Here is a 266,517-nt window from a genome sequence, read left to right on the forward strand (position 1 = left end):
AATAAATAAAATCTTTAAATCTTTAAAATCTTTAAAAAATATAAAAAATTAAATTTAAGTGCCTGTGTAGAGTTAAGAAGCCATTGTACATTTATGATTATAGAATAAATAATTCTAAAGGAAAAATACTAAAAAATATAAAAAGGTTTTAAAATGTATATCAATTATATTCAAATATAAAAAAGTAAAAAAAAAGGTTTTTTTTTTTCCTAAGATTTTATTTATTTATTTATTTGACAGACAGAGATTACAAGTAGGCCAGAGAGGCAGGCAGGGGGGGCGGGGGGAAACAGGTTCCTAGCTGAGCAGAGAGCCCAATGTGGGGCTTGATCTCAGGACCCTGGGATCATGACCTGAGCCGAAGGCAGAGGCTTTAACCCACTGAGCCACCCAGGTGCCCCTAAAAAAAAAAGTTTTAAAACACTTGGTCAAGCAGGATCATAGGTCACTGTGAAATAATGTTTAGTTATTCATTTAACCAAAATGACAATTTGTAGGCAAATACAGAAAGTTAAATATTTGTAAAAAGCCTTGCTCTTTTACAGTTGAAAAGACTCAGGGGCCCCTGCCCCGCTGGCTCAGTCGGAAGAACATGTGACTCTTGACCTCAGTATTGGGAGTTCGAACCCCGTGTTGGGTGTAGAGATTACTAAAAATAATAATAATAATAATAAATTTTAAAAAATATTGAGGGGGCGCCTGGGTGGGTCAGGCGTCTGCCTTCAGCTCAGGTCATGATCCCAGGGTCCTTAGAGCCCTGCATTGGGCTCCCTGCTCAGCGGGAACCCTGCTTCTCTCTCTCCCTCTCCCCCTGCTTGTGTTCCCTCTCTCACTATCTCTCTCTGTCAAATAAATAAATAAAATCTTTAAAAAAAAATTGAGAAGACTCAGCTTTTTAAAAATTCTATGTAATTACAGACTTGATAAAGGCAAACATGGAATCTTTTTCTTTCTGGGAAGATTACATTAAAAGTAAATAAAAACCTTTGTTTACAGTTTCTTATTAAGAGCAAACCAATAATCTAAGAAAACTTTGTCCTTGGGGCACCTGGTTGGCTCAGCAAGTGGGGCATGCAACTCTTGACCTCTAGGTTGTGTGTTTGAGTCCCACACATGGGTGCAGAGATTACTTAAAAATAAAATATTTTTTAAAAAATTTACCAAAAAATCTTTTTAAAAAAAGAGAGAAAACCTTGTCCTTTATTTTTTTTTTTAAGATTTATTTACTTATTTAGAGAGCGAGCACATGCATGCACCGGGGAGAGGAGCGGGGGAGAAGGAGAGGGAGAGAATCTTCAAGCTGACTCCCCACTGGCCTCAGAGCCTGAGGTGGGGCTGGATCTCATGCCCGAGATCACAACCCAGGAGATCACGGCCTGAGCCAAAACCAAGAGTCAGATGCTCAACTGACTGAGATACCCAGGTGCCCCAAACTTTGTCCTTTTAACAGAGAGAAGAGCCAAATTCTAATTTTACACCAGTATACTTTGAATATTAAAACTTATTCTTTTTTTTGTTTAGAGAGAGAGATTTTATTTATTTATTTGAGAGAAAGAGAGAGCACAAGCAGGGGGAGGGGCAGAGGGAGAGGGAGAAGCAGAATCCTGGCTGAGCAGGGAGCCCAACCAGGCCTTGATCCCAGGACCCCTAGATCATGACCTGAGCCAGAGGCAGACACTTAACTGAGCCAACCAGGTGCCCCTAAAGCTTTTTTTGTTTTGTTTTGTTTTTTAGATTTTATTTATTTATTTGAGAGAGAGAGCAAAAGCAGGGGGAAGGGCAGAGGGGGAAACAGGCTCCCTGCTGAGCAGAGAGCCCCATGTGGGGCTCCATCCCAGGCCCCTGAGATCATGACCTAAGCTGAAGGCAGATGCTTAATCCACTGAGTCAGTCAGGTGTCCCAAAACTTATTCTTGAATGACTTTTAATCTTAGCCAATCTACCACACACTAAAATTCCTTCTTAAAGATTCTTTCTCTACAAACCGTCTACGACAACTCCATAGTGACCGGGTGATGCAGGTTCAATCCCTTGACCTGAGATCACAACCCCAGCCAAAACCAACAGTCTGACCGTTAAGTGACTGAGCCACCCAGGCACCTGAAATTTACTTACTCTTAACAGTTCTGTTTGGATTAGCCACGAAAGCTTTGTGAGACATTAGACTATGTAACTTATAACAAGAACTTATTCTAAGTTATTTTCTTCCTAGCAGATTTTGCAACAAAACATGAACTTATTTGATTAGTAAAACTAGGTAAAAAGTTGTATGTTTGCATTATATTCAATGTTGATAACCCTAAGACATGTCCATTTTAAGCAAACCAGCAACTTTTAAACTGGTTTTGATACAGAGTATTTTCCCAGATTACCTGAATCCGAAATTCACTTGAATTAAATTTTTATTTTTGAGAATTTTTATGAATATTAAATTTATATAAGTGTCTGATTTTCCTTAAGCTGATTAAGTAGAGCTCTTTACCAATTAATTTTAATTTTTGGAGAGTCTCAAGCTCTACCAGCTGAGCCATCCAGGTTCCCCCTTAATGTAATACTTTTTAAAAAACTTCCATAAGTGGGATATCACATGGCGACAGTAATTTCTCCCCTTAATGCAGATCTCAATGCAAATGAAAGGTACCCAATAGTAAGCAAAATTTCTTTAGACGTAATTCATAAGGTCATGTAAAACTTGCTGAATAGGCTTACTGATAGAACAAAGATGTGTTCTGCAAAGGGAAAATTTGGGATGCCTGGATGACTCAGTGGGTTAAGGCCTCTGCCTTCTGCTTAGGTCATGATCCCAGCATCCTGGGATTAAGTGCTGCATTGGGTTCCCCCTCTCTCTCTGCCTGCCTCTCTGCCTACTTGTGATCTCTCTGTCAGATAAATAAATAAAATATTTTTAAATAAATAAAACCTTTTTAGTAAAAAACTTGTGATCTATCTCTCTGTCAGATAAATAAAATCTTTTAAAAAAAGATTTTATTTAAATTTTTTTTTAAAGATTTTATTTATTTATCTGACAGAGAGATCACAAGTAGGCAGAGAGGCAGTCAGAGAGAGAGGGAGAAGCAGGCTCCCCACCGAGCAGAGAGCCCGATACGGGGCTCGATCCCAGGACCCTGGGATCATGACCCGAGCCAAAGGCAGAGGCTTTAACCCACTGAGCCACCCAGGTGCCCCTTATTTAATTTTTTTTTAAGATTTTATTTATTCATTTGAGAGAGAGAGCGCATGAGAAGAGAAAGGTCAGCGGGAGAAGCAGATTGCCTGCTGAGCAGGGAGCCCAAAGTGGGACTAATTCCTGGGACTCCAGGATCATGACCTGAGCCAAAGGCAGTTGCTCAACCAATTGAGCCACCCAGATGCCCCTAAAGATCTTATTTATTTGTTTGACAAACAGAGATCACAAGTAGGCAGAGAGGCGGGGGGCGAGGGGTGGCGGGAAGCAGGCTCCCCCCTGGGCAGAGAGCCAGATGCGGGGCTTGATCCCAGAACACTGGGATCATGACCTGAGCCGAAGGCAGAGGCCTTAACCCACTGAGCCACCCAGGTGCCCCAATAAGTAAAATCTTTTGAAAAAAAAAAAAAAAATAGAAAGGGAGAATTTGGTTAGGGAAGGTGGGTGGGGGGATGGGTGAAAAAGGTGGAGGGGATTAAGAGTACACTTACCATGATGAGCAGAGTAATGTATAGAATTATTGAATCACTATATCATAGACCTGAAACTAATATAACGCTATGTTAACAGTACTGAAAATAAAATTTTAAAAATAAAAATTAAAAAAGAATATGTAATCATAAAAAAAGATAATGAAGTGAAAGGGAATATGGAAAATAGTAGTAAATTACAGTCGTATAGCTTAGCAATCAACACAACTGATATTTACTTTTAAGTGTTAATATATATACTTAATATTTGTTTTGTTAGAGTGGACATGTTTAAGCTAGGAGTTAGAGCTCCACCTCTAGATCTGACCTCTAGATCTGAGTCCCTGCACACAGCCTACTGGGTGTCCACTCTGTGCTTCACTCTCATTTCTGGGAGGGGGATCATAACAGCTTCTCCTGGGGCTGGTGCAAGGATTCAGTGAAAAAAAACACGTGTCAGATGATTAGAACGGTGCCTGACATATAGTGACTTCTCAAACGTTCGTTATTGTTGTTATTTGTATATGGAAGTAAGTCTGTAGAGTTCTGTTGCCATGTAAGTGGGATAAATCCTCATATTTAGGGCATACATTATCTAAATAATTGGTTTTGTTATGTTAAAACTTGCTTTATTTGTGGCTTATAATTAATGAACTAAAAACCGAATGGTCGTATCTTTAAATATTTATGCAGATGCTTTATGACCACATGTAATACGGAAAATCTGGACAGGTGACAGTCTGTGCTCTGTGACTAACTTGTTCTGTGACCTAAGGCAAATCACCGAGCGTTCTGAGGCCTCTCTTTCTACTATAACCTTGTGGTTCTATAGCCATTACCTTCTCATCTTGCTGCCCGTGTCACCCTGGTCTCGCTTGCGGATGGCACCGAGCTGATGGACCAGGGATATGGGTGGGAGTCCCAAGTCAACTAAACATAATTAGCTTTGCCTTATAATTTGGCTCTACTTGTCCCAAACTTGGACTTGAGGACTTATACATGTGTGCCATGGTCACAGATCACAACCTGGAGCGTTCAAAAACTTTTTAGTGAATAGGGATGCGTAGGTAGCTCATTCTGTTAAGCATCAGCCTTCAGCTCAAGTCATAATCCCAGGGTCTTGGAATTGGGCCCGGCATGGGCTCTCTGCTCAGTGGGAGCTTGCTTTTCCCTCTCCTTGCTGTTCCCCCTGCTTGTACTGTCCCTGTCAAATAAATAAAATCTTTTTTAAAAAAAAAAATCTAAAAAATATCTAAGAAATAATAAATTTTTTAGCCATGAGTTAAGCATGATAATGCAAAATTCACTAGTTTATAAAAGATGGATCCAAACTGATTTTCTGTGAAATGGAATGAGTTAAAGTTACCTGCTCAGAGGGCTAAAGTTTTGTCTACTAGTATCTGTGGAGAAGACAAATGATTTTTTATTAAAGATTTTATTTATTTATTTGACAGAGATCACAAGTAGGCAGAGAGGAAGGCGGGGGGGGGGGGATGCAGGCTTCCTGCTGAGCAGAGAGCCCAATGCGGGGCTCAATCGCAGGACCCTGGGATCATGACCTGAGCCGAAGGCAGAGGCTTTAGCCCACTGAGCCACCCAGGAGCTCCCGAATGATTTTTTATTTGTCTAAATTTCTTTTTTTTCTTAAATAAGTTTTTTTTTAAGATTTTATTTATTTTTCATGAGAGTGAGAGGCAGAAGGAGACACAGGCTCCGTGCTGAGTAGAGAGCCCAATGTAGGACTCGATCCCAGGACTCCGGGATCATGACCTGAGCCAAGGGCAAACACTTAACCATCTGAGCCACCCAGGCACCCTCATTTGTCTAAATTTCAAATGACCTTTTCCCTTTATGTTTTACTTCTGATAAAGGGTTCCTACTTTTAATATTTTCATCTCAAAGATATAGGTTAAGAATGCCATTTTCTCCAAGAAAGAATTTGGTTTCATAAGACTCATAATTTACAAGCCTTTTCAGATAAATAGAAGAGGTTTTGGGATTCATGGAAGGATAAGTGAACTCTGAATTGCCTCTAGAGCCGCATTTCTGTTTTATTGTTTTTGTTTTTGTTTTTAGGATTTTATTTATTTGACACAGAGAGAAAGATCACAAGTAGGCAGAGAGGCAGACAGAGATAGAGGAAGGGAAGCAGGTTCCCTGCTAAGCAGAGAGCCTGGTGCGATGTGGGACTCCATCCCAGGACCCTGAGATCATGACCTGAGCCAAAGGCAGAGGCTTAACCACTGAGCCACCCAAGCGCCCCTAGAGGCACATTTCTGGTTTTATAAAGATTTGTAAGATAAGGACAGTTGCTTTTAATCCCACAAAGATTTGGACTATAGACTCAGTATTAAAGAATTAATCTATGTTGGAATTTTTTTTTTTTTACTTTTACTTTTTCCCTTAGGTGCTTCAAGAAATAACATAGCACTTTACCAGAAAATCCCCTAGTCTCATCACCTCTGGGAAGGACTCACCAAGGGTTCTTCTTTGAAGGATGATACGGGGATACAGAGGATAACCGGAATGGATGTTCAAACACAGGAGCGTGGGGGAAGCAGTAAGAAGGATGTCCATCCTACGTATTAGGTCCCTCTTGTGTCTTTTAATTTTTCATCAGCTTTTTGCAGTTAAACTTTCAATGGAGTTGAACTTTTTGCAATCTTTGAAGCCTTTGCTTTTAAGTGCACTTCTTAGTGATCTTATTTAACTGGAACTCTCTTCATAAGGGCCATTGCAATTCTAGGTTGTAATTCCCCAGAGGGCTGATGGCGGTTTGGTAGAACCTGAGCCAAAAATGGACTTTAATCCATATTTCTGTCCTGCCATGTCTAGCCATAGATGGGGGGAGGGGGAACTCTCCTGTCTTTCTGGCTGTGTTTTGGGGCTCCCAACCTGATGGTTATCAAGCCAAGTTCTTCAGGACACAAAACAAGAATAGTAAGATTTTGCTCTTTTTTTTTTTCCCTTCCAAGATATGTATAGCTTTCAGGACCATAGATCTTGGTTATGAAATAAACAGGCATGCTGGAAGGTGGTGTGTTTAACTGTTTAGACTTCAAAGATCACATATTATTATTTTTCTTCTTCTTTTAGCCAAGTCCTTATCCCATGCACACATTGACGGAAACCAACAGTAACTCGGGGAATGGAAGCGTGGGCCCTGCCAGTAACCAGAGATCTGGGCACTGGGGAAAGGACTGAGCCAGCAGACCTCCAAGAATGGAGGCTGTTGGACTGGTTCCCAGTGAATGGAGAGCCAGAGCCGCCATCAGCAGTTCCCAGAGTGGAATCTGGGGTTTAGAACTCCCTGTGGACTGGCCAACAGAAGGCCCTGTATGTGCTACCCGCAATTCCCAGTCTAGATGAAACCAGCAGACTCCAGTAAATGAGGACTGCGGACTGGAGCTGGGGAAAGGGGTTCCGCACAACTGGAGAACTGCAGACTGAACCAAGGGACAAGGACTGACTCGCTGTTAGAGCCTCCCGTCCGTCCAGACAGACCTGTGAACCCTGGGCTGGAAAGTTGATTGGCTCGGGAGCTCAACACCAAAGGAGCAGAGCTCAGACTGAGAGGAGCTTACCCAGGGCCTAGGAAACGGTGAGAAAGACATCAAACTCACAAGGGTTCCCAGAGCAGCGAGCCTGTGCTTCTCACCGTCCCCGAATGCTGTCAGAAGTTGACCTTGGGTGCTCTAGATGATGTAAGGGCATGGGGTCTAACGCAGGAGGAAGCTGCCCTGGTCCAGCTCACACACTTGTGCCTCTGATAGTGAGATAAATATCAGTCCCGGGTTATAAAGTAAGTAAATAAAACAAACACACAAACGAGCTAATAAAATATAAGTCAGATATTGCCTCTGCTCAGAAACCCGCTGTGGGCTCCTCAGGGCACTAAGCACGAAATCCCAAGTCCTGATCACCGGAAGCCCCCCCCCCCCCCCAACAAAACACTGATCTCAGGACTTCGGCTCATCCCCCTGCTGTCCTCAGCTGCCCCGCGGAGGACCTGCTCAGGGCCAGTGTCCTTGCTGTTCCCCGTAGAAATCACACAGTGTGGCCTCACCTGCCGCCAGGCCTTGCCTGATCACCCTGCCTCCAGCACCATTCTGTGTCCCCACCCTGCCTCCTAGCACCCACAACATTCACGTGTACCTCTTCTCCCCAAGAGGAGACAAGCTTCCCAAGGCCAGAGACCCTCCTCTCCTGTGTCCCTGGCGCCTGGAATAGGCACAGCACACAGGAAGTGCTCAGCACACCCAGATCCCTGCCAAACCCCCACCATGTGCCCTGTCACTAGGCACCCCCCCCCCCCCGCCCCCCCATGGCTGTGAGCTCTGCCTGTCTCTGCTCTGAGGCACTGCTCTTCCTCTGGCTGTCAGGGCAAGAGTGGAAATTTCCACCGGAAGCTGGGACAGCCGCCCTCCCCAGCTGGGCTAAGAGGGGCTGAGAGGAAATTTCCACAAACCATGTGTGGCAGCATGATGAAGCGGCCTGGGAGTCCAGGGACCGGCAGCACATGGTCTGTTTCCAGAGGTGCAGACCAGGAAGGTCATCTGGGTTTACTGCCCGCCAGGAGGTCCTGCCTGCTGGGGCCTGGTCTGGCCCATCCTCCAACCCTGGAGCCGGAAGGATCTTGAGCCATCATTAAATTCAATCCCCTCCTTTTTCGGGTGGAGGAACTGAGGCCCTGAGAGGGGAAGCAATTCGTCCCTGGTCACACAGAAAGTTAGTGACAGACGAAGGACTCACACTCATGGCACCGCCTGGGGTTTGGCTTCTCTCCTTCTCTTCCATTCTTGCCCTCCTGCCCTTCCCTCTCACAGTTCTCCAACTAACCTTTCCCCAGGGCCACTTGGGGCCAGCCCGCTGCCCTCAGCCCCGAGCTCCCTGCCCGGCAGCCTTAGGCTCCAGCAGGCCAGATCAGTGCCACTCTGATCAGATGATCAGAACTGTCGGCTTCTCCTCACCTCGTCCTGGCCATGAACCTGCTACACCGTTATAGCTCACAATGCCCACTTTGCTCCCCGTACTGATGAGGTCGGAAAGTCTTGGGGTGATGTACGGGTACTAGTATATTTTAAAGATCCCTGGGAGTTTTCACTTGCAGCAGGGTTGGGGAACCTCTGTTTTAGCCTTGATTAATGGTACCAGGGTCCCCGGCTGCAGACCACCTAGAGCCTCTTTCCACCCACCCCCACCCTGCCCCAGGTTTACTCTTCAGATTCACGGGTCCCACGAGCAGACTTGTGTTCCTCCTGCTCTGGACCTTTGCCCAAACCCGGGCTTCCAGGCTGCCTAGATTGCCCGAGCTGACCTGCCTCGCCATCGCTAGGTGTTCACTAAGTATTTGCTGTTAATGGCGGTAATGACCTCAGTCTGGCCAAGAGGATCCTTGGCATGAAAGAAGGAAAAGGGCTTTGGGGTCAGGAAAACTTGGACTCTAATACCAGCCACTTCTGCTTGCTGTCTGGGCCTCAGTTTTTTCATTTGTGAAGGCAGATGGGGCGAGGAGGTGGGTGAAAATGCCTGCCTTGTAGTTTGTCGCAGAGGGTCTTGCAGCTCACCAACCAGCTGCTCTGGGAGCCGGCTGCTCTGGCCTTGACCCTGGAGACGGTGACTGCTTCCATGGGTGGGAAGGAAAGTTGCTGTGAGCCTTCTGATGAGGACCTTGCCCACGGGGTGTCTTCTAGAGCAACTGCAGCAGAGTAGTGAATGGGGGGGTACGGAAGCTAAGGGGTGGGGGTCAGGAGAGATCAGCTAGGGAGTACGACCACCCTGCATGGGAAGGTGGGGTGAGGTCCCTGGAGGCCCTGCATGGGAAGGTGGGGTGAGGTCCCTGGAGGGAGGTTCCCTTGGGAACCCACCAAAGTGCCCTGTGGGGACAGAACCAGCATTTGGGTGTCTGCCATGCCCAGAGGTGCCAAGGCCTAATTGCAGCCACACCAGCAAAGACTTCTCCTGCCCCTCTCTTCCTCGGAGCTCTCAGGGAGGGGAAGCTTGAGACTGAATAGGACACAAAAACATTGAGAGCAAGCAGGACTGGACTCTTTTTTTTTTTTTTTAAGATTTTATTTATTTATTTATTTATTTATTTATTTATTTATTTGAGAGAGAGAGCATGAGTGAGGGGAAGGTCAGAGGGAGAAGCAGACTCCCTGCTGAGCAGGGAGCCCAACACGGAACTTGATCCCGGGACTCCAGGATCATGACCTGAGCCAAAGGCAGTCGCTTCACCAACTAAGCCACCCAGGCGCCCCAGGACCAGACTTTTTAATACACGGAAGATGAGCCTGTGCTTGTCCTGTGAACCCCCGGCATGGAGAAGACACAGGAGCATCTCAGGCAGGAGCAAATGTCTTCCGAGAAGGCAACAGAGCTCTGGGGAGAAAGAATCAAGGCGCCGCCCGTGCCACACTAAGTCTAGCTCGTTCAAGGACTGCTTCCCCTGGGGGTTGTCTGGTGAAGCCCATCTGTGCCAGGCATCGATGGGGCTGCTGCCAAAGGTCCATTCAGCCTTGACAAAGCCCTTTCTCTGGGCCTCAGTTTCTCTAGCTGTGAAATGCCTCCTTTTTCGAGAGCCCTTCCAGAATTTGTTGGTCTGTAAAAATATCTGCAGTCTCTCGGTTCCAAGTGGGAAAATTAAATGTGTCCTGAGCCCAAAGCCTGAAATAAGCTCTGGTAGACCTCAGGGGGCCAGTCAGACAATGAGTCTGAAATCAGGCAGCAAGCCTGAAAAAATAATCTCTGTATGGTGAGAAAATAAAAAGTTTTTAAATTCGTTGTTTAAAGATGTTAATTGCAATGTCATTCTTAACAGTTTCATGCAGACATAATTTACATACTATAAAATTTACCTCTGCTACGTGTACAATTCCGTGCCTTTTAGTGAGTTTGCAGACTTGTGTAACCATTACCACAATCTAATCTGAGAACACTCCATCATCCCAAAGAGATCTCTCATGCCTGTTCCCACCCCCGCTCCTGGCAACCACTAAGCTACCTTCTGCCTTCCCGATTCCCCTTTTCTGGACATCTCGTGTAAATAGAACCATGCATTATGGTTCTTGCATCTGGCTTCTTTCACTGAGCGTAGTTTCTGAGGTTCGTCTGTGGTGTAGCATAAATCATACTTCCTTCTTTTCTATGGCCAAAGATTATGTTATTGAATGAATATACCGCATTGTAGCTATCTATTTCTTGTTGATATAGGTTAGGGTTGTTCCCACTGTTGGGGGTTTATTATGAATAATGCTTCTACAAACACTTGTGCGGAATTCTTTGTCTGGATATATATTTCAGTTTATTTATTTATTTATTTATTAGAGCACATGAAGTTGGGGGGGAGGGGCAAAGGGTGAGGGAGAGAATCTTCAGCAGACTCCAAGCTGAGTGCGGAGCTAGAGGTGGGGCTTGATCCCATAACCCTGAGATCATGACCTGAGCGGAAACCAAGAGTTGCATGCTTAACTGACTGAGCCACCCTAGTGCCCCCCGCTTTCAACATCCTCTTTGACAGAACATTAGTTCAAATCCTTTGTCCCCTGGGGTGCCTGCTTGAGATTCTCTCTCCCTCTCCCTCTGCCCCTCTTCCTGCTCGAATGTGCTCACTCTCTCAAAACATAAATATATCTTAAAAAACAAATCCTTTGCCCCATTTTTAAATTGAACTGTTTATCATTGTATTGAGTGGGAGTTCTTTATATATCCTAGATAATTCAAATCCTTTAGTAGATATATATTCAAATAGTTTCTCCCAGTAGATATATATTCAAATAGTTTCTCCCAGTCTGACTTATCTTTTTCTGTTGTTTTTTTTCTTTTAGTTGACTTATCATAAATGTGAGGGTTATTTCTGTACCCTCTGTTCTAGTCCATTGATTTATGTATCTACTCTTATGCCAGTAACATAGTGTTTTACTTGAATAGTTTGACAGTATATTCTGAAATCAGGAAGTCCTCTACTTTGTTCTTCTTTTTCAGAATTGTTTTGGCTATTTTAGCTCCTTTGCATTTTCATATACATTTTAGGATCAGCTTGTCAATTTCTATAAAAAATGTCTCCTAAGAGTTTGACAGGAATTGAATAGATACATGATATTGAGTCTTCCAATCCATGAACATAGACTGTCTCTCCATATATTTATACCTTTTAAAATTTCTTTCAGTAATATTTGGTAATTTTATTCTACAAGTCTTCTATGATCTAATTCCTCAGTATTCACTTCTTTTGAGGTGATTCTGTGCAATGATATGTTTTTGCAATGTTATTTTAATATGGAAAACAGAGAACAAAATAAAAATAAAAATATCTTGAATATGCAACATTTGAGAAATTAGGAAAGCGTGATCTGTTCTATTGATGGGATATTCTGGAGCTCTTAAAAGTGATTGCTAGGTGTTTCCCCCAGAAAGATCACTCTGATTATGTAGGACCATGGAGAATGTTGATGATAGGGACAATATCTAATTCAACTCCCTTTTCCCAGGAGAGAGCAGATGGCCGAGCGTAGACTATGTGGTCCGTGAAATAGCTCTCAGTGCTGGCCACCGAATACTTGGTTTTTCTCCCTCTGTACTTCTCCACTCCTTGAAGTGAGCTGTGGCCCCAAGGCTGGCTTAACCAATGAAACATCACTCCTGAGTAGAAGCCGTAGGAGCCTGTGTGCAGTCTTAGCCTCCACAGATTTGGCTGCAGGCATGAGGGGCCTGGAGTGAGGATGACAGGTACAGTGAACGTGAATTACAAATGGATTTAAGCCCCTGAAGATGGGTGGTGTTTGTTACAGCAGCATAACCTGGCCAATCTCATTCTGACTAGTGTAAGGATAAATGAACCTAAAGAGCAGAACGTGAAATTCCATCTTCTCTGATTGAAACTATGGAAAACAATGCCTGAATATGGGCTGTACATTTTAAATTATTTTTTATTTTTATTTTTTTAAAAGATTTTATTTATCTATTTGGCGGAGAGAGAGATCACAAGTAGGCAGAGAGGCAGGCAGAAAGAGAGAGGAGGAAGCAGGCTCCCCACTGATCAGAGAGCTGGATTCGGGCTCGATCCCAGGATCCTGAGATCTTGACCTGAGCCGAAGGCAGAGGCTTAACCCACTGAGCCACCCAGGCATCCCGTGGGCTGTATATCTGAGGAAATTAAAGCCCACTAGAGTGTGAGAGGAGGAGGTTGTGGGTGAATTGTTTCTCTTTTAACCCTTTTTTTTTCTTTAAGATTTTATCTATTTATTTGACAGGGAAAGAGACAGTGAGAGAGGGAACACAAGCAGGGAGAGTGGGCGAGGGAGAAGCAGGCCTCCCACTGAGCAGGGAGCCCGATTTGGGACTCGATCCCAGGACCCTGAGATCATGACCTGAGCAGAAGGTAGACGTCTAACGACTGAGCCCCAGACGCCCCAAACCCTTTTTGTTTTTTAAGATTTATTTTTTTATTTGAGAGAGAGAGAAAGAGAGAGAGAGAGAGAGAGAGAGAGCGAGCACAAGTGGGAGGGGCAGAGGGAGAGGGAGAGACAGAATCTTAAGCAGACTCTGCCAATGCAGGGCTCCATCTCACAACCACAAGACCATGACCTGAGCCGAAACTAAGAGCTGGGTGGCTTCACCGACTGCAGATCTCAGGTACCCCAAATTGCTTCTCTTTTAAATGTGTCTTGTGGGCTCCTGGACCCAGTCCATTGTCATATCATATGACAGTGTGTCCCAGGGTGAGGCCACTCAGGTTTGCAGGCTTCCAATTCCACCTGGTCAGGTTCCAAATGCAGGACAGCAAGACTCGTCTAGGGAGCGCATCCCCTCATCTGGGTCCTGTTCACACAGACTCAGGTCTCCCAGGCTCAGAACCACATGGTGATACGGCTGCAGTTGGCAGATGGGGTGAAGGGTGTCCTGCCCATTCAGGCCTTTAGGAATTCTGACATCAGATTTAAAGCACAGTCAGTTTCTCGCTTAGGAACCATCCCTCCTTCCGGCTCTGGTAGTCACAGCCCTGGTCCTCGGACCACTGCATCAAATGGGGGGAGAAAACAGCAGAGGTGATGTGGGAAAGAGAGTACCCGCTCCTTCCCCACCCACTCTTGCCCAGACCCATCAGGAAAACAGAGACATCTATCCAGTGGGGACACTCCTTGAGTGGGGACACTCTCATACTGAGTGTGAGCACACACTCACAAAGGTGTGTAAGCCAGCCCTTCATGGACGCCGTCCCCATTTCATAACCAGTCTTGCAACAGCCCATTGTGTTCCTTGGCCTGAAGAAATGGTGATCGGCCGCCAAACAGGTTCACTGCCTTCTGTTCCGTTTCTTTTACTGTATTCTGAGCATTTGCATCTACCGCCAGTCAGCAAAGCCCCACTCATCGGAAGCATCTATCCCCTGTCAGGACCCACTTGCAGCCCTTCCCTCCCACCCCCAGCCAGGCTCCAGGGGGCACCTCCCTTGCCAGCCCAGGGAGTCTGCCACATGGCCATCTGCCATCTCTGTCTTTTTTGTCCGTGGACAGACCAGCTCCTATGGGCACCTTGTGCCTCAGACGGTGCAAAGGGAGTGTGTGATACTGAGCCCGTCTCTTCGCTGCTCCAGCTCCCCCATGCCCACTCACATCAGGGATCCAGATGGTCACCTCAAGAGGAGGCACCAAAAGAGCCACTTGGTTTTTCTAATCACTTTTTGAACCTGGAAGGAGGCTTTTCTGGTGGGTATCCACATGTCCTACTTTGGCGGGGGGGCTCTTAAATTCCCAGAGCGGTTTACATGGGGCTGTCCCAGCTGTGGGCATCCCCCTAGTAGTCTGGTTTTCCACTGCCCATCTTCCCGATTCTTTCCTCAGTGCTGGGACCACAGCACGCGGTTCAGGCCATGGAGCTGATTCCTTCCTTCATCAGGGTCTTTCTGTCTGCTGGTCTGAATGCCGCAGCTTTCCAAACAGGAGGCTGTGCTTTCCCTTCGGAGCTACCATCCATAAGCCAAGCAACATGTTGTTTAATCGAGAGCTGTTTGTAGCGTACGGTCCATGTGGCAACAGGTTCCAGGAAGGTGGTTCCCAAGTTGGTCCTGGGGGAAAAGAGGCTACGTCCTGGCACCTGCAGTGGGAGCCTCCTTGCATCTCCCAATTGGCATGCTCCTGTAGAAACCATTTCCACTTTATGATGGAATTCTTCTGGGCGCTGTCTCCTTATTACAGTGTTTGTCTGACCTGACATCACCCAGACAGTATGGGTGTCTCAGGTTTGGAGGTTATCTTATCCATTATCTTATTATCGATGTCCTTCAGTCTTTAATTAATGATTGATAGCAAGGTCGTAAATATCCCTCAAAGGAATATTCTCTTATCCAAAGTCCCAGTAGTCATCGCTGGGAGGTGCCCACAAGCTTTGGACCTAAGTCCCAGGCTGGGCACCACACAGAGCTATCACAAAAAGAATTTGTTCTTATGAGCGTTCCAGAGCATTCTACACCACGTGGGCTCAGGCGGTCTTACTGATTCTCATTTATCTTGACTAATGAATATTGCTTGAAGAGCAGATTTATACGCCTTTCTGTTTTTCAGTATCAGGTAAGAGACATGTGCCCCAGCCAGATGCAGTGTCCATCCCCAGGGTAGAGTCAGGTAAAAAAGACACTCTACCCAAATCCTGTTTAAAATTCCAGTTTTCATAGTTTTATTGGCTCTCCCATTTTTATGTCTTTCAACCAAAATGGACCCCATGCCACGGCTTCCATACCACAGCGCGTAGAGTTCCTGTGTCAAGGAGTCCTGATAAGTTTTCTTCGCCACCCCCTCTGACCATTTTGCCCGCTTTTTTGTGCAGAAGACTTTGGGTCCTTCATGAGGGATTGAGCCAGGGGACCCTGGCCCTTTGGTCAATCTTTTAACTTTTTTTTTTTTTTAAGATTTTATTTATCCATTTGACAGACAGAGATCACAAGGAGGCAGAGAGGCAGGCAGAGAGAGAGGAGGAAGGAGGCTCTCTGCCGAGCAGAGAGCCCGATGTGGGGCTCGATCCCAGGACCCTGAGATCATGATGTGAGCCGAAGGCAGAGGCTTAAGCCATTGCGCCACCCAGGTGCCCCTTAACTTTTTTTTTTTAATCTTTAACTTGATTAATCTGCTTGACCGTAGCCGCTAAGCACACAGGATTCCTTATCAGGTCTGGCACTGTAATCTCTGCCTTCAGGCTTTTAATGGTTTTTTTTTTTTTTTAATTCATTTGACAGACAGAGATCACAAGCAGGCAGAGAGGCAGGCACAGAGAGAGCGCGAAGCAGGCTCCCCGCTGAGCAGAAAGCCAGATGCAGGGCTCCATCCCACCTGGGATCATGACCTGAGCCAAAGGCAGAGGCTTTAACCCACTGAGCCACCCAGGCGCCCTTTTTAATGTTTTTCTAAATTGGGATAGATTGGACTCGAAGTACTTAATATTGAGGGGATCAGTGAGAGGTCCTTTGGCCCACCCAACTGAAAAGCTTTGTTTCAACCCCATCAATGTCCATTTTATTCACCCCATTTGTTAAGAACTGTCCAGAGATTCCCACCCTGTGGACAAGTCTTGTGACTCTCTCCTCTCTGTTTCCCCTTCATTTTGCTTCTACCAATATTCACTTTATTCACCTTTGTTTCTTTAAAGATTTGTTTTTTTATTGAGAGAGAGAAAGTGTGAGTGGGGAGAAGGGTAGAGGGAGAGAGAGAGAATCTCAAGCAGACTCCCCGCTGAGTGTAGTGCCTGACTCAGGACTTCGCCCCAGGACCCTGAGATCATGACCTGAGCTGAATGAAACCAAGAGTCGGATGCTTGACTGACTGAGCCACCCAGGTGCTCTGATTCACCTTATTTCTTAATAAAGGTCTAAAAATTTCCATCTCGTTGGGAAGAGTCCCTTGACCTTCCCTTCGGCTCTTCTCATCTTCTTATAACCTAATGTTTTTATTAGCATCCAGAAGACCCCTGAGGGGAAGCTGAGACAGCAAATGTGGTAAGGTTTCATGAACTGTTTTTTTGGTTTTGCAGCAATAAAGTTATATAGGTGAAAGGAGGCCCCTTAGCCACAGCATTCCCCATGACTCGGGTAATGGGCATGGTCAGTGGGTAAATATCCAGGTGGTCATAAGCCATTCCCAAATGATTTGCACATGAAGCCAGCAGCTGCTTCGTCTAGGGTGTTAGCCAGTCTCCCTCCTCAGGGTAAACAGACCTTACAGCGGCTTGTACCCAGTCCACTTGTCGGCTGTTCCCTCGGGAATAACCCCCTGGTATGTCTGGGTTGCGTACAGCCATCTGAGCTTGTTCCAGAGTGAGCTGAGGCGGCTGCATAAACCCGACATGCCCTTCCCCTCTGCAGCACTCAAGCCTCAGATGCTCCCCTGAGTTAGTTACGTTCACAGTCCAGGCAGTAAAGCTTCCTCCGGGACCCGATCATACAGGTCCACGTGGCCACCCAGGAATCAAAGGTCTTTCACCCCCAGACTTTCATCTTTCTCTTCCCAAATCACATCTTTCTACGAGCCAGGGATGTTCTAGCAAATCCCACTTCACCACCACCAGCTCTTTTGGGTTCTTGGACCCGATTCCAGTGTCTGGGGGTGGGAGGGACTTCTGCACAAGCCCAAACAAGTCTCAGACATCTGCAGGCGGTCGAGACTTCAACCTGCTATCGACCCAGAGCGAGAGCATCAGATCTCACAGGTTAAGGGCTCGGTCCCACGAGACTGCCCCCTCCCCCACTTCAGATACTGATCACAAACCCTGGTCATGATCCATGCTTCTGACCGGATGCCTAGTGATCAGAGGCTCCAATGGCCCCTTCCTTGGGTTTGGTTAATTTCTTAGTGGCTCACAGAATGCAGGGAAACCCCTCCTTATATTTAGCAGTTTATCGAAAGATACAGATGAACACCCAGATGCAGAGATTCACAGGGCAAGGTGCAGGAAGGTCCCGAACCCATGGAGTTAGGGTATATCACCCTCCAGGTGTGACTGTGTTCACCCAACTGAAAGCTCTCCAAACCCCATACTATTGGGATTTTATGGAGGCTTCATGTAGGCTCGATTAGTTATTAACTCCATTTCTAGCCCTCTCCCCTCTCTGGAGAAGCAGGGAGTGGGGACCAAAAATTCCAGGCTTCTAATGGTTTGGCCTTTCTGGCGGCCAGCCCCCACCTAGGAGCCACTGAGGCTCTGAACAACAGATGCTCTTAGTGCTCGTACCACTTAGAAAATTACAAGACTTTAGGAGCCATGTGCCACAGAGGTGGAGATCCAGTATATATTTCTTACAATAAATCACAACAACACAATGTGTTTTAGTGAATATGCAGCCTCACCCATAATAGGAGGAATTTGAAAAGAAGACTGAGATTCCATTTTTCACCCAATTGGCAAAAATCAAAAACTTTGATACCACAGTCTGTTATTCAGGGAAACAGTCACATTCCCCCCCCCCCCCACTGTATGGTTGTATTTATTTATTTAATTTAAATATGATTAATTAACTTATGTACTATTGGTTTAAGAGGTAGAGTTCAGTGATTCATCAGCCTTTTTTCTTTTTAAATGATTTTATTTATTTATTTGTCAGAGAGAAAGATTGAGAACACAAGCAGGGGGAGGGCAGAGGCAGAGGGAGAAGCAGGCTCCCTGCTGAGCAAGGAGCCTGATGCAGGACTTGATCTCAGGACCCTGGGATCATGCATGACCTGAGTCGAAGGCAGATGCTTAACCAACTGAGCCACCCAGGCACCCCAAGATTTTATTTTTAAGTAATCTCTACACCCAATATGGGGCCCAAACTTACAACCCCAAGATCAAGAGTCACACTCTATCGACTGAGACAGCTGGGTGCCCCATTGGATAAGGGGACATTGAAATAGGCATTTGAAGGCAGTGGGACAGCAGACAGAAGTTCAGCTGATGGGAGCCACGACCAGCTTCCTGGCCATGTGACCCATGCAGTCACATAGCCAGTCACAAGCAAGGGTCCCCGTGCTTGGTTTCATATTCTGTTCTCATTATATTGAAATTCTCAATTTTTGAACAAAGCTTTGCATATTCTTTTTGTTTTTTTTTAAAGATTTTGTTATTTATTTGACAGAGAGAGACACAGCGAGAGAGGGAACACAAGCAAGGGGAATGGGAGAGGGAGAAGCAGACTTCCTGTTGAGCAGGGAGCCCGATGTGGGGCTCGATCCCAGGACTCTGGGATCATGATCTGAGTTGAAGGCAGTTGCCTAACGACTGAGCCACCCAGGCGCCCCTGCATTTTCATTTTGTACAGGGCCTCAGAAATTACGCCGGTCCTATCTGGGGCAAAGTGAGTTCCAGGCAGAAGGCATATCAAGTGGAAAGGTCAAGAGGTAGGAATGTGTTGGCAACTTGGAGTCTGGAGTAGGAGAGAAGTCCATGGTTGGCTTGTTCTCTATTTCTGCCCTTTGAGCCTGCGCCCCTCCTCTCCTGTTGCTCACGGAGGCGCTGACCTCTTCAGGGCTGCCCAGGAGGGAACAGGAAAGGTGGTGAGGTTTCAAGTTCAGGAAAGGTGTGCCTTACCCCCTACTTGTCTTGAGCATTCTGGGCTTGGTAGGTGTTTAAAGCTGACTCTCTTTCTTGGGGGGTGCAGGGAGGGGGTCCCAGAAGTCTTGGTCTGGTTTTCCCCCAAAGCACAGCCCGAGGCAGAGACTTAGGTGTGAGCAATTTGTTTGGGAGGCAACCCCGGAGAGCAGAAGGACGGGAGTGGGGAGACAAGGAAGCAGGCAAAGCACAAAGGAGGGTGGGTTGTATATTCCAGATTGCTGCTTTGGGTGATGGAGCCTGGATTCCAGAAGGCCTGATGCAGACTGAATGCCTCCCAGAGTTTTCTTTGGAGCAGGAGGCCAGGGCTTTCTCCAGCAGCTTCCACAAGGGCTGGAGGGTCGTTGTCAGGGTGCTAAGAGCCTGATCTACTGAGCTGCAACTTCCAGGAGAGCCCGGAGGCCAGAAAGTGGAGGCCTGCCTGGCAGAAGCTTGGAGGGGGGCTGCGGTGGGCATGCATGGGGCTGCCCACCCCTGCTGAAACTGCAGTCTGACTGGCCACTCTCGTGCGTTTGCCTTGCTGGAGACAGTCATCGTGAGGCCTCATCTGGGGGTCCCTTGAGGAGCGCCCACTGTTTATGATGGCTCCCCCCAATCCAGGACCCCTCCAGCCCCCACAGGAGACGTTCTTGGGCAGGATCGAAGGCTGCCTCTCTCCTGCGGCACAGCCCCGGCCTGCGGGCAGCACACACCTACAGCCAGCATCCCTGCAAACGCAGTCAGCTCCCTGCCACCACTGCGGTCTGCTGCTATTGCCAACCCTTCCCCTTTGGGATTCTTGGTCAAGAGTCTGATAGCCAGCCACGGAGTCCCAGAGGATACCCCCGACCTCTCCGACTGCTCTCCTTGAAGCCCCCTCACCCCATCCTACCCCTCTCTCTAATCTCAGCCTCCAGTGTCCGTATGGCCTTCAGGACAAAGCCCTCCCACCTGGGCAAGACTCTCTTCCTTCTAACCTCTCCCTACCTTTCTTTTTTTTTTTTTCTTTTAAGATTTTTATTCATCTATTTGACAGAGATCACAAGTAGGCAGAGAGGCAGGCAGAGAGAGGAGAGAGAGAAGCAGGGTCCCTGCTGAGCAGACAGCCCGATGTGGGGCTCCATCCCAGGACCCTGGGATCAAGACCTGAGCCTAAGGCAGAGGTTTAACCCAGTGAGCCACCCGGGCGCCCCCTCTCCCTACCTTTCAAATGTCACCTGCTGCCCCCAGACCCCCTCTTCTCCAGCCCTAGAACATGATGGCGCCTTCCCTAAACGTACCCCACCATTCACACCTCCATACCTTTGCACGTGCTGTTCCCACTGTCTGGAAATTTCTTTCCCTCCTCATGGCTCAGAGAACTCTTCCTCATTCTGTAAGACTCACTCCAAGTGGACCTCAGGCAGAGAATTTCTGTAGGCAGTCAGGGTCCCTAGCACCATGTTCCCCCCTGAACCACGCACAACTGAAATTTTGGCCTTGGGTCATACCCCTGCCTTTGCATGCTGGCTCTGCTATGCGTATGAGTCAGGAATTGCTTCAATAATGCCATGTAACAAACCATCTCAACACTGGGGGTGGACAACAAAGCCTTTATTTTGCTCCGTTATTAGCAAAGAGGGGGAGGAAGGAACCGAGCTAGAGCAATAGCACGATACGTCTGGTGCCATGAGTACTGTACATGATTTCCTTTACTCTTCATGCCGACTCTAAATGGAGGGCACTGACCTGTTTTAGGATGAATGAACCAGATATCTAGAGAGGCTACATAACTTGCCTGGGGTAAGTGGCCGAGCTAAGGTGTGAACCCAGGCACAATGCACTGGTGTGCTTCACTGCTTTTCTGCCCACCCCCCATGAATGGATGCCCTTGTTTTGGGGTAAATAAAACAATGTGTTCAGGACAGTCAGGCCCCACATCTTTTCTCTTACTTTAGGTGCACTGAAGCCCTTTCTGATAGTCTCTTAGCTCAGAGTCTGACTTTTGAGGCCTTTTGACTCTTTAGAGCCGCCCAGGAATCTAGTCTCCCTGGAGACCCTATTCCTCCAACAGCCAAACCTAGCATCTGGGAGGGCAGCTGGATGACACACAGCTTACTGCGTGGGTTCCCCACCTTCCTCGTCTAGGGTCTGGACTCAAAGGATTTCAGAGCTCTGGGCTCTTGGAGCCATGGAGTCACTTGACCTCACTCAGGTGTCTGAGCTGGGGAAGGGCAAGGATGGGAGATGCCCTGGGTTGGAAAAGGGGGCACAGCTGGGTAGGGAAGGAATTGTCCTGGCCCCACAGCTTCACTCCCTATTACCAGTACTGTGTAGCAGATAAGAGCAAGGTTGGGATCCAGGCCTGCCTCTAGCCAACTGGGTGGCCTTGGGCAAATAGGATCTTCCAGAACCAGTTTCCCCATCCACGAAATGAGATAAGGAAACCACACCCTTATGGGTTTACAGTGCACGGAAGGGGCTTTGCCATAGGCAAACTTAGCACGTGCCAGGTGCTCCATACCTGATCACTGTTCCTACTTTTAAAAAAATTTTTATCATTTAGCTCCCAAATATCCATAGCCGAGTTTCAGGGTCAAGTGACTTTTCTCCGCTAGGCACACCTCCAGATCCATTTCTCAGAGTCTAAATACATCGGGAGCTATGTGACCTAGAATATATAATTTCTCCCCTCCGGGCCTCAGTTTTTCTGTCTGTAAAATGGGGGTCCTCACACTCAATTTATAGGAAAAGATGAGGTTAAAGGAGATAATATAACAGTCCATGTCCCCTTTCTGATCCTTAGTTTCCCAGTTTGTAAAGGGGTGAATAGGGTTGTCTGGCTCAAAGGAGATAATTTGGCAACTATTTAGTGCACATAGCAAGAGCTTAATATTTTATTTCTTTATTTTTATATTTTTTAACTGTAGTTTTAAAAACATGTCCACTACAGAGCAGGTGTTCAAAAACTGTGAGGGGAGTCTAAGTTACCTTCCAAGTTTTAAATTTGCATTCACTATGATAGAATATATTTCATCATATAGAATATAATTCCCATAATATCCTTGTTTTCATTTCCCATACCCACCTGTTCTAAATGATTGACTCTTCTATGCCACTTTTTCTATCCACATGGATAATAGAGATTTAACTAATTCTTAGGGTTATTATGACTATGATTAGGCATGTTTTGTTATAATATATCAAGGAAATATACATTCCTCTAGTATTCATTGCAGTTGACAAAGAACCTTCATACCCACTGTTTTATTAATTCTCCTAACAATCTGTCAGGTATTATTACTTCCATTTCACAGGTAGTAAACTTGAGGCCCAGAAAACAGACGTGCCCAAGATCACATAGTGAGTTGGGGGTAGCACCAGGACTTGAATCCAGTCATCATGCCCACGCCCCACCATGTGGGGCTCCCCGAGGACGGAGCTCCCCGACAGCGGAGCAGTGTCCCCTCTTAGACTGTCCCCTCTTAGCTCCGCATCCATCAGGCTGTGTGTGCCCCAGACGGGGGTGGAGGTGTCTCCCCACTCTGTCTGGTCTAGGTCCAGAGGAGTCAGTCTTTGCTGAGGGCCTTCTCTATGCAGGGATCCCTCCACCCTTCCAGGGCTCCCACTTCTGGGGACGATGTTACACTAGGGAGTAGGAAGTGGCGTTTTAACAGAGGTTTAAACACCGTGCCTTGGGCCGGCCGCCCAGGGGAAGCGGCCCACAGAGAGGGCTGAGGTGGGATCTTGAATAAGACAGGGGTGCAGAGCCGGGGTGGGGCTCCCCGGGCAGAGAGAAGAAATGGGGAAGGCCGGCCCCTCGAGACCAGAAGTAGCCTAGTGCGCGGGGCTAGTGTGGAGATCCCGGTGGCTTCGGGGCTGGGCGGCGGGCTCTCGCGGGCAAACCTGTCCGCGCTCTTGCTACAACTCGCCCGGTGCCCGCCAGTCGGTCGTCCGGACTCCAGAGAGGGTGCTTCCCGTCGGCGGAAGTGGGACCAGCTCGGCCCGAGCCTCCGCAGCGCCGCCTCCCAGCTGGGGGACTTGGGCAACCCCTTCTGCCCTCTGGGCCTGTGTCTCCCCATCTTTCTACCCGATGGCCATAGGAAAGCCCACGACTCCGTGGTTGCTGGGGTCGGGGAGCCCCACCCCCCGCCTCCAAGGGCAACAAGTGGGCCCCGCGGGGGTCGGGGAGGCCGGCGGTGCCGCCGCTCCCCTCCCGCCCGCCGCAGCCGCCCCGCCCCCCGCCCCCCGCCCGCCTCGGGGCGGGGCCACCGGCCGCCCCTTTATCTGCTTGCAGGTCGCCCGGGACGCCCAGGGCCGCGGGTTCTAGGCGGCCGGGCTCCCCGCCGCGCTCAGGCCCGCAGCAGGTACAGGGCTGGGGAGAGGGGGACCGGCGGCGGGCGCAGGGGGTGCTCCCGGGGGCGGCGGGCGCGCGCGCGCGGGGGGCGGAGCCGGAGCCGGGGCATTCCCGGGTGAGAGCCGGAGGACGCTGGGGGACCCGCTGGAACTGGACGCATCTGAGAGAGTGGGCAGGGCCGCGGTGGCCAGGAGGAGGAGAGGCCAGGGGTTCGCTGCTCCCACTGCGGGAGAATGTAGACAGACTCCGGGGGCAGAAGGGGTGCGACTACCTGGAACTGGATGATGATGTGAGAGGGTTCCGCTTGGGGGCCATCTAGGCTGGTTGGGATGGGGAAGCCTGTCTTGGTGTCAGGAAAGCATGGAGGTTTCCCTACCCAGTGAGGGGAAGGGAAAGGAGCCCCACACCACCCCATAGCATTTGCTCCAAGCCTGCAGGCTTTGAAGACCCCCGGATGTTTCCCTGGGTCAGCCGGTGCAGGCCTGGCCTGAGTGAGGGGGCCTGGCCAGGCCACAGCTGTCAAGTTTGAGTTTGATGGAGTCCCAGAGCCTGGCTGCACCTGATTGGATGGCCCAGGACCTTATGTTTTAGCTCCTGTGGGAAAGGGTTCCAGCCTCACTTCAAGGGGCTTGTGCCGCCTCAGAGCCCTTGGGAAGAGGCAGCCCCACTCTGGCCTCAGTTTCCCTGACTAGAGGGGCCCTTGCTGGACAGAGGTGAAAGCTGGGTCCCTTTACCATCCCGTGCTGGGTGACTGTAGCCAGCTCAACCAACCTCTCTGAGCCTGCCTTCTTCCTACAGGTTCGTCCCTCTCCTCAGAGCATTAGTGAGTCTGAGTTCCACAGAATTCCTTTGACTTATTTATTCTATTCTAATCACAAATGGTGGCCCAGGGTGTGGTTACAAAAAAAAAAAAAAAAAAAAGATTTCTGTTCCGTTTTGGAAAAAATAGAAGAACTTTTTCTTAAACACATTCTGCCAAGTTGGGGAATTGGTTTGCATTGAGGGAGGTGACCCAGTTGCTGGGAGATCGGGAGGCCAGCCAGGGATGAAAACTTTGCTTGTGTAATCTGTGGCCACCCACCGGATGCCTAGGAGTTGACTACAGTGGATGAAAGACAAGAGCACTGGTTTGGGAATCAGATGTTGTGCCCGGCCATCCTGCCTCCTGGGCTGTGACAGCAGCTTACGTGGAGGACCAGAGCTGCTTTGAGGGAGAGTTGGAATATATGTGAAAGTTCTTTGTAAACAGCAAGCCACTGTAATTATTAATGTTAGCATCTAATCTTATTGATAATATTTGGGCTCTTATAAATCATCCTTGTCAGGACTCTTCAAGAACATTTACCTCTAACAACTCTTGTGTTAACATGGGCCAGGCCTTACTATTATTATGATTATGATTATGATTTTTTTTTTAAGTAGGCTCCAGGCCTAACACCCTGAGATCAAGAATCGCATGCTCTACCTACTGAGCTAGCCAGACATCCCCCGCCTTTCTATTATTTTTATCTGAGGTTAGACTTTGTCTTCTATGGCAAGATAAAGCTGTCTTTAAGGGAGTATGCTGAATAATCAGGTCCCAGAGAAGCAACAATGACTATTCTGCATGCCAAGATGGAGGCGAGAGAGAAAGTGGAATTATAACCAATTAATACTCATAATGGGCATTTTTTAGTTAGGCTCTTAAGCTCCAAGAGGGCAGGGTATTAATACCCTTAGTTCTTGCACTTAGCTATTACTAGCGGGGCTGTTGGTTCCATGAGGAAAGTGTCTTAACTGCTCTGTTCACTGCTGAAGCTCTAGACCCTGGCACACACTCGGCCTGGAACAAATATTGGAACATCTCAGGGCCTGAAGCGCTCTTTGATGTTACCAGTAAATTCACTCTCTCCGTTGACATTTGGAGAAACGGGGCCGAGAGGGGAATGGACTTGTCCAGGATCCCACAGGGATTGAATGGCTGAGCCAGGACTCGAACCCAACAAAAAGAGCAGAGCCAGGCTTTGCCAGAGCCAACAGCTTGCATCTATAACTTTGTTTTGCTTTCACAAGAGCCCAAGGGGTGGCTATTATTATCCTTCGATTATGAATGAGGAAATAGGTTCAGAGAGGGTAAGGGACTTAAAAAAGCAAAGTCACACAGCCGATGAGTGTCAGATTTGAAATCCCACCCTCACATGAAAATAGGGGCCTGGCTTCTCTCTGAAATAGCCGGCCTGAGGTGAGTGGTAGACACCCTCCCTTGGAGCGTCAGCTGTCTCCAGTGCTGCACGGTCTCCACCCACGTGCCTTCTCTCTGGCCGGACTTTCCTCAGTCTGCAGGCATTTCGTTTGTGTGGGAGAGCCCTGGCTGGGCAGGGAGTCTGTCTGCTTCCTTCGCCCTGTGCCCTAGCCCTGTAGCTTTTGGCCTGCCATGTGCACTGAACTCAGTGGGATGGGTAAAAACCTGGGGCTCTCCCACTCTGAAGCCCATTTACTGCCCCATCCCTACAAGCTTGTCATCTGTTTTGCCTCTGGGTAAAAGAGGGTTAAAAGAGGACAATTTTTTTAGACGATGCCAAGCAAATCTCTAGGCCTGGGGATATTTCAAATACTACGACTCAGGCTGGGGATAATTAAAATACTACTACTGTTAATAACAATGAGTTACTACTACTATTAACAATTAATAATAATAATAATCATTTATTGAGTCCCTCAACTATGCTACAACTTTATTCTAATGAGTTTAATCTTGTCACTTGTCTTAGGTCACACAGCTAGCATGTGATGGAAGCAGGCGTCAAACCTGGTTTTTCTGAATCTGAAGTCCGTCTCCTTCATGAGCCTTTATGGTGTCTCCTTTCTCCTTTATTTCTAACTTCTTTCCGTTATGATTCCTGGTGAGTAGGGGACAGACGCCGGTCAAGTTTGCCTGACATCCATCAACTGGTCCCTGGTCACCTGGTCTCAGCCCAGCTTTGCCCATCTTGCTGTGTGCATCTTGGGTAAGTCCCAACTTTTTAGCCAGCCCTGGGTTTCCCCAGAGATTTCATGTGGAGGGCAATGCTGACTTTCTTTCTGTAGCTGAGGCCTGGCTAGGAGGGCAACATTTAACTGGGATTTGACTAGTGTGGGAATGGTGATGGTTGGGGGAAGGGAGAGGTGGAGGTTTCCTTTAGCCCCACCCTCTGGTGACATCACACAAGACACCTCCAGTCCTTGGAAGCCCCGCCCCTAGTGATCCTCACCTGTGGAAGTGCCACCCAGTGCCTGGCATCTGGTGAATTTGCCCAGTCCCACAGCGGAAGCCATCGGCCCCCCGGGCTCCAGGAAAACCCCTAGGTAACCTAGGCTTGGCGAAAGGCGGTGGAGGGTGGCCCGAAACAGGCAGGTCCTGGCAGCCTGGTGGGCAGATGACTCTGAGGATTCTCTGACGGTGGTCTCTGCCCTCCTCCTTCCAGCTCATGCTGGACCCCTGCTTCTGCTCCTTTCCCCTGGATTTGGGGGTCCCTTTCCATGGAGTCAGGAGATGGGAACTAATTCTGAAAATAGATGGATCCAGATGGAATGGGGCCTCTGGGTGAGGTCTAAAGGAAGTAGGGAGCAAGATCTCTTTATCCCAGTATGTAGCTTCTGGGTTAGGCCCCACCATGCTTAGGCCCCACCATGGCGGGTGGAGTAGGAGGGCGCTGCGGGAGCTATGACCAACTGAGAAGGTAGCTATGAGCTAGGGCTTCACTGGTATAGAGCCAGTGGGTGGCTGGTCATGAGGGGAGATGGAGAACCCTGGATCCATGTCAGCTGCTAGCAGACTAAGGAAATAATTTATGGGAAAGGCCTTGGCTACCTGCTTTAGACCTTTATTTTCTGAATTAGTTCTGTGGAATGCAGACTGACAGTGACAGGAGGCAGGTGTGTGTGTGTGTGTGTGTGTGTGTGTGTGCGCGCGCGCGCGTGTGTGTGTGTGTGTGCGCGCGTGTGTGTGTGTGTGTCCACACAGGTATGAATGTGAGCATGTGCACTTGGGGAAGAGCTCCTAATCTCTCTGAGTATCGCTAGCCTCAAAAAGAAAATCAGCATAATACCTACCTCACCAGGCTAGTTATGGGAATTAACTGCAACAAGGTTATAAAGAGTAAGCATACAGTAAGCACACATTTCAGCTGGCTTTACAATGTAATTATTACTAGGAAAAGAATCTTTGGTCAGGCAGGCTTGACAAATGGAGGTTCAACAAAGCAAAGCTGGCTTCTGTGCTGCAGGACTTCTCAGAGCCTTTAATAGGCTGTTATGACTTAGAAAGTTCTCAGTGGGATATGGAGCCTTGGACTAGATTTAATGGGTCACAGGGACCCAGGAACTAGACCACCATCAGACATTATCATTCCTTGGTCTTCTCCCTTGTGGGGGAATGGAAACTTGGCTGGATTGGGCAACTCTGGGGAAGGCCTGCCTGTCTCTGGGCTCTTGCTTCCTCAGTATAAAACAAAGGTGCTGCATGACACATTTTCAGAGGCCTTTTCTGTCTTCCCGAGGTTCTGAGTTGCAAAGCCAAAGTTGCAGACAAGGGTAGAGGCTGAAGCCCAGCCTCTTGGGGAGGAGACGACCTCCAGCACTGGCTCCTCCACTAGCAAGTCAGGCCACTGGGGGGTGGGGGTGGGGTGGTGGTTCTCATGGATGGAAGCAGCCAGCAAGGTCGGCTTCCTAAACCTGACCTGTGCCATGCTTTCTGGGGAATGGGAAGTGGGAGAGTCCTGTGCTCCCCTGTCAGAAGCACCCCTCGTGCAGTATTGTAGGGAGTTGTTTAACTTCTGCCTCCTCACTGGACTAGGAGAGGCCAGAGACCAGCTGACTTGAGACGTGTCATGCAGGGGGCACTTAGGGATGCAGGTCAGGCTAGGGTGAGGAGGAGGGTGGCTTGTCTTGATACTGCCTTCGCATAGCAAGCTCCCAGCATTTATTGGACTGTGTGTAAATCATTGGGGAGCTTTGGGGGGAGATCAAGGTGCTGCTGGTGGCAGAAACATGAGAGCTTTATCCTACCTGGATCTCCTTGCCTCTTACAATGACTGGTGCAAAGGTAGTTGCAATAAACATGTGATGAAAGACGGACAGAAGGCCAGGGCGCTGAGTCCGATAAGCTCGTTGGAGGGATGGGGGTTGTGGGGCAGGTGCTCGTGTTTCAGTAGATATTTGACTTAATGACTGACACAGTGAATGAAGATAAGCCTGAATTAAGCAACTGGTTTCAAGCCAAACTATATAGAGAATTTATAACTATGAAATGATTAATGGCACTTGCCACCTTGCCTGGTAAAGGGCAGATCAGGGTAGTGGTTGAGATTGCAAATCGAGTCCAGACCGTGCCTCTGCCATCTCCTAGCTAGTTGGGTGGGCAGGGTCCTTCATGTCTCCTTGCCTCAGTTCCTTATCTGCAAAATGGTACTAAAGATAGGACCTACTCACAGGATGTTATGAAATATCAATGAGTCAATTACACGTAAAGTATTTAAAACAGTGTCTGGCACAAAGCAGGTACTGTATAAGCATTTGCTGTGATTTGTTTTCCTTTTGATAATCTCCACATACCGTGAAGTTCCCAGGGGGCAGGGATTAGATCTTTTTCCTCTCTGCCCTCCCTGGGACCCAGCACAGGACCTGAGGCAGAGAAGGGACTCAGTAAGTGTTTGCTAAATGACCAAATGAAGAGTGAATATGTTTTATATGGTACATTATGTAACCTATACAGGGGTAGTAGATGGGGAGGGGTGGTGGGGGAAGTAAGGAGGCCCCCTGGAGGTGGTAGGTAGAACTGGCCCTAATGGATTTTAGTGGAGGGAAAGAAGTTGGCACAGGGTGTGATATTTGGGTTAGGTGGGAAATAAGGGTAGGAGCAGGGTCTTGAATGGCAGGGTGAAGGGTTAGATTTGATTCCTTTGGAATTAGCAGTCATGGGTGGGAGTGGAAAGGCTGGAGGAGGACATTTTGAGTGGAGCTATGGCTGAAGGAAAGGGAATCAGGATTTTTTTCTTAAGATTTTATTTTTTCATTTGTCAGAGAGAGAGAGAGGGAGAGAGCACAAGCAGCGGGAGCGGCAGGCAGAGGGAGAAGCAGGCTCCCTGCTGAGCGAGGAGCCCAGTGTGGGACTGGAACCCAGGACCCTGGGACCATGACTTGAGCCAGAGGCATATGCTTAACTGACTGAGCCACCCAGGCGTCCCTATAGAATCAGTTGTTAACTGGGGACTTTCAGGGGAGAAAAGTGGCTTTTTGAGTTGGGGACTAAGGGTATGAAGTGTTACCAGGATGCTGTTATGCTCTTTGATTCAACAAACACTGAGCGTGAGCTACCTCCAAAGCCCCACGGGTTCACAAAACAATGAGACTAACTGCCTACCCTTCGTGAGCTCACATTAATGATTTTAATGCCCATGAGAAATGTTAAAATGGTCAAAAAATGGGTATCTTATGGTAGACACTGAAGTAGAGAGGTCATCATCAGAAATCCGGGGGCCAAGGAAAGTATCATGGAAGAAATGGGTTTTGAGGGATGAGTAGGAGTTTACCGGGTAGGCAAGATGAGGAAGACAACTCAGGCAGAGGGAACAGCTTGTGTAAACTTCTGGGCACGTGAAACAGATTCAGGGGTGTGGTAAGGCTGTGGCTGGGTTGGAAGTACATTGTGACTGGGCAATAGGGCAGGAAAAGGTAGGTAGCAGGGACCAGATCATGGAAGCTGATGGAGGGTCAGTGGGAGATCTGCCACTCTGAAGGGGCTAAAGGAAGAGGCTGCGGTCTGTTGTTAGCAAGGTCACTGTCACTGGCAGGTGAACACAGATGTCATCATGAACACAGGAGAGCACAAGGGCTGCTGTGTGGACTTGGACTGGAATGGAAGTGGCTGAGGTAGTGAACCACCTCCATTCATTTCTCAAGCATTGACTGAGCCCCATATGGCACACCAGGCACCGTTCTAGGCACTTGGGATACATCAGGGCCCTGAACAGTCGTCGGGGCAGAGCCACGATCTTCCTTAGGATGACTCCTCTCTTCAGAAACTCAGGGTAGGGATAAAGCGGGAGGGAAGGAGGGAGTAAGGACCGGGCTCCAGAGCCTCCCAGCTGCTGCTCATGGCGGGCCAGGGTGCCCTGACTCTGCTCTGGCCTCTCTCCCAGTGTGCTGCCTGGCCCACAGCCATGGCCACGATGGTGGCCCAGAAGCTCAGCCATCTCCTGCCCACTTTGCGGCAGGCCCACCTGGAGCCGCGGCCATCCGGGCAGCCAGAGCCGGTGTTCACGGTGGACCGAGCCGAGGTGCCGCCCCTCTTCTGGAAGCCGTACATCTACGTGGGCTACCGGCCGCTGCATCAGACGTGGCGCTTCTACTTCCGCACGCTGTTCCAGCAGCACAACGAGGCGGTGAACGTCTGGACCCACCTGCTGGCGGCGCTAGTGCTGCCGCTGCGGCTGGCCGTCTTTGCGGGGACCGTGGACTTCTGGCGAGACCCCCACGCCCTGCCCCTCTTCATCATTATCCTTGCCTCCTTCACCTACCTGTCCCTCAGCGCCTTGGCTCACCTCCTGCAGGCCAAGTCCGAGTTCTGGCACTACAGCTTCTTCTTCCTGGACTACGTGGGCGTGGCCGTGTACCAGTTCGGCAGCGCCCTGGCGCACTTCTACTACGCCATCGAGCCTGCCTGGCATGCCCGGGTGCAGGCCATCTTCCTGCCCGTGGCCGCCTTTCTCGCCTGGCTTTCTTGCACCGGCTCCTGCTACAACAAGTACAGCCAGAAGCCCGGCCTGCTGGGCCGCACCTGCCAGGAGGTGCCGTCGGCGCTGGCCTACGCGCTGGACATCAGCCCCGTGGTGCACCGCATCCTGGTGTCCCCCTACCGGACCGCAGATGACCCTGCTCTTCTCTACCACAAGTGCCAAGTGGTCTTCTTCCTCCTGGCCGCGTCCTTCTTCTCAGCCTTCATGCCGGAGCGCTGGTTTCCCGGCCGCTGCCACCTCTTCGGCCAAGGCCACCAGCTCTTCCACGTGTTCTTGGTGCTGTGCACGCTGGCGCAGCTGGAGGCTGTGGCCCTGGACTACGAGGCCCGGCGGCCCATCTATGAGCCTCTGCACACCCGCTGGCCCCACAACTTCTCTGGCCTCTTCCTGCTCACCGTGGGCAGCAGTGTGCTGACCGCCTTCCTCCTGAGCCAGCTGGTACGGCGCAAACTTGACCGGAAGACCCAGTGAGGGGGAGGGAGGGGATGGCGGCTGGTAGGGAGGGAGGTAGAGTTTGGGGCCCTGAGGTCACGCCGTGGCTCCAGAGGGGAACAAGGCCTGGTAAAGTTGTTTGTGTCTGGCCTGCGGTGACTTTCTGTGAATGCTTCAGCTGCCAGAGGCCGTACTGGCCTGTCCTTGGATTTGGGGATTGGCCAGGAGCAGCTGGGGGGCCACTCCTGGGCCTGCCCCAGCCCCCTGCCCTGGGAGAGGAAAAGAGATAAAGATGAGGGCCAACCAGGCTTGCCTCTTCCCATTGCCTCTCACTAGGGGTGAGGATCAGGTGTCACCTGGGGCCAGGACCCCGGTTGGGAGCTTCCAGATTATCTGAGAGGGGGCGAAGGTAGAATTTAGGCCAGAGGCAGAAGAGGCCTCAACCACCCCCCTCCCCCCTACCGGTTTCATTGGTGGATAGGGAAGGGGCAGGCCCCAAATGTATGTAGGATGTTATCATTCCTTAAACTCTAGCCTGGAATTTTGGAGTTGCATGGACTCTCTTTGGAGAAGATTGTGCCAGGTAGAAATGGATCCCACCCAGGGCCCATACCTTCTCGGTCACCCTCCCACACAATGAGCCCCAGCCTTTCTAGCTCTGTGACCCACACATCCTGTTCCCAGCCTTTCTCCTGGTTTCCTTGTTCATGATTCAGTTATCCATTCGGTGTGTCCTGGGCTACCGGCTGGGTCCTGTGGATCCATGCAGGATGATGAGAGCTTTAATATGGGAGTGACCTGTCAGGGGAAACACGAGGAGAAATAATCGGTGCTGCCTGCCCCCCCTCAAGGTCTTGGGTTGGGAGGGGTGAATAGGAGTTTGCAGATGAAGGAGGGCATTCCAGGCAGAGGGTAAAGCCTCTACAAAGGCCAAAGAGGTACTGAAGGGAGTTCAGTGGGGCTGGAGGTAGGGGTGATCTGGACTCTGATATGTCCTGGATTTAATAAAGTGACCAATAACAGCAGCCTCTTTGCTTTTTGCCTCCTGTCTTGGGAGTGGGGCTCTGGGGCCCCCATGGACCTGCTCAGCATGTTGAAGAGGTTTTCCAGGGAGTGGCTGGGGCCCCCAGGGGTGGAAACAGGGAAGAGGAAAGCAGTGGATGCTTTTTTCTTTGCCTAGGGGTGATTGGGGGCCTTATATGCTATATATATGAACTTTTTCTTTTTGGCAGGGAAGTTTAGTTTTATTACTAAATAAGTTTTAGAAGTTAAAGGAATGTGTAAAGTTTTATATAATCCCACTTAATAATTTGATAAAGATTTCATTTTTTGGTCTTTCCTTCAATTAGGAAGGATTTTATATGTTAACTTTTATAATACTGCTTTTCCACAATACAGTTTATAATAGTTTTCCATAGTACAGTGAAGGAAAATTAGGAAGTACTGATAAAAAAAAAAACCCAAGTGAATAAAAAATTTCACTCTGCTGGGTGCCTGGGTAGCTCAGTTGGTTAAGCGTCTGCCTACAGCTCAGGTCATGATCCCAGGGTCCTGGGATGGAGCCCTACACCAGGGTTGCTCCTCCCTCTGCCTGCTGCTCCCCCTGCTTGTGTGCTCTTTCTCTTGCTGACCAATAAGTAAAATCTTTACAAAACCACCCTAGTGCTAAAGTATCTTGTTTATAGGGGTCCCTGCGTGGCTCAGTTAAGCATGTTGGACTCTTGATTTTTTTTTTTTTAAGATTTTATTTATTTATTTGACAGAGAGAGAGAGCACAAGCAGGCAGAGCTGCAGACAGAGGGAGAGGGAGATGCAGGCTCTCGGCTGAGCAGGGAGTCCCATGCGGAGCTTGATCCCAGGACCCCGGGATCATGACCTGAGCCAAAGGCAGTCGCGTGACCGACTGAGCCACCTGGACTCTTGATTTTGGCTCAGGTCATGATCTCAGGGTTGTGAGATTCCGCACTACACGGGACTCCATGCTCAGCTGGGAGTTTGCTTGAGATTCTCCCTCAGCCCCTTTCCCCATTCTCTCTCTCTCTCTAAAATAAATAAATCTTTTTTAAAAAAGATCCTGTTTAGGGGCTCCTGGATGGCTCAGTCATTAAGAGTCTGCCTTTGGCTCAGGTCATGGTTCCTGGGTCCTGGGATCCAGCCCCTCATCTGGCTCTCTGCTCACTGGAAAGCCTGCTTCTTCCTCTCCCACTCCCCCTGCTTGTGCTCCCCCTGTTCCTGTGTCTATCTCTGTCAAATAAAAAAAATAAAATTGAAAAAGATCCTGTTTACATATATATGTATATGATTTATAAACATATAAAGAATGTCTATGGGGACTGGTTAGGGATGGAAGAATGAGTAGGATGCCAGCACTTCTGAATTTCTGAGGAACTTTCACAATCTGCAAAGATTGTGAACTTTCACAAATATTACCTCACTTGATCCTCTTTAAAACTCAAGGTCACGGGCACCTGGGTGGCTCAGTGGTTTAAGCCGCTGCCTTCGGCTCAGGTCATGATCTCAGGGTCCTGGGATCGAGTCCCGCATCGGGCTCTCTGCTCGGCAGGGAGCCTGCTTCCCTCTCACTCTCTCTGCCTCTCTGCCTACTTGTATCTCTCTCTGTCAAGTAAATAAATAAAATCTTTAAAAAAAAAAAACTCAAGGTCACACTTGAGCTGTGAAGGCAGGACTAGGAGATAGTTCTGGAGCTGATAAGCCTGGGACTCCAAATTTTTAGCTTTCATTTTTTACCTTTTTAGTTTCATTTTTTCAAAAAAGATATTGACTGAGTGAGAGCACAAGCAGGGGGAGCTGCAGGGGGAGAGAAAAGCAAGCTCCCCGCTGAGCAGGGATTCCCCAACACAGGGCTGGATCCCAGGACTCAGGGATCATGACCTAAACTGAAGGCAGACACTTAACCGAATGAGCCAACCAGGCACCCCACCCCTCTTTTAAAAAAGATTTTATTTATTTGAGAGAGAGAGAGAGAGAGAGAGAACGAGTGGGGGGAGGGGCAGAGAGGGAGGGAGACACAGACTCCCCCGCTAAGCAGGGAGCCGGAGCCGGAGCTGGGGCTCCATCCCAGGATCCTGGGATCATGACCCAGCCGAAGGCAGACTCTTAACCCGCTGAGCCACCCAGGCCCCCCCCTCCTTAAAATAAAGATTATTTATTTATTTGACAGATAGGGATCACAAGTAGGCAGAGAGAGAGAGGGAGAAGTAGTCTCCCTGCTGAGCAGAGAGCCCAATGTGGGGCTCCATCCCAAGACCCTGAGATCACGATCTGAGCAGAGGCTTAACCCACTGAGCCACCCAGGCGCCCCCTTTTTAACGTTTTCTAGATCCTTTCCCATGTGGTTTCATAGTTATGCTTGGATTTTTTTTTTTTTTTTAAATTTCAGAAGTAATTCATAAACTCGAGTGTGTGGTTACCAGTTAAGGTAGTGCCGGGGATACCGGCTTTGGAACTGGCGGACCGCAGCCTCGGCTCCACCCTTCCTTTTGGGATGACGGGGAGGATGCATCTGTTGAGACTGGAAAACCCTGAGCCCGGGGTTGTTATGTTTACCGCAAGAAAGGGCAACTAATTTAGCGAAAAGAAATGCATATTCCTTATGCAATGTCGCGAACACGTTCAAGCAGCCCAGTTGCGGGAAGGCAACTCGAATTAAAAGATCACAAGGGGCTCGAAGGCCTTGGTAAACCGAAAAGAGCTCCACCCACCAGACGACCCTGTGAGGCCCGGGGCGGAGAGAAAGGGGCGGTGCTAGGGCCGGGGCGGGGCTGATGCTGGGGCGGTGCCTGCGTCGGCGGCTGCGGCCTAGCTCCGCCCCCGGCGTTGGCGCGAGATCCGAACGTCTGTGGAGGCAGTTAGAGCCGTTCTATGAGGCTGCTGGAGCCCCAGTACGGCGTCCGGCTGGCTGGGTGTCGGCAGCGGCCATGAGGCGGAGAGGCCATGAGGAAGAGGCCTGCGGTGTGTGGCTGGACGCGGCGGCGCTGAAGCGGCGGAAAGTACAGGTGGGATGTGGGGCGTGAGAGGGTGTTGGAGGAGCGGTGAGAGGCCTGGACGCGTGAGAAGGGAGGCGGTCGGTGGAAGTCAAGTCGGGGTCCGAGAAAGGAACAGCCTTGGGAATTCTGAGGCTAGCGGGATTGGAGCCTGCAGAAGGGTGAAAAACGGGGTTTGGGAAGACTAGAGAGGAAATGGGGCGGAAGGCAGGCAGGCTGTGGGTGGGTGAGGAAGAGACTGGGAAAATAAGGCTTCGAGGTGTGGGGAGAGGGTGGAGAGAAAATTTGCTGTGAGGAGTGTTTCTGCTTTTTAATGGAACTATACTTGACATTCAATATCTAGTTAGTTTCAGGTGCACGTGATACTGATTCGATATTTTTATACACTGAGATATCCACAGGAGAAGTCTGGTTGCCATGGTCACCATTACAAAGTTACTACAGTATTATTGACTATATAACCTACGCAGTGCTTCACCCCCCCCACGACTTATTTATTTTATAACTGGAAGTTCGTGTCTCTTAATCCTCGTCCTTCTGCTCCCCAACCCCTCCCCCCTCTGGTAACTAACAGTTTGTTTCCTATAGCTATGAGTCAGTTTCTGTTTTGTTTTGTTATTTAGATTCCACATACAGGAGAAGTTGTATATATTTGTCCTTCTCTGTATGACTTAGTTCACTTAGCATAATACCATAATACTAGGTCCATCCATGCTGTCGAGATTGGCAAGATTTCATTCTTTATGGCTGTGTAATACTTCATTGTATATATTTGCCACATCTTTAACCATTCATCGATTGATGGGCACTTGGGTTGTGTCCATATCTTGGCTGTTGTAAATAATACTGCAATGATTATAGGGGTGCATTTATTTCTTTCATTTGGTGTTCTCATTCTCTTCAGATGAATACCCGGAACTGGAATTACTGGATTGTAATTCTACTTTTAATTTTTTGAGGATCTTCCATATTGTTTTCCATAAGTAGCTGCACCAATTTACATTCCCAGCAACAGTGCATGAAAGTTCCCTTTTCTCCACATCCTCTCTACACTTTGCATCCTCTCCAATACTTGTTATTTTTTTTGTCCTTTTTCCTTTTTTGTCTTTTTGATAATTGCTGTTCTAACAGGTTTGAGGTAATATCTCATATTTTCATTTTCCTGATGGTTAATTAATGTTGAGCACTTTTCATGTGTCTGTTGGGCATCTGTGTGTCATCTTTGACAATAGGCTTTTCAAGTCTTCTGCCCATTTTTAATCTTTTTTTTTTTAAAGAATTTATTTATTTGACAGAGAGAGATCACAAGTAGGCAGAGAGGCAGGCAGAGAGAGGGGAGGAAGCAGGCTCCCTGCAGAGCAGAGAGCTGATGCGGGACTCGATCCCAGGACCCTGAGATCATGACCTGAACCGAAGGCAGAGGCTTTAACCCACTGAGCCACCCAGGTACCCCTAATCTTTTTTTTTTTTTTTAATGTTGTGTAACTCTATATTTTGGATGTTAATCCTTTATCAGATGTATGATTTGCAAATACCTTCTCCCATTCAGTAGGGTGCCTTTCTGTTTTGTTGATGGTTTCTTTCACTCTGTAAAGCCTTTTTAGTTTAATGTAATCCTATTTGCTATTTTAGCTTTTGTTGCCCTTGTTTGAGGAGATTGGTTCAAAGAAATCCTGCTAAGACTGATGTCAAAGAGCTTGCTGCCCATCTTTTTCTTCCAAAGAGTTTTATGGCTTCAGGTCTTAACATTCAAGTCTTTAATCCATTTTGAATTTATTTTTATATATGGTGTAAGATAGTTGTCTAGTTTCATTCTTTTGCATGTAGCTTGTCCAGTTTTCCCAGCACCATTTATTGAAGAGACTGTCTTTTCCCCATTGTATATTCTTGTCTCCTTTGTAGTAGATTAATTGTCCATATACGTGTAGGTTTATTTATGGGCTCTCTGTTCTGTTCGGTTGATCTATGCGTGTCTTTGTGTCAGTGCCATACTGTTTTGATTACTATAACTTTGTAGAATAGTTTGAAATCAGCATGATATTTACAGCTTTGATCTCTTCTCAAGATTGTTTTGTCTGTTCGGGGTCCCATACAGATTTTAGGAGTATTTTTTTCTAGTTTTGTGGAAAATAGTATTTCGATGGATTGTATTGAATTTGTAGATTGCTTTGGGAAGTACTAATATTTTAACAATATTAGTTTGTCCAGTCCATGAGCAGAATATGTCTTCCCATTTATTTTTATCATCTTCAGTTTCTTTCATCCATGTCCCGCAGTCTTCAGAGTACAAGTCTTGCACCTGTTTGGATAAATTTATTCCTAGATATTTTATTCTTTTTGTTGCAGCTGTAAATGGGCTTGTTTTCTTAATTTCCTTGATAGCTCATTATTAGTATGTAGAAATGCAACCGTAGTTGAATAGCTGTCCTTTCCTGGGGCAGATCCTCTAAATTCTTTTAGGTAGTTGGGGGGAAGGTCAGCAATTATTCCTGAGCCTTCTGTTCCTTAAAAATAATCAGCCTACAATAATACATATGCCACAAGACACATTTTGGGGTGGCAAATTTTGCTCCCTTACAGTGACTACAGTCTCCTGAACAAAGTAATTAAGGGCCGTTAAAAAGCATTGTACAGGGTACCTGGGTGGCTCGGTGGGTTGAGCCTCTGCTTTCGGCTCAGGTCATGATCCCAGGCTCCTGGGATCGAGCCCCGCGTTGGGCTCTCTGCTCAGCGGAGAGCCTGCTTCCTCCTCTCTCTCTCTGCCTGCCTCTCTGCTTACTTGTGATCTCTGTCTGTCAAATAAATAAAATCTTAAAAAAAAAGATTAAAAAAAAAGCATTGTACAACTAAAGTCATTTTTTGAGAAATAATAAATGAACCACCTGTTCCTTTAAGAAATTTAACTTAAAAATATTATTGAGGTAGGTATGTTCATCTGGTACATAATTTAAAATGTATGGCAGTGATAGGCAGCGAAATAACTCCCTAATACTTTTAACCATCCTTGGCCCATCTCAGAGGCCGCAACTTTCTTGCACATCCTTCTACACATATTCTGTGTATGTACAAGCAAACAGTATCTATTCTTTCTTGTAAATAGTAGCATATTCTACATTGTTCTGCACCTTGCTTTTTCTCACTTATTGCATCTTATGTATCATTTCATATGCATCCACAAAGAGCTGCTTTATTCTTTTTCTTAAAAAAAAAAGATTTCATTTGTTTATTAGAAAGAGAGAGAGAACACAAGTGGGGAAGAGAGGCAGAGGGAGAGGAAGAAACAGCACACCCCCCACCTCCCTTTCTGAGCAGGGAGCTACTTTCTTCTTTTTAAAGACTTGATAGCATTCCATTATATGGTATAGTACCCATTATATGCAATAGTATTGCCTTAGTCTACTCAAGCTGACAGTAACAAAATAGTATAGATTGGGTGGCTTAAACAACAGAATTCATTTTCTCACAGTTCTGGAAATTGGAAGTCCAAGATCAGAGTGCTGCCATGGTCAAGTTCTAGTAAGGACTTTCTTCTTGGCTTGCAGACAGTGAGCTGCCTTCTCCCCATGTTCTCACATGGTCTTTTCTTGGTGCACATGTTTGTGGTGAGAGATGTGTTAAAAATTTTGGGGGCGGGCACCTGGGTGGCACAGTGGGTTAAGCATCTGACTTCAGTTTCAGTTTCAGTTCAGATCATGATTTCAGGGTCGTGAGATTGAGCCCTATGTCGGGCTCCTCACTTAGAGTGGAGTCTGCTTGAGATTCTCTTTTCCTCTCCCACTCATGCTCTTTCTCTCTCAAATGAATAAATAAATCTTAAAAACAATTTTTTTTAAAGATTTTATTTATTTATTTGACAGAGAGAGAGATCACAAGTAGGCAGAGAGGCAGGCAGAGAGAGAGGAGGAAGCAGGCTCCCCGCAGAGCAGAGAGCCCGATGCGGGGCTCGATCCCAGGACCCTGAGACCATGACCCGAGCCGAAGGCAGCGGCTTAATCCACTGAGCCACCCAGGCGCCCCTTAAAAACAATTTTTTAAACTTTGTTAAAAACTGGTTCTTTGACTTTTTAAGACTTCCAGTCCAGAGCAGAGTACTAAAGATTCCTTTTCACAGGATATAGAAACCTGCCTTTTCCTAGAGTAGCTATCAATAGGCATACATTTGTTTGAGTTTTAATGTCAGTCATTAATAGACAATTGCTCATGGCCAGTGTTAGAAAATATGCCCCTTCCCACTTGATCCCTAAACAAACTGCTGTTTGGGGGCAACTAATGGGGTGGTTCATAGTTTTGCCAGAAAATAGATGCCTGTGTTTGGAGTGAGTTTGCTTCTCTCTTGGTCCCACAGAGGCATGACAGGCTTGCCTCATTACTTAGGCCTTGGTATGGAGGACACTGTATTTGTTTTCATTTCATTTTTTTTTTATTGTGAGAGTAGTATATGTTTGTTTAAAAAAATCAGTATGGAATTAAGTAAAAAACAAAATTTTACTGATGGTAGCTGCTTTAAACAATTTGGTATCCTTTGAGACAGTTTTTGTGTGTATAAATATGTGTTTCCCCCACAAAAGAGATTATTTCAAACATACCTTTCACTAAATATATGATGGAGAACTTTCCATGTGAGACATGAGTTCTAGTATGAATTTTTCAAAAGGCCATTTTATTTTTTAAAGATTTTATTTACTTATTCGACAGAGACAGTGAGCAAGGGATTACAAGCAGGGGAAGCGGGAGAGGGAGAAGCAGGCTTCCCGCCAAGCAGGGAGCCCAGCTCGATCCCAGGAGTCCGTTGTGGGACTTCATCCCAGGATCCTGGGATCATGACCTGAGCTGAAGGCAGACGCTTAACAACTAAGCCACTCAGACGCCCCATCAAAAGGCCATTTTAATTTACATGATTTTCAAATTTTGTATTTTAACTTTGTTCCCTCTTTATTTAAACACTGAGAAATATTTCTGAAAGATTTCTCCCACAACAGAGGTAAAAAGATTTAGTATGTATTCTGTATATTTGCTATCTCGTAGGTGTATTCTATTTCTTCTTCATCTGTAATGCAGTGTACTTTCTTACCCTTGAAATATATGTAGCAGAGAAGGAGAAGTGAGCCTAAGAAGGGGACAGAAATGCAAAGATAACAGAAATCTTGGCTGAGTCATCAGTGGTTTCTGACTGCCTTGGTGGAACACGGAATGCCACTGTGACAGTCTGCAGCTTTACTAACATTCAGTCCATCAGCAAATTCTCTGGACTCTGCCTTCATATGTTCAGAATCTCATAATTTCCTACTAGTTCTACCTCTGCTGCCTGATCCAGAATGATAGTGACCTTTTGCTCACTGTTAATTTTAAAACCATCTAGTGGTTTGCTATCTTCTGGTAAAACCCAGAATCTCTGAGGCCTGCAAGGCATGATTTGGCCATGTATGTTTGCCTTCTCCTACATTTTAGACCTCATCTACTACTCTCTTCTCTGCCTGACTCTGTTGTAGTCATTCGGGCCTTCTTGTTGGCCTTCAAGCCAAGTATACCTCTGCAGGGCCTTTTGTACACCTTGAAATGCATAGAGATTAAAATACCACATGACTCTGTTCTTTCACTTGTTAGTTTGTCAGCTTACTGAGTCCATTTCTCAACCATAAGAAAGCCTTTCCCTTATCCCCTCCTCCCTAACACCTTAGTCTCGCTTTATTTATCTCCATAGCCCTTTACCATTAGATACACTATATACTGTGTATTTACTTGTTCATTTATGATCTTCCCCTACTAGAATGAAATTTCCATTAGGCAGTCCTTCAAACAGTGGCACATGGTAGGTTCTCAGTACAAATTTATTGAATGAGTGAATCAATCAATCCATTTGAGCTTTGCTTTCAGAAAACCTTTTAGATATGGTCATAGTTGCTCATTCTTTCTCTGATGAGAAGATAAGTGGGAGGACTTTGAGTTTTTTAGAGCAAAGATGGATGGGAGGAGACCTCCAGTAAAAGGGCAGTTAAAGTGTGTACTTAACAGGAGCACCTGGGTTTCTCGGTTAGTTGAGCCTTCAAGTCTTCATTTTGGCTCAGGTCATGATCTCACGGTTGTGAGATGAAGCCCTACCCTGCTCAGCAGACAGTCTGCTTGAGATTCTCTCTCTCTGCCTCCCCACTCTCAAATAAATAAATCCTAAAAGAAAAAGTGTGGACCTAACAACAACAACAAGAAACCCTCTGTGATACTTACTGGAATGATGAAAAAAGAAAAACAAAAACAGAGGAGGAAAGTTTCACTGTTTCACTGAAACTTAATAGGCTTAATAATAATACCGAAGTCCGTGGTAGCAACACTGTTGGGGTCGGTGCTGTAAGACTGATAAGGATCTGTGCATGTAACTTGACAAATATTTATCAGTATGACCTTTATGTAATGGCTTATGGTTTGCAAAAGTTTTTTTACATGTATTCTTTCACTTCACTTCCTCAGTAGCTTTGTGAGGGAGGTGAGATTATCTCCATTTTGCAGATGAAGAAATTGAAGTTCAGATAGAGATTTGCTTCAGATCACATCAGAGTAAGTGCAGCTCTATGGCATGATTCCAGGTCTTCTGACTCTTGTTCCAGTGTGGTGTTTTTTGTTTGTTTTTTTTTTATAATGTGTAAGATGTCCTCAGATGATAAAAAGGTGAATAATGAATAAGATAGTTCTAACCCTGGCAGCATGGAATATGGTAGGAACACAAATAACTGTCAGACAGACAGTAAGTGTCTTAGAGGCATAAGGAAATTCCAAGCATTTAGAGAAGGAAGAGATTACATTTTATTACAGGTGGAGGGGTGGTGGTTTTAAAATATGTCCACAAATTCTTTGATACCTCTCTCTTTAACAGGTGGATGTTAAGTCCCCCTTTCCCCCCCCAAGTGTGGGACGTACTTAGTGACTCTAATGACTTAGAAGGTGATGGAAGTGTTCGTGTTCGAGTTCTGAGGTTAGGTCATAAACAGCATTGCAGCTTCAGCCTCATTCTGCCTTTAGGGGAAGTCAGCTCTCACATTGTGCAGACACGCAGGCAGCTCTATGGAGACCTCCATGTGGTGAGGAACCTTACTGAATTTGCTAGCAGTCGTGTGAGTGAGCCACCTTGAAAGTACATATTGCAACCCTGCTTGATACCTTAAATGCAACCTTATGAGACTGTGAGCCCGAACCATGCAGATAGGCTGCTTTCCAATTCCTGATGCATAGAAATTGTGAGATAATAAATGTTGTTTTAAGCTGCTAAATTTTGTGGCAATGTGTTAATGCAGCAACAGAAAGATAGTGCAGATTTTGGTTTTAGCAGTGGAGTACTACCTAACGAAAACCTAAAATGGGGGAGTGGCTTTGCATGGGGCAGTGGGTGGCAGCTGGAAGGACCTTGGAGAGAGTGCTAGTGAAAGCTTGAAGAGCTTGTAAGAAACTATTTCTAGAACTGGGATGGCCTTTGAGGAGACTTGTGGGTAAGGGTTTAAAGGAAAGTGAGAACATATCTTACTGGAAACTGGAGGAAAGGGAATCCTTGTTATGTGGTCACAGAAAGTTGCCTACAACTCCTGCTGATGGTAGTAAGGTGGAAGATAGAGAATGTACCTAAGGAACTGGGCCATGTGATGTAGCTAAGGGGGTTTACAGGCAGTGCAGAAGGGCTACCTGGTTTCTTCTCACTGATATAGCAAAGTGCCAGAGGATCAAGAGAAGCTGAAGGAAGGCCAGTTAAACAAAAAAGAGCCTAGACTTGCTGGTTTTGAAAATTCTCAGCTTCTTCAGGTGGCACACAGTGGATTTTTCTTTGCAGGAAGTTTTTAAATTACTAATTTAAAATGATCTTGTTATAGGTCCATTCAGATACACCCATGGAAAGAATGTCATCATTAGTCACTAGGGAAATGCAAATCCAAACCACAAGGGGATACCACTTCACATCCACTAGGATGGCTATAATAAAAAAGATAATACCAAGTGTTGGCAAGGATGTGGAGAAATTGGAAACCTGGTATATTACATGGTGCATGCATACAGTGGCATAGGCAGTTTGCGGAACAGTTTGGCAGTTCTTCAAAATGTTCAGCATGCTTATCCTATGACCCAGCACTTCTGCTTTTAAGTATAGACCCAAGATAAGAAAAGATAGTGCGCACTAAAACTTGTACACCGGTGAACGAATGTTTGAATGTTTGTAGCAGCATTTCTCATAACAGCTAAAGAGTGGAAACAACCAAAATGCCCCCAAATGATGAATGAGTAGATAAAATAATATATCCGAACAGTGGAATGTTACTTGGCAATAAAAAGGGATTGAAGTATCTGACATGTTACAGCGTGGATGGACCTCCGAAAAGCGCTCAGTGAGAGAAGCTGGTCACAAAGACCAGACACTGTGTGACATGTGAAAGGTCCAGAATAGACTGATCTTTTTTTTTTTTTTTTTTTTAAGATTTTATTTATTTGAGAGAGTGTGGTGTGAGCATGATTGGGGGAGGAGCCGAGGGAGAGGGAAAAGCAGGCTCCTCACTGAGCAGGAAGCCCAATGTGGGACTCGATTTAGGGACTCCGGGATCATGACCTAAGCCAAAGGCAGATGTTTAACCAACTGAGCCACCCAGGTGCCCCAGAATTTGTCTAAATCTATAGAGACAGAAAGTAAATCAGTGGTTTCTTGGGGCTGAGGTGGAGTAGGAATGGGGAATGACTGCTGATGGGTATAGGGTTTCTTTTTGGGACGATGAAAAATGTTCTAAAATTAGATTGTGGTCATTTTTACACAACTCTATGCTAAAAAACACAACTACACACTAAAATGGATACATTTTATGATATGTGAACTTTATATCAGTAAAGCTGTTAAAGGCTTTGTGGAAAAGATGGCATTTGAGACAGACCTAAAAGCAAGGGTTGGATATTGTTGGAAAGCCATGAATGTGGAGTAGGCATTCTAGGAACAGTATGAATAGTGGCACAGAGGCAGGAAATACAAGAGATGTTTGTGAAATAAGGGGTAGAAGTTAGGGAGTCCCCAAGACCACCCTTACTTCTCACATTGACTGCAAGTTCAAGAGACCCCAAGACCACTCTGAGGCTTGTTAATTTGTTGGTAGGACTCACAGAACTCACTGAAGGCTGTTAAACTCATGGTTACAGTTTACTATAGTGAAGAGATACAGAATAAAATCAGCCAAAGCAATTCTAGGAGGGTTCCATGCTGAATCTAGGAGAATTCAAAGTGGGAAACTTGCAGCATCCTCTCTGGGTAGCCAATACATTAGATAGCGCTAACTGCTCTGGCAATGATATGACAGTACATACAGAGTATTGCCAACCATGGAAGCTCACTGAGCCTTGGTATCCAGAGTTTTTAATGGGGTTTGGGTTGTATAGGCATGGTCGACTACTTATGTGGCTAACCTTAGTTTCTAGCTCCTATGAAGGTCAAGCTGATACCACCTGGCCAAAAGCTCCCACTATAGATCACATTGTTAGCATAGACTCTCTGGTGTGGCCCAAGGCCTCAGGTAAACAGACACTCCAATCAGGTAGGACATTCCAAGGACCTAGAGATTACCGCCCAGGAGCTGAGGGTTAAAGCCAGACCGACCTCTCTTTGATCGATTCCTTTACTACATTGGGAGTAACTCGGTATGACTAAAGTGTAGGGTAGATGTAGGGGAGTTGAAGGTGTGATTAGGAGGGTAAACTCGTACCATGTTGGAAATTCACAGAAGGCATTTGACATAGTAGTTTCTAAGAAGATTAGCCCAATGGTGGTTATATGAAAGTAAGTGGTACACTAAAAGGTAGGCTAGAGAAATTTGGAGGATATTGCAGAAATTTAGGCAAGAAATAATAAGGGTCTAATCAGGAATAGTAGAAGTTTAAATTATTATTGTTGGTTGATTATTGATCTCTATAGTTATATATCTAAAGTACAGTTATTATGCTCAAGAAGGACCTAAATGTGGGCTTGGCAGGAGTTGGGTGGTGTCTTAAATATTTTTCTTTTCTATTTAAGATTTTATTTTTAAGTAATCTCTACATACAACGTGGGCCTCAAACTCACAATCTTAAGATCAGGAGTTGTAAGCCTTACCTACTGAGCTAGACAGGTGTCCCTGAAGTATGTTTTTAAACTGTGACTTTGGTCCAGTTATTTGCATCCCTTAGTATCTCTCCTTTTTTAAAGGACCTTTGCATTTTCTCTTTAGTTCCATTTACATTTAGGAGCCAGCAGTTGGGACCTGAGTAAGTAGATGATTATAGAGAAAAAAGTAAAAACTGTATCTTGAGGGCTGCCTGGGTGGCTCAGTCTGTTAAGCATCTGCTTTCAGCTCAGGTCATGTTCCCAGGGTTCTGGGATGGAGTTGCACCAGGCTCTCTGCTCAGTGTGGTTCCTACTTCTCTCTCTCTCTCTGCCTGCCACTCTGCCTACTTGTGATCTCTCTCTCTCTTTCTGTCAAATAAATGAAATCTTTAAAAAATCCCAAAAAACTGTATCTTTTTTTCAAGGTTTTATTTATTTATTTGACAGAGATCACAAGTAGGCAGAGAGGCAGGCAGAGAGAGTGGGGTGGGGGGGAGGGAAGCAGGCTCCCTGCTGAGCAGGGACCCCAATGTGAGGCTCCATCCCAGGACCTTGAGATCATGACCTGAGCTGAAGGCAGAGGGTTAACCCACTGAGCCACCCAGGCGCCCCCAAAAACCGTATCTTAAAATAATGTTTGGAAATTGGGAGAATAGATATAATATAGGCTGATTGTGTGTACAGTTGAGCCTTGAACAACTCAGGTTTGAACTGCATGGACCCATTCTTTGTGGTTGTTTTTCGATACAGTACTGTAAACAAATTTTGTCTTCCTTATGATTTTCTTTTCTCTAGCTTACTTTATTGTAAGAATACATATAATGTATGAAGTACGTGTTAATTTCCTATTATCAACAAGGCTTTTGGTCAGCAGTAGGCTTAGTCAATAGTTAAATTTTGGGGGAGTCAAAAGTTATATGTGGGTTTTTAACTATGTAGGGGTTGGTGACCCTAACCCTCACATTGTTCAAGCATCGGTTGTATATATTGTGTTTGTATGTATGTACACACACACACACACACACACACAGTCATAACTTCTTTCCACAATATTGACACCTTCCAGGAGGAGTCAGGAATTTGTTCCAGAGTGGAGATTTCTACTCCCGTTGCATTTTATTTGAGGCATCTATTTTCCAGTTTAAGTGACCTCTTCTTTCTTTCATGGGACTGTTAACTCTGCTATTGAGAGGGCCACAGTCAGCCATTGCTGTATTAGAAGTAGTTAAAGTTGGGAGGTTTAAACAAATCTTCAATACGTAGTCTTGTTAGGGCAAAACTGATGGCAGATGTTATGAAAACACTATTCTACAACGATCTCTGACATGTGTGACATCTTTTTTTTTTATTAAAGATTTTATTTATTTATTTGACAGACAGAGATCACAAGTAGGCAGAGGCAGGCAGAGAGAGGAGGAGGAAGCAGGCTCCCCGCTGAGCAGAGAGCCCAACGCGGGGCTCGATCCCAGGAGCCTGGGATCATGACCTGAGCCAAAGGCAGAGGCTTTAACCCACTGAGCCACCCAGGCGCCACTGTGTGACATCTTTTAAGGGAGAAAAATCTGATTAGCAAAAAGTACACTTTTATGAGACTTACTAATGAAATGCTAATGGCTGTAGACCTATCAGGTCACCAGTTTAAGTGTGATACTTAAAAGAAATTGCTTTTTTCTCTTATCCCTGTTGAGTTTTCATTAGGTTTAGGTGAAAAATTAGTGCCAGCTGGTTCGAGAGAATATTCTTGCAATACATTTAGTATTGTTAGATTACTTTGGGAGGAAAACCTTCAGTTTTCAGTGGGCATACCTCTCATCTTGTCTGTGCCCTGGACCTCAAGTGTGACATCAGTTACAGTGACAGGAGTTCCTCTTCACATTGATCACAGCACTGGAAAAGACTTGATGTTTTCTGAGAGCTGAAACTGTAATGAGTAGTTGTATACACAAAACATAACCAGAATGTGCTCTTCCTGTATATCTGCCTTCTTCCTAAAATATTTGTTGAATTGAGTACTTACTATGTGTATTAAGCTAGTTCTTGGAGGACAGGATAAAAAGTATGTGAATCAGGGACGCCTGGGTGGCTCAGTTGGTTGGACGACTGCCTTCGGCTCAGGTCATGATCCCGGAGTCCCGGGATCGAGTCCCGCATGGGGCTCCCAGCTCCACGGGGAGTCTGCTTCTCCCTCTGACCTTCTCCTTGCTCATGAGCTCTCTCACTGCCTCTCTCAAATAAATAAATAAAATCTTAAAAAAAAATTTTTTTTAAAGAGTATGTGAATCAAATGTTGATGCCAGGATTTTGTTAGGTAAGTCTGAAATACAAAGTGATAAATGTTAAGTTTAGAAGGGGAAGAGATCACCTCTGGTTCTGGGAATCAGGAATGCTTGGGGCTAAGCTGAAGTATATGTAGCATTTCAGATATGGGTGTGAAAAAGGCCTTTCTGTGTGAGGCACAGAAATGAGGAAGGCAGAGGCCAGAATAGGGATTGGCATTTGGGGAGTATAATGCTACAGTACACATGAAGGGCTTTAGGTAATGGAGAAAAGGGTAACTGGAGTTATACTGCTGTGTGCAGTCCGAGAGTCAGTACTTTATGCTATAAGGTGTAGGGAAGCTATTGATAGAATTTGAACAAGATGGGAGACTCTCAGTTGTGCTACAAGGGTAATCTAGATATTGGGTGTGGGACTGATTGAAAGGTATTGAATGCGGGCCTGACCAGTTAAGAGACTATTGTAATAGTCTCGGACGAGGCAAGAGTTTATGAACTTGGTTAGTGTGTTCCTCGTTTTGCAGGTTTGGAGAATTTGAAGCAAGTTTTGAATGAATACTTTATTATTACTCATTCAACAAAGCTTATCTATGTTGTTGGAGAGGACGGGAATCCTGGCAGCTTTTTTTGAAGACTTTATTTATTTATTAGAGAGAGTATCAGCAGGGAGAGGGAGAAGCAGTCTCCCCTGCTGAGCAGGGAGCCTGATGCCAGGCTTGATCCCAGGACCTGGGATCATGACCTGAGCTGAAGGCAGACGCTTGACCAACTGAGCCACCCAGGGGCCTCTGACAGCTGTTTTTGGTCAGACTTCTTAAACAGTCCTCCTTAGGGTATCCTTATTAGGTAGTGTTCTCCTTTTAGCATGGCTTGATAAGGCATGATAGTGACTGGAAAAGGTTTTCTATGAGAGTGGAGGAGGGGAGTTGGAGAAGTGGGAAGAGAGGAGTATGGGACCTCAGAAGTATAAAAGAAGTAACATAGCAAAAAGAATTAAACATACACATTTATATTTTCTGAAGCTATGTCAGTATGTAAGGATAATGAGATTTCATTCATAAATTCAAGGCCAGTGACCATAATCAGAAAAGTAAGTTGAATCAAATTATATGCTAGACTTGAAGGCCATATGAATCATAAAAAAGGGGAAATAAAATGGGTTGAAAGAAATTTAAGACAAACTTGCAGGTAAATTATCAGAAGACATAAAAATAGAATGAGAGCTAAACTGAATTTAAATGCCATGGAATCATGAAAACATTTTCTAGTAGTAAGGAGGGTGAATTGTATGAACCCAGGTCTGCTTTGATAATAGAGTTGTGGTGTTTAGGAAAGGGCCAGATTCTTGGGGTGACTTGCAGCCATGAGAGGTGTTGTTCTCTGTAGGAATACATCAAGGTCATCCTTGTGATAGCAAGAAAGTAGGAGCTCTGTGATTGTAGGAAGTCAGTTTTTCCTTCTACTATTCTGAAAGAAGAAAACTTGATAGGAACATGAATATGATATACTGAGGTACTAGAGATTCTTTGGTTTGGAGGGAATATATTTCTTGAAGTTAGATTTTTTGAGGCATTCTTACAGGGTAAGAATTGTTAATAGCTAGGGTGTGGCTTACCAAGGTGTTTGGTCCTGTAGGAACCCTATGTTTTTTTAGACAGACTTTCTTATACTGTGTAATAAACACACACAGGCTGCCTTTATTTTGAGGTAAGAATATTCAGCTGAAGGCCTGTACCTAGGTCCCTTCAGTTCCAGATGACCTATTCTCACTCAGAGTCTAAACATTCCACTGAGATAAACAGTTCCTTAAAGCCAAACTCTTCTAAGGGAGCTATAACTGAGGGCAGAGTCACTCTTGACATTGATTTGACCTAAGTAAGGAATTGTCTTACTCTTGGCTAAGATGGCCAACTTGGTGAAAAACTTTGTTCCCAGATGTTTTGTTAATTGAAGTCTGTTTTCTGATATTATGTAGTTTGTATAAGTCTTTTTTTTTTTAAAGATTTTATTTATTTTTTTGAGAGAGTGAGCTTGAGCTTTTGGGGGAGGACAGAGGGACAGGGAGAAGCAGATACCCCACTGAGCAGAGAGCCCAAGCAGAGCTTGATCCCAGGACTCTCAGATCATGATCTGAGCTTAAGGAAGATATTAACTGACTGAGCCACCCAGGTGCCATGTATAAGTCTTTTTAGAGGACTTGGTATGTTTTTTAAATTTTATTTTAATTCCAATATAATTAACATACAGTGTTAAATTAGTTTCAGTGATTAAACATTTCATACATTACTCAGTGCTCATTAAGATAAGTATACTCTTAACTCCCTTCACCTCTTTCACTCATCACCCACCCACCTCCCCTTTGGAAACCATCTGTTCTCTATAATTAAGAGTCTGTTTTCCCATTTGTCCCTCTTTTTCATTTGTTTTTTTTCTTAGATCCCACATATGAGTGAAATCTTATGGTATTTGTCTTTTTCTGACTTATTTTGCTTATTAGCATTATACTCTTTAGATCCATCCATCCATGTTGCAGATGGCAAGATTTCTTTTTTTTTTTTTAAAGATTTTATTTATTTATTTGACAGAGAGAGATCACAAGTAGGCAGAGAGGCAGGCAGAGAGAGAGAGAGGAGGAAGCAGGCTCCCCGCGGAGCAGAGAGCCCGATGCGGGGCTCGATCCCAGGACCCTGAGATCATGACCTGAGCCTAAGGCAGCGGCTTAATCCACTGAGCCACCCAGGCGCCCCAAGATTTCATTCTTTTTTATGGCTGAACAATATTCCAGGGTGTGTGTGTGTGTGTGTGTGTGTGTGTGTGTGTGTGTAGTACAGTACATTTTCTTTATCCATTCATCTATTAATGGACACTTGGGCTGCTTCCATAATTTGGCTATTGTAAATAATGCTGTAATAAAGATAGTGGTGCATATATCCTTTTTGAATTAATGTTTTTGTATTTTTTTTAAAGATTTATTTATTAGAGAGAGAGAGAGTGCACAAGCAGGAGGGGCAGAGGGAGAAGGAAAAAAAAAATCTCAAGCAGATTCCACACCGAGTGTAGAGCCCAATGTGGGGCTCAATCTCATGACCCGGAGATTGCAGTCCCACCCAAAACCAGGTTTCAGAAGCTTAACCGACTGCACCACCCAGGCACCTCTAGGGTTTTTATACTCTTTGGGTAATTACCCAGTAGTGATTATTGGATCATATGGTAGCTCTATTTTTAATTTTTTGAGGAACCTCAGTGGCTATACCAGTTTGCATTCCCACTAGCAGTGCATGAGGGTTCCTTTTTCTCCACATCCTCGCCAACACCTATTGTCTCTTGTGTTTTTGATTTTAGTCATCTGACAGGTATGAAATGATATGACATTGTAGTTTTGATTTGCATCTCCCTGATGATGAGTGATGTTGAGCATCTTCATGGGTCTGTTGGCATTTGTATGTCTTCTTTGGAGAAACGTCTGTTTATGTCTTTTTTTTTTTTTTTTTTTAAAGTAGGCTCCATACACAGTGTGGAGCCCAATGTGGGGCCTGAACCATGACCCTGAGATCAAGAACTGAGCCAAGATCAAGAGTTGGACACTTAACCAACTGAGCTACTCAGGCACCCCTGTTCATGTCTCTGCCCATTTTTTATTTGGATTATTTGGGGGGGGTAGTGTTGTGTTGTGGAAGTTCTCTATATTTTTTGTCTATTAACCCTTTATCAGATATATCATTTGCAAATATCTTCTCTTCAGTAGGCTGCGTTTTAGTTTTGTTGATAGCTTCCTTTGCTATGAAGAATTTTTTTATTTTGATGTCGTCTCTATAGTTTATTTTTGCTTTTGTTTCCCTTGTCTCAGGAGACATATCTAGAAAAATGTTATGGCCAGTTTCAGAGAAATTACTGCCTGTGCTCTCCTAGGATTTTTACCATTTCAGTCTCACATTTAGGTCCTTAAACCACTTTTAAAAAAATATTTTATTTATTTGAGAGAGAAAAGAGGGCACACAAGCGGTTAGGAAGGTAGGGTGGAGGGAGTCAGCGTAGAGGGAGAAGCAGACTCTCCACAGAGCAGGGAGACCAACTCGGGCCTTGATCCCAGGACCCTGGGATCATTACCCAAGCCAAAGGCAGATGCTTAACCAACTAAGCCACCCGGATGCCTAGTCCTTAATCCATTTTGAGTTTATTTTTGTGCATGGTGTAATCAAGTGGTCTGGCTTCATTCTTTTGCATGTAGCTGTCCAGTTTTCCTGACACCATTTGTTGAAGAGACTTTTTCCCATTGCATATTCTTGCCTCCTTTGTTGAAGATTAATTGACCATATAATTGTGTTTATTTCTGAATTTTCTATTTTGTTCCATTGATCTTTATATCTATTTATGCCAGTACCATATTGTTCTGATTGCTACAACTTTGTGGAATGGAATGTTTGGTAGAATCCATCTGTGAAGCTGTGAAGCTGTTTTGTCCTAGACTTTTTGATTGTTGGGAGTTGTTTTTTTTTTTTTTCCCCCTGATTCAATTTCATTGCTAGTAGTCAGTCTGTTCAAATTTTCTATTTTTTCCTGATTCAGTTTTGGGAGGTTATATGTTTCTAGGAATTTATTCATTTTTCTAGGTTGTCCAATTTGTTGGCATACAATTTTTCATAACATTATCTTACAATCCTTTGTATTTGTGTTGTAGGACTTAGTATTCTTGTAGTCATTTAAATAACTATATATCATTAGTCTGTCTTTTCCCATAAGGTTTAAGCTTTACCAGAGCAGAAACAATCTGTTTTGTTCCTCAGTATATTCCCAGTACCTAGCATATAGGTGCTAAAATACTTGTTGGCATACTCTTTCACATAGTTTCACATATCTAGGATGTTTCTAATGTGAAATTTAGAGAGCCATGTGCTTCTTTGGGCTTCCTCACAGCATGGTAGCCAGGTTCTAAGAGTGAGGATCTCAAGAAAGCAAGACAGAGTGCATGGCATTTTATGACCTAGTTTTCGAAAAAATGTAGTGTTATTTCTATTATACTTTATTGGTCAGTCACAAAATTCTTCCCAAGTTCAAGGTGAAGGAATACGGACTTTGCAACTTGAGTGGCCACCTCAGCTTCTCCAAATTCCAGTCTCAATGTATTCAGTTAATCCAGAATGCAGTGCCTGTGTACTTTATATATTTTGGTCTGGCAAGTGATTCCAGGCATAAAGCTAGAGTCATCATAGGGCTCACCTCATTTGTTTTCCTTCTCTCAGAGTTCACAGTCCAATGCAATTCCTTTTGCCCACCATCTATTATCAGTTGTTTCATGTATTTTATTCAGTTTTCTAGTTTTGTATGGTGGAGGGGAAAGTTCCACACCAGTATTGTAAGTTAGAGTATGAGTTTTACAAAAACCAAGGATTTCATTCTTCTTTTATCTACTTAAGGTACATTTTAGTTTCCAAATGTAAAAATGAAGTCAACTTTGGGCTAGAATTAATAATTTGATTTCATTTCAGACCTATCGCCAACTTACAACGTGAAAATCGGCAAATCTTGTTTCTTTGGTTTTCATGCAAACTGAATTGAATATAAATTACCCTCTTCTCAGGGTTACTTCTCAGGCATTCCATAACAAGCAAGTGGAAACAAAACCAAATCACACTAAATAAAGATGAGGTTATATGTATAGTTAGTTGACAAAACTTACTTCCCTAACCCTTTCTGGTACAAATTGATACTGTAACATATAAAGGGGCTGAGAGTGTGTAAAACTGGCTGTTTTCCCTGCTTGTCCTCCTAGTAATAACCAATTAGTATTGAACCTGAGGAACTGTGTAAGCCTTTTATGTGAATTAACTCACCAAATCCTTGTAACAGCCCTATGGGATAGGTACTTTACTGTCCTCATTTCACACACAAGAATGAGACCCGGATTAAGCACTTGCATAGGGTCACACAGTACCAAGTAGCCGTGGCAGAATTGGAATTGACTTGAACCCTGGCTGTGTGAGCCATGCTCTTAACTGTATGTAAGTATTTGAAAACCACTAAAAATGTGTCACCTGCTGCTGAGGTAGAATCATTAGTTATCTTTAAGTGTAAGAGAGTATCATTCTTGGAATCACGTCAACAAATCTTGTTTGTTTAGTCAGTGTGACTGATTTCTGTGCGGAAGCAGAAGGATTGGGCTATAGTTGGAATACGTGATTTCCTAAAAAAAAAAACAAACCAAACGTCATCAGTGTGACGGGAAATGGTAGATGATGATTTACAGCAAAAACTAACCAGAAAGTAGCAGAGTAATGGAGTCCAAAGGGTCCAGTGTGGTTCCAGGAAGGTCACGGGTGTTTACTGAATCTCAACTTTCTGGCAGCTGTTTCGATGTTAATAGGTTCTATTATTTTTCTCCCCCTTCTCAGACACATTTAATGAAGCCAAACACCAAAATGCTAACACATTTTCCTGGAGAGAAAAAGGCTAAGATTTCTTTTACTCAGAGAATTCCACCTCCAGGCATTCGGCAGACCAGCATTGCTTCCTTCTTCACCCTGCAGCCAGGTATGATGACCCGCCTGGGCATACCCGGGGAGCAAAAACGAGTGTGCGCATTATTCCATGCTGGAAAATTTACGAGAAGTGGCAACACCAGTGCATTGTGTTAAACTTTGCTAACTCGTTAGAAAAGGATATCAAACAACAAAGCATCCCCTTCTGCTAAGCATTATAAACGTGCTTTTACCAACATTTTCTCATTCTGTGTGCTCAGTCTAATATTAAATATTTGTATTCCCTGACAGAGCAGTGAGGAGAAAGGTATGCTTGGGGAGTTGGGGTGTGCAGGGGAGCTGATCTGCCCTAGTTAGGTAAATGTCTTGGATTGGCCATAATGAGCAGTGTATATATGATTACTTGGTAACAGGTATTTCTGTATAATGCTTCTCAACATTCAGAGTTCAAAGATTTTTTTTTTTTCTTAGAAAGGTTGCCATAAAGTTGGCTTGTTATCCTTTGGCAGTTTTTTGCTTACATGTCCCTTTCCAGGTGACGAGCTGCTTCAGAGCAGGGTGTCTGCCTGTTGGAGGGTTATGGGAGGAGAGCTCTAACTCCTGATGTGATTTCCAGGATTGCTTTATACAAATCTTCAAAATTTACTGTCCCTGCCCCAAAGAGAAACTTAAAATAAGCACACATTGGCTTTAAGTAACAAGGGCAGATTTCTTTCAAGGACACTTCCGATTTCAAAAAAATTTTTATTTATTTATTTTTAAGTAGGTTCCATGCCCAGCCTGGAGCCCAACGTGAGGCTTGAACTCACGACCCCAAGATTAAGACCTGAGCTGAGATCAAGTGTTGGATGCTTAACAGTCTGAGCCACCCAGTCATCCCCCGCTATTTCAAAATTCTGGTATATATATAATCTGTTGAATTCTTAGGCAAAGTTGAGAAATCTTTCACAAAACAGTTTCTGCAGTATAATTCTTGTTGGAGAAGGAAAAAGGAAATCATTCAGCTTTGTAATTAGATCTTGGTATAATTTGGGGGAAGGGTAGTCCATGTTATTCATCCTTAAGGCAGAACAGTATCCATTTCATGCCTGATAAAATGGACACAAGCTGGACACTAGCAGTCGTTTATTATTGTTCATCCAGTTGGTTGACTTAGCATCTGAGTGTCTTTATTCCCTTTCCCAAGCCATATTTGCAGAGTAGAGGCCCTAATGTTATTTGTACTGTCACCAGAGGGTTTCTTAGAGTTGAATGGTAATTGTGATCTTAGTGACCTTACAAAAATCATGGGGTGCCTGGGTGGCTCAGTCGGTTAAGTGTCTGACTTCAGCTCAGGCCATGATCTCTGGATCCTGGGACTGATGTGTTGGGCTCCCTGCTGAGTGGGGAGTCTGCTTCTCCCTCTCTGCCCCCTTCCCATTCTTTCTCTCTCTCAAATAAAACCTTTTTAAAAAAGAAAGAAAACAGGAAGATCAGCTGTAAATGTGTGTGATGAGTCTAACTAAGACCCCTGTGCTAGGTGATGATAGTAGCCGATACAGATTTTAGAAAAAGCCAGCTAAATCCTGCTCAGGGCAGAGATTTCCTGCAGAATAATTACTCATGTCTGTTTTGCTAGGAAAGACAAATGGTGGTGACCAGAGGAGTGTTTCGTCTCATATAAAAAGTCAGATCAACAAAGAGTCTGAGAAAGATGCAGCCCATCTAGATCATCTGATCCAGGGCTTGGAGGATGATTGCATGTCACCCCCATTAGCCACTTCAACCCCTGCAGATACCCGGGAAGCTGGACTTTCTCTTCATTCCCTCCAGGCTTCTGACCACCACAGAATGGGAACTCCGTTTTTGACTATGCCGTCTTTGCCCCAGCCTGACACCTTGGTCTGTGCTGGAAAGAGCAAAGCCTCATTCTCTTGTTCCTTCACTCAGAACTTGGAAGGTTCTTACTTGCTGGACCAAAAGGAAGGAGATAAAGACTCTTTCTGGAAAAGGGAATGGCTTCATGGATCTAAGGAAAAAAACTATCAGGATGTGGAGAGACGCATTCAACCACCAGGGGGCAAGGGCCTTCAGTCCTTGGACAAGATTAAATTGGGAAAGGTGTCTGCCCGAGAAACCAGGCAGGACCCCATCCTCCTTCAAACATTCCATTCCTGGAACAGAGAAAACACAGACTTAGTGAAACAAAGCCCTTGTCCTGTCCCTGCGTTTTCCGGGGACAGTGAAAAGAATGACTCCTGGAGTCAGCTTTTCACTGAGGATTCTCAGGGCCAGCGGGTCATTGCCCACAACTCTAGAGCTCCTTTCCGAGATGTAACGAACAATCAGAATCGGGGCTTAGGGCAGTTGCACAATAGCTCTTGGGCTCAGTGCCAGGAGAGGTCAACTCAGTTAAATCTGCAGCCTGATTTGCTCTTTACCCAGGACTCTGAAGGTAATCAAGTTATCAGGCACCAAGTCTAAATGCCTTTATGATGGTTTGGTTCTAGAAGTACCTTGAGATGACAGAGCTATAGGAAAATATTGGGCGGGAGGGCAGCGGAGGGAAGCAAGGGATGAAGTTATTACTGAGCATTTCTTTGTGTAAATAAACCAGGTGGTGCCACTTGTTGGGACTGATGATTGGCATTGTGTGTCTCCCCGGGAAGAGGTGGCTGGTAACCTTGGCCAAGTCTGTGATGAGCACTGGGAGGAGGTAGGGCAGGTACTTATCCTTCTTCTAAAGAGCCCTTACTCAGTCTGCAAAGCCCCCTTTGCCCTTTCAGATCCCTGACTAGGACATTGCTTCTTACAGATGTGTGTTCTAATCTCTGGCTGTTATCTTACCCATGCAACCTTAGGACCATTATTCCTGACACCTTTTTGAGTTATAAGGCATATTTCCTGGATCCAGGGGTATGGGGGCAGAGAGGATAGAGAGATAAATAGTAGAATAATGGTAGGTTTTTGTTTTAAAGTAGGCTCCACGCCCAGTGTGTAGCCCAATACAGGGCTTGAATTCATGACCCTGAGATCAAGACTTGAGCCGAGATCCAGTCAGATGCTTAACTGACTGAGCCACCCAAGTGCCCCAATGGTAGTTTTTTCTTTTCTTTTTTTTTTTTTTTTTGTGGGGACTTTATACCATTTTAAAGTTTTATATTCTATGTTTAAACATCTCTCTTAAAAAAGCCTGTGCTGGGGCACCTGGGTGGCTCAGTCAGTTAAGCGTCTGCCTTCATGATCTCTGGGTCCTGGGATAAAGCCCCACATCGGACTCCCTGCTTAGTGGAGAGTCTGCCTCTCCCTCTGCCGCTCCTTACCTACCCCCCCCCCACCTTTTGCTTTCTCTCTCTCTCAAATAAATAAATAAAATCTTTAAAAAAAATTTTTTTTTAAAGCCTGTGCTAGTAAAAAAAAGCCTGAGGCTACATAGCAATCCAGATGTGATGATATCATTCTGCAACAAGGTATAAGAGAATTCCCTTTGTAAAATTATGAATCCAAATAAATGGCTGTTTACAAACTTGACTCTAATGGTAACTAAAACATTACCATTTTATTTCTGAAAAAGCAACTTTTAATAGTTATATGTTCTATCATTTTCATGGGTCCCATCTCAACACCCATGTTCTAGCCAAGATGTTATCTACCAGGTTTCTCATGTCGCAGGTGTACTAGCTACCTTAGGAGGCTTAAACACCCTCTACGGGGCAAGTGTGCACGTTCTAAGATGGAACTACTTTAAGAGTTTAGGGTAAACCCCTACAGAAAGGGACAAGAGGCTCCCTATGGAAGTTTTCTCTTATATAGGCAGGACTTTATAAAGAAAGAGGGAAAGCCAGGAACCTGTTCACGAAAGTTCACATACCCTTAAAATTAGTAGGAATCCTATACTCATGAGGGATACCAGGTGGTTACAACGCAGAGACAAAGAGCACATGCAGCATCTCTCCATATCCTTCATTTAATATCAGGTAGTGCTTCAACCCAAACACACAGGATACATACCATAGAGAAAGGGACCTGAGGGCATCTGAGTCATGCATGGTGTGGTAGGTACAAACCTTGGCCCAGTGCAAAGGAGCAGTCAAGGGCCTGGAAGAAGGATGGTGCTGTTTCTCCTTCCCATTTCTCTTTCTTATTGGGCTTAAACTAAAGTCCATGGAAGAGAAAAGTGTTTTCAATCAGTGGAACCCATGAGGTCCCGGGGGCCTGGGAGGATAGATTTGGTTGTACAGTATTACAAAATATATTTAAGAAAAAAACAACCCAGGCCTCCCAGCAGTAGCCCAAGTGTCAGCTGGTCCAGAGGTCCGACCTCTACATCTAGGGACAGGAAAGAGGGAGAAGGTGATTGCTGGGCACTGGTGTCAGTTTATGATGGAGCAGCATAAGATTTTCCCTGTCCTGTCAGACATAGAAACATTTATAGCCCCTTACCCCTCACCCCTCAGCCCTGCTCTGCTGCAAGGAAGCTGCTGAGAGTGACAGCTGGGCACAAAGTTTCTGGTGAGACCAGGTATGGGGTCTAATGCAGTGAAGTAAGCCATTCATTTAGGACTTATTTTCACACACGGGCAAGGAAAAACCAAACTTCTGTCTCACCCTTTAGACTGAGACATTCCGAACTATACATTTACCTGTAACAAGTGTCTTGGTGCAAAACAGCCCTTAGCTTCTGCTAAGGTTTAAAGCAAAGGAAGCATGATCCAACTCTTCTCTTTCAGTCCAAGCTCCAGCTTTCGGCAAGACTGTTGCAAAAGTTTTCTAACTGAGAGGCATAAAGGTCTGTGGTGAGGAAGGCAGCTATTGAAGGAATTCCAGGAGCATGAGACTGAATTTGCAGAGCTGAGTTCTGTCAGTTTCCTTTTCTACTAGTATCTTCTTCCTTCAGAGCAAACTTCCTCCTTAAGACCTCAGAGATAAGGACAGCAGGGTCTTCCTCCTTCAATAAACTTCGGTTCCTGGAGACAAAAATAACAGCTTATGTTTATTAAATACTTGCTCTTAGGCAGTGTTTTGTGTCTTTGAATACATTATCTCATTTAGTCCTCACAACAATCTTACAAAGAAGTCTTTTCAGATGAGGAAACTGAAACAGAAGGGTTCTAGAGTCTGCCCAAAGTCACTAGGCACTCAGCCAGTAAGTAGCAATAGCAAATCTAGAGTCCAAAACCAAGCTAACTGGTTTCTTAACTAGAATGCTTTACTATTTCCTGAAATGGCTATAAGATGTGGGCAAAAGTAAAGGACTGTCAACCGGTTAGAGTTGGCCTATGGTGGCTAAAGCTTCTCCACCCACCTTCTGGTGCTATCTTTTCTTAGTAGCATTTCCCCAGGTTAGCAGGGGAAGTGACTACGGACTTGGCTATTCTGACCTTTATTAGTTATGGGGAAAAAGGTGTGCTGAGGCTTTCCTATAACCCTGCCTGCTCATCAGGGGAACTCAGATGTTTTTAATTGGAGAGAACACTTAACATGATTTCTACCCTCTTAACAAACTTCTAAGTGTATAATACATTATTGTCACCTATAGGTATAATTCTTTAATTAAAAAAAAAGTTTTCAATTTCTTTTTTACCTTTGACACCCTTCACCTATTTCTTCCATCCCCACCCTGAGCCTCTAGCAAGCACCAATCTGTTCTTTGTATCTACAAGCTTGGTTGTTTTTTTGTTTTTAATTTAGATTCCCATATAAGTGATCATATAGTTTTCTGTCTGGCTTGTTTTGCTTCGCATAATGCCCTTGAGGCATTATATTGCTGCAGATGGTAAGATTCTTATTTTTTTTTTTTTTTAAGAGATGGGGGAAAGGGCAGAGGGAAAGGGAAAGAGAACATCTTAGGCAGGCCCATACCCAGCGCAGAGCCCAACACAGGGCTCACAACCCTGAGATCATGACCTGAGCTGAAATCAAGAGTCATATGCTTAACCCACTGAGCCACCCAGGCACCCCCCCCCCCCCACCATATTTTTTAGAGAAGGGGAGAGAGGCAAATGGCAAGATTTAAATCTTTTTTAAAGGCTGAATAATACTCCAATCTGTATATATACCACAGTTTCTTTATCCATTCATCCACTGGTGGACACTTAGTTTTTCATATGCCAGCTATTGTAAATAATGCTGCGGTGAATACAGGGGTGCATACATCTTCTCAAGTGCTTTTGTTTTGGATAATACCCAGAAGTGGAATTGCTGGATCATATGGTAGGTTTTGATGGGGCAGTAGTGAGAAAGAGAAAGAGAATCTTAAGCAGCCTTCATGCCCAATTTCAAGACCCTGAGCTGAAATCAAGAGTCAGACACTTAACTGACTGAACCACCCAAGCACCCCCATGTGGTAGTTCTATTTAATTTTCTGCATACTGTTTTCCATAATGTGTGTACCAATTTATCTTGTATCTTGTAGTCAACAAGGGTTCCCTTTTCTCCACATCCTTGCCAATACTTATCTTTTTGATATAAGTCTAACGGGTATGAGGCAAAATTTGTGGTTTTGATTTGCATTTCTCTGACGATTAGGGATGCTGAGCATCTTTTCATGTGCCCATTAACATTATATGTCTTCTCTGAAAAAATGTCTGTTAAGACCCCTCTGCCCATTTTTTAATCAGACTGTGTTTTGGGTCTTGTCTTTTTCTTTCTTGCTATTGAGTTGTATGAGTTCTTTATATATTTTGGATATTAACCCTTATTAGATATATGATTTACAAATATTTTCTCCCATGCAATAGGTCGCCTTTTCATTTTGTTGGTTTCCTTTGCTGTGCAGAAGCTTTTTACTTTGATATAGTCCCACTTATTTTTGCTTTTGTTGCTTTTTAGTGTCTGGTTGAAAATATATCATTGCCATGACCTGTGTCAAGGAGCTTACTGCCTGTGTTTTCTCCTAGGAGTTTTATGGTTTCAGGTCCTAATATTCAAGTCTTTAGTATATTTTGAATTAATTTTTGCATATGGTGTGAAATAGCGGTTGAGTTTCATTCATTTGTATGTGGCTGTCCTGTTTCCCCACTCTATTGTGGAAGAGACTGTCTTTTCCCTACTCTATGTTCCTGGGTCCTGTGTTGTAAATTGACCATATATGTGTGGGTTTATTTCTGGCGTCTGTTCTCCACTGATTTGTTTTTAGGCCAATTACATATCATTTTAATTACTACAGTTTTGTAATAGAGTTTGAAATCAGGGAGCGTGATGCCTTCAGTGTTGTTCTTTCTCAAGACTGCTTTGGCTATTTGGGGTCTTTGGGGTTCCATACAAATTTTAGGATACTTCTAGTTCTGTAAAGAATGCCATTGGAGGGGCGCCTGGGTGGTTCAGTGGGTTAAAGCCTCTGCCTTCGGCTCAGGTCATGATCTCAGGGTCCTGGGATCGAGCCCCGCACTGGGCTTTCTGCTCAGTGGGGAGCCTGCTTCCTCCTCTCTCTGCCTGCTTGTGATCTCTGTCTGTCAAATAAATCTTAAAAAAAAAAAAAAAAAGCCATTGGACTTGTGATAACAATTGCATTGAATCTGTAGATTGCTTTGGGTAGTATGGATATTCTAACAATAATCTTACAATCCATGAGCACGAAATATTTGTTTCCTTTTAAAAAAAAAATATTTATTTGACAGAGAGAGACACAGCGAGAGAGGGAAAACAAGCAGGGGAGTGGGAGACAAAGCAGGGAGCCCAATGAGGGGCTTGATCCCAAGATCCTGGGATCACAACCTAAGCTGAAGGCAGATGCTCAACGACTTGAGCCACCCTGGCTCCCCATTTGTGTTTCCTTCTTTCCTTGGTATCTTATAGTTTTCAGTATACAGCTCTTTCACCTCCTTGATTAATTTTTATTCTAGGTATTTTGTTCTTTTGATGCAATTTTAATTTGGGTTGCTAATTTCTCTGATAGTCTGTCATTAGTGTATAGAAACACAACAGATTTTAACTTACTGATTTTGTATCCTGCAACATTACTGAATTTGTTTCTTCTAACAATTTTCTTGAGTTTTTAGGCTATTAGGGTATTTAGGCTATTAGGGTATAATATGTCACCCACAAATAGTGAGTTTTACTTCTTTCCAGTTTGGATGCTTTGTGGGTTTTTTTGCCTTTTTTTTTTTTTTCTTTTGCCTAATTGCTCAGGCTAGGACTTCCATTATGTTGACTGAAGTGGTAAATGGGCATCTTTTTCTTATTCTTCATCCTAGAGGAAAAGCTTTCCACTTTTACTGCTGAGTGTTATGTTAGCTGTGGGCTTGTCATATCTGGCCTTTTAAATTATGTTGAGGTATGTTCTTTCTATACCTGCTTTGTTGAAAGTTTTTCTTTTTTTTTTTTTTAAGATTTTATTTATTCGACAGAGAGATAGTATGAAAGGGAACACAGGCAAGGGGAGTTGGAAAGGGAGAAGCAGTTTTCCCGCTAAGCAGGGAGCCCGATGTGGGCTCGATCCCAGGACCCTGCGACCATGACCCAAGCCGAAGGCAGATGCTTAACAATGGAACCACCCAGGTGTGAAAGTTTTTATCACAAATGGATGTTTTATTTTCTTGAATGTTTTCTGCATCTACTGATGAATATATGGCTTTTATCCTTTATTAATGTGGTATGTCATATCGATTTGCAGATGTTGGACTATCCTTGCATTCCTTGAAAAGACCCCACTTGATCATGGTATATGATCCTGTTAAGGTATTGTTGAATTCAGTTTGCTAATATTTTGTTGAGGATTTTTGCATATATGTTCATCAGGGATATTGGCCTAGAATTTTATTTTCTGCTAGTGTCATTGTATGGTTTTGGTGTGAGGGTAATGCTGGCCTTGTAAAATGAGTTTGAAAGAGTTCCCTCATCTTCTTTTTTCGGAAGAGTTTGAGAAATATTGGTCTTCTTTTGGAAGAGTTTGGGAAGTACTGGTATTCTTTGAATGTTTGGTAGAATTCACCCAATGAAGCCATCTATATGGTCCTAGATTTTTGTTCATTGGGAGGTTTTTGATTACTGATTTAATCTCCCTACTAAAAGTAATTAGTCTGTTCAGGTTTTCTATTTCTTTATGATTCAGACTTGGTAGATTGTATGTTTCTAGGAATTTATCCATTTCTTTTAAGTTGTCCATTTGTTGGTGTATAATTTTTCACAGTAGTCTCTTATCCTTTGATATCTGTGGTACTGTAGTATGTCATTTCTGATTTTGGGTCCCCCCCATTTTTTTAGTGATTCTAACTAGAGGTTTGTCAATTTTGTTTACCTTTTTAAAGACCCATCTATTACTTTCATCTTTTCTATTTTTAGTTTCTATTTCATTTATTTCTTCTCTAATCCATGTTACTGCCTTCCTTCTACTAACTTAGGGATTCATTTGCTTTTTTTTCCTGGTTCCTTAAGGTATAAAGTTGTGTTATTTGCGAATTTTGTGTCTTGAGGTAGGCATTCACTGCTGTGAACTTCCCTCTTAGAATTGCTTTTGCTGTATCTCCTAAATTTTGGTATATTTCCATTTTGTTTGTGTCAAGGTATTTTTTTCTTTTGGTTTCTGATTTGACCCCACCCCTCACCTAGTTGTTCAGGAGATGTTGTTTAATCTCCACATATTTGTGAATTTTCCAGTTTTGTGTAACTGATTTCTAGTTTCATATCACTGTAGGTAGAAAAGATGCTTGATATTTCAGTCTTCTTAAATTTATGTGGACTTGTTTTGTGGCCTACCATATGATCTATCGTAGAAAATGTTCCATGTGCACTTGAGAATGTATATTCTGTTTTGGAAGGAATGTTTTATATATATTTGTTAACTCTGCCCAGTCTAACATGTCATTTAAGGCCAGTGTTATTTTCTGTCTGGATGATCTATTCATTGATATTAGTGGGGTACTAAAGCCCCCTGCTATTATTGTATGGTTGTTTCTCCCTTCATGTCTGTTAATATTTGCTTTATATATTCGTAAGTGTTTACAAATCTTAACATCTCTTGTTGGATTGGCCCTTTTAGCATTATATAATGCTCTGTCTTGTTACAGTCTTTGTTTTCAAGTTGACTTTTTCTGATATAAGTATAGCCACCCCAGCTTTCTTTTTGTTCCTATTTTTTCGGAGTATCTTTTTCTATCCCTTCACTTCGTTTTTACATCTAAGAGTCTCTTGTAGGCAGCATATAGGTTTTGTTTTTTAATTCATTTAGTCACTCTTGTCTTTTGATCAGAGTATTTAGTCCATTTACATTAAAGTAGAATTACTGTAAGTATCTTATTGCCATTTCATTAATTGTTTTCTGGCTATTTCTGTAGTTTCTGGCTATTTCTCTGTTCCTTTCTTCTCTTGCTCTCTTCCTTTGCGGTTTAATGACATTCTCTAGTGGTGCATTTATATTCCTTCTTATCCTTTGTGTATTTATTATAGGGTTTTGTTTTGTGGTTAAGATTAGCTTTTAAGTATAACAACTTGTATCTGTTAATCTATTTTAAGATGAAATAGTTGCCAATTTAAGATTGATCACATTCTAAAGCTCATCATTTTTACCCCCATGTTTTTGATGTCATATCTTATATCTTTTTAACCTGTGTATCCCTTAATCATTGTAATCAGTTATTTTTACTACTTTTGTCTTTTTAACCTTAAGAATAAGTGATGAATCCACTATTTTTATTATTTGTCTTCCCAGTGAGATTTACTATTTGTTATGTGTTCCTGTTACTGACTAGTGCTCTTTTCAGCTTAAAAAGAGGTCATTTTAACATTTCTGTTAAAGCTGATTTAGTGGTGATAAATTCCTTTGGAATTTTCCTTGTCTGGAAAACTTTAGTTCCGAGTAACTTTGCTAGATAAGAAGTTTTCTTCTTTCAGCATCTTGAATATATTATGTTACTCCCTTCTGGCCTGCAAAGTATCTGTTGTAGAACATGCTGACAGTCTTATGGGGGTTCCCTTTTACATATGTTATTTTTCACTCGCTGCTTTTAGGGTCTCTTTGGGTTAGTCTTATTTGCAACTCTCTGGGCCTCCTGGATCTGGATGTCTGTTTGCTTCCCCACATTAGGGACATTTTCAACCATTCTGTTTTCTTTAGAAAAGATTTTATTTATTTAAGAGTGAGAGAAAGTGCAGGCACAAGTTGGGGGAGGGGCAGAGGGAGAAGCAGCAGGCTCAATCCCAGGACCCTGGGATCATGACCTGAGCCAAAGGCAGACACTTAACTGACTAAGCCACCCAGGTGCCTCTCAGCCATTCTACTTTCAAATAAGATGTCTGTACCTTTCTCTTCTTTTGGGAGCCCTATAATGAGAACATTAGTCCATTTGATGTTGTCCTATAAGTTCCTTAAGCTATCTTTACTTTTTTTTTTTTTTGTCTTTTCCATTCTTTTTTCTACTTGCTGCTCTGATTGGGGGAGTTCCACTGCTTTGTGTTTGAGTTCACTTATCCTTTCTTCTATTTCACTAGAGGGGTTCAGAGCAAATACATGAATTTTGTAGTTCGGTTATTGTGTTCATCAGCTCTGTGACTTCTATTTAGTACTTCAGTGTATTTTCCATCTCTTTGTTGAAGTTCTTTGTTCATCCATTGTCCCTGGTTTGGTGAGCATCTTTATGACCTTTACTTTGAATTATCTTTATCAGGCAGATTACTTATCTGTTATTAAGATTTTTTTCCCAGAGGTTTTTATGAGAGATCTAGAATTCATAGTAAAACGTTCACATCACAAGGGAATCATGGGAACAAAACCAACTCCAGATTGGGGTAGGTTTGAGTCACCTAATAAATACATCAAAAAAAAATGTCCTAGATATCTGGAAAATAGGTGCTTTAAATTCTAGTGATTGATAAGATCAATCTGTCACATTTCTGAATCTCTGCTGAGGGTGCTATTTTCTCACTTTTAGTCATCAACCCAGCTCTCCATTAACAAAGGAAAAAAGATCTCCAGACGTAAGGCCCACTCCTTGGTGGGTTCTGCTTTAGTAAGTTTAAGGTGTATTTGTAACAAATCTTAGCAATTCTGCTGGGCAGCCAGGTTTAGAGTCTCTAATATGTCTGGATTTGGAAAGTTGGTTTGCATAAGGGACCACTGTATTTTAAAGCAGAAACCCCAAGTTTATTAAATTCTCCTTCCATCAAAAAAAGTATCATTTTGAGATGCTAAAATAATTATTATATAACCCCATTTTGAAGGGTGGCACATGGGGATACTTGTCTCTAGCAGTTTAAGAACTGAAGTGGTAAAGCACCCCCCCCGACTTTGCCCCAGGACAAAAGTTAAATTAGACAAGGCTTCTTGTAAAATTTCAACTAATGATTGGCTTAGATCACACCAACCAAATGTAAAATGTTCTTTTCTCAAATTGGAGCCCCAGGTGTGATTAAGCAGGCAAGCTTTCTGAATGAAGTAGTACATAGCTACTACTGAGGACTTTGTAAATTCTATTAGATCACTGGCCACAGGTGACTTAAACAGTAAACACACTACCAGACCTCCTTATCACATACTTACAGATCTTGGCTCTGTTTCATCCGGTGAAAGTCCTTCAGGATCCCCATCATATCTGCAAAGCTGCTGGCCTTGGACAGAGAGACACAGTCATCCTCTTCAGACGAGCTGCAGGTAGCTTTGTGTTCTGGTTTGCAACATTCAGGGCTGGCAGAACAAAGCAGGGGGACTGATGGAAGCTCAGGGACCTCTACCTCGGTCTCCTCGGTGATGTCACTAATGACAAAGGAAGTTGTAGAGTGGAATGAGGATCCAAAACAAGGTAAGGGAGAAGAGACATTTGAACTTCCTGGAGATAAGAAATCTGGCGTTAATGAAGCCGAAGCTGAAAGAGAAAACAATAGGCATGGATGGACATTGGGACTAGAATACAGCAGTAATACCTTCTCCCCACAAGCAGTGCCTATCAGACATTCATTTCCTGGGCTTGACATGACATTCTGGGAGAGCCCAGGATGCTATCTGTAAGCCAGTGGGGGATTCCTCCATTACTCTCCCCTCTCAGGATCTAAAAATGGGAAAGTACTGAGCATGTCCGGTGTTTTGGGAGTGTGGAAAAACCCACCACATAAAGGCTTAGTCTTCTAAAAGCTTCATTCTGCAGGAGCCTGTGGACAGCCCTATTTCTACCAAAGCAACAGTGACAGAACCAAGGTCAGAATGTGTCCTTTTCTCTAACTGGGCTAGTGCTTCTAACTGTGCTCCTATCTGTGACTAGAAGAAACAGAAAAAAATAGAATAGTGACAGTCCTCCTAGGTTTTCAAATCTTGTAAGAATTTCCAAAACAAAAAATTCTTAGTTTCATTTTTCAGGATGACAAAAATGTAGCCAATACATAAATGGAAAAGTCAAGTACAATGCCTCTATTAAACTGCCATATGAGTGAATTAAATATATGAGAACTGCAAAGAACACCATGATTTTCATGTGTTCTACCAAGAGGTAAGATTTGGGGGCTATAACTTTAAGTTGACAAGAAGCAAAAAAGTGAGAATGTATAGAAGGAACAGGATGGGCAGCTTGGGAAAGAGCCAATGTTTGTGTTTCATGTACTGGGTCAAGGCAGACTCCCATCTATTTCTAGTGGTGGTTCTGCCTGAACTGCAGACAGACAGGTGGAGGGACGGAGAGGTAATCTCTGGTAGAACAAGGAAAGGGAATATATGTAGATAGAAGACAGCTTAAAGGGGATCTCTCTCTTAATGGGGGGGGGTGTCCTTATTTCTCATTGAAAAGGGAAGCTGCCTAAGACTCACATGGAAGATGTAATCTTAAAGACACTTGATAGAGGGTATTGGTTTTTGTAGCCAAGGGAGTGAATCTGCAGGGGCCGGGGGTGGGGTGGGGTGTTGTCATAGGTTAAGTGAAGATTTTGTTCCTAATCAAACCAGTCAGCCCAAAATGGCTGATGGAAACAATCCAAGGAGTACTATAGGCCAGCCAGGCCTCGGGACAACCACAGAGCCTTGGGCCTGTCTCCCTGGACTATGGACCACCATTTTCCTACCCTTCTCCTATACCAAAAGCCAGGGGGAAAGGAACAGCCTGCTAAATTCTGGCGCTAACTCTGGGGCTCCTACCTGCATCAGCTGCCACTATCTTAGCAATCTGGCTGCGCAGGTGGCTCAGCTCATCCTGCAGCTCTGTGGTGCGGGTTAGGGCTGGCAGGGCTGGCTTCTTCAAGGCCAGAAGCCTCTCCTCGGACCCACGCAGGTTGGGCACTGAGGCATTGCGCTGCATGACAATCAAAGGGCTGGGTTTCCAGGTATGCCTCAGGGGCCGTGTGTCACTTCTGGATCAGGGAAAACAAGTATGTCAGAGACAGCCGGCCACTGCGTCCCTTCTAAAACTTCTGCTCCCACTCAGCCCACAGCTTTTGTTCCTACTGCCCTCGGCCCTCCATAAGCACTCCCCCTATTGGCTGCCACCTCATGTGGGAAGGAGCTCCCTGTTTCCCAGCAGACCAGCTACTGCCTCAGCTACCTGACCCGGGCATATGTCTCCTCTTCATCCGCAGCAATCCAGGCGATGTCAGCCAGAGTAGGGACTGGGGGTACATCCCTCAGACACAGATCAGAGATGTTGGGCAGGGTCTACAGGCAAGCAAAAGTCATCAAAAAACATTTGTTGACATCAAGAGACTATCAAAGACTGCGAAACACATGGGAGGGGCACCTAAGTATCAGGAAGGCTTCCTAGAGAGGGGAGAAGACAGTTCCTGGTTGGAAAAAGGACAGAAGAGATTACAAGTAGTTCAGCACACCTAGACAGACAGGGTAGAGGGTGGTTTGCAAGAGGCAGGAAAGCGAATTAAAAACTTTGATTCTAAGACCAATAATAAGCCACTGGAAGATTTTAAGTAACAATCAGATTTTGAAAGATTACTCTGGCTGCTGTGTGGAACCTGCATGAGAGTGAAATATCAGTTATGAGGCTGTTATATCTTCCAAGCAAAACATGGTGGCCTAGAGCAGGCCTCCATGGGACCTATTTTTACATATAAAGTTTTATTGGAAAGTTACACCCATTCATTTCTATATCGTCTGTGATATTTTTTAAGCTGCAGAAGTGAGTAGTTTTAACAGCAGTTATGGCCCCCACACTAAAATATTTACTATTTGGCCTCTTAAAACATTTGCTGACCCCTAGTTGGAGCAAAGGTGTCTTCAGTGGGACTGGTGAGAGTTACCTTTCAACAGAGATGGCCACTAAGAGCACCTTGTTTTCTCCAGCTATGAAAATACAGGTACAGGACATCAACACAAAGTTTCTTGGGCTAGCTCTTTACAACACCTCCGTAGCTAATTGGGATCTACACTGTTATAGCAACGCTGTTTTAAGTAAACTTCATCATTTTATTATTTGGATTTAAATAAAAAGATGATTAATTATATCAAAAGAATAAGAGGATTCCTTAAAGTAGCCTCTCAACCCAGATAACAAAACAACCAGGGAACAGACAAGGCTGAGTGACTTTATGTTAAATGAAAGATCAGGAGGATTCAATCATGCTATGATTGTAACAAAGTAAAAAAACAAAAACAAAAAACACCCACATACATTTAGAAAAAGATGGAAAGTAACTATACCAAAATATTAACAGGCACCTGGGTGGCTCAGTTGGTTAAGCAACTGCCTTCAGTTCAGGTCATGATCCTGAAGTCCAAGGATCAAGTCCCGCACTGGGCTCCCTGCTCAGTCACTGCCTCTGACTTCTCCCCTCTCATGCTCTTTCTCTCAAATAAATAAAATCTTTAAAAAATTACTATTTTGTGTGATGAGTACATGATTATATATGATTTCCTATTTTTCACTTTTCATAATTTTAGTATTTCTATATGGGTAAATTTAAAAAAATTAATCTGCAAGATTGCCTTAAATAATTAAGGTAATTACAACAGAAATCCAGGGACAATTTCTCAAAAACTCACCTACACATGAGTTAAATTCAGATGTTTCTGCTATAGACGGTAGGTGGATCAGGAGTTGACAGCTCTAGCTTTTAGACAGGGAACCTGGGTCTCACAGGAGCAACGTGATGCTCCAGGGTTACACAGGAAAGGACTTCCACTGACCCAGAAGTTAACTGCTAAAATGGGCCATTTAGGGGAAGCCTCCATTTGTTTTCCTTCCCAGAATGCTGCTCCCCTATTGAAAATTAAATGAGTCAACACATATAAGGTATTTAGTACAGTGCCTGGCACACAGTATGTGCTCAGTAAGCGTTAGGTAGCATTACTAATACTATTCACGCATACTCCTGCCCTTACCATCCCTGCCCAGCAGCATTTGGGCAGAGGACTGAAGAGGTGACGGCCAAGTGTGGGGGCAACATCCATCGAGTCCCTCACACTTCCTAGCTGTGCTTCCCTTTGTTTCTGATGCTTGAGGCAGCTAGGACCACATCCTGCCCATGCCCTTTAGGCAATTCTGGGTAACTGGCAATCTGGGTCACAGTACAGCCACCCCATACCACATACTTCCAACTCCATTCCTGATTCTAATACCAGCCCTGACACCATTTCTGACTCCAGGATGAGTTTCTACGATTTCACAGCTCAGCATCTGATACAGACACTCAGCCTCCTTCATTTGTTTCCACTGGGCCCATGTTTTTTCAGGCATATATTTCTGTTTCCTCTGTGTAGGCAGAAAGCTGGTACTTCTCTTGCGTCCCAGTTCCCCAAACACATCTTAAGCATCTAGCCTGCAGCTGGTTCTTAATGACTAGTTCTTAGAGGGAGGTAGCTGGGACTAATAACTGCTACTTAGCTTTCCACTGCAGAAGTGGGGGGAGCGCTCAGACATGCGCCAGCAAGAATGTGCTGTGAGTGGGTGCTAATGGCCCTAGACACAGAGATAAGCCTTAAGTGCTCTGGTAAAGGAGTGGCCAGACTGAGCCAGAAAGAAAAGGATGGGGAGTAATGGCCTCAGGGATACACAAAAATAGGTGGCTAAGCAGTCAAGTCTTGGGGCTGGTAAAAGCAGAGTTTGACTCAGTCACACAGCACTCAGTGTCCCACGTAGAGACCTGCCAGGGTTGCAAGCAAACACCTCAGGGCAGAGACATGGCTACTCTGGGAATGTGGCTTGGCAAGGGCCTTTGGCTGACGCTGATGAACGAGACTGCAGGAGCCTAATGAAATCTTAGTCACTTAGTGGCACCAAAGATGCAAGGTTTTTATTTATGAACAGACTGGAAGTCTGATGTGGTCAGAGTTTTGTGTGCACTCAGGAAGGCACAGTGACCAGTATCCATTATATGCACTTAATAAGTATTTCCTGACAAAATGAAAAAGTGATCAAGAAAGCCACCTGCCTTAGCAACACCAAGCAGTGTGGGGCACAGAGCAGCACCATCCTCCCATAGCCTCTGAGCCTCTACTTACCCTGCCCTTTCAGTACACTTACCTCGAAGGATGCCCGGGGACATGGCTTCAGGGGCAGGTTGGTCCCAATTCTTCTCACTACACTGCGAGCAGCCCCATGTGGCTTGTTTTGCCAGATTGGGATGGTCTAAAGGAGAGAGACGAGTCTCAGAGACAGGTCCAACTACTGTTCCATTCTACCCCCTCCCCTTTAGAAGGGAGACTGAAGTCTCCAATCCCAGGGACAGGGCACTGTGTATGAGTCAAGTCTCAGTATAAGTGAGGGCAGGTTCAAGTCAAGGCATGGTAAAAGGATCCAGGGAAGGTGAGAGGAATTAGTTGAGTGTAGGGATCATAGAGGTTTCCCTCTCTTCCCTCCACCCAGAAAGGCAGAAACACATTGACTCCTTAACTGCCCCCAAGACCACACTCAGTTTTGCCTGTTGGGAGCAGGCGGTGGGGTTATGTAGAAGAGTCGCCTCCAGGGGAAAGGTAGAATTAACTGGAGAGTCTCAGAATTTCCTACAGAATTTCAGCAGGCCCAGTGCTCAACCCTTCCCTACCACAGCCCTGCCCTGGGAATGCCCCTTACCACATTGGCTTCCATCCCGGACATTTCAACCAGCTCCTGCACTTGAAGGACAAGGCAGCCACAGGGCAGCTCTGGGGGCTTGGGGAGGCTGGAGGCGTGATTTCTTCATATCAGGCCATCTTTAAGGAACACCAGATTTCCCTTCCTGTGAAACAACCCCCACAGTGGAGACTCAATGGCCACCACACAAGCCCCACGAAAACCAGGTCCTTGCAGAGCCACGACCAACACCAAGGTTTCTCTGATGTTTCACAGGGGAGAAAAACAACCCAAGAGGCTGCCCTCCTCCAACAATGGCTCTAAATCCAGACCCTTGAAGGTTCTGTCCCAGACCTGTGGCATGAGCTTGGCCAACTCTGGGATCTTCCGGATCCCTTGGGTTTCCTGAGGCATTACTTACAGAGATGTAAACAGAACTTTCTTGGTAGTTTAAAAGCCAAACTAGGTACCGCTCAAACCCAGCATTCATTCTTGAAGACAGGGTGTAAAAGTCCCAGCATGTGCCACCGAGCCTAGCACTGCTGAGTCTTGGCAAGGGGGAGAGGTGAAGTAGACAAGAGGAGAATAAACCACCAGCTCTTGTCAATCTCCATCTACTGGGCTACAGGGAAGAGAGCCAACAATTTTCATCCTGTTTAGCCATCTACTGGTCTTGCAGCCTTACGAAAGTCCCATAACTTTTCTGAATGTTGGTTTTTCCATATGTAAAAAGAGGACAAGAGCAGCCATCCTAGATTACCTTAAAGATCAATCAGTGAAATAGGGTAAGATTTTAAAGTGCTTAATGAACTGTTAAAACACAACACAGACGATGGCATCACTCCTGATTGTATTCTTCACAGCTGCTCTGACATGGTGAGCAGATGCAATCAATGAATTCACTCCCTTCTTCATCAAACATAACAATACCTGCTCTGTGGCAGGCCCTGTGCTGGGTACTGCAGGGGCTACGGAAGGAGTAAGACACATCCATGCTCTCAAGGAACACACAATATGAAGAGATATAGGACTTGAATACACAAGTCTAGCAAAGGCTGAATATCACTCTTAAGAAAGGTACACTGAGCAGGTGGCCAGGTGAATTCAGGCCCCTGGCCCCAAGGCCTCATGGTGAGTTCAGAGGGGGTAGGAAGGGATGAAAAACAGCAACAAAAGCACAGGTCCAGGACAGGACGGCGAGAGAGGCATAAAGAGTAGCACAGGTATACCGGGGGTCAAGTCATGAGGGCTGGGAACGCTCAGGGAAGAAGTCACTGGGGAACGAAGGACAGGCTCTGAACAGGGGATGGGCTGAAATCTCCCTTGCAGGATTTCTCTTTCACCTGTGGGAGAGGAGTTGTTACTCACATTAGGATACAAATGCCATACAAATGCGGAAAGGAAGCTGGAGAGAGGAACTGTCTTAAGGTTACTCAGTGGCCACGCCAGTAGAAAGCACTTCAAGTCTGATCCAGATTCTGCTGCCTTCTGCATGGGCTCAGCTCCGTGCAGTTCAAGCCTTTTATCAAAGTTCGTGTGTGTGCCAGGCTCCGTGCTGAATATCACGGCCTGCCACGAGTTTCACACAACAGTGCTTCCCTGTGTTTCTCACTCTAGACACTACAATCACTTCCTCTCCAAACTTACCTCCAAAGACTCAGGCCTAAGGCAACAGCCAGAGGGATCTTTCTAGGACACAGAGTTCCTATGTTTAACCCTATCCCCACCCCACCCCACCCCACTATAGCCAACAGGGTAACATCCAGATGGGATGGCCTGCAGGGTCCTCCACAATCAGGCCCAACCTAACTAAACCAAACTCCAAGGCCTACAACTGGGCCCCTATACACTTGACAGCCACACCTCCCACGTTCCCCTTGCCCTTCAGTCATGCTGGCCACCTCTCGGCTCCTCTCCACAGATCCAATCTGCCTGAAACACCAGCACCTTCTTCACCAAGCTCATTCTTCCTCATGCCTCAGAGCTCAAGCATCACCTGCCCTCCCCCAGCACCCCACGTTTCCTTCCCAGTTCTCTCACAGTAGTAATTAGAGCCCGCGTAATCAGCTGTCTGTCGCAGGGCAGGCGCTTCCCCAGGCACAGCACAGTGCCTGCCTAGTCCCCAGTGAGCACTTCAACGTTTGCTCACGAACGAAGGAGAACTCTGGCTTAGCCTTCACCTCCCTCCCGCCCCAAGTGTCATCCACTAGAAGACTTCCTCCAGTTCGATGGCAACGCAGGTTGTGTCTCAGCACCCCTACGTTCCCACGACCCTTTTCCAGGCCGCTGTCATGGCCTGTTCACACACGCTCTCCCGCAGAAAACTCGGGGCTCCCCCGGGGCAGGGTTTGCTCTCATCACCCCGGCACCGAGCGCCCCACCGAGGTCGCCGCACTCGGTAGAACTTGGCGAGGGACAGCCCGCGTGAGCCCCAAGCGGCTGCACGGGGGGCGCCGCTGCAGGGACCTTGCCCGGGACCCGCCTCCCCTCCCCCGTAACGGTCCGATCCCAAAGGGCCAAGGTCGGCCAAGTTCTCGCCGCCGGCCCTGGTGGCCCTCGGACCCACGAGCCCGGGTCCGGGTCCCGAAGAAGCGACGAGGTCGAAGTGGCCTGGCTGGTCGAGGAGCGCAGCCGAAACGATAAGCTTCTGCTGTAGCACAGCCACCGAAGCTGGGTGACTCGGGCGAGCAACTACCCCCCGGGCAGAGTCCTCCCACCCTCAGCCGAGCGAGGCGGACAACACGGGCTCCCGCGAGAACTGACGAGGGAAGAGGAGCCGCGGGCTCCACACAGCGCCTGGCACTAGGCCGCGTCGACAGTCGGGCTGGGAGACCGCGCACCCGCCTCCGGAGCGGCACTCGGTCCTAGTCTCACCTCAGACTCCGGCTCCGGGACTCACTCACCTCACGGCCCCTCCTACCCCAGCGGGCCGCCCAGCCTCATCCGCCCTCACTTCCGCTGACCCGCCCCCGGAAGCGATCCATCGCGCCTGCGCAGCGAACGACGAGTCCCCGCGCGCCCTCGGAAGGCGGACCGCGGCTTCGGCGGGGGCGGGGCGGGGCGGGGCTGAGGGCGGCCTCACGCGGGGATCCCGAGGAAGGGGACACGCCCACCCCCAAGACCACGCCCGCGCTGGCCCAGGCCTTGGGAAAAGTTGACGGCGCTTGGAGATCCCCGCGGCCTAATTGGCCGCTTCCGCCACTGGTCTCCGCTTCCGCCACTGGTCTCCGCCTCCTTGCTCTTCTCCTAGGGTAGTCCTGATCCGACCTCTAGCGGCGGAGGCCTGACTACATCTCTGCCCGGACCCCAAGTTGTGTGGCGTCTGCTGTCCCTACGCTTAGGCACACTTGAGAATCCTTCCCCTGGCGTTCCAGGCCCTCTGGACCTACCTCTTGCCTCGCCTCATCTCGCTTGTCCGCTTTTCACACTCCCAGCTTCCCAGCCAAGAGCCTCGACAATCTTCTGTCCAACAAGAAGCCTCTTTCTCCTCTGACTACTGCCCTTTAGCTCTTCGTAGCTTGCTCGCTCGCTCTCCCTCTCTCTCTCTCTCTCACACACACACACACACATACACACACACACGCGGTAGATTGAGTGAGATAGTAGATCGATGGGCAAGACGCCAGAGGCACTGGGACAGAGACCCACATTCCTTCCAGGCTCACTCACCCACTCCCTCTTCCCGCTTAGACCCCCTCGGTCCTGGTCCTGGTCCTAGTCCTAGTCCCGGTCTCCACGGCATCCAGGCCTGGGTCACGTGCTCTCCTCTGCCCTCAGCATACAGCTGTGCCTGGCTCCCCGGCTGCAGTTCTTGGGTCTCAAAGCCTGCAATCCCAGCTGCCGGCGGACAGGCTGGCTTCACAGCGGGGACAGCGTCGGGCAGTCCACACAGGACCTCTTGCTCAGAACTTCGCACTTGCTTTAACGCTCTGCTGTTGCCCTCTTGAATGTGTGTGTGTCTAAACTAACAAGGGGCCCTGCAGTTTTCAGTTTGCACTAGAGCCTGCAAATTACATAGCTGTCCTACCCAGGGACCTCAGCGGTCCACCCTGATCCTTACCATATTTAAAATGACGAGGGCTGACTTCCAGGTCCAGCCTTCTTTCCAGGATGGCAAATTGTTGTTTAATCATTGATTCTCCTCCCTGTTCAACGGCAGATCTTGCAAATCACCCTTTCCTGGGGGTGCTAGATGCTGCCTTGTTGCTCCATCCAGATCACCTCTACCCTCCCAGCGAACCCAGCTTCCGGCTGCTGTGCCGGCTTCACAGAGCTGCCCCCTTCTCTGGAAAATTGCACTTCCAACAGGGAGCCAGCAGGCGCTAAACTGGGAATTTACTCCCCCTCCCAAGTCAATGACTGACACAGGGTACCAAAGACAGGTTGTACTCAGTGGTGAAGCTTATGTTCCAGAAGCCTTGCCCCGTGATCATGCCCAGGCTAGGATTTGATACTCTAGTCCTGCTTAGCATCTTTCCTTCTCCTATTCTTCATTACTCCTTTCTTTTAATTAAAAAATTTTAAAGGCTTTTTAAAAAGAGACTTTATTTTCTTAAAGTAAGCTTTACACCCAACATGGATCTTGAACTCACAACCTTGAGATCAAGAGTCACATGCTCCTGCAACTGAGCCAGCTAGGCTCCCCTTTTCCACCTCTTCTTATACAGGTCTTTCCCTGAAGCGTACTCCCTTAAAAAAAAAAAAAAAATTACCTAAGGCCTACCTTAGGCTCTGTTTCTAAGAAATGGGTAATTAACTTCAGAATGTTTCTCATCAGATTCTAAAAACAGTACTAAGTTCTGCTACTAGGTCTATCACAAACTTACTTTAAGAACATCACTTGAGCCCTCTAGTGACAGAAGATAGTCCCCAAAGGCATTCCAGTCATGTTCTCTTGCCCATCTGCCAAGCCAACACCACAGAGGAGTCAGACCAAGGATAGAACTGACCAATGTCCCATTGAAAGGAAAGGCACTTAGAACCACCCTAGTCTCTCCAATTTTATTATAGGACGTGTGAGGAGGGGAGGGAAGTGACAGGTGACAGGAGTGAGCTGAGGGCCCTCCCCCAACATAAGCTTCAAGATATAGTTGTGTGTGTTGGGGGGGGGGGGGTCAGGGAAAGGCTTGAGATGAAGATCAGAAAGCCAAGGCGATCAGTGCCTTACATGGGACAAGGATTGCTCAGTGTGCAGCGGGCCCTCCCGGACCCGCACGAGGGGAAGAGCCTACTAGGCGGCAAGGCTGAGTCTCTGCTGACACTGGGTGGCTCATGGGGCTGGTTATGCCATCCAGGCCTGGAAGCCGGGAGACAGACTCCGGTGCCACCCTCCCTGTGAGGGGCATGGGAGCACTGCCTCCCGGAAGGACACAACTTGGTTGAGCTCACTGGCTCATGCCTCCTTGGGTCTGGAGATCAGAGAGTGAGACATTTTGGTCTGAGAGGCTTTCTTTTTCACCTCAGTGAAGATGGGCAGGGGGAGAGGTTGGCTGCTGTGCAAAACAAAACCCTCTAAAATCGAGACAGGCTGAGTCTCATCTCTTCCACTCAGTGACCTTGGGCACGTCACTTTACTTCCCTGAGACTCAGTTTCTTCATCTGCAACAGGGGAACAATTAATCTCACAGGTTTTTGGGGAGGATTAAATGAGAAAATACGAGTCACATTAACAGAGTGCCCCCGCTGGAGAAGGCTTGGAATGGACACTTCAGGGGCAGATGGGAGAACTCAGTGGAGGGCAGGCCTGGGAGTGTGTCTGAGGAGATGTCTCTGCCTTCCTCTCCCAGGTTTAAGAGTGAGCCTCTGTGGGGGCAGGCGCTTGGGGAGCAGGCATGGCTCCAAGGCTTTAATGAAAGCCCAAGGAGCACTCATGGGCCTGAATGGGGAACAAGGAAAGGGTTCGGGGTACATTGGCCTTTTTTAAAAAGCTGGAAGGAAAGGAAGAGAGGACTGTTTCTTCCTGGAGGTGCAGCTGCAAAGACATCAAGCTGGACCCATCTAGGATTTCAGATCCAGCCATCATGGGGCTGCTGCTGCGGGAAGACACGGCCCCTTCTTTCTCCTCAGCACTGGGGTTATCAAAAATACCTACAAACTGTGAGAAACTTCACATAAAAACACTTTTCTGCATATAGAAAAAAGACTGGCTGTGGTCAGTTGGTTGGGATGTAGACCAAGTCCTTAAGAGAGGCTAAGGAGGGTCAGTGGCCACTCGGTGGTGGGCAAGCTGGTCTGGGCTGCCCCGACAGCTGGGGCAGCACCAGCTGGGGTGGGGGGTTGGGCCGTGTTCTTTGGCTGAGCTACACTTCTGTGGAGCCAGGGTCTGAGGGGCAGGAGGCGGGCTCCAGTCGTCCCAGTGCAACCCTTGCTGGGGTAGGCATTTGGGGGTGCGTTGGCCCTGGGCCTCAGGAACCCCTCAGTGGCCTCCCTTGCTAAGAGCAGAAGCCTACTTCACAGTGACCCTCTCCAGTCCCAAAGTAGGTGCTGGGGTCCTGTCGTTAGGTTGGACTGAGTGGTGTGGGGAGTTGAGGTCCTGGGTACAGCAGATTCTCCTTCCGAAGGATGGCTTTGCCCTGAACCTCCAGACGGCTGTCTCCAACTGAAACTCACCCCACCGGGGGACACCAGGCAGAGGAAGACAGCCAGGAAGGAGGCTCCAAACAAGAGTGCTTCCCGGGCAACCTTTCCTTAGCCCCCAGTCCAGGGTCCCCTGATGTTTCTTCTGGGAGGTGGGGACTGTAAGGAGAGAGAGGTGGCCCAGGCTTCCTAGCACCACTCCTCCCTGATCTTCACCCCACAAGGACCTGGACTATGTGCCCGAGGGGGTGAGGTCCAGGGAGATGACCCAAGGCCCCGTTTCCAGTGTCCTGAGCAGCTTCTGGAACCATATGGGTAGTAAAGGGCTAATGGTGGCAGCTGGAGCCAGAGGCTCATCCGTCCAGTCAGCCCAGGCACCCCCCTGTCTCCCCGTCATTGACCTCAGGTCCCATGGGCAGCCTGGGAATGGCAGGGGTGGGAGTGTGAGGACCAGGGGCTCCGGGCCTGAGGGGCCTGGCTTCAGCTCCGGAAGCCTTTCCGTCAGCGCCCCCCACTCCTGCCTGGTCTCCTACGGCCTGAGGGCACACTAGGGCTGGAGGAGGGGCAGGCCACGCCGAAGGCCCTCCTTCAGGAACTGCATATAGGTGGCTGTGGACGGGTCTTCAAAGGTGGATGAGAAGCTGAAGACGTTGTTCTCAACATCCTCGGGCTTCATGGAGGTGATGTCCAAGAAGTAGTTGGCATTAATGTGGTGGACCTGGGAGAGGGGCTGGGTGAGGAGAGCGAGGGGTCTGGCCCTTCCCCCCTCCCGCGTCTGGGCACACAGGACACTCTGCCTGCAAGCTCCCCCACACCCCATCTACTGGTGAGAACCTAACGCCTCTCCCCTTCCCCCAGCCCGCCCCCACCCCTTCTTCTCCTCTGCTCCTGTGACCCTGAACTCCACACTTCCTTCCGCCAAAATTCCTGTCCCGCTGCCTCTCACCCTGGCTGGCCAGCTCCTTAAGGGCAGGTGCCCGGCACACGAGCCAAGAAACAAGTGGACAAGCAGGAAAGCGCAGTGCCCAGGCCGGGTTCTGTCCGCCCGGCTCCAGCTCCGTGATGCCGGGGCTCTGCCAGGGCCGGGCCTCACCGGGCTGAGCACCAGTGAGCCAGTGGCCCTCTTCCGGGCCAGCCTCAGCTCTTGCTCCCCTTGTTGAGAGCCTGGGGAAGCTGATGACCCTCCCACAGCCTTCAGTCCCACACTAACTGTCCCTCCGGACTCAAAGGGTAAGGGGCAGGAGATTCTGAGGCTCACGTGCAGACCCGGTTTCAAAACCAGCTGCACTTCTTAATCGTTCAACTTCCACCAAGTCTCTGGACCTTTTTGAGCCTCAGTTCCCTTGTTTGTAAAATGGGCACTCGTGATCGTTCCTCTCCCAAAGCTGTGTGAGACCCCAGTGAGAGGCTGTGTGTGAGAGCTTGTCGGGGCCCCTGGGGAGAGGTAGGGTCTTGTGGCTTGTCTCGGCCTGGGGCCCCCTGGTCCCCTCTGCTTGTCACGAGGCCTGGCCCCTCCTTCCTCCTTCCTCCTTCCATCCCAGAGCTGGCCACAGTGGTCCAGGGTGAGCTTTCCCTCCCAGGCCACGTTCCTATCCATTCTGCTGCTAGCCTGTGCTCCTGGCTTCTCAGTCCCCAAAGGGCTGTCGAGGTCCCCCTTCTTGTGGGAGTGTCTCAACCCCTGCAGGGGGCAGGCAGAGTGGCCGTGACAATTCTTATTTTACAGGTGGGCACAAGGGAGGCTCAGACCGGCTAGGAGAACAGCAGGAAGCGGGGGAGCCAGCCGGGAAGCCTGAGGTCTCTAAGTCCGAGTCCCTGGCTGGCTTGCGGCTTCCCCTCCCCCACGCGGCCCGGCCCGACTGGGGGAAGGTACTGGGGGCGGCCTACCACGGTGCCGTTGGGCAGACAAATCATCATTTCCACGGGGAAGCTGTACTTCTCCAGGTGCAGGTCAGCTAGCTTCTTGTGGGAGGGGTTCTCCTGGCTGTCCTGTGGGGACACATGGCACACCCCTGCTGCCTCTGCTGCGGGCCCTGTCCCCGGGGCTCCCGTGGGGCTGTTCCCACCCCCCACCACTCACCTGCAGGTCTTCCAGCTCCTTCACCAGGGACCAAGTGCTGATGAAGCTCTCGTTGAGGAGGGCGATGATGGGCGAACTTTCCAGGACAGTCTCCCGGAGAGTCCGCCCTGAACCTTTTCGGGGGACAGCAAGGCCAGAAGGGTGAGGCCAACCCATGTGTCTTACTGGGTTTTCCATCAGCAACAACGCTCATGGGGTGTAGGGCTGTCTGTGCGCCCCAGTAAAGTAACAGATTCAAAGAGCCTGCCGCAGGGTAGGTGCTAAGTAGAGGGTCGCTGTGATTACAGTCAGCGACATTGGGGTGTCCTGGGCTGAGATGGGGTGGTGGGGGACTGAGGGGAGGCAGACAGACGGACAGCAGCCTCAGCCCAGGGACCTGCAGACAGTGACAGTTTCTTAAATTCACAAAACTCTAGGACCCAAGGCCTCCACATAGGTTATTCTACCTAAAACTCCTTTCCTCCTGCCACTTGATAAATTTCTACTCCTCCTCCAAAATCTCAGCTATGGTCACTGTCCCTGAGTTGCCTCCCCGGTCTTATGCCACCCTGGACCATGCCCCGTGTGACGCTCACCACGCTTGTCCTCATTCGATGCCCGCCTTCTACACACACGGCTCCCCAAGGACAGGGACATGACTCCAGCACCCAGCCGACGGGCCTGGCGCAGGGGGTGCCCGGGGTGTTTGTGGATTGACTGGATGCGGGCAGGGGCACGGTCTTACTCATCTTTGTACCCGCTGTCAGACACCCCAAATCTCTGTATCCCATAGATTCTTAAGTTCATCTTCTGAATAAGTGAACGTATGGCCAGCCTCCGGCATTGTTCTCTCTCTTATTTGGGTGCGTCACTTCATGGAGCACGGGCGTTCTTATACCCAAGAACAGAGTTGTTACACAACTCTGGGAGGTAAGCGTATTAGCCCTAGAAAACTAAGGCTCAGGGTGGGGAAGCCACTTGGCCAAGGTCTCCGCGCTGCAGATGGCCAAGTGGGGCTCTTCCTACTGTGAACAGCAGCTTCTTCTGAGCTTGGCGCAGAACACCCCCACACCCCTGCCCTGGGTAGTCCCCAAGGCCCCCATGCCCCGACGGGACAGCCCCGTTGGTCTCAGAGCCTCCTGCATCCCACCAAGCGTGACGTCTCCCCCCATTCTCTCAGCCTGGCAGGGTCTCCCTCACCTCAGCAGGACTGGTCATCCAGGGCCCCCCACAGCAGAATGGAGTGCACCAGCTTGTTCTTGGCCTTGGCTTGGTCGAAGGCCTCAGTGAATGGCAGATAGGTGACCTGGGGCCAAAGGGAGACGCGGAGAAGCTACTGCGGGCAGCTAGGTTCCGACACAGGAGCTGTGTGTGACGTGTGTGTTTGTGGTGTGAGTGTGTAACTGTGCATGCTACAAACTCTGTGTGTGTGTGTGCATGTGTGTGTGAGTGAGAGAGAGAGAAAGAAACGGGCTGGGCCAGGGGATGCCTCCTGCCAAGTTTGGAACGGCAGAAAAGAGGCTCCACTGGTACAGGCTGGGCCAGGCAGGGAGGTGGTCTCAGCAGCAAGCCCTGTACCCAGCCTGGAATCAGGTGCCCCCCCGCCCGCCATTCCCACAGCCCCAGCCACACAGAGCTCGCCCCTGGCCCTCACTCCCATCCAGCCCCACCTTCTTGAAGGGGTACATGGCCACCTCCAGGCGCCGGGCAGCCTCCTCCCAGCTCAGCTCCTGCTGCCACTTGATCTCCTCAAACACAAACTGGAGGGGCTCCCCTGAGGGAGGCCGGCTGTCGATCATGTTGCCGTCCTCATCCAGGATCATGGAGGGCACCGACGGGCCCAGGGCCTCCAGCTCCATCTAGGTCCCGGATCAGGAGAGGGTGCCATCAGTGAGGGGATCTCAGAGGTGGGCAGGAATCCTTGACAGACCCTCAAAGATACCCCATTCAAGGCCAAAGTCGAGGAACTGAGGCCCAGGGCAAGGCAGGGCCGCCACCGGCCTGCGGTGAGTCTGGGACAGATTCAGGGTCCGTCCAGGGCTCCTTCCACTGCATGAGGCCACATGAGGGCTGATGGCAGCTGCTGGCTTTTTTATGCCAACACATAGATCAGGTAGAGTCTCAGAAACCTGCTTTGGGAACAGCTGGCCTCAGCCCAGCAGGAGCTCTATCCTTCACCCAGACTGCCTGTGGCCTCCAGCCCTGCGGACCTGGGTCAGGGCCCTTTGTGTGCTCACCTGGGGGATGTAGCCAATGTCCACCTCCATGTTGCTGCTCTCACTGGCCCCATACAGCCACTCCATGTCCACGTTCAGAGACCTGACAGTGGGGGGGTTGTGGGGAGAACACCTTCATCACCAAGGCCCACGTCAACCTTCTCTGAGAGCACACAACCCTCCCCATTTTACAGATGAGAACACTGAGGCTTGATAAGATGAACCCAAGGTCTTGGGGCCACTGGGACTCCGACCACAGAGCCTGGGCCCCCTTCTGTCCCTGGGCTGCCTCCTTAGAAGCACAGCAGCCACACCACGCTCAGCAGGCCCAGCCCCTTACAGTTCACAAAGGGCTTTCACAGCCCTGTCTCACACGCTGCCCATGGCTTTTTGAAGCGGAAAGATCATCAGTGTCTCCCGCAGGACACAGAGAGGGGCAGACGTGACAGCCTGGTGCCTGCCTCCCTGAGCCAGCCTCCCAGGCTGAAGTCGGGCCTCACCACATGGCATCTGCAGATCGGCCACATGAGGGCGCCCCAGGACCGACAGCCAACCTCCTCCGGCCGGGTGAGCAGGTACCAGAGGAGGTGGACAGCCCGTGGTCCTGGAGACAGGCTCAGGAGCAGCCAGTCCTGGGGCTGGTCATTTGCCCGTGCTCTGTTTCACCCAAGCCAGGACCCCCACCTCCAGTCCTGGGGTGCAGGCAGATGTGCTCGGGGCTGAGCCTGTGCAGGCGAGGTGGGGAAGGGGGCTTGCTTGCTGAGGGAAGGGGGAGGAAACCACTCCTGCTTCTGGGGGCAACTTTCTCTTTCCAGGCTCTCCCAACGATCCCTTCACTCGTGCCCGGGAGCCATTCTCCTGTCTAGCAGATGAAGAAACAGGCCCAGAGACGGCCAGCGCCCTGCCCACAGTCATGCTACGGTGGAGACTTAACTTTGGGGCTCTCAGCTCCCAGCCAAGCTCTTGTCCCTGTCCTGGGTCACTCAGACCCACTAGGCAGCCACTTGCTATCAGGGAGGAATCTGGAAAGACATGAAGCCGGGCCTCCTGGTCCCATGCTCCCCGGACAAGAGGCTGACCCTAAGCCGGCGGGGCACGCAGGCAGGTGGCTGGCATGGAGCCCTCCCGAAAGGCCCTTCCCTCCACCCCCCAGGGCCTGTGGGAGCAACTGCAGGCAGTCAGGGCCTGCCCCTAAGGACCACATGCGCTGCTCCCATTGCCTGGCTAAACCCTCCTCACCCCCGTCCCCTGCCCCACCCAGGTCTCTGCTTCCATGTCTCTTCCTCTGGGAAGGCTTCCTGGACTCTAGTCCCTGCCCAGCTGCCAGCACTCGGGGGCTGTGCACAGGCTGAGGTCACGGGTCTGTGGGAGGTCTGTCACCAGTGTGAGGGTGTTAGGCTCCTGCTTAGGGGACAGTCTGCTGCACTGGGTCCCAGGCACAGAGCTGGCCATCCAGGCCAACTGGGACATGGTTGCCAGATGATGGAATGACCCACCTCCGCCCACCTCAAGATGCCAGCTCCTGGGTCGCCTCCAGGCCCCTTCCAAGAGAGGTGCCTCTGGGGAGCAAAGGAGGGGCAGAGACGGAGGGGGCCTCTGGGCCCCTGCACCTGAGCTCCTGGAGCTGGGAAGCGGGGAGAGTGGGGCCAACTACAGTGAGGTGCAGGGCTGGGTCAGGGCCAAGGCTCCCACCTGTGGTTGGGCACGAAGAGCCGGAAGTCTCGGATGTGAGTGGCATCTTTGGAGAGAATGATGTGACCGGTGAACTGGCCGGGTGAGAACCAGAAGGGGAAGTCAGGCGGCTCACTGAGCTGGAACTCGGCGTGGATCCTGCGGGGAAAGGAGCCTGGCTGGGAGCAGCCCCTGCTGAGCCACGGCCCACCCTCCTGCTTTGGTGCCGAAGCTGGGGAGCCCTTGGCCAAACTCTTGAGGGGAGGACAGGGCTAGGCAGGGGAGGAGGGAGAATGTGTGGGGCAGGGAGAAGCCACGAGGCCTTCCAAGCGCTGCCCATCCTCAGGGACCAGGTCACACGCAGCCTTCCCCGCAGGGCTCGCTTGACCAGCCCTCCTCTGCGCCCTCACAGCTCCGCGGGCTGTGTGCGCGCCGGCGTCACAGCTCCTCCATGCCCCCTTCTGGGTGGATAACCATCAGGGCTGCCAGCCTCATGCTAAGCATGCCCCGAGCTTTCCCCCTGCCCCCAGGAGGAGGCCACCACCACCCCCTCCACAGATGAGGAAACCGAGGCCCAGAGAGCCAATGTGGCTTGCCCAAAGCCAGAGAGTGGCTGGGGGCTTCTGGGCGGGCCCTGCCCTCACAGGGCCCTGCCCTTCCATGCTTCGCTGGGGTCCCCAGCCTGGCTGAGAGGCCAGGAGGGGTGTCCGAGGGCTACACACCGGAACATCACAGTGTAGTAGAAGTCGCTGATGGCCGTCAGGCAGGCGACGGCCCCCTGAGGGGCAAAGCGTGTCTTCACGAAGGGCCGCGGGTGGAACATGCTCAGGAGCCGGTGGATGATGACCTGGGGGGCGGGGGGAGGGGCAGTGAAGACCCGAGTGAGCTCGCTGGGTCCGGATCCCCCAGGAGCGCTCTGGGCCTGTAGGCCGGGGGCCCTGAGAGGGCGCCGGGGTCCAGGCGCTGAGCCAGTGCAGGGCAGAGGCAGAGGGGGTCATGCCTGGCTGGGGCTGCAGCTGGGGGGATACCCTCCCCCCAGGGCTCACCGTGGGCGGCCCTCACCTCTTTGCCCTTGGGCGGCGGTGGGTAGAAGCGGTTGTTGGACAAGTAGCCGGTGAAGACGCTCAGCTCGCTGGGGACGATCCACCAGGGCTCCCCGAGCTCCACCTGGCCCCGGGGGGGCAGGAAGGGCCGGAAGTGGCGGGCGGCGAACACCGCGCTTGGCAAGGCTGCAGTCGTCCAGTTGCGGAGGCCGGACAGGGCCAGGCGGGAGACCTGGGGGGGAGGGGAAGCCAGAGCTCTGGGGTGCCGAGAACCATGATGGGGTGGGGGTCCCCACTCCACGCCTGGCTGGAGGTCTCCAAGTGAAGGGAGGTGTGAGACCCGGGGGTGCTTTTGTCCTATGGCCAGAGGCCGGGCACTGTCCTGCCAGAGCCGAGGCTCCCCTCAGCTCCCCTGGCCCCCAGCAGCACCTCCTTGGCTGCCTCAGGCGCAGCCCAGGCCAGAGCGACGGGGCCGGCTGGGACTGACGAAGGGGGAGGCGCGGGAGGCGGAGGCTCTGTGCAGGGGTCCTGCCGGTCTCTTCCCTCCCTCGTCAAGCCCAGTCCCAGCGTTCCAGGCCTCATGGACACATGGTCCTGCCTCTGTGCCAGCTGGCCTGAGTGCCCCCCCGCCTGCCACCCCCTCCACCAGCCTCGCCTTCTCCCTGACCTTCTTCTCTCCAAGTCTCCTCCTGGGGCTCATGTCCCACTGAGGAGGCTTTGGGGAGAAGTCTGAGGAGAGAGGTGGACACCACCTTTTGGGGGAAATCTGTGGGGTAAGGAGCAGGATGCGCCTGCCGAGAAGGGGAAGGAAGGTCTCCCCCGGAGAGTCCCCCGTACCACGCAGCCGGGCACCTGGCATGCCCGGCGTCCCTCAGCTGTTTCCCTGTCAGGAAGGCCCCGTCACCTTCAGCAGAGCTGAAGCAAGGGACAGGCCCATCTGTCCCCAGCTCTGGGCCACCGAGGCATGACCTAGGGCACGTCCTCTGCTGGCAGCTGCCCCTTCAGCGCCCCTCCCCGCCCCTCCACGCCACAGGCAGGAGTCCCACGGAGGCATCGGCCGGGAGGACAGCACGTTCCGGGGCCCTTCAGGGGTGCTCCGCCACTAGGGAGCTGCCAGGGGTCCGAGGGCATCAGGCTCCCTCTCCCTTCCCCGCCTTCATGGTGGTGGGGGGCCAGGCCCGCCGGGAGGAGGGAGATCCTCGGGGCTACCTCCAAGAAGACTGAGCAGGTGGGGGGTCTCCAAGCTGGGCAGGCTGTGCTGGGCCATGGGGAGCTGCCTTGCCCCCGGGGTCCTGCCACCCCGCAGGGGAGCTGCCCACAAAAGGGGGCTGCGCTCTGTGGGGAGCTGCTCCTGACCCATCTTTCCTCCAAGTGCAGCACCCGGGCACCCCACCAGTCCTGCCCTGTCCTCACGGCTCTGGGGGGGACTCATCTATTCAGACAACTTCCACCACCAAATCTCCCTGCCAACCTTCCCTCCCAGATGCTCCGTGGGAGACCAAACCCGTGTTTCCAACCTCACTTACTGGTCAGCCCCAGGCGCCTCGACTTCAGTGTGTCCAGACTGAGCTCATTCGCTCCCCACCAGGCCAAGTCCTTCCTCCGGTCCCCATGGGGCATCCTGTGCTTGGTCACCATCCAGAAGCCTGAGTGCCCCACCTCCACTCCCCTCCCCTGCTTTCCATTAGTAGCCATGCCCTGTCTTCCTTCCTTTCCCACATCCTCTAGGCTGTCCTAGGAATCACCACTGACTCCCCCCCACTGCCTCCTCTTCCCCGCTGAGAACCAGTCTTCTCGTCCCCCATTTCTCCCCAGCCTGCGGAGCATCCGAGCAGCTGACCGGGGAGCCCTCACGTTTCAAAAATTCTCTTTGGTAATTTGCTGCTGCAGAATGAAGGCCAAAGTCAGGCGACAAAGGCCCTTTGCAGTCTGGCGACTTCTCTTCCAGCCCCACTGACCGGGACGCCCCTGCCTGTGTCCCATGGGCTCTGGGTCCTGCCGCACCAGCTCTCTGTCCGCAGGCGACTGGCCCGGCACTTCCTGCCTTCAGACCTCTGTTCATGCTGCGCTGGCCTTTCACAGGAGACCGAAAGTGAGTAGGTGTGGGCTGGACTAAGCAGAAAAGTTGCTCCTGGCAGAGGGAACAGCATCCAAGAGGGCCCACAGCTGGAAGAAAGCCTGGACATCTGGAGGGGCTGGAACAGAGCAAGCTGAGGGGGGAGGGCGGGGAAGGCAGGAGGGTGTGGGGGTGCCTCAGGGTCAGGATGGGCTTGAGACCTTGGCCAGGAGGTCTCAGGTTGGGGCAGGGCCACTCAGGAGAGCATTTATCAGGCACCCTCCTCCTCCCCACGACCCCGTGCTGGGGCTGAACCTCAGGTTTGGTTCATCAGAGATCAGCACAGCACCTGTCAGGTGCCGGGAGCCTGAGGAAGCACAGAGGTTATGAGTCACAGGCCTTGCCCTCAAGAAACTCACAGCCTGGGGCGGGGGTAGGGGAGGAGAGACCGACTTGAGCAAAGTAATGACCCTACATGCGGCTCCGGCCTCAATCCTGCCTCCAGGGCCCACACTGCCTCCTCTTCCGCCTCTGCCTCACCTGGCTCAGCCCGCTCCTCCTGCAGTCTCTACCAGATGGCACTGCCTCCAGGAAGCCAGTCCAGATTTCTTCTGGGTTAGGGGCTCATGCTTATCCCTCCTGCACCAGACTGTGTCTCAAACCACAGGGTCAGCATCACACCCATTTCTGGAACCCCCAGGGTCTGGCACACTGGGGGCACAGAGGGCAGCTAATAAAGGCAGGCAGGGAAGAGGCAAAGAGAAGCCTATTCTCAGGAGGTGAGTGCACGCAGGTGCATGCGGTCCCACCAATCACACTCACCCCCAGGAACCCGTCTTTGCTCTTGGTCATGGACTCCGGGATCAGAGGCTGGAATCGGGCTTCTATGGTGAGCGTCTCCTCGCTGGGGTCAAGGGGCAGTTCCTCCTCTTCATAGCTGGCCGCAGGCGTTGACCCTGGGAGGCACAGTTGCTGGAGAGGGGCCGGCCCTCTGGCTGCAGCCCTCTCTTCTCTGGGGAAGTCCACCCTCTCGCCCCCACCCGCACTGGAAGGTGATTTAAGGGAGCCAGGCTTAGAGCTGGAGTAATGGTTAACAATGACCAAAGTAACAACCAGTAAGTATCACACTTTAGTTTCATCGTAGTCCTGAGAGGCAAACAATAACATCATTACCAAGACCATTTTACACATGAGAGAGTGGAGGCTCAGAGAGGTGAAGTCACTTTCCCAAGGTCACACAGCTAGGGAGTGGGGGGAGGGGTCAGGGTTCAAACCCCGGCTTGTTTTCCTCTAAACCTACAATCAACCATGACCCTCTTCTGAGGGCATTGTGATCTCAGAGACTCTGCTTCCTTAAAGGCTCAGGATCCAGATGATCTCGGCCCTCTGAGGGACACAGCCCCTCACCAGCTGTGCGATTTGGTCAGTGGCTTGTTATGAGGATTGGATGAGATAATCCGCATGTTGTTAGCACCAGGGTGGTAGAGAGTGAACCCGTAATAAACTTGAGCTGTGTCAACTACTACCAGAAGATTCAGGGTTGCGGGGCCACGGAGCTAGGGCTCAAAATGAATTCTTCTGACTTCACCCAGGGCCAGGCTGGCTGGTTGCCCCGGTTCCCTACGTTGTATGAACACAGTCCGAGATGAACTTGGTGCTGGGCCCACCAAGGGCAGCATCTGGGCAAGGCGGCTGCCTCTCCCAGTGGCTGGGGTCCCAGCACCAAAGACAAGCTACTGTCTGGGGCACGGAAAAGAGAAGGCACAGGCTGGGCCTCATCTGCTCTGCTCCAGGCCGAGGTCAGCTCCGTTTCCTGGATGATTTGGGGTAACTCCGTCAGCCCCTCTGGTGTTCCTACATGGGCAATTGAGGCCATGCTGCCCTGCATGTCCCTGTTCTGGGGGCCTCTTGAAGAGAAGAGAACCACTGAAAACAAATGAAAGCAAGGAACTGTCTTGGTGTCCTGAAGCTCTGAGAGAGACAGCCAACGCCATCAAGAACTCCACCTCGGGAGGGAGGAGACTCGCTTCTCCCCAATTTTCTGGGTGGCCCTGTCTCCCCATCTGAATAAGGAGGGGATGACCTTGACTTCTCAGGTCTTTTCCGGCCCGAGGTATGCCCAGTCTGAGACCTTTCAAGTGTGGAGGGAGTCCTGATGAAGGTTTAGCGAGAAAAGAAGCCTCTTTCCAAAGGGGTGACTGGTGGAAGGGAGGAGCCCCGGACACCTCTAAGGGGTCAGACAGTGGCAATGCTTCTCATGGCTGCTGTCCCCGGGCAGGTCGGTGGGACAGAGATGATGCTTGCCATCTTCTGGCGAACTGATGGACAGGCCACCTGGGAGCACTCAGAGAGATTCTTACATAGGAATCATCAGAATCCTTCGGGATGCCTTTCTAAACCGCATATGCCCAGAATCCTCAAACCTACTGAATCAGAATCCTAAGGGGCTAGAGTCAGGAAGCTGTCCTTTTAGTCAGCACGCCCCAACAGCAACTCATGCAAAGCCCTTTTCTGAAGAAATCACGGTTATTTCTGCATTTGTAAGCTGATGTTGCAAAACTTGCCAAAGAGCAATCTGGAAACCTCAGAGGAAGGGAACAGTTAGAACGTGCAAGCTTATTCTTCGCCTTGCTTTTTCAAATATTTTACTCTTATCACAGATAATTATTAATACCCATGTCCAGCATGTTATGGTCTTTTAGTTTTTTTCATAAAAACTTTTATTTCCTGATTTCTAAGTAACTCATCACAGACAATTCATAAAACTTTTAAGATATAAAGAAAATTAAACATACTCATCACTGTGCCAACCAGACAGGTTGCTTCTGTTTCCTACACAGATTTGAAGTTTTGGGCTTCGTTTTATTTTATGTTTTCTTTTCCCAAAACTTGGTCCAGTTTTGCACTCCTAGCGGCCGAGGTGGTAAGGGAGGGAGAAAAAGATTTATGTGAAAAAAATTACTGGTGCCTTCGAGCCCAGCAAGCTTGTCCAACGTGTCGTTATGAGGGAACTCACTCCCTCCGTCCACAAAAGAGGACAAGGAGGTGGCTGGGTAGATGTTCTATGAAGTGTTTGCAGAATAAGAGGTCAAGGCCAAGCCACGTGAGGCTGACCTGTTTACTTGCCCATCTGCCTTCACTGCCAAACTCAATGGCACTAAGAGACACTGACCCACATCTGCTCCAGGAAATTTGCATTTTTCATCTGACCCTCCTCCTCTGGCAGGGACTGTGGCCACGGGACCAGCAAGTGGCCGACCTACCCAACCCCCACTCTGAGACACAGAAGGCCCATCACTGGCCTCTGGGGCTCACTCACCTGTGAGCAGTTGGCATCTCCTCCTTGCCTTTCCCATCTACTGACCTACTTACACCCAGTTACTCAGATAACAAGATCCCAAGTTCAAGAGATGTCACAAGAAGTTGGAGAGAAATGGACACAGAGGTTGGGGTGTTGGTGAGACCATGAGAGTAACATTTAATAATTTGTGAGAATATTTCAGCACCTCATCTTTAAAAAAAAAAATCACTGATTATAACTAGATAAAAATGTTTTCACTGGACAGGCTAGAAATCCAACACCGAAGCAAGAGTTAATCGTTAGTGATACGGGGAAGCGCTCCTGTCTACTGAGCAGCTACTGTCTACTGGTCACTCTGCAGATTTTCTCTCTAATCCTCAAACCTGTGAACTGGTGCAGGACCTGGAGCCAGATGGCCCTGGTTCTAATCCTAGCTCTGTACCTCCCTGTGCCTCAGTCTCCCCAACTGTAAACAGGGGAATTAGGACAGCAGCTACGTCCCAGGACACTGCGAAGATTAAAGAGAGAACTCACGTGAAGGGCCTCCAGTCATGTTTAGAGGCGGGCAGGGGGTGTTAACTCGTATTTGCCCTTGAGAACGGGCTCAGGTGGTGCCGGGCAGCTCGCCCGAGCCACCAGCTGGGAAGGGTCAGAGCAGAGAGGACCCCAGAGCTGCCAGGGTCCCTCATCTCCCTCTCTAGGTGGCCCTCCTGCTCAGAGCAGACACAGTGGCCAAGAAGCTGAGGGCCATGACTCAGGTGCCCCCCTCCCCAGGCCCCAGCCCCTCCTGGTACCTGTCAGCTTCTCAGCAATGGGCTTGAACTCCTCGGGGCTGATGTACATATCCCGGTCTGTGTCCAAGGAGGAAAAGAGAAACAGGCCTTCCGTCCCCAGGGCCTTCAGCGCGGACTCCTGCTTCGAAGGAAGGAGCTCCATTGAGCGCCGTGTGGATACCCAGCTGGGGTCCCAAACAGACAGAGGGGGCAGTGCCCAGCACCATCTTCCTCAGTTCTCCCAAAACTTCCCAGTCCACCCATCCTAATGTCACCTCTGCACCATCCCGGAGCCCCAGTCCCCTCTGGGTCCCTGCTGGGCCCTGCTTCACTCTGCTCCTTCATCCACTATCCATCAGGCCCAAGGCTGTGCTAGTCTCCTTCTATCTATCCCGTCCCCATGTCACATTCTTCCACCAGCATCCTCTCCTGTCCCCCCAGCACTGCCCCAGCCACCACCAGACTCTCCCCGGTGCCAGCTTCACTCCTACTGTCCAAACCACTGCTGGGACCGCCCCTTGGGTCTGTCCCAGGCCCTGCCTCACACTGGGCCAGTGTTCTGGCCTTTCTGCACAGTCCTCCCAAGTCTGCTCGACCCCCCCACCTCCCTCCCTTTCATGCCACCCTCCCCGGCCCACCAGTCCCTACTTTCCATCCCGCCCCTTCCCCCAACCCGGCCTCCCGGTCCCCTCCCCCCTCCCTCCGAGCCCCCACCCTCCCCCTCCGAGCCCCCCGCCCCCTCCGGACCCCTTCCCCCGCCTCCTCCCAGTCCTCCCCCAACGCCGCCCGGACCCCGACCCCCAGAGCCCAGGCCCCCCGCGAGCCCCGCGCCCGCCCTTCCCACCGAGCCGGACCTGCCGCGCGGCCGCCTGGGCCTCGTTGTGGCGGGCGTAGGCTCGGGCGGCGGCGGCGGCGGCGGCAGCGGCGAGCAGGGCCCCGAACAGCGCCAGGGCGCGGGCACGGCGGGGTGCGGGCGGCGACGCGGCGGGGTGGGGGCCGGGCCGGGAGCCGGGCGGCTCGCGTTCACCCGGCGCTGCCCGGCCCATGGCGGCTGCGGGGCGGCGGACTGGCGACGGCGGCGGCTGCGGGGCGGGGCGGCCTCCCGGCCGCGGGGCGGGCGCGGGCGTGGGCGGGGCCGTGTCCGGGGGCGCCCGGGGGTGTCCGTGCGGGGTCGCCGGGGCCTCCCTGCCGCCCGCCCTCCAGCCCTTCCTGCAACCCGGCTCGCAGTATGAAAGCGGGCCTCCGCGTCCCGTCCAGCCCCGCGGAGGCCTGGGAGGCGGCGGGGCGGGAGGAGGGGAACCGGGAAGGGGTGGGGAGTGTCCGCCACCTTGCCCGGGAGGGGACCCGGGGCCACCAGGCTTCGTGTCCCCCTCTGTTGGCAGATGTGAGGGAGGCCGTGGGGGGGCACCCCACCCTGCATCCTTATCCCACCTGCTTTCTAAACCGTCTTCAGTCCTCCAGAAGAATAAAAACTTGAAAGAAAGTTCTACCCCTACTCCATTCCCTTCAGGGTCCAGCTGGACGGCGACCACTGCACATTTGTGGGGGGGCGGGGCGGCTACCTGTACCAGGTCACACGCAGGTGCTGCGGCCCTGAAACCCCTCACCTGAGGGACCAGAGTGTCCTCACCTGTAAGGGGGGGAGGGGTCAAAGAGGCCCTCCCTGTGGATTGTGGTGTGAAAGAAATCCCTGGATTGATGGGGCTGGCAGCCCCTTGGCACAGGCAAGGCCAGACTGTAACCTACCAGCTGCCTCTCCTTTGCGGGAGGTCACACCATGGCCGGAGAGATTTCTCCAGAGAACAACTCTTGGCGTGCCTGGAGGAGGACCTCGGGGATGCGGAGTTTGAAGAAACACTTTAGGATCTGTCAGTACGTTTGGTTCCAGTCTCCAGAAGCCTTGGTTCCCCTAGGGCTCTCTTCCATCATTCCAAGGTCTCCAGGAGCCAGGGGATGGCTCTGTCTTTCCCAGGAGAGGGCAGCAACGGTTAAGCCTCTCTCTAAGACAACCCTGGCCTCAGGGGAGCCACCGCACCATCCTTAGAGACCCCCCGCCAACCCCAGGCCACGTGCACCTTCCAGGTCCCGGATGTTGGAGGGACCACTGTGTGCTGGACCTGGTGTTGGGAGCTTTATGTTCTTATTTGTGCTCAAGCAACCCGGTGAGGTGAGGACTGTTTGCCCACCCAGGTCTGAGTCCATTACTTTTGCCCAGCTGCCTCCCAGGAGATGGCCCAGCGGAAGGATAGGGGAGAGGACTTTCTTCTACCACCACTTTTGTCCTTCATGGATAACCAGCCATGACAGCACCCTGTGGGCGGGGCCCCAGCTTCCCAGAGCCCACAGGCTACCTGACACGTGGTAGGCACTCCAATGTCTTTTGGATGGATGACTCCCAGCGACAGAGATCTGTGGGCTCTGGACCTAGCTTTTGCCCAGAGCTCTGGCCCCAAAGCCTCAGGGGGCCCCACGGAGGGCCTGACATCTGCTGTTGGCTTCCCAAGGCTTCCGACGGTGCTACTTCCAACTCACTACTGCTGTTTGGGGACACCCTGCATACGACAGGTGCTCTTAGAAAACCAAGTTCTGCTCTATCAGGAAGCAAAGCTAACGGAGCACAAAGCAGGTTAGGAGGGGAAGATTGATGAGCCAAGGCCTCTGGAAAATAAATGACGGACGTTTTCTTTGCCAGAACACTTTTATTTCTTACACTTGGTTCTTATTAAAGACACAGACACCTGACTGATCTCCGTGGTCCAGGGCTGGGGAGATGGGTTGCTGGGACTGGGAGGGCGCCGGAGGAGGGTGGGTTTTCAAGACCTGACTTAGGTCAGTGAGCCTCCGGGAAAAGGATCCATGTTGGGACCCAGCTCTGGGAAGACAGCTCTGGGCTTTGGCAATGGAGCCGGACTTGGTGTCCCACCGGTGGCATCCTTCCCGGGAGGCTTGACTCCAAACCAAGAACCTTGGGCAAGGCCGGGCCTTGAGAGATTGGGCCAGGAGGGTTGCTCCCATCAGCGGTGGCACTGCAAGGGCGTTTTGGCACCTTGTCTCTGAGCCCTGGGTGGACAAGGGTGGTATTCGGGGGTAGCGGCAAATGGAAATGACATCACGGTAAGTGGCATGCTGGCCGTGTCCTTGAGGGGCTCCCAAGTGAGCCGGGAAATCATTCTTACATCTGCTCGACACCTATTTATGGAGGGTCTTCTATGGTTGGTTCTGGGCATCCATCAGAGAAGAAAAACGGACTCTCTGCTGTTCTAGACAAGTCGGTGGGGTCTATGACTCCCCCAACCCCATGGTCCCCAGAGGTAAGTGATCTGAGAGAGGGATGTATGCAGAGGAAGGAGCCTGGGAGGGTCAAGAGGGGCCAGAAGAGACTTCACAGAGTGGAAGGCCAGCCGGGTCTGAGTTCAGGAGGTCACCAGTCGGAGCACCAGGGGAAGATCATTCCAGGGGCAGGAGGAGCAGAGGCAAAGGCCTGGTGGCATGAACGCCAATGGCATTTCTCTGGAATGATGAGCAAACGCAGGGGGACCACATAGGAGTGTGAAGGGAGAGGGGGCAGGAAAGACAAGCTGGGGCTCCAAGCAATTGGTGACAAGCTTGGACTTTATCCTCAAGACAACAGAGTCATTCGACGAGTGGGACATCCAGCCACAGAGGTGCCCGTCCAGCTATGGAGGTGGGTCCTTCCCCTCCCTACTGTGTCCACAGCAGCCACTGGGGCAGGCAGTAGCATCTTCTCTTCCTCTTGCTGTTTCACTGGGGCAGACTTGCTGGGGAGGGGCCCCTGCTGCTCTCCGGGGAGAAGAGCAAATTAGGGTTTTCGATTCCAGCTCTAGGAGGATAATGACCTGGGGTTCCAGGAGATGGAAAGCCATCTGCTGCTGGGTTTTGTGCTTTTTCTCCAGCTCTAGGAACCTGGATAGGTAGAGGGTTTTTTCCCCCGGACCCCAACCCCTGACCTGTTGCTGCCCAATCACAGGACCAGCATTGGGAGCAAAATGCCACTTGGGAAAGGGGAGGCTTTAGCTGCCTGGACCACGGGAGTCTCCCAGCAAGTTCAGGTCCTACTGTGTGCCCGGAACTAGTCTAGGGTCCTGGCACACAGTGTGAAGACAGACGAGGTACTTCCTCTTTTGGAGCTGAATATTCTAGCAAGAGGAGAGAGGCGATACACCTGCAAAGAAGATGATTTCGGATAATGGTGACTGTGAAGGGGTGAGACAGGGAGGGTCAGGCAGCTTCCCGAGGACGTAGCATGTCCACAGCCGCCGGGATGGAAAGGAAAGAAGAGGCCAGCTCCCGGAGAGCAGAAGGGAGGGCCTCCCAGGCCCAGGGGCCAGCACAGAGGTCGTGAAGAGGAAACAAACTCTGTGTGTTCAGGAAACGTGAGGAAGGCAGGGCGGGCTGTGTGGAGGAACCGGAAGGGTCGGCGGGAGAGCGGGATCCGGGGCCCCAAGGACGTTCCAGGCCACGCAACAAACTGCCGGTGGATACGATAGAAACTATGGGAGGGTTTTAAACAGGACAGGGATGTGTCCTTTGTTTTTATTTTTATTACTTTCTTTTATTAAGCTTTTGTTTTAATTCCAGGGTAGTTATCTGATGTGTCTTCAAACAGACCTTTCCAATAGCCAAAAAGGAGAGATAACCCCCCCCACCCCGTCTCCACTGACGAGTGGATGAACAGAATGTGGCCGATCCACACAGTGGAGGTTTTGGGGCAATAAGGCGGAATGAGGCCCTGTGACCTACGACGACATGGACAAGGGTCAGGGACATCACACGGGAACAAAGAAGCCGCATGCAGAGACCGCACACCTACTGTAGGATTCCATGAGGGTGGCAGGTCCAGTAAGGCCAGTCCGGAGCCAGAAAGTAGATTCATGGTTGCCTGGCTCGGGAGAGGGGGTAGGGAGTGGCTGCAGATGGGCACAAGGCTTCTTTCTGGGGTATAAATGTTTTTAAAAGGACATTATGGTGATGGTTGTACAAATCTGTGAGTACATTACAAAAACACAAATTGTACACCTTTAGTGGGTGAGCTTTATGGCATAAACGTTATGTCCCGATAAAGCTGAGGTTTTCTGGGGTTTTTTGTTTTTAAGACTTTTCTGGTTTCCGGGTAGAGAGCAGACCGAGGGGAGCAGGGGTAGACAGAAGGAGTAGGGAGGCTGGTTCAGTCTCAGCCCGAAGCCCCTGGGTGGGGCGGGTCGTGCAGCCCATGTCAGGTACACGGTGGCGCCTTCCTTCCAGAGGTAGGAAAGCCTGTGCCCAAGGCCCAGGCAGCCGTGTGGACATTACCCTGAGCTGCCGCGCAGAAGGCAGTGTTGGGGGAGGGGGCGTGTGCAGGAGTCTGCAGCTGTGAGCGATGGGGACCATAAAGTTGCGAGTAACCAGCCTATAAATGACAGTAAAGCCACAGAAGTCAATGAGATCATTGAAGGAGAGAGAAGAGGCCCTTGGTCTGCCTGGCCTCAGCGGCTGGTACGTGGCCACAGATGTGGCCTTGCCTCCACGTGCTGAGTGGCTTCGGCTGGATTCACAGGCACAAGGCTGATGCCGTGATTACCCAGAAAAGAGATGAATTGTGACCAAAAAAGTCACGACTGCCTTTGGCTAGGCTCTTGTCCTGTCCAGGCAGAGAGACCTACTTCCTGGGGATAGGCAAGGCCCCCCAGGACTCTGCCCACGTGGACAGCTTTATTCTCAGCCCCACTGGCACAGGGCTGTGTCGCCTGCTTGCTACTAGAATCACCTGGCCACCCGGCGGCTCTGAAGCAGTCTGGGTCGAGCATCACTGGGCTGGAGCGAGTCCTAGCTGAGTTTTCCGGGGGCAGGGGAGTGGGGGTTCTGGAGTGCTGAGCAGGGAATAACAAATCAAGAAGAAGAATTTTTCCTCCTTATTAAAACACGCTTCCTCCAGTCCTGTCGCTCCTTCAGGACTGGAGGCCAAGCTCTCAAATACAAAGTCAGGCAAGTTTCATGCAAGCTGCAAAGAATGAGTGGGACATTTGGGGGCCTTCAAATGGTTAGGTCAGGCCCAGGAAGATGGTGCTGGGCCAACAGGCTTGAACTCTGCTCCTCATGTCCGCTCTGAACTGTGGCTGGGGCCAAGGAGAGAGCAGGGGTTGGGGTGGTCCAGCTCCCGGTTTGCCCTGGATGGAGGGGATGCAGAGGCTGGGGGCTGCTCGGAGTTCCAGGCAAGCTGGGAGGAGCTGGCCCCCTACCATGGGAAGGACTTATCTCAGGGTCCCTCGAGGTGCTTCCTCGTATGTCTCACCCACAAAGGGGTAGAAAAAGGGCTTTATGATGACCAGACAAAAAAGCATTAGAGCCCTGAGTATATAGGACGTAAGTTGTTATAAGTTGTCTCTTACAAATTTGAGACCGAAAACTCAGTGGAATGTCCATCATCTGAAGACTAAAAGGGAATTCAAATGCCATGTGCCTGAAATCAGTCCGAGGTGGGAGAGCTCGGCACAGGGTTCGCTCCCGGGCTGGTGGGTATTGGCAGACAGCAGGAGGGAGCTCTCCGGATGCTGGGAATGTTCTCTATCTTGATGCGGGGGAGGCTGCGTGAATGTGTACACAGGTGCACATTTCCGGAGTTGCATACTTAAGTTCTGTGACTTTTGCACATGTGACTGTGTCTTCACTATACCTGTCAAAACGTTCTTTTAAGGGGCGCCTGGGTGACTCAGCTAGTTAAGCATCCGACTCGATCTCAGTTCAGGTCTTGAGCTCAGGGTTGTGAGTTCAAGCCCTGCACTGGGCTCCATGCTGGGCATGGAGCCTATTTAAAAAATAAGAAGTTCTCTTATTTTTATTTATTTTTTAAAGGTTTATTTATTTATTTAAGAGAGAGGGAACGGGGTGGGGGACAGAGCAGAGAGAGAGAGGTGGAGAGAGTCCCAAGCAGACTCCATGCTAAGTGTGGAACCTAATTGGGGGCTCGATCCCATGACCCTGAGATCATGACCTGAGCTGAAACCTGGAGTCAGAGGCTCAACCGACTGAGCCACCCAGGTGCTCCCCAAAAAAGTTCTTTTTAAAAAAAAGTTCATTCGGGAGCACCTGGGTGGCTCAGTCGGTTGAGCGACCACTGGATTTTGACTCAGGTCATGATCTCAGGGTGATGAGATCGAGCCCTCATCGGGCTCCACTCAGCAAGGACAGCAAGGAGTCTGTTGTCCCTCCCCGTCCCCATCGGCCCCACCCACTACTTGCCCTTGTGCACACACTCTCTCTCTCTCTCAAATGGATAAATAAAATTGTTGGAAAAAATTTCATTTAAAAGCTCGAGGAGAAGATGGGACTAATTTAAAAGACGAGAGCCATGGAAGAATAAAAAGCTACAGGAAGGGAGACGCAGTGATTGGGCTGGAGGGAGGAAGGGTTTCCTTAAGAGAAAGATCAAGGATGTGGAGAAAAAGATGAAAGAGAGAGGAGGAGGCAGATGGCTCCTGACCTCTGCAGAGATGGGATTAGAAGCTTGGAGCCGTTTGTTCTCCAGTGGGAGAGATCCCAGAGAGATTCCCCAGTGGGAGAGGCAGTAGGTCAGAGAGTGGGTGAGATGTCTTCCCTAGGAAGCAGTGACAGGTCCCACGGGGAGGGCCCTAAAGCCACAGCGTGTGGTGGCAGTCGGGGTGGCCCCCTTGGCTGGTGATCAGGAGGGCTTGCGACAGGAAAGGTGCCAAGGCCGCGTGGTGATTGTAGGTGGGGAGCCTCATGCTGGGAGAACGTGTGAGGCTGGAAAGGTGACCAGGTGGGGGTACAACCAGGGGACACAGGTAGATCAAGACCTGTGTGGGACACTCCACGGAAAGCCATCTCCTGGTTGGAACTGCCCATGGGGGAGGGGTGAAGGCAGACAGAAAACTAACTTTGAGGCCCAGAACTCACTGGCATCATACCTGCCACAGATCCAGAAGATTTTAAAGAAGAAAAAGAAGGTCCCAGAGCCAGAAAACAGCCTTGGCTCCGCACAGGCTGGCAGAGGAGAAGGGCCATCTGAGGAAGCAGCTTCAGTTATCAAAAGCGCAGCCGGACCTGCTTGACAGGAGTGAGGCCACAGAGGGGAGTGGAAGCTGCAGGAACAAAGGTCAAGGGAGAGGCTCTGGTCGCCCTCCGGATGGGAAGAGTCCAGAGCATCGTGGAGACATGGGGCAGGAGGCCCTTGTTTCTCGGGTATTCCTGGGGCCAGGGGGGTGGGGCAGGGCAGGGAGCCAGTCTCAGAAGCTTCTGCTTCAGAACCCGAGACAGATGTAAGGGGAAGGTGAATCCAAGGCCTCGCCCCTCAGAAGTCAGAGGAAACTTACAAAAACCCGAAGTAGGTCATCTCATGGCCCTGCTTTAGCCTCTTCCTGGCTTCCTGCTGCTCAGATTAAAGTCAGACTCTGCCCTGGGCCTCGAGGTCCTGCAGGACGGAGGTGGGTCCACCCGAGCTGCTCCGACCCACGGGACAGCACCCTGCGTTCACCACTGCCCTCCCCATACTTCCTACCTCTGGGCCTTTGCACTCGCTGTTCCCGCTGCCTGGATGGTGTGTCATACGTGTCCACTTCCCATCACCACTGTCCCCCTGTCACTCTCATATGTCCCCTGCTGGTGGCCTCGCAAACACTGAGCTCCGCCTGCACGCCAGCCCCACCCTGCCCCTGGTCTGGAAGCCGCACGGGGCGGAGACCTTGTCTGTCTTGTGGAAGCGGCACCTACAGCCCCTTGCCCACTGCCCGGCAGAGATGGTTTAGGGCCACCTGTGGAATTACAGAGCCTGGAGGGTTCTGGAACGATGGCCTGGGCAAGGAGCCCCGTAACCTGTGAAGGTCTGGGGTTCAGCCTGAGAACTTGCATTTCGAACAAGCTCCTGTTGCTGCCGGTGCCTTGGACCCAGCTTCCATACTCTGAGAACCACAGATCTAACAATGGCTCAGTGCTGGATCATTCTGTGGGCCAGAGCAAAAACCCCTGCCCCAGGTCTCAGGGAACTCCCAAGGGAATAGTGACTGGTGGTGAGCAGCTCCTGGGGGTCAGGGCAGGAGGGTCTGGGTGAGTCCCTGCAGGGAGACAGCCACACCCCTGATGACTGCAAGGTTGGCCGATAAATACAAAGCTTTGGGAGAGGGAAGTTGAGGTGTGGGCATGCATGTGTGTGGACGTGCCTGTAGGGAAGGATACAGAGAGGTCAGGGAAGGCTTCCTGGAGGAGGTGACATAGAAGGCAGCCTTGAGGAATGAAGAGTTTAGTAGGCATACCTGGGTGTGTGTGTGTGTGTGTGTGTGTGCAGAGGACAGTCCAGGCAATAGGCACAGGGGTGGAAATGGATGGAGGTATGTGAGAACATGGGCAACTCTACATTGGTTTCTAAAAGGAAACAATCTCTGGGCTATTTGCATGCTTTTCTGGGCTAGGTTTTACCATTCTCTGAAACACTGAAAGCTTCTGGGAGAGAGATCTCAGTTATCATTCTTTACGTTCATACCAGGGAGAGCTCATCATTTTTGTCCAAATCAGGACACTTTTGAGAGCAGAGGGGGGTGTTGTTAATTACCGGGCTGGAACAGTATGTCTAAAAACTAAACCGTCACGAGCAAATGTCCGGAGGAGCATGAGGGCCACTCTGGATCTGGGGTCATTTATGTGGGGAGGGGAGAGGAGGAGTGTGGCGGGGGGAACGGCTGTGGGCATCTGCCCAGAGGTCAGGAATGGCTGTTTGACCTAAGCACGTCTCTCCAGGCCTCAGTTTCCTGCTCTGTAAATCTCTGCCTGCCGTGCCTTCCTGCCAGAACTGTAGGAAGGATTCATCAGGTACATCCTGAAGAGGAAAGATAAACAGGACCTCCCCCATCACCCACCACCCCACCACCCCACTACCCCCGCCCCCGCAAGCAGAGGGCCTCTGCTAGATCCTGGACAAACTCCCAGCATCTTCCTTAAGCCCTCCCCCCTCTGCCTGAGCAGCAGCCCCCCTCCCCCTGTCTCCCTGACAGCCTCCCCCCGCCCCCCACCACCCAGGCCAGCCCCTGGAAGCCCTTGGATCTTTACCCCAGTTTCCCAATTTCATAGATTCAGGGCTAACGGCAAAATGCTTGCTCAACGTGAAAAGCAGAAAATGTTCAGATTTATTGCTTTGAGATTTTGGGTTGTCTCCTGGGCCTGGTTGATGCAGTTTCCTCCAAGTTTCAGAGCATTTTGTTTAAAAAGAAGGGTTTTTGACAGCAGTGTTTTCTAGTTTACAGAGAGCATTCACATAATAGCAGTAACAATCATTACTATATGTACTGAGTTACTACGCTGAGGAACTCAATTAACCCCCGAAATCTCCCTCCCTTTCCACAGCGACAGGCAGAGGCTCAGAGAGGTTAAGGGGCTTGCCCAAGGTCACACAGCCCAGGGAAAGGGCAGGTCCATAGTTTCAGTCAGTCCGTGCTCACCCTCTCCTGTTCTGCCTTTCTGATTTTCAGCTTGACCTAATGCACGCAGATTTGCAGACATACAGTGGGTGAGAACAAAAGAAAACAAAAACCAGAGGCTGTTGTTGAGAACAGAGACTGGAATGAGTTTAACCAGGTCCGTCCAAGGGAACCCTCACCTCCCCAAACAATATATTTTGTGCTAAGATTAGTTTTGTAATGATGCAGGTGGTGGAGGGTCCAGTGGGACAAGGAGTCAGTGAGCAGAGAACTGGCTTTCTAGATCCTAGAACCGAACTGTCCAAAATGGCACCCAGTGACCACCTATGGCTATTTAAATTTAATTAAAATGAAATAAAATTTTAAATTTAGTTCCTCAGTCACACTTGCCACCTTTTAAGTGTTCAATATCCACCTGGGGCGGCCCTATTGGACAGCACAGAGACAGAGTATTTCCATCACCACAGAGAGTTCTCCTGGACGGCGTCGTGCTAAGCCACCAGCAAGCCAGCTCCTGTTCCATCCAGACTACGCTGGAGGCCGCGGGGAGCCGCTGATGGAGTTGATGGCTTCCTCTGCCACCCAGGCAGATGCCATCCCAACACCTGAGCCCCTCCACTTGGGGGAGGTTACGACTCCATGGATGCAAATGATTTTTTTTAAAAGATTTTATTTATTTAGCAGAGAGAGAGATCACAAGTAGGCAGAGAGAGAGGGGGAAGCAGGATCCCTGCAAAGATTTTATTTATTTATTTGACAGAGAGATAGAGAGCACAAGTACAGAGCAGTAGGCAGAGTGGAGAGGGAAGCAGGCTCCCTGCTGAGCAGAGAGCCCGATGTGGGGCTGGATCCCAGGACCCTGGGACCATGACCTGAGCCGAAGGCAGCTGCTAAATCAACTGAGCCACCCAGGCGCCCTGCAAATATTTTTTTTAAGATTTATTTATTTGAGAGAGAGAGCACGAGCAGGAGGGGCAGAGGGGGAGGATCTCAACCAGACTCCTTGCTGAGCCTGACCCTGACACCGGGCTTGATCTCATGACTCTGAGATCAGGACCTGAGCTGAAAACCAGAGTTGGAAGCTTAACCCACAGCGCCATGCAGGGACCCTTCCATGGGAGCAGATGAACAGAAACCAAAGGAGCAGGCATTAGCGGAGGCCTCGCTACTCAGTGTGGTCTGAAGCCCGGCAGCAACCGCATCTCCTGGGAGCTTGTTAGAAGCTCAGGAGCTTGGGCTCCGTGCCTGACCTGCTGAATATGAATCTGCATTTTAACAAGATCCCCAGGTGATTCAGGTGCACGTTCAAGTTTGAGAAGCTCTGTCTTAAGAGACAGGAGAAGGAGGATCAAAATATTGTTCCAAATATAGGGAACCAAACATATTTTTAGATACTAAAAAAATAGCATTAGCACCCCCATTAGCGTGTGATTAAGCTTTAGTCACAGAGGGCTGAGTGTCTCTGTGCCACATAATCAAGGAGCAGAGCCCCCATGGGGGCGCTGGGAGGAGCTGGCCCTTCCCTGTCTCCAGCACTTTGGCGAACCTCGAAGAAGTCCCCTCCCCAAAGCAAAGGAGGCCGAGGTGAGATTCACATCGTGGGTCTCAAGGATGCTGCCTTTAAACCAGATTTTGTTTTTGCTTTTTTCCCCAGTGCATTCAGATTTGAACTTTGCCAACTGCCAAGGACACAACGTGATGCACAAAACATCTACACAAACACAGGGGATTAAAAAGGAAGCATCTGGAGAAGGGCTCTGTCCAGCTTCTCAGGGGTGTAGCGCTCCCAGGCCTCGGTGCTGGAGCCAGCAGCTGATCAAGCTTTCTGGGCAGGAACCAGCCTCCCGCCCCTCTGTGAAGAAAACAGGTGCAAAAGGTGGTTCCCTCCAACTAGACTCCGAAAGAGACTGGCAGCACGCTGACCCTTGGCGGGGGAAGAAGGGTCCGCACTGGTTCCAGAACCAGGATTCCGATTCCGTGGCTCCTCCTTCCATGAAGATGACTCATCCCTTAATTTCTCTCTCGGCTCAGCCTACCTTGGGCCTTACTTATTTTTATCCCTGGGATGGAGTTAAGTTGCCAAAAGGATGATATTTCTCCACCTGCAAGGGCCCTCCTGGAGGATGAATTTTAAAATATTCATTTTTACAACTTGCCCCCAGCGATAATGCAGAAGACAGAAGGCGGGTGATGGGGTGGGGGGACGATACAGCAATATGGGCCCAGCGGGGGAACCCGGGGGCCTTGGGGAACCGCCGAGGGGCTTTGCAATGGAGAGATATTCTCGGAGCGGATTCTGAGGCGCAGAACCGGAGGCGAGGGAGGAATGGTCAAGGATGCTTTCATAACTCTCTTTAAAATACTGAAAAGAATCAAAGCAGAACCTTAGAACAGTCCTGCTGTTTTGCCTTCACAAAAGGCAAAATGAAGCGCGTGGCTTCATTATCTTGGTAGCAAACTTCCTTTTCTGCTCCTGGGAACAGCCCGTGGGGCATTGCACGGGGTGCCAGTGGGTCCCTCATTCAGGATGCCTCACCGGCTGCCAGCTGGGAGCACGTGACCCACGCTGGGCCAATGAGAAGCGCGCTTCTTTGAAGGGCGGCAGTAAGATCTGGAAATGTTTGAATTCACCTGTTCTGGTGGGGGCTACTGGGGAGACTGCCCCCTTGGTTCTTGCTGTTTGGATTCCTGGCCATGTCCTCTTCCTAGTCCTTCTTGTGGTCGGACTGTTCACTCTCCTGAGATCCCATGAGGCACCGCAAAGCATTTCAATATGTTCTCTTTTTTTTCCCCTTCCTTCCTTCCTTCTCTCCCTCCCACTCCCCCCCCCTTTTTTTTGCGTAAGTTAGACAGAGATGTTTTCTATTATTTGTAACTGAGAGCCCCAACTGTCACAAACCCAAATGCCCAGAAATAGGGGCTTAGATCCAGAACACATGATACAGAACACGATGGAATATTCCACAGCCAGGAACAGTGATAAAGGTGTATTTGTTGACATGGAAAGATCTTACAATATATTGTTGACAGCAAAAGCAGATTACAGTAGAACAGTATGCACAGTGTGGTGCCATGTTTGCAAAATATATTCTGTACATTCATAGAAAAAGATCTAGAAGAAAATATAACAGTATTCATTCTGGAGGGTAGAACAGTGGATGGTTTTCTTCCTGCTTAGCATAAAGATATTCCTCACCTTTTCCACAACGCTTGTACAGCGGGTTTTTCTGTTTTGCTTTTGTTTTTTTGTTTTGTTTTGTTTTAATGGACACAGGCAGGTCTCCAGAGCCTGTCAAAAGTGAAGTGACTTCCTGGGTTCAGGCAGGGGCTTACTCACCAAACACCAGGTTTCCTGCCATGGGGATGGCTCCCCCATAATTCTGACTGCTTAAGAAGATTCTGGAAGCATCTGCGTCTCCAGAACAAGGAAGATGCCAGGGCGCCAGTGGGTCCCACTTATTCTCACAGCAACCTTGGGATGTGGGAGTTTCCTCCCTCTGTTTGATGGAAGAATGGCCTGAGAGGTGAGGTGACCTATCCAGGGTCCCACTGTGTGGACATAAAGCCAGGTCACTTGGCCTAGGGCTCCAATACCCCAGGGGATACTCAAGTTTATAATGGCCAAAATGAAGCAGCTGAGCGTGGGGAAGGGTTCAGAATGCCCCTGTGTGGTCGGTCAGCTGTGGGACGATCTGCCTCAACTCCTTGTTCTGCACATGGCCTCAAGGTGTTGGGCCTCTGGGTGGGTGAGGGGAGCAGGTAATGTCACTGGGGAGAGTGGGTTTGTGGGATACTCCTCCCGCTGCTCGTTCTTATCTTCCAGGTCTCAGCTTGAAAGTCAACTGCTCAGAGAGGCTCTCCTTGCTGCCCTAAGATTATCCCTGGCCACAGGCGCCTCGGCCCCACGTCTCCTCTGTAGCAGTTCACGTGACTCGCAGTCATGTTGCTTATCTGTCCCTCTACTTTATGGCCCATCTTCCCCCTGCTTGGCTGTACGCTCCCTGAGGCCAGGGCTTACAACTCTTTCACTCCCGGCTGTGTCCCTAGCAGCTAGCCCGGTGTCTGGTCTCCTGCAGGCACTCACCACACGTCTCCTGAATGAGAACCGATGGACACACGACGGGGGTCCGGAGCACATTGTAGGGACTGGGCTCCCCCCTGCCTCTAACCAGCTGATGACCTCAGGCAAGCTGCTGGCCCTCTCTGGGCCTCTTCCAAGCCTGAAGTATAAACATCCAACTCCATTTAAGGGATTGGCTTCAACCTTCCTGAATTTTGAAGATCAGTTTAAGGGAAGGCAATAGAAGTTGGAGTCGTGACTAAATTGTATGTCAAATCAACTGCTGGTTGATTATTTTTCTGGGTGATAACATTGCTGCGGTTTTCCCAGGAGTCACTGGTGTGCAATGAACCCAGTTGTATTTCTTATTCAATAAACTCTTTTATTGTAAGTTTACAGATTTTCCCGTTACAATAATGAAAATAGCACTAGTGATTCGTTAACACTGAGGCCCAAATCAAAAGGGAACGCCCCCTCAAATTATAAGGTAAATGCCGCGTCGTTGAACCTATAGTAAATGTTGGGCAGAAGGCATTTAAGATCTAGAAAATGGGGTCAAGGTCTGTGTGCAAACACTTTTAAGGTTTAGTTTCTCAAGATGCTGCTGCTTTGGAAAGCCCATGATTCTGAAACTATATTTATAATTTGTGATAAAATACAACTGCAGAGAAAAGGCAAAATCAAGCAAAATAAACAACAAAAAAACCCTCCCCAAATGAGAGGAAGTGAATAAAAGGCATGGGGACAATATGCAAACAAACCTCCATTCACTGGGCCCTACAATGGCAAGTGAGTGGGTTTCATAGAAATTCTCCATAGAAAGGAAAGTCTGGGCCTGGGGGGACATCACTGCGTCTCCAAGTCCTGTCTCCTCACAGAGGAAAAGAAGTTTCTTGTCCGACACATCTGCCCTGGGTCTGCCAGATATGGGGCCTATGTTCCCAATCCCTTTGAGAACAGTCCCAAATCCTGAAAAGGCAAGGCAGCCCTCCAGGGCCCCGGGTGCGACAGGGAGACGGGTCAGAGTCGGCCCCCAGCCCTGCTGGAGCTGTCCGAGTGATTCACGGGGAGGGGATGGGCCTCTGTGTTGAACACCCAGTCTTCCAGGGAGAGCATGTCATCTTCAGAGAACAGAAGATAGAGATACCTGTGCCCCCGGGGCAGGGAGGGAAGCAAGACAAAGCTGGTAAGGGAGGGCCTTGGGGCACAGGGGACTACTGGCAGCCAGTCTCAGGGGCTTTCTGCAACACCGGCCTGTGGCTAAGGGTGCAGGGAGGTTTGAGATCCAGGGTCTACCTGCAGCTCTGGTCCCAGGGAAGGGGCTGTGGATGTTGAGGAGAGCACTGAGATCTGGGGCAGTCAGACCTGGTTTAACTCTGGCTCTGCCCCTGGCCTTCCTCTGTTATGTTGTACCCATCTGCCTTCACTCAGGTACTTGCACCCCCTTTAGGAGAGGCCGGCCAGGTCCCCTTATGGCTTAGATTCTTTCTTTTCATGGTGGCCTGAGTACTGCACCAGTCCAAACTCTTGGGCTGCTCCCTGATGTGCCTGCCAGGAGACTCTAGACTAAAGCAGATGTTAGGGCACTAAAATGAATAGGGAGTTGTGACTCCAGAACTCCAGCTCCCCAAGCCAAAGGAATGGACTATTCCAATCCATAGCAAAGGGTAAAGCACAAGGTTTGGGGAACAGCAAGAAAACGGGGTGGCTGACTTCCACCCCCAGAAAGTGAGGGAATAGTGCAGGAGCAAAGCTGTAGAGGGAAGGTCAACAGCAGTGACCACCGTCGCTATCATTCCTCCCATTTCACAGAAAAAGACATGGTTTCAGAGATCTAAGGGACCCAAGGAGACAGGTTACAGAAACTAACTTAGCACACGCTAGTACTTGGAGTTGGGGTGCTGTGTGGTCTCTCTCTGAGGGGAGAAACCCACCTGGCCTGAGGGGCACCCTGGGGAATGTAACCCTGGGGACCCCAAGCCCCCTAGCCGTGGGCTCCCCTGTGATGGCAGAACTTGTTGGTGAAGGGAGGGACTGCTGACGCCACGTCTCGCCCTCCTCCTCCCTCCATCCCTAAGAAAGTCCCAGTTTCCCTCTGGAAAGAACACCAGCCAACCCCAACTCACTTTAGTGTCTCCGCTAGAAAGAAAGTCTGCTGCTTGTTGTCGTGGTTGGGGACACTGCTGTACACGTCTTGGATCCCAGAGAAACCAGCTTCTGTCCGACAGTATTTCTCCAAGGCCTGAAGAAAAGGGAGGCAGCTTTGGTGCGGGGAGAGGAGAGGCCCCCACAAGACTCGTGCCTGCCCCGGACCACTCGGCTGGGGACCCCTGGCATTTGTGGAAGCAGAAAGCCAAATTATTGTTCGAAGGCTCAGCCGCCCTGCTCCCGGGGCTGAGAGCTTAGTCCCAGCTGGCTGCCGGTTCGAGCTCTTCTCCTGGTCTGAACTCAGGGGACATTCTTTTGGCGCTGCAGGGAACCAGGCTGAGCCGACAGACTCACCCACAGTGGTGGACAGAGGAAGGCAGCAGAAGGCTGGGACTTGGGGACTGGACTTAGCACACCCCATGGATTCCCTGTGGAGATTCGGTCCCTGGTCCAGAGGTGGGAGGCCCCGGGCTGTCTGCTCTTGTATATAAATGCCATTTTTACACACTGAGGGGCCTGGGGACTGGGCCCAGGAGCACAGAACACTTACTTGGCTTTCACTGGTCAAGAATGGGGCCTTCAGGGAAGCAGGGGGATTCTGAACCACAGAGATGCCTCTGCCCTCCCCAAGTATAATGTCCTGGGTGTGACTCTCCCTAGGACAGTCTGTGCCTCTGAGAGCAGGGGGCCCTAGGGAAAGATGGGAAGGGGCTGGACAGAGAAGGCTTAGCATCCCTCAAGACCCATCTTTCTGGACTTTCCATACTTGCCTTTGACACCTGTTCCCTGCTGGGTGGTTGGGCACAAGCGAGCTAGTAGTGGGGAACGGAGCCCAGAGACAGGTGGGGGCTGCCCAGAGCACAGCTGGCTTTGGGCAGAGGGGGGAGGTGATCTGTCAGCCTGGCAGCCTATTCCTGTTTGAGAGGAGAAATCTGAAACCATCTCAGGCTTCAGGGTCAGAGGGCAGCGACTGCATTTGCTCTGTGTCCCTCTGGCTCCCGCCCTGCCTTTAGCCCTCTAAGTTTGCTGGCCCTGAAGCCTGGGCCCCAAAGGCTGTGGGCACCCAGAACCCCCTCCATAATTTTCCAGCCTACTTTCGCCCACCTGGGGACTCTTGGCTCTGCAACCACACCTCTACCCTTTGCATTCGGAACCTGAGCCAGATGTCAACCTGGTGTGACCTTCCTCTCCGTGCCTGAGCTCGGGGCTTTTGGACCCTGCCTGAATTCCTGGGGCACGTGTCACGCAGTTGGCCCCCCACCCTCCCGCCCAGCGCACTCACCAGCACCACCTCCCAGCCCCACTCCCTGTAGATGGGGTCATGGGTCTGTCGCCACAGGTACATGTAGCTCTCCACCACCTCGGGCCGCAGGATGTAGTAGCTCTCACTCAGCTGTGTGGCCACGGCCTCCCTGCCCGAGTTAAACCAGAAGGCCTCAGGCCCCAGTTTGGTATCTGCGGGGAGGACCAAGCGGAGGACCTGGGTCAGACCTCCCAGCACCTGCTTTTCAGGACCCAGCTGCCCCAGGAGCGCTCTCAGTGGCCTGGAAGCCCTGGCAGGTTGACTGGCCCAGGTCGGGCCCTTGCCTGCACTACCGAGCCTGGCAATGCCCAGCTTCCCTCTTGGCCCAGGCGGGCCAAAGCAAGACCCTTGAGGCCTCGAACACTGCGTAGTTTTAGAATCTGAGAGTCCAAATGAACTACCCAGTCATCTGGGGAGAAAAAGGTTTGGGAGATGTTCCCCAACTTGTGTTTTGAGACATAAACTCTGCAAGATGTCAACCAGCCTGGAAAGGATCTCAGGTTTAAGGACGTTTGGGGAACAGGGGGTCAATGAAGTGAAACAGTCTCCTGTCTGCGGGACTTAGCAGGTCCTTTAACATGCATCTGCGGTGCTGCTCCTCCACAGAGAAAGACCCCTTTCTCAGGGAACTGCCTTTCCCACCTCCCAGAAGGAGCCTTCCAGAGCTGACAGGCTGGGATGCTGCTGAGCTCAGACCGGGGAAGAACTGCCCAGAAGGCACATACTCAGACAGAGGCAGCTAGATAAAGAGGGCTTAAAGAGGTCTGAGATGTTTTTTTTTTAAATTTTTTTATTTATTTTATTTTTTTGTTGTTGTTGTTGTTTTAAGATTATTTGTTTATTTGAGAGAGAAAGCACGTATGATAGAGAGGCAGAGGAAGGGGGGAGGGAGAGAGAGAGACGATGAGCCTGGGAAGGGGCAGAGGGGGAAGCAGGCTCCCCGCTGAGCTGGGAGCCTGATAACGTGGGGCTCGATCCCAGGACCAACTCACTAAGCCATGCAGGCACCCCTCAGTTTTTTGTGGGTTTTTTGGGTCCCTGGTGTGTTTTTGGACAATTTGGCGCCTATCTGCCGGACGGCCATAATCATAACCACACAGTCACCTCCTCTACTTTCAAGGGCTGTGCTGGGTGCTTTAGGTATATTATTTTGATCCTTAACCAATGTTGTTTTTTTGCTCTCGTTTTTTGGGGTTTTTTTTTCCTCCTTGTTTTGCTTTTTCTAAAGTAGGTATTAGTGTCTCTCTCTCTCAGGCATATGGAAACTGAGGATCAGAGAGGCTAAGTACTTTGTCCAAGGTCGCATAGCGAGCTGTGACTGAGTTGGGATGTGACTCTGGATCTGTCTGATGCCCTTTCCCTGGACTGTGCTCTTGTTCTTTCCCTCCTGGGTCTGAGACTCTAGGCCCCGAGGTCAGGCGAGAGAGGTCAGCTTCGCCTCCCTTCAGCGCCTGCACACCCTGAGTTGGTCAAGTGCCGGGCTCTGGTCCTAAGTGTGCCTTCCTTCTTCCCAACGGATCAGGACCCCAAGAAGTCCCAGGTTGTTCTTAGATGACCGGAGCCTCACAGGACATCCTACTCTTCCATGGAGGGCTTCACAGAAGGGTTGTGCCGTTAGCCGGACCGTGGCCTCGTCGAGTTCTTGGATGCTTGCGGCTGCTCCTGACCGATAGCAAAGAGCCATTTTGCCCAAGCTGCGGACAGGGTCGGGGCACAAGCGCCCGCCGTGGCTGTCCGTGGACGGGTGGGCTGGCTGGAACACCATGCTCTCTTACGTGGATGTCTTTTATGGCCTGGGTTGATTGTCCCACACAAACTGTGAGCTTTTTATTATTCCTGAGATTTCCTTTTTGATTCCCGGTTCTGGGTCTTTGAAGGGAACTGCAGACCCGTTGTCAGGACCCCCTTGTGAATTGCGGGCTTCGTGTAACCAGGTCTGGGAGATCTACATTCCGCTGGAGGGTCGCAGACGCCTTTCAAGCTAACACACGCCTTCCAGGCTGGGGCTGAAGGCGGCCGGCGATGTGCTCTCTATGGGACCCTCTATCTCATCCTGGGAGACTCGTGTTATTGTTCCCGTTGAACAGATGAGACCCCGCAGGTGAGTGGCAGAGTGGCACCTGAGCCAGGTTTATGGCAAATCTTAGGTCCTCTCCTCTAACCAAGGCTGGGATTACACTTAGAGCAGTGAGCCCCTCTTGGGGCCCCCGGGGGAGGGCTTTTTCTGAGGGGCACTGTCTGCAGAGGGAGCACACAAGAGGCAGCTGGGCGTCAGAAGACCTCAGATGACATCAGAAGCTACTTGCGCACCGTGTGACTTTGGCGAAGTCACTTCCCTGCTCTGGGATGACTCGGTTTCCCCACGTGTTAAGACAAGGCTCATGTTCTCTAACGTGCCTTTTGACTCTAGCATTTGACAATTCTGCGATGAGTGTTAGGCGGGGAAGGTCAAGAGGCTCTGGAGCCTTCTGGTATCTTGATTCAAAGAGGGTGATAAACGGGGTGTGCTAGAGGTGGTAAGATCCCCCAAATGGAGGGGCGCCGGGGAGGAAAGGCAGAGGGACACTCAGGGGTAAGGGCCCAGGGAGAAGGGATCTGCCAGGCTCAGGAAGCCCGGAGGACTCTTCACTCTGTGCCCCTTACACCGGACCTCGGCCAAGTTCTCTCTGGGCCTCAGTTTACCTGTGTTGTGAGGTTTGGCAATGGTGCAGGTCAAATGCTGAACAACACTCGGCACAGGTGCTTGATACGTCACCCCTATTTTCCTTTGCACTCAGGGTACAGTCTCAGTGCATCGACAGCACACCCCTCGTACAAATTCTCCATAACTTCCAAGGCAAGACTGCCCTAAGACCGTGTGTTCCCTTCACTCACTGCCGCTCCGCTGGTTTTTCTAGTTCTTCCTGGTATCTAGCCTCAGTCTCTCCTGCCGCCCCTTCCCCTTGCAGGGTTACCTGAGCGGGCGTACGATTCGTGGCACGTCTTGGTGATCTGGGCTGCGAGCTCTCGGTAGTGGGCCCTCTTTTCTTCCTTGGCATCCTCAGCGCCGAGGGCGATCATGCCCCCAGAGAAACAGGCCAGGTGCCCCATCTTGTGGTCCAGAATCCCCCCTCGCCACTCGGCAATGTAGGTCAGCCCCCCAGGAGAGACATTCACCAAGTAGGTCTCTATTGCCTGGGAGCAAGGTGGGAGTTGGACAGGGGGGAGGGGCATAGGAGAGGGGACAGAGAAGGGAGGGGGAGAGGACGGAAAAATAAACATTTGCAGACAGTAGTGAACGCAGCTCTGCTGAGCCCTCCATCCCAGGCAAAGGAGGTCCTTGATCTTGGCTGGCGGCTGGCGGTGGTCCCTGATGGGGCCGCAGGAGGTTCTGCTACTCGCCTGGCTGAGGCCTGGTGCCTGCTGGGTTTTGGACACAAGGCAGCTCCCTGGACTGAGTCTCCTATTTAGACTTTTTAAAATAAATATTTTATTTTTAAATAATTTCTACACCCAGTGTGGGGCTCAAACTCACAACCCTGAGATCAAGAGTTACATCCTCTACCAACTGAGCCAGCCAGGTGCCCCTCTTATTTAAACTTTTATATCTTCTATGTATAAATATTTTTTAAAAAATCTTTAAAAATTCTTATCCATCCTCCATGATGTCCTCTGTTAGGGAATCTTAACCTGGAGCCCAGCTGGCCTGTGGACAGGCTCCAGGGGGTCCAGAGGCCACTCAAATTGTATGTGACACTCTCATGTATGTGCATTTCCCTGGGAAGAGGGTCTCTATATTTTATCTGGTTTTCGAAAAGGACCCACGGAAAGTTAAGAGCTGCTCTCTACAGGCCCTTAACATACACCTTCTCATTTGATGACCGCGACAACCCTGGCACATGGCTGTCATGTCCTCTACAGACAAAAGGGTCAAGTGGCTCATCCCACGTCACCCAGCCACGCCAGGACAAGGGCCCCCACATGCCCAAACTGGGCATTTTCTACTACCTAATGGCTGCTCCTTCTGGTAGCAAGGGGCTTTGAGAGTCCCCCGTCCCCAACTTCCACAGGAGATGATACGGCTGGTAAAGACCCTAAGGAAGTTGGGGGATGCGGCGTCAGGCCAGGGTGCCCCCCACTCCCTGCTGTTGGTCCCTGGGAGCCTGGAGACAGAAGTGATGGCAGTGCCTGCGGCTCTGGATCCGGGCCGGGCCTCTGGGGCCCTGGCCAGGCCTCTTCCTGCATCCCTGCCCCTCTCGTCTATTCCCCAGGGGTCTCTGCTCTCTGTAAATAATGGACTAGTTTAACCTGATGCCACAGACATGGCTCCCAGGAGCAGATTCCTCAGGTTGAAATCCCACCTCTGTCAGCTCCAAGCTGTGTGACATTTGCGGGTTCTGCAGGCCCTCTGGGCCTTGATTGCCAAGTAAATGTATGAAAGGGGGACAGGACGTAAACCACCTCCCGGGTCGTGAGGATCAAATGCGGTGTGCGTGCAGAGCTCAGCACACTTGCTCGCACGGCGTCCTCAGCACGTGCTGGCTCGGACAGTTCCTCTCCAGTCCGTCCCCTGTCCCAGCCTCTTCCCAGTCACACCCCTCTCCTCTCACTGAGTCCTTGAGTTTTCCATGAGCAGAGGCTCGGGGCAGGGGATGAAGCCCCTGAAAACACTCAGCCTGGACCCTGACTCGGGGAGTTCACCTGTTAGGAGATTCCCAACAAAATCAAACACACACGGGAATTATGATTTGTGGTCAGCATTTTGAAAGAAACATGCTCTGCCTAGACTCCATGGCCCCAGCTTGCCTTTGCGCATGCGCCACCCATCCAGGCCATTGCCGCGGGGCTCACCTCCCGTTCCCTTTCCACCGGGTGCTCTCCCCACCTTGTGCATCCGTCCGTGTATGTTCTGTGTCAACCCTGTCTCTCTCTCTCCCAGGACTCTGCCGCCTGACGGCAGAAGCCACCAGCACCCCACTCTCCAGCCAGGAGCAGGCATACAGTAAGTGCTCAAACAACATTCGCTCCTGGATCCATTCCTTTCCCCCTTCTGCAAGGTCCCGCACGGTGGGCTGGCTGCAGGACCCTCACTGAATAGCAGGTGGGGAAGTTCTGATGATGTGCGTGGCAAACTACCTGGGCCATGGGGGCAGAGCACCGAAGGGGCCTAGGGAGCCGCCCACTCCCGGGCTGGGTCTGCTCTTGGGCAGAGCATGGTCTGCGCGGGTGGGGAGGAGCGGTGGCAGGCTAGTCCAGGGTGCAGAAATCTGGTCCAGTCACCCGTAGTGGACGCTTGGGGGAAGACAAAGACATCTTGGGGAGACCCCGTGAAGCCTCCTGTGGTGGCGCAGAGACTGTCCCTTCAAGACTGGATCTCATGGATTACTTCCATTTGGGGTTCCCCCCAAGTTAAGTAATCATGGTAAAGAGGAAATGACAGACCAGTCTCATTGTAAGGACACAACTGAGACAAGCAGATAGGTGTAAAGATGAAAAAAAAAAAACAACCATCGAAAAAAACAAAAAAACACACCAAAGCTTTCTAAAACTCTAAGCAAAACACAAGACAGCACAGGCTGGCAACCGACCAGTTAGGCTTAAATCATCCAGGAGACCGGCCGAGCTGAGGGGGAAGAGAGACCTGGACTTGGATGCCAGCTATGCAATGTGAGCGTTGGGTGACTCTGGGCAAATGATTTCCCTTTTTTGAAGACTCCCTCTCCTCATCTGTAACAAGGGAATAATTCCTGGGATGGCCGTGAGGTTATTCAAAGACTCTGCCTTCCTTTGCCTCCTGGAGGGGACCCCATCTGCCTCACTCCCCAGAGGGATTTCAGGCAAGCCAGGCTCCTTTGTGGTTGGCAGGAGCACTGGATCTGGAGTCAGTCGGATCTGTGTTTGCACCCTGGCTTTGACACTGGCTGCCGTGGGACCTGTTTCTCATCTGTAAGATGGGGCTAACTAACTAAGACAAGGTAGTCATGGCACCTGCCTGGAGGAGGCCACCCTGACAGATGCTCTCCCTGTTCTTCTTCTTGCCCCTCCTGTGACTCTCAGGGATGTGCCCTGTTGGCCTGTCTGAATCGTCCCCAACTCACCCCAGCTGGACAGTGGTCTCACCCCCCCAGGGCAGCTTTCCAGGCTGTTTCCTGGGCCCGGGCCCAGACATTCTGATGTAGCCTTGTCAGGGTGCAGCCTGAACAATGGGATTTTACAGCTTCCCCAGTGATTTTTAACGTGTGGACAAGGTTGAGAATTACCAGAATATTCTTCAAAGTCCCAAACTTGCCAGAGGCCCAGTCTTTACCCAGGGTCAGAGATACTCCAGGCTATTCACTGGGGATATCAAATGAGGGGAGCAAAGCCAAGGTTTTCTCCTCTTCAATCAAGTGCTTTCCATAAAACTCCCAGTTTGCTTAAATAATTCATGGCCATTTCTTCCCTTGAAGCGTCAACAACTGTGTGCCCTGAGGGCAGGGAACCAGGCTGCTTGCTAAGTTCATGTTTACCCTGCAAGGAATGGTGGAAAGTGCAGACAGGCCTTTGCCAGCAGCACACTCTGCGCAGGCTGAACACTGATCCCCTGCCAGCAGACACTGGCTGTGGTCTGAGCTCAGCCGAAGCTTAAGCTGGGGCTGAGATGCAGACAGAGATGGGACTAGAGCCCCAGCAGCCGCTTCATGACCAAGGTCTTGGTGCTGGGGAGCTGGGTGGGGAAAACTCATCACCAAGTCTACAGTTTAAAAAGTCCATGGCTGTGGAGGCCTGTTTCAATGGGCTTCCTTTAAGCACTACCATTCCTGGCCAGATTCATGCAGTCAGAGGATGGTTATAGCTCATTCATCCACCTATCCATCTGTTTATACCCATCCATCCACCATATCCACCCATGTATCCATCTTTCCACCTGCCTATCCACCTATCCATCCATCTATCCTCTACCAACCCACCCATCTGTCCTTCCACCCACATATCCACCCACCCATCCATCCATCCACCCATCTACCCTTCTACCTGCCCATCCATCCACCCACTCATCCATCTATCCCTCCCTCCCTCCATCCATCCACCCGCCCATCCATCCATCCATCCATCCATCCATCCATCCATCCATCCATCCCTTTAGCAATCATGTGTTCATTTGTTCACATGGTTATCGTACACTTTCTATGTACAGGTACTATTGTAGGAGTGAGGCAGACAGGGTGAGCGACCAGATGAGATCCTTGCTCCTAGATAGCTCACATTCTACTTGGGGAAGACAGACAACGAACAAGTAAGAAACATGCGCACGGAGTAATTTTCAATGTTGATGAAGGTGAAGAAAAGCCTAAGTCGGGTGTATGTGACAGAGAGAGGCTGTGAAAGGCCAGTTTCCAGCGGCATTTGACTTGACCGATAAATGAGGCCCAGCCATTTGAATGCTATTTCAGGTAGAGAGGACAGGAGATACAAAAGCTCTGAAGTGGGAATGAGTCTGGTGTGTCTGAGGAAGACGGGGGACCAGAGCTGAGAGTAAAGGGGAAAGAGTTCAAGGTGATTGGTAGGTCTAGATCATGTGGGCAAAGGGGAGGAGTTTAGCTTCTTCCAAATGCAAAAGGGGAGCTAGTGAGGTAGGGACATGGATTTCCAGTTCTGGCTGCTTTGCAGAGGGAGAATGGACTTCAAAGGGGAGGGAATCAAGAAGTCTAGTTAGGGGAACACGACACCTCGACGTGGTGGCAGAGTAGATCCAAGTTGCTCAACTTACTTTGTGGGGAAACTGAGGCCTGGAGCCTACCCAGTGCCTTTTCCTTAGTTGGGCTCCGAAGTACCTACTGATGGGCTAATGGGATTCCGTAACCCTCTTTCCAATAGCTCAGGCTAACCACCTTCCTCTTCTATCCTAATTCCCCCTCTCTTTGGAGAGACTCATCTCAGCCTACCACACCTTGCTCAGTTCACACCCTGTAGACAGACAAGCGGTAGGGAGAGACAGTTGGGGGGATACTGGGAATGGCTTAGAAGATCGGCTTTAGCTTCAGCTCTGCTAGCTCTGTACTGTGTGGCTTTGAGCAAGTGCCTTCCCCTCTCTGGGCCTTGTTTCCCATCCCCATAAAGAAAAGGAGCAGAATTGGATGCTCTACTGAAGGAAGCCTTCCCCGCTTACATAGCCTAATTACAACCCCTCAGGCTCTGCAGGGAAATGGCTGAGGGTCTTGCTTTGGCAGCCTCATTGGGGGGCTCCCAGGCCAGTGTCTGGCTGTGTTCTGGTCTCTAACACATTCATGGAAGCCCAGACACCGTGATTTCTGAATCAGACTGACTGCCACTCCCTGTAAGACCTCAGACCAATGGCTTTACCACCTCGAGCGTGGGTTTTGCGTCTGTAAAACAAGGATGCTAAAGTGGCCCTAATTTCAAGGCATCGGAGTAGTCACAGCTGGCTGTGCAAAGCACGTGGCTGGGAGGGAGAAGATCTTGTTCTTCTGGCCATGGGGGAGGGGTGGGTGAGGCCTTGACAACTCAGGGGTCAGGGCCAGAGCTGGGGTGAATGGCCAGCTGCCCACGAAGGAGCAGGTGCCCGTCTTACCTCCAAGGCTTCGTAGTACATATCTTTAGCCTCCACATCTGTCTTGGCTGACATCAACCAGGATTTGATCAAATATTCATAAAAACTGTCCCCGAGGCCTCCAACTGAGACATGGTCTGTGAGGAGAGAGAGGACAGCATGTTACCTCCAACTGTTGAGGCTGCCGGGCCGGCCTCCCAGAGAGAATGCATCCAGGCAGTGAGCCCCCCGTCTCCGGAGGACCACATGCGGGTGGGGAGCAAGCCTTTTGCTGGCAGCCTCTGAGCCCTGTGGGAGCAGGGGCAGACAGGAAGCCCCGGGGCGGGACTTGGGGAACCCAGGGCCATCCTGAGCTCTGCTGTCTGCTGCATGAGCGCACGGCTCACCCAGGTGTATAAATCATGTCGCTTTAGCAGGCCAAGGACGGCAGGGCCTCTGGTTATTAACTGTAAATGAGTTGCATTTCTTTAAAAAGATAATCTGGTGGCAGGGAGTTCAGAGATTTTTATTACCCGGTGACAAACATGGTAATTAATGCTGGGCAGGTTCATAAAAGGCCACGGAAAGGAGGGACGGGAGGCTTAATTGAGTCAGAATATGGAGCCACTTGGAAAAACCAAGCTTCTGCTGAGCAGACTAGGAGAAATGGAGTTTCCAGGGAGCAGGGGGTCGGGGAGAATTGGGTCGGAGGAGCCCGTCTTTGCCCTGGGGGCATCTGCCTGGAGTGGCCCCCATGGGGCAGGACTGAATGACTCTGCCCAGCGCCAACTCTGGAGAAGGATGGTCAACCAGGAGCACTTAACCAGAGAAGCGAGACAGGGACAGCTCTTCACGCACGTGCTTTAAAAATTAATAACAGGGAAGCATAAAGGCACTGAATAGCTGTAACAAAGAGCAAACTTCAGTTCCCTGCTAAGATGCACTTAAGCAGAGAGACAGAGAGAGGAAGGAAAATGGGAGCAGAGTAAAGCGGGGTGGGGTTGCTGGCGAGGGTATTTCCAGCTCCCCTGGAGAAAGTGGGGGTAGGAAGAGAGAAAGGAGGGAAAGTCGGTGGGGGGAAGAGGGAAAGGAACAGAGAATCCATCAAAAGCTGTCATTTCTCCAGGGTCTACTGTGGGCCCGGAGCCTTACTGTACTATCTGTAACAACCTCCCAAGAACCCGGCAAGGTGGGCACGGCCAACCCCTCTCCCGGAGGGGACAACTATGGGCAGGCCTGCAGAGCTCCTCTAAGGCCACCAAGGTGGCAGAGCTCTCGCTTTCTGCCGCTTTACAGCTAACCAGAGCACGAACGCGTGCTGCGTCTCTGCCTGGAGATAGAAAAGACAAGTGTGAGGAGAGCGGGACCCAAAGTCAGAGGGTAAAGACAGGTGGGGACCAGCAAAGTGGGCTGAGAGGAACACCCAGAGTAAACCAGCCCTTCCAGCTCCCTCCGGCCCCATAAATAAATCATGGCCCAGCAAGGGCTCGGGACCTGTAAAAACTAGAACCAGAGAAATCCTGAGCCTCGGGAAAGCGCAGGAGGGGGTCCGTGGGGGCTGGATCCTGCTGTGTGAAGAGATACTCAGCAACACAGCACACCCCCAACCCCCCCATTGCGACACGGCGGGCAGAGCACAGAGGAAGGGGCAGGAGCACACCGGCCCAGCGCGGAGACGCCCGCGTCCGCAGCTGCAGCAGGAGGTATGTGCCTGGCAGGGGTTAGGGAAGGCTGCAAGTCAAACCAGGCCGGCCTCTGCTGAGGGGACCCCCCTCTCCCCACACGCTCACAGCCCACAGGCCGGCAGTGGGGGAGCCCGCCATCTCCACACTCCTTGGGGCCTGCCGCCTGTCACTGTTTTCTCTGCCACCCAGACACTCCTAGCCCTCTGCCTCCCCAGTCATCTCCCACCTGTGGTGACCCCTCCACCAGGAACACCCCTGCTGCCCCTTGCATGGCCAGCACCTCCTCACTGCTACACCCCAGCTCAGGCATCCCCTCTGCAGAGAGGCCTTTCTCAGTATTCTCATAAGCCTGCTCACCGTCCTTCCCTACGGGGTGGGGGGGGACCCGAGGATCAGGTGAGAGAAGGCGCACGCAAATCTGGCCCCGTGGCGCCTCACGTGGGAAGCACTCCGTGACAGCCGATCCTTCCACTGCTGGGTGTGTGCTTGCCCTTGGCGGCTCCCAGAGCAGTGGTGTCAGTGTCCGCTTATGTGTCTGCCTCCTCCTCCAGGCTGTGGGCTCTCTATGGGGAGGGGGCGAGTATGACTCGCATTTTACGCCCGCTGACTGTATGGCACACTGTGGACACCCAGTAAGTTCCCGAAGGAAAGAAAGGAAGGGAGGTTTGAGCTGTGCTGGGAAGGGCCTTGAATGCCAAGCCAAAGAGTTGGGACTTCATCATGTGATTGCAGTGTGCTTAGGACGTGGCTGAGGGCTCCACCTGGTGGGTGTGTGCATGAGAGGGGAGTCAAGCCCCCGGGTGTTTGCAATAGGACACCCTCTTGGGGATGTGTGAACGATTCTCATTTGGAAGTCCCACTGCTTTCTGGCTAGTGTGTGCCTGCGGTGTCCTGCCCCAGCACCGTGTGGTACATAGAGAGCCCAGAGTGGGAATTAGAAGACACAGATCTGCCATTAGCTCAGGGCAAGCCATTTTCCTCTCTGGGCCTCCACCTTTTGATCAATAAAATGCAAGAGGAGCGTGAATTGGTGTCCATGAGCCTGAGCAGAGAGGGGCCCTGCTGCTTGCTGACCATGTACGTCAATACTGTCATCACACTTGGCAGCAAGAGGTGGTCACATACAGCCTGAGGAACTGGGTGGTGGGAAAGTACCAAGAACCCGGGAGAGGCGGCTACACTGCTAACCCCACTGGGGAGAATGTGGACTTGCCACACCCTCCCGCTGAGGAAAATGGGGGATTCAGGCAGCGGACCAGGCAGACAAGTCCCTCCAGGGGCCACGCTGACTGGCAGGCAGCCTTCTGAGCTCTACGTGGCTCTGCGAGGATGGGTCTCGTCTGTGCCAGGTACCAGCAGGAGCCTGGTGGACTTGTCCTGGCCATGAGTCCTAGTGGCAGGAGGGTCTTGGACTCCCCCATTACCCTGCAGCTCAGTGTTCAGCAGGAGTGGGGGGGCCACAGGAGCAAGGGCATGGGACCAGGACACACCCCCAACTTTCCCTCCCCAAGCTGCAGCTCCTGTGGTTGCAAATGGGCTGACCAAGGATTTAAGAAGAGGAAAGAAAGTAAACACCCTGAGCTTACGCAAGCTGGGAATGTTCTCGTCCGTTGGAAAAACACACAATTACCAAAAAATCCCAGTGAAACCACAGAGAACCTGAGATGAGCCTGGTTGCCGGAGCAGGGGGTTGGGGAAGAGGCAGGCAGGTGCCCAGATGAGCAGGACTCTAGCTTTCCCTCTGCCCTTTAGCAGGCCTCGGATTCATGTTTTATTAATATGAAACAATTTTCCATATGTGACCGACTTTGCTCAGCCCTGCGACCCCTGGTGCAGCCTGAAAAGAAAGTTCTGCTTCTCAGCGGGGTGGGGGTGGGGAGGCTCCCTGGAATTTGCCAAGGTAGCTGCTCAGACAGGGAGGTCACGCCCCTCTCCCTCCCGGTGGCTTCTGCTGCATAGTCCCGGAGCAGCTAAGGCTGGCAGTCGGGTAGTTTATCTCTTTACCCAGTCAGGCCTTGCAATTAAAAGCAGTAACAGTTATTGAACTGTCTTCCCATGGCCATAATCTGTAATTCAAACCTTCATTTTCTCCCTGCACTTTTGGATTTGGCAGTGTGTTTTGGTTAAAAATACTTTGTATTTCTGCAAATGGTTCTTGCAGGAGGCCACTTGGGGGTGAGGTCATCAAGTCCTTGGGTCACATTTTCTGGGCCTCCTGGACCTGCAGTCACAGAGGCCCAGGGTTGTGAGAATAAGGCCTCGGCAGTTTCTCCCCGGTGTCCCTGCAGGCTGGCCTGACCCCCAGGCCCTGCTTGCATACTTTTACTTGTTACCTTTTGGCACAACACATATCATCTTTGGAAGATGAACTGAAATCCGTTTCCTGGAGCTTCTGACCATTATTCCCCCATCTCTCCATGGTGCACAAAAAAGCTATCTCGAGCTCTTCCCCCATTTGCAAGAGAGGAGATCAAGGCTTGCAGTGATAAAGGGCATTTCCCGGAGCCATGCAGTCATCAGTCTCCCGTACTTTGCTCCGAGCCCTTGCTGATGTCATAACAACTAGGGTTGGCGGCAGGGGAGAGGAAGAGGGCTCCTTGTATCAGCAGAAATGGTGGAGGTGTGGGGGGGGGGGGGGGCAAGCCCTTAGAGGCAGGGCTGAAGGAAGCTGCCGCCACCAATTCGTGCTGTGACCTCCTGGCAGGAGCAATCCCAGGGTCCTGGGAGACTTTCCCACACCCTCCAGCTTGCATGTCCCCGCAAACCCCCTTCTGTTTCGGTGGGTGGAGCTGGGGGCTATCAGTGAGGTTCCCGGGCCCACGCGGTAAATTCATGATTTTTGTATCACTATATAGTTAGGCTCTGGATTAAGGCTGGAGGTGGGGCACCCAATCCAAGGGGCTGGGAGAGGACACGTGGTCTTTCCTGGGACCAGCCCTGGAGCAGATAGATGGTGCCATGTGGAATGGCCCCACTAGTCTGGGGGATGACTAAAGAGGCTTCAGTGGCACCCTAAGAGACGGAAGCCTGGAGGCAGGGAGTGTGCAGGGGATGTAGAGGGCAGGCCTTGTGACAGGGCAGCCACCACACCTGTCACACAGGATGACACAAGGGCAGCGAAAACCCCCACGGTGGCTGGCATCCGGGAGCATGGAGCAAAGGCCTCGCTGGCCTGGGGCTCTGACAAACGTATCCCTGCTCACTTGGCCCAGGTGCCTCGCACGGGATCTTGGTGGCAGTGACCGCAAGGCGGGCGGCGGCTTCCCCATACTTACGTTGCATCCAGTTCCCACTCACTGGGCTCAGGAAGTTGGGGTAGAGGCCGAAGGGCTTGTTGATCTTTCTGAGGACCTTTCGGATGTTCCTGACCTGCCAAGAAATGGACAAGAGACGCACCCTCACTTTCTGGAAGGAGCCGGCAGTGCTCAGTGGCCACTGCTGAAGGAGGGAGCTTGTTCAGATCTGAAGAGGAAACCGCTCAGGCGAGGCAGGAGGGAGAGCTGCGTGACAACAGCAGGCCGCAGCCTGGAGGTGGCGAGATGGCCACGCCCTGGGCCCACGTGTGAGGCATGGCAGGACACGGCCACGGGGGAGCCTGGCCACTGCCTTTGCACTGACCCCTCTGCCTGGGGCCCTGCTAGGCCCCCCACGCTCCCCTCACTTCACCCCTTCCTCACTGTGCATTGCTTTGGAGGGATGGGCCTTTTCAGGTGGGGCGGGGGGTAGTTCCTATAAGCGATAGTAGCTACGGGTAAAACTGCCTTTTAATAGGTCAGAGATGGTCAATAGCAGCGATTTCATACGGTTCAACCAAGGAATAAGTTATTGTGTCAGACATCATAGGAACCATTGCAGAGGAAAGGCCTGGGCTCCTTTATACCCCTGCCCTAACAACAGCTGCGAACATTTCTCAGTCCTTCTGACCCAGACCCAACACCTGCATCACCTCGGAACCTTCGAACAACCCATCTGGTATTGTCTCTGTGGAACAGGCGACAAACCCGCATCCCGGAGTTTCAGCGGCCTGCCGGTGGTCGGAGCTCTTAAGTGACAGAGCCAGGACACAAGGCAGGGCTCGGCTGGCCATGCGGAGTAGCCCTTGTGTCCGACACAGGTCAGGGCAGGGACCGTGCAGTAACACACCGCAAAGGCTGCCCGGCTGGAGCAGGAAGAAGCTGGATTTGCAACCTCTGGGGCTACAAAGGGCAAGAGGGAAGGCTTTATCCCTTGGGGTCTGCTCTCTGGCAGGACACATAATCCTTCCGGCACAGAATCCTCGAGAACAGCAAGGCCCTCAGGGACAGTGCTGTACCGTGCTTGTAGATTTATCTACAAGGCGAGGAGCAGGGAGAGCAGCCTTTCAGCTGTCAGACCTTTCTTTCCAGGGAACGGCACTTTGCTTTACCACATGAGATTTCATATCCATTAATGTTAACGGAGTCCATTATAGGGGACAGGAATGTGCTTGTACCTGAGTTATTCTCGACTGTCCTGGTGGTGAGCAGTGAAGCAGGCTAAATTAGCTCCCCTGGAGGGTACGGGTGCTTCTAGAATTTGGGCCAATTTGTTGACTGCCAATAATTGCCTCTGTGGGAGGCATGATTGGGGGATGAAAATAGCCAGAGAATATAAATGTAGAGGGAGACAGAGAGACAGGCAGATGGACTCGAGGGGGAAAGCCTGAAGCCTGCTATATTAATCTGGTCTTCAAAGAACGTGGGCTCTGGAGTCAGAAAGTCCTGGGCTTGGATCCTTATCACTTACCAGCTGGATGACCAGGACAAGTGACTGAACCTCTCTGTTTCCTCCTCTGTAAAATGCGGGTAACAAGAAGACCCACCTCAGGGTCTGGAGGGGTGGACAGAAACACTATAAAGGTACCCGACACAATGTAAGTGTTGGGGCGGTGGTGGCAAGTTTGTCCAGACTAACCAGGGACTAGAGTGAGCTCTCTGTCCCGCTCCAGCGTGAGCCAGTCACAACCTTCCCAGTGGAGTCTGACTCAAGAGCAAAGGAAACGGGGAGGCTGGGGGAGGGAAGGCTTGGAGGTAGGAAAACAGATCAGCAAATAAGACCCATCAGGAAGTGGGATGGAACTTCTTTCACAAACTTGCAAGGCGGACTGTCACAGGGTGCCAGGGTCCTCCCAGTACAGGCTCTGAAGGCAGGTCTGACGTGACAAGCTATTTAAGGGGGCAGGTAGTGAACTCCAACACAGAGGAAGTGATCAAGGGGCTGAAAAGCTCTTCTTGAGCTTCCCAAGAATGCTCAGGGAGAGTCCCATACTGAATAAGCAGTGCTCTTAAATCTGGCATCAAAAAGCACACGGGTGCTTATTAAAAATGCATATTCCCAGGCCTGGGGGACGTTCGGAGATGTGTTTCCTCTAGGCTCGCAGAATGATGTTGGAGGCTGGCTGGTGGACACACAGCTGGTGGGAACTGCTGGGTAGAGGTGTGAACCTATGGTCTCCCGGCTCCCTTGGCACCCCAAGAGTCCAACCTTCAGAGAAGGGAAGGCTTTGGGAGGGGAGACGCCTCCAAAGGGATATTCCCAGAGGTAAGACTTTAGCTCCTTAGGTAGGACTCAGGGTGGGGACAGCTGCTGGTGGAGCCCAAGTGCCCTCTGAGGATCTGTGTGAACCCTTCCCTTCCTGGGGTTTAGTGTTAGACCCGAGGAGACACTTCTAGACGGTGGGGACTGCCACGGGCAGTCATGTGGAGGAACACCTTCTTCCGGAGGGCTTCACAGAGGGGAAGGAGCGGGCAGCTGTCAGACGGGCTGACAGCCTGGAGGCCAGCTCTCAGCACCCCTTGTGGCCTGAGCCAACCTGGTAACAAACAGGAAGGGCAGACGTGTGCCTCTGCCGTGGAGTGCAATCGCTTTGCCAGCCTGCTGACAACGTGAGTTAGGCAGGCATCTGGAAGGAGAAGGCAGCAGATCGCACATGAAAAAGTTAACTGTCTCTGGAAAGGGGCCTTCTGCACCCGGTGGCCAATTCCTGCCAACGGGAGCGGGTGCCTGGATTTCAGTTCGTGCATTCTCCCCCGATTCCACATGTGCGTGGCTGCCGCCGAGCTGACAGCCCCGGCGAGAACCTCGCTGGCAGCCTCATCTCCTCCCTGCCCCGGCAGAACCCCGATGACTCCCTGCGCGCACCTTCCTGCCACCTGACTTCGGGCATGCACTCGCCGGGCTCCTGCAGCAGGCAGCAACGGTATTATCTATTATCAGTGACCAGAGGCCCCCCCTGCTGGTTGGGAACCTGCTGAGTGGGGAGAAGAGGGAGGAGCCATTGGGGGTGGGGGAGCGGGGAGAACACTTGCCTTTTCTGCGAAGACCTGGTTGCCAGAGAGCTCGGTCAGGTGTAAGAACTCTAGGTGCAGGGACCCGAACTCAGCCAGGATGCTGCTGCTCCCGGCCATGGCCCAGCCCCAGCTCCTGTTGGAGCCACTGTGAAAAGACAGAAGCACCCCTGTCAGTCTGCTGCTGCTGGGGCTGGCTCCCCTGCTGAGAGTAATGTGTGTGGGGGGTGGTACCCGCTCACTAGGCCCTGTCCCGGGAGCTCCCGCCATCTGATCTCCCTCCGTTACTCCATCCTGGGAGTCAGTACCGATAACAGCCCCAGTTGCTGATGAAGACACGGATGTCCGTGAACCAACTTGCTGGAGGCGATCTGAACCTAGCTGGGCCTGTCTACCGGCACTATTCTTTGTTTCTGTCATCAACCAGCCCCTGGGAGATGTGTGGGCTCGAGGACCGGGGCAGAGCTGCCTTGGTGGCCAAGATCGGGCACCCAAGTTACGCTAAATTAATAAGTGATATGGACAATGCTGTCAGGGACCATAAAGACCCTGTGGGATGCTTTCTGTCCTCTGGCTGAAGGCCATCTGGCCGCTACAGTCTGTGGCGCTGTGTATGGGGGTACACTGCTGTGGCTGGGGTCCGGACGGGGGCAGATGAAAAGCAGGGACCCCACCTTCTTCCCGCCTCCACCTCTTTGGGTATTTCCCTGAGTTGGGGGCGGGGAGGAAGGATGGGTTGCATACAGAGGGGAGACTTGGCTCGCAGATAAAAAATAAAACAGCTTCTGTGTACTGAGCCACTACCCATACCAGACACAGGGTCAAGCTGTTTGCATCTTAACTTCATTTAAAGCCCACAAGGTAAAGAATCATTCATTCCAATACACAAAGAGGAAACTGAGGCTCAGAGAGGGAAGTAAGTTATCAGGAAGGTCGAAGCTGGTAGATGGTGGAGGCCAGATTCAAACTGGGCTCTGCACATCCCCTAATGGTCTCCCACCCAGATGGCCCCACATCCACCCAGAGGGAAGGGGAAGGTGTCCCTTCTCTGTTCCTCTTCCCTTCAGGCCAAGTGTGACTTCTCTCTCCAGCTATCTCAGTGGGAGCCGTGGGTACCCACAGAGGGTTTCCTGAATAATGCATGATTCCTGCCCTCGAAGAGATATTCAAGGTCAAAACAACCACTAATCAGCCAGCTGTCTTTTGCTCTCGGTTTCCCCCACATGAGCCTCTCCTTCCTCTCCCTCCCTCCCTCCCTTGTGGGCTCCCTGCAGGGGGGCCAGCTGGGCAGACACGCAGACCAGGGCTGGACAGCAGCGGGCAGTGGGTGGGCGCCTTCCCTCTCCTGATTGTCTTCAAATGCCCGCTCCCGCGGTGCCCGGCCAGGCAACTTCAGGCAGGTCGACTGATCTCTTTCGCCCTCAGTTTCCTCATCTGTTAAATGACAGTACCCACACCTCACCGAGCTATCGGGAGGTATAAATTAGGCATGTAATTACTGTCATTTTTCAAATTAGGTAATTACGCACATATAAATCATGTGTTTATAGTTTATTAAAATTATTGTTTGATTTACTGAGTTCCTAGTGGGTGCCAGACATTGTAGTGTCTTATTTTATCTTCACATCTTCACAACTTCAGAGGTGAATACCACGATTCTTATTTCACAGGTGAGGATGCTCAGGCTCAGAGAGGGGAAGACAATTCTCCAAGGTCACACAGCAAGGAACAGAACTGGTAGAGCTGAATCCAAATCCAAATCCAAGGTATTCTGTGCTCCAAATGCACCTGTTCTGGGCAGCACCCAGAGACCAGGAGGGCTTCTGATCAGCCCTGTGAGGCCCTGGGCGAGGGCTCTGCCCCCTGCCTCCCTCCCAGTCTGGTAAGCCTACAGTGGGTCTGCAGCCTGTGTTCCCTCCCCGAAGAAGGGGTCGCTCCAAAACGTCCCTCCCCAGCATGGCAGAAGCTCCCATTGGTACGTGTATGTCTGTATGTGTGCTCGTGTGTACGGTACAATTGTGAATGTCGGAGCTGGACAGGCCTAATTCTTTTTTTTTTTTAATAAACAACGTAAGTGCCCTGTTTAGCACTTTTTTTTTAATTGTATTTACTTATTTGACAGAAAGAAATATCACCAGTAGGCAGAGAGAGAGCGAGGGAAGCAGGCTCTCCGCTGAGCAGAGAGCCCGATGTGGGGCTCGATCCCAGGACCCCGAGATCATGATCTGTGAAGGCAGAGGCTTCACCCCCAGAAAGACCTAATTCTAACCTCACTCCACGGCGGTGTGACCTTGGGTGAGCGACCTCACCTCTCTCTGCCTCAATGTCTTCCCTGGTGAAGTGGAGTCCTGGTGCTCACTGTGAGGCTGAAGAGAGAGAATCCAGATCACGTGTTCACATGGTGTGTGGCACACAGCGAATGCTCCAGAAACACGAGCAGTTACTAAGATGTGGCTATCTGTGTGTGGTGGGAGCATGTCTACACAAATGCATGTTTGTGTGGGAGTGTGTGGGGGCAAGAGTGTGTGACACAGGCGAACTTGTGTACCTCAGCCTGCTGATTCGGGTGGGCGGCCGCCGAGTGTGTCTGTGTGTGTGAGTCTGTGTGGGACAGATTAATCCCTGGACTGGACACTGCCACTCTCTCAGATTCAGTGGTCCCTGCAGGTCAAGGGTCACAGCTGTCCCCGCCTCTGCCTCCCAGATGGGAGGAGCAGTCAGGCTCACTTTGGGGCAGGGCCTTGTTACCTATCCCTCCTGCTGGGACCCGGGCTGGCCCTTCCCTCTGGAGGGTCCTGGTTGGCCCTGTGCAGCCCAGCTCCCACCAGCAGGCCCCCTCTGTAAAGAGCAAACTCAGCGCCCCGTCGGCTATAAACATCCCTGACATTCCCCCGGCTGGAACAGGGAGGCGTTTTTTTAGCAACAGACTCTCTTACCCAGAAAATGAAAGGGAGGCGTTGCCAGGAAATATGCATATACATACATATGTATACAGCACCCGCAGCAGGCAAATAGCCTAAAAATAAACGCATTTTCTTAATCAGAAATGTCAGGATCTGTGTCGCAGCCGGTCCGGGCTCTGAGGGACCGGGGTAAGGCAGGCAGCCAGCACAGGGCCACGCACAGACGCAGATGCCGGAAGGAGGGCTGAGCCCAGGTCCTCTCCCAGACTCCAGGCAGTGAGGACCAAGAAGCCAGCCCTGGGACAGAGAGCCACAAAGACAGCGAGTTTGTGCCTCCGCTCCCTGACAGCTGTGTCTGTGTTTCTCCAGGATCAGTGTTTGTGGGACAGGAATCTGAGCAGTGATCCAAACGTCCAGCTCTGAGAAGTCAACCCTAGCATGGAGAATGGATTCGACTGGCTCCAGGGGTCCCCTGTGGCCTATGGTGAGACTTATGTGAGGTCGCACCCCAGGAATGCTCTCGGACCACAGAGACAGTAAGGGACGGGACAGAGCAGGTGAGTCCCCTCTCCTCTGTGAGGCCCCACGCGGGCCGACCTGAAGAGTGGGACCTGCCCGGGACCGCAAGGAAGCCGAGGCAGAGGCACTGAGGCGCTTGACCAGAGCCCAGGGCCCCTGCTTCCTTCCCAGGTCGCTGGGGGGCGCCACTGGTGGATGGAGAGTCCTGAGGGAAGACATCACTTTGGGAGTTGGAATGGAGAAATCTGGTGAGATAGAAATACAACCTTCCCCCCAGACCTGGGGTTGCGGGAGAGCCTCCAGAATGGCCCCGGGGAGCTCCTGGGTGCCTTCTGCAACATCTCCCTGGGGTCTGCTCCTGAGGCACAGGGGTGGCAGGGCTCCTGTCCCAGGGACGGCCAGGCAGGCCCTAAGAGCAGAGCTTTCAATCTCTGACCAAACGGGTTTAAATCATATCCCCGGTTACCTAGTAGCTATAAGACTTTGGGCAAGTTAGTCGACCTCTCTGAGACTGTTTGAATAATGGGGATACTATCAATATCTACCCTCAAAGGGTTGCTGTGAGGAGTACTTGGTGAGGCAATGTCCGGAAACCCTTAGCACAATGCCGGGCACGTGGACTTGCTCAGTAAGCGGCCGGCCCAGCCGCATGGCTGATCTCTTATCCTGCACACAGTCCCGAACACGGATATTTGCTGAAGGAAGAAGCAAAGACTTAGACAGGGATCCTGCCCTCAGGAAGCTCCCAGGCCAGCAGGGAACATGAAGAGGCATGTGCCGAGGCCATAAGGAGGCAGATAAATTGTCTGGATGCCAGGAGAGGCTTCTGGTTTTCGTGGCCCAGATGGCAGGGCAGCTGGCCTTTGGTGGCCAGGGAAGCTGTGAGAGGAAGGCGACCAGTGGAAGAACAGAGTGAGGAAAGGCAAGACAATGGAGCATTGGGGGTCCCCAGGAGCAAGACCCATGCTCATAAAGATTCATCCATCATTAAGCTGGCTGGCTGTTAGTTCTCTTGACTCTGACCCCACCTCTTCCCCTCTCTGGGTCTCAGTCACCACATCTGGACAATGGGTGGATATAAACACACTCTCATCCCTGTGAGAGGGAAGGGCAGCCTCATGGGGGGGCAGGTAAGCACCCCCAGGCATTGGGGCTGGACCCAGCCCCAGACTCGGCTCTACCCTTCTCTCATTGCACAGCCCAGGGTTCCCTCCACTTTGACTTTCTGTGACTTAGTGGCTACCCAGAAAGTCTTTAGTTCACACACTGGATTAAGCAATAGGTCAGGAAGGAAAATCATGGAAGCAGCCAATAAGAATCAATGTTTTAAAACCAAGTCAGTAGAAAGAAGCATTACTGGTGGTTTCTTTGATTAATGGAACCATGCAGGAGTCTTCTCTGTGGTGTAATCCATATTTTCTGCAATGAAAACTTATTATTTTTAAAGAGGGGGTAATTCCAATAAGTATTATTAAGAATGGATTTGGGGGGCGCCTGGGTGGCTCAGTGGGTTGAGCCTCTGCCTTCGGCTCAGGTCATGATCTCAGGGTCCTGGGATCAGGCCCCGCATCGGGCTCTCTGCTCAGCAGGGAGCCTGCTTCTCTCTCTCTCTCTCTCTCTCTCTCTGCCTGCCTCTCTATCTACTTGTGATCTGTCAAATAAATTAAAAAAAAAAAAAAAAAAAAGAATGGATTTGGAAGTCCAGGTTGTGCCCAGGAATGGCCAGCTACTGGCTTATGTGACCTGACTAGGGCATTTCTTCCTTGGAGTCCAAGCTTCTGGGTTCTGACACTGGGTTCCTGGGATCCCAGGGGTCCCTCTGCTCAGGGTCTCGAGACCCCCTAGCAGTTTGGGGTATCTCCTCGTGGCAGGACCATGTGATGTGCCTACTGGCTCCTGACCCTAGCTGGGCACACCTGTAGGGCTGTGAGTCAAGGCAGTGCTAGGGGACAATCACAGACCAGCTGCCCCCCTCCCCACCTAGGGAAGATCGGGCCTTATGAATCCTAAGCCCCAGGTTTGGTGACAAGCATCAGCCCTGGAGAGCCCTCGGCTAAGGCTAGTCTCTGCTGTGCCGCTGACTCACTATGATTCCCACGGTGGGTCCTGTCCTCTCCGTGCCTCAGTTTCTACACAGATGCACCCAAAGCCACAAGCAGGAAACCAGAAGACGGCCTACCTTTTGAAGTTCACAACACCTTTTGGGATACCCGTGGGGGTGTTGAAGGCCGGCAGAAGCTTCTCTCCCAGCTTGATGGCCTTCACTCGGAACACCTGTAAAGGAAGCAGCACGGGCATCCTGAGTGGGTCTGGGGGGGCGCGCTCCTGCCGGCAGAGGGGCCCAGGAGCTGCGGGCTGGGGGGTGGGTGGGAGGCTCGGGTTCCTGTCCTTGCCTCACCGTGCCACTGCTGGGAGCTTCTCAGCAAAGTGCTGTCTCCCCGTGTGCAAAACCGGCAAAAGGGCCTTTCCCCCTTGACACTGAATCTTCCCATCATTCCCATTTTACAGACGGGAAGGAGCAGAGAAGGTGAACCGTTAAACTACTGACATGGGGGCCAAGGAGCCGTAAGGAGGCCCCAGGCCTCAGGGCCCTGCTGGAGGCTCTGACCCCCTCATACTGTTCTTCTAATTCAGAAGCACGTGTGACCTTCTGATGCCTCAGTTTCCATCTTAGGAATCTATTCTAAGGAAACAAGTAATCAAGGATGTTGTAAAGGTTGAACTTAAGGGCTATTTATTCCAGCTTTGTTTATAATACAATCGTGGAAATATGACATGGAAAATATAAATGTAAATCTAAATAAATAAATATATTAAATATATAAATAAATATAAATATAATCGTGGAAAAATGACGATATTCTAAACATCAGACAATATGGAAGTGGTTAAATTAGGGCTTATCCATGCAACAGAAGACCAGGCAGCCACTGGAATGATATAGACGATTACTTCATAACAAAGAAAGGGCTTGTAGCTTATGAAAAGAAAATTATAATTTGGAATAGTGTAATTCAACTTTAGTAAAAATTACATGCACACGGATGCGTGAGGAAAGGCTGGGAGGGAAATACACCAAAATATTAACAATGCTCGCCTAGGGGTGCAGGGTAGGCTCACAGAGGAATTTTCTTCCTTCGGCTTATCTTTCTGTGCTATTTTTAATAATAAAAGCAAGCCCACAGTAAATATTATTTATTTTTTATAACGTGAGATGTAAGTTCCTTAGCAACTGCTCCGGGTGGAACAACACGTTTCCTTTCGCTTCCAAGCTCGAGGCCGATTCAGTCTACCGACCTCCCGTGTGCGGCGAAACCAGTCTTCTTGGGTCTCCGGGCCCCGGTATGGGTCCCTGAATGGCTCAGGCAGCTACGGAGGGCCTGAAGTGGGAAGTCTGCAGGGCCAGCGGGGCCTCTGAGGGCAGCTGTGCCTCTTGCCTGGGAGGGGAGTGGTGGGGAGGGAAGAACTGCACCAGGGGCCTGGCAGGGATGGACGGGAGAAGAGGACAGTGTCCCGCGCCAGACAGTGGGTCCCAGGAGTGGGCACAGGGGCCACCCACATCAGAGTCCTGGCGGGAGTTTCTCTAGAACCCAGATTCCAAAGCCTTGGCCCAGAAGCCACCAGTTTAGCAACAACAAAGGGCTCTCATCTGAGGCTCCTGATAGTGTCACTTGGCCCCAGGGAGGCTGCGCAGTGCGGTGCGGAGGAACCGACTTGCACCTGAACCCACTCCAGGCAGCTGACCGGCTGCCGTCTGCCCGGAGGACTGCAAGCTGGGTCTTCTTAATGCTCTTAGGAATTTCCACGTCTCCACCTTTGGAAAAGCCTGTTGCTGGCGGGCACTGCAGGGTCTCAACCCCACCAGGAAGGATGCTGAGTGAGTGTGTGTGGACCAGAGGGGTACCAGCGGCAAAAGAAGAACATGAGTCTACTTATTCTCTTGGAAGTGAGTAGGTGTGGAACAGATGCTGAAGCCGATTCCACTGTGTATGTGTGTGTGGTGGGGGGGTGTTTCCCTATACCAGCAAGCAATTCGCCAGACACCAGCTGGGTGCCCTACAATTCAACTCAGCTCTGACACTATCTTCCTGGAGACAGCATCAGTTCCCACGGTTTGAGGACTGAGCCCTACGAGACTGCCGCACCCCTCCCTCCGCCCCTCCAGACACCAGTCCTAAGTCCATTCTGTTAACCTGTGCTTCTGCACACCGTCTCTAAGTCCGAGGTTCTCACCAACCCCTCTGTGGGTTTGATTAATTTGCTAGAATGCTTCACAGAACTCAGGAAACATTCTTACTTACTGGTTTATTATAAAAGGATGTAGCCAGGCACAGCCTGATGGAAGAGATGCTTAGCACAAGGTCTGGAGAGAGGGCACAGAGCCTCCATGCTTTCTCCGGGACTGGAGCTTTCCCCAGATCTCCCAGTGCTCAGCCACCCTGGAAGCTCCATGGCCCAGCTCCTTTTTGGGGTTTTATGAAGGTTTCATGACATGGGCACGGCTAATTAGGCCACTGCCAGTTGGCTCCTGATTCAACCTCCTGGCTCTCCCGTCCCTTGGAAGTCAGGGCATGGGACTGAATATAACTACCCTCTCTCTCACCTTCTGGTTGATTATCCTGGCAAGAAGCCACTATCCTCAGGTGGGGTCCAAGAGTCACCCAATTTACATAACAAAAGACACAATGATTGTTCTCACTGCTTAGGAAATTCCATGAGTTTTAGGAGCTCTGCCAGAAATGGGATGAAGATCAAAAACGTATTACTTATTATAAACCACAATGTTTCACTATGCCAGGCATCTTCTCTACGTGACCTTCAGTCCCCAGTAGCCTTGTGGGCAGGGTGTTGACCACTCTGAGGATGACACAACCGAGACTCAGAGAAGCAATTTGCCCAAGGTTGTGGAGCTGGGAAGTGACACGAGCTTCCTGCCTTTCCAACACAGAGAGATGCGGCTGCGGGCAGCCACCGTAAGCCACAGTCAGGGGCCCAGAGGTTCCAGAACAGAGGAGAGACAAACTAGCAAGAAGTACATTCTGCAGAGTGAAAGTTCTCCGGGCTGGGACTCCGAGCCCGGGTTCAGATCTTCCCACTCGGCAGCTGTGTGACCTTAGGGTCTCTGACCCTCGCGTGCACAATGGAACGGCTCACGTGCCCTAGATGCTTCCCGGTGTTCTTCTAGAACTCAAGTGAGAGAAGGTACAGAAGGGAATGGGCTGCATGAACTGTAGAGAGCTGGGCAAACGTCACCTGGTGTGACTGTCACCATGCTTGCCATTCTCAGGGGTGTCTGGTAGGGCTGGCCTACCCAGCAGGGGAGGTGACTCCCTTACGCTCCCCCTGCTGCAAGGACAGGCCTCAGCCCAGGAGGGATCTGGGGTCTCGGGCACCATTCCACAAATACTTGTGGTAAATCTGAAGAACGGAAAGGCTCAGCCACAGGCACCCACTGTGTGCGACACGGAGGACAGAGAGGTGGTGGCAAGTGGGGACACCGGGCCGGGCTGCATGGGGGCTGTAACCCAGGCCTGTGGCAGAAAGGCCACAGGGTCAGGCACCGACTCACCTCGGCCCTCAGGGAACGTGACCTGAGCGAGTTCCTACTAAGTCTCGGTTCCCATATCTGCAAGTAGGCAAAGACCCCCACCCCATGGGGTGTTTGGGGGCCAGTGAGACGGGACACATTGGATATGGTCTCTGCCATGCGGAGGTGCTATGGACAGAGAGGGACCAGCAGGGCATGGCTGGAGGACAGGGTTGTGCCCACAACCTCAGGAGCCTGCCTGCTCGGGGGTTCTGAGCCTCGAGGGACTTTGTGGCCTAGTTCTAAATCACAGGCTCTCCTTTCCTCCTGTCCACACCCCAGCGTCCAGTCTGCATCCCAGACAGTCAGACTGATGACCCTTCTAGTGACACAGGGGAACTGAAGTGACCCCACGAAGGACTGCTTTTTATGGTCCTTACCTGCCTCGACCCATGTGAGCACCTGCACCCCCGCCTTAGAGCTGCCTCATCCTTGTAAGGATCAAGGAGTGAATGATTTCTTTGGAATCTTCCAGTGCAGGAGATGCCATCCAAGGACTCTCTGGGCGAGAATGACCAGGCTGCCTTGTGCATATCCTAGCCACTGACACCAGACATCTCGATGTCAAGAACCCCTGGCACGGAGTAATAAGTGACTTATGGAGGGAACCTGGACCCTGTCCTTGCTCTGACCAGTTCCTAGATGCTAAGAGGACATGGACATCAGACCACAATCCTCAACAAAAACCGCAGATCCTAAGCAAAGAAGAGACTCATTCTCCTTTTCCTTTCCGAGTCTCCCAGATGCTCCATCTGTACCGTCCCTCTCTCTGTGTCTTCAGTAAACTCAGTTCTCACTTCCTCTTGGCTCACGTTCCACTTCTATCCTGCATGAAGCCAAGGACCACCCCACGGGACCACCCCTCCTCTGTCCTCAGACCCAGCCAGATTACATCACTAACCAAGGCCTCAAACAAGTTCTCAGAATCACAGATACTCTAAGAGGAGGGAGGGGGAGGGTCGAGCATCAGAACTGAGGGACACCAGTGCCCCCTGCAAATCACTGGCCCCCAGACTGACCCCTGTGAACCCAGAGATGCACGGCTCCCTCCCCGGTCCCCACATCCTATGTCCACCTCCCAGAGCCATGAGCGGCAGAGAGGCTGGGCAAGTACCTAGAAGAACATGGTGCCTTTCTCTGCTCCATGTCACTGTCCTATTCTTGGGTTTTCAAGTGAAATTCAGGCTTCATTTGGCTCAAAGCCAAAGGCTCCCAACTACAATTACTTGGGGACGAATTGGTCCAAGTGGTAATCTCTGCCGAGGAGATGAGACCCGAGGAAGAGGCCTGAAGCGGCCGGGGAGGGAGAGCAGGCACCTGGTGCTTCTGAACCCCTGGCTGCAGAAATGGCCTCCGCAGACAACCGCACTGGGGCTTAGTGGGGGTTTTTCTGCGTCCCCTGGCCGCAGGGAGTGGGGATGATGTTAATCTCGGGGTGGACAGAGCAGGGAGAAGTGCAGGGAAGGAAAAGGGCTAAAGCCCAGGCATCCAGCCCCAGGCAGGGATTGTGCTGAGCAGCGCGGCCCTCCGGGTAACGGGGAGCACAACAGTGGATGACCCACGTCCTGGGGACTTGGCCAACCTCGTGTGCAGATACTTGGGCTGCGTTTTCATGGGAGGTGATAAGGGGAAGAAGAGCCTCCCATTTCTACAGAGCGCTGTGGTTTTCCCAAAATTCTCTTGCAGCCTGGAGAATACGGGCTTTGGAGCTGGTCAGCTTGGGGTCAAACCTTATCTCTCCTTTCCCATTTCGCAAGGTTTCTGTGAGCCGATCCCCACGGTGGAGAAGGAAGTGAGGCCCGCAGGCGGTGGGGGGAGAGGACTTGTTCAAGATCACAGGCAGGTATGGTGTGGGGATAAGACCCAGGTTTTCGGACTCTGTGCCCAGGGCTCTGCCTTCTCCCCACACTTCTCAGCCCCTCCGCTGGAAGTTGAGGCAGCTCGCCTGGGGCCTGAGGCCTTGCACTCAGGGCATGTGACAAGCAGTGGCTGCCCATCTCCCGTTGCCGCTGGAGACCTGGAGGGGTGTCTAGCCAGTGGCTGGCTCAGGAGGGGAGCAGAGGGGTGGTGGTGGAGGACAAGAAGCGCCCACAGGTGAAAATCATGAAACAACGGTCTTGGCTTCCTCCATCCTGAAAACCAGCACCTGCAAAAACCAGCCCAGCAGCTCTATAAACCCCGGCTGAGCCCAGAGTCTGCTGGGTGCTGTGCGAGGAGCTGCGTAGATGGTGTCAAGAGACTAGTCATCGTCCTTAGAGAATTTACTACCGACTGTGGGAGCCAGTGGGGCTCACCTGGGCAGCAGAACAGAAGCATCAGAAGAGGAGGAAGGGCCAGCAGGGGACCCCATGGAGGTTGGGTGGACCCAGGTGGCCCAGGGCAACTCCCCTTGAATCCCTGTTTCCTCACTGGGGAAATGAGGGAGTGAGATCAGATGTTCTCCGAAGTCTTCTCACACCTGAATGGTCGAGGGGCCTCAAAGGTCAACTTACCTCTTCTCCTGTCAGGTAGAAGGCGGAGAGGAGGCCTCCGATATACCGGATGTTCACCTCAAACAGGGATGCTTCTCCACTCTGCAAGGCAGCGGGAAAGAGAAGGGGAGGGGGGAAGGGTACGACACTTGTGAGATGCCTGCTGGGCTCCGGGGGACAGCCAGGCCCTGAGACAGGCCACTCTGGCCCCAGCCCCCGACCCCACTGGTCTGGCCACCGTTGTGCTGGGCTCCGAGGCTTCACCTGACAGTCCTGGACCTGGCAGTCCAGGCTGTGCTGGGCGGTGGTTTTCAGAGAAGTTGAGAGGGATCAGGACCCGCAGGGCAAGCCACAACAGCGCGTGGACAGCATTACGAATAAACGCTGGGTTTGGCTTCCTTCCCCAGCCCTCGCCTGAGGCCGCCAGAGCAAAGTTGGGCCTGGCGGCTCTCCAGGCGGCTGGAGACGGTGGTGGGAGCTGCTGGCTAACACCTAGCCTGAGGGGAGGCAAGTTCTTTAACCCAGCCACCTGCCCCCTTCCTGAGGGACCGTCCTAGCTTAGCAGGAGGGCAGGGAGACAGGGCCAGCAGAAGGTTCTCTGAGGAGGTTCTGGGGCAGACAGGACCAAGCTGAGGCTGAGAGGCCGCAGTGCCAGGCCGACCCCCGCAGGTAAGCAGCACTTCTCAGCCTCCGGTCTGCAGCCCGAAGGCATGTCCACACTTGGCTTAAGCCGTGTTTTCTTTCTTGGGTCTGGACTGCCAATCAGGGATGTTGGGGCACCATGCCAAGGACCAGCTCTAGGTTAAAATCCCACCTCAGCCTCTTACTTGGCTTTGGGATGTCAGGCAAGAGATGCCACTTTTCTCTGCTCAGGGCTCTTCATCCCAAGGCGGTTCGCTCTGAGGGGTACGGGTAAGACGCCCGCCCGACACCCTGCGTGGCTTCCCAGAGGTGCCCGCTATGACCTCCCAGGCGCCCAGTGCTCCCCACATCAGTCTTTTACTGCTGACCACACACAATGACCATCCCTTCATGTGGGAGAGCTTTCCATTGAAAAAGAGCACTGCAAAGCCATTCTCTCTTTCAGCATTGCTCCCGTCTTCCAGATGAGAAAGCCAAGGCTCAGAGAGGGGATGTGACCCCATCTTGCCCTCTTCGGAGAACCCTCCCTAACCTGCACCAGGCTGCTGGAAATGTCCCCAGGCTCCCCGGACCTGCCAGCAGCTGGCACCCTAGGTAGGTGCCGGATGCCCATTCTCTCTCCCCCATCCACCAGGGGCCACGTGCGCCCAGGAAGATAACCCTTCCTTCTCCTGCCTCGGCCTTTCTCCCATTCAGTATGGTAGGAAATGGGAGGATTCTAAGCTTCCTCACACAGACTACCAGAGGCATCACATGCCTCAAAATGATGGTAATAATGAGGAGGAGGAGGACACCACCCTACCTCCATGTCAGACTTGACGGTGTAATCAGCCCTCCACGGTAAGCCTATGAATTAGGCATTGTCATTGTCACGGTCATCCCGTGGCTCCCCATCCTCTCACCTACCTCTAGAGGGCAGCAGAGGATGGGGCGGGGCTCCAGGTTAGAGCCGCTCTGAGCAGATAAGCCACTTCTCCCCTCCAGAGTCACTTTCCCTGTTGCTGCTGTTCAGCCCTAGAAGGGACTTCCTGGGACCTGGCACCCCGGGCAAGGGAGGGAGGGGTTGTTGGCTATCTTCCCTTCCAAAGGAGAACAGGCTGGTAGATACGCATGGGCTGGCCAGGGCTGGAGGGGTGCCCTACCTTGAGGCTGGTCTTAGGGAGAGGACAAAGCAGACAGTTCACAGAGCCCCACTTCCAGCACTGCTCTGCTGGGCAGCTTGGGGCCAGGGTCTTTGGCTCTCCGAAGTGATAGGATGGAGCTGGCCCCTGACTTTCCAGGCACTTTTTGCCTCTTAACACCCCAAAGATCTCTGACTCACCACATTCAAGTGGAAGTTCTCTTCTACCCAGGCCTTGGCCTCCTGGAACTCCTCCTGCAGCTCCATGAGGTAGAGGGTGTCAAGGGAGTCAATGATGGTTGCCCCACTGAGGCCTCCTGTAGGCACAGAGATCGAAGGCATGACTCAGGCTCGTTCCTATCCTTTTCATCCCCAGCCACACAAGCCCCCATTCCCCGGCCCCCTCTAAGTGCCTGGGCAGGCTCCAAGGCCAAGGCTGGCCCAGGCATGAACCAGGGAGACTCCACCAGTCTTCGAAGCGGGGGTCCAAGAGCAAGTGTGCCCCCTTCCGCCCACCCCAGGCTGCTTTCTGGGCAGTGGACCTTGGGCAGCGGGCTGGGACACCAAGTTCACAGGCCGAACCGCTCCCCAGACCTTCATCTATGAGTATCTGTCCACAAGTCAACCATCAGTACCGGCCAGGCACCCACCACTTTTCTGTGGCATGGGGGAGACGGTGAACCGGCATTGGGTTTACACGATCTTAACAAACATGTCAGTCCACTGACTTTTCAATGTCAGTCTTTATTTTATTCTAAGACCAAAAAAAAAAAAAATGTTCACAAATATTTATCCAGGGAGGTATTTATTGCAGTACTATATACAATGGGAAGAGTGGGGGGAAAGCTCCAAATCCAACAATAGGGGATTAGTTATATAAATTGTGGCTCAAACATAAAATAGGACACAATGCAGCCATTCCTGCAGGTGAGGCAGACCCATGTTTACTGGGGAAATATCCATGGGATCTGTTAAGTTAAAAAATGTAGGTTGCAGGAGCACCTGGGTGGCTCAGTCGTTAAGCGGCTGCCTTTGGCTCAGGTCATGATCCTGGGGTTCTGGGATCAAGTCCTGCATCCAGGCTGCCTGCTTGGCAGGGGACCTGCTTCTCCCTCTGACCTTCCCCCTGCTTGTGTTCCCTCTCTCACTGTGTCTCTCTCTGTCAAATAAAATATTTTTTTTAAAAACGTAGGTTGCAAAAAAGAAGAAGAAGAAAAGAAGCACAGTATAATTTCTTCGTTGTATGCCGAACGTGGGTGAGCTCGCACAGAACTAAGTCTGGCAGCATGTGATTCAACAGTTACCTCCAAGAGCTGGGATTACAGGTGCTTTTTTATTTCTTCAGCTCGTGGATTATTTTTACAACCAGAAATGTATTTCCATTTGAGAAAAAAAAAAGTTTGGGCAAAGAAACCAAACAAATGCACAAAGCAAAGATTCTGTGGCCGCTCTCGGACGGGGAGTACAGAAAGCACAAGCTGTGAGACCTGGCCCTGCCACTGGGCCTTAGACTCTTGTCCTGGAAGCAAAGGCTGAGATAATGGTGCAAAATATCATAGCTTTCCACACCACGGACTGGGCAGGAGAGTGAAAAGGAAGACCTCCCCATGTGGCACAACCAGAGCCTGACTGCAGAGTATTGTGAAGGAGGAAAGGAGGGAGGAGAGGTGCCTGGGGCCAGCCGGAGGGCTGCCTGGAAGAGGTAGCTGCTTCCCATCAACTCCTTAAAGCTACAGTTAGGAGTAATTTCCTTTAGAGACCAGCATGCAGCTTAAGAGGACTGACTGTTCCTTCAGTGTCCTCCTTGCAGAGGCTCAAAAGCAGTGAGAACCACAGGCTTCACCTTTCCCCAGCGCGCTGAGCCCCTTTAGAGTCTGAAGCATGAGCCCCGGCTTTGCGAGCACACCTGCATTCAGAGTTAGCATCTAATCTCCTTAATTAGTGCTTCCCTAACTGCTTGCTTGTGTTGACTCTGCAGGCAGAGACTCCTGAAACCCAAAGCACCACCTCTCTAGGCCGGGCAAGGTCTCATAAAGGGTATGGCCTGGAAGAGGATGGGAGGGAGTTCAGGAGACACTGGGAGAAGGATAGGGCTGGAGGTTTCAGAATCCACTTCCGGAAGCAGGGGCTTCCCAGTCCGGAGTCAGGCATCCCAGGACGGTTTCAGTATTGGGGTGGAAGTGAATTTCCAGAATGTCAACCCCTCCTACACTGAAGGATTGGTAGGAAAACACCCAAAGCCAAACAAAGTCGATCTCCCCTGGTCTGTGCTGGCTGCTTCCCCTGCGGGGGCCAAAGATCAAACACAGGAACGCTTTATGGTGAGGTAGAGGTGTGAGGCCCGGGAACACTGACCTGGATGCTGAGATGTGCCCGGCCATGGAGTGCCCACCAGGCGTCCATCCTCTTGGTTCTGAAGCTTATACCACAGGGCCTCACACCTGATTTTTTAAGGGCCCAAAGGGATTTTTGAAGGCCCCACTGCCCTGTCCCTAAATTACGCAGAGGACCTCCAGAGGGGGTTGGGACATGCTTGGGATTAGACCAAAGGAGAAGAATCCAAGTTCTCTTGTTTCCCTGTGAAAACAGTCGGATCTGATTGCTAACCACGCCCCACACCCCAAAGGGGCAGGAGGCCGCTGTGACCTAAGGATTGCAGAAAAGCCCAAGGCCAAGGGTGGCATGGCCCAGAGTATCTGATTTCCAAATCCTGTCCTGCGCTGCCTGGTGTTTTCACCCCTCGGGCCCTCCTTCCATGGGCTGAGCCTGAGCCCGGAGGCCCGAGGGCCTAGGCTGGGACAGGAAGGCAGCCAGGGCTCCTGGTGACCCGTTCTTCTTCCCAAGTGCTCTGGGGCCAGCGGCTGAGAAGGCAGATCACTGAGGGATTGACTGGCAGGGTTCCACTCTGCTCTCAGGTTCCTGACTCTTCCCTCCGATGATCTCTCACCCTGGCCCACACCTACGTGTAGCTGGGCTGTGGGCCAGCGAGGCACTTATTGGAAAGCCTTTCATCCCAGGCCAGAGGTTACCCCGCAGCCAGGCTGGGCAAAAAAGAAGGCCCAGTCCTGAATTCAACTCTATCCGTACCTGCAGCCGGTCTGGGTCGGCTCCCCGGGGGAGGGGAAAACACACACCCCTATTCAGTGAATAAGCACAGGGTTTCTATGCACAGAGCCAAAGGGGGACAAAAGTCAGGCAGCTGGCTTGGAAGCTCCACTAGGCTCGGCCCTGAGGCAGGTTCAGGTTGGCTCACTCTTCCACCTCCAGCTCTGAACCTCTGCTGTGCACAAAGGATCACTCCAGCCCCTGGCCCCTGCCTGCCAGGCAGGAGGCCGGGCGGTGGGTTAAAAGAAAACAACCCTGGGTTCAAATCCCAGCCTGGGCCAGCAACACACCTGCTCTGACTGTCAAAGTTCTCGTCTGTAAAGTGAACGAAGACCACCTGGTTAGGTACTGGGGAGCCACTGCAGGTTCCTGAGCTGGGATAAACGCAGCACATGGGTGCCGGCCTTTCTGATACAGACACTTGTTCGTGCCTGGCCCAGAATAAGTGCTCGATCAATCAGTTCATTGTTCTTATTCCCGGCGTCCTGTAGTTTCTCTTGAAACACTGGCCCTTTCAGGAAATTGTGGGTTCAAATTCTGGTTCCATCACGTACCAGTGGTGCGCCAAGGCAAGTCACCGTACCTTTCTGAGTCTCACGTTGCTTCGTCTTCGAAATGGGGACGACAATGGGGCCTACTTCCCAAGGCCGCAGGGGGTGCTAAATGGGGCGGTCGTCGGAAAGGAGCTGGTGCCGGGCGGGGTATGTGTGAGCTTATTCCCCCAACTGCGTGGCCCTCCTTCCCCCACACTGGCCCTGAGCAGCCCCTCCACAAACCTCGGGGGTCACCCAGGCCTTGGGGTGCTCTTGCATCTCTGGTACCTCCTGGGCCTACAGGGCCGTGTGGCATGACTGCTGCTTGCAAAACCTTTGGCCCAAATGAAAGGAGAAGTGTCACCTGGGTCCCACCTGTGTCTGCCACGCAGGCCAGTACCACCCAGTAACACAGATCTGGGTCTGCACCTGGCCTCTCAAAAGGTCTTCCTACCTCCAAGGACCTCTGCCTTTCCTCTCAAATTTACCCTACACGCTGTTGCCTGACCTGTCTTCCCAAAACCGCATCTAACTGTGTCCCTCCTCAGTTCAGCAGCTCCAACAGCTTCTGTGTACCTGTGCGATAAGGGAGGGAGGGGTGAAGCTTCTGGGTCTGAGGATGAAGGGCCTGGCTGATCTCATCTCCCACCAAGCTGTGCTTCCTGGACACGAGCCACACCCTCCGGCCTCCACACCTTTGCACTCACGCTCTCCTTCGCCAAGGCAGCTGTTCTGTGCATCTGGGCATACTCAAAGCCCACGTAATCTCAAAGGCCCACCTCCCCCTGGCAGCGTTCCCTGATTCCATCCAGCTAACCCCCTCCTGCTGAGGGAGCTCCCTATCATGTGCACACCACTCCTGCCCTACCAGCACCGTGGCCTGGGCTCACCTTCTAACTAACCACGAGCTCCTCGAGCTCGAGGGTCCCCACTGCCTCTCTGCCCTGCTTCAGCACCTTGTCTCCAAGCAGCCCCAGAGGCCAAAGCCCCCAGCTCAAGTGGGCCACTTTACAGCCCTGCCTTCTGTGACTCTTCGCAGCCTGCTAGCAACCGCCTCCCCCACCCCACCTTCTCCTGGGAAACCTAGAGCCCACCTGGTGCCCTCCTGCCCAGGAAGTCACCGAGATCGCCACCCCACGGCCTACGTGAGGTTCTGCCTCCCCGACCCTCCTCTCCTGAGAAATCTTCACCAGCGCTTCCAGGCCCTCACTGTAGGCCCCTATTCTGTGCACCCCCATCTCCAGAACAAGGGCTGCCTCTCTGTCCTCACATCACAGAGGAATTGTCGATCTGTCCGTCCGTAAGAGCAGGGCTCTGGTCTTCGTCAGACCTGTCTCCGGGCTCCAGCAACGGCTCCTAGTGAAAGCGGGCAGGCAGTGGTGCCTGGGTGGCTCAGCCAGTTGAGTGTCTGCCTCCCGCTCAGGTCATGATCATAGGGTCCTAGGATCGTGCCCCGCATTGGGCTCCCTGCTCGTCGGGAGGCCTGCTTCTCCCTCTCCCACTGCTTGTGTTCCCTTTTTCGCTGTGTGTGTGTCTCTCTCTCTGCCACGTAAATAAAACCTTTAAAAAGAAAAAAAGAAAGTGGGCAGAGGAAAGGCTGGGAGCAGGCTGTTCTGTCCCTGACAGGTGCATGTCCTCTCCCCAGTGCTGCGCCTGCTCTGAGCTGACCTTGGCCTTCAGGACAACACTCTTCCTCTTGCCTTTCCTTCTAACCCTGTGACTGGGCCTGCCCAGTCCCCTCTATGGGTCCCTCCTCTTCTCCAGACCTCTACGGACAGGCTCTGCGGCTGGGCCTTTTCTCTTCTCTGCCCGCCCTCATTCCATTAGGATTCAGTACCACCCAGCACGCTGGGGACTCCTGGATGTCCACTCCCAGGCAGGACCTGGCCTCAAGCCCCAGATTCCCCTAACCAGTAGTCCGTACTCCTATCACCACTGGGAGGTCACAGAGAGTCCACATGTAACCCACTCCCCCGCATCTGTTCCTCGACCACAGTGGTCAAGGCCAAGCCCCTCCTTCCAGGAGCTGTGCCCCAGCCCTTGACTCCGCATTCCTCTTCCCCTCATCCCATCCCACGGCGAATCCTGGTGGCTCTCTTCACACGATTTTCAGACTCCACGCACTTCTCACCTCCTCTGTGCTCTTACCTTGGTCCAGCCACCTTCTTCTCTCTTGGGTTTATTCCAAGAGCTTCCTAGCTGGCCCCTGGGCTTCTCCCCTTTCTCTTCCCACCCCCACACCTCTATCTATCTGTCCTCAACACGGCAGCCAGAAGGACTCTGAAAATGCCGGTCCCAGCATGCTCCTCCCCTTCTCAAAATCCTACTATGGCTCCCATCAGACTCGGAGGCCCTGTGATCTGGCGCTCGCTTGCTCTCGGCCTTAGCTCCCTCTCCCTCTCCCACTTCTCTTGCTCTGCCCCTTGCTGCCTGCGGCTCCTGGAGCCCTCCGGGCCTGCTCTGTGTCAGGCCTTGGCAGCTCCCGTCACTCTGCCACAACAGCACCCCCGTCGCTTCTCCTCACCTCCTTATTCTCCTCAGCACCTTCATCCCAGGGACGTTACATGTGGATCTGTGTCCTTGTTACTGTCTTCTCCTAAGAGAGCACAGGCCTCTGGAGGGGAGAGCCCTGTTTTGTTCACTGCTATCCGCCACTGCCTAGCCTAGAACACTTGGCAGCATTTGCAAGTAAAGGGCCCCTCACCCTGGATGGGGAGGGTCCGGAGCGGGCTGTGGCTCAGTCCCATTTCTCAGCCCCTGGCTACAGTCTGGCACCCAGAAGTGTTAAAGGTAAACATGTTGGGTTGAACAGACCAAGCCCACCACGCCCAGGGCAGGCAAACTGCCTATTCCACGGGCAGGTGCCAGCAGTCAGGGGAGGCCCTGCCACCAGGCTGAGGCCAGGTCAGCCAGGGTGGCTAAGTGGGTGTGCACCATCGTCCTGTGGGAAGCTGTTTGTCACGTGTGGCTCTGTTTCCACGAGGGACTGGCCCTCCCTTCCCCCCGCTCCTGTCACTTGCTCCCCCTGGGGCTGCCTGGGCAGGAGCCCTGCCCTGCTGGACTGAGGCCTGTACCTCCTCTCCCGACTCTGCCGTATTAATGGCGGTGAGGTTTTTATGGGATGCTATACTAGCAAAGAGAAACGGGTCAGGCTGGGCAACATAAACTGCAGGAAGAACATTCAGAAGGAAAAAAAAATCACCCAGAGCACAGCCTATTACTGGAGCATCCCCAGAGCCATACTCTAACGGTTGCGTTTAATTTGATGACATAATCCTCAGAGACTTTTCTTAATCTGTAAAGAAACAACACAACTGTTTCTTTCTCAGCTTCCGAAGAAACCAGTGTGTCTGTGGGGCCGGTCTTATTTCCCAAACAGGGCTGCCACAGGGCACCCCACCCCAGGAGAGGGACTCCGCCCACCGCTCCTCTCCGTGAACCTGGGTGGGCCTTTGTGACTCCCAGTTTATTTATTGATAAAGGGCAGGAGCGTACACCAGAATACACCAGAATAAATCAGAATAAACCAGAAGGGATGACGTGCTAGTTTCTAGACCCAGACCTTAAGCAACCGGCAGTTTCCACTTCCTGTCTCTTGGAACGCTGGCACTTGGAACCAGCCACCATACGGGGAGGAAGCACAAGGTAGCCCGTAAGGAGAGAACACATGGAGAGGCCATGTGTATGTTTTCTGACCCACAGCCCCTTCTGAGCCCCTCGCCGGCAGCCCGCATCAGTTCCACACATGTGAATTAAAGAGCTTCCAGATGGCTCCAGCCGTCAGGTTCCCCTTCAGGCCTTTCCAGTTGAGGGTGGTAAAGCGATAAGCTGTCCCCGTTGTGCCCTTTCTGAATTCCCGACCCACCGAATTCTCTGAGCATAATAAAATAATTGTTTAAAGCCACTAAGTTTTGGAGTGATTTGTTATGCAGGAGAAGCAACTGGAATGTTCTGTCCTGTGGGTTTCTGGGATGATTAAAGCGATATCCCCACTACCCCAAAGGGCACTGTGTAAAACCACACCGTCCTGTATGGCAAGGTCTTCCGGCCGCACGAAATCCTTTCAGGGATCAGGACCTCTGCCCTCTGTCAGGTCTGGGGCAGGGTTTTTTCCCTCCAGTAATAATATTTTTCTTGACTCTTCCCATGATGGCTATTTTCTGATCACATCAAGTTGCATCCAGAGGATGTGTGTTTCCAGGCAAAGGTTTCCTGGAGCCTCTGGAAGGACTAAAGATATATTTTTAGGAACTATTCCTGGCACTTGACAGAATGTTCTTACTAGAGGTGAATCGATAGAAGATGGTCAGATCTGATGATGCTCCTTCCCCTTTATCAAGGCCTCAATCACATTCAAAGTCCCCGGGGCACCGTGGGCAGGTGCTTGTGGTCCAGGCCTTGGCAGCCTCTGCCTCCACTCCGCTGCTCTCTGTGCAGTGATGCTCTGTAGCTCCCCAGATGCCCTGGGGGCTGCTGACATGGGTCCCTAGGCCTGGGATACCTTCCTTTTCCGAGTTGGCTTGGGGAACACCTACTGTTTGTCCTGGCCTGGGCTCGAGCATCGAGCCTTCGCTCAAGAATTCCTGAGCCAGCCAGCAGACCCTCCTGGGGATGACTCCCTCCTGGGCCAGGCTGCCCCGCTCCACTGCAGGCGTCTTGGTCACCACACCACATGTGCCTGTGAACCCCAGGGACGGCGGCTGGATCCGACTCTTCCCAGTGGCCCGGCATCTACCCCGGGCCAGGCACAGGGAAGGTGAGAACGGAGGGCTGCTGAATGAACCGCTCGTGGAAACGAGGATGGCGCTTTCTTGGAGCTCCCCAGACACTTGACAAGGCCTCTTGGCCTTGGAGAAAGCACTCCTCGCAGCAGCGGCCAGCTATCCAAGGGAAACAGTCACCAGGACAAAATGGGTTGCCGCAGACGGCACGGCTGGTGGAACTAATGGCTTCCTCCAGCCTTCTCAGACAGATGCCACGCTTTGCTGCCACAGCCGGCCGGGGAATGTTTGCTGTGGCCGGCAGCCGAATGAGGGTCAGGGCGCCCAACGACCAGACACGGTTCACTGAAGTGATCTGCTGGGCAGGGCCCCTCACGGGAAAACAGGGCCAGTTTTAAAAATGTTACTGTTGTATTTGGTTGTTTTTCAGTCAGACCTGAGGGTGCTGTCTGACTGGGAAATGTGCATTTTTAAAACGCCCTCTCGAAGAAGCTGGGGTTCAAATTTGGAACTGCTTTTTATCTCAGAACAGCTCTGAGAGACGAAAAGGCAGATGGAGGAAGTGGAGTCAGGGACACCGCAGTGGTATCTCCAAAGTCACACGGCGGCTTAGCAGCTCAGGGCAGAGCTGTAAGCAGACATCACCTTCCAAACCATGCGATCCTGTCGGCTTGGTTCCAATCCTAGTTTAGTCCCTTCCCAGCTGCGGGATGTTGGGCAACTGGCTTGACCTCAGAAAAATGGGGTAATAAGGTCTTCTTTTTAGGAAGGTGTGGCCGATTCCGACAAAGGTATACAAAGAGCATTGAGCAGGCATTCAACGCCAGAGAACAGCCTATACCCAGCACATCCCACCTTAGGTGCTCGATGCAGGGGCCTGTTATCATAAGGCTCAGTTCCTGCAGAGCAAGCCACAGCGGGGCTGGCAAAGCTAGGACTCCTAGCAGATCCTTGGCCTCCCTGGCCCCGCAGGAAAGAACAGCACAGCTTTCATGCTAGGCAGGAAGGAGGCAAGAACCCTCGGGAGGATAGGATGGGGCTGGGCAGGCACTGTGGCATTCTCAACATACTTCTTGCCTCCTTGGGGGGAAAGAAAAGCCAGAGCCTTCTGCTGCTCACCCCAAGACATATTAAAATCCGGCTGCAGCCCGGGCAGCCCTGAGTCCCTCCATATACTGGCTTCTACCTGACTTTTACCTGCAAGTTAGGGGATCGCTCAGTACCCTCCCCCCTCTACTCCAGGGGAGAAGCAGACACCTCCGGCCCATCAACCTTGGTTGTGTCCATGTAATCTGCTCTGGCTTCGTGGTGGGTGGGGAATTAACTGTGCCCTTGATTCCAGGCTTGATTGTGAGCCTTGCCCATGGGATTCGTGGACATGACTTGAATGGAAGTTTGAACGAAGACTGCCTGGTTGGGCTTGTCCTCCTGCGCTCCCACCTTTCACTGTGAGAAGAACGAATCTCAAACAGCCGCTGGTCCAAGAACGGTGAGAGACACGGGGAACGGACTGAACCCAGCTGAACACAGCCTAGATAAACTCCAGCCTACCTGCAACCACACGAATAAGAAAGAAACGCTCATTGTTGTCTGTCACTCATTGTGCAATAATTTGTTCCACAGCATTATTTTGGAAGAGGCTGACTGATACAACATCCTTTCAGCCTTGTTTCTTTCTAGTCTTTTATGTTCTCCACACTCCAACCTGACTACTGATCCTCTGGTCCCCTCTTTTGAGGCTTCCAGCCCATTACTCAAGCTATTACCTCTGCTTGGAATGCCTTCCTCTCACCCCAAATGTCTCTACATATCTCCCAATCCAATGGCTACTCACAGTCCTAGAGAAAATGCTGCTGCTTCCATGAAGACCTCCCGGATTCCCCCACCTGAACCTGAGGTCTTCCTCCTCTGAACTCTTTTCATGAAAGAATTTCTTTCCACTTTCCGTATGACAATCTGTGTCATCTGCGACCTTTTCTCAAGTCCATCCCGGAGAGTGAGTGTCTTAGGGGCTGAACGGAAGTCTGGTTAATCTAGGCTCGAACAAGCCGTGCAGAGGCAAGGTATCTCCGGGATTTGCTGAGTGAAGAAATGGCTGCCATCCTCCCACTACCTCATTCCCAGGTGAGGAAGCCTCCCTGACAGCCAGCGCCCCTTGCCAGAGGCTGTTCCTGTGCAGTGCAAGGTACTGGGGGACAGATATCAACCCCATGAGACCCCAAGGTCCTGACCAAGGGCTGGCACTCCGTAAAGGTTTGCTTGTGGAATGTGGCGTTCTCCTCCATGCCAACTGCCAAACCCATCCTCGGCTGAGGTTAACAGAAGTAACCGCAGCGAGCTTGGCCGACCACTGGCTTCGCACTCTAGGTCTCAAAAACAGTTTTAAACCTGTGACAACTCTGTTACCATCCCTCCTTTACAGATGAACATGGAGGCTACAAGGAATTAAGTCACTTGCTCGAGATTTATATTTTCACCCCAAGACACTCCTCTGAGTGCTCAGGACATGACCGGTGCTGAAGCATGATGGGGAATGGACAGTCTCGGTCCCCGCCCTCAACCAGCTGCAGGTCTGGTGGGGGAAGAACGACACCAAATAGGTGTCGCACAGACGACATCTAGGTACAAAGTAATGTACGTGATAAAGGAAGAGAGAGCAGGACCTGAGGCCGGGGGACGGGGGGCACCTGAACTGAGGCCTGAAGGAAGCACAGGACAAAAGGCAGGTGGGGGCGAGCCAGGCCGAATACACAGCCCAGAGGTCAGCCGGACGTGTGGGAAGTCTTTACGTGTTTGTGGAGCAGAGCGGAGGTCACACGCTGTGAGGAAGAAGGACAATGGTGGGAGTGTGGCGGTGGGGCCAGGCCACACAGCCCTGGGGACTCAGGGAGAGGCCTGGACGGCTTAGGGGCCTAACCCTCTGGCTGCTGGGAAGAGAGTGTGTGGAAAGGGGACCCAGAAGGGACCCCATGTGGCATAATTCAGGGAGCTATCCCTCTTGGTTGGCGAGCGCCCACTAGTCATTTGTGGGTGGGCAGGAGAGTGGCAGGGAGCCCCCGGGCCTACGCTCTGAGACGGTCTGAGAGCCACGGGCGGTGCCCCCTCAAGCGGGGAGGCAGCTGTTCACCAGTCCAGGAGCAAGAAGAATTCACGCTGAGTGCCGGGCAACGTCAGCTGGTTGCCTCACTTCAGCCCCGGCAGGGGAGCCTCTAGCTGTCCTCCCAGGCCCACAGGCGCAGGGTCACAACGGCATCTTGGATATACGTTGTGGCCACACACAGCTCTGCATTGATTGTGGCGAACACAGCCTGCGGACCAGAGCCAAGAGACACAGATGCAAGGCTCTGATAACAAGATGAGTGATGATTTTTGGAAAGGAGAAAAGAAAGGAAATCAAAGAGGCCCTATTCACCCCAAGAAACAGACACATGGCAGAGGCTGTGCTGGGAGAGCCTGGTACGGAGCTACGGCCCAGGATAGCATCCTGCCACTTGCTGGGATGGCCGAGCTGCAGGGAACAGGCAAACGACAGGGGTGAGCCTGGAGCCGCACTTACGAGCTGCCTCGGTTTTCTCATCTGTACTCTACCTTCCAGAACCATCCCGGGGGGAGCGGTCACACAACGTGTGTGCAACATTGGACGCACAGCCACCCACAGAGGCTCCCGCAGACACAAAGCCACAGCCGGCAGCCTGTGTGGGCGCGGATGCCGTGCTGCTGAGCCCCCTCCCGCCCCCCCCCCCCCACCCCGGCCAGGCAGCACCTCTTGTGAGCTTCCAGCAACTCTATGAGGAGGGCACGATTCACGTCCCTGTTCCACAGATGGGGAAACTGATGCATCGAGTGGTCATGAACATTTCCCGAGGTTGATGAAGGGTGGATTCAGGATCTAACTCAGGCCGTCTGCTCCGGAGACTGCCTTTCCTTGCTGTGCCTAACCCCCGGCTAGACTCAGAGGGTCTGAGAGGATCCCAGGAAGGTGCTCACAGCCCAAGACTCCCAGGCCCCTTCCTTGCCTGTGGGCTGGGCCAATGCCCCTGGGGTGTAGGCACTGTCTGTGTACCAAAAGCTGGGGGTCTCCCCCCTGCAGGAGCCCTGCCATGACACACAGACCAGCCTGGCCCCACTTCCTCCACGAAGCCTTCTCAGATCCCCTCTAGGGACGACGCTTCCTCCCTGCTCCGTTTTGGGTCCCACTGCTAATCACTTGGCTCAGGCGGGCTCATGGGAGGATCTGGTCTGTCTCTCGGACAGGCCAAAGCCCCAGAAGCCAGAGATCCTGACCATATTCTTCTTTGCAGTCATCAAAGAGCCTAGCATAACGCTGGGCACTCAGGAGGTTCTGAGTAAATAGGTACTGAGTTAACCTGGAGAGGTGAGAAGGACCCAGAGTGGGCATGACCATGACACAGACCAGTGGGTCCTCGCCACCTTGAGCCGTTTATGGGCCCACCTGATTCACTCCCAGCATCCAGAGAAGAGGAGGGGACCGACTCACCCTACTCTACTGACCAGGGACTTTCCTTTTCTTTGGTCCATAGGTTCCTTCTAGAATCTAATAGAAGCCACACTACCCCCTCTCCCTAACTGAAGATACTTGTACACATTTTACAGAGAAAGTAATGCAGGCATCCCCCTGCCAGACTTATCTGTGTTAACCACCTAACTGAGGTGAGGGAGACAGATTTTTATTTCCTGCAAAGGATGGGGTGAGGAAATTATTTTGGAGTCAGGCAGGGATCGAGTCAAACCTTACCATGGCTATTCCCACCTGTGTGACCTCTGGTTAGCTACTTCACCCACGTGAGCCTCAGCATCCTCATCTGTGAAATGGGGATAATGTCAGATAATGCACATCACTAGAGAGACTGACATTGGTAGGTGTACAGTGAAATTTTTTTCATTTCTTTAAACATAGGCTGCAGGGGGTCCCTATGAGTCATCTTTCATTTGATTAAATTTGGTGTTTTTAGATGCAGTTGCAATAGCCCTCTGGTCTACATGTTTGAGCCTTGGCTCTGTATATTACCAGCTCTGTGGCCATAACCAAGTTACTTAACCTCTCTGAGCTGTGAGTCCACATCTGTCAAAAGAGACTGACAACACCCCCCTTGAAGGTGCGGGTAGCCTGGATAAAGCACAGAGTCTGGAGGTAGAAGGTCTGTGCGAGGGCTGAGCAGGGAGAGGCCCCTCACCCCACCTGCCCGCATCCACCCACTCCACATGCCTGGTATGACAATCCCCAGCATGCTTCCTAGGTAAAAGCTGCCTCTGTTTTGGATCTTGGGGCCAAAGCAATTCACAAATGCAGCAAATATGCCAAGACAGCTCTCCCTGCTTCGGAGAAAACACACAGTTCAATTTCCTAAAGATCGAACCCCAGGAGCTTTTCAAGGCTTTCCCCGAAGAGAGCAGTTCTCGGAACTCGGCAGACGCCACCCTCATGCAACTGAACAATTAAAGCCCCGAGTATTTGTCATTCTCAGCAAAGGTTTGTGAGGATGACTGAGAAAATGGAAAAAAATCTGATCTCAGCGGCACGGTTTTCAGAAATATATGGTAATCCATTTTTGTCAAACCGCAGAAGGCACAGCTCAAATCATTAAAAAGCCATCGTACTTAATCATGCAAAGAGAAGGCCGGTCTATGCCTCTCAGATCATTTTCAAATGGTTTCAGGTTAACTTTCAAAAACTGACAGGCAAGCAGGGAGGGGATTATGACAGACGATAACTTGAAGAATTTCTGGTTCTGCTTCTCAGCGGAGGGCGAGGGATTTATTTGAGAGAAAATCGCCACACCCGGACCTCAGCACAGTGGTGGTGGGGACAGTGGTGAGGGAGATTTCAGAAAGGATTGGCCGTGACTTCTGCCCGCAGGAAGTCAGCAGCCGCCTTCTCAGAAAGACAGCGCGTTCTAGGCAAACTATTAAGTAAATGAAGAATAATGATGTACTGTGACAGGTGCTAATAAAAGGCAGGAGTATAGCCAGTGGTCGTCTTAGCTATGAGCGTCCATACCTGGCTTGGGAACCCGTGTGCCCCTCACTAGCTACGTGGGCTCACACAAGTTCCTGTCTCTCAGAGACTCGGCTCCTCCTCTATAAAATGGGATGCCCACCTCGGAGGCTTGGCAGGCTGTGAAGGACTTAATGCCTGTAAGGCCTCTGGTACAGTGCCTGGTACACAGTAAACTGCCCATCAAAGCAGGCTAGGCAGCTCCCTGCTGAAGGGGGACTCACTGACAACCTTTGATTTGAATCAGGAAGGATGAGCAGAAGTTTGCAGGGTGAAGAACTGGAGGAAACACACCCAGGCAGAGGGCAAAGGCCCCACGGAAAGAGGCTAGTCATGGAGGAGCACAGCGTGTGGGCGGGAGATGAGGAGGGGGGAATGCTGCAAATTAACTTGGAGCCCTCCTGTGAAGGTCTGTCAATGCCAGACTAAAGGGTTTGGACTCTGTCGAGAGGGCCGCGGGGAGCCACGGGGCGGGTTGGGGGGGTGGTGTCTGAAGGGCAGGCCCGCGGCAGCTGTATGGGTTAGAAGCTAACTGGGGGGCCATGGGGTGGGGGCCGTGGAAAAGGCTGGGACGGTGTGTGGTCCAGGCTCTTCACAGGGTCAGGAACATCCTGTGTCTTCTTCTAGGTCTCATCTCTGTCGGGCACTTGACCTCTAAGTGACCACTCCCCCCCCCCAACAAACTCTGATCCAGGGTCCCCAGCCTCTGTTCCAGGAAAACACTGTGTCCTAGGCCCCGCAAAGATCCCACTCCCCTTTGCTGGGGCAGATACGTCACGGGAAAACTGCTGCCTGGGCAGGAACTCGATGTCCCACACCTTTGCGTTTAGGTACGGCGAGCGGTAGGTGGACATAAAGTACATACGCCACCTTGAGGCCTGATCCACCTGTGGGATGCTCCAAGGCCAAAGTAACCTTGGGAGTCACCATCAGAAGATGATGGAGCCTCCAGCACCCTGGGTCCCCATGTGACCATGAGGAACAGAACCCCCTCCTCCTCTCGTCAGTTTGACTTTACATGAGCAAGAAATAAATGTCGTCTCAATCCATTTGCTCTCTGGGTTTATCTGTTATAGCAGCTAGCATTACCTTAAACATACCCACTCAAAGCAGTGATCTTGGGCGTGTTATTTTGCCTCTTTAAGCCTCAGTTTCTCTCATGCAGACTGTTATAAGATGGACAAATGTGAGTGCTGCCTTGCAAGCAGGGAAGGACCAGAGAGGAGCCATTCATTGCTGGTGTTCCTGGCTTCCATCTCTCCGACAGCCTAAAAGAGAGCGGACTTTGCACAGACCCTGCTGGGCCAGGAGAAATCAGCCAGGGGCTTGGGGAAGCTCTAGGCAAGGGGTCAAGTTCCACCAGCAGAGTCTGACCTCACTCTAGGTTTTAGTTCTGTCCCTCAACAGAGATCATCCCCAAATAGCTGAGCCCCCGGGGGAGGGGGCTGGCACGTGGCTTCCCTCTCCTGGCAGCCCCCTGGGAAGGAGGCAGCCCAGCCTTCTGATGGCTTGTTTCAGCCTCTCACAACTCATTAGCAGGAAACTGCATGCCCAATTTTTCAGACATGTCAGGTGGACACTGGTATCAAAACCTTATCATGTCTCTGCACAGCCCCACATTCTCCTATGCCGGTGTCCTCCTGCCAGGCTCTGTGCTCAGGACACGCGCCTGCTGCCTTTGAAGATCTGAGAACCTTGTGTGGCTGAGAGCTTGGCCAGCCAGTCTGGCTGGGACTCAAGGCTCAGGATGGAAGGCCGCCTGGGCGGCTGAGGCTCCCCCCGCACGCTGCTCCGAGGCAGCACCGCACTCCCAGCCCAGGACTGGTGCTGAGACCCACAGGGAGAAAGGCGGAAGGCCTGCGCCTGATGTCACCAGCTGGATCTGGCCATCCCCAACTTTAACAGGACTCTGGTTATTGCATGTCCTTTTGCCGAGGAGGCCTTCTCTCCCACAGCCTGGGGGCAGGGGTGCAGAATGCCCCTCCCTAAACCTCCAGGGCCTGGAGTCAGGGCCCCGCTTCCCCATTCTCCGTGGGGGTGAACAGGTGACAAACAGACCTTCTCTACTTCCTGAGCTCTCGCCTTCTCCCACTGCTGCTCAGCAGCTCTGGCTGGGGGCTCCGAGGAGCTCCCAAATCACCTGACTGAGGGAAGACCCTCCCCAGCCTGGACTAAGCTCTCTGGAGAGACACAGAAGAAACAACAAGGACAAAAAGCATCCATTTCCCAAGTCTTTTCACACACAGCAATGCATGTATTTGGCCCTTATACTTGAGGGGTGCCGGGTCCCCTATTTGACGAAGGAGGAAACTGAGGCTCATGGAGATTAACAACTATTGCCCAAGGCCACTCGGCTAGTCCCCCAGGCAGCAGTTGGAGCCGGGTCCTGAGCTCCCACCACAGTCACAGCCACCTGTCCCGTCCGCCCTGCAGGCCAAGCACTACCTCGAGCATTTTCTTCAGTCCCACGGCTTAGGAGGCTACGTTATCTCCATTGCCAGAAGACAAGGCTGAGGCTTCCTGAGGCTGGGTGACCTGTCCAAGCCCACACAACAAGGAAGCTGGATCCACAGCCTTTGTGCCTACAGTGTTGGTGTTCCCTCCCCACCCCAGCTGTCTCCCCAATGCCAAGGGTCCCACCTGGGGAAGGAGGGAAAGAGGTTACAAGGTCCTATCAAGGGAGGCGGCACACAGAGGGTGTGGCCCCCCAGATGAGGAGCGGCCTCCCTCAGCCAAATTCTCCTCCGGAAGGATGGTTGAGGGTTAAGGTAAATAGGAACCAGGCAGGTGCAGGTGTGGTGGTTCAGCCTCTTCTTGGCCCTGGTGGCAGAGGGTCCTCCATCCCTGTCTCCAGGTGCAGGAGCCACCCCGCCGGGGAACCTTTCCACCTCACCGCCTTCCAGACACGCTTCGGTCTTGGGCACAGATACACACAAACCAGTGACCACTGATGTGAGCACCTAGAGCTTTTGAAAAAGTAAAGACTCGCGGGAGGAGGTCTGAAGCAGCTGTTACAGCCCAAGCCACATTTGGAAGGCCCCCGTGTCTGCAGCTCCCCTCCCCCGCTGCCCATTGTGGACGCTTAGGCCAAGCCGCTGGCCTCCAATTGCTCTCTAAAAGGCCCCTGGTGCACCCGTCCTGCCCACTCGGGTGGCTCATTACCCACATTTCAGTTCATGCTGCAGTCATACTCCATTCAATGGGCCAGACCACCAAGGCTTTGCTCAGGCTGGACCTTCTGTTCAGAATGCCTTCCCTTTCCCTGCCCTCCTATTCCTAAGCTCTAGAATGCACATCTGTGGTTCTCAGTTGCCCTGAATCCACCCCTCAGGTCTCAGATTATTCAGTCTCGCCCTCAAAAGGCATATATTTTAAAATTTGATTAAAACAAGTACTTTAAGAGAAGCCTAGTACTCCCAGCAGGGAAAGAGGAACTGAAAAGTGAAATGGCTCATGAAGACACACCACACACCTGTGCTCTCGGAGGCCTTAGCACCGCCCAGGAGGCCCTTGGTGGCCTTGCTCTAGTGGCCTTTGTGAGCACTCCTGGCTCTCACACTGCCACGCCCTTGCACTTTCTGCGCCCACCACCTCTCCTCGGCCTTCCAGTCCCAGCTCAGTGTTACCGGCTCTAGGAAGCTCCAGAGGAAGAATGAGGGGCTCCTTCCTTTGTGGTTCCCATACTTAGTGCATCACAATCGTGTAGCCCTTCCCCCTACACTCTTTGGGGACAAGGGACATGGCCAGCTCACCTGTGCATCTCTAGCCATAGCCCAGAACTGGCCTAGAAATGCCTCATGAATGAATGAATGAGCCTCTTTTGCTAAGATCCCAAGATGCCTAATTCCTTAGCTCCCGTGGGCCTCCCCTCTCCATCACAAGACGTGCAAACTGTACTCTTTGTCTTCACACCGTGTTGGTACTGACCAGAGTTGGGTCTTAATGGTGCTTTGACAAAGGGCAGCACCCATGTTCATTTTCCTTGGCTAATTACATTTCCCAATTGAAACGCTTATCTCTGGGTTGGTGTTAAAGACATAATCAGTTTCCAGAATGGATTAAAAAGAGGTGAGAAGCAAGAAAATAATTAAGCCAACTTCTGATTGAATCAAATAATTAAGCAGATTAAATTGGTTGCCTGTGATCTACGGCCCCAGCCTGTGCCTGGGGAGCACATTTCTCTATCAGAGAGATCATTTCTGATTGTTTTAGAGACAGAGAGCATCATTCCCAAGTAGTAAGCAAAGGAATGACTCTGTCGGCTGAATACAGATCAGGGTGGCAGGACCCCAGGTTCCTGGTTTAGGCAACATACTCTGGGTTTAGTAGAAGAAAACAAGGGTGGGGGCATTCTGCTCCAGAGCCAAACCCGGACACCCGTGGTAGAGAGGCTGCACCAAGGGCCCCAGTTCCTCGTTCTCCCTGTGTCTGTGCCCTTCACTACTCTGACCGGGGTGTCTGACCCTCTCCTTTTACTCTGGGCTCGGCCATGAGACTAACTTTAACCAATGACAGCAAACGTGATGTGAGCAGAGGCTTGAAAAAACCCTTGCACATTTCCCCTTGCTTTCTTGCGCCTTTGCCATTGACATGATAACAACCCTGGACTAGACTGCTGAAAACGGAAGACACATGGAGCAGAGCTGAGCTGCTCAGCTGTCCCAGGCAAGGGTCTCCTAGATGAGCCCACACTCAGCCGTCCCTAGACAAGAGGGTGAGCCCATTCAGGCAAGACCAGCAGTCACTGGGCTGATGCAGCCGGGAACAGCTGACCCCATGCTAAATAAACACTTGCCGCAAGCCAGTGAGGTCTGTGGGTATTTGTTAGGCAGCATCACCGTGGCGATACGTAAGCGACACAGTGGTGACGTTGAAGTTCAGGGAACCAAACAATTAGGATTGCAAGAGACTGTGGTCAAAGATAGTGGGCTGGGTAAATGCATAAACCTCTGTTTCTCCCCTAAAACTCCACTAAAACAACACTGTGAGAATTCTTTTTAAAAGGCATCAATCCACAAGGACAAAGCAAACAGAGGAAAAGACAACAGCAAGAAAGGTCTGGCAGCTGGAGAGGAGGCAGGTGTGCAACACTGACTTAGTGAAGCCAAGAAAGCAGAACGTTAAGTCCTGAAGCTGAGAGCAAACACACACCAGGTCTCCACCAGCAACTTCAATGACTCTGGAATTGGCGACAACCCCAGGCATCTCTGGAAGTGGGATAATGAGAGGATTTGTTTAAAGTCAGCTTAAGGGCAGTAAGACCCCTAGCTCTCCTCCTTACCCCTCCTCAGCCGAGAACGCGTCCCTCTCTCACTCCAGCAGAACTTGAAGCACGAGAGGGAGTACGACAGAGGTCCTCTGGACTGTGGGACACCTGGAAGAGGCACAGAGACTTACCCTGAGAGTATGAGGGTTAGATAAAGGTTTCTGGACTATCCCACTTGTCCCCTAGCCCTCCTACCCTCCTACTCTCAGCAAGCTGGAGCCAGGAGTCCACCTCTAGGTAGGAGAATGGAAACATCCTCTCTGCAGAATCTGACCAGCCTTAGAAAGCGAGAACCTGTATCAAGAAGTCTGCTGTCAGATTGCCCTAGGTGAGGCATCAGCCAATGAAGCCCAGTCACCACACTGGAGCGCCAACCATCTTGTTTTCTGTCCTGTGTTTAACATGAGCACACAACCAAGGATCCCCAAACATTTGCGGAAAAACTACCACGTGAGCTAGACATACCTACGTATACACGTACATAGGATAAGTAAACTTAGAGGACACAGAGGCTCTGCAGGAGGAAGGAAACTACACAGAATAATATACTCAGAGGGACATATTACATCCATGAAATAAGAAAGGGATACTCAAAATAGAACATTCATAAAATAAAACAGAATTCTTGGAATACACAGTTTGACAGTAGAAATAAGAAATTCATAGAAGAGCTGGAATATAAATTTGAGGAAATTTCCCAGAGTGGAACCAAAAATATTTAAGTGGTAGAAGGGGAAAGAAAAGAAAAGAAAAGAGAAATAAGAAATTTAGAGGACCAACTCAGGAAGTCTAACATTCAAATTTCAGAAATGGAGAAAAAATGGAGGGAAGAAAATAATTTAAAAAAAAATAATAATTCAAGAAACCTTCCCAGAACCGAAGGACATAGATTTGCATACTGAGAAGGTCCACTGATTTCCCAGCACAGTGGCTAAAACACATCATCATGAAATTTCAAAACATCATCAACAAAGGTTAGATCCTATAAGCTTCCAGAGAAAAGACAAAGGTCACATACAAGTGATCAGGTATCAGAATGGCAACAGGCTTCTCATCAGGAATGCCAGAATCTAGAAACAATTAACCAATTTCAAAATTCTGAGTAACAATGACTTTCATCTTACAATTCTTTATTTAGCCCACTAGTAATTTAGCATGAGAGTAGACTGGAGAGATTTTTTTATTTTAAAAGTTTGAAATATTTTACCCCCTCAATTCTCCCCATTGCACTCTTTTCCAGGAAACTACTGGATGGTGTAAACCAAAAGAAAAAAGAGTAAGAAAAGAAAGATAAGGGATCCAGAAAACTCGGGCTTTATAACAAGAGGAACTCATAGTTAACATCCTACTTAATAGAGAAAGGCTGAAAGCTTCCCCCCTAGGATCAGGAACAAACAAGGACATTCACTTCTACTTAACACTGAACTGAAAATTCTAGACAGGGCCGTTAGGCAAGAGAGAGAAACAAAAGGCATCTACGTTGGAAGGAAGGAGTAAAACCATCTGTTTGCAGAAGACATAATCTTTTTGTTTGTTTTTAAATTCAATCAACTAACATATAGAGTATTATTAGTTTCAGAGATAGTGACTCTTCAGTCTAATATAACACCCAGTGCTCATTACATCACGTGCCCTCCTTAATGTCCATCACCCAGCTACCCCATTCCCTCATTCCCCTCCCCTCTAGCAACTCTCAGTTTGTTTCCTACGATTAAGTCTCCTATGGTTTGTCTCCCTAGAGGACATAATCTTACACATAAAATGTCCTAAGGACCTGGGACATCTGGGTGGCACAACCAGTTAAGCATCTGACTCTTGGTCAGAATCTGGTTGAGATCTCAGGGTGGTGAGACTGAGCCCTGCGTTGGGGTCTGCACTCATTCTAGATTCTGCCTGGGACTGTCTCTCAATATAAATAAACTTTTAAAAGTCCTAAGGAATTTTAAAATCCTAAAAATTAAAAAATCCTAAAATACTATTAGAGTTAATAATAATGATTCCATTTACAATAGTACCAAAAAGAATTAAATATTTCGGTATACATTTAATAAAAGAATTACAAGACCTGTACACCAACACTACGGAAAGAAATTAAAGAATATCTAAATAAATGGAAAGATGTTCCATATTTGTAGACTAGAAGACTTCAATCATGCCAAGATGGCAATACTCCCCAAATTAATTCAATGTAATGCCCAAATCCCAGTTGTCTTCTTTGGCGGAAGTTGACAAGCTGATCTTAAAACTCACAAGGAAGTACAAGCACTCATACAAAGAACAGTCAAACAATAGTGCAAACAATCTTAAACAAGGTGAACAAAGTTGAAAGACTCAAATTTCCCGTTTTAAAAACTACAAAGCTGTAATAATCAAGACACTGTGATACTGGCATAAAGACAGGCATGGAGATCAGTGGAAGAGAGCTGATGGTCCAGAAATAAAATCTTACCTTACAGTCAATTGCTTTTCTACAAGGGCACTAACACCACTTGATGGAGAAAGAAGAGTCTTTTCAAAAAATAGTGCTGGGACAAGTAGATATCCACACATAAAAGAATGAAGTCAGACTCCTACCTCACACCATACACATCAAGCAACTCAAAATAGATCACAGTTCCAAAATAAGGGCTAAAACTGAAACACTTTTAGAAGAAAACACAGGAGTTCATGACCTTGGGTTAGGTAATGGATTCTTAGATATGATACCTCAAAAGTACAAGTAACCAAAGAAAAAATAGATAATTGGACTACAACCAATTCAAAACTTTTGTTGAAAACTAGACCATTAAGGTGCACCTGGGTGGCTCAGTCAGTTAAGCATCTGCCTTCAGCTCAGGTCATGATCCCAGGGTCCTGGGATTGAGCCCCGCATCAGGCTCCCTGCTCAGCGGGGAGCCTGCTTCTCCCTCTCCTCCCTGCTCATGCTCTCTCTTGTATCTCCATTGCTATCTCTGTGTGTGTGTCTCTCTCTCAAATAAAGAAATAAAATCTTAAAAAAAAAAAAGAAATGAAAACTGTATCATCAAGGAAGTGAAAGACAATCCACACAATGGAAGGAAATACTCGCAAACTGTATATCCAAAAGGGACTGGTATCTGGCATATAGAAAGAACTCATGCAACTCAACAGTAAAAAAGATAAGTTACCCAATTAAAATATGGGCAAAGGATCTGAACACACATCTCTCCAAAGAAGATCTACAAATGCTCAGTAAGTACATAAAAAGTAGTTCAGCATCACTGGGTATTAGGGGAATGCAAATCAAAACCACGATGAGATCACTAGAATAAAAAGGATGACAGAGTACCCCAGGTGTTGGCCAGGACGTGGAGAAATTGGAACCCTCACACGCTGCTGATGGCAACGTAAAATGGTACAGGTTCCTTAGCAAACAATCTGGCAGTTTCTCAAAAAGTTCAACAAAGAGGCCTCCCGTAACCCAGCATTCCACTCCTGGGCATACATACCTAAAAGAAATAAAGGCATTCATTGACACACAAATCTGCACACAAATGTTCACAGCAGCATTGTTCACAGCAGCCCAAAGGTGGAAACAACCTACCTGTCCATCAGCTGATAAATGCATACATAAAACCCAGTATATCCTTCAGGAAATACTATTCAGCAATAAGGAGAAAGTGATGCATGCTACAACAGAGAGGAACCTTGAAAACATGATGTTCAGTGAAAGAAGCCAGGCGCAAGAGACCACAGACTGCATCATTCCAATATTACGGAATGTCCAGAAAAGGCAAAGGTACAGAGAGACAGAGAGTAAACTGGAAGTTGCCTGTGGCTGGAGGTGGGAATGGGCACAAGGTTTCTTTTTAGGTACTGAAAATGTCAAATTAGATTGTGGTGCTATTTATACAGCTCTGTAAATATACTAAAATTCACCGAATGCACACCTAAACATGGGTGGATTTTATGGCATGTAACTCATATGTCAACATTAACTATTAAAAAATAAAACCGAGAGAGGCCAAAAGATCCCCAGAGAAGAGCCACTGTGCAGCAGGCCTGGGGGGGGGTGGCCAAGTCTCTGGATTGGTGCGCAAGTCAGGGGCTCAAGGAGAGAACCTCAAGAGGAGGAAACCGAGGACACACCTAATGCACTTGAACAGGCCGAGAGGAACCTACCCAGCAGGGAGGATGTGGAGAGGCGGTAACTGTAACGAACTGCGCAGAAGCAAGTGATACAGTTACAAACTGCAGAGAACACAGTTATGGAGGAAAGAGAAGGAAGCCACGCCTTGTTGGGACCAGCCATGAAGAGCTGCCAGGATGATGGTAAACACCGAGTAATCAATAGTTTGTTAGCATTCAGTAACAGAAGGAATGGTGAATGGGAAGTGTGTGTGTGTGTGTGTGTGTGTGAGAGAGAGATACAGAGATGGAGAGGGAGAGAGATGAGCGTGTAAAGTAAATAAAGCTACAATGAGATACCAATATTTATCCACCGGAATCGTTAAATTAAAAAAAAAAAAAGAAGGCCAACCATATCAAGTGTCGGTGAGGATGTCGGGCAACTGGAACTGGGGGATGGAAAACGGTACAGCCACTTGGAAAGAGTCTGGCCGTGCTCGCTTTGGCAGCGCATCTACTAAAATTGGAACAAAAACGAGTGTGGCAGCTCCTTACAAAGTTAAACAGACGCTTCACAGACTGCCCAGCAGCTCTGCTTCTGGGCATATGAAATGAAAATACACCTCCGCACAACGACCTGTGCATGAAGGGACAAAGCAGCCTTATTTGTAGGAGCCCCAGAACGGAGACCCCCCAAACGCCCACCAGCCGGTGACGGGATAAACCAGCGGGGGTCCACCCACACGACGGGATGCCAGCGAGCAACAAAAAGGAGCCAACTACTGCTACGTACAACAACTTAACATTATGTTAAGTGAAAGAGCAAGACATGAGAGTTTTATAAAACTCGTTTTATTATATTTGTTATTAGATTAGGATTTATTTATAAGAAACTCCAGAAGGTTCAAACGAGTCTAGATTGCCTGAGCCCGAAGTTGAGGAAGTAGGAACTGCAGTGGGGCACGAGGGAACTTTCAGAGGTAAAAAATAAAATAAATTCCGTATCTTGATGTTGGGGGTGGTTAAAGGCATCTGTCAAAAGGCGCTGAACCATATGCTTAAAATGTGTACATTTTACTGTATGAAATTATGTCTTAATATAATTGATTAGTACGTGGGGGAAAAAGGGCTAGAATTATTTGATTGGGGTTAAAACGAGCGAGACTTCAGGGAGGAGGTCGTGTGTCAGCTTGGTTTTTATAAAAACGAATTTGAGAAACGCACAGGAGAAAGGGCAGGGACCTGCATGCAGAACGAGTGTGGCCGAATCTGTCAGCTGCTCCCTAATGTCCATTCTCCCTTGACTTCCAGAGAAACAGAAGCCGCAGCTTCAGCTGAGCACGGGCCATGAGAACAGAGGCTCTCTTTAGCCTCCCCTGCAGCCAGGCGCCAACACGTGTGCGCGTTTCGGTCAACGGGATGTCAGTGGGAGTGGTGGGGGCAGACTGTGTTTGAAGGGCAGCAACATTCCTTCTTGTCCTTGTTTTCCCTTCCTGCTTGCTGGGACACAGACATGATGGCTAGAGCCTGAGCAGCCACCTTGGATCCCAAGGTAGAAGGCAGCCCTAAGAAGGAAGAGACGAGCGGGATTTGCGGTTGAGAGTGGAGTGACCACACCCATCCTAGTCTGACTACCCGGACTTGGAAGAGGGAAGTAACTTCTACCCTGTTTAAGCCACTGCTATTTGGGGTCTTCTTTTCGTTTCCATAGAATCCCATCCGAAGTAAGAAAATGAGCAAAGGCATCACAGTGCTCCCAGTGCTGTAGGCTCTCCCAGACACCACCACCAGCAGGATCTGTCTACACTGCTTGGGGACAGGACCCCAGTGCTCCCCATCTTACCGTTTCCAGGGCTGGCACCCAGCGGGTTCTCGGGGAAAACATTGAGTTGGCTGGAAGACCGTGATTCGAGTTCCAGCATGATGTTACAGACCAAACGTCTGTGTCTTCCCAAAATTGATATGTTGAAATCCTAACCCCTAAAGGACGGCATTTGGAGAGGAGGCCTCTGGGAGATAACTAGGGTTAGACAAGTCTTGAAGGTAGGACCCTCTGATGGGATTAGTGTCCTCATAAGAAGAGACACTAGAGAGCATGATGTCCCTCTGTCTGTCTCTCTCCCTCCCCTGACATGGATACAAAGAAGTCACGTGAGATGTGAGCACACAGCATGATCGCAGTGGCCTACGAGCCAAGAGAAGAGGTGTCAGAATGAAGCCCACGTTGCTGGCACCTTGATCTTGGACTTCTAGTCTCCAGAACTGTGAGAAATAAATTTCTGTTGTTTAAGCCACCAGTCCATGGTATGTTGTTACAGCAGCCCAAGTTAACTAACACACACAAGACACACTGAGCTTAGTCTCTGCAGGCAGGGCCTGGACCCTCCTGGTTACCACTGTCACTCTTGTATCTAGCTCCAGAAGATGGCTGTGGGCTCTCAGGTATTTGTGGAAAGAAAGAATGAAAAGCTGATGGAGCCGAAGTCTGAGGTTTCACAAAGGTCAGTTTGCACACATCCTTCACCCTCTGGATACTTCCTCTTCTCCCTCACACCTAATCCATGTCCTTCTTGGGGAGGGACCAGCCAGACGCTGAGCAATGGGACGATTATGTGATCCAGACTTCAGCCAGTCCACACCTTTCATTTCTCTGGAAATAAGGATTAGTCAGGGACAGACAGAGCCATGGGTCCAACTAAAGCTTACAGAGCTAATCTTGGGACATCCTGAAACACTTAAGAAAACGGCACTTTTATGCCATGCACAGATTAGGTGGGTGGAAGCTAAAGTAGTGTAACCAAACTGAGAAAGTAGATCACAGGGGCAGAGAAGGAAAAACTGAGTTTTAATGATGCCATCTGATGCCTGGATCCAGCTGTGCCTGAAGTCCAATCCTAGTGATTTCAACCAGTTGAGCTAGTAAATTCCTTTGGGCTTAAACCAAACAGGGTTGAGCCCCCCCCCCTTTTTTTTGGCAACTCAAGAGTGCAAACATAGTTGACCTTGAGGGTCAATGTCTCCCCTAAAATACATCATCTTAGGGATAGTGTTCTGTTCTAACACAGGTACGAGGGCACCACCAGGTTGCTGCATTAACTCTACTTCCTTTTGAGTATAGCTGACTCTGAGAACTCAAACAAGGCCTTGTTGATTCTACCTGGTATGTGACACTGTAAACCAATCTCACATTATCAGCATTGCAAAAATTCCCCTATAAAAACACAGGAGTCTAAAATGTTAATCTGGGAATTAGTGGACATTTATCTTCTTTTGGATCAGTATAATTTCCTCCCATTTTTTTTATCTGCTTTCTGAGCCACCTCATTTATCTAAGCTTTCAAAAGCTCATGCAAAACACATAATGCACTTCAGCTACAAAAATCAATGCTCGAGGATGTGTTTTTACCAGGATTGCTACAGAAATTCTTATACTGCTTTTCTGAGGCCTTACTATCAAGATTTTTATTCACAAATAGAACCAGAATAGTTTTACTTACCAATAAAGCTTCTCCCTAATTATCAAATCAGGAGGAAAAAGTAATTAAAAAAATACATTCTTTTTTATTTTTAAGGGGAAGGAGATTTATATTGGTTTGGGTTTCAAACACCCCTCTTTTCCCCCAACCACCCAAGACAACTGACTGACTTTAATTAAAGACCATTTACCCTGGGAATGGATTGCTTGCTGCAATTTGTACTGAAGAGACACATTTGCAGACAAATGGACTGCAGTCCTTAGATTTTGCTCCAGCGACAAAAGAAGTGATTATGTTCCCCCATCACTTCCTCTCTCTGAAGAACTCTATTAAGAGAATAATTTGAACGGACTCTTCTGCTACTCTGCATTTTAAAGTGCGGTCTATTTCAGCACCACCAACATTTTTTTCCCCTTTTAAAAATGAGTGATATTTAAGGAAAAATGCCAGCTGGGTATATATTTGAGGAGGGGCTATGGGAAACACAAAGGTTTATATAACTCCCTCGGAAGCTCAGTTGCTTGCAAGCACTGAGTAACATGTAGGCTTGGTCTGCGGCTGCAAATAGCAGACAGAGACAGTCCTGGAACACAGGAGGAGGCTAATCAAATTCACACGCAGGCCCTGGACACCTTGTTCTATTTTTCCACATCCTGCCTGCCCAGTGCTGGAGGGGTTTGGATGGGGCTGTCTAATTCCAAGTCACAGAGTTTCAGTGGAACTGTCGGGCCCTAGGGCCCCCTGATTTGTTTGTGGTCTAAAAAGAGGTCCATGGATCTGCCTCAGAATTGGGCTGAAGGAAGCCCGAACTGCAGGGAGCTCTCTGGCTCCGAGTGAAAACAAAGCCAGGGCCGCCTTCTCTGTGACTCCACAAACACCCGTGTCTGCTGCATCGCAATGCCCGGTCTGCTATGCTCAAGGCCTGAGTGTGTCTTGAAAGCAGGGGCTAACCAACCTCTTCAGGGCTTAGCTCAGCAGCAGGCATATAAGAGGGGTGATTAGTAAATGCAGAAGGAGTAGCTGAATAAATCCGTGTCTTTCTTTTTTTTTTAAGATTTTTTATTTGTTTATTTGACAGACAGAGATCACAAGTAGGCAGAGAGGCAGGCAGAGAGAGTTGTGGGGAAGCAGGCTCCCTGCCAAGCAGAGAGCCTAATGTGGGGCTCGATCCCAGGACCCTGGGACCATGACCTGAGCCGAAGGCAGAGGCTTTAACCCACTGAGCCACCAAGGTGCCCCTAAATCCATGTCTTTAATTCTGTCCATCTGGATCTCAGCTGTGCACCAACAATGACTGGGCCTGGTCAGCTGATCCCAAATCCAGGAAAGGCGCATCTGGTCTGGGCCCGAGATGACGGGGATCCTACCTTTGTTTTCCCGTGGTGACCCAGGAGCTGTCTGACTTCAGAAGTGTTACGGTAGGAAGGAATCTGAGTGCTCTGGATCGCAGAAGCACTCCCGATTCTCCACCCTTCTCTGTACCCACGCCTTCAGCTCTGTGACTTACCCGCTGCTCCCATCAAGAGATGGAGTCCTATTTCCTCGGCCCTTATATCTAGGCTGGGCTTTTAACTTGCTTGACCAAAGAATGTGACGAAAGGGACAGTGTGCTCGTTCTGAGCCAGGGTCTAAGAGGACATGCAGGCTTTTACCTGCTCTTTCGGACCTAGTGCCTGCCACGAGAAGAAGGCTGGGGCCACACGTAGCAAAGCTAGGTCATCCCACTGAGGCCATCCTAGACCAGCTGGCCCCCAGGTGAGCTACCAGGTGCCTGCAGACAGATGAGAAATAACACACAGGTTTTGTTTTAAGTCACTCAGCTGTGGGATGGTTCGTTATACAGCAATAGCTAACGATACACTGAGTTCAACATTCCAAACAGGTGGGTACCCTGAGGCCTAGAGAAGGGAGAGATCTTCCCTAAAACCGCATGGGCTGGTGACAAGAATCCAAGTATGAGAACCACTCACCCAGGGCCTTTCAACTCTGCTGAACACTGATCGTTCTTCAAGAAGCCATATCTTCCATCTCTCTAAGTCATTAACCCTCAGGATCTGAGCAGAGGGCAGGAGCAGGTACATGAAAGTCATCAGCCCCCACGTGGAGGCAAAGCAGGTGTCATACCTCCGAGGTTCTAGCGTCATGTTCCTGGAAAGCCACTGGGTCCTATGCCTTATAACCATGTGTTCTGCCATGAAAATCAAACCACAAGGGCCTTTTCTCAATTTGCAAAAAATTACAGAAACCAGTAAGACCTTAAATACTAAAAGTAACCTCTGAAAGGCACTTGGAACAGTGTTTGACACGGCGTAGTAAATGTTCGACGTTCAACGACTGTTCGCTGTTATTATTAATTCTCCTCCCACAAATTGTTCGTAAACCTTTGGTGCCCGCTGCCATTGGAGAGCCAGCAGGCAGAGCAATGAGTACCGCTCATTGAGCACCGCTGTAGGCCATGCCTACCACGTACATCACTGCAGTTACCAACCCCATCTTACAGATGGGGAAACCGAGCCTTGGCGGGATGGATCTGCCCCAGGTTAGTAGAGCTGGGGAGAGGTGAGCAGGCGTCACCCCAGCTGCCTGACGCAAGCCAGTGGGGAGCACAGACCATGCTCACTTGGCTCTGTTCTCTCTACCGTTTAGCCCATCACGCACCATCTCCCCCACCTTCTCTACCCCCTCACCAGATCCCAGGCTCTTGTAATGGAAAGGACGTTTGTTGTAACCGATGTCCTCAGCCGTGAGTAATCAAGGAACACAACTGAAGAGGCCTCACAGAGTCATGGTTTATAAGCACACATTTAGAGGTGGAGTGAACAAGAAATATCTTGGGCCTTTGGAGCACCAATCTGATCCGGCACTGTTACTGCCTGCAGGACTCAGTCACGGCTTCTGCAGACTTTGCTGAGCACCTGCTCTATGCTGACATTGAGAGCCTGGAGCTTCTAGGGCTGCAGTGTCAGAAGATGGTCCTACTGGACTTTTCTAAACTCAACCAGCCTGCCAGGTCCCCGGGTGTCCCTGTTCTTTGAGAGCAAGAAGTGTCACTTACCATCCTAGCCTCACCATCTTAGAATAACTGAAGCCACAGGGACGGCCATCATTCCTGACTTTCCTTTCTCAAGTGGTACAGCCTATTCCCTCCCTGGCACATGGGAGCCTAGAGATTTTCCCTATTAACAGACCAAATGTGTGCATCCCCCCGAATTTCATATGCTGAAATCCTAACTCCCAATGTGACCATATTAGGAGGTGGGGCTTTGGGAAAGTGATGAGGTCATGAGGGTAGAGCCCTCATGATTGGGATGAGTGTCCTTAGAAAGGGGCCCTGGAGAGCCCGCTCCCCTCCTACCACGTGAGGACACAGAGAGAAGACAGCTGCTTATGAACCAGGAAGCCAGCCACCAAGCAGACAATGAATCTGTTGGCACTTTAATCTTGGACTTCCCAGCTTCCAGAAGTGTGAGAAATAAATGTTTTCTCTGTGAGCTACCCAGGCTGTGGTATTTTTGCTACAGCAGCCCTGACTGACCAAGGCAGGTGCCATCTGGTGGGGGCAAGATGGTCTACCCAGTCCGGCCCTCCTTTGCTTAGTGCCCTGGGGTTACTCAGTCCGGGGGGGTCACTGGCTGCGTTTCAGCTGGGCAGACCCACAGACTCCCACTCTCCTAGGCTCAGGAGAATGCAAATGCCCAAGCCCCACTTGGAACTGAACGTGAAGTTCTTCTGGGACTTCCTCAGATACCTTCCAAGAAGTGGCCCCTTGATAATGACTTGAGATGAACTACGACCACCGCAAGGAGTTGTCCAACATTTTGTATTTTAAAAATACTGTCGGGGCGCCTGGGTGGCTCAGTGGGTTAAGCCGCTGCCTTCAGCTCAGGTCATGATCTCGGGGTCCTGGGATCGAGTCCCACATCGGGCTCTCTGCTCAGCGGAGAGCCTGCTTCCCTTCCTCTCTCTCTGCCTGCCTCTCTTGTGATTTCTCTCTGTCAAATAAATAAATCTTTAAAAAAAAAATACTGTCATACGATCCTTCTTATTTGATCCTTCTAACCCTAATCCTTTGAGGCTGGCCAGACTTAGGAAATAGTCCACTAAGGTCTGAGAGGTGAACTCCTGGCGTAGGCTCACACAGGCTTCCTGCCTGACTCAATCCAATGCTCTTTCCACTGTATATCTCGTATCCTCTCGTAAATATGATGTCGGGGAGCTTTTGTGTGTCATCTCCCCACAACTAGGTGAGATGGACCACACCCATTTTACAGGGGAAGAACCAAATCCACCGAAGCCGGGTGATTTGCCCAATGTAATAATAGTAACAAACGGCAAAGCAAAAATCAAACCCATGTTTTGAATCTGCACAGCAGCAGACAGTCCCAACTTTCTAGAAACAGAGTTGACTGGGATCCCAGTCTGGTGAGTGACAACGGATCAGTAGGACCTAATACTGCATGGTTCAGGCACCGGCTCCTGAAAGGTGCTCTCAGATGGGAGGCCAGTGCTGTCTGAGGCCGGGCAACATCAGGGAACGTGAGCCAGCTTGTCCAAAGGGCCACCGTGAAAAAGAGCCACTTGTGTCATTCTAGTGGTTTTGTTTTGCTATTAACCACATAAATTTTGAGGTCAAACAAGGCTGTCATTCTAGAAGGATGCAAGGCTGTCCTGGAATTACGGCTCTAGTATGTCTTATTATCCGAGGCCCCCCTCGTGGATTCTGTCCCCAAATACCTATTTTGGCTGGAGAACTTCATCCCTTCTGTGCTTTGGGGTACGAGTTAGTGTTACTGACCCTGGGAAAACAGGAAGAATCCAAATGGGGTAGAGTGTAGCTGTCAAGAGGACACCTTTCCCATCAGTCAAGCCCTGGCTTATCGCAGTTTCAGCTTCTGAGCAGTTCATGAGAAAGGAACAGGAAGAGCCTCTCCTCCATGGCCGGTCTGAGACTTCTGACATGGCCTATCCCAGTCACCTGAAGATGGGAGACAGGTGCCTGCACCCATGCTGGAGGCGCCTCCTTTCTCCTCCAGACCCCTATTTCCCCACACCCGCAACCTAACTGTTTGCAGCTCTCTTCCCCATGAGATGAGGAGCAATGAAAGGGCAGAGCCCAGGTCTGCTTCCTCTCTGAAATCTCCGCATCTAATCCAACAGCTGGGACTCTATAGGGGTTCAACGACTCTTGTTGAATAAATAAGTGAAAGAATGAATGCTAAGTCCTGTCCAGGGACTGTTTCCTTGTTCCAGGGGCCCCAGTGGGGGCAGCTGTGCTGAGGAGGAAGGAGGGGTTAACCTGCTCAAGGTTACAGCCGAGCCCAGGCAGCAAGAGCAGATATGGACCTTTTCAACCTCAAAGCCACAGTGGCTTTTCTCAGTCGACCTACACCCTCAAATGCATTTTCTCCTCCGGATCACATTACTTCAGAAGCAAACCAGTTCTCTGGTTAAGTAAAAAGAATGTGAGCCGATTTTCCATTGATTGTCATTCCCTCAGAGGCTTTTACAGATAAAGCCCCTCAATCTGGGGTCTGTAAGGAACACTGATGGGGCCAGGGGCAACGGAATGGGAGGTTCAGGGGCCTGAGCTCTAAGCCGCCTGATTTTCTTGCTTTGGAAATCTCTGCTGTTCTAGGACGGCTTTTCTATACTGGCATTTCCGCTCCTTGGGTTTTAAAGAATGAGAAATCTGTGGCTGATCACATATTCAGCAACCAAGTACACTTATTCGAAGACCTAAATTGCAGAAATAACTCGTGTGATTATTTGAATGAATATGAGTCTGGATCATCAAGCTCAGCCCATGGATAAATCAAGAAGAGCGGGCTGGGCCGAGGGGAGGGCAAACCCTCCCTGTCAGGCGCTTCTGCTGGCCCAAGACATCCTTGCCCTGCAAGGTGGCCAAGCAGCGAATCCTTGAACCTCTCGGCTCATTGGGGACGCTGTGCTTTAATCTGTCTATGTGACATGACCGGCCACATCCTGTGCCCCGGCTCCAGGGCAGAGCCTCAAGGACTGAGGCAGCTAGAATCTGGTTATCCCCGAACGGATGAGTCAGGGAAAGTGAGGGTCATGAGAAGAGCACCCCGGTCTCACCTCAGGGCCATAAGCCTGTCCTAGAGTTCACTGGTGAGTGAACTGCAAAACAGGCTGTACCTTCTGGGCTCTGGCCTTGGACTTGCCAGGTCTAGTAGCAAACCTCCATGGCCCCCAGCCTGGAATCTGCTTCTTGCTCACAGCCTTCTTCTCCCACTATACTCCCTGTCAGGGGCTCAGGCTGCCTTATGTGTGCCCACCTGTCCCCAGAGTGGCCCATGAGGATTCCCCTCAGCCAGAGCCTAGCCCCTGAGAGGAACTGCTCTCAGAAGAGCCCAGGGCCTCCCAGCACAGCTGGCTCAGCTCAGCCCACAGGCTGGCCTGTGAGTTGAACAGAGACAGACACTCCCCTCTCTCCTCACTTGGGACACTACGGGGTGTCTGGGTGCTGGGGCTTCAGGAGCTTTTCTTTCTGGTTCTTACTTGTAATTTCTCATTTCTCTACAATGGGCACTTTTATCATTTTTCAGAAAAAGGAAAAAAATAGATAAGGGTAGAAAAGAATTTTCACACTCAGATAATTCCAACATGGATAAAGGGATTTGTTCAAACTTCATCACTCTCCAACTAAGAAGAGACACCCAGAATGCAGCCTTAAGAAGAGGGAAAAATCCCACATTTCGAGGTTTAGTGTCTAAGAGCAGCTTAAAAACGAAAGTGTCTGCAGCCGTTCTTCCCCATCACTCCATCCTGTGGGACACCAACCTTGACAGCAACAAACCAGACATGAAACGTGCCTTCCTCTCAGGGGACACAAAATCAGGGTATCAGAATGACAGCAGATTCCCGTTCTACACCTCTCCAAGAGACCCCTCCTGCTGAGCTGAGAAAACGCGGGGCGCAAATCAGCTTTCTGGGAGGAGGGACGTTTTCACAGGATCAGCTGCAGGTCGGGGAAAACTGCAAAGTCTAAACATTCTTCATGTCATAACTTTGTCAGCTGCGCTGAAGTGGACAAGATGCTGACTCAGCACCTCCAGACACGTGCCAGATCGAAGCAGTTGACTGTGTAAGCTATCCCAGCTACTGAGAGTCCTTAGCAAGCTCGTGCCCACACCGGGGACTGCACAGCCCCGCTGCCCTGGGACGGGGTCTCGGGACAGGAGTCAGATGGACTGATTCACTGGCCCATTCCCAGCACCTGCATGGTGGCCGGTGCCAACGTTGGATGTAAGGGTCTGTGCCTGCCTTCGGGAAGCAGATTCTAAGGCAGGGCGTGTTCTTCAAAGAGGAAAACAGGAATCTAATTTGCCTGGAGGCAGGAAAAAAGATAATGGGGACGGCTGATCTAGATATGCCACTTGGCTGTGTGAGACAGACAGTGGCTGAGATTTCCTACTCTCCTGGCCGGGCAGGACAGTGAGCTCCAGCAGGGGAAGGTAGGGATTAGGGGTCCACCAGCGCCTAAGAAGATGGGCTGTGTGTGATAATAAAGCTCCTTTGAGGCTTTCTTAGCAACAGTATCCACAGTCCTCTCCCTGGAGATGTGGGAATTCAGGGCTGACCTAGGGCCACACTCCCTGCCCCTTCTCAACCACGCTTCAGAAACAGTTCAAAGTTATACCAAGAATAGCCCGCATCACCTGAGGATTAGCCCCCAAGGACTACATGGCTGGAAGGTACCCCCTTCACACAACTGCTGTGCCTGCCATTTGCCAATGTCATGTTCATCGAACACCGGCTGAACGAAAACCCCTAGACAAGCTGGTCGCTCACACAGTGGCCCAGGCCCCTGCAGCCCTCCTGTTGAACTGGGGGCCTGCCACTCTGACAGTGTGGGACCCGCCTACACAGCACACTCAACACCTGAGGGGGCTCACTCTTGCCAAAGGCATCACCTGGGCTAACAGGGCTATGGGTGGGGAACCAACCACTTCAGGAAGGACAGACTTCAGGCCCAGGAGAGTCCTGTGTGTCCTAACCCATGCTGTGCATCAGAACCACCGACAGACTATGCATTTTTTCTTTTCTTTTCTTTCTTTTTTTTTTTTTTAAGATTTTATTTATTTATTTGACAGGCAGAGATCCCAAGTAGGCAGAGAGGCACGCAGAGAGAGAGAAGAGGAAGCAGGCTCCCCGCCGAGCAGAGAGCCTGAGGAGCCCCGGATCATGACCCGAGCCGAAGGCAGAGGCCTTACCCCACTAGCCACCCAGGTGCCCCGGCAGATTCTATTTTTAACACAGATCCCTGGGCCAGCTACCGACTCTACTAAATAAGAATTTCTGGGGATGGAACCTGGAAATCCATGTTTGCAAATGTCCAGTAGGTAGTTCTGATGTCTTCCCTTGTTTAAGAGCCATAAATTGTCCCAAGCTGCTCATCTCATGGATCGTGAGACTATCCCAGGGAGGGTGGGAAAAATGCATCGTCCAAGGTTACACAGACAATCACTGCTTCCCTGGACAGCTTCGACAATACTGATGGTAAAGATGATGATGGCACCCCCGATAAAGGCAGCCTCCACTATTTACCGGTGCTGCTCCAAGCCCTTCACGTGTGCTAACTGAATTCTCACAACCACTCCATGAAATAGGTATTATTATTTTTTTTCCAGGAGAGGAAACTATGGCACAGAGAGGTTAATTCACTTGCCCAAGGTCACACAACTAGGAAATGGAGCCGAAGCCCTCTGTTCCTATTCAACTGGCAAACTTGTCTCAAGTCACCAGGACCCTGCCTCAGGGGTTTTGCCTCGTCTCCAGTCGGTGGATTGAGCTGCAGGGTCTGGGATGTTTCTGGGGAGTGGTCTCTGCCCAGCTTTGCATCCTGACCTCTGGAGCCTGGGGAGCCTAGAGGGTATCTCTCATTTGCCAAGGGACCTGCTTTCGGATGTATACCCTGGTCGGGGCACGGTTTATGTCTGTGGAGTTCAAGGTCCTTCAGATAAAGCCATGCTGCAAGTGGTAAGAAGGACCCCAATGCCGGATGTGGCAAGAACAGGAGCAGCAGCTTTTCCCAGTCCAGCCAGACCGCTGTGACAGCCCCTTAGACTTTGGGGGGAGGGTCAAGTAAATAGCCTTACCTGGGCTATCTGGGATTTTGTCCTCCTTAGTTTGGGAAAGATATGTAAATACTTTGGCTTTCCTTTTAATGCAGGGAAGAGGGATATAATGGACAAAGGCTGAGCAGCTTCAAAATAAGAATGTCACAGCCTTGGGCACCTGGGTGGCTCAGTGGGTTAAAGCCTCTGCCTTCAGCTCAGGTCATGATCCCAGGGTCCTGGGATGGAGCTGCATACCCGGCTCTCTGCTCGGCAGGGAGCCTGCTTCCTCCTCCCTCTCTGCCTGCCTCTCTGATCTCTGTCTGCCAAATAAATAAATAAAAATCTTAAAAAAAAAAAAAAAAAGTCACAGCCTCCTTCCGATGTAGTTTTGAGATACAGGTGAGGTTTGGTGGGGTGAGGTCTGGAGCTGAAGGCCAAGAAAGAATTCTTGAGACATCTCTGGTGCAGAAAAGGGTATTATTAGGGGCACCTGGGTGCCTCGGTCGGGTCATGATCCCAAGGTTCTGGGATCGAGTCCCACTTCGGGCTCCTTGCTCAGCAGGAAGCCTGCTTCTCCCTCTCCTCCCAGCTCTTTCTCTCTGTCTGTCTCTCTCAAATAAATAAATAAAATCTCTCCTTTTTTAAAAGGTGGTTTTATTAAAGCATAGGACAGGACCCGAGGGCAGAAAGCCGCATTGGGGTTATGCGGAATGGCTGACTATATACTTTGGAGCTGGGGGAGATAAGGAAAAAGGGAGGTTTTCAACAGAATTTTCGTATGATAAGGAGGACCTACAAGATACTGGAGGCCTTGCTATTATCAAGCTAAGGTTGTTTTTCCCTCTAGAAAGGCATTAACATTAAGCCAGTTGGGAACTTCCTGGAGGAATGTCACATAGATCCCACTCAGGAGTGGGGACAGGGGGTGGGCAGGGAGGCTGCAGGGCATCGACTCGTGCTTTGTCCTCAGCTAGCCTTCTGCTCCCTCATCACTTCTAATCGGTGCACACACAGGGACCCTTCTTTGCCATTCACCGTTATCACTGGATACTGCTAAAGCACTGGCTGGGTCGGTGCCACACCAGGGACGCACAATGCAGATTATGCGGAAGTCCTGGCCCATAGGGGGCTCACAGTTCCAGCTACAGAGGAAACCAGACGTGCCAGCTTTGGAGGCAGGCAAGCCTGGGTTGGAGCTGCAGCTCCGGCTCCTTGCAGGCTTGGGCAAGTTACTTCTCTCAAAATCTCAGTGTGCTCGTCATCACAACACCTACTTCAAAGAGGTACCAAGGGGAAGACATGAAACTCGAGAAGGTAGCCGCACAAGCAGGTGGGCACCTGGGGACATGCCCTTCCAGCCCCGGACCCTGAGTTGTTTCTGCGCCAGCTTTCAAGACAACAATGAGAAGGAAGGAATTCTTCCCACCGAGTCGGAGTGGTAGCAGGCTTTCGGGACCCTCCCCTGGCAAAGGACACAGAAACAGAGCTACATTATGACTTTTGTGGGCCCCACCTTCATAAAAAGATATATTAAAAATGATCTTTTAGAGGCACCTGGGTGGCTCAGTCTGTTAACTCTTTGCCTTTGGCTCAGGTCATGATCCCTGGGTCCTGGGATAGAGTTCCACATTGGGCTCATTGCTCAGCGGGGAGCCTGCTTCTCTCTCTCCTTCTGCCCCTCCCCCACCACCCCCAACTCACGTTCTCTCCAGTTATCTCAAATAAATAAATAAAATCTTCTAAAAAAATCTTTTACAATTGCATTTGTATAAAAATGAATATAACCCAGGCTAGGTTCATTATTATATTCATTTCTGTCTTCTGATTTTAAGAGAAATGAAAATTACAATACTTCTATGAGCTGTAGGCACTGTGTCTAATGAAGAAGTCAGCCCCGTATGGGGGGGCATCTTGGGTGCTGGGTGCCGGCACCAGGTCTCTTCCCTCCAAACTTGCTTCCTTCCACGCCTCTGTCTCAGCACCCATGCTCTACCCAGCGTGACCTCCTAGGCTCGGCCCGCGCTGCTGCCCCCGTAAGAGAGACCTCATTGACGTTTGGCAAACTCTGCCCCCACCAACTCTGGCTTCAAGAATCTGCCCCTCTCATATGACTCCTCTCAGATGCACCAGACTTGTCATCTGCCCGCACTGAAATGTGGGGGACGTTATGGGAACTTTTCAAATAGTTTCAGGAACTTGCTCGGCAGCTCTCCTTGGGTACTGCCACCCTCTCCTGCAGCCAAGTCACTCAGGCACGTTTCCTGCCTGGCAGCATGGGCAGATGGCCTTGGTCTTCTCTCCAACCAGCTCACGGCATCCTGCTCATTTTGCACCCTCTTCCTGGCTCCATCCCCAGCTGGGAGCCTGGCACACAGTAGGTCCTTGATACAAAGTTGCAGAACTGAATTAAGACTTAAATAATCCCAACTCTGCCTGTCCCCAATAGCACTATCGGTTACTTGTTGCAAAACGACATCCAGATGCATTTCTGGGCAACTGCTATTTTAGGAACAGTGTTATTTGGGGAGCTGAGCTGCGCTGGCTGGGTAAGGAGCAGGCAAGAGGGCCTCCGCCACGGTGGCTCCCTTCCTCCCTGCCCCAATCATCTGCTTGGCCATCGGCAGGATTAGACAACAGCAATTATCCCCACATGGTCTATTCCCAGAATTCAAAGTTATTGGGGGAGAAAATGCAATTGTGCTTTTATCCAGTCATTAAAAAACAAAACAAAACAAGAGCCGTGGATTTCAAACTGCCTTTCAGATTTGATGAAAAGAAAAACAAACTTGAGTATTAGCCCTAAATTGCGCTGACAACACACTTCCGGGTCTCTTTGTCCTCCTCCACGCTCCCTTCAGAGGTTTTCAACAATTCCTATTGATTCCTGCCTGGTTCTCATGCCTGGGGAGAGCAGGGAACTGTTCTGCCAGCCTGAGAGGCCGGGGCGGGGGCGGGGGGGGGGGGAAGGAGGGGGGATGGGGGAGTGAAGTCCAGGCTCCCCCAGCCCAGAAAAGTGACCCTTGCTGGGTCCTCACCAGTGGCTGGTGCCATACCTCCGCCCCCATCACAGAGCCCACTGCCCGCTCAGCCACACCAGACCTTCATCAGCCAGGGTGAAACACCCCAAAGTAGCCCAATCACCCACTATTTTAGGACCTAGAAGCCACAGGAGAGTCCATATGCCAGACGCCCACACTGTATGATGGGGAAATGAGCTCGGAGAGAGAATGGGCCTCGCCTAGGTCACAGAGCAGACTGGTGGTTGAGAAGCAATTAGAAGCCAGGTCTCCTGGTTCCTGAGGTTTAGGATGGGGAGAAACCACCAGGGCGCTACATTCAGGGGACACCATTTTTACACCAGTACTGCTTGCATGAAGTCTCTTACCACATCCCCACCTGCTCTGGCCAGACCGGACATCTTTTAGACCTCGAGGGCCATGATCTCATTCAATCTCCCCTCTAGGCTGTTGCACGTGTGTTTCTGTGCCCATGACCCCTCTCTTATGCGTCTGCCTTCATGCTTCAACTTTCTGAAGTCCATTGCTCCAAGAAGGAAATAAAGAGTTCTCGGTGTGAGTACCTTACTATACTTGTACCACCTGAATTGAAACTACAAGTTCATATATCTGTTTCCCCACTAGCCTGGGCAGTCTACATGGGTGTCTTTCTGCTGCTTCCCTCTGTGTCCAGAACAGTGTCTGGCACAATATAGGCACTGAACAATCACAGACAGATAAGTTAGTGGTCTCACAGGATCCTAGTAACAATCCTATGAGATGTCAACCTCCTCATTCCACAGAAAGAAAAACTGAGGCTCAGGAAAGAAATGTAACCCCTGTCCAGTGAGTTGGTAGGGCCAGGATTTGGAGACTCCAAGTCTTCTGACCCCAGGTCAACATTTTCTTCATTACAACCCCCTTCCTGGCATAATAACAGAACTAAAGAAGGTCCAGTTCACACCATTTTGGACCTGTGTGTTATGGTTGGGGTGCAGAGAGGTCGCCCCATGGCACTGGGAGATAGCGTGGGGACGGGGTAATGAAGGAAGACTTTGCTAACCATTCCTTCTGCTACAAAGAGCCCTTGAGGCAGCCAGGTCCAATTCACACCTAGGTTGAGGAAGGAAGAGCAGGGACCCTTCCAGACCAGGGCTGAGGGGCAGTGCAAGAAAGCTCTGCTCCAGGGAGCACATGCCTGGGAAGCTCAGGGTTAGAACAAAGGGTGGTTTTTGTTTTTGTTTTTTTTTTAGATTTTATTTACTGATTTGAGAGAGAGAGAGCATGCACAGTGGTGGGGGAGGGGCAGAGGGAAAGGGAGAAGCAGACACCCCACTGAGCAGGGAGACTGATGCAGGGCTCCATCCCATGACCCCAGGATCATGACTTGAGCCAAAGGCAGACACTTAATTGACTGAGCCACCCAGGTGCCCCCGGTTGCAGCATCTTGATTAAGACGGAAATACTCAGTAGGAGGCGACAATGAAGCATACTGACGACAGCAAGTGTTGGCAAGGATAATGGAGAGACTAGAACTCTCACCCGACGGCCGGTGCAACTGCTGATCCATTTCTCCTCTTGGCAAGACTGGCAGCATCCAACTAAAGCTCAACATACCAACATGGTATGACCCAGCTTTTCAAATCCTGGGTGAATCCCAGCGTAAGTGGCTGCTTGTTTCCACCAAAAAGCATGTACAAAAGTGTCTGTAACCCTCAAATACGCCCCATGGGAATGTAAAATGGTGCAACCACCGTGCAGAACAGCCTGGCAGTTGCTCAGAAGTTTACACACAGAGCTACCACGTGATCCAGCCAGTCCCCTCCTAGACAGACACCGCAGAGAAATGAAAACCCACGTCCACCCAAAAACTTGCACATGAATGTTCAGAGCTGCATTATTCGGAAGAGCCAAAAAATAAAAAGTAGACACAATCCAAATGTCCATCAACTGCTGAAAGGATAAATAAAATATGGTCTACTCGCAGAACGGGATATTATTTGGCAGTAAGGGGAAATGAGGAACCAGTATATTCCACCGTGCAGAGGAACCATGAAAAATGAGGCCCAAGGAAAGAAGTCAGTCACAAGAGACCAGATATCATACATCCCCTTTCATATGCAATGTCCAGAATAGGCAAATCTATGTAGGGAAAGAAAGTAGATCAGCGGTTGCCAAGGGCTGGCAGGAAAGGGATTGCTGGAGAGAGTGGCTGCTGATGGGTATGGCATTTGCTTGCAGTTGCCACGAACTGGAAACAAAAATGTCCAACAACAGTAGAATGGGTGGGTAAACTTGTAAAGGAGTGAACTCCTGTTTATGACAGAATTATGAGTGAAAAGCAGCAAACCACGAAAGAGTATAGACAGTCTGGTGCGAAATTTTGAAGCCGACTCAACTAATTTAAGATGACAAAAGTCAGAATAGCAGCGGCTCTTGGCGGGCTGAGTGGGAGGGGCCCGAGGGGACCTTGTGGGGTCTGGGAAATGCTACCTTGATCTGCGGCATAGCTACAGACTGTACCCATCTGTAAAACTCAGTGGGATTGTTCCTTCTGCTGTAGGTAAGGTCCAAGTTACATTTCAGTGTTTAAAAGGTCATTTTTTAAAAAAAAGAGGCTCAAGTGAAAAGACCAGGGCTCGGGTCCTGGCTTTCAGGCTTTTGTGAGAGTCCCTGTCCCTCTGAGTGCCTCGTTCCCCATCCTCCAGACATCGGACCAGATGGTTTCAAAGAATCCAACTGGCACTGACAGTCTGAGATTCTGCGAATTCACATACCTATTTGTCACTGCGTTTGTTGGGAAATTTGGCAAGTGCTTGCCATCAATGTGGTGCGAAGAGAAAGAGGGCTGGCTGTCTGCTGTGGGCTCAGTCTTGTTTCCAAGGAAGGCAAGGCCTTTGGAAAGTGGATGGGAACACCCCGCCTCCAGGAGGGAATGTCACTTTCGATATGAATCATCTCAGGCATCCAGCGACTTGCTCTGGGAATAGATACCCTGACTCACTTCTCCCTGACAGGGACAAGACTTGCTACTAAAATTTCAGATTTCAAAAGAACCAGCACAGCCCAAATAGCCTCTCAGAGGCGGAAAAAGAAAAAAAGAAGAAGAAGAAGAAGAAATCAGCCTGGTAACCAACCAGGACTCACAGAGGGGATGGGCATCTTTCTTTGTACTGAAGACCGGATGGGGCCCAAAGGAGGCCGCCGGCTCACACAGCTGCTGACGCCAGGGCTGGGCCGGGGACCCGAGGCTCCTGACCTCGAGTTTTCTTTTTACAACAACCTGCTACTACAGTTTTTAGAGAAATAAATTATGCTCTGTGCTGGTGGGAAGCCTTTTAAACGAAAAAGAGAAAGAAAACAGCCGAGATGCATCTTAATTAGAAAGTGCTTGGGAAGAAAAAAAAATCTTTGCGGGAGGAGGGTGCAGAGAGCCTCATGCCTTGAACTGTCAGCGGCATGAGAGAGGGAAAATCCAGCAGGCTAGTTCAGAGGGGAGCGCTTTGCTCCAGTAATTACCTAGTGTGACCTGAGGGGGCTTTCTGGTTTTTAGGAGGTGGTGGCAGGCAAAATCATGGATGTGTCATCCAAGGCCATGGGGAGAACCCCCTCCCCCCAGGCGACTGCAGCATCTGACTGGCAACTGCCGGTTCTGCCTGTCCTTCACATGTGGGGTCAATATTTTCATCCCATTACCCTCCTCATGCTAAAAGCCCATCTGCCAGTGACCAGCGCTTCTAATCCATTTCCTCTGCGCTCTGAGAGCCACCCCAGCCTCCGGATGGAGCAGCCACGGCTCCCAAAACATGTGACTCCCCGGAAGGCTTGCTCGCTGCCCTTACGCCTGACCCGTTCTATGCAAGGACGAGCAGCATCCCCACTTCCGATGCAGACGACAGCTCTTTCTCAAAACAAACCCAGAGCCCGGGTCAGGAATGTGCACCACAGCCTGCTAAAAATCAGTGAGCGACATGGCCTGACGATGATTTCCTGAGAATGATGGATGGACACTGGGTGTTTGTGTTTTCAGAAAAACAACCAGGGGCACCTGGGTGGCTCAGTGGGTTAAAGCCTGGGATCGAGCCCCGCATCGGGCTCTCTGCTCGGTAGGGAGCCTGCTTCTCCCTCTCTCTCTCTCTCTCTGCCTGCCTCTCGGCCTACTTGTGATCTGTCTGTCAAATAAATGAATAAAAGAAAAACAACCAAACTCATAAAAGTGGATATGGCATTTTCAGCCAGAGAAGTCAACGTGTTCTGTTACCCAAAAGCAGGGGAAGGGGGCGAGGGACCGGGAAGGGGGGGCATGCATGCCAGGCAAGGTACTGGGGCGACCTGACCCTACCCCCGCCTTCCCAGGTGAGTAAACTGAGGTTTGGGGAATTTTGTGACTCGCCCGATTTCGTTCATTTGGTAAATGCTGAGGATCTGACCCCAGGCGTACCTCTAACGTCGAACAGCTGCCTCCCGAGAACAGGTTCCGAGATCGTGGAAACCACATGGAGTTCTGGGGAAACTGCAGAAGCAGGTGGTTTTCGCAAACGGTCTCTCTGGCAAAGCGTGCAGTTCCCTAGGCAGCCATGCTGGTGGAGTAACTCTCACCCCCACAGAAAGATCCAGGCAGAGCGGGGTGTGTGTGTAGGAGATTGTGAGCATTTTGCAGAAGGCACTACTAAGTCACACGCCAAAAAGCAATTGTAAAAGTGACATCTTGGGACCTGGATTTATTCCCTCTTCAACATCATATTTGCTCCGTTTACAAGGCAAAGATGATTTTTCTCCCTGCCAAGGCCGAACATTCCCAGCCTGTGATCTGAAAATCATGCTGTGTTCATTTCGCCTCTTAACTCACCCAAGGCCATAAATCATCCCTCGAAACGGGGATTTGGTTGGCAGTTCTATCGGGGATTCACAAGGCAGAGGCGGAATCCAATTTGGGGCTCTCACAGTCCTCCCGGGTCGGCTAGGCCACGCGAGCTCCTCCAAGCTCCACAGAGAAGACGCCCGAGAAGCCTATCTGCTGACTAAGCAGGACCCGTGCTCTTCCGGGGTTGGTCTGCTGATTCTTAACGCACTCTGCGACAGAGGAGGAGGTCAAGGCCGCTGAAGAGAACGAGAGGAAGAGAACAAAGCTGGATCCAGCCCTTCCCAGCCAAGTCGAGGACGAAGGGCTAAGGGGAAACAGGGCACGCGGAGACAGGGGTGGGCAATTCATTCATTCCAAAATATTTATTGAGAGACCACGATGTGTTATGTGCCAGACACTGTTTCTTTCCTTGGAATATAATTATTTTCCCAAGTATTTTTTTTAACAAATAGAATAATAACAGCACTAGCTTATGGTTAACGAGTATCCAAAGATGGGGACGTGGAGGCACGCGGGCAGGCACTGCACATGAACTTTATCTAATCTCCGCAACTGCGGGGTGAAGGAGGGGTTATCCTCATTGCACAGAAGGAGAAACTGAGGTGCAGAGAGATTAGGAAACTGGGCCACAGGCACAGGACTCGCGAGTGGCAGAGCCAGGATTCAAACTCAAGCAGACGTGGTTCTCAAAACCATACTACCCTCGGCTCATTGTACTGACAGCCAATGGCATTGCAATTCTGTTTTCAGGTTATTGGGTGGGGAGAAGGTATTCTCTTATGCTGGGAGAAAAGAGGAACATCTGAATCTTTTTCCAAGCCCTGAATACTCAGCCAATGTCCACTAACTAATGATGCGTGGAGAAGGGTGGCTGCCCACCCAGGAAGTGTGTGTCCTCTCCTGGGTCCCATCAGGGCAGGGGAGCAGAAGAAGCAGCCCCACCAACCCTGAGACCAACCCTCCTCCCTGTTCCCTTCTCTGTGGCCACTGTTTATGGCCACTGGGGGACAGGGCAGCACAGTGGCTTATGGACTGGGTTTTGAAGTTTGACAGCCTTATGATCAGGTCTCTGCTTGATAACTGTGTGACTAAGCAAGTCCTAAAACTTGCCTAGCCTCAGAGTCCTCATCTGTGAAATGGGGATCAAATGGGTAATACATTCCTTCCAAGGGCTGTGAGTAGGACACGAGAGAATGTAGCCACAGTGCCCGGTGTGATGCAGGTACAGGAAGTGGGTGGGCTCTCTGCCCCCAAATCATACATCTCCTGGTGGTCTGCTCCCTCCGAAGCTCTGCAAGTTCCCAGCTCCTGGTGGTGATCTGGCCATGACCACAGGCCTGCATTTCAACAATCTGGCCTTGGTCAGTTTAGCTAATCTCAGAGTGGGTGGTGCAAAGAGCACTGGGCTGGGACTCAGGCTACCAGAGTCTAAGTCCCCAGTCCTGTAATTAACGTCCTGTGTCACCTTGGGCAAGTCCCTTCCGCTCTCTGACCTTGGTTCTCCCCGACTCAGAGGAAGGAGTGGGAGTTGCCTTAAAACCCTTTCACCCTCTCTGGTGGTACCCCCTCCCAAGGCTCTGTGCCCTGCTGGTTTTCCTTGCTGCAAAGGGAGGATGAAGTTATCAGGGCTCATTCTGACTTCTCGGGAGGATTAATGCTCGTTAAGTGCTTCAGGGCTGGAAGCTGGCACCAGTGCAAGGTGTCACTTACTACCCGCCCGGAAATTCTTTTCCTGGCAGGAGGCTGGGTTTTTCCATGGCCTTGAACTTTAACCTTTCCCTGCCTAAAAATTCCTCTGTAAGCTGCTTAAATGAAGGAGTGAATAGGACACTGCCTACCAGTGGGCTGCCCTCCCACGATCCCTGCCATGGGCACTCCAGGGCTGGGGCAACAGGACAGGAGGGATCTGGTCTTGCGGAGCCCTGGAACCCTCACGTGGGTCCTTGGATCCAGGGGTCTTGGACACGCTCCAGTCAACGTGAGAGAGGCACACGCTGTCCTAAGAGCCTTACGTCACCCTCATAGCAGCCGACTTGAAGAATGCCAGACATGAATATGAGCACTTCTCATGTCTTAACTCATTTAGTTCTCAAAACAATCCTGTGAGTAGGTAGTATTGTGGTCCCAACTTCACAGCTGGGACCGTGAAGCCCAGAAAGGTTAAGAAACTTGCCCAAGGTCACACAGCTGAGAAGTGGCACAGCAGCACGCGCATGCAAGCCATCCGGCCCGAGTCCACGCTCCTCAGCCGGCTTGTTGAGCGTCCTCCCAAGTCCTAGCAGCAGGCCTTTCTGCAGGTAAGGAAGCTGGGCCTCTGTGCACTGAGCCATCATGCTTTGTGGCACTCCGGCTGCCGCGTCACCACTGGCTGTTCTCCCTCCCCTCCCTGAAGGCGTTCTGTGAGTGGCAGACTTGGCCCTGTGACTTACTAGTGGTCAGAAAGCTGCCATCGAGTGCCCACGCTGGACCTGGCTCCGGGCGAGGCCTCAGTCCGTCTCTAGTCTGCCACCACCGCCCAGGAGGTGGGAGTCTCTGCCCTACTCCGCGGTGTGAGGCCACAGAGCTACTAAGTGGCCACACCGAGGTTCTCCTCAGGCCTGCTTAGATCCAAAGTCCACACTCTCTCCACCACCCGGCTGGACACTAACAGGGACACTGGAGCGACCTCTCAGAGGAAGGGGAACGAGGCAGATATCCACCATGGCCTGGGCCACAAGGCAATGAGCAGGCTAAGGCCTTGCTCGCAGCACCAGGGGCTTGGGAACATTTTCTGATGGGCCTGCTGAGCTGGAGGTTAGGAAAATGGAAGCCTCTTTGACTCTGAATTGTTAAGGATACAAAAACTGGCTCAAGAGACACATCACTCGGCAGTCTCACTCTCGGAGTGAGAACGGATTCAGGGAGGGGTGCATGGGCAGCTGGGAGCGGAATTCAATTTGGTGAAATGCTGCACAGGAGACCGGGCTCGGCATCTGATGTTCTCACTGCAAAGCCAGACACCAGTGTGAACTCGTGACTCTCCCCCGTATGCACCCCTCTCAGCCCTGCGCGAGCCCGTGTCCAAACAGCTCAGCCAGGTCGGGTGGGGGGTGCAGGGGTGCACTGCTGCCACCTGGCCTTCCTGGCACGGCTCAGTCTGTAGTGAAGTCACTGAGGATGACAGCGGCCAGAGCCCAGCAATGATGCCACCCAGCAGCCCACGTGAGCCGGAAAAAGAAGGGGGAGAGTGACAAGCGGCTTAACCCAGGTTAGCTCACCTCTTTCTATCTTTGGGAATAGTCTGGCTTGGAAGTCCCTTATGGATCCACCCCAAACTAGAACCTCCTCCTGTGGGTGCTTCCCATAAGCCTCTGGCTCATAAGACACATTTGTGGGTAACCACAGTCTTAGCTACCACCTATTAAGTAGGTTCTGTGTGTCAGGCAGGCCCTGGGCTGCGGGTCTAATATTTTCATTAGTACCACTGTGCAGAAAAACTCAGGCTCACGGAGAAATGCCTTGCCTAAGGTCACACAACTTATGGGCCAGAAAGTGGTCCATAAGCATTTGTTGAGTGAAAGACTAAACCTTTCCCAGGGGCCAGCCGCCCAGTACGCCGTCTTTGCTGGCTGCACAGGAAAGATGCTGCCAGGACTCCTAGAGGCACAGGAGGACTGGCACCCAGGGGAGTGGCTGCTCTGGGAGAAGGACACTGAGGAGACCTCAGGACTTCCCATGGGCTCACCTAGGCAACTGCTGACTGCAAGTATTGTACTGTAAATCGTAAACCACTCACACATACTGGGTCCTTTGCATGTTCATTCGTGCTCTCACAGTAGTCCAGTATGAAGGACAAATGAGCAGGGGCCCAGAGAGGTTAAGCAACTCGGGCTTGGCTACAAAGATAGCTTAGGACAGAGTGAGGACTTGTACCCAAGTACCTCGGATTCAAGGTCCAAGTTTCTTTCCACCGTTCTAGCTGCCCACACTTTCTCCATCAGGTATGGTGATTGAAAAGGGACTGAAGAGTCGAGATGCAAAGGACAGCCCTTGGGAATTTCACACAACAGAACTTGGCTTAATCCTACCCATAGTGCTCCCCATGGTGCTCCCTCTGTCCCCATGGACGGTCTGAGCACTAGCTATGCCTGTGCTCTGCAGTTTCAGGAATCAGCCTCCCCCGACTTCCACCAATTCCCTGGATATCTGCAAACTGTCAGCAAGAAGGAGAGGGGAAGCCTCCGTGGTTCCATCCCAGATTTATACCGGTAGCCAAAGCTCCAATGACTGTGGTAAGACCCACGCTGGCCCCCTTTCCCCAGGGCTAATGTGGGACTTCGGGGAAGGTCTATGTTCCAAGACAGAGAAGACAGCCAGACTCTACACATCTCATACTTGAGGTTAAAGAAATATCTGCCTTTCTCTCTTCTGACTCAGGAGTCCTCCCTAGGAATCTATCCAAAGACAACATTTTATGCACAAAGATGACAACTGCTGAATTATTTTTAATAGCAAAAAATTAGAAACGACTTCTGTCCAACATTAGCAGGGTGGTTAAATGAATTATGGCACATCCCTGCAATAATTGCCACCATTAAAAACATCCTTTATGACAAATCTGAATAAGTTAGAGAAACACTTATGATGTAACATTAAGCCAGAGAGAGAGAACATAAAATTGTATATCGAGGGGAAAAAAGGCACAGAGAAGATTGGAAGGAAATGAATAAGAGGTCAACAGAGGTTGCATGTATGTGGCAGAATGAGCTATCTTTTGTCTGTTTTTTCACTTTTTGATACCTTTTCTTTTTCCCTGTGTTCCTATGATAAACAGAAAAATGAAAGAAGTTACCGAAAATCTCTCTCTTTCTCACACAGACACACAGACACACACCCAAGGGGAGTGAGTTATTGGAACATCCAGAAAGGATGTGATGCTGACTGGTTAGAGGGAGGAAGACAGGTCCCGTGTCCCTCTTCCCATAACACAGGCACTTCTCACAAGACCACACACTTAGGGGCCATCCCTTTAAATCTCCCTTGAAGATTTTCCTGGGACATCTGACTTGGTTCTTTGGTTCTGGACCTCAGGGATCTGTGTCTCTAAGCAGTGAGGAACACAGCGGGTGAGTTTCCATCTCTAGCCCTGGACAGCTCCCGTCTTTCAGGGAAGAAGCAGGCCAGGCCGCCTCCAGCATCTTTTCTGGAGAAAGGCCTGCAGAGCGGAGAGCTGGCGACTTGGAAGGGTGTTAAGTTTGGAATGTGAGGCCATGCCCACAATAAGGCACTCTACAGACTCTCCAGCTGAGAGAGGCTCTCGAGTTAGGAGAACCCGTGGCTGGAAACGGAAAAGACACGAGCAAGTGAGGCGGCAGGTCACACAAGAGCTACCAACACAAGGCAGTGCCCGTGATGCTCCCCGATGAGCGACAGTCCTGACCGTCCGCTGGCGGGGTGTGCAAGACGCACCCGCAGGACCCTAAAGGTGGCACACGCGCCCACCTCATCAAAAACAGGTCCCATTTCTCCACGCGCTCACCCGAGATCGTCTTACAGCTACGCCTGGGGGGCTGGAGTCAAACCCAGTCCTCTGTGTCCTTCAGAACCCCTGACCTGCTCCTGGGAAACAGGTCTCCATTCCTCACCACCCCCAGTCACACGTCCAAGTGTGTTTGCTCCAAAACACAGATGCTAAGTGCGTATAAAGAGTGTAAAGTGAGAAGGAAGCGTGTTGGCTTCCCCCAAATCTAAAAGGCTCAGAAGCCTCAAGAGCCCAGAAGGAACTCAGACTTGGGAGCCCCAAGTCTGGGGAAATAGGGACACAGCTCAGCAGGGGGTTGGGGGGGGGGGAAGAGCCAAAACTGAATTCCACTCAGCCAGCAGAGGGGCTGTGGGTCTCACCCACACCAACTCACCAAACATGTTGCCCTCATAGCCGTCTTTTGTGAGCGGTCGGAGCTCGTTTTTCCCCATGGCGTAAAGTCTGTAGCTTCGCCAGGCGAACTGCATCATCTGTAAGAGAAAGCAGGAAACAGAACCTGAGTGTGGCAACTCCCGACCGTGGGCACTGGCCACTGGCTTCACCCTCTGCAACAGGATTCGAAACCATATGAAAAAAATATATAATCTTCCAACCTGAGGAAGACCACCTCCTCTCACATAGTTCTATTCACAGTGACAGCTGCCTGGACGGCCATTTTCCTCACATGACCCCATGAGCCCAGAGTCTACCCACGGATTCCTCAGAGGAGACACAAAAAGCAATAAATATATTCTAGCCATCCTTCAGTGCCAAAGTGAATAGCCACCTCTTCCATGAAGCCTTCCTGCTTTGCTCTGGCCTAAAGCCATCCTCTGAAAGAAAGGAAACAACTCACGGAGTGATGCCTGGTACAAAGCAATCCCCTGAACTAGGGATGGTTGATTCCATTCTGCAGATAAGGAGACCAGGCAAAGACACGAGGTAATTTGTGCAAGGTTAGCCAGAGACTCAATCAGAGTGCTAAGAACTGAACCCATGCCCTGTGGCTCTGAAGCCTTAGGTCTTCCACCCCTGCTAAAGCCTTTGTTCTGTCCCTTAATGTTGCCACAAGTCTCTCCGCGCCTTTCTGACACTTGGCTTGACTCACCCTGGCCATCCCAGGTTCCCCAGCACCCCAGCCAATCACTTATCAGGCTTTGTTTCCTGGCTATGAACCAAAAGCTCTTCAAAGCCAGAAACTATGCCTGCCTCAGTTTCCCTCACAGCACCCAGCACAAGTCTTGGCACACATAGGCAGCAATGAATATTTATCAACTCTGTCCCCCAGTCCGTGCATGAGTTCTTAGTACTCTAAGGCAACTATGTCAGTCTCTAGGGAACACCACGCCAGCACCTTGGTCCCCCGGATGCACTTAGCCTGGAGGCTAGAGAAATGGACGTTCAGTCCTGCTCGCCTGGCCCCCAGGCTCACCCCTCTAGAGTGCTGCCTTTCACCTCTGCATGGCAGGCCGCTTAGGTGACAGTGGGGCCGGCAGCAGAGGCACAGCTGGGGGCCTGGTGCCTGGGGAGGTAGCTGGTTTACTGCAAAGAACTCGGGCTTCAAGGCCAGGGCCGTCTGTGTGCGCCTCTCACCTCTTCTTTGACCTTGGCAAGTTACTGAAGGTCTCTGAGCCTCAGTGGACTTCTCTTGGAAATGAGGATACCAAGGCCTGTTTTCCTGAAAGGTTTAACCCCTAATCCTGAAAGGTTTATGTGAAAGAAAGTAGCTGGAAATGTTCTTTCTGACCTGCCACAGCATGTGGTTGACAAGCACGAGTCCTCTGCCCTCTTCAGCCTCTAAAAACCCCATCTGGTCCTCCAAACCACAACCACCATCCCTCCTTCCACCTGTCCTTAGTTCTCAAACTTTGCTGGCATCGGCATCACCTGGAGAGCTTCCTGAATCAGCGCGTCAGCCCCATCCTTGAGTTTCGGATCCAGCAGATCTGTGGTGGGCCCAAGAACTTGCCTTCCTAACGAGTTCCCCCACGATCCTGCTGGTCCACAAGCCAAGCCTGAGAACCACCCATCTGGTCCACGTGTTTGTCTCTACTTCTCACCTCCCCTCCAGACACTGTATGGCACCCTTCTACTTCTCTCCTTCTCGCTCCTGGCCCACCTTCCTGTTGCAGCCCCCTCCTTCTGGACGTCTCCACCCTCACCGTCCATGCTCTGCTGTTCTAGGCGCCAAGGCTTAGCAGTCTCTCCCAGGCACATCTGGACCATGACCTCTGCTGTGCCTGCCACTGTGACCCAAATACACGGCCCAGGAGGGCAGATGTGATGAGTCTATGACCCACGCCCCCTGTGAAATGACAGCAGGATCCGGCAGCACCTCTCCATTTCCCAGATGTTCAAACTGAGGCTCAGAGATGGAAGTGGTCAGGATGACACAGCCAGCAGGGCTGGGAACTAGGCTCTTTCAACTCCCAGCCTGGCCAAGCCTACCCTTATGCTCGGCCTGCTATGTGACTTCCCATGCGACACACATGCAAATGTCATGGTAACGCATGCCAAGCACTTGGCATGGGCTTTGAGTCCTAGTTCCATTCCTCTGTTATTTTCTACTTATCCTGAATTGGCAATAACAGAAACTAATTGCTGGGTATGAGTGCTTAAGGGAGACTGGCCTCCTCCCTCAGTATCTCTGATCTGGAGGCTCCCTCAGTTAAGTCAATGTGAGTTGAGGTTGGGGAGGGGGTGCGGGGAGAGCGGCAGGAGGCTGGTAAAACACACATGACAGAAGGAAAGAAGCAGCAGAGGTCTGGAGGGGGAGGACCTCCAAACCCCTCCTGCTTGCGAGAAAGAGAAGTGGGTGTACCCGAGTGATTAGGAGAATCACAGGTCTGTACATGTTCCCAGGGGAGCTGCCACTGTGCGGATGTGGAGACGTTTGGAACGGGGACCGTTACCTCAGTCATCTACACCAGTGGAGGGGAATGAAGGCACAAATAATCCCTATGCCACTTGGGACTGGATTCAGAAGGCAACCAGAATGGCTCTCAACTCTCTCTCTCTCACACACACACTCACACACATACACATGTGTGTGCGTGTAGACACACTCGGGTCTCCCATCTCGGGTCACAAGTGGCTCAACCTGGGCACTGGATGAGCAGGGGACAGGAAAAGACCTCCACCAGGCAGTCTGTACTTCTCTTCCTGAAGCATCCTAAGCAACGCCCGAGCTGGTGCCCTATCCTGTGCTCAGCGACAGTCCAGGCTACAGCCCCAGCAGGAATGCGGCTCTGGGCCCACGTTCTCCTCCCCTGACAACTGCTTTCCTTCCTTCAGATCCCAGCTGAGACAGCCCTTTTGCAGGAGGCCACCTACCCAGCCATGCCTAAGTCAGGCCCCCACTCCTTCCCCACACTCCTGACTTCACAGCCCACAGCAGCCTGCAGTCAAGCTTTTATGTGCTCCCCCTCCCCCACCAAACCCCTGGTCATTGCTGCAGGTCTCGCAATCATTCAGGGCCTGGCACATACTAGGTGTCCCTGAATATTTGCTGAATGGCTGTGAGAACAAGAAAATGGCTGTAGAGTTTAACACACGGTCGGCAGACTGGTGGACCTCACGTGACCTGAGTAAGCTAGATAATGGGTCAGAGGAGAGGGGCTTCTGGGAAACAGAGGCACTGAGAAGAAGGCAAGTGTGTGTCTCAAGTGGGTACCCAAGTGTCCTGATGGATACACAGGACTGTTAGGGACACAGGAAGAGAATGAACCACGGAAAGTCTATCTCACTCTGGAGCTGGTGATAACATGCCCTGGGTGACCCCTGAACTGGACTTTAGGGGTGGACAGACCCTCGCTTCATGCTAGGCAGTTCTAAGACCTCAAAGGTCATCCAGACGACCTCCTGCCCCATGCAAGTTCCTTAATTAAAGATTAAGTAATGCCTCTTTGAATACCACCAGTGATGGGATGCTCACCACCTTACCGGGCAGCCCATTTGACTACAGTTTCACAAAATGCTTCCTTAATCAGTCCAAATCTGTTTTCCCCTATGGGCCATGGGAAAGACAGTTCATACTGCCTTTATACCAGAGACCTTCAGAAAGGGGGAGCCAACTCTCCAGTCACCTTAGGCTGTCTGTTGGCCCACCAAGCAGTCCAGCTCCTTCAACAACTCTCCTCCTGTCCGATCTCTGAATTCCCTGAAACTGCAGACCCATACATCATCGCGTTTTTCCGGGGTGCCCTAAGACTTTGTTGCCCAGTTGTTATGGTTGGCTATACTTTTGTTAATGAGAAGAAACCGAAGTGCAAACTCTCCCTGGTTACATCTGGACCAGATCCTGTGGGCGTGAACTTGCCATTTGTCCCTAATAATTTTATGTTGTAGGACTCTGCCTACCATTCTGTGCTGTCAGGATCTTCTGGAACCAGATCTTACAACTCAATGTGCATGTGTCTGCCTGCTTTGGGTAATCTGCAAACTTGATAGGACTACCATCTGTGTCTCCCCTCCGAGTTTTCGGCAGAAACACTAAACAGGGGGCCTGAGAACAGTATTGGGGAAATCGCCGCAGAGGCCTTCCTCCTGGATGTTGCATTTTTGAGTGTTACCTGTCAGCAAGTAAGGAACCCACCAATCCATACAACCCCTGTGTCTCCATTCTGGTACATGAAGACATTGTGAAGGACAGGGCTGAAACACAAAAACACTCCCCTAGCATAGCTAGTACGGAAAAAATAAACTGCTGCTTTTTTTTTTTTTTTTTTTTAAGGAAAATCAGGGGTTACATGGGCATGGTTTGTTCTTAGAGAACCCATTTTGGCTCCTACGAATAACCATTTTTTGTTCTAAATGCTTGTAAATCATTAACTTAAAAACCTATTAGTGCCTCTTAGAAAGCCATAAAATAAAAAAGATGAACAAAAACTAGTGTTGGCCACAACGGAGAGAAATTGGAACCCTCATACGTTGCAGGTGGGAATGAAAGTGGTGCAGTCCCTCTGGAAAACAGTTTGGCAAAAAAAGTTAAATAGAAAATTCCCATGGGGCCCAGCAACTCCACTCCTATGGAGCTGTGCAGAAAAGAACTCACAGCTGGCCAGAAGTTCCCATCCCTAGCAAGGCCTGCCTGCAAGGCTGGTCCTCGGCTGGCATCTGTGAATGAGGATTCCACGAGTGGTCCACCGTTCTCGAACTGGCGAGGGTGGTTTCCTATCCTTAGACTGTACAGTCTGGGAGGCTGGATACCTACCTGCTCTCCTTCTGGGAGTCGAGGATTTGGGTATATGCTAAAATGGGGCCTGTGTGACCAGCCCCCAATAAAATCCTCTGGTTCTGAGTCTCTAATGAGCTTCCTTGATATTAAATGACACCTCACACGTGTTGTCACGATTCAGTGCTGGAAGAATCTGGCGTAGCCTGTATGATCCTGCTGGGAGAGGACTCTTAGAAGCTGTGCCTGGTTTCCTCTGGGATTCCCTGCATGCCCTTTTTCCCTCTGCTGATTTTTCTCTGTGTCCTTTCACTACAGTACAGATCACAGCTGGGAGTAGGACCAAGTGCTGAGTCTTATGAGCCCCCCTGGTGAATCACTGAACCTAGGGGTCCCCTGACACATCTCCTGGAAAATAAAAAACATAAGTCCACACAAAAAAATGTATACATGCGTGTGCATAGCAACACTGCCTGTAACAGAGAAAAAAATGAAAAACCCAAATGTCCACTGACTGATAAATGAATCAAAATGTAGGAAAAAAACCATATATATGCAATGGAATAGTACTCAGTCATAAAAAAAAGAAATGAAATACTGCCACATGCTACAGCAGAGAGGAACCTCAAAAACCAGACACAAAAGGCCACACAGTGTAGTATCCCATTTCTATGAAACGTCCAGAACAGGCACATTCATGCAGATGGAAAGTAGGTTAGTAGTCACCAGGGATTGGGTAAAGAAGATATAGGGAATGACTGCTAGTGGAAATGAAGTCTTTTTGGGGTGTTGAAAATGTTCTATAATTGATGAGGAGGAGTGTACAACTCTGTGAATATACAAAATCACTGAATTTTATACTTTCAAAAAAGGTGAATTTTATGGTACATGAACTATAGCTCAATAAAGTTATTTATATATTTTTAAAAAGATTTTATTTATTTATTTGACAGAGTGAAGGAGAGACCATGAGGGGGGAGTGGGAGAGAGCCCAATGCGGGGCTCGATCCCAGGACCCCAGGATTATGACCCGAGCCAAAGGTAGATGCTTAACTGATTGAGCCACCCAGGTGTCCTACAGTTATTTGCATTTTTAAAAATGATTAGTAGGGACAAATCAATGTCATATGCCACTTGATAGGCAGTCCTTCATTTCACTAGTATTCTGCCCCAAATTTCAAACCTAAGCTGAATCATGAGGAAGAATCACACAAACGGAAATCGGGAGACCATGCACAACATAAATGACCTTCACTCTTCAAAAACATCAAGGTCATGGAAGAAAAGGAAAGACTAAAGGACTGTTCTAGATCAAAGGAGATTAGGGAGACATGAACTAAACGTCACACGTGAACTTGAATGTGATCCTGGAGCAGAAATAACAACAATTATTATTATTTCTATGAAGACAATTGTCAAGACACCTGACAAAATTTGAATGGGGCGTAGGAATCGGTAGTATCGGTGATACCACTGTTAATTTTTTCTTTGAAGGGTTTTACTGTGCTTATGTAGAAAAGTGGCACTAAGTTTTTGGTAATACACAATGAAATATTTAAGGGGAATTATGGTTGCAACTTACTCTCAGATGGTTCAGAAAACTGTGGGGAGGGCAAGAGAGGAAAAAAAGCAAAAGGTAAAATGTTAATATTTGAGAAATCTGGGTAAAGGGTAAAAGTGAAACCTTTGTTAGATATTTGCAACTTTTCTACAAATCTGAAATTATTTTTTTTTAAAACCCATTCAGGGGGCACCGAGTGGGTTCAGTTGGTAGAACATGCAATGTTTGTTCTCAGGGTTGTGAGCTCAAGCCCCACAGTGGGCACAGAACTTACTTAAAAAATAAATAAATAAAGACTCCATTATCTATCTATCTATCTTTTAATGTATCTAACATATAGATGTTCACTGTATAAAAGCAGAAAGAAAACCACCACCCATTATTCAAATACTATAACCACCATTCCCATTTTGGTGTTTTCCTTTCTATTCTTTTCGCATTCATCTTTGCTTCTTCCAGGGATGACGACATAAACATTTTCCATTTTATTACAAAGGCTTTGCAAACATCATTTTCAAGAGCCATATAACAGTCTAGCAAGTAGGTTCAGCATCATTTACTTAACCATCCTCCCATATAATCTGACATTTCAGTGATTTCTACTTTGCAGTTATTGTAAATAATGCCATAACGAACATCTCCAGGCACACTCCTTTTTCTGCACTTCATGTAAGTTATTTAGGTCAGAACTTCTTAGAAATTGCTGGGGGGAAAAATTAAAAGATCTTAATATGTATGTTCCCTTTTATTTTTATTTTTTTTTAAAGATTTTTTATTTATTTGACAGAGTAGGCAGAGAGGCAGGCAGAGAGAGGGGAAGGAAGCAGGCTCCCTGCTGAGCAGAGAGCCTGATGATGCGGGGCTCGATCCCAGGACCCTGAGATCATGACCTGAGCCAAAGGCAGCGGCTTAACCACTGAGCCACCCAGGCGCCCCGTATGTTCCCTTTTAAAGAGTAAATCCAGACACCTTGTTTTGCCCATCAAGACGCAACACTTGGTGAATGGAAAAATATAAAACAAGCTTCTGACAATACAGTAATGCAGTTCGCTTGGGGAGATCAAACTAAATAATAGTCATTTATATTTGTGTAGCTCTTTGCACACTTTATCTCACTTGATTTGGGGAGTTCAGTGGTCTTGACAGGATAGATATTATTCTCATTTAGAAACAATCATGCAAGAGCTCAATAAAGTATGAGATGTAAAGTAATAAACAGATAATAAAAAAATGTTTCCAAGTGCACAGTGATTATAGAAATGCTACTTGTATGATAAGTGAAAGAGCAGGGCACCAAATGATACAGCATGAAACTTCTTGGACCATGTATGAGTATTTTAAAGAAGAAGAAGGAAAAGAAAAGACAGGAAGGAAATACACCAAACGCTGACAGTGATTATCTCTGATAGTGAGTTCAGTGGTTGTAATCTTTTCCTTCTAATTGACTTATATCTTCTGGATTTTCTACAATGAGTATCTAGAAATATTTATAATGTGAAAATTAAAGGTTGTTAGAGTGAAAAACATAGGGAAGCAATGAGACGGTGCTGCTCCTAAGTCAGAAGGAAGTGCTTGGGTGGTTGGCCATGGAGTGGATAGGACGGAGCCAGGTTTGACAAAAGAGAAGAAGGTCTTCTACAGCTGGGAGTCAGAGACAAGGCCAACCAGCGAGAGAAACAACATAAACAGAAGCACAGAGCCAGAATCTCAGAGTCAAACAGAATCTGAGCGCCAGAGACAGTTTCTATTCCCAAAGCCACCTTTTACGAGAACTGCATGAGGCTCAGACTGGGGAAGTGATCGGCCACGGCCAGGACGCAGAAGTCAACAGCTTAGGGGATGGTCCTGTCTCCAAGAACGTGGGCCAGGACGGTGATGTGGCTGACTGGAGCAGGGGCAGCCTGAGCCGCGGCAAGGGGGATCTGGGATGGACTCAAGAACATGACTACAAGAATCAGGAGACATGAGAACTAAATACCAAGAGAAACTATACCTCTGCCCCCACTGGGTTCCAGAAATACACAACAGGCAGTCATCGTCTGCGTTTGCATACGTGCGTGTCCATGCTGGAGACAGAAGGCAGCTCTAGATGGTCTCTAGAAGCCCCTCCCTTCCAGCCGTCTGTGATTTATAGATTCAAAGGACACCTAACAATAGACCACAGAGCCTTCCTTTTGCCAAGTCCTATAAAGGCAGGAAACAAAGACGCAATGATAGACACAGGCAGAGCAATGGGAGCTGAATCCTAAAACATCCCATTAGTTCCTTCTCAGACGAAAGATGTTCCTGTCCACCTGAACAAATTACAAGGACATGAAATCTTAAGATGAAAAATATTTACTAGTCTGAGGTACACATCATTATTTTGTTTAAGATGTTCTTTCTACCTGTCTCAGAGCTCTAGAATTCTTTCCCGAGAAAAGTGACTGGAATCCCCCACATCAATCACGTGGGCACAGACGTCCATCCCGGCTCACGAGCCCCAGAACAGCAGAGTCATGAGAGAAAGGATGTCGATGAGGAGGGAAGGAAATGGGACTCGCTGGCAGTTTGCTTCTAGACCGGAAAACTAAGAGTTTGTGCTGGAAAGTTCTCTGGGGGCAACTGGACAGGAAGGAGTAATCACTGAAACGGGGCGACATCCCCCATTTTAAAGAAAACCCACACACAGACAGGATCAGGCCTGGCAGTGACCCAGAACTACCACCACAACGTCTCAAAGCTGCCAAGACGGGAAATGGATTTTCCCAGTCATTAGAGACAAGTGCTCACACCACGCCTTGCAGCCTTATTGGCGTCTCCCAGCAGTGACACCTGGCCCCATCTGCAGGGGCTGAGTGGGAAAGGATTTGGTCTCTAATGATCCTGGGATCTAATGACCACACAGATAAAGAGATGAGGATGTTGGGTTAATTTTTTTTTTCTCCTTCCTTTTCAGCACAGTGCAGGGAGACAGCTGACAGCTTGGTCCCTAAAAACCATCCATATTAGATTCCTCAATCTACCTCCATCACAGCACGACCTGTTTGGTGCCGGCTAATGAGACATCGGTGAATACACACAGCCCATGGTCTAATCCAGCAGCTGGACACAGGCGGGATTCGACTGGGGAATAGATGGGGGAGGTGCTGCCTTCCTCCTTTCACTTTTGGGTTTGCTTGAGATATTGAAAGGCAAATGTAGGAAATGAAAATGTGGTATCACTCCCTACCTAGCTGGGGCCCAGACAGCCCTCCGGCATCCTGCCCACGGGAATGCAGATTTGAGCAGTCTCAGAAATCTCACCTCATCTGTAGCTGTTCTAAGGCACCAGGGTTGAGAGTCTGGGCCCTGAAGCTAGACCCTGGATGCTCAAAGTGCGGTCCAGGGACTAGGAGTTGGGCATACTTCGTGAGCATGTCAGGACTGAAGCATCCTGGGCCCCACCCCAGACCTGCTGAATTAGAGCCAGCATTTTAAGAAGCCCCCCGAAGTGATCCAATTGCATGTTAAAGTTAAGAAGTTGCTGTAGGACTCTGTCACCTACTGGCTGTGGGGCCTTGAGTGAGTGACCTAACCTCTCTGATCCTTGGTTTCCTCATCTGTAAAATAAGGACAGGAATATTTAATCCTCATAATAATCCTGAGAGTAAATAAGATAACCTATGAAAAGCGTTTAGCACAGCAGCTGGTACAGAGTATGTGCTCAATAAAAAAAACAGCCATAAGATCTTCACTACCCTATTAATTTACTAAGTATCCCTCCTTTCTTTTCTCCCTACAGCACCTGTCTAATCTAAAGCACTCCCATCTCTCCACGCGACTCCTGCAGCAGCCTCCTAACCCATCAATAGCTGGAGTTTTCTTCCGCCTCCTACACCAGTTGTCCACACAGCAGGCAGGGTGATATCTCTACCTGACCCCCAACACACACTTAAACACATCTATCAGGTATAAAGATCAAGCGCAATACGGCTCCTCAGGCCCTGCAGTCCTGAGCCCTGAGTCCCACCCACTCAGGCCTCCAGCCTCAGCTTATCCTCCCGATCTCTGCCTTAACAATGCTAGCTTTCTTCCTCAGTTTCTCAAAGAACCACACCTCTTCCTGCCACAGGGCCTTTGCACAGGATAGCACCTTTCCTCGGATCACTCCCCTCTCTTTTTGCCTGGCAAATTCCACTTATCCATCACATCTCTGTCCCAGAGAATCCTAGCTTCCTGGATCAAATCAAATTCCCCTGTTATAGAAGATCATCCAAGCCAGAATTTTACATTAATCGTGTGATTGATTAATTTGTATCTATTTCTCCCCACCAGAAATAGTCTCCATTGCTCACTATTGCTCTCCATCCCCTAGCGGAGAGCCCAGCACACAGAGGTCCTCCATGAATACATGCTGGGTAAAGGCCCAAGGATGGTGGAGACACAGGCGAGCTCTCCTGGGCTGCTCATGTCATGAGGACCATGGAGAAAGGGCAATCCTGGGACAGAAACACTGACCGACCTGTGGCTTTGACTTAGCAAGGGTTTACCAAAGGCCCAACAAGGGAAGAGCTCCAACTGTGAGGCCACAGGGGATGGCAAGAATGAGCAAGCCACTTTCCCATGAGATACCTTTATGATCTTGCTACAGAGTCTGCCACGGGACAAAAGGAGTCGATGGAGAAGATCACAAGCCAGTCTAAGCTCTGCCCTGCACTGAGACTGGCTCCCAGCCTGCAAAGGGAAGGCTCCTCCCCACTCCTCTGTTCTGCCACAGTCTGGGTATGGAGGGAGGAACGGGGAGACAGGGCATGGAGAACAGAGATGAAGGACAGCAGGGACCAGCTCAGCTCGTCTGTGAGGGCACTTCCAGGGGAAATGGTTCTACAAGGCCCTCTGAATGATTTTAGTACAAAACCCACCTATGCACAGGGAGCTCTGCCACTCCCAAAGTGCTTTCCCTTCCTCATTGGAGCCTTATGGTCACCTGTGAGCGAGACAGGGTGCAAGTCATCACCCCCGTTTTACAGAAAAAGGAACTACACTTCCACATACATACATTTATGGAACATACATGATGTGCCGAACATGATAAGGGCTTTTGGGTCTATTAGCACACACAGTTTTCACCACGGCTCTGAAAGTCCCTTACAGAGAGGAGGTGGCAAGGTACAGGAGCTAAGAGTCTGGCTTTGGGTCCCAGCACTCCCTAGCTGTGTGTCCTTAGACAAGATACTTAACCTCTCTGTGCCTCAATGATCTCAACTGTTCAAAAATGATACTGTTATGCTTATCTAGTGCTTTCCATGAGTCAGCAGGGATTTAGATATATAATAATTCATTTAATCCTCATTTTAACCTTATAACATTAGGGTATCATTGCCCCATTCTCATATAAGGAAACTGAGGCACATGTCCAAGCGTCACAGCAAGTCGGCGGCAGAGCCAGGATTCAAACACAGGCAGCCTGTGCTCTTGGCCACAGTCCTCCACCACCACCTCTCCTCGAGGGGAGCATTTGCATAACTGCCTCAAATGGGTGCCACACGGATGAATTACAACACAAGGCACCCAGCACAGTGCCCAGTGCATGGAAAACCCATCCACATTAGCATCTGTGACCGCCTGCCACAGGGTCCACAGGCATCATTTTCCTCCCAGCGGGAAACAGGACCAGAATTGCCTTCTCCACACCTCCTATCCAGCAAGGCCGTCACTGACATCTCCAACACAGGCCCGCAGATCCCCTCCTTTCCCACCCCCTCCCAGGCCCTTGTCCCTGAACATCAGCCAGTCGCCCTGAGTCCTCTCTCGCCCCACTTCCCCCATCCTCTCTCCAACTGCTGGAGCTGATCCTTTACAAATATAAACCATTACATGCCCTTCCTCTGTGTAAGTGCCTCGGAGAGCCTCCCAAGGCTCCAGGCTTGAAAGGCCTGCTCTGGCCTCTCCCAGATCCATTTTTGATCTGTGTGTGTCCACCACAGTGGCCTCTGGACAACACCTTAAACGCATCCAGCCACCTCCTGCCTTGGGTAGGCAGATAATGGCCCCCAGAGGTGCTATGTCCTAAGCCCCAGAGCCTGTGACTACCTATGGTGAAACGGAATCAAGGTTTCGATGAAACTAAGTTTGCTAATCAGCTGACCTTGTGATGGGGAGATTAGCCTGGATTATCCTGGTGGATAAGGGTTCTTAGAAGTAACGAGGAAGAAGGCAGAAGAGTCAGTGTCCAAGAGGTGAAATGCAAAAAAAGCCTCCACTGGCCTTTGCTGGCTTTGAAGATGGTGGAAGTCACCACGAGCTAGGGAATGTAGGTGCCTCCTGGAAGCTGGAAAAGGCAGGGTTGGATTTTTCCCCACAGCCTCCAGAAACGAATATAGCCTAACTAACACCTTGGTTTTAGCCCAGTGAGACACATTTTCAACTTCCGACCTCTGGTACTGTAAGAGAATAAATTTGTGTTGTTTCAAGTCACTGAGTTTGTGTGATTTGGTACTGTATAGGAGACTAATCCACTACCTCAGGGCCTTTGCACTTCCCAATAAAGAACTGAGTGAACAAATCACCAAAACTCCAAATGTACTTCCTACTCTCTCATGGCCATTTTTCTGCATAAGGACTTCTAATATTCTGGAGCATTTTGGGTACTCCAGAATGGGTAGCAGCATTGTGGAATTCACTATTCTCCTGCAGTCCCTTGCTATCCATCAAAGGTAATATTTAACACTTCAGCAGGGTCATAATTTCTTTCAAGTCTGCCTCCCCTGCTCTTGAGCTCTGGGATCTATTCAGCAGAACATCCCTGACTCCTAGTCAGCCCAGGGGCTGGCCAAACAGAGGCAATCAACACAGCACACGAGTAATAATAAGGGCTGTATGCGTTACCTCTGCTGTCCAGTAATGGACACGTGCCGAGCATTTACCATGTGCAGAGCGCCAGGTAGGCCCTTCATGAGCTTTTCATCCAACACCAGCCCTGCCAGGTGGGCTGCTGTTACTATCCCTGTCCTACTGGACGATGCAGTCAAGTCCTGGAGGGTTAGCTACCTTGCCTGAGGACACAGAACAAACAGTGGCAGAGCCAGGCCACGGACGCAGCAGGGCAACTTGGAAGGCCGCTCTCTTAAGCATCACAGCACACCACATCCTTCCCAACAACCCTCCCACATGAGATGGATGAGTTGCTCCTTTTCCCAACACCTGGTACTATGCAGAGGGGTAGAGCTGGTGTTTGAAGCTGGGGTCTGGCAGATTCAAAAGGCTGTGTGTGCCTCCCTTCCCCCAGGCTGCTCTGCTGTCTAACGAGTGGAGGAACAAAATGTTGACCTGGCGCCTCTGGACGGCAGGCGGCTCGCAGAGAATCAGACCGAGGACCAGCCTGCTGCCTGGGCCCACCCGCCCACCCTGAGGTCTGTTTCTCTTTGAGAACAAGAAACGTCCACATTTCCAGTTTCTGAAGGCTCAGGCTGCTTGAAGAAATGGATGACCTGCTTTAAAGCTGCTTCAGCAGAGGCGAGAGCCTCTGGAAACGTGAAAGGGGCAGAACCCATTCTTTTGCCTAAATGTTAAGGGTTTTATAAAAAGAAAGGGGGGAAAGAAGCAGATTTAAGTGACAGCAAGGAAAAGAGTGATGTGAGCACTGCCCAGGTCGTGACTAGAGCGTGGAGAGAAGTAATCCTGCTACCCAGGGAGGTGATGTGATCAGACATCCGGAAGTTTGGCCTTGATCATCCAATGCTGAAGGCTGCTAGTGGCACCCAGTGACAGCAAGGAGCCCAGGGGACCTATTTCAGGGCCTCTGGGGTTCACAGGAAGGCCCTCAGCCGCAGAGGACAACAAAAGCTCCAGCAGGACAGGAGTCTTGTTTCCTAGTTGGTGATGCCATTTTGTGAGGACAAGCTTTGGGTATAAAACACTGAGGCCCCCTCCTTAACGCATCCATGTAGAACCGCGTGCAGCCGCCTACATTCTCTGGTGGTTCTTCCTAGAGCCCAAGGAGGATCAGTACTGTTCTCAGAGATCCCAGTCCTGGACTCAAAGAGGAGGCCTGAGACACACTGGACACTCACAGACAGTGAACGGCCTTGTTTCTTGTCCAGTAAAACGGTTTCAGTCAAGGCTTGGAGAATGAGCTAGTATTTACTTCGTACCTCCATGTGCCAGTCCCTGCGCCAGATGTTACCATGTCCTTTACCTCATTTAATTCTCCATGGCTACCCTGGGAAGCAAATATCATGCCCATTTTATGGGCAAGAATACTGAGGTTCAGTAATTATTTCAAGGGTACACAGACCAACCCAGGTCTGACTCCAACCTCTGCCTCTTCCTGTTCTTTCCTCAACCTCCCCTCCCCTGACACCATTCAGAAAGTACGTATCGATCCCCTAATACGTGTTCCTGCCACCACAGCCCGTACACCCGTATTGGGAAACAACATAATAAGGGGAAAACAAGCAAGCAGGGTAAACTTTGAATGCTGATAAGCGTTATGAAGAAAAAACTGAGCCAGGTGAGGATGGGTGACTCAGTGGGCGGAGATGGTGGAAGAAAGCCCCCAAGACGGTAACTAAGCTGAGATCTTAACTACTACCTGAAAAACAAAGCTCCTTCTGTTTTCCATGTATAGCCTGAGAAATGCACTTGACTTTTCTCTTTATCTCTCTTTGATCTCCATCAGCAGATTCCAAAGTACATAGTTTCTTTTTTTGGCTAGAAGGACTGGAAAAAGCCACTGATAAGGTTACCTGTTCCCCCCAGGAGAGAGAATTCCAAAGCAGGAAACAGACCTGCTCAGCCTCATAAACATGTTATAAGATGACTGGGGTCTTGGAGCTCATTCATCCTACCACGCCAAGTAGTTGCCACCCCCTAAGCTCTCTTTGAGTTTGCATTAATCAGACAGCTCACCGTAGGTTTTCTTTTCATTTCTCCAGGTCTGTGATGACGGACGGCATGGGGTGGTACTTCTGGATGCATAATAAGGGGCTGGTAGTGTTTTCTCACTCCCCCAAGACTAAAATTCATGGGACACAGGACTTTTTTTTTTGACAGCACTGATCTGAAACCCTGTGTTCTTCTTGAAAGGATTATTGCGGTCCTATTATAAAAGATAACCTAATCACATGGGAGAGAGTGATTTGATTTCAAGCAATTTGATTTCAAAACCCTGGAAGAGAATACCAAAGAATAATTAACTACAAAAACCAAAAGACGCTAATCTTGACAGAGCTAATGGGACAGACTGGGAGAGAGAGAAAACTCAGGTCTTTAGAGTTTCACAGATTCTTGAATGGTTTGAATGACCAGAATCAAAGCTTACGGCAGGCCTTCAGCTGGCTGGATGTGTAGCTTTCTCCTCCCTCAAATCCACGCATCCCAAATAACTGGGTGCACCTGCCCCCGGTCTGCCGCTCTGGCTTCTAACGGGACTGGGGTTTTCTCCTGCCTGAGTTGCCTCTGGATCCCTGCTGGGGCCTAGTAAACCCCCTGCAGGAAGGAGGCAGCTCCTGCCAAGTGGGCAAAGCAGACCCTTTCACAGGAGGGAGACAAGCCGACTGATGGCCCCTGACAGGTGATCTGATGAAACCTTCACAGAATTCCCCTTCCCTGCATTTGCTTTGGAGGTACAACTGGGTGATGGTGGCTCACTGGGGCTCTTTCATAAATCTCGAAGACAGGCCCTTTCAGGCATTCCCTACAAAAGAAAGGCCTCGGTGAGATTTCTGTCATTGACAGCCATTTATTCTGTATAAAGGAAAAACCATCATGTTTTCCCAATTCGAAGCACAGTGGCTAAAAAACAACAACAACAAAAAACCACGTTGCATAAAATGGTATCAGTTCAGTGGCAGAGGCAGGGTTGGGGGGGTGGGAGTGGGGGTGCAGGGGTGGCAGAAGGGTCTTCTCCAGCTGTTTTTAATAAAATCACAAGTCTTGGGTGCCTTCTCTAAGGAGGGTGGCTTCTATTCAACCTGCTGCGTCCAGAAGCTGCTCTCTTTGTGTTTCATTCTGGGCAAGAGGAAGAAATGCCTCTTATTTTCACTGTGGACTTGATGTTCTATTTATGTACCTGAGAAAGATGTGAGTAACCGTTTGTGCTCAGATCTGACTCCGGGCCTGGCTGGTGCCGCTTAAAATGAATAAAAAGGACGAGCCTCCTTATTTGGAATCCAAGGGGCCCCTCACATAGGAAGTCACTAAGTGAGAAAGCTTCGATGGAGGAAGACAGAAGGGGGCAGGGACGGACACAATGCGAAAGAGAGAATGTCAATGCAAAAATGCTTTTTGAATGATTAGCTGTGGCTATTTAAGCCATTGAAAGTTTAAACCCTCTTGAGGTCAGGGAAAGAACCAGAAGAAAATCAGAGGCACATTTCCTTGCTTCTTATGATAAACCCAGCAAAATTTTAAAATGCAAAGCATCGCTAAACAGCTATTTGATTAGTTTTTTTTTTTCCCCCAACGAGGCCATGATAATTAGCAAATGCCTGGGAGATGAGATTTAAATATGCCAATCAGTCCATCTCAAGAGTTTAGCAGAAACAACGTGCAATGTAATTATCTTTAACTGATAACCACTTTTGTGGGGTTACAGCCTTAACTGGAGATCTGAAACCCACAACATGACCTCTCCCCAGACCTGGAGCAGCTGCTTTCCCACTTTAAAAAAAAAAAAAAGAAAGAAACAACAATGTCAAGCATTATCTGAAAACCCCACCAGTGTGACCTTTAAGGAGAAGGATTTTGAGTACCTCTGGTGATAACGTGGCCCCCATTTCTTCCACTAGTGGGGCATTTTCCCAAACCAGCAGGGTGATGGAGATAACCTGAATTCACAAAGGTGTGAACAGACTACCTATAGTATCTAAGGCCCTATTTTCTCCATCAGTGATTGTTTCTTGGGTTGGAAATAATCAAAAACTTAAAGATTCACAACATCTTGAGTCTCACACAGTCCATAGGGACATGCAAAATGGGTCCCTCAGTAGAGATTGGTCTGTAATGGGACAGAACGTCATCAGAAAGAGGAGAACAGTTAGCTATTTGGGAATGTTTTCCTGTCTTGCTACTGGGGCATGCTGCATTGTGAAACTACTCTGGTTAAAATGGAGTCTTTTCAAAGACTCAGGCTGTCGTCAGACCAAGTCCATTTTTCACACCATAGACCGGGCTCCGCTATCTCTCAAAATAGCTTTTTAAAAAATATGGCGATGGCAAAGTGGCTAAGAGAGAGGAAGGTTTCACTTCTTCAACCTGTAACTACAGAAACGTGTGTCTTGGGCACAAAGGGACGTTACCAGGCAACGTGATAGAAATGAATAACATTGATAATCAATCCCATAGTAATAGCTTTTATAATTAAAGATTACTGCAAGTACAATGGATTCTAACACAAATGGGAATAATGGAGACACTGCCATCTCTCTGCCTCTTTGTCAGCAGCTGTCCTCCTGCCTACACGCAGACCCTATGCTTCTGTGGTACGGGCCAAGTCCGTAATTAACCACCTGCCAGTGTCGGGGGCCATAACTCTAACCAGGCCAGCACTTTCTTCACTAAGTTCTTACAAGTGATAATTAAACCCGCTAGCCTTGCTGGTGAGGTCTGATCACAACTGAGCAGTACACACATACGTATGTGGGCACGTCTTACGATGATGGATTCTCAAAGAACCACTGGCTGGTGCCGAGGCTGCCAGTGCTCTGATCATCAGATAAGTATCTCCTTATGTGACTGGCTTGAGTCATAGCCCCTGCCCCACAAGCCTTCACCTTTTCTTTTAATCGAACAACGTTTTGCAATTTCAGCTCCATCTATCAGGCGCTTCCATTGTCTGCTAATAGAATTTACAGAATCCTATTCCCCAGTCTCTGTCCAGAGCCAAGAAATCTTCTGGCATTCCTGTAAGTCCAAGAATGTTTCAAATGCACTATAAACTGAACTTGAACTTTGTCCACCATTTGGCTGTCGACCTGAGAACTTGCCAGCAAGGGCTTTAATTCATAATTAGATGTTGGCTAGACAAATTACCTGCCAATGGTACCTTTGCCTACCACTATTGTACAGGAGAATAATGTTCAATGTGGGGATACACGGAAAGAGAGAGCTCTCCTGGGAGGAAGTGTTTTGCAAAATCTATTTCCTTGACAACTGTTTTCCAAGCAAATGTTAGTACTGTAGGGGTTTTTTCCCATGGTTTTGAAATATGCTGGCGTCTAGAAATCAACATTGTCAAACGCCCTAATGTGAGAAATAGGGATCAAAACAGAAGCAAAATAATAATAATAATAATAATAATAATAATAAAAATTAAGCCTTGAGTTGAAAATTTTTAAGTCCAGGGATTCACACCACTTTCTGTGTGTGGGTACGTGGTGGGGTGGTGGTGGCTGGGCGTGGTGGTGGAGGGAGACAGTAATGAGCAGAGAAGATGGGCAGCATTTAGAGGTACCGCTGGGGATTAGTTACCCAGCTCAGGTGACCATGGAGAGAACATGGAGCACAGTCTGCCCGCCCTGCTGGGCCCCTCTACCCAGAGCTGGAGGACTAACTCAGGCTCTAGGGGGGAGCACAGCCTAGTCCCTGACCATCCCTTTCAGCACGAGGATTAAAGAAGCTCCAAGAACAATCCAGTCAGCCTCGGGATTAGGTTACATTCCTTTAGAATCCTGCAGTCTCGATTCTCTGAAACAGGCCCGATTTCAAATATTCGGTCCCATTATTAGACAATGTGTCAGACACCATGTTCTAAGTTTTTATTTGGAAAAGGGTCTTACAGCATTGGCGGGCTTCCAGGTGTGGGCACAACCATATTCCTAGTGCCAGGACAGAGCAAGGGTGTCGAGAGGGTTACCGTCCTCTGCTCGAGCTGACCTTTCTCCCCCTGACGACTTCAATGGAATTATTAGCTCAGCTCTAAACAGGTCATGGCAAATCAGGACACTTTCTAACATACACATTCACCCACACGATATTGCACATTAAGTTCGGTCTGGATGCCAAGAATGGTATTAGATATTGGGGACTCAGAGGGACAGGATGAGTGCCTACTATGGGGAGTCATTTTTTAAAGCAGGTTCTTGATTTGGGGTCTATGGGTGGAGCTGGAATCTAGGAACCCCTTGAAACTATACATAAAAATGGCGTGTTTTCTGTGCATGTATGCACATACCATTAGCATTATTCTGGGGGAGGAGGGTTTGTACTTTTTATCAGATAAGCGCAGGGGTCTGTGACTCAAGACAGGTTAAGGATCAGGAAAGCTATAATGCAAACTGCTGTTCTGTCACCAAGATCCACCCACAGTGAAAGGGTAAGGACAGGCTATGCAACGTCTGGGCAAGGTCTTGGCAAATGCAAGGGCTCGGCTTCACCTGCCTGGAGTCAAAGAATGAAGGCTGTGTCCTTCCAGCTCGAGCCTCTTCCTCCAGATGCCCTCTGGGCCCCTCCCCCACACTAATCTCCCTCCTCCATGCTTGTTCCCCCTTCAGCCACTTCCTCAAGTTTTTCCTGAGCACCTACTTAGGCCAAGCCCTGTAAGCAAGAAAAACACGGGTTCCTGCCTCCCCAGGGCTGACATTCTTGTAAGATAGACAGACATCAATCTAATACAGAGATATATCATTACAAACTGAGGTCAATGCTAAGTAGGGGGGAGAACGGAGAAAGAGCATGGTTGCCTGTGGGGGCCTGATTCTAGAAAAACAGGCAAGGCTTCTGTGCTCAGGGCCAGCAATCTGGATTATAAACTGCCTCACAGGTCTGAAAATCCTCAAGGGGAGAGATCACGGATCACTGGGCATGGCAGCTCACAGAGCTTGCAAGCACCTGGCATAGGGAGCATGTGTATTTGCTGAACAAACAGACGAGTGGATCAGCAGGCTCTCCTGTGCTGTTCCCTGTATTTAACAGTGCTCGCACCTCTCAGGCACACAGGTCTCACTGGAGATCTCCTCCAAGCCCACAGCGCAGAGAACAACTAAAAAAGCACCCAACTCGGCGATGCCTCCCACTTCACAAACTCTCAAGAAACACATTTTCCTTCCCTCTTATTGGCTTTCTCCCACAAAGCTACTTCGATATTCAATTCTGGGCCTTCGTTCAACTTCCAAGCTGTTCGCACATGACTCTGCTCACACTCGGTCCTGGAACTGAGGCTCGGCCCCCTCCGCGAAAGGTTGCAAAGGCAGAGGCCACCCTCCGTGGGGAAGAGCAAGACACAGAGAAGGGGGACCTTGTGCCTCGAAGCAGGGGAGAGCTTGAAAATGCATACCAGGGAGCTGACATCGATTCTGTTTACTGTCTGTTTTGTTCGCTGTTGGCACATAGTTCACACTCAATACTTATTTGCTAAATGAGCCAGTGACTGAAAGGGGACTTGGACATGCCAGGCAGAGGCAGACAGGTGACAAAATACACAGGACAGGCGGCAGAGCTGCACCACTGGTGGGCTGGCAAATGTGTCTTTCTTGCAGGAGCTCTGCTGGATGTTCTCGCTTACCTTTTAGAGTGAGACAAAAATGAAGTAACGGAAAACAGGCCAGAATTCCATTTGTCTGTCGATGATGGTAGCAGATTCTTTGCTAAACTGGACAGCAGCTTTTGAAACCTGGAAAGGGGTTATTTTCCATTTCTCGCGCTATTTACGACACACGTTAAATTTCCTCTGCGTTATTAACGTTTTCTCCACCACGTTCCTAAGTCTAGACAATCATCAGGACAATAAATCAGATCCCGATTTATGGCTTTTTCTAGTTTCTGTGGCGTAAACACTCCTACCGCGGTCTATCTCCAGCGGCCTACGTGATCTTGGGGAGAGATGTGCAGAAGAGCGCCATTATACAGACACGATACAGACAGGGTAGACACATGTCCCCTCAAGAGCACGTCTGAGTAACAATGTAGTAAATTCATGAGGAAGTGAGGAGTTTTGAATATTGGCTACCTTTGCTTTTCATATACCTTAATTACACATTTATATAATTAATTTTTACATAACTGCAATTTGCTCCCAGAATTTCTGGAAATTTAACAGTGGCTCCCCTGTTTCAGCTCTGGCCCATCACCGGGAACACTGCCAGCAGACCAAACTCCGCTTTGGGATCATAGGAGATTCAGCTGCAATGGACTCACCCAGAACTGTGATCATGTTTATACAACATGTGAGTTTTGTCATTAAAAACAAAACAAAATAGAATTTTGAATTCTATTGTGGGCCTGCTAATCTCCCTGGATTTAGGGTTTCTAAAAACTATGCTGCAGCCCCGCCCCGGGCCTACTCTGTTCCCCAGAGGGAAGGGTGCAGACAGTACCGTGCTTTTTAGGTAGTAAAGTGCATATTACGGAAAACTGTGGCCTGAGGATCTAGCAGACGCTCTGACAAGTCAGCCAGAAGAGAGGTTAATTCTAGGTCTGAGGCAGGGGTGGGAGGACAGAGCTGGGTGTGCTAAAGAAGTAGAACCATAAGCTTTGTTGGACACCATGGGGCATGGGGAGTGGGGAAAGGTCCCAGAAGACAAGAGATCTAGAACAAAATGGTCTTGACTTTGAAAGCTGCCTGGGACAACAAGAAAACCCCCAACTCCAACTTCCCAGGTCACATTTAAGCTCCAGCTGGGGCCACCCAGGCAAGTGGCTCAAGTCCTTTGTCAGGTGCTGGGAATGAGCACCCTTGGCCCTGCCATGGCCTCCTGCTCTTCCTGACATTCCTCTCCTGGGCAGTGGGCTCAGGAACAACGTAGGGTGTGCAGGGGAGAGACAGGCAGGGCCAGCATCATTGCGGGGCTACTGCCAGGCCTGGAAGATCCAGGTAAAGTGTGGAGTCAGTGCGGCTTCTCTGAGCTTCACTGTCTGTGGAGAGTCAGGCTGGCGGGGGTCTGGGGAGAGCTCAGAGGGCCCGCTGCGGTGTCCTTCCCCAGGGACAGTCACCCCTGGGGCTGAGGAAACACCAGCAGTGGGAAGGGCAGGGCCGGGGCTGGCACGGAGTGTAGGGAGCACAACTCAGGACCCCAAGGCCCGCTAACGCTCCATCGTGCGCATCATCTTGCACAAGTCCACCTTGGGGCCCACAGGTGTCCTCATCTGGAAAGACGGCAACGGGGGGCGCCTAGGAGGCTCAGTGGGTTAAGGCCTCTGCCTTCGGCTCAGGTCATGATCCCAGGGTTCTGGGATCGAGCCCCACATGGGGCTCTCTGCTCTGTGGGGAGCCTGCTTCCCCCTCTCTCTCTGCCTGCCTTTCTGCCTACTTGTGATCTCTGTGAAATAAATAAATAAAATCTTAAAAAAAAAAAAAAAAGACGGCAACTGTGAGAATGATTTCCAAGATCAAAGGAGAGAAAGAAAAGGGGCTAAAGAAGCGTGTGATGCGCTGAGCGAATGGGAGGGATCTCAAAGAAGAGGAAGAATTTTCAGAGGCAGGTTTGGAGGAGCCACAGGCTGTCTCTAGTGGGTTCACTCCAACCCTTGGGCCAACCTCCTTCCCCAACACAAAACCTCTGGCCCCCTCCCCATTCATGCAGCCCTTCCAGCCCACAGTCTGTGCGTCCTATGATTAAGGGCAGAGCAGGATAAGGAAGGGTCCCACTCTAGATTCACACTCTGGCCATGGCACTTTCCGGCTGTATAACGCTGGGCCTGTTGCATCACAGGAGCCGCAGCTTCCTCAACTGTAACACAGGGAGAACGATCATCTCCGTCTCCTAGGACCAGCGTGGGGATGAATAACCTATGGGAAAGGACCCCCCACACTCTGACAGGGGTCACTGAGTTGTGGCTTTGGGGGAACTAACACCTGCCGGGCCACCCAGAGGGAGACCAGATGTTGGTAGAGAGCAGGGGCTCTCATTCAAGGCCTGGGGGGCTGGGAAGTGGGCCCAGAGAACAGGGAGGAGCACAGTAGGGGCCTGGCTGTAATGCCCTGAAAGGGGACAAGCCCTCAAATGGGCGGGTGTCCAGTGAGTGGGTCTGGACCATGTGTGGTGTTCCACAGCCTAGAACTCATGTCCCTGAACTCCCTACAGGGTGGGGGCCTCACCATGCAAGTTACATGGGTGTGTTTATTCTAGTAAGGATGACATCTAAAAGGCCGTGGTAGCCAGCGCCCCCACGGGTAACAGGGTCTGACATGAGGTTACTGAGCTCCCTGGTCCTGCCTTCTTGCTCTTCTATGGCTTTTGCTGTATCAATCTCTTTTCTGCGTGTTTGTCAAAGGGTAGCCGCCAAGTCCCCAAATGGGACATAAATAGGACTGATGTATGATGAGCTACTATATTCTCAGCACCGGGAGTGTAAGGCCCTTAGCCTTAAAATGCCAGATGAGTAGGAAATTATTTCTTGCTAAAGAATAATGAGGACCACAAACCGCTGTGTGGGGGGACGATTCTCTAGAAGGTGAGCATCTCCACCCAAGTGCAGGAGGCCCCGCCATGCCAAGCCTCGGGGCCTTGCTTCACCTCTTTGTTCCTATACTTCGAGCAGCAGCCTCCCTCCTTACCCCTGCTTCTCCTTCTCCCCAACCTCGGGACAAAGGTACATGTTGAGGCCAGCTTTCTCAGTCTGAATGCTCCTTCACCCCAGAAAACAGTTTCAGGACGCAGAACCATCCAGCCGGGTCACGATACGCAGGTCAGTGTCAGCCTCTCATTAGAAGGCTAAGGGCCCTGGGATTCCTTTTCCATCTGGATCCACACACACGACCCTTGCTCTGCTTGGTTACCACCCAGGTTGGCCCCTCGATCCCCTCCCCACACCTCTTTGACTCCCTTCTGATCAATGATCTGAAGAGCAGGGCGCCAGCGTGGGCATGACCCAACAAGTGTCTTCTGCTTCCATTTTCCACTTCCAGCAGCACCTTCAAAGGCATGAGTACAATTAAGCGGACAGAAGCACAGCCTGGCATGCAGCCGAAAAACACACACGGATTTATCTGAAGAAGGTAGAGACCCAGGGACCCTGGGTGGCTCAGTGGGTTAAAGCCTCTGCCTTCGGCTCAGGTTATGATCCCAGTGTCCTGGGATTGAGCCCCGCATCGGGCTCTCTGCTCAGCGGGGAGCCTGCTTCCCCTTCTCTCTCTGCCTGCCACTCTGCCTACTTGTGATCTCTATTTGTCAAATAAATAAATGAATTTTAAGAAAAAAGAAGAAGAAGGTAGAGACCCAGAAGGAATTCAACACTCAGGTGTGTCTATTCCAAATACAAAGCTGACCCTATCAAACTGGGCAAGCATTTCAGCGAACACTTTGGTGAAGGACTACGAAACCGGAGAGTCTCGAGACCTGGAAAACCTGCCAAATGTGCCTGTAGCTACATTAAGAAATGATATCCTTTAGAAGGTCATGATAATCCCAACCTAAGGCCCACATCGGTTTTGCAGACCATCCTTCAGAGACCCCGACCACCACTCCCTCCCCTCAGGAAGAGGAAGCAGCTTGTGAGGACCCCCAGTCCAGGCCCTGGGCTTGCTCTCCCACTCCCAGGTCCAGGGGAGCTATTTCGTGCTGTCAGACTGAAGGACAAGAGTTTTGTTTGTTTGTTTAAGTTAAACTGCAACAGGAAAAGTTGAGATTTCAGTGAATTTCTTTACATTGTCCTATTAACCCCTGGCACAAGTCCTTGAGGGAAAACTGGCATTTCCTAGATGGTTGTGTTTTTTTTTTAAGATTTTATTTATTTATTTGACAGAGAGAGAGAGAGAAAGAGATCACAAGTAGGCAGAGAGGCAGGCAGAGAGAGAGGGGGAAGCAGGCGCCCCGCAGAGCAGAGAGCCCAATGCAGGGCTCGATCTCAGTACCCTGAGATCATGACCTGAGCCAAAGGCAGAAGCTTAACCCATGAGTTACCCAGGTGCCCCTTCTAGAGGGTTTTAAAAAGGAAAAGACTTCAACCAACAGACTTGGAAATCAGTCCCCCTGATACAAGGCTGACAATAGACCCAACGAGACAAACCAGGGGTTGAAGAACCCACTTTTTAACCAGCCATGCTCTGCCCCGCACATCAATCATCTTCTGTCCCCAAGGGTCAGGGGAAAGAGCCAGAGAATAGTTTTCCATTTGTATTTGTCAAACTCAGCTCACTCCCCTTGAAGTCAAGAGGAGAGACTTTAACTACGAGTATCCGTCAGCTCCGTGTGACTAAACTAGTCATTTGATATTTTGAGAGCACCTGAGAATCGTAATTACGGAGGGGAGAAGAGGGTCATTTCCTCTCAGAAGGGGTGATTTTCACCCTGGAAGAGCGGCGTTAGGTTCCCTCCCTAAGTTCCATGAAACACGGGAGCTGAGCGAGAGGCTGCAGTAGGAGGGAGACGGGGGATCTAGTCTGGGCCCCACATTTTATAGATGAAACTCAGACCAGAGGAGTTAAAGGACTCGCCCCGGATCACAGAGTGAATTAATTCCTTAATCCATGACCTTTGGGGATGAAGTAGGTTGGAGCCCTCCATCAAAGATATGCTCTAAGTTTTGTTTTCTTTTTAGAATAGCCTAGCTCACAAGACGGTTTATTTCAAACCAATAAGGCCTTGCTTTGTTTTAAGCCACTTCAATGATCAGAGGACAGCATGTGTTCTGGTGAACTCCACGGCACTTTGGAACCACAGAAAATTTACAGCCTAAACGTGAGCAGATTACGTTCCACAGCAGCTGCCATAAAGTCAGGCTTCCCCATGCAGCCACACACAGATTAGAAGCTCGCTCCGCATAAAGAAAGGACAATTATTGGGAGGCAAGAAAAGCTGCTTCAGCAGCGGCTATGTCCTGGGGCGTGGGAGAGCTTGGTGGGGGCGGGGAGGGGGAGTATCCACCTACCCCATGGGATACAGCTTCCTTAATGCAGAGTCTAGATCCGGCTCAACAGTCCCCCAAAATAAAAGTCAGAGTTGTTTTCTTTTTACAAAGCCTTACCCTCTGGAAGGAGTCAGGTGCCTCACGAATCAGTTTAACAGCCTGGCACCCCCTGAGATAACAATCTCTATGTTAGACCTGGAAGTCTCGGATAGGTCTTCATCTGTTTCGAAAGGCAGCCTCTAGGATCCCCGAGGACAAGGAAGGAAAACTAAGGTTCAGAGAAGCTAATCTGTCCACAGTTGCACAGCACGTCAGTAAGAGATAAGTGATCCTGGGTTCTCGGGCTGGGGGACAGGAAGGGCTGAAGAACCAGGCTGATCTCTCTGGGTGACGCTGCTCCCTAGAATCCAGGGGGAACCAGATCAGGGTTTCTCAACTTCAGCACCACGGACACTTTGGGCTGGATAATTCTGCATTGTGGGGAGCTGTGCTGTGCATTGTCAATGTTTAGCAATATCCCTGGCCTCTACCTACTGCAAAGCCATCCTCAGTTGTGACAACCAAAAATATCCCCAGACATTGCCAAACGTCAGCAGTGACTGGCGGAGGCTAGGGGTACTGTGGTACAAAATCACCCCAGTTGAGAGCCCCTAGAATAGACAGTGAGTGTCAGGGGCAGTCCCTACACTGTCAACCCAAATATGCCTGATCCCTTGCCCCCCAGGCAAGAGCTGGACCACTCAGCAAATTTTCTGCTGGAGCCAGACTGGAAGGAAACCGAGGCCAGCCCCAGCAGCCTAGTTCTGGGGAAAGCAGCTTAGCACCAATACCCTCTCCAACATGGCCCCAGCCCAGGACACTGACAGCTGTTGGGTAAGAGAGTTCAGAAAAATTCGGGCATCTGTGGAACTCCCTACCTTAGAAGCCAGAGGACTGCATCCGGGGCAAGGGACAGGACATCTGATCAGAAGGCCTCTGAAGGAAGGGCACAGAGTAGTCACACCACAACACAAAAATAGTGGTTTGCTAGAAAGCCCCCTTAGAGAGCTGGGCAATTTTCTGGGGTCTCAGCAGAGAAGTTAGACTATGAGCTAACACCAACGTGACACCCTCCTATGTGCCAGGCACTCTGCTAAGCGCTTGACTGTATTCCAACCTCAAGGATGGTTTCCATTATCGCTCACTGTGAGGAAAGAGAAACTGAGGCAGCAGGTCTATGACTTGCCTAAGGTGCCCTCTTGCCCCCCCACGTGTCTCTGGGAGGACATGCCCAAGCTCTGCTTCACAAAAGCACCTCAAAAGGCTCAGGGCCTAGCTCCCAAGGCCCACCGAGGCGGGGGAAAGATGGCACGGCTTGAGGCCGGCAGCAGCTTCGGCCTTTGCTGACCGGCCACATGCCAAGGGCTGCTGACACCTCGGGCCCGTGCCGGAGCGGGCGCTGGGGGCCTTCCAGCCTGTGGGGCAGGAAAGGCGGACGCCAGCTGGAACAGAACTTGAGAACACATTAGCAGAGGCTCACTTCCCGGGAGAACGTCACTCTGCCACACTGAACAGGCTTCTCTGGCAGCAAGTAGTACTCGCAAGCGTCCCAGTGTCACTTAGAGAAGCCATTTGTTTCCCAACAGCCACCAGGAAGGCAGCAGCTGTCCTGCAGCAGAAGTCTTTGGCGCTGCCTGAACCTCTTGCCAGGGGCCACACAGGCCTTCCAGCCCTGACACATGGGGCCAAGGCTCCTTGGTTCCTCGGGGAGCAGAGTGACTACCCGCGTCCTTGGGAAGTGCCTGGAGGCCTGGGGGTCAAGAGCTGCTGAAGGGGCAAATTGGAAAGATAAAGCACGTGGCTCCGTGGCTCCGGGTAGCCGTTGCTGGGAAGCAGGACAGGCCCTCGGGGTCTCCAGACTACTCAGCAATGCCTGCTCGGGCCACAGTGTCTTCCCTCCCCCTCGGTACCTCCCGTAGCACCGGTGTGGGACCATGTTGCTAATGCGTCTCAGATGGAACAGGGCTTCGCTGCTTTCCTAAATCCCCAAATTCAGCAGTCTAAGAAATGCCTGAGACAAACCTGATACAGCCCCCCAAAGCTGTATCTTTGTTTTCCCCGTGGGGAACATCTCTCTTTTCTTGACAGTTGACCTCAGGCCCCTGCCAGAGTGGGAATTAGAATGCGTTCCACCAGGCCAGAAGGATCAGCTTGTGGTTAAAGGGTGTGAGCATGTTAATTCTGGGCAACCTGCTCAGTGACAAGAGCCAGAGGAACACACGTTAGTCTCTCCCTGCAGAGAGCATCTTACTTGAAGATAAGGAGTTTCGCCTTGGGTCATGGCCCCACAGAGACCGAAGGGTCAGGAATGCCTTCAAGAGCCTTGTCCACCCTGCTAGCCATGGGCTGCTCTTTCCACCCACTGGGAGGCTGCTCACAAGTCACAGGGGCAGACCAGGAATCGGTCCAGTTCGAAGACTTGCAGGGCAACGAGCAGCCTGGAGTGGGACCCTCCTGGCCCCAGGAAGCTTGGCGAGAAGCTTAAAGTACAGCTAAAGAGCCGAGCACACTCAGGGCCCAGGCCTGGAAGAACCAAGAACCCTCGCACCCCTCCCACTGGGCAGTCTGTCACCCCTCCCAGCTGCGCCCAGTCACCAATAGAAGTCTCTGGCAAGGGCTAGTCTGCACTTTCCTCTGGGACGCTCTAGAAGACTCAGCAGTGGCCAGGCCCTTGGTTCTTGGCATCCATTGATTTCTAGGATGTTTGCTCATTAATTGGTGTGCAGTAGACAGAAACTCTCCAGAACCAAGCTTCCCTCCCCAATTTTTCCTGCGGGCATCACTGCCTTCTGCCCTTTCTCCTAAGCCAATCCCCTCCAGTTCTCTTCTGAGGGGTTCTTATTTGCTAAACGAACAAGTTGAAAAATAAGTTTAGAAATAAGCTCAGATAAGAGCAATAAAGCCTCCCTTTAGCCTGTGCCATTAGAACTGATTTGAAATAGAAGAGCCAGATTTTCCAGGTGAGAATTACAGGGTTTGTGGATTAGGAAGACAACCAAGTCTCTTTTATTTTTCTTCTATAAGAACTAAATTGATATTTACTTGCACAAGCCAAGAGCAAAAAGGGGCAGTGAGTCCTCCTAACAGACATTTAACCACTCAAGTGTGGCAGATTCATCCCAGCCTAAAATGGCAGGAAGAGAATTCAGAACATTCTGCATCAGAGATAAGTCCTATATGGTCCCAAAATGGAGTTTTCTATTGTTAAAATCCCTGTCCCTTGCTGGAAGGGAGATCTGGGAGTTAAAGCAGGCAATGTCTGATCCAGTCGCTCAAGGGGGAGGTCACAAGCTCCCAGTACAGCCCCCAAGTCAGCTCAGAAACAACCACAGAAGTAGCCTGGAGTGGCAGCTGCCTGCGGAGCAAGAGAGGTTTCTCAGAGGCCCCAGCACGGTGAGCACTGGGCACTGACTTTGTAACAAAAGGCTCCAAGCCCTTACAGAGTTTCTGGTTGGAGCCTCTCAGCTCATGGTACAGCTTACATATGATCGGCAAGGTCACGGTCAGCAATGAGCCACTTGACTCTTCGTCTGTCCCTTGACAGCAGGAAAAATAAATGTTGGCTAAGGAACAATGCTGAAAACCTCATTTATAAAAGCAAGAAGAACAATCTGTCTCACGGCAGGAAAGACCCGCTTCACACCCAAGGGAAGGGGAGACCCCGTAGGATCCCATCAGGAATGCAGATTTGAGCACTTGGGGGGCTGGCAGCACACATACCCTCTAGTCCTTGGAGTGAGAAGCTGGTTTTGTCCCACCACTTGGGCAACTCAGCTTGGCTAGTGGCAAAAGGTCTCTGGGAAGCTGAAGAGATGGAGCATCCTAGGATTTTCAACATGAAAAGCAACAAGGCTGGAACGTGTTCAACCTCCGGAGTTCACCTTATGATACTGGGCGAGAACCAGATGCTTCCATCAGACACAGGGCAGCTGGAGCAGAGCAACAAGTAAGCTCTCAGAACCCAAGGAACCAAGAAGTCCCCTTGGAGTCCAGCATTCTGAGACCCTCCAGCCCAAGAGCCACATGTGTGTTGGATGCCAGAACAGAAACATGCCATGGGTGAACTGACCTGTGAGCCCTGAAACCATCCTGTGAAATGAGAACAAAGCCTCACAGGCTGAACAGGCCTGCAGAGAAATCCAGAGCAACTGAGAATAGAAATGATGGGTTCCTAGCGCAGGTGTGCAGGGCGAGATGCTAACGTCCCCACCTCAGAGCTTGCCACTGGTGGAGCGACAGTAGCAAAAAGACCCACCAGCTTTGACTTCAGAACCAACAAGAGCAGTGACCCAGCTCCAAAACCGGGAAAGCCGGTGAACCCCATGACCTAGTCAAAGGGTCAGCCGATACGGATCAAGGATAACCTCAGAAATTGCCAATAAAGTCCAGAAATACAATGACTTCTTTGTTCATAGATTGGATCAATGAAGAAAGTCGACAGGACAGAGATGAAAACAGGGCAAGATGAGCCGGAGACAGGAAGGCATTCGGTCAGACTGAGGTCTCTGAGGTCCTCCATTTTCCCCTCACTCTGTGGATTCACTCGACTACTGGGAAAATATTTGGGATTTCTGACATTCATAAGGTGCCTTAGTATTAGCATGCCCTGGATGCTGTCACATCACGCATTTGTCACAAAGACAAAAGCTGAAGCTCGGGGTCTCGGGGTAGAAAACCTCGAGCTTCTTCTGAAGACCCATGCAGCCTGCACGGTCTACGAAGAGGCTGGAGAGCGAGACTTGAGTGTTCCTGAGTGGCGTGTGTGAGGCGGTCCAGGAAGCTGCACTTTCTAAGCTAGGTGAAAACTCGAATCAGTAGTCCTGGCATCCTTCCGGGGATGTGCCCGGCATAAAGGTTAAACACAGTGCTCGTGGAATTCCTGAGGAAACGTGGCGTGCGGATTTGGCTTCCAGCATTAGGTTGTTGACAGGAAGTAGGAGACAGGTAGTCAGGCAAGAATGACAGTTTGGGGATTCATGTGATGACAATTAGCCAAGTTCTGCTCTGCTTCTCTTTACAAAGAAAACTTCCCTTCTCTTTGCTCTTGGAATGCCATGTTAGAAGAGAGACATTTCCATGGCAACCTCATACACATTTAGTGATGTGTCACTAAATTTGTATGTGCACAAAGGCACATTAGGAGACTTTTTGAATGTGGCAAGAGAAACAGATTTTCATAATTGAATGTTGCCCTCAAGTAGAGTTTACCATTTGCTGAAAGCTGGGGCTGCAGTAGGAGAGGCGAACTCTGCCTCATCAGAATTGAGGCTCGACCCAAAAATCTCAGCTGACTTGAGCTGAGGGCTGTTTCTTCGGGAGGCTGTTGCCCAGAAAGGGGCTCAGACAGATGCGGGCACAGCCGGGGGCCAAGATGGCCTTGGCAGAGACAGAGAAAACAGATCTATCTCCCGTCTGACCAGAGCCTGGAGAGAAAGAAAGCTATGTGGGTAAGAAACAGACATGACCCTGATTGCTTCCTAGGTTCTCAGCACCTTGTGACCCCAAGACTATCTTCTGTTTTAACAAAGAGTATGTTGGAAAAGATTAGCACCAATATCAGAGAGTTCCCCTCAAGAAGTGGAACACAAGAAAAAGAATGCTGAATTGAACGCCCGAAGTCCCAGGTGTATGCCCTAGTTCTGTCTCTTCCTCGTCAGGCAACTCTGGAAGCCATTCTCTCTCTAAGCCTCAATCTGTAAACTGGGAAGAAGCTTCCCGATTACCAGATGCTTCAAGGAGGGAGTCAGTGTGGAGAGATCACTATGAAACTGTAACACTGATAAATCGTAAAGCTGTATGGTGGCACTGACTGGGCCCAGGTACACCGGGTAGCAGTCTGGGCTCCCGGAGCTTGGGTCTGGTGAAGGGGCCGCCCCAACCCCGTCTGTGCTGAGCTGGGCCTGCTGCTGCTGACTGTTCTGGTCCTCCCCCACCCCACCACACCTACGTCCGGCCTGAGCCCATCAGTACAGCGGCCAGAAGGCCTGGGCATCGCATCATATACACATTTAACTCCCAGACACTTGGTTCTACCCATCTGCCACCTCCTCCCCAACCCTTTATTTTCCCTATTACTCTTCTCTCACGCAAACTAGGCCTTGACCTCCACTGCCCCCAAGGAAAGAGAAGCCACCACTGAAGAACAAACAGAAAAGCTAAATTTTGGCTTTTGAGCTTCCACAGGCTGGGGTCCTGATAATAAGAGATTTTCAAGGATACTTGGAACATGTGTGATTTCACCTCACATGCTAGACTCAGACCCTAACCCCAGGTAGAGGGCAACCAGCTGCCTCTGCCTCAGGAAAGGGGCATTGCTTGAGAGTAAAACATGGCCCCTCCACACTGGAATCCACTGAAGCACCCCCATTCCCCTATCATGGACTCCTTCCCCCATCAGCCTCATCTGTGGCCTGGGCTTAGATCTCTAACCAGGCTTCACACCCTGCCCCACCCGCTGGTACCTAGCCCCCACCCTCTGTGAGGCCATCCTCTGCCCCCATCCCAGACTCAGCCCACAAACACCACCCAGATCAGCCCTCCCCAGCCCTCCCAGCACCACCCCAGACCACATGGTCCTTCCCTGCCCACGTCACTGCCCCTTATACTTCCTGTTATACATTGCCACCAAACTAAAGAGGCTCAGCCACCCCTGAAGGTTGGCTACCCAGGCTACCCAGGTATGCTTATGAACTCTGGCCACGTTCCCCAGGCCCTGCGTCCCCTCCCTGCTCCCTCCTGATGCCACTGGCCCCCACTAACCTGCACTGAGGCTCACCCCACACATTTTTGGTTTATGCCAGAGGGGCTGGCACGCTGGGCTCCAAAAGTCACTACCTCCCCTCACGCTGCTGCTACGAACATAAGACAGTACAGCCACTGCGGGAGTTTGTGCAAGTTCCTCACTAAGTTCAACATACAACTGCCATGTAACCCAGTTATTCTACTCCTAGGCAGGTACCCAACAGAACCGAAAACAGAGGTCCATCCAGAAACATGTACACAGATGTTCACAGCAACACTACTCGCAACAGCCAAAACGGAAAAATATCCCTAAGTCTGTCGACAGGTGAACGGATACGTAGAGTGTGGCATATTCATACAAGGGAACGTTATTCCTAAATGAATAGAAGAAATGAAACTGACGCATTCTACCGTACGGATGAACCTGGACATCATGAGACCACGCGGTATAGGACTCGGCTTCCATGAAACATCCAGACTAGGAAAGTCCGTAGAGACAAAAAGCAGGCTAGTGGTTTCCCAGCGCTGCGGTCGGGAAGGGAGTAGGGAATGGCTGCTCAAAGGGTAGAGGGTTTCCACTCGGAGCAATGAAATCTTCTGGAACTAGCCAGTGGTGATAATCACACAGTATTGTGAATGTACTTAATGCTCCTGTGTTGTACACTTTAGCATGCTTAATGTTATAATAGTAAGTTTTATGTTATGTATGTTTTACCCACTTTTTTAAAAGTCACCTTGTAACAGTCTCTGCAATTCCTTGGTGCCACCCAGTAGCCTCCATGGCCTTGCCAATTTAAGACTTTGTAGTCTCCAGAGTTCCGGGACCGGAGGGTGCTCTTGACTCTGGGACTAGAGAGGGGGTGTTAGCTCTGAGATCAGAGGGGGCTGCTGGCTTCGGGACCGGAGGTGGGGGTGCTGGCTCCAAGACTGGATGGGGGTGCTGGCTCTGGGACCGGAAGGGGGTCTTGGTTCCGGGACAAGAGAGGGGGGTGCTGGCCCCAAGACTGGAAGTGGGGGTGCTGGCTCCGGGACCAGAGGAGGGGTGCTGCTCTGGGACTAGAGTGGGGGGAGATGCCAGCTCCGGGACCAGGGTGGGGTGCTGGCTCCAGGACTGGAGGGGACCTGCTGGCTCCGAGACCAGAGGACAGGATGCTGCTCCAGGACTGGATGGGGGTTGCTGGCTCTAGGACTGGAGGGTGGGGGGAGTGCTGGCTCCGGGACCACAGAGGGGGGTGCTTGCTCTGAGACTGGAGAAGGGGGTGCTGCTTGCAGATTGGACGTGGGGTGCTGGCTCCGGGGCTGAAAGGTAGGGGGTGCTGGCTCTGGCGCCAGAGGAAGGGGTGCTGCTCCAGGACTGGACGGGGGGGGGGGGGTGCTGTCTCCAGGACCAGAGAGGGGTTGCTGGCTTGGGGCAGAAGGTCCAGGCCCAGCAGGGGTTGGGACTGCACGGAGGTACAGAGTCAGGAAGTTGGATGATTTTCACCTTAGCTGGTGGGGCTGCTCCAACATCCATAAACCCAGTAAGGACCAGCAGGGACAAAAAGAACAGGAACTCGTTTTAGCTTGTCACCTCCCTAAGGATGCTGAGCAACCAACACAGGCTATTCATGAAAATACAGGGACACGGGAGAAAGACACCACACGCTTTTCAGAGCTGCCATGATAAACCAAATGAATTAGCGCTGGTCACGTCCCACCTGTTACCCCGGGAGGGCAAACAGACCTAAATAGTCCAACTCCAAGATGCTCCAACCACTACAGGAAAACTTAGAGCAACTCAGGCAAGACAGAAAAAGCTGAAGCTACCTCAGGGCCTCAAGGCAGGGACTGCTTTGGCACAGGAGACTTCCAGATTTCTTCTAGACACAGTGCAGCCGAGGAGCCTGTTTTCAGTCCTGGGCCAGAACTGGGGTCAGAAAGCAGGGCCGCTTCTGCAGCTCACATGCCATGAGAAAATGTGGAAGGGTGTCCAGGGTGAGAATGCCACACAGACGGTCTGTGGAGGGTAGGTTCATTAGGGACCCTCCCGTTCTATGGCCAGCGGTCCGTGTGGAGGGTTCCAGCCACAGGCTGAAAAGAATGTATCTCTTTGGCTACTGCCTGCTTGGGGTCGCTGAGAAAAGACAAAATGTATCTCCACTACTCAGCAGTGTCTTTCTTTCTTGGACAGCAATGAAGATTCAAAGACGCCTCCTCCCTCCACCCGTGGTCTCCTCCCACTGATGAGCTGGCGGGCAAATCTTCAGCGCAAGGCCAGGCCAGAGACACACACACCCTGTTTCGAGAAAGGAGGTGGACAAGCGGTCTGTGTGCTCTTCTGGGACAAGGAATAAGCTGCAGGGCTGGGCTCGCTCAGTAAGGAAGGCCAGCAGAGGGGTCTATGGCCAGTAAAGACAGTCATGTGCAGCTGGGCAGGGGTGAGGAGGGGAAACGAAGGGCAGACCCTGCAGGAGAGGACACAGTGTGGCAAGCCTGCCTGAGCCTGGGAGCCGCTCCTGGGGCTTGGTGGGCAGCCAGGTGTGGCAGAACCAGCTGGAAGAGGCAGGCTGGATGTGGCTCTCTTGGCCCCTCTGCCACCTGACTCTGCCTTCTCCCCAAATCTCAGTTTCTTCTTTAAACACTGGTGCTGCCGAAGTTCTCCTTGAATGGCTTTGCACTCCAGCTTTCGACCCCGGGCACGCCACACTGTGACTTCTAGATGAGCTTCTCCTGTGCCATCAGCCCCAGTCCCAAACCCGTATTTCCAACCCCCCCACTGGCTGTGTCCGCCTCAATTTCACATCTGTATCAGTTTTTCAGGCCTAGAATTCAACCTCTCTCCCCTCCCAGGAATTCTCACTGTTCCCCTCCCCGATGTCCCCATCTACCCCAGGTCGAAACCCTGGGCATTCCTAATTTCACCTCCTACATCCACAACTCCAACCCCTCCCCAGGTCCAGCATGTGGAGTGGCCTGCTATCCCTCAAGCCCCCTACCCCTGGTATTCTCCACATCTGCCTGAAATGCTGTCCTTTTCCCCAAGCCAAGGTCAAATTGATGGGACTCCTCATCGATGGACACGGATGGTCTTTGGAGAACAGGTTCATTAGGGACCCTCCCTGCTCTATGGCCAGCTCCATGTGGAGGGTTCCAGCTGTTTGGAAAGGGTTCCAGCCACAGGCTGATAAAGGTGTCCTTTATCTGGGCACCTCCATGGTGCTACAATTGTGTACATATCCACTGCTCCCTGGCTAGATGCTCCACCCCGAGAGCAGAACCACATCTCAGCCTCCCCAGCATCCCAGGCGCTGCCCGGTGAGGAAGAACAAGGAAGTTCTCTGAAAAAGTTGCACTGAACGATACAGATCAGCAGCAGGTAGTTAATATTCCTCTCACTGCATATCAATTCGACTACATTATTTCATAAAGTCCGGGTTGGACCTATTCGACAACTAGATTTCCAACACGAATCAGCTCTGCAAATTCCGGCAGTCACATGAAGGCAGTTTCTAGAACAAAAAAGATGGGGGGGGGGGACTCAGCAGCTAATAAAAAGGACTGAGAATTGCATCAAGAGGGGAGGGGAGGTCAGGCCCAGAAATGCCCAGTCCCTCTCCAACCTAGGAATGGCATTCACCCAGGAGAACTGGCAGAGATGGACCCATGCAGAAATGCCTCAGCATCTAATTAAACATTTTAGACTCCACTGCACACGAGAAGGAAGCCTATGTCCCCCACGGAACCCTGACAAATGAGTCGTTTCCAACCAATCTATCACCATAGCATCTGGGTACCTCAGGAAGATGAAAATAAGACCAATACATAAATGAAAACCAATATACAAACAATCATGTCCCCACACAGGCCTCCACAAAGCCGCAGCCACAGCCATCTGCCAAGTTCCATCCCCGTCACTGCTTCCTGCAGCCAGGCCTCTGAGTAAGCGCAGTTTAATATAAGATCTAACAACAGAAGGAAATGTCTTCTCTGAAGTCTGCGTCTCCGTTAATGCTCCCATGATAAATGTCCACCCCGGAAGCTGGAATGAAATAAGACTGGGACAAACAGGACTTGTTTTATATGCCGCTTCAGCCAAAGAATGTGCTAGAAATAGTTGGGACAGATTGAAGAAACAGGGCAATCTGGCACAGGTGGAGAATTCCAAGGTTTCTTGCATGGAAACAGAGCTCTCCAGAGGAGAGAGGACCGTCAGGAAGCCGTGGGGAGGACACGCCCACTGCCTGGTAGCTGTTCTCTCATTGGGCAGCTTCCGCCAGAGGAGGCCAGGGGAGAGTCGATCTGATCACCCAGGACGGCAATTCTCAAGTTAAATCCCATTCAGCACCTGGCAGGGCAGAGAGGGTCCGAAATCGCAGACCTGGCTGCTCGGAGTCTGAACACTGGGAGCTGGGTTCAGCTTTTCACTTCTTCAATGTCTTCTTTTTTCTTAGCAAAGTGAAAAGTGAAAAGGCTGCTCTGTTAACCAGAAAGTGGCAGAGAGGCCATGGGCAGGAGGGCGATGGTCTTTTGGGAAATCTACTTCTGGACAAGCAAATATTTTCATCCCAGATATTTATGTCCTACCTGCTTCCCACGAAAGGATTTAGGTGGGTCAGGCAAGTATGATGCAGCTAACCAGTGTCTCCCTCCTGTGCATCTGTATATGGTGGGAAGTGATTCAGACACATACAATATTACACTATAAAATTTCTTAAAGCCACAGATTCATCGTTGCCTTTTCTTTAGCTCATATAGCCTTCAGTGTCTAACTGGAGCTCAAGAGATAGTCGTTTTCAATGCCTTTTCCTCAAAGTTTTAACAAATCCATGGCTTCTCTTGATCATGTTAACAGTATATGCTCTTCACTCTGGAAAACTCAGTTTTGAGTCATTTTCCCAGCTCATTTTTTCCTTCTTGATCCTGGCCCAAGTCTGAATAAATAGAGAAAATTTCCAGCCTCTTCCCTAAGTGGGTAAAAGGGAAATAAAGCCAGAAAGGAGACACAGCTGACGTGAAGACAAAACTGCCCGAGGTGTGTTCGAAATCATGGCTGCACATTAGAACCACCTGGAAGTTTTTAAAAAGCCCAACCCTCAGGCTGCACCCAGGACCAATTAAATCAAGCTCTCCGGAGCAGGAACTCGGGTGTAAGTATTTACTAAAATCCCTGATGGGGTTCCAGACCGTAATAAAGGTTAGAATCCCTGTTCTAAAGATTCACCAGACCAGTTCTTTTGATACCTACCAAGACTGATAATTTCTACTTAATTCCATCCCCAAGTGAAAGCGCTTCCTCTAAATTATCACCCACGAGACTTTACATGATGTAATAGAATGAATGTCAACCGAAGTGGCAGGAGAGCGGTTTATGCTCATATATGAGCGTTCGAACTAGCAGGGCCTGGAGGTGGTGGCTGCCTTTTCGGTGTCTCCATTCTCTCAGCTATAAAATGGGATTATACTCCATGCCCTGTATGCCACAGGCTGTGCTGGGGATCAGCTAAACTCTTAATGGGATGCTAGGGCTCTACTAAAAATATCACACACAGAAGGAGTTTTTGATCTCAGTTTTCTAGGAGGAAGTGGGCATCATCCCAGCCCAACCCCCACTCCCTTCCAAAGCAGACACACACACACCACCCCCCCCCCCCGCCGTGGATTCTCCCTGGGGATTTAAACACCAGTGGGTGGTACAGAGGCCAGAGAGTCAGAAACCCTTTTTATAACATGCAAGATGGCTTCAGATACCAGGGCTGAAAAACCTGGAATTCTGCTCCCACTGGTGCAGAATTCAAGAGCACTTTACTGAGAGCACAGAGAATCTTAACATGCTTTAATCTAATTCAGTGCCTAATCACAGGAAATGTCTAAGATTGTTTGTCTCCCTCAGCCCCATCTGGACTGACACTACTCTGGTACCATTCTTAGTTACTCAAGGATCAATAACCAGACAGACCTCCTAGCATGATTATAAGGAGGTTATTACCTCTGCAAGTACATCAGTGTGAAGTCTCTGCCTCTTACATAATTATACACCCAAGACCTGTATCTGACACTGCTCGAGAAGTCTCTAGACTGAGCTGCTATTTTTCTGTCTAAAGACAAAGGTTTCTCTGTAAAGGGTTTCCTTATACTCCAAAGTAACAACATTGGTTATATTTTATAGGCTGCTCTCTAAAACGTCCAGCTCTGAAAGCAGGAAACTAAAGTCTTCTTTCCCCATTGACTCTTATCGTTAAAAACCAAGACCACTCCAGAGCTCGGTAACGTATGTCATTGACACAGAGAATGGTTTCTGGGAGAGCTGGGAAGGAGACAGATTTTCTGATTTAGGTCAAGAACACAAGTACAGAAAAAAACAAAAAGGGTGCTGAAATGTCTTCCCAAGAGATCAGCATTGACTTGGCAAAGTTTAGGTTTAACCTCTGAAAAGCTAACTCTAGGAGTGAAAAATGGGGAAGAGGGATCTTAAATAATTAACTGATTGACAGCTTTTATTCAATACCCCACACATTCCAAAGGAGACAAATAAAGTTAAGGATAGCCTATGCTATAAAATATTATCTTTCCTTTGCATTGAACTTTACCGAATAAGGGGAAATAAGAGACCAGATCTCACAGGATGAACCTTGGAAATCCTCCATCCATGTGTTTTTAGCTTTCTTCTGGTCAGTAATTCAGTAATGTGGCCTATGTGAACAGTTCTTCTTCTTCTTTTTTTTAATGTGGGCATTTACAAATCCAGGTTTAAAAAGTAGTCATTAGACTTAAGGTAAGGAGCCCAGAGTAAATATTTGACAGGTCAAATCCCGGGAAGAAAGTAACACTAATGGAGGCTGTTGGAACACCAAGATGTTAGCAAATATTTCTCCTAAAAACAGAGGAGCAAAATGCACAAATCAGGGGCGCCTGGGTGGCTCAGTGGGTTAAGCCGCTGCCTTCGGCTCAGGTCATGATCTCAGGGTCCTGGGATCGAGTCCCACATCGGGCTCTCTGCTCAGCGGGGAGCCTGCTTCCCTCTCTCTCTCTCTGCCTGCCTCTCTATCTACTTGTGATCTCTGTCGAATAAATAAATTAAAAAAAAATGCACAAATCATTTAAGACAACATCTACCAAAAATTAGGAGCCCTTTGAGAACAGTTATATTTACTTAGGATATAAATTCAATACAAAATTATATTTAATGTACCCAATTTAATGTACCCAAAAATAAATAAGAATCTTTAAATATCTAAACTACACTACAATATGTAAATTAAAGTTCATGCACTTGATTCAGGAGTCTTTAGAAACCTACTCAAAGTGTTCATTTGTACGTTACATATAACACTAACTTACAGAAGCTAGATTGAATGGTTTCCTGGCCAATTCAGGTTAGAAAACCACAAAATAGGAAAAGCAGAAAATAAAGCAGGCAGAATAGGTATCCTGATAGCTACAGAAAGAGGGGAGAAAGACTGCATAAAAGCAGATGAAGCTAGAATCTTGAAAAAGTAGGATTCCCAATGTTTAGCACAGAATTCTTTTTGTAAATGAGTAGACACATGAAGATGTAAAAACAAAAAAACGTGGACCAGAAGATAAAACAGTCAATAAATACAGACCCAATGATGGGAACAATTTTAGAAATAGCCAAAAAGACTTTTTGAAAAAGTATTATAAATATGGCTTAGAACTTAAAAAAAAATATATGGAAACAATAAATGAACAGATGGGAAATATTAGAGAAACAAAAACAATGGAAAATATCCAGAAGGAAATTCTAGAAGTAAAATACCTGAAATAAAAAATTCACTGTGTAGGCTTAACAACCAAATGGACACTATAGAAAAGTCCACTGAACTTGAAGACATGTTCATATAAACTCTACATCAAAGCACAGAGAGAAAGGCTGAAAAGAAAACGAACAAATTCAGTGACTTTTAAAAAAATCAAGCAATCTAACTCATATGTAACTGGAGTTCTAAAGGAAAAGGAGATGGATTGGGGCAGAAAAAAATACTGAAGAAATTATGAGCCCAAATTTTTCCAAACCTGATGAAAAAATACCAACTCACAGCCCCAAGAAACTCAAAAAACCCCAAGAAAAATAACAATGACATCCACATCTAGGCACATCATAGTTAACTTGCTGAGTATGAAAGATAACATCTTAGTAACATGCAAAGGGAGCAGAAAGATATATTCAGGGGAATATACTCAAACCTCTCATCAGAAACAATAAAAGCTACAAGACAATGGGTCTTTCATTTAAGAAAAATAAAAATCAACCTAAAATTCTATATCCAGCAAAAATATCCTTTTAAAATGAAGGCAAAATAGACAAAAGCTGCAAGAATTTATCAGCAAACCTACACTACAAGAAATATTAAGAATGGTTTCTCAGGCTGAAGGGGAAATGGTACCAGACAGAAACTCAGACATGCAAGAAGGAATGAAGAACACTATAAATGATAAGTATGTGTGTGAATAAAAAGACTCTAATTTATTAATTTATTTAAGAAAACTGACTGAAGCAAAAAAAGTTACTAATGTATTACGAGATTTATAATATATGTAGAAGCAAACTATATGACAACAACAGAATGAAGATTGAAAGAGGGGAAGTAGACATAAGCAGATTGTCAGACTAGATAAAGAAATTATAAGAAGATAGTGACTTAAGCCCAAAAGAAGAAGGAAGGAAAAAAAGACAAATGTAAATACTAAAAAAATTTTACTGGATAATTTTTTTTAATATTTTATTTATTCATTTGAGAGAGAGAGTGAGCACAAGCAGGGGGAGCAGCAGTCAGAGGAGAGGGAGAAGCAGACTCCCCACTGAGCAGGGAGCCCAATGCAGAGCCAGATCCCAGGATCATGACCTGAGCCACCCAGGTGCCCCTTTAAGGGATATTTTTTTAAAAGATCAAAAGTCAATTCCAGAAAAAGATCAGTAAAATTGGTAAACTACTAGCTAAACTATCCTCAAGAATGAAACAGAGAAAACAATTACCAACATCAGTAATGAAAGAAGGAGCACCACTACAGGTCCTACAAATGTTAAAAGGAAAATGAGAATCTTGGGATCAATTTTATGCTAGTCAACTCTACAACTTGGGAGGCTGGATGGCTCAGTTGTTAAGCATCTGCCTTCTGCTCAGGTCATGATCCCAGGGTCCTGGGATCAAGCCCTAGACTGGGCTCCCTGCTCAGTGGGAAGCCTGTTCTCCTTCCCCACTCCTCCTGCTTGTGTTCCTTCTCCCACTATATCTCTTCCTGTCAAATAAATAAATAAATAAATTCTTTTAAAAGAATTCTACAGGGGCGCCTGGGTGGCTCAGTGGATTAAGCCACTGCCTTCGGCTCAGGTCATGATCTCAGGGTCCTGGGATCGAGCCCCGCATCGGGCTCTCTGCTCTGCAGGGAGCCTGCTTCCTCCTCTCTCTCTGCCTGCCTCTCTGCCTACTTGTGATCTCTCTCTCTGTCAAATGAATAAATTAAAAAAAAAAATATTAAAAGAATTCTACAACTTGGATGAAATAGACAAGTTTCTTGAAAGCAAAATTGACAAAACCAACACAAGAGACAGAAACTCTGAATATCCCTATATCTGTTAAAGTAATTGAATTGATAATTTAAAACCTCTCCCTCCCTCCATGTCTCTCTCTCTCTCTCTCTCTCTCTCTCTCTCTCACACACACACACACACACACACACACACACACACACATCCTCTAGGACTAGATGGCTTTAGTGGTAAATTCTTTTTTTTTTTTAAAGATTTTATTTATTTATTTGACAGACAAAGATCACAAGTAAGCAGAGAGGTAGACAGAGAGAGAGGAGGAAGCAGCCTCCCCACTGAGCAGAGAGCCCGCTGTGGGGCTCCATCCCAAGACCCTGGGATCATGCCTTGAGCCAAAGGCAGAGGCTTTAACCTACTGAGCCACCCAGGTGCCCCGGTGGTAAAGTCTATAAAATATTTAAGAAAGGGCACCTGGGTGGCTCAGTGGGTTACCTTTGGCTTTGGCTCGGGTCATGATCCCAGGGTCCTGGGATGGAGCCCTGCATCTGGCCGGCTCTCTGCTCCATGGGGAGCCTGCTTCCCCCCGCCCCCCCCCCCGCCTGCCTCTCTGCCTACTTGTGATCTCTGTCAAATAAATAAATAAAATCTTTAAAAAATTTTTAATAATAATAATAGTGTGCCACAGACTTGTTAAGAAAATAAAAGACATTTTTCAGTTCATTTTATGAAGTAACATAATGCTGCGCCAAAAATCAGACAAAGCTCTTGTAAGAAAACTACAGACCCATATGCCTCACAAACACAGGTGCAAAAATTCTTAACAAAATATTAGAAAATCAAATGCAATTTTAACACTCTTTTCAAATCAATATCATTCATCATATTAATAGAATTAGAGAGAAAAACAATATGACCATCTCCAGAGATACAGAAAAAGCATTTGACAAAATTTGATCTTATTTCTGATAAAAACTCTCAGTAAACAAGGAATGGGAGGGAACTTCAACCTTATGAAAGGCATCTACCAAAACCCACACCTAACATCAGACTTAATGTAAAAGACTTAATGATCCTCCCTTGAGATCAAGAACAAAGAGGTCAGTTCTCACCACTTCTATTTAACCTTGAACCGGAAATCCTAACCAATTCAATCAAGGAAGACAAAGGAATAAAAGGCATAAACATTGGAAAGGAAGAAGTAAAACCGTCTTGACTGATGGACAACATGATTGTATACCTAAGAAATCCTAAAGAATCTACAAAAAAAAAAAAAGAATGAATTCAATAAGGTCACAAGATATAAAGTCAATATACAAAAATCTCTTACATTTCTATGTACTGGCAACAAAAATTTAAAAATAAAAATTTATTTATTTTTAAATATTTTTAGTTATTTGATAGAGAGAGAGTGAGCACAAGCAGGGGGAGTGGCAGGCAGAGGGAGGGGGAGTAGCAGGCTCCCTGCTAAGCAGGGAGCCTGATGTGGGGCTCAATCCCAGGACCCTGGGATCATGACCTGAGTCAAAGGCAGATGCTTAACAACTGAGCCACCCAGGTGCCCCTAAAAATAAAAATTTAAAGATTACCATTTATAACAGTATACAAATGAGAAAGTATTAGAAACACAGTTAATAAAGGTGTTCAAGTCCTCTACATTGAAACTACAAAACACTGTTCAGAGAAGTTAAAGAAAATCTAAATAAATGGAAAGAGATACCACAGTCATGGATCAAAGACCCAATACTGTTAAGGTAAGGTATCAGTTCTCCCCAATTTGACTTACAGGTTCAAAGCAAACCCCATCAAACTCCCAACAGGATTTTTCACAGAAACTGACAATCTTGTTCTAAAATGCATGCAGAAATGCAAAGGACCGATAATAGCCAAAGCAATTTTGAAAAAGCAACTTAAAGATAGAAGACCTGGTTTTAAGAGTTATTATAAAGCTACAGCATCAAGATAGTATGCATTTTGGTATAAAGATAAATCCGTAGACAAGTCCAGAAACAGAACCATATATATATATATATATATATATATATATATATATATATATATATGATAAAGCTAACATAGCATCAAAGCAATTCAAGAGGAAAAGGAAAGATTTTTCAACAAGAAGTACTAAACAACTGGACATCTAAATGTAAAATAATGACTCTGGACTCCTAACTTACCCCACATACAAAAATTCATTTGAAGTAGATGGTAGACTTCAATGTAAAAACTAAAATGATCAAGCTTCTAGAATTAATAGGAGACTATTTTCATAACAATGTGGAAGGCAAACATTTTTTTTTCTAAGTAGACACAGAAAGCACTAACCATAAAAGAAAATACTGATACACTGACTTCATCAAAATTTAAAACTTCTGCTCTTTGAATGCTACCCCTAAGAAAATGCAAGGACAAACCAGAGACTGGAAGCAAATATTTATAAAATATATATCTGACAAAGGACTTATATCCAGAATATGTAAAGGATTTCTATATTCAGTAAGATGATAAAGAGCCCAATTTTTTAATTAAAAAAAAGGGCATAAGATTTGGACACTTAAAGGAAGATATAGAAACAGTAAATAAAACTCATGAAAAGATGTTCAATACCAACGGTAAACAGGGAATCAAAAATTAAAACAACAACAAGATATTATTATATATCATATAGAATGGCTAAACAAAAAGGTGGACAATAACAAGTGTTGACAAAGATGCAGAATTCTGGGCACCTGGGTGGCTCAGTGGGTTAAGCCGCTGCCTTCGGCTCAGGTCATGATCTCGGGGTCCTGGGATCGAGTCCCGCATCGGGCTCTCTGCTCAGCGGGGAGCCTGCTTCCCTCTCTCTCTCTCTCTGCCTACCTCTCTGTCTACTTGTGATCTCTCTCTGTCAACTAAATAAATAAAATAAAATCTTTAAAAAAAAAAAAAAAGATGCAGAATTCTCACATGCCGCTGACGGTGGTATAAGATGGCCTTAACTACTTGGGGAAAGTGTTTCCAGTTTTCTTATAAAGTTAAACAAATGTCTACTCTATGAACAGCAATTCTACTACGTATTTAGAGAAATGGAAACATATCTATACAAAGGCTTGTACATAAAATATTCATAGCAGCTTTGTTCATAACAGTCAAACACTAGAAACAACCAACAAGTCCACAACAGGTGACAGAGAAACAAACTGCAGTGTATTCATGCAACAGAATGTATCTGGATAATAAAAAGGAATGAAGGAGGCATTCACAGGTGGATAAATTTCAAAAACATCCTTGGTGAAAGAAGCCTTGCGCAAAAGGGCATATGTTGTAGTACTCCAAAGTTTCTGAACAGGCAAAACGCATCTCTAGCGATAAACAGAAATAGGAGATGGGAGGTGGATGGTGGGGGACTGCCTGGGAAGGAGCAGAGGGATCTTTCTGAGGTGATGGAAATGATCCATATTTGCACGTGGGTTTTGCAAAGGTTTTCCCCATTTGTTACAATTCCACCAACTGTATACTTAAGATCTATGTATTTTGCTGTACGGAAACTATACTTAAATAAATAGTGTCTGCCTCATGGGACTGTTGTAAAAAAAACAAACACAAGGGACAGGCATTGAGAGGCTGACAGATTTATCCGGACCACTCAGCAGGCCCCACAGAACACTGCAGTATCGCATGGTGGATTTTTTGGTGACCGCCACATCATGGCGGAGGTGAAAGGAGGGGAGAGAAACCTCCCATTATTTAGCCGCTGAAAATGGCTGCTATTTCGTGAAAACGACTTGCCTGTAATGTTCACCTGTGGAGGAGCTGATACCCAGAGCCTGCCAGATAAAAGCACAATTATTGCTCATCGATGAAGGAGGACATGAATCGGTATGTCGAAGTTTCTTCTGTAAAAGTTATCACTCACAGCACTGCCCTAAAACAGATGGACAACTGCCCTGGTCTTAGCCTTTAATTAATGAAAATGCAGAGTTAAGAGACATAACTCAGACCTCCTTGTGAGTAAGAGCTCTTCCGACTGCCTGCCTGCCAAGTTTGGGGAGCTCTCAGCCCAAATCTTAGAAAACAGACTTTTCAGGGAAGAAAACACCTACAGCTGGGCCACCACACGCTGAGCCCATAGCTATAGGCTGGGGGCTCCTCGGCGTCTGTTCTCTTTGGGGGCGGAGATGGCAGAACGGTATAACTTACAGGGGTCTGTGACTGTGACTTACAGTGATCTCAGCCACATCCACTCTGCATTTAAAAGAACCAAAACTGGGGCACCCGGCTGGCTCTGTCAGAGGAGCATGTGACCTTCAATCTCCGGGGTGCTGAGTTCAAGCCCCACATTGTGTGTGGCACCTACTTTAAAAAAAAAAAATTAAAAATAAAAAAATAAAAGAACCAAAACCATGCTGCTTAAGCTATTAACTAGCCTCTAGAGATGAGGTGGGGGAAAAGAGGGACTTAGGCTCTTGCTTCCTTAGAATTCTTTTGAGGAGTCCCCAGTTTGGTGTCCTGTCATCATCTGCTATGAGAATCCAGAGCTATTTAAAAAATCTGCTGTTTCTTTTCCCCAAATCATGCAAACAGTTGTGGGTAAGACCTTGGCCTTGGGGTCATCGGAAGTCAAGAACCAGACCTGGCTGTTTAAATGAACCTGGTCTTTCTGGCCTGCGGTATACAGACTAGAATAATAATAATAATAATCTTTGATTCACAGCACTCATCCCTGCTTCATGCAGGGTCCCTCTTTTATTTTATTTCTTATTTATTTATTTTTTAGAGAGGGGAAGGGCGAGGAAGAAGGAAGGCAAGAGAATCCCAGGCAGTCTCCATGCCCAGAGCAGAGCCTAACAAGGGGCTCCGTCTCACCACCCTGAGATCATGACCTGAGACAAAATCAGAGTCAGATGCCTGCCTAAACAACTGAGCCACCAAGGTGCCCGTGGTCTCTCCTTTAAAGTAATGTAGTAAATACCCGTGAATTCACCAGAGACAACTACTCTCCTGAATCTTGTCCATCACTCCCTTGCTAAGGCTTTCCTGACCGGGCCAATGAAAGCAAGGCAGGGAGAGAATTTCTTAAAGCTCCTACCCACTACCTAACACAGACTCAATTTAGGGTACAGGAAGACCAGAGGCAGTACCCACAAGACCCACTGAGATAATCAAACTGCTTCTCTGAATGGGACTTTCCAATTTGTGAGCCTGATTTATTTTTTTCAATAAGAGAAAAGATGTAAGTCCCTTTGAGCAAAGTATGCCTGATATATATCACAATATTTATTTTTGGTAGAGTAATGGATCAGTCTTCAGGGAAAGCTAGAGAAAAAGCATTTCTTGAGCTCGGATGTAAATCAGTCACTCTGAAAACTGCAGGGGAATCTATATTCTTACCCCTCTGCTAACTACAGTGTGAAATAAACTGACTTTTAAAAGTCACTGTTTCTAGACCTAACACTAACAGAGTTAAGGATGTGAGGCCCAAAAGGCAATTGCTCATGGAATATCAGCACCTGATTCCCCCAAATGTTAATGCAACTCAAAGTTAAAGAAGAGATCCAAACAACGTGCAGATTAAAGTTGTACACTGGGGCGGGGCGGGGGTGGGGTGCAAACTTTAAGCTTTACACGCAGTACTCCGTTCCAAGGAGGAAGGCTGAGGTGCAGCTGCGCTCAGGATGGAAGGGTCTCCCAAGGGACCCATCCAGTTATTACAGGCCAGTCTTCCTATCTACATTAAATGTATCATAGAGCAGGACAAGAGTGAAACTGAAGGAGAAGGGGAGAAAAAGATCTTCGATGAATCGGCAACTTAAACTGAGCTCTTCAAAGGAAAGCTATTTAAATCTAAGGTGTTCCTAATATTAATTATCCTGAACATCTCACAGGCTCAGAGTCACATGCTACAAAGAACACAAAGCCTTTTAATTTTCCTACCTGGCCATGGCACTAGCGGTGATAAATCAGATATACAGAGAAACCACACATGACTAACGAACCAGCCCATTAATGGCAAGCAAAGATCATTTGCCAAGACGACTTACTCAGACATAGTCACGTATCATAACCAGCAATATCCTGCAGGCTTAAGGCAGCAGGGCATAGAAAGCAAGAGCTGGGACACTCCCTGCCAAATCTCGGGCACCACAGGGCGACTCGGGCATCCTCCAGACGCCTGCTATCCAGGCATGAAAAGATTTTACTCATGGCTGCCACCTCCCCACTCCCTTCCAGGTAGACTTGCATTTGGAATAATACTGCAACTGAGTCCCCAACCTTGCTACAACCCTTCCTCTGACACTCTTAGAACTCCGGGTACCTTCAGGAAGAAGACCCAGCCTCTGCCACCAGCAACCTCAGCTGTTAGCTTACAGATCTTCACTATAGGCACTCATTCAAGTAACTGAGCTCCAACTAGGTGTCTGACCCTTTTCTAGGTGGTTGGGCAGATCCATAAACAAACCAGTAAAGGGATGGGAGTTAGGGAAAGAGCAGAGTTCCCTAAATGCCAGTCCCTTTGTTTTACCAGGAAAACAGGCCCAGTGACTGGAATTTTTCTTTGAGGTCAGAGTTGATAGTGTGGCTAGGACTTGAACCCAGGTTGGATTCTTAGTGGGACTGTCACATACAGTGGTGTACAGGGACGGGGATGGAAATTCCCCAGGGGCAGCCTCATTCCAGTACTATATTCTCTATGTCCCAGACTGCTCAAGTCCCCATAACAAAACCCCCTTCACTGGAAGGGACAACTGAGGTTCTCCTGGTCAGCTATCAACCATCGTTAGGAGGACCCAGGAGAGTCTGAATCCTTTCACTGGGATGTAACCCTGACAAGCTATACACTCCCAGCTCTTGTCATGAGTGAGAAGAGTCTGCTGAACTTGAATCTGTAAGAAATCCACCAATGACGAACGTCCCCTATAATTAATAATCACAACCATAATTTCCTATATTATCAACAGATCTGAAAGGGAAGGCTGCTAGCAAGCTGTTTTACATTCTCGCCAACTCCTTTACTCTTCATGATCCCAATATGAGGAGCTGTCGTGGTTCAATCCCATCTCTAAAGTCCATATGGATGATGGGAGTAATTAACTTAATCAACTGTATGAATATCTACTCTTGACTAAGTGCCAGGGATACAACAGTGAATACCACCGCCATTGTCAATAACAACACACCATTGTCTCTGACTTCATGCAACTAATACCGTTGAATACAGAGCTGGGAAAAGCCCAGTTGCTGAGGAGTCGCTGACCAGACTGGCAGCCGCTTGGGGCAGGTCTGGGAGCAAGAGGGTACGGGGCCACCCTATTCTCCCCTCCCTCACTCCCTCACTCCATTTTACAAAACTCAGGTCCAGGGATGAGAGCAGGTGGCTTGCCCACAGTCAGACAGCTGATAACTGAGCTGGGACTTGAACCCACAGTCCCTGGCCTTCCCCTTTCCATCACACTGTCTCCTCCAAGGTTCCAAGGCTGCAAAGTGAGAAGAAGTAGTTGGTCCTCCTGACAGATTGTTTCCTGATGCATGTTCACCCAGAACATGCAGCTTCAACCCATCTTATCAGCACAGACCTCATGCCCATGTTCATCTCTCAAACTAGAATGTTTATAAATATATTTCATTGATCTAGGGCCTGGGTGTCCAGTCTTCATTCACTCTCATTTATCACCCTCTCTAGGTCTCTCTTGACGTTTACTTTCACTTTAAAAAACTTCATCTTATAAGAACAGAGCCCTTTTTATCTGATGCTAGCTCCCCCTCTGCTCCTGGGGTCTAATCAATCCATGTCTGGAAATAAACAAGCCAGAGAGGGAAGCAACAGTCCCTTTTATGAAAACAGGCACCTTTCTAAAATGATCTACCCCTGGGCATGGCACAGATAGAAATTTAAATGAGAAGGAAATAAAGACATCCTCCAGCCATAGTCCTATGCATTCCTTATCAGGCAGGACGCCAGGGAAGGCAACTCTGTGTTAACAGCTACACCAAAAACTCTGCCTCGCATTTTTTAGGTTGCTTGTAAAGGCAGGAGGGTCCAAACTCAAGGAACCTGAAGAGACAATAGGCTTCGAAATATAATAGCGTATACAGTTCAGCCTCCTCCATTCTGAGGAGTTGAAGGTCTCCAAGATACTAAGAGAGGGCTCATTGAACACCAATTGCAGGTAAAGGCAAGCAGGCCTCAGCTACTACCAGGGGTGCTCAGAGATGCCAGGCTGAATGATCCAGACATCTGGCAACCAGTGCAGACCTTCACCCACCATGTTATTTTACCTCCCCCTACACAGCAGCATCTCCACACCTCCCACCACCCCCTAGCTGCGCAGCCTGCAGCCTCGGCCAGCAAGGGAGGCTGTCTGTGTATGGGGGGGCAGAACCAAGTCCCCGCTAGCAAGCCCACTCTTCCCACCATGCTTCCCAACCCCAGGCTTTCGGAAATAGGTCACAGATCTAGATGCAAACGCAGAAAGCCCCTCTTCGGAAGAGGACAGTAGTTAATTCTTAATTGTTTGGGGGATCCTTTTGAGAAGATGATGGCAGCTCTGGACACCCCATAGGAAACTGTGTGCATTCAGTTTATACGTAATTTCACTGGGGCTGACTGCCCTCTGGGGAGGTATAAAAAGGCAGAAAGGGCTAATGTGCTCCGAGCCAGCTTTGAGCAAGGGAGCTGTGGGTGGTTCAGGTAAGTAATCAAAAACACAGTTCTTAACCAAAAAGGGAGCAATGATGTCCCTTTCTTAGCTACTGCAAGTTCCAGCCTTCGATTAATCTTTGAGATTTCGACAAGAATTTGGAAACCAAGAGTGTGCACATGAACAAAACAGGGACTCATCTTTGTGGTTTCCAATCCTGACGTCACAAAATAACCTGTGATTGCTAGTTAAGATAGAGTCTCCAAACAGGGCTTATCACAGAAGGGCTGGGTACCAACAGAGGTAAGAAGTAAGGCAGAGGTGAACACTGGGATGGGGGATAGTCCAGACAAGGAGAGAGGGATAGCTAAGCTCCCCACTGGCTCTGAGTAGATCCTGGCAGGTCAGGTCCCGACCCTTGCTGCCAGCTCCCCTTGGAAGTCAGACCGGCTGACTCCTTTGCAGCAAACCAAGAAGTCCAGACGGAAACAGCCCTTTCCTTCTGGGTCCACGGGGAGTGGGGGATGCATCCTCTCATTTCTAGGGAGGAGACCCTGGCCCACGGCTTGCCCATAGCCCCCTCGTGGCCTGGGGGTGTCACTGCAGCCCGCTCTGCATTGCTGGGCAAAACCTCAGGGAGGCAATCTAATAGCGGTAGAGCAGAATATTTAGTTACCAGACGTGGCTTGGCAACAGTCTTCAAGCCATGGTGAGGCTGCGTTTGCTACGTTTCTTAAACTAAGATCAAGATTGACACTCAAAGTGATCCTTCTAAACCCCTCCCTGGTACAGTCCCTATGGGGAACGAGTCCACGACCTGCTTCATTAAGCCAATAACCTCGGAGCTTCTGTAACATCACCACCGCCCTATCGATCACTCCTTCCTACATCACATGCCCTTATGTATAAGTGTTTCAAAGCTCAACAGAAATAGTGAGCAAGAATTGTGCAACACCCTCTGGTTTGTAGGTTGCTGGCTAGATTACAAAATACTTGCAGGACCCTAAATATCACACACACACCCCCATCCCCATATCCTGGATTTCCAGGTAGCAGATCCTACAGGGGTATGGGGGAACAGGGCTTAAGGACACACAGTGAGAAAGAATGTGGCCCTTGGCCCCATGGCAGGCGGAATGGGTGTCCATTAATGAAGCTAACTAGCAACTCCACAAAGGGACAGAGTGTAGCCCATCTGGGTTGGGGACTTGACTGAAAAGACCAGATTCAGGGTGGGGGAGAGTCGATCCAGTGGTTCAGCTCCCATCCGTCAGAGGTGGGGATGATTAACTGAACCCAGCAGTAGGAAAGTGCCCACTGAGGAGAAGGTGGAAAGTTGGGAGGAGAGAGGAGGGTGCAGTGTCCCGTGAGGGCCTAGAGCAGCAGTCTAGGGACCAGAAGTGACTGGGGCCCGGAGAAACAGACGGAAGCACGGAGGGTCTTCTCCTTTTCCGGCGGAGGAGAGTCCTTACCTCCTTGATTTTCTCCCGCTGGGCTCGAACTAGGCTCTGCGGCTCCTTACCCTCATCTGCCCTGGTCCCCAGGACCGGGTGACGGAGGCGGCTCCGGAACGCGTTGAAGTCAAAGCTAAACGGGATGCCCCCCTCCTGGGGTCTGAGGGCCTTGCTGCCGCTGCTCCTGGCCGCCGTGGCCATTTCCCGAGTCCCGGTGGGGTGGGTGCGCCGCAGCCACACTTTCCGGCGGCGGGTACTGGCTTGGCTGCTGGCGTCGTCCTCACCGGGGGCTGGCACGGCGGGGGCCGGGTTGGGAGGCGACTCCCGCTCACGGGCCAGGGGGTGGCCGGCGATATCGGCCACTACCTCCAGTCCAGGCTGCTGGGTCCGGGGGGCCAGGAAGAGGCGCTTGAGGCGAGAGGAGTTGGGCAGCAGGAAGAGGGCCCCGAAGCACAGGGTGATGAGGCCCGAGAGGAAGAGAAGGAAAAGGAACTTCTGCGGCAGCCGCAGCCCCCACGGGGAGGCCGGGACGAAGACGGGCACTTTCCTCATGAGCATCGTGGCCTGGCCCCGGGCTGGGGCCGGTCAGCTCCGGCCGGGCCCCCGAGGCCCTCCGAATGCAGGCACTGGCCAGCCGGGGTTCGGTGCGGGGAGGTCGTCGAGGGGCCCCTCCCGGGGTCGGGAGTTTCGCCGCTTCGGGGGCTGCCCCTGAAGTTCAGGGAGTTTGGGGCGAGTGCCCCAGCGCCGAGGCAGAGGCGCAACGAATCTCGGCGGGGCCCGGGCGCGCCGGGCGGCACGGCTCGGGGCCCGGGCCCGCAAGGGTCGGCCGCGCGCCACAGCCTTCTCTCCGGCCGCCGCCGCGCAGCCCCTCCTCGCAGCGGCCGGAGCCCGCAGGGCCCGCGCCTTCCCGCGCTACGGCCGCCGCCGGGGCCGTCACATGCCGTCCGCGGCGCCCAGGCAGTCCGCGCGGAGGGGCGCCGGCAGGCCTTGTCCCCGCGCGGAGCCGCTCGCAGCCCCTCGCCCCAAAGTTTCAGCCGCAGAAGCAGTTTCCAGAAGGGGCCGACTCAGGGGGCGAGGCGGTGGCGGAGCTGGCGTGTCAGCGCCGCTGCGAGAGCGCGCCGACCCTGCCGGGTCGCGACAGCCCCCGGCTGGGCTATCGGGACACGTCCACAACTTTGCTCCGCCACGGAGCGGACGCGGGGCAGCGGGAGCAGGCACTTCTGAGCCCGCTGGGCAGGGGGCTTCCTGGGCTCCCGGGAGCGGAGGGATGCCCGAGCCGCGGTCCGGAGCCGGGCGCCGTCCGCGACCAGCCGCGGCAGGGCGGCTGCAGCTGCGCCCGGGAGTGCGGACTTCCGCCCCGCCAACTCGGCAGGGCTCGGCAACCCGCGAGGATCACCTGTTCCCGGCCCCCGCCGGCTCCGCGGAGCGCGCAGCCCCGGCTGCACCTCTCCCGTTGCAGCTGGCGTTCTCTCAGCGGCCGCTCCAGACGGGCCGCTGCCGCCGCCGCAGGCTGAGCCGCCGCCGCCGCCGCCGAGCCTGCGCTCCACACGCGCGCACACCCGTCCGGACGCCTCCGCCGCCGCCGCCGCAGCTCCGCTTTCACTGAGACAGCGCCCGCGGCCCCGCCTCCCTCCGGGCCACGCCCTCGGGCCACGCCCACTGCGCGCGCCCCGCGGTCCACCTCCGCCGCGGCGCCGCAGCCAGGCCAATGGCCTCGCGTCCGTGGGTAGGGAGCGCGGGGCCTAAGCGCGGAAGAGGGGAGAGGCAAGGGGACTCCAAGCCACGCCCCCTCCCTCAAGTGGCCAGCGCCGCGCACACTCCCCCCATCCCACCAGCACCAATGGTCCAGCTGCGTGGAGTTGGCGAGGGCGGGGTGGAGAGCGCAGCGAGGTCATTGGCTGCCTCGGAGGGATCCCCGTTGGGCTGCAGTCGCCCATTGGTTAGTGGCCAGCGTTCGCTGGACCAGGAGCAACCGCTAGGCCCCCTTGCCACCCCCGCCCGCTCCGCTAGGGTCGTTGGCCCATGGGTGGGGACAGGAGACCCGGCTAGTCCGAAGGGCTCTGGCCATTGTTCATGAACCGCTGTCACCCCTCTGTGCCAGTCCAGGATTGGCACGGAGCTGGGAGCCTGCCCAGGTGTCCCCAGAGCTTCTGCAGAAGCCGCGGTGGTGCTGCTGTGCCAGGCTAAGGAAAAGGTGGCTGGGGAGCGGTAGCCGTGGTTGGACCAGGCTAAGGCAGCATTTCCACTGGACCCCCACCGACCAGCTCTGCCTTCCTTTTCCCACAGCCCCAAACTGGACTAGGGTCCCCGGGTGGGGGAGGAAGAGATGCGAGGTGAGGGCAGAGAAGAGAGAACCCTGGTCCTGTGTGCAGACCACACGCATCATGTGACATGCACACCTAGATGCCCGTGTGTTTCTGTGCACATGTGTGCTTCTGTGCATAGATACATATGCTCTCGGGGATTGAATGTGAGTGAGTACTTGCACACATAACACTCAATTTAGGTACGGACATCAGGTGATTACACCGGAGCATTCACAGACATCTAAACGTATCAGTATGAATATTGACTTGTGTACACACATACTCACTGACCCTCAACAGGTCCAAAAACATTCACACGTACCCACTGCCAGCCATATATTCCCAGACCTGTGTACCTCTCCTCTCCAAGGCCCTCTCTCACACCTTCCTCCTTGGACTTAAGCCTCTCTGTGCTTTCCCTTCCTGTTAAAGCTAACCCAGGGCAAAGCAACATTGTGCTGTGTGGTTCTTTCATGCAAAACACTTTATAGAGACAAATAACAGCAGAGGGAGAGACAAATTAAGAGGTGTAATAGGCAAGAGGGAAAATATCTGCTTTCAGCTGCAATTTAAAATGAAATGCAGCATTGACGAGACAGAAAATACTGCAGGGAGGCCTTTACGGTTAGAAGAAGCAGCCCAGGCGGGCTCTCACCTCATAAATCTTGCTTCTTCCCTGAGGCCTGCTAGGATGGGCCACTGGGACTCAGACATCCTTCTCCCCCTGGCAGGCCACTGACAGCAGACCCTCCTCTGATGTTTAAATACCCTTGACATGTAAATTTCTTTCACTTGAAAGTAAAAGACAGCTCTGGGTAACAGGAGCAAATACGTTGGTGACTGGAGACAGAGAGTCCCACCCAACCCAGCAAGTTGCACCTAGCTTAAACGTAAAATTCTAATTCACATGTTTCAATCCTTCATGAGTTTGATTGCCAGGAGTAAGTTCCCTGGAACCAGCTGTAAACATCAGAGTCAAACATGGGATCCAGGATTCAGGAACCCAGACACGTGGCCTGACCTGGCCCTATTCCCAGTGCCCAAGCATCCCCTCGCTGGGTCCCACCCCGGGAAGAGGCAGGCTTGTCTTTGGAGAACCGGGAGCCCAGCATTCATTGGAGGCACCCTGTTGTTCCATGTTGCAAGTATAAGGGAATCACTGTTTGGTCCCCTGAGAAGGTAGGATCCAGCAGGAGGGGGAGGAAGGCAAGGCTGAGTCTTGGAAGGGTATGTCTGTTTGAACTGGATGCTCAGGGAGATTGTGACACCTGGACCAGCCTCTCATATGCTGGTGAGGCAGGGTAGAAAGCAGAGCTGCAGCAAAACTGGCACATTCCACAGACCCAGGCTCCAAAAACCAAAGCCCAGAGAGGACAACGCCATTTCAGATTGATGTCATGTTCGTGGTTACAGAGTTGGTGACTCTTTACACTCTCCCTCAAGAGCTCACTGAAACCCTGTGGGCCCCTATCCCAGCTTCTGTAGACCTCACACATACCATGGCTTTTTTTTTCACTGGGTTTTTCTATTCATATACAGTCTCGAAGCAGACAGTGCCTCACGACAGGGACCATGGCTTGTTCACCTCTCTAACCACCCTAGGTCTTAGTTACAATGCCTTGTCCATCAGCACTGTGTTTGTTGAATAACCAATGAACAAATGAGTGAGTGGATGCCCACTTCACAGATGAGGAAATTGAGGCTCAGGAAAGGGAATAATAATGAACTAACATTTTCTGTGTGCCAAATATATATTGCTTCGTTTACTTTTCAGAACACTCTTATGTGGTGGATTTTATTTATAGCCTCATTTTATAGATAAGAAGACTAAGACTAGAGAGGTATAGCCTAAGTTAACAAGTATCTTTCTCAGTTTAATTTAGAAATTCAAATGGGGCAGGGAAACAGAAATGAGTAGGTATTTAAAAAATCTGTTCCGTCAACAAACTTTTATTGAACTTAGATGCTAGGTATTTCACTAGTCTCAGGTTGGACACAAAGATGGACAATGCATGGTCCCTGCCATTATTGATTCATTTATTCAATAAAGATCTATTTATTGAGGGGCGCCTGGGTGGCTCAACCACACACTTAACCTGGATGGCTAAGTGTCTGCCTTCAGCTCAGTTCATGATCCCACGTCTTGGGATCAAGCCCCACATCTGGCACCCTGCTCAGCAGGAAGTCTGCTTTGCCCTCTAACCCTCCCCCTGACTCAGCTCTCTTTTTGACTCTCCCTCTCTCAAATAAATAAATAACATCTTTAAAAAAGAGAGAGAGAAACATTTATTGAATACCTTCAACTACCACCTACAGGGGGCTGGGGATAACAGCCCTCTAAATAAAGCAGATGCAAACCCCGTCTTCAGGAAGCTTCTTGTCTAATAGGCAACACTGACCAATTTAGCCTGTCAGGAAGGACCACAGGGCACTGATCTGCATGCTTCATATCTCATCCTATCAGGCCCTCATGATGGCTGGCGCTCTCTGAAGTAGGCCTTGAGATCCCGATTTAACAGATGGAGAAATTGAGGCTCAGGGGTGTGACACGACTTATGCAAAGTCACACAGGGAATGATTTGCAAATATGACAGAAAATCAGATTCATCTACTCCCAGAATCTGTGCTCCTTCTATTAATAATATTAATAATAACTAAGATTAGTGGGGCACTCGTTATGCACCAAGCCCTTCCAATAGCATGTTCTAGAAGCTCACTTATTGGATCCTTACAACCACCCCACAAGACAGGAGCTATTGTTACTGGTATTTTACAGAAGAAGAAACTAAAACACAGAAGTTAAAGAATTTGCCCAATGTCCCATATCTGGGAAGTGTCAGAGGGAAGATTTGAACCCAGTGAGGCTCCAGAGCCCTTCATGTCTTTCAAGTCTACTGCTCTCCATCATATAATGCCATGAAAGCAGGTGCTGCAGGGGGTCAGAGCAGGGCACTGGCCTCAGGTAAAATTCTCAGAGGCTTGTTGGTAGGATTGTATGTGCTCATTACCATCATTCAACAAGTACCTATAAAGTGCCTGCTAGGTTCCAGGCAATATACAAGGCTTTAGGGATATAATGGTGAGCAAAAATAGACACATTGTTCCCATTTGTGGACCTTAGGGTTTCCAGGGGAAGAGGAGTTTCAACAAATGAGCAATCCCCAAATATGCACACAGCCTGAGATGACAATGAAGAAAGAGCAAAATGCTGCTGTAGGAATGTGGAACAATGGATCTAGATGTAGACTGAGGCGGGATGCAAAGTGGTCAGGCAAGACTTCCCCTAAGGCTGAATGAAGCTACATAAGCAAAGAGGGACAGTGAGAACACAAAGCTGAGGGGACAACATGTGCAAAGGCCCTGGGGTGGAGAGAGCATGGTGCTTTTGAGAACAGAAAAGCCAGTAAGTCTGTGGAGTAGAGAGAGTGATGGGGAAAGGCAGGTAGCATCACTGAATGATTTAGGGCTGGAGTAGGAATGTGTGTATAGAGGTAGGCGGGTGGGTAGATTCAGATTAACATTTTAAAAAGGCTTCTCTGGGGGCTCCTGGGTGGCTCAGTTGTTAGGTACCTGCCCTCAGCTCCCGTCATGATCCCAGGGTCCTGGGATCAGCCCTATGTCAGGCTCCCTGCTCAGCAGGAAGCCTGCTTCTCCCTCTCCCCCTCCCCTTGCTTATGTTCCCTCTCTCACTGTCTGTCAAATAAATAAATAAAATTCTTAAAAAAAAAAAGAAAAAAATTAAAAGGCTACTCTAGTTGCAGTGTGGGCAACAGAATGGAAAGCAGGAGTGAACAAGGTAGGTGCCTTTGAGAGTATAGTGCAATAGCCTACGGTGCCTTGGCCTGGGGCAAGGGCAGTCACCAGGACTGCAGGATCAAAGTCATATTTAGGATCCAAAATCGATAGGACTTAGTGATTACTTGAAATAGGACATTGATTGAGGGGGAGATATCTGCACTGACTACTGGGTCTCTAACTTGCCCCGGAAGTAAGGGCGTTTGTTGAGATGGGAGCAGTGAACTAGGCTGTGAGGGGCTTCCCTTTGGTTCATCAAGAAGATGCTGGGCAGCTGGTACCCAATCTGAATCTCAAGTGGTCATTAGTCCTATTTAGAATCAAAGACCAGAGATAAAGCCAAGTTCAAGCCAAGAGATAATCATCAGGCAGGTTTCTTAATGGCCTCCAGATTAATTGAACCCTGGGCAGGGGAGACACTGATGACTGGGGCCCTGCCCAGTGAGAGCACACCCAATCAGTCTCGAGATAAAAGGCCCTACAGCTGGGCTCCCTCCAGCAGGCTACAAGACTTAGTCAATACCTCCCTGTGCGGTGGGGGCTGATTTCAGAGTCACAGAGCCCAGAACACCTGCCCTCATGGATTTTTTTTTTAAGATTTTATTTATTTATTTGAGAGAGAGCATGCACACAGAGAGAGAGGCAGAAGCAGGCTCTCTGCTGAGCAGGGAGCCCAATGCAGGACTCAATGCCAGGACCCCAGGATCAAGACTTGATCCGAAGGCAGATGCTTAACCAAGTCATCCCAGTGCCCCTGCCCTCATGGATCTTAAAAGAAAATCATGAAATTTCCTTTCACCTCGTCTTCCCTGAGTCCCCAACCTTGCATCAGGAGTCACCTAGTCAACCAGCAGTAAGAATTCTCAACTGGGAGCAATGTTGCCCCCAGGGAACATTTGGCAAAGTCTGGAGAGAATTTGGCTGTCACAGTTGGGAGAGGAGTGCTGCTGGCATCTAGTGGATAGAGGTCAAGGATGCCATTAGACTTCTTACAAGGCAGAGGGCAGCCCCCCCACAATAAAGAACTGTCCAAGGGCGCCTGGGTGGCTCAGTCAGTTAAGTATCTGCCTTCAGCTCAGGTCTTGATCCCAGGGTCCTGGAATTGAGCCCCACATTGGGCTCTCAGCCTGCTTCTCCCTCTCCGGTTCCCCACTGCTTGTGTGCTCGCTCTCTCTCTTTCTCTCTCTCTCTTTCTGTCAAATAAATAAAAATCTAAAAAAAAAAAAAAAAAAGAAAAGAAAGACTGTCCAGCTGCAAATGTAAACAGTGTCAAGGGTGAAAAACCCTGGCCTATGCCAAGGCTTTGAAGTCAGAGAAGCCTGACTTTACCACACAATGACCAGTTGATTCTTGGGCAACTTGTCTGACCTCTCTGAGCCTCAGTTTTTCCATCTGTCAAAGGGGAGGAGGGTCAATAGTAATACATACTTCAAGAAAATGATGTGAGAATTAAATGGGATAGCTGACCATCAAAAGACTGAAGCAGGGGCGCCTGGATGGCTCAGTAGGTTAAGCCTCTGCCTTCGGCTCAGGTCATGATCTCGGGGTCCTGGGATCGAGCCCCACATCGGGCTCTCTGTTCAGCAAGAAGGCTGCTTCCCTCTCTCTCTCTCTCTCTGCCTGCCTCTCTGCCTACTTGTGATTTCTGTCAAATAAATAAATAAATAAATAAATAAATAAAAGCTTGAGGGAAAAAAAAGAGAAAGAGACTGAAGCAAATGTCAGGCTCATCCTCCAAGTGAGCAGGAGCTGAGCTAGACTTGTTCTTGATCTACCTCCCAAACCCAAGTCCTAGGTACGTTGGAAAAGGGAAAGCAGAATGGTAAGAAAAAGAATCCTGGAATCGGAGTACCAGTATTGAGTCTAGACTCAGTCTCCTACCAGCACTGAGACCTTGGGCAAATTGCCCACCTCTTGAGCCCCCAGTTTCCTCATCTGTGAAATGGACATGTTCACAGTACCCACCACATATGGTGGTTCTGAGGACTAGGGGAGCTAATCCTTGTCAATGACTGAGCATAGAGTCTGGCACATAGTGAGCACTTGATCAGTGTCAATTGATGTTATGAAGGACAATAAGAATCACTTGCTGCCTCATTTCTTAGTGGCAAGCAAGCTAGCAACCCGAACTGAAACTTTGTAACAAAATTTCCAGGAAGGGAACCTCCATTTCCAAATACTCTGTCCATGGTCCCTATGAGAACTTTCATTTGTTAAGTAAAGATTAATTCAGACATGGATTTCATTTCAGATGAAAGTTCTACTGTACTAAGCACTAATCAGGCAAACCCTTCCTCTCTGAGAGTTTCTAGATTATCCTGCTTTTTTCTTTTTAAGATTTTATTTATTTATTTGACAGAGAGAGAGACATAATAGAGAGGGAACACAAGCAGACAGAGAGGGAGAAGCAGGCTTCCCGCCAAGCAGAGAGCCCGATGCAGGGCTCAATCCCAGAACCCTGGGTTCATGATCCAAGCCGAAAGGAGACACTTAGCGAGTGAGCCACCCAGACACCCCTTAACCATCCTGCTTAATGGTAGATACGGAATCTAAGAATCAAAACATATAAGTATCTCGTAGTTAGACGCAGAGCAGATGCTGGGTCTCAGTACTTGAGAATACCAGCAGAGGCCACTTTCACAAGCATAGTAAGGGGTCAAGGTTCTTCTCACTCCTGAAATTCAGGGTGACATTTACCTCATTAACATTGTGAGGATTAATGAAATTATCCACACTAATTTCTTAGCAGAGTACAGGGCATATAGCAAGAACTAAATGTTAGCTATTATTTATGGCACTCTTTTTCAAGAGCATGTAAAATAAATATCTGTGTCTCATAAAAATACACTCCCAAAAGCTTACATCAAGCCCCATAGAGCTAGAAATGAAATCGTATCTTTAAAATGTAATCCTGGCATAATGTAGTCATCTGGTTCCACTTGCTAATATTAGGGAGTTTTTGTTTGTCTGTTTTCTGTAAAGATTTTATTTATTTGACAGAGAGCACAAGGAGGCAGAGCGGCAGACAGAGGGAGAGGGAGAGGGAGAAGCAGGCTCTCCACGGAGCAGGGGGCCCGACATGGGGCTCAATCCCAGGACCCCAGGATCATGACCTGAGTTGAAGGCAGCCACCCAACTGACTGAGCCACACAGACACCCCTGTCTGTCTGTTTTCTAATGTCCATGGGTTGCTTATTGAGGCTCCAGATTCCAGGCAGGATCTCAAAATATCTGCTCTTATGGTGTTAGGATGTTAAGAAGGGCCCAAGGCTATTGGGCAGGTGTTGCTGGGTGAAGAACACATGGACCAAACAATCTTGAGGAAGTACACTCAAGCTTTATCCATTATGCCATTCAAGTGTTTTCTAAAACCAGATCAATAAGGGAGAGTGACAAAAGAATTGTGGTTACAGCCTTGAATCTTACAGACCCGCATATGAATCTTGGTCCTGCCTCTTACTGACAATGTAACAATGAGGTCATCTCATCTATTTCTGCCTCAGTTTCCTTGGCTAAAAAATAACAGTGATGTGAGTACTAAATTCAGTACATGTTAAATATTTGTATTGTGCAAAGAAATAGAAAATAGCAAGTTTAGGATTCAAGGTTGATAAAAAAGAAAGATGGTTTTGGGGCGCCTGGGTGGCTCAGTGGGTTAAGCCTCTGCCTTCGGCTCAGGTCATGATCTCAGGGTCCTGCGATTGAGCCCCGTATCAGGCTCTCTGCTCCGCAGGGAGCCTGCTTCTTCCTCTCTCTCTGCCTGCCTCTTTGCCTGCTTGTGATTTCTGTCAAATAAATAAAATAAAATTAAAAAAAAAAGAAAGATGGTTTTGAAGACGGAATCCCACCAGATATCTTCCTTGTCCCAGCTCTGCCATTTGATTGGATGAGCTGAGCAGATCACTCTCCTCTCTGAACCAATTTGTTCATAAAAGGGACCCTTCATATACCCTATCTGAGATAACCAGGGGGCAAGCACTTGGTTAATAAAAAAGCAAAAGAGACATGTTTGTTGTGGCTACGATCTTTTTTCGGAAAGAATTTTCATCATTCCACAAATACTTATTGAGCCTCACCATAATTTAAAAGCTTTATGGGGTGCCTGGGTGGCTCAGTCATTAGGCACCTGCCTTCAGCTCAGGTCCTGATCCCAGGATTCTAGGATCGAGTCCCGGGTGGCTCCCTGTTGGGCAGTGGGGGAAGCGGGGAAGGGAGACGACTTCTCCTTTTCCCACTCCCCTGCCAGTATTCCGTCTCTTGCTGTGTGTCTGTCAAATACATACATCATACATACATACATACATACATACATACATTAAAGCTTTGTGATTCCCTCCCTTTCCTATTTTATTCCATTCTACTTTATCTAGTACTCTATTCTCTATATTTAAAAAAATTTTTAAAGCTGATAAATTTTAAATAAATTTATTTAAAATTTAAAAAGTGGGTCCTTTGTCCCGTTTGCCAAGGATTTCTGGATGTCTGCCTTTGGAGCACGTGGTAGAATTGTCCCACCCCCTTGTGGTTGAATGGAGCCACGTGACTAATTCTGGCCAATGAGTTGGAAGCAGAATGGCAGGCGGCACTTCTAGGCCAGAGCATTTAATGGCCAGAGCCAGATCCTCCAGAGCTGCGGCTTTCCCTCCCGCAGGGTGACTTAGAGCGCTGGAGCCGGCAGCTGCTCCATCAGCCAGAGTCCCTGCCTGATTACCACAAGCAAAACCTTCTGCACATCTGCGTTGGCTGCACCGGCATGGAGCTTAGATGAAAAATTAATGTGTGTCGTGTCAAGCCACAGAGACCACAGGGCTCTAAAAAGGTTTTTTAACTTAAACAATCCTGTAAGGTGAAGTTAACTTTAATCATCTATTTTACTTAATCCAAAATAGCTAAAATATTATCCGTTCAATTATTATTTTAAAATCGGTAATAAGGTAAGTTACATTCTTTTTTACACACCAAGTCTTCACGGTCTAGTGTGTTTTTTACATTTATGGTACATTTCAAGTGCGCCATGAGCCCCATGTGCCTAGTGGCTACTGGACTGGACAGCACAGCCGTAATGGCTAATGATCCTGATTTTGAGGTACACTTATTCTAAGGCATCCTGAACACATAAATCTTTATCCTCGTCTGGAGGAGCTCTAGAAAAGGAAATCCAGTGTTTCGTAAACCAGGCTGTGGCTACATTTCTGATACATTTTTCCTCATTTAGTGTGCAGCGGGGGGATTTTCCTTCTAGCGTTACAACTCCCTGCCACTTCCCTCCCCTTCTCTCATGCACTCACCCCTCCTTTCCCTCAAAGGAAAAAAAAGGGGGGTGTTTTCGAGGGGCCCAGCTTGATGGTAAAGAGAAAACTTGACTATTTAAAATGTTCTCTGGACTCCTGGGTGGCTCGGTCGGTTAAGCATCTGCCTTGGGCTCAGGTCATGATCCCAGGGTCCTGGGATTAAGTCCCACATCTGGCTCCTTGCTCAGGGGGGAGCCTGCTTCTCCTCTTCCTGTTCTGCCTGCCACTCCCCTTGCTTGTGTTCTCTACTCTCTCTCTCTCTCTCTGAGAAATAAATAAAATCTTTAAATAAATAAAATATTCTCGGTACCCATGGTATTTCAGGAGTAGAGATTCAGTAAGCCCCGGGTAAGGGTAAGGGAAGGTCAGTACACTTTCTAGTCCACAGGGTGTGAACTATAAGCTTCAAAATCAGGAGGGAGGAGAGGTAGAGGAGGGGAAAGGGTGGAACTAAGGCTTTAGGACCTGATCTCATATCCTGGGGCAGAGAAAATTCCTTCTAACTTTGAATATTGGCTTCGAATTACACTCAAGGGTCAAGGGTTCCAAGTAAGTGTTAATTGCTTTTTTATTAATTTGTTATTATATGTGTTTGCTATTGTTGTTATACAGCACCTACTGCTTGGAAAATGTGCTTTTTTTGATTTAGCGATACGTCAGGAGCATTTTTCCATGAAATTAAATATTCTTCTACCTCATCATTCTGACAGCCAGGTAGTAATTCTTAAATGTGTATACCGTAATTTATTTACCCAATCTGCTATCGTTGGACATTAAGGTCATTTCCAGTTGCTAATTGTGTTCGACAACAGCTTATTCTCTCGTGCTGCCTTGGCTCTTGCAGAAGGCTCAGGCAGAGCACACACGCAGATGGGGGAAGGCATGATCACCCCAAGGCGTCCTTCCGACAAACTGGGATTTTGTAACATAAGAGACCAACTTCTGGGGGGTTAAAGAGGGCATGGCCTTCTCTGGGCACCGCCAGGAGAGCTATGTAAGATGAAAAGAGTGTTGGAGACAGAAGGTTGTGGGAGGTCCTAGGTCTTGCCACTCAGTAGTTCTGTGGACACTGTCACTGAGTCTTAGTTCCCTCACTGGGAAAATGAGCGTAATAAGTAGGCCCTTGGTATCGTTGCAAAGATTAAATCAGACTGACTGAAATCTGGTTAAATAAGACAGATGGAGCATGCGCACACCCAGCTCGGCTCCCTCCTGACGCTCCACTAACGCAAAGGCAAAGGGGATTTTTTTCAAGGCATAAAACTACAAGGCTAATTAGCGCAGAGAGATAACATTAACAAATGTGGAAGGCCGAAAAGCAGATCAATGGGTTGTAACTTAGAGGAACCAAGGACCCCGAGCCCTAAACTGCCAAGGGAAAGCTGGAAGTAACCGTACTTACACGATAGGAACCCCCAAAGGCTCAGTGGTTACTTTCTTTTTTTTTTTTTTTTTTTTTTTTAATATTTTATTTATTTGACAGAGAGAAATCACAACTAGGAAGAGAGGCAGGCAGAGAGAGAGGAGGAAGCAGGCTCCCTGCGGAGCAGAGAGCCGGACGTGGGGCTCGATCCCAGGACCCTGGGCTCATGACCTGAGCCGAAGGCAGAGGCTTTAACCCACTGAGCCACCCAGGGGCCCCCAGTGGTTACTTTCAAAGGCCAGCGGAAGGAGGAGCTAAAGACAGGAGCATGGTTCCTTCCCTTCCTTGCCTTCCTCTGCACCTGGTTCCTGCTTCTGGATAGAAAACCAGGGTCAGGGCCTGAGGACATGGATATGTGCAGCCCACACTATGCCAGGCCCCATGTGCCCCTGGTGGCAGAGGACGGCGGACACAGAAGCAGACTCTCCTGGCGGGGGTGGAGGGTACTACAGGACCCAGCAGATGTCCAGCTTGCCCTGGTGAGTCAGAGATAAAAGTTCAAAGGGGACTGGGACAGGGGTCTGGTGGGCTGCCCCAACACCCCATGTTAAGATGGGGGCTCTAGAGCCCATGAGGCAGGGCCTTGCCCCAAACCCACACTCTTCAGCCCGTCCCTGCCCACGTCCCCAGCCCAGCTCTCCCTGGGCTTCCCTTTTGCCACCCACACAGACCGCGGCCTCCCCCAGGCCCTCTCCAGGTGCCTCCTCTTCAGCTTGTCGCTCAGATAAGGGTAGGGAGGATCCAGTTCAGCCAGGAGCTGGGCCCAGGATCCACAATTTGGGTCCCTCTCACTCCTCCGTCAGGCCACGCCCCACACTCCTGGCAGAAACGCCCCCACCCCTTCCAGGAAATCACCACTAAGTGCTCTTCCCAGAAACTCCCACTCCCAATCCCATGTCACAGAACATATTAACCCATAGGGCTTTAATCTACCCCAGAGGGAGACGTGCTTTCCTAACCATCTGAAAAGAAACGAATTTCCAAAGACCAAAGGATTGTAGCTGTAATGGTGGAAGCCTATAGATAGTGGAGCCAACCAGATCGACAAAGGAGCTCCGCTCAAACCGTGTGTGTAGATAGTCATGTCATGTCAAATGGGCTAGGGGGAAATAGAAAGGTATCCCTTGACCTGTCTGCTCACCTAGAGTCAAATGCCTTTGGCAGAGGCAGAGACGGCTCATACGCCCCTGGGATGGGGACAAGATGGATGAGGGCTGCCATATAGCAAATAAAAATACAGGAAGTCCAGTTACATTTGAATTTCCAATAAACAACCATTGTTCTTTTTTTTTTTTTAAGTTTATTTGTTTAAGTAATCTCTACACCCAACATGGGGCTTGACCTCTTGACCTTGAGATCAAGAGCTGCACACTCCCCCAACTGAGCCCACCAGGCACCTAACAGATCATTTCTACTGTGAGTTTGCTCCAGGCAATATTTGGGACATACATATACTAACAGATTATTCACTAATTTGTCCAGAATTCAAATTTAATGGGCTTCTTGTATTTGATCTGGCAACTCTACCTGCCCCCAGCACGGGTCTGACACATAGTAGGTACTTAGTGAAGGATCTTTGAGCTGGACAGGAAATCACAATGTTATACCTCACTGGGTTGGGGTAGACTTTGCAGTTCCTGGAAGTAAGTTTTAATTCCCAAAATGAAACTGTTATTTAACTCCAAGGGACCAGAAAGTCATGGATCTGTCTGATGGCCATCAGGAATGAAGGAAGGAAAGGCTGCCCTTGACAGAAGAAGTTTCCAGGTGGAGAAGAAAAATAAGTCTATTTTTCCCTCGTAGGCCATTGGTTCCAGCCCATTACATTCATTCATTCAACAACTATTTATTGCACGCCCACTGTGCACCAGGCACGTTCGATAAACCAATGAGATTACAATGAGCATCTTCTTATTACCTCCATTTGACTGAAGAGGGAAAGTGAAGTCTAGAGCAGTTAGGTGACTGGCTCAAAGTAACACAGAAGGTACGGGGTGAATGGGGGACTCACACCCAATGTATCTGTGACCCCTGAGCCCTCGCTCCTTCCCCTTCATGCCTCCGTAGAGATAGGAGGCCCTGAGTAACAGGGACCCTGAGAGAAGCAGGAATAGATCGGGTAGAGCCCACCCAGCTGGCCAGCTGTCACCGAGCCATCACCCAGCATTACAGTTTTATCTACTATGTATCCCTGAGCCACCCATCTTGCTCCCTTTCGATTCCTACCCCTCTCTCGCAGCCCAAACCACAGCCTCAACAACAGATGAGTCAGACTGGCTCACCTCTCTCTGTTCTCCACACAGCAAGCAGGGTGATCATAAGAAAGGAAGATGTGAACATGTCACCTTCCTGCTCAATGTTTCCACAGCTTTCCTCAGCTCTCAGGATGATAACAAAACTCCTGACCATGGCCATCCAGGTTCCATGTAATCTACTCCTGCTGACCTGCCCAGCTTCGTCTCACTTCCTCTTACTCCCTCTGCCTGCATTAGTCAGTATTTTGGTTATCTGTTGCTGCATAACAAGTCACCCTGAAATGTAGTGCCTTAAAACCACACCTGTCTGTTACCTCTCGTGATTCTTGGGCTTGACTAGGCTCAGCTGTGTGGTTCTTCTGAGACGAACATCATCGGGAGGTGTGACTGGGCCAGTTCTCCAAGATGCTCACTCGCTTCTCTGGTGACAGACGCTGGCTGTTGCCTCAGAGTACAACGGGCACTGTGAGCTGGGGACTACCTACAGCCTGGGATTCTCATGGCATTCCAGCTGGAGCGTCTCAAAAGTGAGAATTCCCAGAGGTAAAAAGCAGAAACGCCTCACTCTTAACTTTAAGACCTGGCCTGGAATAGAGTACGACGTTTGTCACTATCTTTTGGTTAAGAAGTCACGGGCCCAGCCCAGGTTGAAGGAGAGGAAAAGCAGCTCCACTTCTTGATGGGGAAGAATTGGTGGCCCTCTTTCATCCACCACAGCCAGTCTCAGCTTCTGATCACAGAAACCGCTCCAGTTCGTTTAAAGCAGAAAGGAACTTCATATGGGGGAAAGGGACCTCTGGTGCTGTGGGGAGGGCTTGGAGAGGCGGGTTCTTGGCGGAGCTTCCAGAAATGATCCTGGAATGACACTGCGGCCTCCGCCACAATCAAGCAGCTGGGAAATCAGATGCTGGCACCACCACTGCTGCCTCCAGAGCAAAACTCTGCCCTGATCCCGTCTCTGAGTGAATGGGGGCCCCAAGCTCTTCGCAGATGAGGCTCTAGACACTGGGCTCTCGGCAACAGCTGCTGCAGATAAACAGTCTCCTTGCCCCCAAATCAGAGAGACATGGGTCTACAGTGTTAATGTCCGTGGTGCATCCATGGTACGAGGACCTAAATCCCTTCTGGGGGCCTGGCTTCAGAAGTCCAGCTTCTTGGTCTTTCTAGTATAGGAAGGCATGCTACAAAAGATGCTGACCATGCCAAGCTACAGGATCTCCACCATCCTGGGCCTTCTTCCTGTCCCTAGGAATAGCTCTGTGTCCTCTAACCACAGGACCTTTGCACATGCCGTTCTCCTCTGCCCACAATTCTCTTTTCTCTCCTCTTCCTTCACATCTCTGACCTTCTATCTCCTACCTTCTACCTTCTATCTTCTCTGATCTTCCTATAAGTTCATGTCTCCATTTTATGGATGAGGAAACTGAGGCCCAGTGAGGTTAAGTAATTTGCCCAAGAGCACACAACCAGTAAACAGGGCAGCTGGAATTTGAACTCAGGCAGCTTGAATCCAGAGTCTGCTCTTAACAGCTGCATTATGTCAGGCAAAGACAAGTTCACCTGTGTTAAAATGCCAGGGGCACAGCATCCAGCCACCCTATAAATAAACAAGGATGATGCTTCATCAAATGTTGACAAGCCCAGAGAACTCTGAGAGTGACAGGCAGTACAGGTGGAAGGTTTCGGGACAAGGTCGATGTTGTGGAGCTTGGCCCCTAGCTCCCAAAGAACATCGATAGGCTGAGTTTCAAATACAGCTGATCTAGAGGAGTCCTCAGAACCCTGACACTTCTACCCTCCAGTAGGGAGCAGAGAGCAATTCACACTGCGTATCAAAGGAGGAAAGCATCTCATGTCTCTCCCAAGAGGGATTATCAATTTCAGCAGCAAAACCCACAATCGCAGTGAACAAAGTGTGCTCAGTTCTCATAACTTTAACAGGCAGAATTTTGTAGAGCAAAGGAGACAGCTGTTAAGGAGAGAGAACCATCATAAAGGAAGGGCTTGGGGTATAATTGGTGCCCCTGCTTGTCTGCCCTTGGCCGTCAGAGCCCAGGGGAGGGAGTCTAGGAGTCCAGAGAACTGCATTTGATTTTTTAAAATGTAGTAATGTCCTCAGTCCATAAGCAGCAAATGGAATCACTTGCCCTCCCTAAGCTAGGTCTGGGACTTCTTGGGGTAAAAGGATGGTATTCCCTCTTCCTCAGCCACAACTCAGGTCCCTCTAAAGTCAGCAGATGCTCCACAAAGGAAATAGACAAGACCAGGAAACCCTGGTTAGCAAACCTGCTGTGCCACTTACCTGCCGTATGACTTTGGGCAAGAAACTTCTCCTCTCTGAACCTATTCCCTGTCCCTGAAATGAGGGTGCTAGATGAGAACAAAAGATTTAAACTTTGTTTCTTAACACCAGAAACCTGTGTTCAAAAAAAAAAAAAAAAAATCGTACAGGGCGACTATGTGGCTCAGTCGGTTAAATGTCTGATTCTTGATCCAGGGCTATGAGTTCAACCCTTGCTTTAAAAATAATAATAATAGGGGCGCCTGGGTGGCTCAGTGGGTTAAAGCCTCTGCCTTCGGCTCAGGTCATGATCCTGGGGTCCTGGGATCGAGCCCGGCGTCGGGCTCTCTGCTCCATGGGGAGCCTGCTTCCTCCTCTCTCTCTGCCTGCCTCTCTGCCTAGTTGTGATTTCTCTCTGTCAAATAAAATATAAAATAATAATAATAATAATAAAATAAAAAAAATCTTACATGTCCTGTCCTCTAGGAAATAGGGATATAGGAACTAAGAGACCAGACCACTTACAACCCACTGTTCTGTGAAGTCCATGTCCTTGAGTGAAAAGCTACTCAAGAACATGATGCTACAAGCCCTGCCCTTTTGGAAAACCATGAGTAGTTTGGGGGGAAAGAAAAGATTTTTGGGAAACTTTTCCTTGGGAAAAAAAATAGCTTGAGAAAGAAAAGTTTCTTAATACCGCGACTGGCTCACCCTGTGACTTTGCCCACTCTGGATCCCAGCTCTCCCATCTAGAAGCTGAAAGCTTTGGGCTCAGTGGTCTCTGCCGTCCCTTGCAGTTCTGACAATCCAGGACACTGCCCCGGTAGGGTTATGGTAAATAAAACCCATGGTGGGGAGGAGTGTGTGAGGTGAAGAGTTCAGGGACAACAAGAATAAGGTGATTTTCAGAGATTCCATTTAGGGACAAGGGGCAACTCAGGGGATAACTAAAGCTTGTTAAGAGGTAATGAACGCCAGGTCAGAACTCAGTAATATTAAGAGGTCATAGCCACGATTTCTATTTTAGGAAGAACAGAACAAGGAGTTAAGATAGTAAGTGTGGAATTTAATGTGTGGGATGGATAGATAGATGGAACATTGGATGGGTGGATGGATGGATGGATGGATGGATGGATGGATGGATGGATAGTAGGTAGATAGGTAGACAAAGGAATGGATGGGGAATATTCAGTAGAGTATTAGATGGGGGGAGTGGGTGCATATATTTGGTAGATGAGACAGGTGCATATAATCAGGTAAATGGAAGGCAGGTGAGCAAGTGGGTAAGTAAATGGGATCTGTGAGTGGGCAAGCAGACATGCAAAAAGGTGGGTGGGCATAGGGTCAGGCAGGTAGATACCCAGGTGGTTGGATGGGTGGGTGGGCTTTCCAATGTAAGAAGGCTTAGGGGATAAATTTGGATTTGTTTGTTCAGGTTTCTTGGCCATTTCCTCTTCCATACTCTACTCCCATTCAGTCAAAGACACCTGAAACACTTAGAGTGAGTTTCTCAATGTGTGGAAATTGTTCCAGTGGTCGTGCATAAAATCATTTTATGTAGTTATAAAATAATCTCGGAAGAAATCCAGACACAGCTTGAAGTAATATTGAATCACGTAGCAAGGAAGATATTCCCTTTGACTCCTCTTTCTGTCTTTCTGATGATCACGTCAAGGAGAAGGTCCCACCGGGTGCTATTGTGTCTTCAGCGCCTTGCTGATTCTTTAATCTCCCATTTTAACAAAAAGGTAGACACTTTGGGATCAGAGCCTTAGGCAGGAGATGGAAGGTAACAGTGTTTCATTTTCATTAGATTTCATTATACTGTCACTTTGTGTATTTGACACAAATTAGGATAGTGTTAAAAAGGGTTTCCCTTTCAAATGAATGCATATACACAAAGTGAGTCAGGTTACATGTAAAATATTCTGTGATCAGTCTTGATCACTGGGACAAGAGATCAAGAGATGTTGGATACAGTGAGAAAACACTGGTATGCAGAAGTACGATCTAGTTATGTCATTCCAGGCTTGGCGTCTGCTCCGGATCCTTCACAAGAGGACCCCCACCCAGCCCACTACCCAACTTCTCCTGCATCCCTTCTCCCTTCCCCACTCTGGTCCAGTCCCAAGAAATTTCTTTACCTTCTTCCAGCTTGCCAGTCTCTCTCTTGCTTTTAGGCGTTTGAAGCTGAACATCCCCCTGCCCAGAACTCATTCCTCCTCCTCCACACTTGGGAGGAATCCCACTCAGCTCTCAGGTAATGGTGAGATGTGGCCTCATGCAGGACACCTTTGCTCACCCTCCCAGCAGGGTTCTATGCTGTCCTCACCGCCCCCAGAGCATCCTTCGTGCCCCCATCACACCACCCAGCCTGCAGGGGAGAGACTGCCTGGTTAGCTTCCAGCACTGCCTATTAGAAGGGAAGCTGGTCAAGGATAGGTACTCTGTCCAGGTCACCCCTCGCTTATTTGTTCGTTTTACTGAGTGCCTCCTCAAGGGCCAGGCACTCTTCTAACAGACACAGCAGTAAACAAGACAGAAAAAGTCCCTGTCTGCATTCTAGAGGGCGGAGAGGGACAAATATAAAGAATTGTTTTTTAGAGGTGCCTGGGTGGCTCAGTGGGTTAAAGCCTCTGCCTTCGGCTCAGGTCATGATCCCAGGGTCCTGGGATCGAGCCCCGCATCGGGTTCTCTGCTTAGCGGGGAGCCTGCTTCCTCCTCTCTCTCTCTGCCTGCCTCTCTGCTTACTTGAAATCTCTGTCTGTCAAATAAATAAATAAAATCTTAAAAAAAAAAAAAGAAAAAAAAAGAATTGTTTTTTAAAAGCCATATCTAATATATATACAATTTCAGGCTGTACTGAGTCCCTTCAATAAATTAAAAGAGTTTGGGAACTAAAAGAAGAGAGAGAGGGATGAGCAGTGATGGGGACAGCGACTGCTATTTTAAATTGGGGTCAGGAAAGGCCTCTCTGAGGAGGTGACATTTGTACCAAAACCTAAAGGAAGTGAGGGGAAGACGGTCAATGGCAAGGGGGGAAGGCCTTGAGGTGCAAACCAACGTGGTGTGTTTAGCGAATTTCTAAGGAGCGAGAGTAGCTGCGAGCAGTGTGAGCTTCCAGGGAGCAGCAAGCCTGGACAGGGGCCCCCACTCCAGGACTCAAGGAGCAGGCTGCCCTAGGAATGAGGCTGCCTTGAGCAAACAGAAGGGAGGACGCCTTCTTTTCCTGCATGCCAGCCTACCCTGAGCTGCCAGAGAGACCGAAACATTTGTAGAGGTACTTCCTGTTAACATTTACCTTGGCTGAATGTTTATTAATCGAGTCTATTAATAGACCTTTTTTTTTTTTCCTTTGCCCTTCCTAAGGAGTAACTCCTGGAAGAAGCATTTTCCCCCAGTTATCCTCTACCTTGCATAATGCTTCAGGTTTGTAAATTGCTTTTCTGTCCCTTATTCACTGATCTATGTGTTTATCTATCTGTATGGCACCCATACACTTTCTTGAGCAGGGAACAAGACAGACTGAGGTCCTACCCTCATGAGGTGTGTACCCTTATGAGAAGCAAGCCTGGGGGACTTTGGTGGGGTCCAGCTTCCCTCTCACTTTTGGTAGCTCAGCAGAGAGCTGGCTTGGCTGGACCAGGCCAGTCTGGCAGGAGCCCCCCACGTCTGCTTCAGCAAATACTGGTGCTCCTGCATGCCGAGACCCTCCAGGTTCTCCCAGAGTCCTTGGAGAGCGGCTCACAGCCACACATCCCTCAATGTATTTCTAATTACTTAGAGAAATTGCGTGTCCCCTCCTCCCTCCTAGCTCAAGAGCGATGGGTAGGTCCTTCGTCCCAGGTACTGTCGCACGTCTAGCCCACTGGCTGTGGGGGGCGCCTCTCTGCTAAAACACTGGCCATGCTGAGGACCACGCTGAAGATGGGGAGAGTTTGAGAGGCTGCGGACGCTCTACTATTTCTCTGCCTCTCAGTTCCTCCCTGGTGGTCTCAACCTGCCCCAAGGGGTGTGAGTGCTGTGTGTGCATGCCCCCTTGCACAAGAACTCTAGTGGAAGTAGACAGGAAACAGGCAAGTGCCCTAAATTATGATGAGTGTTCCAAAGGAGATGACCGTGCGCTGTGGGAGTGACTTAGGACTTGGACTAGGGTAGTCACGGGCTGGGTTCCCTTGAGACAGAAGTTTCTATGGAGGTCAGCATGTAGGTGCTTAATAGGGAGGGTTCTGAGATCAACACCTGTGGAAGGGAGGGGAAGGAAATGGGGTGGGAGGAGAGGGGAGACCCCAGTCCTGGTCCGAGGACCTCAGTGGCCCCTAGGGGAGCAGTGAAATGGGAAGAGCCCTTCAGAGTCATCCTGAGTTGGTTGGGATGGCTGGGAGGAGTTCTTGGATTCTCCTTGCTGCTAGTGGTCACTGAGCAGTCACCAGGCACGGGCAGCCCTGAACGGGGTGGTGGCTGGAGGGTGCAGGCTGTCTGAGGGCAGCACCCCAGATCCAGGACACCGAGTCTTTCACTGAAGGGCGATCCACCTGGTGCATCTTGTGTCCACCACAAGGAGCTTCAGGAAGACTTCCTAGAGGAAGGGACATTGCACCTTGGGGATGGAGGGGTGAGCAAGGAAAGAATGGCTGTTCACGCAAAGGGGACAGTCCCTGAGAAAAACTGAAGAGCGAGAGGGACAGCAGTGCTCTCGGGAGCTACACAACCCCTGAGGAAAGCAGTGGGTCCATTTTAGGGTGAAGAAACCACCTCAGAGAGGCCAGTGGACTCGCCCAAAATAAGGTTACAGCAAATGAGAGAGCCCAGATTAGAAGCAGAGCTGTGCAGCCCAGTTCCAGAGCCCTCCCACACCCCACGCCCATCTGGGTGCTGTCCTCATCAGTCTCTTCTCTGAGACAGCCACTGGCGGTCTCTGTTCTCACCTCCGCACCCACGCACACGGTGCCTACAGCTCTGCCCCGTGAAACGCTCCTGTTCCCTCTAGTTCCAGCACCGTCTCTGACGTCTGAAGGGATCCTGGCTCCCGCCTGGGTTAGGTTTCAGGTCAAGAATTGACTTGTTATTTGGAAATTCGAGATCAGTCTGTGGCCACGGTCACAGTTCAGCGAAGGACAGAGGTCAGGACTAGAAGTTACGGCTGGATAATGATTGAATTTCTGACCAGAGCCAAGATTTAGTTGGGGATTAATTAGGTTTAGAGCTTCCTCTCTAATAAGGGTTCAGCCTGGAACTAGGGTCAAGGAATGGTCTGGAATTGGGTCAGAACTCAACCTGGAACTGGGGTCAAAGAGCAGTGTGGAAAAAAGATTGAGGCTCAGTCTTAGAATGAGGCCAGGGCCCAATCTGGAACCAGGACCAGGGCTCAGACAAGGGACGATAATCAGGGCTTAGCACGGAGGTCGGGGCAAGGCTGTCTCCAGGGGCAGGTTTGGGTCTTGGCCTGGAAACCGAGTCAGGGTTAAGCCTTGGGTTGGGGCTCAGGGATGGGACTCTGTGTCTGAGATGGACTGACCACCATCAGGCCTCTGACTCCCCTGCCTCTCAGCCTGAAACCTGCCCTGAGAGGAGGCAGGAGAAACCTAGTGAGGAGAGACACACCCCGCCCTCCGCCCAGCTGAAGGTCCACCCCTGCTGCAGTGCCGTGCTCCGGACCCCCTCACTCATCTGCCTCCTGCTCACGCCCCGGGGCCCGGCATTTGCAGGCTCCCGTGGGTATGCAGTATGTGGGAAGGAGGGACCCAGGTATGAGGCCCTGGGGAATGCGGCAGCACTGCTGGTCTCGTGTTTGCGGGGAACGGTCTGCACGGATCAGATGGAGCCCCGGGGAAATCAGTTCCAGCTCCCAGGAAGGCACAGAGGTGCGTGCAGGGAAGGGGTGGGTGTCTCAGGCTACACTCCGCGCCCCCCCCCCCACCAAGTCTGACTATCATGAGAGCCCCAGGGCCACCAGCCTACAGAAATCTGGGTCTCTACATCAACAGCGTACCATGAGTCCCCTGGGACTGGCCCTGCCCAGACCCCTGGGAGGATGATGACCAGGTATAGAGCAAAGAGCCCCGGGCTGGATCTGGGGGGCCTGGGCACCCTGGCCTTGCTTCCCATCTCTGAGCCATCTGTAAAATGGAGATAAAGGAAGAAGTGTGAGTATTTCACAAAGGAGGAAACTGACCATCAAAAAGGGGAGGGACGGCTCCTGGCTCACAGCCCAGGAAAGGACAGTGTGGGAGCCAGAACCCAGGCCTTCCAGCACCGAGGCCCTTACTACTCTTGCCAGTGTGGCCTCCTTTGTCTCTGAGATGGACCAACAGCCTGCTCGTATCCCACCCCATTCAGGCTCCCAGGGAAAGACAGTATAAGAGAAAGAATGGGCCGAGGGGGCAGGACAGACACCCTGCCTGGGTCTCCCTTTTCACACAGGGACCCCTCCTCAGCCTGTGGGAGAGGTGCCAGGAACATCCTGTGTTATCATGGAAGTAAGAAGCTCCCTGCCAGGAGGTGAGGTTGGCATCTCCCCCCTGGGAATAGTTACTGGTGGGCCAGACTGTTCTGGACCCACCTGAGCAGGGCAGGAGAGAAGCAGACAGAAATGGCACATTGGAAGGAACTGGCAAGGGGGCAGCCTGCATGCCTGTGCCCTGCTAAGGGTCAGTAGAAGCCACAGAAAAGAGCCAGGCTTGCACCATCGTTGGTACTCATCCAAGAAGGTATCCCGCCACACATGGGTCCCGTAGCAGGGATCATAAGGCAGACGGCTGCCATCAGGGTCTCTCTGGGGAGAGGTTATCCATCCACATCAGGATATCCTGGGGAGGACAGGGGACTCTAGAGGCCGGGGATCCCACAGGACCCCCAAAAGCACACTCGCGTG

The 266,517-nt window shown here is 49.8% G+C and overlaps 5 protein-coding genes across 9 annotated transcripts; 2 read left to right on the top strand and 3 right to left on the bottom strand.

Annotated features, from left to right (window-relative positions):
- Positions 1-23,401: 23,401 nt before the first annotated feature.
- PAQR7 (progestin and adipoQ receptor family member 7) lies at positions 23,402-33,523 on the top strand. Its single transcript, XM_046002589.1, has 3 exons — positions 23,402-23,552; positions 26,433-26,529; positions 30,700-33,523. Exon 3 carries the CDS (start codon positions 30,721-30,723, stop codon positions 31,765-31,767), a length of 1,047 nt encoding a protein of 348 aa, XP_045858545.1. The 5' UTR covers positions 23,402-23,552; positions 26,433-26,529; positions 30,700-30,720; the 3' UTR covers positions 31,768-33,523.
- A 1,581-nt stretch (positions 33,524-35,104) lies between these two features.
- On the top strand, positions 35,105-57,181 carry LOC123940121 (aurora kinase A and ninein interacting protein). The gene is made up of 3 exons (XM_046002575.1): positions 35,105-35,744; positions 54,488-54,626; positions 56,193-57,181. The coding sequence occupies exons 1-3, from the start codon at positions 35,514-35,516 to the stop codon at positions 57,035-57,037; spliced, it is 1,215 nt and encodes a 404-aa protein (XP_045858531.1). The 5' UTR covers positions 35,105-35,513; the 3' UTR covers positions 57,038-57,181.
- A 1,323-nt stretch (positions 57,182-58,504) lies between these two features.
- MTFR1L (mitochondrial fission regulator 1 like) lies at positions 58,505-75,955 on the bottom strand. Of its 4 annotated transcripts, none has more exons than XM_046002624.1 (7): positions 75,855-75,955; positions 72,487-72,631; positions 71,938-72,042; positions 69,010-69,119; positions 68,607-68,818; positions 67,029-67,314; positions 58,505-59,520 (listed from the first exon to the last, which is right to left on the bottom strand). In XM_046002624.1, the coding sequence occupies exons 2-7, from the start codon at positions 72,508-72,510 to the stop codon at positions 59,415-59,417; spliced, it is 843 nt and encodes a 280-aa protein (XP_045858580.1). In that variant the 5' UTR covers positions 72,511-72,631; positions 75,855-75,955; the 3' UTR covers positions 58,505-59,414. The 4 variants fall into 4 exon arrangements, with proteins under 4 accessions (XP_045858580.1, XP_045858559.1, XP_045858576.1 ...); XM_046002603.1 differs by having other exon boundaries at positions 67,029-67,350; positions 75,855-75,949; XM_046002620.1 differs by lacking the exon at positions 75,855-75,955 and adding an exon at positions 75,369-75,467 and having other exon boundaries at positions 67,029-67,350.
- A 1,497-nt stretch (positions 75,956-77,452) lies between these two features.
- Positions 77,453-93,223, bottom strand: SELENON (selenoprotein N). Its single transcript, XM_045997101.1, has 12 exons — positions 93,012-93,223; positions 92,179-92,296; positions 88,906-89,039; positions 86,047-86,259; positions 85,707-85,831; positions 85,006-85,143; positions 83,335-83,416; positions 82,768-82,956; positions 82,298-82,403; positions 81,119-81,231; positions 80,926-81,027; positions 77,453-79,759 (listed from the first exon to the last, which is right to left on the bottom strand). The coding sequence occupies exons 1-12, from the start codon at positions 93,201-93,203 to the stop codon at positions 79,589-79,591; spliced, it is 1,683 nt and encodes a 560-aa protein (XP_045853057.1). The 5' UTR covers positions 93,204-93,223; the 3' UTR covers positions 77,453-79,588.
- A 10,431-nt stretch (positions 93,224-103,654) lies between these two features.
- Positions 103,655-242,851, bottom strand: MAN1C1 (mannosidase alpha class 1C member 1). 2 transcript variants are annotated; one of them, XM_045997080.1, is made up of 12 exons: positions 242,311-242,851; positions 189,868-189,964; positions 140,032-140,147; positions 138,090-138,170; positions 132,190-132,284; positions 126,610-126,736; positions 123,559-123,652; positions 118,641-118,756; positions 113,044-113,263; positions 110,069-110,241; positions 108,765-108,880; positions 103,655-104,430 (listed from the first exon to the last, which is right to left on the bottom strand). In XM_045997080.1, exons 1-12 carry the CDS (start codon positions 242,848-242,850, stop codon positions 104,238-104,240), a joined length of 1,968 nt encoding a protein of 655 aa, XP_045853036.1. In that variant the 5' UTR covers position 242,851; the 3' UTR covers positions 103,655-104,237. The 2 variants fall into 2 exon arrangements, with proteins under 2 accessions (XP_045853036.1, XP_045853046.1); XM_045997090.1 differs by lacking the exon at positions 103,655-104,430 and adding an exon at positions 105,551-107,785.
- Positions 242,852-266,517: the final 23,666 nt, after the last annotated feature.

Source organism: Meles meles, chromosome 1, assembly GCF_922984935.1.
Source record: "Meles meles chromosome 1, mMelMel3.1 paternal haplotype, whole genome shotgun sequence".
Classification (NCBI taxonomy): Eukaryota; Metazoa; Chordata; class Mammalia; order Carnivora; family Mustelidae; genus Meles; species Meles meles.

Bases quoted from the DNA above. Each gene is read 5' to 3' on its own strand.
- PAQR7 (XM_046002589.1), top strand. From the start codon at position 30,721: ATGGCCACGATGGTGGCCCAGAAGCTCAGCCATCTCCTGCCCACTTTG.
- LOC123940121 (XM_046002575.1), top strand. From the start codon at position 35,514: ATGCTGGGGCGGTGCCTGCGTCGGCGGCTGCGGCCTAGCTCCGCCCCC. The intron at 35,745-54,487 runs GTGGGATGTGGG...CCCCCTTCTCAG, and splicing joins TGAAGCGGCGGAAAGTACAG to ACACATTTAATGAAGCCAAA. The intron at 54,627-56,192 runs GTATGATGACCC...CTGTTTTGCTAG, and splicing joins CTTCTTCACCCTGCAGCCAG to GAAAGACAAATGGTGGTGAC.
- MTFR1L (XM_046002603.1), bottom strand. From the start codon at position 72,510: ATGTCCGGGATGGAAGCCAATGTG. The intron at 69,120-71,937 runs GTAAGTGTACTG...GCTTGCCTGTAG, and splicing joins GTCCCCGGGCATCCTTCGAG to ACCCTGCCCAACATCTCTGA. The intron at 68,819-69,009 runs GTAGCTGAGGCA...TCCCTGATCCAG, and splicing joins GAGACATATGCCCGGGTCAG to AAGTGACACACGGCCCCTGA.
- MAN1C1 (XM_045997080.1), bottom strand. From the start codon at position 242,850: ATGCTCATGAGGAAAGTGCCCGTCTTCGTCCCGGCCTCCCCGTGGGGG. The intron at 126,737-132,189 runs GTAGGCCGTCTT...GTCTTTTCACAG, and splicing joins GGTGTTGTGAACTTCAAAAG to TGGCTCCAACAGGAGCTGGG. The intron at 123,653-126,609 runs GCAAGTGTTCTC...ATTTCTTGGCAG, and splicing joins ACCAGGTCTTCGCAGAAAAG to GTCAGGAACATCCGAAAGGT.